Source organism: Chrysemys picta, chromosome 5 (assembly GCF_011386835.1).
Source record: "Chrysemys picta bellii isolate R12L10 chromosome 5, ASM1138683v2, whole genome shotgun sequence".
Lineage (NCBI taxonomy): Eukaryota > Metazoa > Chordata > Testudines > Emydidae > Chrysemys > Chrysemys picta.
In genome coordinates, this window is record NC_088795.1 from 96,493,592 (window position 1) to 96,781,949 (window position 288,358).

General features: G+C 41.1%; 1 protein-coding gene and 1 long non-coding RNA gene across 2 annotated transcripts; one reads left to right on the forward strand and one right to left on the reverse strand.

Moving 5' to 3' along the window:
* Positions 1 to 28,571: 28,571 nt before the first annotated feature.
* On the reverse strand, positions 28,572 to 43,540 carry LOC112059887 (uncharacterized). The gene is made up of 3 exons (XR_002889145.3): positions 43,441 to 43,540; positions 40,870 to 41,015; positions 28,572 to 39,449 (listed from the first exon to the last, which is right to left on the reverse strand). It is a non-coding gene; the product is annotated as an uncharacterized LOC112059887 (long non-coding RNA).
* Positions 43,519 to 208,639, forward strand: KCTD8 (potassium channel tetramerization domain containing 8). Its single transcript, XM_005300616.4, has 2 exons — positions 43,519 to 44,874; positions 207,340 to 208,639. The coding sequence occupies exons 1-2, from the start codon at positions 44,001 to 44,003 to the stop codon at positions 207,798 to 207,800; spliced, it is 1,335 nt and encodes a 444-aa protein (XP_005300673.2). The 5' UTR covers positions 43,519 to 44,000; the 3' UTR covers positions 207,801 to 208,639.
* The last annotated feature ends 79,719 nt before the right edge of the window (positions 208,640 to 288,358 follow it).

Consider the following 288,358-nt stretch of genomic DNA (forward strand, 5'->3'; position numbering starts at 1 on the left):
ATAACCTGGCTCCTTTGCCTCCTTGGGAGTGGCCAACTACTCCCTCACAAGGAATCCACATGGAGTACTCTGGGCCATTTATGGAACACATGTTTTTAATTGCAGTAGATGCCTATTCTAAATCAACAGAAATATTCTGTATGAATTCAACTAATTCAGTGCAGATGGTAGAAGCATTAAGACTCTTGTTTTCAAGGACAGGAGTTCCTGAACAGATTGTGAGTGACAATTGAACTCAATACACCTCCTAAGAGTTTCAAGATACCTGCTGAGATAATTCATGGAAACCTCAAGTGATTGTGTCACAGATTGGTCCTCTGTCTCATTAGGCAGAGGTGGCACCACACATGTCATGGAGAAGACAGATAAAGCATCTTTTGAGCACAGGTTCATCAGGATGTTCTACATCACTGATGCCTGTTGAAAATTCTGAGCCTACAGTACAGACCAGATAGTGACTTGTGATGGTACCAGAGAGCCTCATGTCTTTGGTTCTGCCACAAGTGACCCTAACACTACAGAGCAGGAAGATGTTGCTGATACAGCTACACAAGAAAGTACAGACACTGCTCCAAATTTTGATACCTAAAAGACATTATCGAGAGAGAAGTCATAATCCACCTCTCAGACTTGTAGCAGGTCATATATTTAGTGATAGTAATGTATTTGCAACTTTTTAAATGTCCTTTTACATTAAAGTGGGAAGAGTATGTTGTGTTTAGGAATTGAGTAGCATTCCTCTAAAAAGTTTGTAAGCCTTCTGTGTTAAGAAACTTGCCAGAACAGCAATGTGTTTATGTAATTAGGCCTTGAATGTTTTGTATAGTTAGTTAGCATAGTTATTTGGACTTATCTATGCCCATGTGGTTCCTTCCTATTACTTTTGTTGTGTTGTAACGATACTGGCTTTGGTGGGACCTAACTGAGACTACCAATGCAGGACAAATTGTTTAAAGCAGGGCAGTTACAGCCCAAGGCTGGGGTTCCTTTGCACACAGCATTTGGTTTTACCCCACTGGCTAACCATAAGTCACATAAGCAATTCCCTTAGGCACTCCAGTTTCCCAGTGCCACTCATTATGGGGATGAATGGTTATGAAAACCAATACCCTAGTAAAAGATAAAAGGTTCTCCTGATCCCAAAGGACCAAGCCCCAGACCCAGGTCAATATACAAGTCAGATCTTACCCACAAATCACGCTGTTGCCAATCCTTTAGAATCTAAAATCTAAAGGTTTATTCATAAAAGGAAAAAGATATAGATGAGAGCTAGAATTAGTTAAATGGAATCAATTACATACAGTAATGGCAAAGTTCTTGGTTCAGGCTTGTAGCAGTGATGGAATAAACTGCAGGTTCAAATTAAGTCTCTGGAGTACATCCACAGCTGGGATGGGTCATTCAGTCCTTTGTTTAGAGCTTCAGGTTGTAGCAAAGTTCCTCCAGAAGTAAGAAGCAGGATTGAAGACAAGATGGAGGAGCTACAGCTACCTTTTATAGTCTCTTCCAGGTGGAAGTACATCCCATTTGTTCTTACTGTGGAATTCACAGTAGCAAGATGGAGTTTGGAGTCATATGGGCAAGTCACATGTCCATGCACGACTCAGTTCTTTACAGGCCGACACCATTGTTTACATGTTAGTTTGAACGTTTCCAGGAAAGCTCAGATGTGGATTGGTGTCTCCCAAAGTTCACTGTCAGTTAAGGGTTTCTTGATTGAGCACTTACTGAGAATAGTCCTTTCTCAAGAAGCTGAACAAATGCTTCACTGAGGCTACTTAAAATCAAAACACATTGATATAAAAGTACATAGCCAATATTCATAACTTCAACTACAAAAATGATACCCCCGCACAGATAGCATAATCATAATCAGCAAATTATAACCTTTCCATAGACACCTTAAACGACCACCTTTGTACAATATTTGCTGCAACAGTGGTTGCAACAATGATCTATACAGTCACGGGTTATGTCAGTAATGTCACATGTGTAAAGAGCAAAAGACACAGCACTCTAGCTGCAGAGACTCATGTTTTTAGGTCTGGAGGTGCCTCAGTTCAGTCCCCAGTAACCCTACCAGCGTTGGCCAAGATGGCACAACAGGGAAATCTTTCACTTTCTTTTGGTTGTAATAAAAGCTTAATGGGCCTGATCCAAAGCCCATTGAAGTCATTTGGAATCTTTCCACTGATTCCCAGGGGCACTGGATCATGCTCAATGTTTCAGAAAGGAAAACAAAGATAAGATGGAGCAAAGAAATTTCTTGTGCAATTAACAGCAAATGTCAGTCTTCCAAAACATTACTTTAAAAGTGTGCGACTTTGCAAAGTGCTATTAACCAGCTTATCTTTCTATCTATAGTATTTCCAGTGATGATATCACTGTGGTATCTAAGTAGCACTTAGAGGCCTTTTGTCTTTTTTGTAAAGAAGGTTCTCTGTATTTAGAGTTCGGTGTATTGTACAGTATATTGAATGCACTAAGGCACGAGTTGACATGGGAAGTAAGACTGGTCAAATTATTTGCTGTGAATAAATATACAAACGTACCCATTTTTACCTCTTTCATGAATTGTTCACAAACATACTGATTTCTGAGAAAGTATTTATTTGCAAGCATTTGTGACTTAATAATAATATAATAAAAAATAATTAATGGAGATATCCTATCTCCTAGAACTGGAAGAGACCTTGAAAGGTCATTGAGTCCAGCCCCCTGCCTTCACTAGCAAGACCAAATACTGATTTTGCCCTAGATTCCTAAGTGGCCCCTTCAAAGATTGAACTCATAACCCTGGGTTTAGCAGACCAATTTATTTGAGACTTGTATTTGAGAACTAATGTCTGTTTATGAAGAGTTTGCAAATTGTTTCCTTTGACCCATGATTCAACAAGGCACATGCCTTATATTTAAGTATGTGATTTTAATGGGACTACTCACATGCTTAAAGTAAGCATATGCTTAAGAACCTTGCTGAATCAGGGCCTTTATTTGATTGCTATTCATTATTCATAGTGTGTGACCAGTCCTCTAAGGCAGTGGTCTCCAAACTTTTTGATCGCGCACCCCTATCAGTAAAATTTTTTTGAGCAGGCACCCCCTGCCGCGCTGAAGCAAAAAAAAAAAAAGCCGCTCGGACTCCCACCCGAACTGACGAAGCAAAAAAAAAAAAAGCGCTCCTCCTGCCGTGCACCCCCAAGGATCCTCTTGTGCGCACCCCACTTTGGAAACCACTGCTCTAAGGTACAGAATGAATGAATGAATAATGAAAGATAAATTCCCAATATTTAAAGAGTAGCAAATACTTCTGATGGTATATAAATGCCCTTTTTGTATGTGAATATAAATATTCATTTTAAGAACAGCTATTCCCCACATATTTTTGTGAAAAAAATCTTGTTAATGTGAATTCTAGTAAATAGTAAAGGATACAAACATATAATCAAACTGGACAATGGTTCAGAATTCAAACAAATGTTTCTTAACAGTTTTGGTGTATTGTAATCTGTAGTTTAAAACTGAGTTTTGGGGAGGATTTGTTAGCTCACCGAACAGATAAAGATTATTTCCCATCAAAGGCAGTTTAAGCCCAAAGTTTTTTAACACCTGAATAGCTGCTTGGAGATTAATTTGAAATGGATTTGTTTGTCTTGGTGCAGTTCGTAGTGGAATTGTGTCTGTCCCAAAAGAAGCAGCACTGTGTTAATGGACTGATGCCTATGAAAACTTGGCACCACTACCAAGGCCTGCTGAGTAGTCAGAAAAATAAACCCCTGGATCTTTATTTTGTAATTTGTGTATTTCACATGTATTTAATATCTAGTTAAATACCATTTAACTGCTTATTAACCATTATTTAGTTAAATGCATCCTCATTAGCTGGAACAAACACTAATGCAATCTCATTTAAACAGTAGTCATTACTATTTGCTATTGTTCGGTTAAATCAGTTTTCTTGCATTGATCTCCCTAGCCAGCAGACCCAGCAGTTCATGGTAGAGGTACATTGGTAGACAGTGAGGGGGAGAGGTATCCCAGGCTGTACCTGTACTATAGTTAAATGCTGTATAGGATTTCAGCCAACCTAGGTAGTCCATTCATAAATATCAAATTTATTATATTTAATTATGTATATTAGGGCTGTCAAAATATTAAAAATAGCAATTAATCATGAGATTAAAAAAAGTCATGATTAATTGCAATTTTAATCACACTGTTAATAATAGAATACCAATTTAAATTCATTATACATATTTTTGCATGTTTTTGTACCATATATTAATATACTTTTAATTAGAGATTTAAATAAAGTTTAGCAAACAGTACATCCTATAAAAGAACAATTGTATTGATAAAAAGCTATCATATTAGAAGCACTACTTCTATACTCTTTCCATTACTATTATGTAACATGCATAGCAGAACTGGAAAAGAGCCAATGTTTGTCAATCAACTCTAAAAGATTCTATTATAATAATAATAATAAAAAAGCATCTTTTATTTTTATATAAGCTCCAATACTGCAAAACACACCAGTATGTGTAAAACTTTGTTCAAGTGGGGCCTAACCATAGCCCAGCTAGCACAGCATAGCTACAGTGGGACACCAGGAAGAAGATTGTGATGTATGTGGGGTGGACCTCTACAGAGACCCTCTTTCCTTGGCAGCACATATTACTTGAGGTCTGTGGGATCACTAGTTAAAACTCACCATCAAGGGTATGTATAGTAGAGCTAGTTAGAAAACTCAATTTCCATCCATTCATTTCTTTTAATCTCAAATAGGGACAAAATGTCAAAATCTCAAAATATTTTGTAAACAGAAATTCTGAAATATTTCAATTTGGAAACATTGAAATAACTTTACCAAAATGTTTTGTTTTGATAATGTCCAAACATTATATTATAATTTTCTTCTTTCTTTAGTTTCACATTTCAGGCTCCGATTCAGGAAAGAAGGGCACCTCGGCACATGCTTAACTTTAAGCATGTGTATGAATCCCGTCAAAGTCGGTCAAACTTAAGCATGTGCTTAAATGCTTTCCTGAATTGGAGCCTCCATTTATGAAAGATGTTTATGTAATAGGCCCCCATCCTGTACTCTGAGTATCCTTTCAACAATTAAAGTTCATGGATTCATAGATTTTTAAGTACAGAATGGACCATTCAGTCTGACCTGCCATAGGCCAAAGAATGTCACCCACTAATGTCTGCATCAAGTTGGCCATTGCTATCCAATAACAAAAAATAATCAACCGCTTATTCAACCATAAAGTGATTTCCTCCACACACCAATGCTCTAAATAACCATTAAAAATGGTTCCCATCAGACAGCGTCTTCCCCAAATGCCTGTTAGAAAGGATAGGTCTGTAGCATTTTTTTGGAAGGCTAACAGCTCCATGCACTAGTGAACTTAAGGGAGAAGCAAGTACCAGAATCAGCTGGGCCCTGCAGAGAACATCCTGCGAACAGTGTCTCTCTTATTTATATGCCCAACTTCAGCAAAGCCCTTCATCACGTGCATATGTCCATCCCTATTCAGCAATGCATATAAGCCTTTGATTAAGTTCCATAGAAGTTAATAATGTGTTTGAGTACTTTGAGTAGTTGTGGACTGATGAATCAGGGCTTCTGTTCAAGTGCTGTATTTTGGTCCCAACTGGGGCAGTATGATATGAGGAGAGAGGCAGTCTTTCAAAGGTTAGGGAATGAAGGAATGGAGAGATGTTTGTTTGGCTGATTGTGGGATATTGTAGTTTATGGTAGGATTTCAATTATATCTGGTGAAAAAAATTTCCATTGAAATGGGTTTTTTAAGGAAAATGGCGCTTTTTTTTTTTGACAATGGACAGTTTTGTGGAAAACATGCAATTTGTCAAAGAAAAATCAGGGTTTTGACACATATTCACATCAGAGGTTCAATATCTCATGCATGCATATGACATTAGTAAAAAGCAACAGAGGGTCCTGTGGCACCTTTGAGACTAACAGAAGTATTGGGAGCATAAGCTTTCGTGGGTAAGAACCTCACTTCTTCAGATGCAAGATACTGGAGGTAGCCATTTAAACATATTGCCGTTTTCCTAACTTTTAAAACATGAGCTCTACAAATCAAGATCAAGCTATGTGTGCATTAGAAAACCAGCATCTTCACATCTTTCTCCACCCAAAAGACCAGATTCTGAGGGTTACTGTGTGGTTGCAATTTCATTAATGTCAGTCATTGACACTCAATGCCTTTCAGGTCAAGCTCCACGTTTAGAAAGTGATACATATTGTGGGCTAATTTTTCAGTGAGTGTGTCTCAAGGAAAATAAATCCTGTTGTTATAATGGCTATGTAGTTTACAGAGGTATTTTTATGATGGATCTCTTATTAGTAATCACTCTCCATTTTCTACTATCAAAATGCACACTAAGATGAAACAATTGCTTTCAGAATTCTAACAAATGGTGTGTGTACATAAGTATGCCTCTTTAAAACTGCAGTCAGAAGTGGTAAATAATGGCCAATTTTTCTGCCTTTATAATGCAAATTAATGGAAGGTAGATTTGCTGTGGATAATTAGATTGATTTTAGTTTTACCACTTTAAATATCTAGACAGTTTTTTGAAATGATTGCAGTAATCACATGAAAGATATGAAAAGCTGGTATAGACAGATACTATTTCAGGCTGGACAAAACAGCTTAAATAGGCACATTTTTTATCATGAATTATATTTTACATAAAATTCATTTTCAACTATAAAAACAGTTATGTTTTGTATCTATTGTTTTTCTTTTGAAAGAATCTCCATATCAAATTCTTCTCTGCCTTCGGTTGCTTTCACAATGTGCGTTTTCATGTGACGCACATAAAGGCACGCACTTAACCTGCGGGGGGCTAACAAAAATTATTTAAAAAAGCAGTAATTTGTATAGCAATATAATTTTGTTCAATAGAACAAAATAGAATTACTGCAAAATCCTACATGATGTGTGTGTGTGTATATATATATTATATATATAAAATAAAATTATTGGGACTATATAATTTAACAAATTAATTGTTGTGTATATATATCTATATATACAAAAATTAATTTGTTAAATTTTATAGTCCCAATAATTCATTACACAGTAGCTGACAGTTACCACATCAGGACACAAAAGTGTCATCAGTTGTGTGGTAATACATACAACTCTTGTGATATAGCTATCACAACCGAATTGTATGTGTATATCTGTGTGTGTATGTATCTCACACACACACACACAGATATATCTATCACAAGAGTTGTATGTGTGTATTACCACACAACTGATGACACTTGTGTGTTTTGATGTGGTAACTGCCAGCTACTGTGTAAAACCTTATGGTTTAGTGTGTGTTGTTTCCAGTCATGAATTATTGAGACTATAAAATTTAACAAATTAATTTTTGGATATTAGCAAAGCAGAACACAAATCAAAATTGCTTTTTCTTTTTTTCTACTAAGGAAGTGGCATAGCAAGAACCAATCTAATACTTGTGCAGAACGGCATCTATTTTTAGCAAAGCCGTGTTCACTAAATATAATGTGGGCATCCTGAATGGAATATGTGAACTATTGAAATGTAACTCCTCCATGTTAGGAACTGAAGGTCATGCCACATGTCACTACTAAGGTAATTTACTCTAACTTTGGGATAAGATCTTGATTTTGACCTATGATGTCACTGTCATGAGTTATTAAAGATCTCCACACAAACATGATATTTGTATGTTTTCTAAAATAGAAAATATTGACAAAGATAAAATCAATTAGCAGAACTCTCATATATTTTTTTAAATAAATCTTATTTTCACTGGGACAGACTGTGCCCCTGAGAGAGGACCCTCTGAGCAGAGGCACGGGATTGATATTGGATGTTTTCAGTCTACAGTGTGGGAAAAGTCTCCTGTATGCTTTGCCTTTGTTTCCTCTTTCCCCATAGACGTTGCAGAAGATACAGTAGAATAGGACTTGAGAGCTTCGCTCTGGTCTAATGTGGGCTCAACCTTTTACCTCATATCTATCTATCTGTCTGTCTGTTTACCTAGATTTTTAACACCTAGTCTGTCAATGTAGCAGCTAGGGAACAACATGAGCACCTTCCTTCTGTCAGAAGCAACAGAGGGTCCTGTGGCACCTTTAAGACTAACAGAAGTATTGGGAGCATAAGCTTTCGTGGGTAAGAACCTCACTTCTGTCAGGACTCCTTTCTTCTTTCCATTAGTTACAGTGGGAACATTAGCATGGACAACGTTGCCATGGCCACTAGAGGTTTAACCACTGTGTTGTCTTGTCCTGACTTGTTCCAGGCAGGGTCAAACAAGGCAATATTTAAAACGCTGTTAATACTTCTCTAAACTAGAGCGCCCACTGGTTCTACCACAAGTGAAGCTGCACCAAAAGTGGCAATAGTGGGAATATTTTAGGGAAATGAGGCTACATGAGCAAGGCACAAAGAAATCCCTGCTGCCAGATTGCAGTCTCTGCAGCTCATGGCAGATGTTTCTAGGACGTTAGCAGGAGTACCGTATCGGTATTCAGAGGAAATTGGTTAGTTATTTTATTTAATTTACTTTGCAAAGATCTTTAGTGTTTTTTCACCCATCAATTAATTGATTTCTTAAAGGACTGTTATATGTATTCCCACCAATTCAAAACACAAATGCATGAGATGTAAATCTGGTGTACTGCCAGCTGATGGACTCTTCCTTAAAGCCATCGGATAGTGTTCATGTCACTATCTCTGGCTAAAGATTGCTTTCTCACAGCAAGAAGAGTTAGTGAGTGAGATAAAAGTTCTTATGGCTGACCCAACTTGTACCATATGCCACCTTGAGTAAGTAGTTTTGCAAGACCCTCTAACATTTTTTCCTAAGGTGGTGATGCCATGCCATATATACCGGTCTATAATTGCCTTCTTCCCCAGGCATGACTCGCCAAGAGAAGCCAGGACTTCACTGAGGTAAAGAAGGAATTGAGAATGGTCAGAGGAGCAAAGCTTTTATAACCATGATGTGGAACATTCTGACCCAGTCAGTCAGCGTATGTACATGCCTGTTTATTGCTTGTGGTGGTTCTGGCACTCCCTTAGCATAACTCATAGCTCCTACAACAGGGATCGAAAAAGGCAGCATATTTTGAAAACTTCAGCCACCAGTAGATAACATTCCTTGGTGTTCTATTATTTGTATGGTGTAATGCCCAAAGGACCTAATCAACCCCTCTGTGCTATGCACTATACAGACACACACAAAGATACTGCTCTGAAGAGCTTGCAATCTAATTACTTGTTTTATTGATGTATGAGAACAGATCAGATCTGTTTTATGTTGTGTCATCTCTGCAATGCACCTATACCTTTTCATAGGAAGACCTTCTGGTGTGAGATTATGAAAAGTTTCACCACAAAATAATTCTACAGAGGAAGGCTGATGCTACACTAATAGGCCAAGATTTTCAAATTGACTAGTGATTTTGGGGGTCCACCTGGAGACACTTCAAAGGGGTCTGATTTGCAGAAGGTGCTGAACATCAGTTCTTGAAAATCAGTCCCCCATTAAAGTGTCTCAAGTTGGACAATCAAAAACTGAAGCACCTAAAATCACTAGTTAATTTAGAAAATCTTAGCCATAGTCAATACTTTTACTGTATTTATTAATTATGTTGACTATACATATTGACAATTCGGACTAGGGCTATATTTCCTCTATACTAATTAATGGCTTTATAGTAGCTGGCTGATGCAGAATTATTGCTTGTACTTGTACTGTTACTAATAACTTAATAAATTTTAGTAGTAATGAATTACTACTATTAACTATGACTGTTATTTCCAATATCTAAAAGCAAACAAGCTACAATTAATTCATGCTTTAGAAACTGAATATTACTTGTGATACAGATCACATTATTTTTGTTCTCCAACTCTCTTTGTCTCCTTATTATTTCCCATCTAATTGCAACAGAAAAACCACTATGCAAAAGAGTATTAATCCTAAAAGATCCTACTAAAAAGGTAAATTAAAGTCAGCATTTCATCACCGAGTAAACACAATGCTACTGGTCAAAAACAGATAGAAAGGCACCAGAGTATGTATGCAACATGAAAACAGAAATATAAAGATGCTCAGTAATCTGATAAGTTTGCTAAAAAAGTGTCTAATCAAAGAAAAAGGAACCGGATGATAAAAACAGGGATATTTCTCCCAGATTTTCTTAGTCTTATTTCTAACTCCAAGATTTGATTGTTGCAGGGCAACTCCTTTGCAGTGCCAGGCACAGCGTTTTCCCCTCTGCTGGGGGTGGGGTGGGGTGGGATGGGAAGGGAGAAGGGCTGGAGTAAATCAGTCCCATGCTGGAGAGTTTTTATTCCTCACATAGGATTTCCATATTTACAAGGTGGGCCTCAGGATAGGCCCAAGGAGTACTTTTCAGCCAAACAGAAATAAATTCATAATACAAAGAAGGGAATACTTTTCCCTGCCCCCTCTATGGGAGGTTGTCTCAATATGCTGCCTTCTGGATATCAGTCCTTCCCCTTTAGGGAGGAGAGCAGCCTTCCATTCAGGAGAAGCCTTCCCCCGCAACTTATCTCCCATCTCTCCCCCCACTCTCTCACAAGAAAGGGGTGGGGGTGTTAAAGGTCACAGGCAGCCCTTAATTGGACTCTGGTGTCCCTAGTTGACCTGATGTAACCTCTTTTCAGCTCCTGAAGAAAAGGGTCTTTACCATTCTAAAGGCTGATATACCTGTCAGCGACAACTCTCTTACAGTTGTCCTGGTTGACTTGTCACCCAAGGGAAAAACATTGAGGTTAAAAAGAAAAAGCTCTTCCTTTGTTTTCTTTCTGGTGATTAGTTGTCACTATTTGACTGCTCCACATGTCTTTTATTATGTTTTCCCCTTTCAGTCATTCATTTTAATCTTGGGTTATTTTTTGTCCTTTTTAAATGTTTCCTATACACTCATTTATTTTCTGTTCACCTTCTATGCTTATTTTTTTTCTTCTGTATGGTTACTGTATTTCTTTCCCCTGTTTTCTACTCCATTATTTTCTCCTTTGTCTTCCTCCCCATTTGTCTTTTCCCCTCACTCCATTCTCTCTGCTGGCTGGCCTCCATTGAAAACACTGCAATATTTTTTTCACAATATTTTTGCCAGCAAGACTCTATCCCTGACACAGAGGAAAACTAAGTGCTGCTTTGGAGGTAGTCAGGGAGCTGGCACAACACCAGTGAACATAATCCATCCCTGGCAGGAGGCAGACTAGATGGCCTAAACAGATTTCCCTACATCTAACTTCTATGATTCGATGGAAACAGTAAGGGAAATGGACAGGATCCAAAACACCCGACAGTGGCATGAATATCCAGCTCATTTGTAGAGGACTTTGTGGTCTCTAGGGACATCCAGGTCTGAAACAAAGGCTTCATTTTCTCTTACTAATGTTTATTTTGCATTTCATCTTGCATATGGAATAATAATAAAGCATCCCCTTTGATTTCTTTAACTAAATGCTTCACTTTTATTAAATGGATGAGAAGAGCATCTGTGCTCAGAATGCCAAAGGGCAAATCCAGCCCCCTCGTCTGCTGTGATGGAGATCTGTGTGAGATTTCTTTACAGAGATTTCTCTGGAGAGGAACTGGTGGATCCTGGACATATATCTTTTCTGCAGCACTGAGACTAGCTATGCAACACAGATAGATTAGGGTATGGATGCACTAGAGGTGGGCCAGGGCCAGAGGTTAAGGTAAGGCCCCCAGAGTTTATTTTCTCCTGGACTGGAGTAGCTCCACAGCCACTCCATTCCCTTAGGGATGTCTCATTCCCATTCCCTGTGTAGCTGCCCAATATCCAACCACATTCCTTGAGCCAGGCATCGCCTCAAGATCTCAGACCTGATGTAATGACCCAAGAGTAAGAAACACTTTTCACCTTGAGCTCAGTATATCTAGTCAGAAGTTTATGCGGACTTCAGCTTAGCATCCATGTGCCTATGTGTTAAAACTTAACCCATTAGTTTCTGAAGTCCAATATTGTGTAACACAGAAGCACAAAACAAAAAAACAAAACACATAGAGACTTGCTTGATATCTATAAGAATTTATGAAAAGCAAAAGCAAGGTATCTGCTTAATATATTCTTTCATTACGGGATACTGTATGCAATATGGAGGAGGTCAGACTAGATCATCACAATGGTCCCTGCTGGTCTTAAAGTCTCTGAGAAACCTGGAGTGATGCCAAACTCATTTATAAACATGGAAACTGGATAAAGTGGAAAATTATGGAGACAATTACTATTAATTGCATTGGCACAATAGTTGTTTTATTGCCTCAATTTATCAGCCACCTAACATGAAATCCATAGATAACTTGTTTTATTTTTACTTTTTTTTTTAAATTACATATCTATGAGAACTTGGGACTAGCCACCTGGTTAGAAAAAAGTCACTTAAATTAAAAGAGAAACAATTCCCCAGATTTAAGCATAATGTGTGCCATTTAAGTACATACCTTAAGGTCCCAGTCTTGAGCATTTTATTTGCATGTCTTTATGTCTCTTCATCAGCCTGCTCACATTTTCCAAATTGGTACTAGTGAGCTACATTTCTGTCTGCACTGAAACAGGATATGAAATCCCCTCTACCTCATAGCACTAGAGGCAAAGAACTGCCAGGCCACAGTTCTAAATAAATATTATGCTAGGGCTTGAGTCTTTTATTGTGATTTAAGTAGGCTTTTTACTGAGAAGTTGGCAGCGTTAGGCCTTCACTGCAGGGTGTTGGTGTGCAGTTCGGTACTACTTGACAATTCGTATGTGTGTGGCTTTTGGCTGCTGTACCAGCCTTTCTAGAATTTAAAAAATAAAGTCCCATTGGCCTGGTTCTTCGCCTTTTAATCTCTGCACAGATTTTATTCTTGCATTTTACTCTGAGTTTTTTGTTCTTTAAGAACAAGAGGGAGGGTTGCCTGATGTATTTGTCAAGGGAGTAAGGGGGTGTACTCCCTTAGGTGGACTACCTTCATCACAGGGACAGCACTTGAGGGTCAGGGGAAAAACAGCCTTCTTGGACATTACCTGTCCTCCCATAAAGGTAGGCAGGAAGTAGTGGGGTAGGGGTGGGGAAAAGATGGAGCCTTGACTCTTCCCTGCCAACACTGTGATCAGTGCAGACGAAGAAGTAATGCGAGCCTGATAAAGGGCAGACAGTTTACCCCCTGCCCAAAGCAAGGGGAGAAGCAGAGACCAAATTGTGACTGTCAGAGTCATAATTTCCTCTTTGGTCTGCTCCTGGGGCAGCACAGTTATGAGTTGCCCCTTACTCAAGGCGGTGTGTAAAGTGGCAACATAACGCTAAGTAACTAAAATGGGTCTAGACTTTGAGAATCAGAAGATATGGATCAGCCATTGGATAAAACATAACCCTGGGACCAATCAGAAAAAATTTTCAACACAGGGTCATCTTTAGAAAATAAAAGGGAGGGTATTGATTCTTGACTGATTAGGTACTGATTTGTGAAATGCCTAATGGTGAGCAGAAGCTACAAAGTGGTCTCAAAATTGCATGCCAGATTAAATATAATACTGTATTGTATTTAGCTACTAATAATGCAAACCACAGAAAAATAAAGCAAGGAAAAAGGATTAAAATACATTCCCTGGGATGTTACCTGGGAAATTACAGTTAGAATATTTACAGGAAGGAAATGTCTTCCTACAAATAAATCAATACAACTGCAACTATGCACACGTAACTCATTAACAGCAATGGGAGTCTTATCCCATTGATTGCAGAGACTGCCTTTTTGTTCAGTGCTTAGTTCAGGGCCTTGCCCTGGCCCATTATTAGGGCTCCTAGGCACTACAGTAATACAAATAATAAGGGATTCACAGATGAAGATGGGTAAACTTGTTTTCAGTTCCTCAGGCCCCAGCCCCCTCATCAACACACACACACACACTCCATGCTCTAGACCTCCCAAAACTCCTGATCTATTATTTTTCCTGTCCACCCCCAACACAGCCAGGGTCTCACCATCTCCCTAATCTTCTTGATACCATGACCCTAACTAGACCTCCCTCCACTTAATTGATTCCCTCATGCTATCAGTCATCTTCACGACACCTGCTAGCATTTCCAGCTGCTTTCCTTACAGACTTCATCTCAGATTTATGCTCTGGCTAAACTCTCATGCTTCAGATGGTTCTTCACCATATAGCTGGGTCAAGAACTAAGAGTGGTAAAGCAGGTATAGGGGGGAACACAGGTCCAATATCAATGAGGGTATCTGCAAGACTCAGGGATTCAAACAAGACAAGCATTAATGCAGTATTTGGGATACATTTAGTTGTTCTTCTGTTGCTTTCAGTCTTGGTAACTGCACTAAAGAAAAAAAATTGGGGAGCAAGCAATGCCAAAGTATTACATGCTATAGTTACACATACATTCAAAGCAGGGCTTGGTCTACATTACAGAGTTAGGTTGACATAAAGCAGCTAATTATGTCAGTGTCTACACTAGAATGATGCTTCCACCAAAATAAGTGGCCTGCTACACTGACATAATAACTTCAACTTATGTCGGTGTAATTTGGGCTACGAAATGTTTGTGTTACTTACTTTGGCTGTTGGCTGTCATTCTTGTCAGTTTCAAGACTGCTATTGTCTGGATCCACAGTGGCAGCTCACAGCCAGAGTTGTGAAATTGACAAGAATGTCAATTTCACTGCTGGTAGGCTCCCTCCCTGGAGCTGGGGCCAGTGGGTGGCTCCAACTGTGAGCCCTGCAGGGCTGTCAGTGTCCCATAATGCCCCACTTCAGTCGGTACACGTGCTCCTGGTGAGGACACACACCACTGGCAGAAGGAGGGTAATGTGGACACCAAGAGCTGATTGAATTACAGCGGTGGCTGTAGGTCGACCTAAATTAAGCTGACCTAATTTTATAGTGTAGACAAGCCCACGAGACTGTGGAGCTTTACTCAATATTATTCTGAATGAAAATGAAATTGTAAGTGAATGTGAGGGATGGAAAACGTTAAATATGATGAACACTTCAGTGTTACTACTAAAGATAGCTGCCTGACTTATTGCTGGAGCTCTGCTATTGACTAAGAGATATGTGACTTTCAACTACATTAGAAAAGCCATTTCATAGGATAATAGGGCAAAAAAAGCATAAAACATATACTGTTTTAAGCATCATATCTTACCGCTGGTCATCTTTTCAAACTATGTTGACAATACTTTGCAAAAGCAAACATCAACTTAAGTCAACCCATCTGTAACAAGGTTGCTAGCCCTGGGGGCTGGAGAGCCTGGGCCTAAGCCAGTCTGCCACCTTTGAACTGAGAGTTCCTAAAGGACCCTGAAGAGGGGGAAACAGAGGCAGGATGCTACAGAGTGACCTCTGGCTATGATGGGGTGCTTGGCAGGCAGCTTCCCCCTGTTACGCTATCCTTTGGGTGCAGATTGCTAAGGTCAACTACAAAAGAATAGCACAAGAATGTTGGGACAAAATCAGAAAGGCTAAGGCACACAATGAGTTACGCCTAGCCAGGGACATAAAAGGCAATAAGTAAAGGTCCTGTAAATACATTAGGAGCAAGAGAAAGATGAAACAACGTATATATCCTCTACTTAGTGGGGAAGGACAGCTACTAACGGACGTCAAGAAGGTTGAGGTGTTTAATGCCTATTTTGCTTCAATATTCACTAAAAAAGGTTCGTTACGCTCACATACTTAATACAATTAATATTAACAAAAAGGGGAAAGAAATGCAAGTCAAAACAGGGAAAGGAGAGGTTAAAGAATATTTAGATAAGTTTAGATGTATTCAAGTCAGCAGGGCCTGATGAAATTCACCCTAGGGCACATAAGGAACTAGCTGACGCAATATCAGAAATGTTAGTGATTATTCTGGAGAACTTGTGGAATATGGGTGAGGTCCGAGATGACTGGAGAAGGGCAAACATAGTGCCTTTCTTTAACAAGGGAAACAAAGAGGATCCAGGGAATTATAGACCAGTCATCCTAACTTTGATACCTGCAAAGATATTATTAGATAATCAATTTGTATGCCCCTGGAGGATAATAGGGTGATAAATAATAGCTAACATGACTGTGTCAAGAACAAAACATACCTAACTAACCTAATTTCCTTTTTTGACAGGGTTACTGGTCTAGTGGATGGGGGGAAGCAGTAGAGGTGATATCTTGATTTTTTTTTTTTTAAGGCTTTTGACACACTCCCACGTGACATTCTCATAAGCAAAATAGGGAAATGTGGTCCAGATGAAATTACTATCAGATGGATGCAAACTTGGTTGAAAAACAGTACTCAGAGAGTAGTTATCAAGTGTTCACTGTCAAACTGGGGGGGATGTATCTAGTGGGGTCCCACAGGGTCTCATAGATCTGGAACTAGTCCATATTTTTATTAATGACTTGAATAATGGAATGGAGAGTATGCTTATAAAATAGCCAGGTGACATCAAGCTGGGAAGGGTTGCTTTGGAGGACATGATTAGAATTTAGGACAACCTTGACAACTTGAACAACAAGGAGTCCGGTGGGACCTTAAAGACTAACAGATTTATTTGGGCATAAGTTTTCATGGGTAAAAAAACCTCACAAGGACCCCTTGTTGTTTTTGTGGATACAGATTTACATGGCTACCCCCTGATACTTGACAACATGGATAATTGGTCTGAAATCAACAAAATGAAATTAAATAATGACAAGTTTAAAGTACTTCACTTAGAAAGAAGAAAAAACAAATGCACAACTACAAAATGGAAACTAACTGGATAGGTCGAGGTGCTGCTGAATAAGATCTAGAGATGGTAGTGGCTCACAAATAGAATGAGTCCACAATACGATGCAGTTGCAAAAATGGCTAATATTCTGGGGTATATTAATCGGAATGTTTTATGTAAGACAAGGGAGGTCATTGTCCCCTCTACTCAGCACTGGTGAGGCCTCAGCTGGAGTACTGTGTCCAGTTCGGGAGCCACAATTTAGGAATGATGTAGACCAGGAGTTCTGAAACTGGGGGTCTGGACCCCTCGGGGGTCACAAGGTTATTACATGAGGGGTCCCGAGCTGTCAGCCTCCACCACAAACCCCACTTTGCCTCCAGCATTTATAATGGTGTTAAATATATAAAAAAGTGCTTTTAATTTATAAGGGGGGTGGGGTTTGCATAAGAGGCTAACTATGTGAAAGGGGTTACCAGTACAAAAGTTTGAGAACCACTGATGTAGACAAACTGGAGAGAGTCGAGAGGACAGCAACAAAATGATAAAAAGTTTAGAAAACCTGACCTATGAGGAAAGGTTAAAAAACAGGGTATATTTAGTCTTGAGAAAAGAAGACTGAAGGGCCACTTGATAAGGCTTCTGATGTGTAAAGGGATATTATAAAGAGGCTGGTGATCAATTGTTCTCCATGTTCACTGAAGATAGAACAAGAAAGAATCTGTTTAATTTGCAGCAAGGGAGATTTAGGTTAGATATTAGGAAAAACTTTCTAACTATAAGGATAATTAAGCACTGGAACAGGTTTCCAACGGAGGTTTTTAAGAACAGGTTAAAGAGCTCTGTGTGACTCGAAAGCTTGTCTCTCTTACTAACAGAAGCTGGTCCAATAAGAGATATTATCTCACCCACCTCGTCTCTCTTAAACACTGATCCGGGATAGTCTAGCTCAGGGATCTCAAATTCAAATCACCACGAGGGCCACATGAGGACTAGTACATTGCCCGAGGGTCACATCACTAAAACCTTTTCATACAATGATACAAAAGTATAGTCAAAAATGAAAAAAATGAAGAGTAATATAGTATGCTATTAAAAGTCAATGTATTAACCTCTTAAAAACTGTAATGCGAAAAGTCAGTGCTAATTTTGACAGTCACTTCATTTTTGGCCACTTAGCTGGCAGCATTTTGCATCAACCAGAGCATCAATATTAGTTTTGATATCCTGAGACGAAACCAATCTCAGTGTTGCTTTCAAATGTTCATCAGTGAGCCTTGACCTTAACACAGATTTGTTAATCTTCATGGAAGAGAAAAACTGTTCATATATATATGTACTTCCAAACATTGCCATTACCCTTACGGAAGCAGAGAATAACATGGGAAATCTTTCTTGTGAAAGAAACCGGTAGAATGCTGGAATTCCAACATCTGCATACTTCTGCTTCAAAATGGTATCACACTGAAGCTCCACTAACTCCATCTGAATTTCCTCTGCAACATTGTCAGTTTCCTCAGCAAATGGTGTGGAAAAAGGTTGAAAATGTGGTTCAAGTGCCTTGAAATCTTTAAACCGCACATCAAACTGTTTGTGTAAGTTAGAAATGATATCTGCATATTCTTTCAAGGATTTGGGTTCAACTTTTCCTAAGGAATTCAGAGTCAAGAAATGGACCAAATTGCCAGCAGTCAGCTGTTTCCCCCACAAAGTAAGCTTGACTTTGAATGACTTAACACTGTCATACATCTGTGTTATCACCTGTTTTCTACCCTGAAGCTTCAAGTTCAGTGCATTCAGGTGATCAGTTACATCTGTTAGAAAAGCAAGGTTGCAGATAAAAGTGGAATCAGCAAGCTGTCGAACCTCCTTGTTTTTCATTTTCATGAAGGAATCAATCTCCTCTCTAAGTGCAAAAAAATGCTTCAAAATATTTCCACAACTCAGCCATCTAACTTCAGTGTGATACAGAAGTTTCCCATATTCGTTGTCCATACTTGCTAGAAAAGAAGTGAACTGTCTGTGATTCAGCCCTTGTGCACATATAAAATTAATGGTTTTAACAACTACATCCATAACTTCCTTCATTTGTAGACTTTTACTACACAGGGCTTCTTGGTGCAAAATACAGTGTATACTGGAGAAGTTAATTCCTGGTATATTGAGGCTGTTCAGTTTGGTCTTCAATAATCCAACCACATCAACATTTTCAGAGCACATTGATGGTGCTCCATCTGTAGCCAAAGATACGAGTTTATTCCATGGCAGCACAGCTTTTTCAATGCACTCTTCCAGTCCTTGAAATATGTCATGTCCTGTTGTGGTACCCTTCAGTGGCATTAAGTCTAGCAATTCTTCAGTTATATTGCAATCCACACCTCTAATGAACACTGCACACTGTGCAGTATCTGATACATCTGTACTCTCATCAAGAGCAATTGAAAATGCTTCGAAGTCTTTTGCCATTTGAATCAATTGTTTTTGCACATTATCTGCTAAATCCGTTATCCTGCAGGCAACTGTATTGGCAGACAAGCTTATGCCTTCAAAAACTTTCTTCCTATCAGGACATAAAATTTCGCTTCACAAGACATTCTTTTACGAATAGGCCTTCTATAAAAGGTTGCGATGATTTAGCTATCATTTCACTTATCACAAAACTTGCTCTTACCGAATCTTCGCTAGACTTGTTAATTTCTTTTCAGAGATTTCTTTGCTTGGCAAATGCTGCTTTAAATTGCCGAACTTTTTCCTCTCGGATTTTTCCGGTGAATGCATCATATTTTTCATGGTGCATCGTGTCGTAGTGCCAACGCATGTTATACTCCTTGAGAACAGCTATCATTTGCTGACAAATAAGGCATTGAATTTTATCTTTTACCTATGTGAAAAAATATAAATTCTCCCATTTGTCTTGGAAAACTCTCTTTTCTTCCATGAGTGTTCTTTTTTTCGATGAAGTCATTTCCGAGGGGTTTTAATAAAATATAAACACTCAGTAATTCACCTCACTCAAAGGACAAAACATGCACTTACTAGCAGAATTACTTCTGTTAAAGCCCCCCCACTCTGCCCCCGGCCCCGCCCCCACTCCACCCCTTCCATGAGGCCCCACCCGTGCCCCGCCTCTTCCCACCCCTTCCCCGCCCCCATTCCAACCCCTTCCCCAAAATCCCCGCCCCAACTCTGCCCCCTCCCTTCCCCTATTCCAACCTCTTCCCCAAATCCCCGCCCTGGTCCTGCCTCTTCTCCGCCTCCTCCCCTGAGCGCACCACATCCCCACTATTCCCTCCTGCCTCCTGGAAAGCCCTAAGTGCCACCAAACAGCTGTTTGGCAGCGGGAAGCTCTGGGAGGTAGGCGGAGGAGTGGGGACACGATGTGCTGGGGGGTAGGAGAGCTTGGCGGGCCGCAGGAAATAAATCGGGGGAGGGAAGGGGAGCTTGGCAGGCAGCAGAAAATAACTCCGCGGGCCACGTGTTTGAGACCCTTGGTCTAGCTATACTTGGTCCTGCCTCACTGTATGGAGATGGACTAGATGACCTGTCGAGGTCCCTTCTGGCCCTCTATGATTCTGTGTGTATATGGTATGTAGTTAAATGGAATTATCTAAATCCCACTAAACAAACCTTCATTATACAAAGGTTAGTATGTTTCGTGAGGATGTCTGGAAGTTCTGACTTGTCCTAAATGGCACAAGAGCTCAGATCCTGCAGAGCTCCTGATTGTCTAATCTAGCATATTATAGGATGACTATCAGTCCTGAAGAGTTTAGGAGCTCTGCAGAACTGGACTGCACAGAGTTCTAGTCCTGAATGGTTTGTAGGCTCCACATTAATAGAGTTACATCCAGTGGAGCTCAGATCAACGTGATGAAGAACGGCACTCCATCTGTTAATGGGGGAAAGAGCTTGTTTTCCTGTCCTTCTTTGTGGCTGGAAGGAGCACAGGTTCCCCCATTTCTCACACCTTCCGACTGGCTAGTGAAGTGAGGACATTTCAGATGGGGGAATCATGAAGTAGGAAGATCAGCAGGACATGCAGGCTGGCGGGAAGATTCTTTGGCTCCTAGCCTTCCTGCATGTAAGTGGAGCAGCAGCCGTAGGTGATGAGAGAAGAGGAATTTCTTCTGTTTCGTCTGCATGAAGATTTGTTTGTTCATCAGTTCTGCCTTCCCTTCAGGTCTATAAGGAGATGGGGATGGAGGAGGAAACCCACCACCATCACCAGCACCTTGTCTAATCCATGGACAAAAGATCCCAGATGCAACAAAATAGCCGTCAACTACTTCTGTTCCTGTAGCAGAGTGGGGAGGAATGAACATAGGAGATGGAGAGTCAGGGAGGGAAGATGGAAGGAGGAGAATGACAGGAGTCAAAGGGGGGAAAGTGAGAGAGCTGCTGTGGAGGAGAACCAAGAAGATTATGGTGGAGACAGCAGATTATGATGGAGGAAGTGAGATGATAACTACAGAGAACTGAAAAATCACAGAAAAAAACTGGACAGAGAGAAGGAAAGGAAGAATGGAGTGACATAGGGAAAAGAAGACAAACAGCAAATTTGGGAGACAAAAGTATATCAAAATATATATTAAATTCCTGTATAGAAAGTCTGGTGCCAAAATACTATACTAAAATATTTTGATATAGATGTTAGGGGACATGATCATGTAGGAGAAGAGGACTGAGAGTCCTGGCCTTTGATGGGGAGACCATTATGCTAAGAGCTAGAAGAAATCCACAGCAAATTCTCCTTTCTAGAGTGGGACCTTCTGGTTTTGGTGGCTCTGGTGCATGTTTGTTGAATAAAAACTAGTTAAGTTTAGTTTTTATTTTGCATAAAACCTCTCTCTTGAACTATCTTAAAAATCTCCTAAAATACAGGAAATTGCCTCAGTATATCAAACATGCCCTGGGAGAAGGAGCATCAGACCCCTTCATTTTACTTGTTCATTTGACATCAGTGCAGATTCTCCTGTCTGATCAAGTCTAAATGACAGCCTTTATTGGAGAAGAGGCGAGGAGCCTCTCTGCCTCACCTCTGCACATTGTACACAGACACTCACTCTTGTTTAATTGGCTAGCATCCTGCATGAGATAAAAATAAGGTGACCATATTTCCCCAAAGAGAAAAACTGGACACCCCGAGCCGCTTACCCAAGGCTTCCCCTCTCAATGCTGTTGCTGGTCGCTGGCCCCCTCGCATACTGAAACACTGCCTCCCAGCCCCAAGCCTGCCTGCCTGTTTCTCTCCCATCCTCCCACAGCAGGGGGCTGGCATCTTTGCTTGCTTCCCCCCGCACTCCACTTTTTTGACTGATCAAGTTGGCAAGAGCAAATGGGACAAATGCCTCCTTTTTAAAAAAAAAAAAAATCAGGACGGATGGGACAGGGCTTAGAAAAGAGACTGTTCCCACCAAAATGGGATGTATGGTCACCCTACACAAAAATACCTTTCAGATATACTTCTTTTGTCCTGATCCTCTTCCCCATGGGTGCATCTCATCATGGCAACATGAAGCAATACCTCATCTGAGACATCATGACAGCCACCAGAACCAGTAAGTTCTCCTTCTATTCTGATCTCCTACTTCTTTAACCACTGATGAACTACACAAGAGCTGTGATCCTTGAACAACTTCTAAGGTCTGCAGAACCATAATTCTGGGGCAGTTCAAGTCCATCTCTAGGACTGAAGCCTTAAGATAAATAGCAGGCATGTTGTAGTTGGGGGAACCAGCCCAGCAAGGATCCTGCATGTAGATTTCAAAACCTAGGGGGCCAGCTCCCTTCCAGTTATTCAAAAGGTTCCCAGCATCTCATGAGGCTTTGGAAAATTAGGGCTGCAGTGTGGGTGGATATAGGACCAGTTTTGTTCCATGCCAGATTTTCCTCTGATACAGTTTGTACTCTAATCCCTTATCTTCTTGTGGATGTAATTGCCTTAGCGCTGTATTCCATCAGGGTACACAGAAACATTAACAACTGTTGTGTTGAAAGAGGTCATTCTCTTTATGCCATCAGACACAAAGAACATTCCCCTCACTAATTTATCACATCATTTGCTTTTGTAAACAGGACAAGGGGGATCCACTTTCATAAATGTTGTCCTTTTCCACCTGCTCTTCGGAGTCTTCACTTTATAAAAGTGCTAAGTAAATAGTTAGTGGCAGAAATGTTCTTCCTTTGTTTTGTTCAACTATTGATTTTAAATGGTTTTGTACAAGGAGATCAGACAAACTGGGTCAATTAGGATTTTCAAGTTACATAGCCCTGGAAGTTAATTACTTCAGCTTCATTTAATTGATCTTTCAATTTATGCCACTGTATAAAATATCCCCCACTGCTAAGTGATATTATGTTGTTTCAGCTGTCTTGTTTTTCCAGTGTTCAGGGATATTCCTAAATGAATCTCAATCTCTTTCAGTTATAGTTTTGAGACCCAGTCTAGGTGTTTTAATAATTAGACCTTTCCAGGTAGCAGGAAGCAGGAGCTTTGCATCCTTAGTTAGCAGCTGTGATCCCAGCTGGGTGTGTTTATTATAAATGAAAATGACTCCTTAAATTTCCATTCTCTGCATGACCAAGCTTGGCATCAGACTCAGTTTTTGGACGTCACTGAAAATAAACACTAAAGGCTGTCTGAATGTTGGATCATAAAGACTTGGATGATATAATGTGCCATAATTATATATTTCTAATCAGGCTATTTATGCTACCAAAGGAGCTTTTAAATGAATCATAACTTGTCATTTGAATGTAAATGTAACTTAACTCAGACAAATCTCTGTATAATGAACATATGCACTATACAGAGTGGAAATGAAGTGAAATATTTGTCTGCGGGATGCAGGTGATAGCAAACAATGGGGCATTGTTGACCTGTGGTAGTGAGAATGTTTTGCTGCTCATTTAAAAAAATAATGACTTCCATTGCAACCTCATTATAAAACCAAGAAAATGTGCTTATAAGGCATAATTCACAATAGCTGCACAGCACTTTATAGTCCCACTTAAACCCAATATTGAAGGTGTAAATGAGATTTATGTCATACACAGGCTCTGTATTGGCCTTCCACATGGGAGAATTTCATTCATTAGTAATCAGAGATCAGCCCTCTGCAAAATCAAGGGGGCACGAATTAAAATTACTTTCTACTAAAGTCTCTAGAGTACACTCTGACACAGTGGGAAGATTGATTGTTTTGTTGTTGTTTTCCTCGGTGATATTTTAGTGTGTTCAAAAAGTGATTCCTTTTCTCTTTTCTGATCTAACTGTTAATATCTCACTTTCTGCCCTCTCTCTGTGTGTATCTCCTTGTGCTTTCAGTGCTTGTTTTGTATGATTCATTGATCTTTTGGCCTCAAATATTTCATTCAAGTGTAGAGAGTCCCCTCATGTCTAGAAAGGGTGAGGAGTGGGAAAGGAAGTTATTTTGTAGCAGGGTTAAATTCTTGAGATGATTATTCTGTGTTATAGTACTCACCAATTTGTTCTCTGCTGTATCACTTCAGAATATAATTTTGGAGTGCAGTGGTGCTGGATTAGTTTTTAAAGGCTCCATCTCTCAAATCCATGCATGAAATACTATTGATGGCAACAGAAGTTTTGCAATTGACTTCAGTGTGGCCAGGAATTCACCCCATTTCTTTACTCTTCATGCCTATAGCTAAAACTCTCCCTATATTCTGGTAATTTCTCATCTATACTGCCACATCCTCCTCTTCCTGGGCCTCTCTGACTCCAATTTTGCTCCTCAGTAGACTGTACCAAATGTTGCCACAAAAGGATTCTCTCTTCCTTCACACAGACCGTGTCAGTCCCCTCAACAAATCTCTCCACTGGCAATTTTACACGTTTAGTTTAAACTCTTCACACCCATTTTAAAAATCTGTTTCAACCTACATTTATTATACAATGTTATCATATTCCTTGCATCCCTTACTCTTTTTATGTCACTTCAACACCTCAGGATACATCCTCAACTGGTGTCAATTTAGTGTAGCTCCAATATCTGTCATTGATTCCAGTGCAGCTACACTGACTGGCTCTGGACTATAAGTTCTTCTGTGAAATGCTTGGCTTCATTCAACATCCTGTACAGTGCTAAGTTCTTTGCTATCACCAAACAAATAATAGTAATCATGATAATAACAAAACTAGAAAGCGATAGAGTCGTGTGGCACCTTATAGACTAACAGACGTATTGGAGCATAAGCTTTTGCGTGGTGCGTCCAACGAAGTGGGTATTCTCCCACGAAAGCTTATGCTCCAATATGTCTGTTAGTCTATAAGGTGCCATAGGACTCTTTGTCGCTTTTTACGGATCCAGACCGACGTGGCTACCCCTCTGAAACAAAACTATAGGTTATATAAAGCATATTCACATTTTTTTAATAGAAAGCTTTCACTAGTATAAAACATGGCTTTCCTTTTTACAAATGGAAAGGTTTAAATGTGTAGAATACAAAGATGACATCATGGAAGTATAGTGCATCTCATCTTGCATGTTTCTGGGTAAAATATACCCATCTGCAGCCAGACCGGGTGTGAATTTAATGCTATTAAATAATTTGCTTTTAATTTAGAAAGAATGAATAGATGGCAGCCAATTAACTCTCTACTACTGTATTCACAAGTCAGATCCAAAAATACACAGGGCTATTTTTAAATGCTATATTAATTCATTTATTAGTATTTTATTTACTTTCTATTACTCTTATCTTTTTGCAGAACACCGTATATTCAATAATTTTCTTTAAACATCCCCCAAACCCCCCTGTACCTCAGTCCATTAGATTTTAATCATCAGAGCATGTAGCATGTCATTTTGCCATCTAATAGTACACCTCTAGCCCGATATAACGTGACCTGATATAACATGAATTCAGATATAATGTGTAAAGCAGTGCTCTGGAGGGGTGGGGGTGGGGGTGGGGAGGGGCGGGGCTGCGCACTCCGGCGGATCAAAGCAAGTTAGAGATAACGCAGTTTCACCTATAACGCGGTAAGATTTTTTTGGCTTCCGAGGACAGCATTATATTGGGGTAGAGGTGTACATGCTTTTGGGTTTCACCTCTAACTTTTTCTGAGCTCACTCTTAAACCCAACAAATCTGCCAGAATTGCCCTCCACATTCTCTCCTCCTTCACATTTTAGTCTTGGTGGGATCTGTCATTCTCAATGTTATTCTTCTTCAAAGTATTTTGAAACATATTGAATTGAAAAGCAATCCTGTTCCACACCACATACATACTGCTAGCTTCATTTCTGCCACTTAATTCACTCGCATCTATGACTAGGTTAAGAAAATTTCCCATTACTGCTCTGGCTCTCCTGACCTTTCATATGCTGCTTCATTTACTCAGTCATTTCACAGTCCAGCTGTTCTTTTTGGCGAAGGTGGAGTATAAAATATTCCTGTAAGTAGTTTATTCTATGAAACCTCTTCAAATTCAATTCAGAATAATACTTCAGCACTAGTAACTATCAGTTTCTCCACCAACCTTCCTTTAATGAAAAAACAAATGCAGGTCTATGTCAATGTCGAGCACAGAAAATCATGCAGAAGGGGAAAAGTAGATGCCCATAGGCACACTACCATGTCATCCCTTTTGGGGGCAAAGGGGCATGTGGGACTGTAGTAAGAGCAGCCAATGTGTTCCTCCAGCTATATTGATGTTGTGAGGTCGGCACGGATGGTCTGTGCTTCAGTGCTACCCCTCCAGAGTCCCCCTGACCTAAGAGATATGATACAATTGGCTTGCCATCCACACCTGTGCTTTCCCTCCCTTCCTGAGATGGAGCAGGAATTAATGCTGAAACGGTCAGCATGAGCTCCCACAGGAATTTAGTCATAATACTTACCTGATACTATATAGTCCTTTCCATCCATAGATCTCAAAGTGTTTACAATGGAAATTCTCTGGGTTTTCCATGGTCTGAGGCTCCACAGAGTGCCTATCTGTCCCACTGCTCCAACCTCTTGCTGATTACTCCCCTATGAACCTGAAGAATCCCCATCCACTTGATTCTCATATAGCATGGAGTATACAAGCTCGATGGAAGTGCCAGAATGCTGCTGCTTTGTCTGTGACTTGACTGATATTAAGGCGGCTTTCATCCCCTCCCTGCCTAGAAGTGAAAGGGGATTATGCAATCCCACCCCCATTGCACACCTCCCATTTTACAATCCTGCCTGCTGCATCTAATCTATATTCTTCATTGTTAATAGCCCGGTTAATGTAATCTTCCAGCTAGGTTTAAGTTATGCCATAATATCCCACTTCTCTTCATAAGACTAACCCTCTCATTCTCCTATTTATTTTGTTAAACTTCTTTCCATTTTTATGAAGGCATTTTTACAGCCTTCTATTATTGAGCTTATGTTCCTGTATATTAATATCTATAAATTCCACATTAATTTGTTATATAGCACATTTCCATTGCAACAGTACATTTCCCTTTCAGCATTTTCTTCATTAACTCCTTTCCCTTTACATTTCTTCTATGTACATATTTGCTAAAGATGCCACACTCAGTAAAGATTTGGGCTTCCTTGCTAATCTATAGATATGCTATTTTATTTATCATGAGATGACCATATCTTCCAACAGTGATCATTCAGCATGCAAAAAATGAGTTGATGGTGCAAAGAGGTAATTCCTAAAAGTCCCCCCGCTCCCCTAAAATATGTCAGATCTTGAAGACCTGGCAGGAATTGATAAATTAACTCACAACTGAGGTGAGTTGGATGCTTATAATGTACTTGTCTTTTTTCTATGGGAGAGTTCTTCTCATAGTTTAGTAATTACTTTCAAGTTAGTCACAGCATTATATAACTTAATGGTAAAGTTCATTTTGTTGTCTGAAAATTTATGAGATTGTTGTGGATGTTTATTTCCATTTAGTTTACTTACAACTGACACTTTGCTGTCATAGGGTATAGCTAACATACAGCTTGGTCTATTAAAATCCATGTTGCATTCATGAAAATTCTTATGTTTATCTGTCAATCACAGCACACAGCAGTTATAATCTGTCAGTATAACAACAGGAAATAAATGGGAATGTACAATATTGTTCCTGAAATACATGATTCTCAATACTATTTTCCCCAAGGCTTCTTTTTGCATTCTATTTGGCCCAAAGTCTGTTCTCATTTTATCCCAGTGTAACTCCACTGAAGTCAATGGAGTTATTCTGGATTTACACCGGTGTAAGTGGGAGTAAAGTTTGGTCCATTGTATCCAAAAGATTTTGATTATTTTATTTTTTATTTATTTACTGTCTTCTAAGTAGTAGAAATTACCAATTTCCAAATCCCACTAGACAGTCCGCTACCACAAATGTCACTTTATTCCTTTTCCTTTGATTGCCAAAATAATTGTAATAAAAACAATGTCAACAGCTCCCTTAGCTGTAAAATCACATTTACGTTGTTACTAGTAGATACCATTGAATTTTGCATTCAGATTTGTTAGCTGATTATGCTACTCCGTGGAGCCTTGTCACTTCTAGCATCCTTCTTGTATTCCAAAGCTATCATTAATTTGTCATTACAATGAATTCTGCAGGTTTCTTTTTTGAATGCAGCACCCTGCACGATGAAGACATTCTGTCCTTATGCTCTGATTTGGTGTTTCAGTGAAACTTTAAGAAAAAGTATAAAGAATATAAGGAAAAAGCAAAAGTTTTATATGTAGATGTTTATAATGAAAAACCAAAAAGCCAGTATAGTTCACTATACCATCCTGTCTCTTACAGAGGCAAATAAATACATATTAAGCTCTAAATTATTATTTTATTATTACATAATAACATATATACCAGATAACATGTTAAAACCGTGCATATCAAAATTGTCCAGGCCCCACTCCTATCAAAAACAGCAAGGTAACTGAGACCGAAACAAATCCTGCAAATACAGATGCACATGAGTAACTTTGCATACATGAATAGTCTCATCAAACTTAATGGGGCTAATCCATATATACATTCTCACTTATGTGCCTAAAATATTTACAGAATTGGAGCCATAACCTGGAACTCCTCTTCTTTTGTCACTTATTCTATTAGTCATATATACATACTCACTGCACCTTTCAGTGTTAATACAAGGCTGTGGCTGATACATTAAATGCATAACAATCAGGACATTCCGAGTTATGGTTCCCAAAGCATCTTTAGCTTTGGACCTTCCATGCATCTAGTGTGTTTGTGTGTCCACATCTATGTATGTACACTGTGGCCAAGTTATGATGGATCTGGGGGCCATAACTTTGAATTTCCTGATCTTTATGCATATAAATTCTCACCTATAATTTTATGTTAACAATGCTAATGTATTAAATTTCCCTACCTTTTTTCTTAATAAGGAAAAAATAAGGATGATTGCCCAATCCAACAAAAATTTTATATAAGCCACATCAGATAGGAAAAATCTGCACTCAGTTATGTGATGTGCAGAATTTGTCACACTTTGACTGCAGATATATGCCCACTCAGACATATCGGGCCGGCTTACCAGAAGTGTTGAGCACCAAAAACACCAAGTGAGCTGTGAGAGCTCAACATCTTAAAAACATAAGAATGTCCATACTGAGTCAGCCCAATGGTCCATCTAGCTCAGTAGCCTCTCTTCTGACAGTGGCCAGTGCCAGATGCTTCAGAGGGAATTAACAGAAAAGGGCAATTATTGAGTGATCCATCCCCAGTCATCCAGTATCTGCATTTGGCAGTCAGAAGCTTAGGGATATTGAGAGCATGGGATTGTGTCCCTGACAAACTTAGCTAGTAGCCATCAATGGAACTATCTAATTACTTTTCAAACCAAGTTTTACTTTTGGCCTTCATAACATCCCCTGGCAATGAGTTCAATAGGTTGTGTGCATTGTCGGAAGAAGTACTGAGTTTTGTTTGTTTTAAATCTGCTGCCTATTAATTTCATCAAGTGATCCCTGGTTCTTGTGTTATGTATAGGAGTATATAACACTTACTTATTCACCTTCTCGACAACTATCACGATTTTATAGACCTCTATCATACCCCTACTTAGTCGTCTCTTTTCCAAGCTGACCAGTCCCAGTCTTTTTAATCTCTCCTCATATGGAAGCTCTTCCATACCTTTTCCAATACGAATATATATTTTGAGATGGGGCGACCAGAACTGCATGCAGTATTCAAGTATTATATTGAATTATATTGAGTTATATTGTGGCGTTATGATTTCTGTCCTATCGATCCCCTTCCTGATAGCATCTAACATTTGGTTAGCTTTTTTTGACTGCAACTGCACAATGAGCAGGTGTTTTCAGAGCACTATCCACAGTGACACCAAGAACTCTTTCTTGAGTGGCAACAGCTAATTTAGAACCCATCATTTTGTACGTATAGTTGGGATTCTGTTTTTCAAAGTGTGTTTACTTTGCATTTATTAACATTTAATTTCAGCTGCCATTTTGTTGCCCAGTCACCCAGTTTTGTGAGATTCCTTTGTGACTCTTTGCAGTCAGCTTTGGACTTAACTAACTTAAGTAATTTTGTATCATCTGCAAACTTTACCACCTCACGGTTTACCCCTTTTTCCAGATCATTTATGAATATGTTGAATAGGACCAGTCCCAGTAAAGATCCTTGGGGAACTCCATTACCTACCTCTCTTCACTGTGAAAAATGACCATTTATTCCTACCCTTTATTTCCTATCTTTTAACCAGTTACTAAAATCCAAGAGAGAACCTTCCCTCTTATCCCATGACTGCTGACTTTGCTTAAGAGCCTTTGGCAAGGGAACTTGTCAAAGAGTTTCTGAAAGTTCAAGTACACTATGTGTACTGGATCACCCTCATCCACATTTGATGACCCCCTCAAATAATTTCAGTAAATCGGTGAGGCATGATTTCTCTTTACAAAGCTCTGTTGATTCTTCTCCCAACGAATTGTGTTCATCTATAGGTCTGATAATTCTATTCTTTACTAACCTATCCTGAAGGAGATCCCTCACTCTCACAAACCTTGGGAGACAGGCCAGTCCTCGCTTACAGACAGCCCCTGAACCTGAAGCAAATACTCATCAGCAATTACACACCACACAACAAAAACACGAACCCAGGAAACTATCCTTGCAACAAACCCCGTTGCCAACTCTATCCACATATCTATTCAAGGGACACCATCATAGGCATTACATCAGTCACACGATCAGGGGCTCATTCACCTACACATCTACCAATGTGATACGCCATCATGTGCCAGCCCCTCTGACATGTACATTGGCCAAATCCGACAGCCTCTAGCAAAAGAATAAATGAACACAAATCAGACATCAAGAATTATAACATTCAAAAACCAGTTGGAGAACACTTCAACCTCCCTGGACACTCAATTTCAGACTTAAAAGTGGCAATTCTTCAACAACAAAACTTCAAAAACAGACTCCAATGAGACTCTGTATATATATTTTCCTACTGAATTTTCCACTCCACACATCTGATGACGTGGGTTTTAGTCCATGATAATGTATGCCCAATAAATTTGTTAGTCTCTAAGGTGCCACAAGTAATCCTCGTGTGATAGACCCAGACCAGTTGGGAACAGCAGAGTAGCAGAAGGGAGATATACTGGTCACTGGATAAGTAGTTTTCTGTTCCCTGAGTGACCAGAGCAGGGGCTGTTCCAGGCTAATAGACCACCTGACTCCAATTAACCTGCTAAGAGTCAGGTGAGGGAGTTAAGCACCTGACTCGAATTAAGGCCCCTCTGATGCTATAAAAGGGCTCAGTCCAGTCAAGCCAGGGGGAGCCAGAGGAGAGGAAGTGTGTGAGAGGAACTGGGAGCAAGAAGCGTGCAAGAAGCTGAGAGTGAGTAGGCGTACTGCTGGAGGACGGAGAAGTACAAGCGTTATCAGACATCAGGAGGAAGGTCCGGTGGTGAGGACAAAGAAGGTGTTGGGAGGAGGCCATGGGGAAGTAGCCCAGGGAGTTGTAGGTGTCGTGCACCTGTACCAAGAGGCACTCTAAACAGCTGCAGTCCACAGGGCCCTGGGCTGGAACCCGGAGTAGAGGGCGGGCCTGGGTTCCCTCATATCTCCCAACTCCTGATCAAACACAGGAGGAATTGACCTGGACTATAGCTTCTACCAGAGGGGAAGGTCTCTGGACTGTTTCCTGACCCACAGGGTGAATCTGTGAAGGGAGCAAAGCTGCCAATAAGCACAGGACCCACCAAGGTAGAGGAGGAACTTTTGTCACACTAGTTATTCTTTACTATGGTTTCAATCAATTTGCCTAGTACTGGTGTTAGGCTGACTGGCCTATAATTGACAGTATTGTCTCTGGAACCTTTTTAAAAAATTAGTTATCCTCCAGTCATCTGGCACAGGGGCTGATTTAAGCAATAGATCATATACCATAGTTAGTAGTTCTGCAATTTCATATTTGAGTTTCTTCAGAACTCTTGGGTGAATACCATCTGGTCCTGGTGACTTATTACCATTTAATTTATCAATTTTGCCAAAACCTTCTCTATCAACACCTCAATCTGGAACAGTTCATCAAATTTTTCACCTAAAAAGTATGGCTTGGATATGGGAAACTCCCTCAGAACCACTGCAGTGAAGACCAATGCAAAGATCCATTTAGCTTCTCTGCGTCTTCTCCATGTCTTCCCTGAGTGCTCCTTTAGCACCTTGATTTTGCAGTGGTTCCACTGATTGTTTTGCAGGCTTTCTACTTCTGATGTACTTACATTTTTTTTTTGCTGTTGGTTTTTGGGTTTTTTGTTAGTTGCTCTTCGAATTCTTTTTTAGCCTAACTATACTTTTACACTTGAGTTGACAGAGTTTATGTTCCTTTCTATTTTTCTCAGTAGGATTTGACTTCCGGTTTTTAAAGGATGCCTTTTTGCCTCTAACCATCTCTTTCTTACTCTGTTTACCTATATTGGCATTTTTTTGGCCATCTTACTGTTTTTTTTAAAAATTTGGGATATACATTTAATCTGAGCCTCTATTATGGTGTTCTTACAAAGTTTCCATATAGCTTGCAGGCATTTCACTCTTGTAACTGTTCCTTTTAATTTCCATTTAACTAGCTTCCTTATTTTTGTATAGTGCTCTTTCTAACATTAAGTGCTACTATAGTGGGCCGACTTTGGTGTTTTCCTCCCCACCAGGATGTTAAATGTAATTACATTATGGTTGCTATTACTCAACGGTTCAACTACGTTCACCTCTTGGACCAGACCCTGTGAGCCACTTAGGAGTAAATCAAGAATTGCCTCTCCCTTTGTGGGTTCCAGGACTAGCTGCTCCAAGAAGCAGTCATTAATGGTGCCTAGAAATTTTATCTCTGCATCCCGTCCTAAGGTGACATGTATCCAATCAATATGGGGATAGTTGAAATCCCACATTATTACTGAGTTTTCTATTTTTGTAGTATCTCTAATCTCCCTGAGCATTTCAGTCACCATCACAATCATAGAATCATAGAATATTAGGGTTGGAAGAGACCTTAGGAGGTCATCTAGTCCAACCCCCTGCTCAAAGCAGGACCAACACCAACTAAATCATCCCAGCCAGGGCTTTGTCAAACCGGGCCTTAAAAACCTCTAAGGAAGGAGATTCCACCACTTCCCTAGGTAACTCATTCCAGTACTTCACCACCCTCCTAGTGAAATAGTGTTTCCTAATATCCAACCTAGACCTCCCCCACTGCAACTTGAGACCATTGCTCCTTGTTCTGTCATCTGCCACCACTGAGAACAGCTGAGCTCCATCCTCTTTGGAACCCCACTTCAGGTAGTTGAAGGCTGCTATCAAATCCCCCCCCCCACACACACACTCTTCTCTTCTGCAGACTAAACAAGCCTAGTTCCCTCAGCCTTTCCTCGTAAATCATGTGCCTCAGCCCCCTGATCAGTTTTGTTGCCCTCCACTGGACTGTCTCCAATTTGTCTACATTCTTTCTGTAGTGGGGGGCCCAAAACTGGATGCAATACTCCAGATGTGGCCTCACTAGAGGGGAATAATCATTTCCCTCAATCTGCTGGCAACGCTCCTACTAATGCAACCCAATATGCTGTTAGCCTTCTTGGCAACAAGGGCACACTGCTGACCCATATCCAGCTTCTCATCCACTGTAATCCCCAGGTCATTTTCTGCAGAACTGCTGCTTAGCCAGTTGGTCCCCAGCCTGTAGCGATGCATGGGATTCTTCCGTCCTAAGCGTAGGACTCTGCACTTGTCCTTGTTGAACCTCATTAGATTTCTTTTGGCCCAATCCTCCAATTTGTCTAGGTCACTCTGGACTCTAACCCTACCCTCCAGCATATCTACCTCTCCCCCCAGCTTAGTGTCACCTCAAACTTGCTGAGGGTGCAATCCATCCCATCATCCAGATCATTAATAAAGATGTTGAATAAACCAGCCCCAGGACCAAGCACTGGGGCAATCCGCTTGATACCAGCTGCCAACTAGACATCGAGCCATTGATTACTATCCATTGAGCCTGACAATCTAGCCAGCTTTCTATCCACCTTATAATCCATTCATCCAATCCATACTTCTTTAACTTGCTGGCAAGATTACTGTGGGAGACCGTATCAAAAGCTTTGCTAAAGTCAAGATATATCACGTCCACTGCTTTCCCCATAACCACAGAGCCAGTTATCTCATCATAGAAGGCAATCAGGTTGGTCAGGCATGACTTGGTGAATCTATGTTGACTGTTCTTGATCACCTTCCTCTCCTCCAAGTGCTTCAAAATGGTTTGCCTGAGGACCTGCTCCTGATTTTTCCAGGGACTGAGGTGAGGTTGACCGATCTGTAGTTCCCCGGGTTCTCCTTCTTCCCTTTTTTAAAGATGGGCACTATATTTGCCTTTTTCCAATTGTCCGGTACCTCCCCCGATCGCCACGAATTTTCAAAGATAATGGCTCTGCAATCACATCAGCCAATTTCCTCAGCACCCTCAGATGTATTAGATCTGGACCCATGGACTTGTGCATGTCCAGCTTTTCTAAATAGTCCTTACCCTGTTCTTTCACCACTGAGGGCTGCTCACCTCCTCCCCAGACTGTGTTGCTCAGGACAGCAGTGTGGTAGCTGAGCTTGTCTGTGAAGACCGAGGCAAAAAAAAGCATTGAGTACTTCAGCTTTTTCCACATCATCTGTCACTAGGTTGCCTCCCCCATTCATTAAGCATCCCACACTTTCCCTGAGCTTTTTCTTGTTGCTAACATACCAGTCAAAACCCTTCTTGTTATCCTTCACATCCCTTGCTAGCTGCAACTCCAGTTGTGTTTTGGCCTTCCTGATTACACCCCTGCATGCTCGAGCAATATTTTTATACTCCTCCCTAGTCATCTGTCCAAGTTTCCACTTCTTGTAAGCTTCCTTTTTGTGTTTAAGCTCACTGAAGATTTCACTGTTAAGCCAAGCTGGTCGCCTGCCATATTTGCTATTCTTTCTGCACATCGGGATGGTTTGTTCCTGCGCCCTAAGTGAGTCTTCTTTAAAATACAGCCAGCTTTCCTAGACACCTTTCCCCTCATGCACATCAATTCCCTAAGGGAGACAAAGTGTGATTTTCTGAAGTCTGGGCTCCATATTTTGCTACTCTCCTTCCTTCCTTTTGTGAGGCTCCTGAACTCAACCATCTCATGGTCACTGCCATCCAGGTTGCCACCCACTTCTACTTCCCCTACCAATTCTTCCCTGTTTGTAAGCAGCAGGTCAGGAGGAGAATGGCCCCTGATTGGTTCCTCTAGTAGTTGCACCAGGAAGTTGTTGTCTCCAACATTCTCCAAAAACTTCCTGGATTGTCTGTACACTGCTGTATTGCTCTCCCAGCAGATGTCAGGGTGACTGAAGTCCCCCATTAGAAACTGGTCAAGTGGTCAGTAGAATATTCCTACTACTATCCTCTATTATTCAAGCATGGAATTTTTATCCATAGAGATTTTATGGTACTGTTTTGATTCATTTAAGATTTTTACTATATTTACTCTGCTTTCCTTCACATGCAGTGCCACTCCCCATCCACACAACCTACTCTGTCATTATATATATTTTGTACCCTGTTATTACTGTGTCTCATTGATTATCATTGTTTCACCAAGTTTCTGTGATTCTTATATCAATATCCTCATTTAATACCAGACACTCAAGTTCATCCATCTTCGTATCAGGGCTGGCCCTAGACTAAATGGTATTCCAGGAAAGGACCGTCTTTGGCATTTCCCCCTAGATTTGTTAAACTTTTGAATACCTTATTTTTATTGTATTTGTAGTCAATTTCACAACTTTGATGCACAATTTTCATGCATGATTTATTCCTGTCATATAAGATGAATAATTTGCATGCTAGGATCTGTAAATCTGTATTTATCCATGCCATACATAAGGAAATAAAAAAAAATCATTTCCTCTAAGCTTATAGAAACTTTTAAATTTTAAGAATAACAACTGAAATTTACTAATATCAAGAAACTGAACTGTTCACCAACATTGGGTGGACCAGTATTAAATAGTGTTACAGTAGGTGACAGCCTTAGACTGTTAACGCTAGTCCGTTAGTTCAAAATGTCGCTTTTCTCGCCTTTGCCCTCGCGAACTGAAGCATAGGGTAAGAGAGATCCAAAGACTGGACAATGGCATTTTCAGGTGATAAAATAACAAGTGACAACAGTCGCTCATCAGCTATCATCAATCAAAGATATGTTTTAATGAGCCTGAGCTTCGAAAAACTGCACTCACCACTCACGACTGTGACTGGCAGTGTGAGCAGAATCCTCGAAGCTATCCACACATTAGAAAAAGTTCCTTCAGCTCTGCATCATGAATGAATTGAAGAACTTGGAGTGGAGAGTGCTTCCTTTGTGGCAAATGTGATGCATGTTGTCCAATTCGACACAGAGGTTTTTATCATTGACGTCCAAACATTCCCCATGTGTCAGTGTTCAGTGAAGTCCATATAATTGTTCAAGAGTGTTTTCCTGTTCGCCAGCAGCTTACTAAGGTCAGACAAAAGGTCTCCAGGTCTTTTCGTGGAGCTTCGTTTAGCCGAACCTTTCTTTGATGTACACTTGAGCAGTGTCAATGAATGAACAAAAAATCTCCCTCTTGAATTTTTCTTCTGAGCGTCCCATTACCTCATCTCTGCCCTCGTAACCAAACTCTCTCTTCTTCCAATAAATATGAGTTTCTTTGAAGACAGGCTCAACTCCTAAGTTTTCTGCCATTTCTTTGGCAGCAACAATGGCATCTCCAAATCTGTTTTCTCTGTAGGCCACAACAAAATCAAGGCAACTTCTCATCAAAGTAGTACCGGTCACGATGTCCATCAACTGAGTTTGTAATGGCTTGCTTATAATGGAGTAGGATATCATGCCAAACCACAACTGAGATCAGAAATTTGAAGTCAGCGATCTGGATTGCCAGGCTTTGCACCTCGTGTCAGATTCCGGCCTTGGCTTTACTCAACTGCGCCAGTTCTATCAGGGTGTTGTACATCTCAGTCAATTGGTTCCTCACTGGCCTTGCACTGTCAATGTGGCTCTTCCAGTGAGTATCACTTATCTGTTTCATAGTCAGATTTTAACATTGTCCATGGGGACCTTCCGCCTGATTATTGATGCTGAAAACAGGACGTATATCCTTTGTAGTACTCCAAAGAGAGATGCTGAATCTAAAAAAGATGACTCTGCATTTGACACAACCAGGCTGATGGAATGGCACCCACAAGGCATGAAGAAAGCTCTTGGATTCAGCGCAAGGATCCTTGCCTTGACACCACTGTTTCTTCTCTTCATGTTCACACCATTGTCACAATATCACAGCTGGGCTCATTTCATTTCATTCTTTTGTCTCACTGGCAATGCCCTCCCCCTTATATACTCGCGAGGGCATGGCTGACAATATTCAAGGAGGAAAATGTAGTTCTCAAAGTCTAGAAGGTTTCACAAGATTCTATAAAGATCCAGAACATTCTAAAAGGTTCATAAAAAATGAAGCCACATACGGAATACCTGAAACGTTTTACTTCAAACATTCTATTTTCTCTTTTGTCACTAACAACAAAAACAGCACCCCAAGCTTGCTTCCCCCCAAGCCTAGCACCCCAGGCAGTCGCTTGCTCCTAAATCCAGCCTTGCTTAATATTTAGACTAAGCATTTGCATACACTTATAAAATGTATCAATATTTAGTTGTCTGCCTTCATGTGAGGTAATTGAATGGGACTCTCTCATTTGACTATCTCTCTTCAGTTCCTACCTGCACTTTATCAACTTCTATCCTCTCCTCTTTAATAGATCCTCCCCTAAGGATGTCTCTGTCTGAACTGTGTGCTCCTCTGCACCTGTAGGTTTCCCCCGACCCCTTAGTTTAAAAACTCTTCTATGACCTATTTAATTTTAAATGACAGCAATCTGGTTCCATTTTGGCTTAGGTGGAGCCCATCCTTCCTGTATTGACTCCTCCTTTTCCAAAAGGTTCCCCAGTTCCTAATAAACCTGAAACCATCCTCTCTACACTACCTTCTCATCCATGCATTGAGACCATGCAGTTTTGCCTCTCTAACTGGCCCTGCACGTGGAACTGAAAGTGTTTCAGAGAATGCTACCATAGGGGTCTTGGATTTGAATCTCTTACCTAGCAGCCTCCCCATTTTATAAATGCTTTTGGACCCTGAGAACACATCAGTTTTTACAACATAAACTCACATAGACCAAGAAGGGAATAATTCAGGCAAACTCATGCAGTCACAATACACAAGAGCTTACTTTACAGTAACCTTTGTAAACGCTTTTGGAACATGAGAACACACAAACCATTAAAAATCAAAACTCCCACAGTCCTTGTGTAGCAAACTTCCCAAACTGTTCTTGATTAGTTAACATCAGATCTATTGCTGAACATTCCTTTGGAACTCCAAACACAATAAAATGTAGCTATAGCAAAGTGTATAACCATTCCTACTTTTAGAACAATCAGTAACTATGTACTCTACAAGGAATGTCTCAGTGTTTTTTTTCAAAATTAAATGTACATGCTAGTTTATTCTCATTTCAGTCCCAGCAGTGCAACTAACTAATCTATAATACTAATAGAAATGTATAAAGTGTTATATAAATTTACAACACTACTTAGGTTCCTGATCCTGCAGACTCCAACCCAAGTGGCTTTACTCACATGACCAGTCCCATTGAACTCAAGGGATTACTTCTGAGAGTAAAGTTACTTGCATAAATGGGCTCCAAATGTTTTATTATAATATAATGTGATATAAACATACTTGTGCTAGCAATAAATGAATTGGGCAGTAAATGTTGTTGCATTATAATCTACAACTTTGTTGTCATTTGTTGGGATACAACATAATCACTGATAATTTCTATAATTTATTACAGTGCTAAACTCTGTAGCATATTTATCATTTGGGACTTTTACTGAATGATAAACTGCTCTTCAGGCCTGACCCAGCAAATCTATACACAGGCGCAACTCCCACTAACTTGAGCAAGAGCCTGCCAAAGCACCACAGGACCAGGCATCTTATTAGCAGGGCATTCAGGATGTATAATTCACTCATCCATGAAGGCTATGGAGTTTCTGTAGTTCCTTTTTGTCCAGAATTATGATCCAAATTTCAATTGCACTTCGTTCTTTGCCTGAAATGTGTAAAACATTTTATTAATTTTCTGTTGCTTTATTTTGAAATAATACATGAAACAAAGTTAATTAACTCTACCGCCTTCATTCAAATAAACGTATACATGCCATAAGATTGTACTGACCTCAGATTATAACAGTGAATGCATATTAAAATTAATGTCTTTCAACCATTTGCCTTAATCTGGATTGCTCTTCTGTGGTAAAGTCATTCCTCTTAAAAAGAATTTACTTCCAAATATTGAAATATATACTTAATTATAAAACTAGTTAAAAGCAGAGCTGGCTGAAACTTGAGGAAAAATAATGGAAATTTGTCAACCAGCTCTACTTGATTGAGCAATAAGTCAGACAAAAGCACGTCTTTTCATTCCTACCATATTCTGTTTCCACTTCAAAACTGGTAGAACTGAGTGCAGGAAATTGACTTTTAACCTCACGTGTAGTCATGTGAATAAGGGTGCTAGGTCATGGCAAAACTTCCTCTAGTGTCCTCTCTTCAGTTTAAGCCTCAGTTAGAGGCCCTTGCTTAATAGAGGCATAAGATTATAAAGAAATAAATATATAAAAATAAAATTGTATTGAGTTAGGCCTAGAAGCTCCACTCAGAGGTCAGGACCTCATTGTGCTAAGCACTAAGTGAGTATGCTATCTTCATACCATTCATACCAGTTCTTGCTCCTTTGAAGTCCTTTGAACTTTTGTCACTGACTCCAGTGAGAGCAGGAGTGGACTTTAGTACCTGGAGCCTGAGCACAAAACCCCCAAATATTGAGCCAATCAGATGAGGGGCAGACAAGGGTGATCTTTAATAAATCAATGACTAGCATTAGGTATAAAGATTATTCAAATGACTGAGACACTGGCAGAGCATTAAACGGAAGGATTCTCCCTCCTTCCTAATAATCCTGAAAGCAAATGTTCTCCTTCTCAGAGTAATATGTTAACATCCATTTTACACACATCTTTGCATAACTTTTATGTAAGTATCAAATGAAACCTGCTGAACTTAGGGAAACCTACATGGTGATTGATCTCATTTACATTGTTCAAGTTAAACATCCTTAGAAGCCTAACTGTGAAGATTGTTAAATATCAAGGAGTCGGGACTAAGGGTGACCAGATAGCAAGTGTGAAAAATCAGGACAGGGGGTTGGGGATAATAGGAGCCTATATAAGAAAAAGCCCCAAATATTGGGACTGCCTCTATAAAATCGGAACATCTGGTCACCCTAACCGGACTCCTTGTTGTTTTTGTGGATACAGACTAACACGCTACCCCCGATACTGTTAAATATGTACAGACACTCCCCGGGTTACGCAAACCTGACTTACGGAAATCCGGACTTACAAAAAAAGTACTGTATATTCCGTAAGTTTTTTGTGTGTGTGTAATTATCGGAGATATTACCGACTTACGCAAAATTCAATTTATGCAAGCGTTCCGTTCCGGAAGTCGGGGAGCTTCTATAATGCTTCTGGAGCCAGAGCACCTTGGAGGCTGTGGGGTAGTTCAGGGAGATGGTGGCTGGAGGCATGACACCAGGCAGGAATAGGCATAATGCCTTTGGGAAGAAGAGTAGGTAAAGAGAGAGAAGGGTTAGCTCCTTAAAAGCCCTTGCCACACTTCAGTCCTAAACTGCAACATCCCAGCTATTTCATGTTCCAGTCCTACGTCTCTTAAATAGAAATTTGGTGCAATTGTCAATTGCAAAAACCGGCACACTTCAGAGGAGCCACGGCAAAACAATGAAATCACTTTCACTGGTGACTAAAAAGGGCAATTGAACAAACCAACCCCCATGTCTCCCAAGCACCCAACCATTTGAACACTGATCTTTCTGACCTTCATGAGCATTTTAAATAAAACATCCCAGAACATTGGAAAGGACAAGGAAATTCATTCTATTTCTGGTGAAACACCCTTTCCTCTAGTTCATTCATTCTCAGGACTGCTTATCAGTTTTACAAACCCACAGTTAGTGGTCAAGATCACACTAAATCAAGGCTTGTAAAAGTAGTACCAGATATATTTGTAGTTTAATCTAAACTCAGTCACGCCTACTCCTTCCTTACTTCTGTAAAATGACAGATTGGGTTTTCTTATGGTCCTCTTTGACATTTTCAGTGCAGGCACTTGGTGATCAGTGCCCCCTACCAGTTGGGTGAGAAATGCCAGAAAAAGATAAAAATGGGATCTACCTGCTGCCTACTGGTTTTTATACCCAAGCCCTCAAATTCCATTACCTCTGTCATAACTATAAAGGGAAGGGTAACAGCCCTCCTGTGTACAATACTATAAAATCCCTCCTGGCCAGAGCCTCCAAAATCCTTTTACCTGTAAAGGGTTAAGAAGCTCAGGTAACCTGGCTGACACCTGACCCAAAGGACCAATAAGGGGACAAGATACTTTCAAATCTTGGTGGGGGGAAGGTTTTTGTTTGTGCTCTTTGTTTTGGTGGTTGTTCGCTCTTGGGACTAAGAGGGACCAGACATCAATCCAGGCTCTCCAAATCTTTCTGAACAAGTCTCTCCTATTTCAAACTTGTAAGTAAATACCCAGGCAAGGCATGTTAGTTATCTTTGTTTTCTCAACTTGTAAATGTACCTTTTACTAGGGTGTTTACCTCTGTTTGCTGTAACTTTGAACCTAAGGCTGGAGAGGGGTCCTCTGGCTCTTTAAGTTTGATTACCCTGTAAAGTTATTTCCCATCCTGATTTTACAGAGATGATTTTTACCTTTTTCTTTAATTAAAAGCCTTCTTTTTAAGAACCTGATTGATTTTTCCTTGTTTTTAGATCCAAGGGGGTTGGATCTTGATCCACCAGGAGTTGGTGGGAGAAAGGAGGGGGGATGGTTAATTTCTCCTTGTTTTAAGATCCAAGGGGTTTGGATCTGTATTCACCAGGGAATTGGTGAAGAGTCTCTCAAGGCTACCCAGGGAAGGGAATTAGCACATTGGGAGTGGTGGCAGCAGACCAGATCTAAGCTGGTAGTTAAGCTTAGAAGTTTTCATACAGGCCCCCACATCTGTACCCTAAAGTTCAGAGTGGGGAAGTAGCCTTGACGACCTCAATGGGGAACAATTTTAACTCCTTCTACTTTACAAAAATACCTTGAGCCATGACACAACAGCACCACAAAAAACTAGATGTGGCAGGTGGATCCTGCCAAATGCTGGCTCAAATTCCCAATGTCTATTACCTAAACAGAGAACAAGTCTAGCTCTTCTCATTGTATTAACACCCCCCCCCCCCGACCTAGCGTATCCAAGCATAACAGGCTGCAAATACCAAGATGTGGCATCTGCATCCAATTTTAGGTCTCAAAACCTCTAATTCTAACATACAAATATCTACAAACATGTAGAAACTCATTTTACACCAAAAATATCTAAATCCCTATTCCTTTCATGATAGATTGCAAATACATAGATTGGGAACGTGAATCCAGCCAGTTTTAGGCTTCCACTTTGCAAATTCCACTGCTTAAACAGAGAACAAGTTTAGCTGCTTCTATACTAACAAAAATTCCAGATGGCAATGCATCTGGGTTCAACAGTGCAACCAAAACCAGGTACCTGGATCTTCACGGAATCTGCCATTTTTTGGGTCTAAATCACCCAAATTCCACTGCCTAAATAAAAAACATATTTAGCTGCTCCTACTGCACCTTGAAAATCCAGACCCTGATACACCCCACTGAAATAGCACAGCAAAAACTCAGATCTGGCTGCGCGATCCTGCAAATTTTAGCCACAAAACCAGAAATAGAGAAGACCTATTGATTCTTCAGTTCCACCAAAAAAAATCTGCCCCACTCCCACCACAGCCTGTATCCTGCTGGATCTGGCTAATATTTGGTTGCATAGCTGCAGTTTTACAGTTTGAATTTAATAGCTGTGCAGCTTCTCCTAGCGGCGCACCAGAATAATTTAGGCAGTAGAATGTAGGGGATTGGGATAAAACCTGGCAGGATCCAGTTCTTACCCACTCCTAGTAACGCCCTTCAGGTTGCCCCTTTAAGTGACAGCTGCTTGCAAAGTTCCAGCCACTTCTCCTTGCTGCCGGGGCTTGACGTCAGCGCGGCTTTCCCGAACTGCTGCTGCTGCCTGGGGCTGGGAGTTGCTGCTGCTCAGGCACAGCGGGGAGGCAGCGGCGGGCAGAGGCAGGGCTGTTCATGCTGAAAAGGAGCTGGTCCCGCACACCGCCCCTCGCGCTCCTGCGGACTGCGCGGCACGATAAAGGGGCTGCAGCTGCTGGACACAGCGCCTTGGGAAAGCCCTCCAGCTGGGGCGCAGGGACTGGTACCTTCTTTGCGGGCAGGGAGCGGGGCCCAAGCCTGCGAAGACGCTTCCGAGGGAGGGGAGCTCCGGATGGGGCAGTGAGGGGGAGAGGGCGCGCCCCGGGGAAGTTCCCTGCAGCTGGGGCACGGAGCCGGGCGCACACGTGGGCCGAGCCCTCCAGCCGCGCGGAGCCCGCCGGCCTGAGCAGACGCGCGCCGTCCGGGCTAGGGGGGCTTGGAGACGCTCCCTTCGTCCATTGCAGCCATGGCTTTGAAGGACACGGGCGGCGGCAGCAGTACCATCCTACCCATCAGTGACATGGGGTCCTCCTCCGCCGCGCCGTCCTGCTCGCCCTTCCCTGAGGTGGTGGAGCTGAACGTGGGCGGCCAGGTGTATGTGACCAAGCACTCCACGCTGCTCAGCGTCCCGGACAGCACCCTGGCCAGCATGTTCTCCCCGCGCCGGGGCAGCCAGGCGGCCGCCAGGGAGCTGCCCAGGGACAGCCGGGCGCGCTTCTTCATCGACCGCGACGGCTTCCTCTTCAGATACGTGCTGGATTATCTGCGGGACAAGCAGCTGGCCCTGCCCGAGCACTTCCCGGAGAAGGAGCGGCTGCTGCGGGAGGCCGAGTACTTCCAGCTGGGGGAGCTGGTCAAGCTGCTCTCCCCCAAGGTCACCAAACAGGGCTCGCTCAACGACGAGGGCTGCCAGAGCGACCTGGAGGACAGCAACTCGCAGGGCAGCGGCGACCTCCTGCTGCGGACGGCGGCCGGGGCCGCTCTGGAGAAGCGCTCGGGCTTCCTCACCGTGGGCTACCGGGGCTCGTACACCACGGTGCGGGAGAACCAGGCGGACGCCAAGTTCCGCAGGGTGGCCCGGATTATGGTGTGCGGCAGGATAGCGCTGGCCAAGGAGGTGTTCGGGGAGACGCTCAACGAGAGTCGGGACCCCGACCGGCCCCCGGAGAAATACACCTCCCGCTTCTACCTCAAGTTCACCTACCTGGAGCAGGCGTTTGACCGGCTCTCGGAGGCCGGCTTCCACATGGTGGCTTGTAACTCCACCGGCACCGCCGCCTTCATCAACCAGTACAGGGAGGACAAGATCTGGAGCAGCTACACCGAGTACATCTTCTACAGTAAGTTGCCCACCTGGCAGTAGTCCCCAGGGAGGCAGGCCATGGGCTTGGTGTGTTCATGTGTGGTAGGGCAGGCAGGTGTTTTCCTCCGCCAGGACTCAGCCCGGATTGCAGTGACCAGGAGCAGGGGCCGGTTCCGAGTGAGAGCTTGTGCATGCCTCATTGCAAAACCCTCCCTTATAAAATACTTTGATATTCACCCCCCCCCCCCCTCAAGGATGGAGGGAGAGACTTGGCAGCATCTATTTAAAGACGTAGAAAAGGGCTAGCTGCCCCCCACCCCCATCAAATCCCACTTACTTTTGCTGCTCCCCACCCAAAGTGCAGTAGAGTCAAAGTAATCCTAACTGAGGTGCCTTTGGGAGAACAGGTTGTGGTCCCTCTGCTTCTAATTTGTTCAGATCAGACGCTTTTCCCTTTCAAAATGTCCATAGGATTGCTGCTTCCTACAGTGCGATTAGTTCAGTCATTCATGAAAACTCATAGCTTTACAATGCAGGTGTGTGTGTATTTGTACCATATGTAAAAGAGCTTAATCTGGAATTTGTAAGAAATTGATTCTGAATACAGTGCATAGGCACTGGCTAATAGAAGGACTGGTGCTTGTCAGGTGTAATGACTAATGTTAGGAAGCTGGAGAGAGATTCTGAGTGAATCCACAGTACTTCACATGGGGTTTTTTTGCATCATACATCAAAAACATAGTTATCGCTAGTCAAAAGCTGTCTAGAGTAACAACCACCAGCCTTGCTTTTATCTCTTTCTCTCTTTAAAGATGTACGTGATTTTGGGAGAGAGCAGTGATGTCTGACTTTGAGGGTTTCACCGTTTTTGTTCAAGTTGGGCTTTGCAAAGATTAAAACAGCAGTGCTGGAAGCAAGGAAGGGTTTTAATATTTTATCGCTACATTTCCTTCCGTTCTCATTAACTGCAAAATAAACAGACTCCATCTGGGCACATTTTCAGTGAAGGATAGAACTGAACCGTGATGAGAGAATCAACTTTCCAAAGGGTATCAAAGAAGAAAACTCCATGGCATATACACGGTTCCTTAAATAATTCTTTTATAGTGTACTGTGGTATACTTACGGACTTCGGGTCTGTCGAAAATGGCAGATGAAATGTGGACGTTTGTTGTTAGACTGCACACTTTAAATCGCACTATGTAGGATGATGACTAGAGAGCGATTTGGACTAATGAAAACACAGCTGGATAGAAAACACCAAATCATTTGGCAGAGATTTTTCTTTCAAAGACACAAGAAGCCTTAAACCTTTTTAATGTGTTGGAGAGTTGAGTTAAAGCATGTGGAAGAGATAATCGTTTTCCATTCAGTGGCTCCTCCTGGGTTTGTGTGCTTTCATGCTTTTTGAGCACAGGAGGAATGTTTTAGTAAAACATCTGCCTGGGAGATTAGGAGGTAGCTAGAACCACTTCTAACTTCTCCCCTAGTAAGACTAAATGAAGTAACCTGTTTTGTGTACAAAACTATAGCTGGGCAGAGTGTTTATCAGAATGGATAGATTTCAACAGCTTGCCATCAGAGGGAAAATTAATTCAATAATGTATACTACACTGTGTTATGTAGATGGTCAGCACCATCATGCTGCTAATTATCTTTCAATAAGATATATAACAGTATGTATTAACCTGATATTTTGAAAATTAATTTCCAAGATCTATCAAATCACACTGCTTTTAACTAAGACGACAAACACTGAGTTTTAGGATGGCTTTCATTTCACTTTTCTGGATCGACTTTGCAAACTATTTTAATTATTAGTTTCCCCTTCTGTGTGTGTTGTGGGGAGATATGCATAGATATTCCTAAATATATAATAAATTTCTGATGGTTATTACTAAGACTGTGAAAATATCAAAAGTTCTGTTTTTTCCAGAAATAGCTTTCCAAGTATGTAATTATATATTTGTGTGTGCATATTAATCTAATGATTTTTTAAAAGATTAATATTCAATAAACTGCACTGATTTTTATTCAAATCTGAAAAGACAAACAGAAATATTATGGTTCTATTAACTATATTTATTAATCCATATTTTTTTCTTAGAACTTTAAGATCTGTTCTTGTCCACTAAAGCATTGCAAAGTTTAAATATTCATGACAAAGGATTTTTAGTTTGGACTGTAACTTTATTTTTAAATATATCAATTATGGTCTTGATTCTGTAAGCCTCATGTGGGTCATGAGAATCTTGCATATGGAGGGTTTACAGGATCAGACCCTATATTAAATTAAATGTCCCCTTAGGGTCAAATCCTGTCCCACTGAAGACCAGAGGAGTTTGCCATAGATATCAGTAGGTACCGGATTTGGCCTTTAGTGCCTGATCCAGAATTATTTATTGTCCCCAAACTATTTGTAGGTCTTTGTTGGTTGATTTTCATAATGTTTTGGATTATGCAATGTGTTGTAGGTTACTGTAAAGACCAGTGCTCTGTTTTACATCACTGGGCAAATTAATCCTTGGTGTAACTCCATGGGCTTCAGTGTAATTATACGAGGGATCTCATTGTAATTTTTATTTTGTTTGTATTTTTCCATTTTTTTTATTTGTAAAAAGTAGAACATGTGGTTAATTGTTTAAAAATATGATATTTCAACTTAAAAATTATCCTTCTGTCTGAGGGTTTTGTTTTTTTACCTACTATTGTTAAAAGTAACACCTAAGATTCCCACAGCTGAAAGAAATTAGTGAAAAATGCTTTCCCTATTTTTTTCCAGTTTGGTTTATGCATTTGACAGCACTTTATTCAGAATAATTTTATGGTTTCTTTTATATAATTAGACAGTTTTCCCTAATGGTTGTGTGGGTCTTTCACACAGCAACAGGGGAGAGGAAATTTTTTTGTAAAATCACAGAAACTGGCAGAGGGACAAAGGCATAGTGAACTACCTGCAAGTACTTTTAAATCATTTTTTTTAAACAAACTATATTTCAGATTGATGGTGTAATTAACACAATTTGTTAAATAGAATAGTCTGATTGGTTACCTTGCTTTAGAAATGTAAAGGCAAGATTGTGGTTGGCCCAGGCACAAGTACACAGTGGGGGAATGGCTATCCCTTGCACCCCTGCCTTTGTGCTACTCACCATGAGTGGAAGGACTACTCAGGGCTAATGTATTTGCTGGTACTAGATTCTCCCACAGGAAGGGGGAAGCTGACAGTGCCATGTCTCATCCTCTCCTTACCCACAAGCCGAGCTGGCTGGGCATAGAAAAGAGTGGATACTGCAGTCTCTCCAAATATGGCGCTGCAGCCACACTTCCGCTATGCATGCTGGAACATGAGGAGGAAATGGGCCTGCTACAAGGGTGATTTTCCCGGAACTTTCACTGAGGAGGCTGGTAGTAGTCACACGGCACTCAACACAGAGTGGTTCCCTAAAGGTATAAGAGCCCTTCATGTTTTCACAACTAAAGCACTAAAAGAATTGAACCTTATTCTGTTACAAAGTTTTGTTTGTAATTTTTTTTTGTCCCATATCAGAACGTTAATTTGGTGTTATGCAGGAAAGGAGCCTAATTTTCTGTTACATATTCACGCTTTCATCTTTCTACAACTTAAAAAAATCCTTTTAGCTATCTTGTTATTCATGTTAGTCTCAGACTTACCAGGCTCAGTGTTAATAATTGTACTCTAATCATATAATAGTCACAGAGACCTCAGGATTTGTTGACTGTTTATTTGTAGATTGTGGACCTTTAACTGTTTTCTAAGAATGACATGCTATGCAGCTATTAGTAAGATATACTGATCCATTAGATTAGTGAGAAATATACTTCCAAACAGCTTCCTTAGGGTCAGATCCAGTCCTTGGATACATGCACTGATCACCCATAGGGAACTATTGATGTAAATTTGAAGGCAGAATGTCTCCTTTAGTCTGTACATTGTACTGTTAACTTCATGCTGTCAAACTTAGTTTTGCTTTTCACCATTAATTAAACTTAGTGTAATAGTATACCTCTAACTTTACTAGGTGTTTTGGTTTGAAATGATCAGCTACAACTTTACCATATTCATTTTTTAAAGCTTACTGTAGATCAGATCGATTTATGATTGTGTTTATTTAGTTTAGAGAACACTTATCCATAGTTAGACTGCAACTATCAGCCTAACTTTGATTCAAGAACCAAAATTTGTTTGACACTGCACATGAGGAAGTCATGCAACAGCTTTAACATTTCCTGAAAAGCACACATTCAGTCATTCCTCCTTAGTGTTGTCCAGAACTCTAAGAAATCAGGTTGTAGTGCCCGCAGTTGTGTGTAAGCTAGTAGGTATGTAATGACTTCTTCATTTACCTATACAATTGCTACATGACGAATATTTAACTTTAAAGTGTGTCTCTGCTCTAAAAAGTGCTCAGTGAATTTGCTTCTTGTATTACTAGTCATGTCTGTTTAGTAATCCAAAATAAATTTACTTTTTAATTCATGTTGGCACTGCAAAGCCCATACAGCTACAGGAGAATGAACTGCATTTTCCCTCTGATAACTTTCATGGGGGGATTGTACTCCATGTAACTTCTAAGTATAAAACAGAATTTATCTGTCTCCCCCATGCCCCAGATGACACCAGAGTGACACAGCTTACTATGTATAATGATGCATACACATGGGATTAGGGAGAGAGAAAGAAGGGGTCTCCCCGGCTTCTTTTCTGTAGGACACTTCCAAGCTGTCATCCAAAAGTGTTGATTAATTGGCTGGTTGTACATAGTATGTGATCAGCGTTGCCCTATTCCTCCCGTTGCCTAATCTCACAGGGTGCATCACTCACTGCTGGTCTGGCTCCTCCTGGTTGCTCTGGGGATTAGCTCTTGAGGTCAGTATTCCCTTCATGGTTTGTAGGTCATCCTGTCTCTCCCTCTGGTTTGCATCCCCTCTGTCAGTCCCAGGAACCAGTGTCCTCTTCGCGACTCAGGCCTCCGGCTAGGTCATTCAGCGTTCCTCCCTTCTGGGGGTAACACAGTTCCTTCATCCTAGCAGTCCTAGGCAGTCTTCTTTTTCACTGCCCCACAGTATCATTCCCTCAGTGGCTGGCAGGGGAGCCCAGGCCCACCCTCTACTGCAGGTTCTAGCCCAGGGACCCTCAACTCAACAGTCCTGGGCTTTCCCCTACCAGCCCTCACTGATACTTCTCTGGACAGCTTCTTGCTACACCTGGTTCCCGTGCTCGCTCTCTCTGGTTATACCAGCTCCTAACCCTCCTCTCAGGGAGTGGCTGCTTACTGCCACCTTTCCTAGTAGCCCCCAGCTGTTTCCAGCTACCTGGCTTTATACAGGCCCCACCTGTTCCTGCACAGCTGAGCCTGCTCTCAATTAGTTCCATGCTCCCCGGCTCCTCCTCCAGGTGCAGCCTGGGGAGTTAATTGGCCTGCCTGGCCATCATAAAAACTCTTCCAGTGCTGTGAACACCCCATCACACCCCACAAAAGTGTTTTTCATATTGAAAGGGGGGAGGGATGGCTCAGTGGTTTGACCATTGGCCTGCTAAACCCAGGGTTGTGAGTTCAATCCTTGAGGGGGCCACTTAGGGATCTGGGGCAAAAATCAGTACTTGGTCCTGCTAGTGAAGGAAGGGGCTGGACTCGATTACCTTTCGAGGTCCCTTCCAGTTCTAAGAGATAGGTATATCTCTATTACAAAAGAGTAGGCCAAAGTTAGTTCTTTACTTGAAATGATTGCAGGCAGCTCAGTATTGAGATCCTGGTTGGTCACTTTTCAGATAAAACGTATAACTTACATTTTGAGCTGTCTGACTTCTTTGTTTTTCTTGGTGCTGTTGTGTAATATGGGATTGCCTCCACATGCTCTTACTGTACCTTCTTCTGGAAAATCTAATTGGTCTTAATGGATTTCACATTTAACATCTGCGACTCAGTCTGAATTATGGGTGTTGAGAGCATGGTGCTCAGCTGGAAGCTGTCTCTTCTGAGTTGACATGTTTATTATAAGAAAGATCCAGTAATGCCTCGTGAAAAACTTGGAATTTTTTTCTGTTTAGACATTTTTGTTTCACATATAACATTTTCTGCTTTCCCATTTTCATTTGTAACTAGTGATACTTGCATGGATTTATGTTGCTTATTTTCCACCTGAAGTCATACCCCTCTGTGAGATCACTATGGTTTCTGTAGAAATTGTCACAAACAAGTGATAATGACTTCATAATCAGCAGGGAATAACCAGCAGGAAGAGATGAACTTTTAGGAACCAAATACTGGTTTTTATTAAAATAGTCCTTTTTGTTTTCATAATGAAAAAAAGAGAAGAAAAAACAATGTGACATTTTAGAAAGTGGAAAAATGCACGTTGATAAAATATGATGTGAGGTGTCAGCTTCTCTTAAAGTGCCAAATCCACAGCTCAGTTCCTAGCATGTATGCCTGGGGTGGGTGGGTCAACAGAAATCTCCAGGGCCCTCTCCAGGTCACAGAGTGATAGCAGAGCCATTCAGTGGAGATTTCTCTAATCAAGAGAAAAGGCTAAAGTAGCCTCTTTGGGCTCTTATGTGGCATCATTTTGGGACAGAAGACCGGTAGATCCACATAGATGTAGATATTTTGAATCTACCCTCCCACCATCAGGTAATAAATTAGTACTACCACCAACTCCCTCATCAATGTTTGCCTGCATCTAAAACCGACCATACAGCCTGAAAACAATTCAAAATTTCTGATCATGTCAGGATCTAGGCTTGTTGGTTCTCTAAGACAGTTGCACAGGACCATAGCCAATTTGATCAGTCTCTTAGCTTTTAGAAAACCAAAGCAAAGCAATTATTGAATATCCTGCCTTGCAGTGGTGACAGCTCACACCTTGATTCAGTCTAAAAATAAATAAATTATGCATATTCTATCTCTTGTCATTCTTCCCAAGCATAAGTCTCTGAATGCAAAGAGATGATCAAACTGTGCACCAGTAAAGTGCTATTATGGGGAAATTATTTCTTTTTCTGCCACTTTAAACAAACTAAAATCTTATCAAGTCCAGCATTCTGGGACATTAATTTCACTTGTTAGTCAAATAAGACATAGATTTGATTTATGTATTGATTTCAAACCATGCAAGAATAAATAATATTCGTATGTATTTTTAAAGTATGTTTGCTTTTATATTTGATTAAATTATTATAAAATCTGAGCTTCTCTACAAATGGTATAATATCATTGTTGCAATTACTTTAATAAAAGCAAGCAAGACCCATGAGCTGACTTTTTTTTTTTAACAGGATGTTGGTAAGGCCTAGCTTTGATACCTTCCACAATAAAATCATATTTAAAAATAGGGTATGGTGACCTGCTAGGTTGGAGAGAAATGGAGCTGTTGCGAGTCTAATCTCTGATTTTTATTTTTTAAAATGACCGGGAAAACCTCTTTTATTTGCATACTGTAGGCTAAGAAAGGTATTAGATGACCAATATGTATGTTAAGTTATTTTTATCTGTGGTACTGGAAGCTATGGGCACACTGGTTTTGATGCCATTCCAGAAATGTACTGTCTGTGGATGACTCTACTACTGGGAATAAAGCTAGAATGTCGGAGAAGCTGCCTTTGCTGGATTTGTAACATTTGCTGGATCTGTAACATCATCTTGTAGAACTGCTTCTTGATGTCAGATCACTTCAGTGTGTTTGTAAGGATTTATTTATCGTGATACTTTCAGGGAAATTTTTATTTAGGAGTGTGCAAACCATATTATTTTTATTGAAAACATGAACTTCTACTGCTCAGACATTGAGAGATTACTATAAACAAAAGTTTTTGATTCAGCCACATGATTTTAAATGGTCTTTAGAAAAAGAGGTTACTATAACAAACTTTTACTATACGTTAGTTATCTCTGTACCTGCAGGATAGCTGCTGTTCTACTACTCAGGGCCGGCTCTAGGCACCAACAAACCAAGCACGTGCTTGGAGGGGCACATTTTCAAGGGCGGCATTCTGGCCATCTTTTTGCTTCGGGCGGCAAAAGCCTAGAGCTAGCCCTAGCCCTGGGTTGTCAATTTTAGTTGGATGTATTCCTGGAGGTTTCATCACATGACATAATCATTAATTAAAGATTAATCTTTAATTCCTGGAAACTCCAGAACAATCCTGGAGGGTTGGCAACAGTAGGGCCAGTGGAGGAGTACATTACATTTCAACCTTTAAAAAGTTATAAGGCAGTCTGTTAGCTTGAATGAACCAAAAGTATCACAATGTGTTTCTGGAAAAGTGTTTGATTGTAGTTTGATTAAAAAAATGTGTATGCTTCTTGAGGAAAAAAGTAATTTTGCTCTCTTGTTAAAATTCATATGCTGGTTGAATGAACAGAAAAAACTCGTGTCCAAACCGAAGCAGTCATAACTAGCACAGGGTCAACATGCTTATTTGCATATTGTGTGTACTTGACTGCTGTTTTTTTTTTTTTTTTTTTTTTTTTTTAATTTTAATCAACTAAATATCACTGTCCTTTTTAGGTTTTCCATCCTATATAATCATTAAGGATTATAGAATTAATTTACTCATGTATTTTTTTCCTTAACCTAAATGAGTCTACTCCACTAAGTAGGATCTAACAATGGGTGAAATTCAGTCCTATATAAATAACCAGCAAAGGCATATGCAACACTTAAGGCCTCAAAATAGGACTTCATTAAGATTTCAATGGTGTATAGTCTGTGTCAGTTCTCCCTGCAAGGGGAAATTTTAACGTTCATGAGTGAGCATTTGCATGATAGAATCCAATGTCTGTTACTTAATTGGTATTCTTGCTTGGATTTCAGTAATTCTGGAAAAGAGGAAGGTTCAGTTTCTTAATTGTTTTTAATATATAGCCATACCAGCCAGGGGCCAAACAGTGATAATTTGTTATTTTTATGTTGTTTGTAGTAACTATGTCAATAATTTTTAATTGTTTTTAACTAATATATGGGAACTAATGAATAAGGTCTGTTTCATAAATAGGGACAGACCTTGTTATCAATAATCATTTCTATCAAATGAAACTTCTCCTATTCTATCTTCAAAGCATTATAAGTATCTGATTATCCAGATGTCTGTAAAACTGTTTGAGTGCTGCATAACTGGAGATGGAAGAAAAAAGTTTGTGTGTGTGTCTCTACAATTCATACTGTGCCAATGTGATGACTTACTACTTATGACTGGAGCTGTTCAAAACTGAGTTTTTTTTTCCACAGAATTTTTTGTTTAAAAACAAAAAAACAGCAAAACCACATAAACAAAAGCTTTTTGCTTTGAAAAATGTTGGAATTTGAATATATTTTTTTGGCCATCTGTACTTATGACGCTTCACTTATGAGGGGAGTCAGTATGGGATAACGATAGATAATTTATCTATCCTAGAAGTTAAAGATGGGAAAGATGTATTGGGTCATATAGAACATCTTTTTGAAAACACAAGCTAGTGCCCTATTATACTAGGGTTTTGTTCAATCTAGTTTTTCAATCTACCGTTCCACCACTTCTTATGGGAGACTGATCCATCCTAGTAGATTTTATGGACAGTATTTTTTTTCCTGAAGGTTACTTTAATTTTGTCCATTTTTTTTTTTTTAATTTCATTATTCTACTTTGGGTGGTGAGAGTAAATCAAGCTGGTGGGAGCAAACACAAGAAGTAGCCTCAGTAGATACTGCAGTATCAGCTGGGGAAGGAGATAGGGTCCAACCTAGGCCCCATCTCCAGGGGATGACCACCACCTTCTCTAACATGAGACTTGCAGACCAACCCATTGTTGACTCTGCTGCTATGTTGTATCCCTTCCCCTCTTCTTTGTCTTGTTTATTTAGAGTGTAAGCTCTTTGGGGAAGGCACTGTCTATTTCCCTGTGTGCCTAGCACAATGGGATCATATTGTCAGCTGGCCCATTGGTACTATTGTTATACTTATATTAAAAAATAATACTCCTGGTTATATTCTTTGTATTTGTATTCATTTAAATAATTACTCATCATACTTGGTATTTACACCCTTCTAATATTTCTCTCCCTCCCTACTAGCAATTTGTTAGACTAGACATGCTTATTTAATTCTTTTAATGTCCTCATACTTCAGAAGCCTCAACCTCTGACCATTTTCATTCTTTCCTGAAATTTCTTCAGTTTTTCCAATGTCTCTATGGAAAATAACTAAATGCAATATTCTACGTGCAGCTGCTCCAGGACTAGAGAGAGAGGTACTGTTATGTCCTTGTTCTGTCCCATGGCACCACTGTGTACACAGCTGTAATTGCATTGGGCTTTTCTGCTGTCACACTGTAAACTTCTTCTGTCTAATCTGCTGTCCATTATCTTTCCTAGCTCATTTTCAGCATTACTGCTTTCCAGGTTCCTCCCTACTATTGTGTATAGTTTTTTTTTTTTTAGGGCTGTCAATTAATTGCAGTTAATGCTTGCGATTATCTCAAAACAAATTAACTAGACTAAAAAAAATTGTCATGATTAATCACAGTTTTAATTGCACTGTTAATAATAGAATACCAATTTAAATTTATTATAAATATTCTTGGATGTTTTTCTACATTTTCAAATATACTGACTTCAATTACAACACAGAATACAACATGTACAGTGCTCACTTTATGTATTTCACATATTTGCACTGTAAAAAAGATAAAAGAAATAGTATTTTTCAGTTCACCTCATAAGTACTGTAGTGCAATCTTACAAATGTAGAATTTTTTTTTTTTTTTTAGTAACTGCACTAAAAAACAAAACATTGTAGGCTCTAAAGTTTTACAAGTTGAAGCATGAAGGGGCATACAAATGTTTAGCATATCTGGCACATAAATACCTTGCTACGCCGACTCCAACAGTGCCATATTTTCACTTTCACGTGACATTGTAAATAAGAAGTGGGCAGCATTGTCTCCAGTAAATGTAAACAAGCTTGTTTGTCTTAGCAAATGGCTGAACAAGAAGTAGGACTGAGTGGACTTTTAGGTTCCAAAATTTTGTTTTTGAGTGCAGTTATGTAAAAAACCCCAAACTCCATATTGGTAAGTTGTACTTTCATGATAAAGAGATTGCACTATAGTACTTGTATAAGGTGAACTGAGAAAATCCTATTTCTTTTGTTTATTTTTTAATAGTGCAAATATTTGTAATTAAAATATAAAGTAAGCACTGTATATTTTGTATTCTGTGTTGTAATTGAAATCAATATATTTGAAAATGTAGAAAAACATGTAAAATATTTATAAATTTTTAAATTGGTATTTTATTATTGTGTAACAGTGCAATTAAAACTGTAATTAATCACAACTGTTTTTTTTAATCTTGCAATTAATTAAATTAAATTTTTAATCGTTTGACAGCCTTAATTTTTTCATATTCTTTTCCTCAGATACATGGGGCTTTTAAATCATTATTATATTTTTGCAAGTTGAATCTCATTTTGAGCTCAATTCTGCTACCCTCCTGTTGAGTAGTACCCTACACCACGAGTATTCCCATTGATCATATAAAATGACTTTTCGGTGGTGACAAGTTTCAGTGTGAATTATAATTGGTGATAAACCTCAACCTTCTTTAGGATTCTTATTGCAACATAATTTATGATGTCATGATACCTTGTTGTTTTTTTTTTTTTTTTTTTTTTAATCTGGCCCACAAATCTTCTTAAGTATGGAGTTGCTGATCAGGATTATTTCTGCTTCTGTTTTCTAAAAACTTTCTTCCAGAGCTTGGCTCAGTCTGATAGTTGGTAGCTGAGCTTCCTGGGTCTCTTCTTACTGTTGGCGGTGTACTTGTTTCACTGCTGCTGTTTCTAAAGTTTCTGATCTTGCTTGCTATCATATTGCCTCATCATTCCTCATTTCCCATTTGTATCCGCTCTGTGGTTTTAATTTGTGACATCTCTCTTGTGGATTGTTTTCTTTTGGCTAAATCTGTAGTTCACAGATAAGTATAGCTCATCCATAAATATAGCTTATTAATTGCCTCCTCTGCTACTCATAATATCTGAGTGTGCCCATTCAGAGTAAAACTCTTTGTTTGCTCTCTCTGTGTTGATGGCTTTGGAGCTGATCCTGTGAAATACTCAATACCTCTAGCATTGTGTTCAGTACCCTCAGCTTTTATTCACTTCAAAGGAGGACTGGGCCGTTACTGGCTAGTCTCCCATAGACTAGCAGGTGTGGTGAAGATGCTCTGTGCCGATGGGAGAGAGCTCTCCAGTTGGCATATAAAAAACGATGCCTATGAGCAGCATAAGCTCTCCTGCCAACATAGCGCTGTGCACACTAGCACTTATGTCGGTGTAACTTATGTTGCTCAGGGGGGTGGAATATTCACATCCCTGTGCGACATAAGTTTTGCCAACATAGGCGGTAGAGTATACGTAGCCTTAGGGAAGCATGTAAATCCCTTCCTGTGATGGGGTGTATAAACCCCACCCTGCCGGTTACTAAGGGGACTACAGCTAATTGGTGGACTATCAAGAGCTGGGATAAAAGCCTGCAGACCAAGCAGAATGGGCTGCTGTCAGGGAGTCTGAGGCCATGTCTACATTAGAGCTAGTAATGTAGCATAGATGCTTCCTGCAGTGACAAAGGAGGTTTTCCTATCAATGTAGGTAATGCACCCCTTTCCCTAGCAGCAGTAGCTAGGTTGATGTAAGAATTCTTTCAATCTGCACCTACTCTGGGGGTTAGGTTGACTTAACTGCAGTGCTTGGGTGTGTGTGAATTTTTCACACCCTTGACCACTATAGCTATGTCAACCTAAGTTTGAAGCACAGAGCAGGGCTGAGGGAGGACTTTGCGTCACTCTCAAACTGGCAGAAAGTGGCACAAAGTGCTGATACCCTCTGGGAGAAAGCATTGTAAAGAGCTGCTCTCTGAAAGGGGCCTGGAGGCAGATGAAGGCAGAAAGTGGACCAGGGACTCAGCAGTGAATCTGAGGAAGCAGACCTTAGCTGCTGAATATATGGTCCTTGGATTGGAACACAGAGTAGAGGGATGGCCTGGGTTCTTTTTCTGACCCCAAGGAAGGGGATGTAAAAGCCTCTGGATACAAAGGGAGACAGACTTTTGAGCCCAGGGTGGGACTGAAAGCCTGGGATTAGATCATTAGACTTGTTTTATTGGACTTATTACCCTGGAAGAGGCAGGACTATAAATGGCCTCGTTGGAGGGCTGAATTGTGAGAAGAGGTAAGCCACCCTAGGCTCAGAAAGGCTATTGACAGGTGGTGCCAGTTGGAGACTGCTACACCATGCTTATCCATGTTAGGGTGCACTGGCTGGTGGGTGACCTCCCTATACTTCTCAGAACTTCCTTGAGGAACCAGGAACTCAGTGTGGCTTTCTTCTTGCACAAAGGCAAGACTGAGACTTGCATCCCCCTGAATAAGGGGCAGCACTTACCTGCATCATCCCAGGAGAAACCCAGGCAACTAATAGTCACAGTTTCTTCCCTAATTTTCCCCCTTACTCCAGAGGGGAAGGAATCATCTGCTACTGATCCTTACCAAGATCCTCCTCACACTTCTGTCAAAGCTCTGCCCAGTAACCCACACCTCTCCACCCACTCCTTGCCCACCTGTGGGGGGGGAAGGAAGAAGGGGTGGAAAGTATCTGTTCTTCCTTCCCCTGCAGAAAGGGGGTGCAAGACCGTACAAATGTGCCTAGGAAACTATAAAATGACTAACTGTCTGTCTGTACTAGGCTAGCTTGATTATCACTTCAAAAGTTTTTTTTCTCTTAATTAATTGGCCTCTCAGAGGTGGTAAGACAACTCCCACCTGTTTATGCTCTCTGTATGTGTGTATATATATCTCCTCAATATATGTTCCATTCTATATGCATCCGAAGAAGTGGGCTGTAGTCCACGAAAGCTTATGCTCTAATAAATTTGTTAGTCTCTAAGGTGCCACAAGTCCTCCTGTTCTTCTTTTTGCGGATACAGACTAACACGGCTGCTACTCTGAAACCTTATAAAATGACTAGCTCAAATGTTCGAAATAATGTCCATCTGTGTACGCAGGAGCTAAGGGTTTTTTTTTTTTTTTTTACTTGACTTGACTGAGCAAACTCACTTGAATAATTCATCTTTTTTGCTCATTTAGAAAAACTGCTAGTTTGCACAGTGTTTAGTGCAATGTACAGCAAGTGCTGTTTCAGACCTTTGGGCATTTTTGGAATACAAATAATAAAACAGAAAGATACTTAACGTGTTTACTTTTAGAACTTATAAGGAACTCTGATACAGTGGTGAGCTCATTGGAAAATTCTAGTTATTTAGAGCACGTGAGTACAACGTGCTGACCATTCTTGGAATGAGTGTAACAAATTTCATTCAAGTGAACATCAGTTAAAGTGGCCCTTCTCTGAATGTGCTGAGGTCTACCTGCTTTTAAAACATTTTTTCTTTTTTTCATACACACTGTAATGTAAAATTTAAAAGATAAAAATTATGAAATTGAAGAACTGGAATATTCCTTCCCTCCTACCCCCTTATAGATTTAGCATATATGGGTCAAATAAAATGTTTACTGTATTGAGGTATCACTTTACAGTGTTAGAGTAGTAGCATAATATTCCAAGTACTTAGTATTCCTTAGTGTTGTGGGAGCCTCTGACAGGACCCATGTGTATTGCAGTGACTTGCACACTAAGGACTAGTTTTAAGTATTTTGGCAGCTTCATCTCAGAATGTGTGTCTTTGCATGTGTGTCAGTCCTAACATTCTATTTATGTAGTCTTTTGTGGTTTAATGTTGTTTTTCACATGCAGAGATTTGGCATGCAATGAAACATCTTAGTCCCCACTTACGTTAGTTTTACACCAGTGTAACTACAGTCATTAAATGGAACTTTCATATTGGGAATGCATTACTTTACAAAAGAGAGTGATCAAGGTTTAAAAACAAATCAAAACATTATACTCAAAGCCAATACTGTTAACATGGTTTAAACATAATTCTAAACAAGTTCAAGTGACACAGATTAAAAATACGTCCTCCTAGTTTAGAATTGAAAGTTAGTATAAGAATGGATTGTATGTATTTTTACAGTGTCAGCAAACACCGTAAAATAAATGGTCTATTATTAGATTAACTTTAAAGTCTAAACTAGGAGGATGTTATTTTTAAAATTCTTTGACTTTCACCCCATGCAACCACATTCGAGTCAATGGGAATGTATGGGGTGTAAATCAGTGCAGAATTTGGCTCATTGTCCATAGTAGACAGGTAAACTGTATTTAAACCCTGTTAACTTGAACTTCCTTATTTAAAACCAGTTCGGATAACTAGGCATAGTCCCCAAAATACGTGGGGTAATAGCTTGTCCTTTGTAGAAGACTATTCCTAGGATTAAAAAAAAAAGTTTGTAAATTACAGTGAAGTGTGGAGAGAGTGTTATTAAGGTTCAGTGAAGTTAGAAAGAGAAGCACAATGCAGCCTTGTTGTTATCAGGGGTGACATTATAATATCTTATTTAGAATGAAATGTTTTTGGTTGCTCTTCCTTATGCAACAGTCTATCAAAATTATGAACACTTGTATAGCAACCTCTCTTCTCATGGGCGATGGCTCCACAGATGTGATAATGATAAAATTGAACTCTATGATAATTAAATTACTGTTTCAAGATTGCACTTTACAGGCTGTCTTGCTAGCCAAAGGAGTTACATAGTTCCCATTGGTCTTAGTTTCATTTCCAGGTGGGAAAAGAACTTTCCCTAATCTTTCCTGGCACCATTTATATTCTGTTTTAAAATATCTAAAACTGAAATTAAAGCCCTGTTTTGCATTTGTGGTTTTGACAACCTTATTATCTTTCCTGGTAACTTTCTGAAAACTGCTTGAGCATGAACTGAGTTTCTGCATGCTCACCTCTCCTATTAAAAAAATAAATATTTAAATTAAGTAGTTTGAATAAGTTTACTCTTGTTGGGTCTACTAATTTATATACATTCAGTGATTTTTCAAAGAATGAAACTGATACTACAATTATAGTGGCAATTACCAATTGACTTTTTGCAGACCATATCAATGAAAAGAGAGAACAGGGTCAGAGAACAAAAACTGCTATTTTAAAAGCACCTTGTAGGACAATAAAATGCATGCAGGGAAAGTGCCGATTTTGACACTATTTTTAATCAATATTGGGGGGGGGGGTGGGGAAATGCTGATTACTGCACCACTGTTCTACTCTGCATATTCTGTTTCTTAGTAAACAGCTGAATTCTGACACTTTTTTTTCCTTTTTTCCTGAAACACAAGCAGCTTTAGTTATCTTGATACTGGCAAAGTAAGTTGAATCGCAAGCTAGAAGTTGTGATTCTAGGGTGGGAGGGGAGATGATGGATAAAAATCTATGTTCTAAGTAGCGTTGCCAACTTTCTAATCGCACAAACCCGAACACCCTTGCCCTGCCCCCTGCCCTGCCTCTTCCCCGAGGACATGCCCCTTCCCCGCCCCTTCTCTGAGGCCCCCCCTGCTCACTCCATCTCCCCCCCCCCTTCTGTTGCTCACTCTCCCCCACCCTCATTCATTTTCACCGGGCTGGGACAGAGGGTTGGGGTGCAGGAGGGGGCTCAGGGCTGTGGCAGGGGATTGGGGTGCAAGCTCTGGGATGATGGAGTTTGGGTGGGGGAGGGCTCAGGTGCAGGGGGTTGGGATGTGGGAGGGGGTGAGGGGTGTTGGCTCTGGCTGGGCGGCACTTACCTTGGGTGACTCCTGGAAGCGGCCGGCAAGTCCAGCTCCGGGGTGGTTCCTGGCCAATGGGAGCTGCGGAGTTGGCGCTCGGGACGGGGCACAGGGGCAGTGTATGGAACCAGGACATGCTGGCCAGTTTCAGGAGCCGCACGGAGCCAGGGCAGGTAGGGAGCCTGCCTTAGCCCTGCTGCGTTGCCGACCGGACGTTTGCCTTATTAAAATCTCCCGGATTACTTTTAATAGTCACCAGGAGATTGAGGCCAATTCTGGTAGACTCCCAGCCAATCCGGTGTGTTGGCAACCCTAGTTCTAAATCTATGGAAAGAGACAAGAATGGGCACAAAGGGAAGAGTAGCCTAATCATGCTTCTCAGGATTGCTTTTTAGCTCATAAAAAACAATGGTAGTGTCAACAGCAGTAGAAACAATAACCTAGCTGCCTGGAAAGCCAGATTGTAAAAGTAAATTTTGCACACACCAGACTTTTGTTATATGCACACAATATATATATTTCTGTGGTTTTCAAATTCTGGACTTCAGTGACTACCAAGAGAAAATTAACCTACAAGCTAGTCACACCACTTCTGTCTTTCTGAATCTGATCACTATTTATGTTTATACATGGCTTCAATCCTGTGTACATGTAACAAATTAAGAGTGTGAAAACTTGAATGAATATTGTTTCCTTTTTTCTAGTCTATAAACTTTGTGCTGTAGTTTTGTATATTAAATGGGGAAAAAAGTATGGAAAAAACAGATTTTTTTTCTGTCGTTTTTGGACCAGTAGAGATATCTGGTATCTAAACAGTCCAAATCTGTAGCAAGGATGTTTTTCAATAAAAACAAGTCCAATACTAAATTTTCTTTAACAAAAACCTATTATTCCTGTAAATATGGAAAACAAAAATTGGGAGGAGGTGTTGGCATGTCTCTTCTCTTTTCCCATTCTGAGCAGTTTATATTCATTTGCTGTTTCTACCTGCTGTGTGTGTCTGCCTCTTAATTCTGTGACACTGTGTCAGAGAACTTGCAGTAAGATAAAGCAGAGTGCTGTGATTGCAGGAGTAAAAGTGTTGTGAACCTAGTACTAACGTTGAAACGTATTTTAACTAGAACAAGGAGTCCTTGTAGCACCTTAGAGACTAACAAATTTATTTAGGCATAAGCTTTTGTAGGCTATAAGCCACTTCATCAGTGGATCTACATGGCTACCCCTCTGAAACATATTTTAACTAGAGAGTTTTAAGCGTTCCCCTATGTGCCCATTCTTATATAGAATTATTCTAAATTGAGCCAATCAGATGCATGTAGAAAATCTTCTTTTAATTAACAACAAGAAACCTTTCTGAACATCTCTGATATATTGACAAGGGAAGCCGCAAAATTTGGTTTGGAGAGGGCATTTTTGAGTACCGCTCTTCATCTGAGCATTTGTGCAATCAGGTAGACAGAAGTGCAAATACTTAGCTGTGCTTTCCCAGTTCAATTGCCCTGGGAGAAATATCTGGAGTGTCTTCTGGGGCGTGCTTCATCAACAGAATTATTAACTAAATCTGATTGCAGAATCTCTGTTGTGGGTGGTATGTAAATCAGAAAGAATTCGCCTTCATTTTCAGATTCCAGATTGTGCTTGCAGGACTTAATCCTGAGTGAGTTCATATATTAAAGTAGTGACCAATGGCACAGTGAGGAAGTTAATTTGAGTATGTTTAAACGTGAGAGTGCAAGAAAAGTTGAGATTTTATTTATACATTTAAACAACGTTTAGAAGCAAGTGAGACATAAAGATGCAACCTTTTTGCTGTTACTGAATTTGGTCTCTTTGAAAATAGCATAGTGTTTGTGGTTGCTGTTTGCTCAGATTTTGTGCAGAAATTCATCAGGCAGAACTAAAATGAATAGACTAAAGATGTAATGTGTTGAAAAGAGCAGTGTGTTTGGTCAGATAATGGTTTGAGTTTATCTGAGGTTTCTTGGGGATAATTATTAATTAGACAATTTTGAGTGGTGGTGTGATTACATAAGACTTACCGTATATTTGATAATACAGGAACAGATTTTCAAAAGTCCCTAAGTGACTTCGAAGCCTGTCCTATTAAATCACTTAGGCATTTTACCCATAATCTTGAGAGAACCTAATTTAGCCATCAATTTTAGTCAATCCTCAGCCCAGCCTCCAATACCCACATTCCTAACTACCTTTAAAGCACTTGCATTTGAGATAATTAAGCATCAAAATTGGTAGAATTATGCTCATAAATAATAGCATCTACAACTTCACTCTCCTCTACCTTTGACTCTTCTGTCCCTCTCTCCCAGTGCAAGTCGCCCTGCCAACCCCATCCTAAGCTCAGCCCCTTCATCTGCTTCCTCCACACCAGGTCTCACACTATTGAGTATCTCACGTAGCATTCCTGTGACCAGCCTAATTTCTTCTACTCCAAATTCACTCGCTGCTTCTTCAGTTCTGCCATCTTCCTCGCTAAACAACTCTGTCTCCAATGTCATTGAATCTCACACCTGCAGTCCCAACTGCCTTTGACTCATTCCTCTAACCATCGCCGCCTCCTGCCTCTGTTGCTTCCTCCATGTAGGATCTTACCTATCTCTTCCAAGAGAAAACTGACAAAGTATATGACCTGTCTCATCCCCTCAGCTTGGCTTCTCTTCCCTGCAACTCTCATCTCCCCTATCAAAGATGCAGATATTTCTCATCAGCTTTCCTCCTTTAACCACTCCATTTCACCTAGTGACCCCCTCCCATCTCTTGATCTCCCTTGGGCCCACGTTCATCCCCTCCCTTACCCTTCTCCTTAACCTCCTACTCTCCTCTGTCTCTTTCTCTTCACAATACAAGTATGCTTTAGTCTCTTCCATCTTAAAAAAACCCCGTTGTTGGCCCCAAATCCCTTTTTCCTTTCATCTCTAAGTTTATCACATATGCTGTTTACAGTTCTTTTCTGGAGTTCCTCTCCTCTAGTTCCATTGTAGTCCCTCTCCAATCTGGCTTCTGCCCCTTGTACTCCACTGAAATTGCTCTTGCCAAAATCTCCAGTGATCTCTTCCTGGCCAAAGCTCAGAACCACTACTACCCTGTCCTCTCCTGGTTCTTCTACTACCTCTCTAATCACTCCTTCTACTCTTCAGCTTAAGCTTGATATGGCTAATACTGACCTCTGAATCTCTTCCCCGCCCCCCGCAGGGCTCCCTGCTACTTCTTTCTTAATCACTATAGACAATACCACCATCCTACCTGTTACTCACCCCAGGGTGTCATCTGTTACTCTGATGTCTCTCTAGGTTCTCACATCCAGGCCATGTCTAAATCTTGTCAATTCTCTCAGCAAAACATCTCTAAGGTACCTTTTTTTTTGCATCGTTGTAGACGAGCGGACTCACCCCTGCGGCACCGCCTGCTGGTGACTCTGGGAATTAGCTCGTTCCAGCTCTGGAGTGCCCTCTGCAGGCCGGTGATTCGCCTATCCTCTGGCCCCAGTGTCCCTCCCGGACCCCGGTGCCCTTGTACCTGGGGTGCTACCCCCTAGCAGTAACCCTTCAGTGTTAGGGTCTCCCCTCCATGGGGAACCCCCACCCACTATTCCCACCTCACGTCAGTATAAGGCTACTGCCAGTCATCGTCTAGCCCCATGCCCTGGGGCAGACTGCAGTATCTGCCTACTCATCACTGGCAAGGTTGGGTTTGGACCTGCTACCTTGGCCTACCCCTGGGCTGCCCTCTGCAACCCCCAGTACCTTTTAGCCCAATGCTAGGCTGCAGCCTGGGGCTTTCCAGGCTGGAGCTCCCCAGCTCCTCTGCCTTTCCCCAGCCCTACTCCACTCAGGTACCCTGTCTCTAGCTTCCTGCAGCCAGGCCCTTCTCTCTCTGAATGCAGAGAGAGACTTCTTCTGGGCCTCTGGCTCACAGCCTTTTATAGGATCAGCTGGGCCTGATTGGGACATAGTCCAACTGTGGCTACTTCCCCAATCAGTGTAGCTGCTTTTCCCTGCCACAGCCCTCTCCCTGGCTGTTTTAAGCCCTTCAGGGCAGGAGCGGGGAACCACCCTGCTACAGTCATCTACATAGCTAAAAATCTCACCCAGGATCTCATCACCTGTCTCAATTGCAGCAACATCTGTATCCATTCATGTTGCTGTTGCAAAGATCATTTCCCTACACTGTTGCTTTGATAATCTTTGCAACCAACCACTAGGGTCACCCTTCTCTATCACATCAAATGTAAGATGCTTGTTTTTACTTTCAAGGCCTTTCATTGCCTGTCCGCACCCTATCCATCATTCACAATCAAGCTGTTGACTCGGGTCTCCCATCAGCCCATCACAGCAGCCTACATCACCTGCTTTTTAAAGTTTCAAACAAGGACCTTCATACTTTCTCTCATGCTGCCCCTCACAGTTGGTTGGAGGACTCCATACACATCTGCAAAACTAACCCATTATGTTCCTCAAAAATCTTCTTTTCTGTGATACCTACAAAAACCTTGATAGTGGTTAGGCTGCTGGTGTGCTGAGATCACTGCCTATCATGCTAACCAATAATGTGGTGTTTCCTTGTACTCCACCATCAGTTGGTTTGTATCCACTTGTCTCTTGTCTTACCCTTGTTCCCTTCCCCAAGGGCCTTAACAAATTGTGTTTGTGGTCTGTGTCCGTACAGCACCTTGTGTGGTGGTGCCTTGGTCCACTCACTACTAAGGGTCCTATGCACTCTGGTAACACAACTTATAATGTGACCACATTTAATTGTGTGAGTTCAATTTCCCCCCTCCAATTAGTGGAAGCTAGGCTGAATCCTGGCTATAAATCCACTATAAAGCAGACCCAGATAACATTCAGGTAGCATATTAATAAAATGCTATTGCCATAAATATGATAATAAAACCTACTAAATCTATGAGAGTACATTCCTGGTGCACCATTTTTTTAGAATCAACTTTATTGTTTTCCTGCTTTGGTGAATGCAACATCTTACAGAAGAAATAGTGAAACTGCTGATCACTGCCAGAACTGTATTTGGTACCATTTGCTAATTTAAGGAGAGAGGCCAAGGATTGACCTTTTATAGGTAGTCCATTTGTGCCCGGATAGATGGTTATTGGTAGGGATGTATGGGAAAGATTAAATTGTTCGTGAATCTAAACAGTTTCTATGAATATAAGCAGATAACTTAGATCCCATACTCCAAAGACTTCCATGCATTCTTAACCATATGCATAATGAAGAGTGCTACTGACTTCAGTGCACAAAATCAAACATATGCAAACATCTTTCCAGGATTAGGGTCTTAAATCCCAAGGGTTGTTAAGCTGGCATTTTTCATGAGCAGTACAATTTCATGAACATTTAAAAAATATAATATAGGAATAGTTCCTTGGATTTTTAAAAAAATTAATTCAGTACTTCAGTTTATTCACTTTTTAAACTGGAAAGCAGGAAAATAAAAGTTCTTGCTTGTAGGTAAGGAAAGAGGTTTATACAACTCCCCCAGCTGAATAAACTGAATGACACACTGTTCCTACATCCCAGATCCTGCTATTAAAGATCTGAAATGAACTTAAATCCAGCTACAAGATATCGAGTAGAGTAGAAAATCTGAAGATGTCTTGCTCTTGGCATATGGTAACCTGGAAAACTCATTTTGTAAATTAAATGATTTGGAGTACTTTCAGACGTGATTGAAAAGTAGTAACTCTGCAATTGTTAGTACTGTGGATGATATGCAGCTATGGATAAATGAATCTTTATTGTGGTTAAAATGCATAGAGTGGTTTGCAAGACCTGCTTGATTTCTCTTATTGCAAAAGTCTAAAATCTTCTGCAGTTTGACAGGATTTGCTATCATTTTGCTCTTTTTAATGTATTTAAAAAAAACTAGGGTTTTTTTTAGTGACAAAACTACTAACAAATAGTTCTTACTGTTCTTTATGACCCAAAGCCAATATCTTAATAAATAAGAATGTAAAGTTAGGCTTCTAGATCTATAATTAGGTCCCCAAAAAGTGGACAATTTTCAAAAGGCTAAGTGGAGTTCAGTGAGAACTTTCAAGTGCTCAGCACTTTTGAATAGTAGGCACTAAGTGTTGATTTAGGAGTCCATGTTGAGGGTGCTATTTTTGGAAAAGTTGGCTCTAGTGAGTAGCCAATACTTACTAGCTTCACTCTTGGCTAGAAACTTCACCTGTTAATTTTGAAGGTTTAACAATAGAGAAATTATGGCATTTTTACTGACATTCCCACTGTTTTTTAGCAGTGATTAGATCTCATTCTGTAAATCACTTTCGGTAATTTAATTGGTCAACATCAGTGGAATTACTGTGCAAGTACAGTGCTGATAAAAGTGATCAACCACAAAGTTATCTTTCCAATGGAATTGCCATAATGTTACTGCAAAGTGCCAAGTAGTATTTGATTATAACTCAGTAAGTGAAACGTATTAAATGTTGCACCTTGTAACCCTATAAAAATTACTGCTTTTGAGCTAGTTAATGGATTTACAAGTTACTTATGTGTGTAAGTGGTTTTACTGAGCATTTGTCTTTTGAAAACACTTCACTTCCCAATGAAGAAAGAGTAAACTGTTTCAGATAAAAATAACAGGACTAAACCTTATTTAAAACTCTGATTTGAATATTTCCTAAAGTTTAAAAAGTTAACTTTTAATTGTTATGCTTTGCTGCTTTTCCTACTTACAGCTAACACTGAAACAGAAATGTTATTGAAATAAAGAAACTTCAAGAGAAGGTCGTGCAAGATTTCTAGTTCAATTTCTTAACCATAGAGTTTTGGATAAGCTTCAGCTATTTATTGGGAAGGAGCTTTCAAACTCTGAAATTAACTCATTAGATAGGAACATGGGAACTGCCACATTGCAACAGACAGTATCATTTATGTGATAGCAGCCACTGCCAGCTGCTTAACTGTAAAGCTCCAATCATGCAGCTAAATGTAAAAGAAACAGTAATGATATACTAGGGTTAAGGAAAAGGGAGAGGGCAGCTTCTTTCTGAACCCACATGATCAATTCATATTATTTACTACTTGTTTTATAGTATCCTGGTTGAATCTGGGAACAGCACATGCATACTAAAGGCCTGATCCAAAGCTCATAGATTCATAGAATATCAGGGTTGGAAGGGACCTCAGGAGGTCATCTAGTCCAACCCCCTGCTCAAAGCAGGATCAATTCCCAACTAAATCATCCCAGCCAGGGCTTTGTCAAGCCTGACCTTAAAAACCTCTAAGAAAGGAGATTCCACCACCTCTCTAGGTAACCCATTCCAGTGCTTCACCGCCCTCCTAGTGAAAAAGTTTTTCCTAATATCCAACCTAAACCTTCCCCACTGCAACTTGAGACCATTACCCCTTGTTCTGTCATCTGGTACCACTGAGAACAGTCTAGCTCTATCCTCTTTGGAACCTCCTTTCAGGTAGTTGAAACCAGCTATCAAATCCCTCGTCATTCTTCTCTTCTGCAGACTAAACAATCCTAGTTCTCTCAGCCTCTCCTCATAAGTCATGTGCTCCAGCCCCCTAATCATTTTTGTTGCCCTCTACTGGACTCTTTCCAATTTTTCCACATCCTCCTTGTAGTGTGGGGCCCAAAACTGGACACAGTACTCCAGATGAGGCCTCACCAATGTTGAATAGAGGGGAATTATCATGTCCCTTGATCTGCTGGCAATGCCCCTACTTATATAGCCCACAATGCCATTAGCCTTCTTGGCAAAAAGGGCACACTGTTGTGCTTCTCATCCACTGTAACCCCTAGATCCTTTTCTGCAGAACTGCTGCCTAGCCATTCGATCCCTAGTCTGCAACAGTGAATGGCATTCTTCCGTCCTAAGTGCAGGACTCTGCACTTGTCCTTGTTGAACCTCATCAGGTTTCTTTTGGCCCAATCCTCTAATTTGTCTAGATCCCTCTGTATCCTATCCCTACCCTCCAGCATATCTACCACGCCTCCCAGTTTAGTGTCATCTGCAAACTTGCTGAGAGTGCAGTCCACACCATCCTCCAGATCATTGATGAAGATATTGAACAAAACCGGCCCCAGGACCGACGTTTGGGGGACTCCGCTTGAAACTGGCTGCCAACTAGACATGGAGCCATTGAGCACTACCCGTTGAGCTCGATGATCTAGCCAGCTTTCTATCCACCTTATAGTCCATTCATCCAGCCCATACTTCTTTAACTTGCTGGCAAGAATACTGTGGGAGACCGTATCAAAAGCTTTGCTAAAGTCAAGGAATAACACATCCACTGCTTTCCCCTCATACACAGACCCAGTTATCTCCTCATAGAAAGCAATTAGGTTAGTCAGGCATGACTTGCCCTTGGTGAATCCATGCTGACTGTTCCTGATCACTTTCCTCTCCTCTCAGTGCTTCTGAATTGATTCCTCGAGGACCTGCCCCATGATTTTTCCAGGGACTGAGGTGAGGCTGACTGGCCTGTAGTTCCCTGGATCTTCCTCCTTCCCTTTTTTAAAGATGGGCACTACATTAGCCTTTTTCCAGTCATCCGGGACCTCCCCCAATCACCGGGAGTTTTCAAAGATAATGGCCAATGGCTCTGCAATTACATCCGCCAGTTCCTTTAGTACCCTCGGATGCAGCACATCCGGCCCCATGGACTTGTGCTCGTCCAGTTTTTCTAAATAGTCCCAAACCACTTCTTTCTCCACAGAGGGCTGGTCACCTCCTCCCCATACTGTGCTGCCCAGTGCAACAGTCTGGGAGCTGACCTTGTTTGTGAAGACAGAGGCAAAAAAAGCATTGAGTACATTAGCTTTTTCCACATCCTCTGTCACTTGGTCGCCTCCCTCATTCACTAAGGGGCCCACACTTTCCTTGACTTTCTACCTGTTGCTAACATACCTGAAGAAACCCTTCTTGTTACTCTTAACATCTCTTGCTAGCTGCAACTCCAAGTGTGATTTGGCCTTCCTGATTTCACTCCTGCATGCCTGAGCAATATATTTATACTCCTCCCTGGTCATTTTGTCCAGTCTCCCACTACTTGTAAGCTTCTTTTTTGCGTTTAAGATCAGCAAGGATTTCACTGTTAAGCCACAATGGTTGCCTGCCATATTTACTATTCTTTCTACACAGCAGGATAGTTTTGTTCCTGCAACCTCAATAAGGATTCTTTAAAATACAGCCAGCTCTCCTGGACTCCTTTCCCTCTCATGTTGTTCTCTCAGGGAATCCTGCCCATCAGTTCCCTGAGGGAGTCAGTCTGCTTTTCTGAAGTCTAGGGTCCATATTCTGCTGCTCTCCTTTCTTCCTTGTGTCAGGATCCTGACCTCGACCATCTCATGGTCACTGCCCGAGTTCCCATCCACTTTTGCTTCCCCTACTAATTCTTCCCGGTTTGTGAGCAGCAGGTCAAGAAGAGCTCTGCCCTTAGTTGGTTCCTCCAGCACTTTCACCAGGAAATTGTCCCCTACACTTTCCAAAAACTTCCTGGATTGTCTGTGCACCGCTCTATTGCTCTCCCAGCAGATATCAGGGTGATTGAAGTCTCCCATGAGAACCAGGGCCTGCGATCTAGTAACTTCTGCTAGTTGCCAGAAGACAGCCTCGTCCACCTCATCCCCCTGGTCTGGTGGTCTATAGCAGACTCACACCACGACATCACCCTTGTCCTGAAGTAAAAAGTATGAGATAGGAAAAAACAGCCACTTGGGTAGGATTTCCAAGCCTCCAGGATTGTCCCAAAGTCTCCAGGAATTAAAGATGATGAATCTTTAATAAAGATTATGCCATGTGATGAAATCTCCAGGAATAGGTTCAACCAAGTTTGGCAACCTTATACTTGGGCCAAGAAACATATTTCTTCCACACTTACCTCAGCATCCTCTCCCCTCTTCATCATTGTGTAGATTTTAATTATCTCTCCATAATCTTGGCTAGCTGCTTCCTAACTGATTTAATACAGTATGCTTTGGCCGTCTCATCTGACTATTTTACCTGTTTCATGGAGAAAGAGTGCTGCTCAAATTTGCTCTTGTAGTTTAAATATCCTTACTCTTAGGATGTGAAACCTGTATTTTCAAACACTCGACATCACAGTGTGGAGATTTTTGGTAATTTCATTCTATCAGAGCTTTTTATAATTTTGAATAATTCCTTTTGGATGTCTTTTTTCCCCCATCAGTATATGATCACTTTTTTCATCTTTTCGTAATAGCAAGTATAGCAAACTAATATTATTCAAGCCTAGAATCATCCTGCTTGCCCTACTTTACACATTTTACAAATATGTGGCAGGCAGACCTGTTTTTTTCACTTTTGATGTTTTGTTTTCTCAATTTTGAGTTGCTTTAATGTGACAGTTCAATTCCTGCCTAAACTTTCCAGCTTAGACACTTATTTCCCCTGAACTCTGACACTGCTTTCATTTGGTGAGTGAAAAGCTATCCACATTTATTTTGGGTAAAACCGAATCCTTTCTTCAACTGTGTATGAATCAAATGTGAACAATGCAAAATTCTCTTCAGTGGTTCTCCTTGAGCTGTATTAAGATGACCATAAAGACTGAATGTTACTTAGCATCTGAGATTACAAAAAGCATGTATTGTAAAAGTGTTACTATAGCAGCATAGGAAATGTTGAATTGTGAAGTCAAAGCTATGAAATACTACATGGAAATGTGCATAGGGAAATTCCTATTAAAACAAAGTGGGAGTCAGTTTAAAAGAGCCATATGTCCACATGAAACAGATATCTTTGAAAACAATGAAAATGACTAGGTGATACAAAGAGTTGATCTATTCAGCTATACGTTACATTTGTGGACAATAGAGTCAAAATCCTGACCTGAGTCACATGGAAATGGTCTTGCTTTCTTAGTTCTCACTTGATTACAGAATAAAACTCACTCATAGTTTGGTATAATTGGCAGTCTCTACTCAATAGAGCCCCACGGCTGGAATAACATTTGACATAATGAGGAACAATAACTACTTATTTTCTTGTTGCAGATTGTTTAAAATCTAGATTCTTAAATTATTCTCCTCTCCTATATGAATAATAGTTATTAAAAATAAAAAAAACCTTTAGCATATGTAGTGTGACACAAAGCTTATAACTAACATTGATATTACAAATTTTTGGACTCCTTTTGAAAATTTCAGTCTAAGGGAGATAAGCACCAAGCTCCCTTAAGGTCCTTTGAAAATCCCAGATTTAGGACTTCATGGTGGTTCTATTCAAATCAATAGAAACATTCAGATTAACTTTAATGGTGTAGGATCAAGCCCTCACAACTCTGCAGTGGCACTACTCTTTTTGCCAGACTGTATAGTCTACAGTGCACATAGGAGCTAATGCCACTGTCCTGCAAAGACTTGCACACATGTTTAACTTCAAGCACACAAATAGTGCCTTTGGCATCAGTAAGCCTGTAACTATTTGAAGGATAGGGTTTTATGGAAGTCTTGACTTACACAGGTATGGCAAAACAATGTATAATGTGTAATGACCTCTTCATGAATGCCATTGTAGTCTATTCTTAAGGCTGACATGCCATGGAAAATAAACTGGGCTTGTATTCTCTTCTCCCCTTTTTTTGCTTTGGGATATGTACAGCAACTCTCGCACTTGTTTAAAACATGAAGGACCTAATTGTGTGCTGGTGTAAACGATACAGTCCCATTGTCATGAATGAAATTTGCACCCACTTCTGCTAATGCTGAATTTTGCCCAAAATCTTTTTAAATACACTACGTTAGATAGCAGGGAAGACTGTTCAAAGTGCAGCAAGATGATTTTATTACACAAAAAATTACACTGATTTATGGCCAGTTACCATGAAACATGCAGTAGAAGAACAGAATTCTATTTTGAAATATGCATAATGAAGCTGTTAACTTGGAAAAAAAAGACTACATTCTGATCTCTGATTTGAACTGTACTTTATTAATACCAATGTCAAGAAATGCATTAAAATATTTGGAGTTCTCTCAATAAAACTCTTAGAAACCAAAGTTATAAACATTGAAACTCTATAAATTAGTACATTCAACATCATAGTATTCTCTCTTTGGAATACTAGGACTAAGTTCTGTCCATTAAACCACAGCTAACATCTTTTTGTTAATTTTATATAGTATGACAGCTAATGGTCTATAGAATGGATTTCCAACCCCTGAAAGCTTCAGGCTTTGCAGTTTTACTAGAATGTTCTTTAACCTGTAATTATGAATATTTTTTTCATGTTAGACAAACACAATCACTTATAACAGGGAAGGAATAACGTTTAAAGGATATTGATGAGTGTACTAAATTCTAGGGTTTCTTTGCTTATAACTTTGGTTTCTAAAAGTCTTAGACTTTTTTCTTAAGGAACATTCCCCCCTTCTCCCCACTTTCTCTTTTTTGTGCCTATCACTTTCTGAAACAATTCTGTGATAACTGCTTCTCTGTACCCTCAGAACTAACCTCAGATTCATGTCTATTTAATTTCCTTTTTCTCTTCTCATGCACGGCAATAGTCATGTTAGGTGTTGATGACTAGTGGGATGAACTTTAAGACTTTGTACTTTCCCATATTATAACAGCTTTTAAAGCTTTGTCTGTTTTTACTTATGGAATGTCTATTTTCATACTTCCTGTGTTCTTACAGAAATTTTAATATGGAAACAAAGCTTTGAAATCTTCGAAAGTTGTCCATCACTGTATGGTTCGTCAGTGAGTTTAAAAGGGTGATGATAGTAAGGTATACAGCACTTCGTGGGATTTGCAATGTAAGTTGCATATATGACACACTTGAAGTCAAAGCCTTTATCCAATTTGGGGCATGTCTTCACGTACAGCACGACAGCGGCACAGCTGCACTGGTGCACCTTAGGGATGTAAATAACATGTAAAAACAATAACCGTGTAACCGATTAAAATTCTATCAGGTACATGTTTAAACAGGGAACTAGGAATGCAGGGGGTGCTACAGAACCCCACGTTTTAGGCGGGGCTGTCGGGACCCTGGGCATGCTGGGCAGCAGCCGGGACCCCAGGTGGGGTTTGATTGTTAATAGAAACTGATAAGCATCAAGCTTATTGGTTAACTGGTTAAACGTTTACATCCCTAGTGCACCTGCACAGCTGTAGTGCTTTAGTGAAGACACTACTAGGCTGGTGGGAGAGCTTCTTCCATTGGTGTAGTTAATCCACCATTCCGAGAGATGGTAGCTATGTTGACGGGAGAAACTCTACCTTAGACATAGTACTATCTGTACGGGGGGGGGAGGGGAGGGGGTTAGGTCAGTATAACGACATCACTCGGGCGTGGATTTTTCACACCTCTGAGCGACATAGTTATGCTGATATATGTCTCTAGTGTAGATCTGGCCTGAACTCTTCTCTACTTTCTTGTGGATTAAGGGTAAAATTTTCAAAAATGAGTAAATGGTTTAGGCTCCTAAGTCCCATTGATATTCATTGCATGATATGACTTAGGCTGCTAAATAACTTAGGTTATTTGAAAAATTGACTCTGTATTAATTCTTCACCACTGTCCCTCCTCATTATCACTTCCTTGAAAGTTTTTAACTTAGAGCTTGATTTACCATGATAAATAATTGGCCACCACTAGTGCACTTTCTTATGTTTGTCCCTAGCCAGTTAGAATATTCTGATATGGAAAGCTTTGATTAGTCTACATTTTCTGGAATATTCTTTTAAAAAAAAATATGGTAGTTAGGTTAGCTGTTTTCCAGTCCCACCTAGCTATCTCTCCTGTTTCGAGTGAAGATTCAAATATTTCATCTGTTCATTTATTTTGCCAGTCTGAATCTGAATCACCTTGGTTTTAGGTTTACCTATAGAAATTGAGATCCTATCTTGTTTGTTCAAGCAGAAAGTAGAACATAAAATACCGAAGGATGCAGATATTTGAAAGGCACCCTTCAAAGACCTCAACATCAAAATCATGCTTTCAACTGGGCAGATTAGAATTAAATTTACATTTGACCCAAGACTACTTGATAAAATGAATTTATATTTTTAGATGACTGACTCTAAATTAGGTGGCTTATCAAAAAGATACTGCACTCTTTTCTTGCCTGTACCACACTGCTAAAATGATTGCTAAAGTAATTCATCAGGAATTTTTACTGTTAAAACCCTCTTAGGAAAATAAACTAAAACTGAAGGTATTGCTTGCAGCAATTGAAGTATGATGTGTATGTAATAGAAAAATAAACTAGATGGAAGTTGGGACAGATCATTAGCTGGTGTAAATTGTTTATAATGCCTCTGAAGTCAATAGAGCTATGCAGTTGACACCATCTGAGAATGTGTCCCATTAAGAGGTATTCTATAGCTGGACATGCAGAGTGAATTTCAGAGTCTACCCTGAGCCTGTGCTATGCTAGATTCTTGTGCGGAAATATCCCAGTGTAGCTCTCATGGTGGTAGCAAGTGCCGTGTAGATTGGGTATTGATGTCTTTACCACTGGGTCACCACATCTCCTCAAAGCAAGTCCAGATGACACAATCATACGGGGGCTGGATGAAGGCAATATGGTGCCCCTAACACAGGGCTCAGTGGTTCCACCTTCAAAGTCCTTCACTATGGCTGGGCCCCCATTTGGATTAGTGGTCAGAGAGGCCTCCCTTCTCTATCAGCGAAGCAGAGGCATGGGACCCTTTTTCCATCAAGGAGTGACAGTTGGCCCCTCTCCCATTGGGAGAAACATGTTGGCAGCAGGGGATCCCCCCACCTTATCCTTTGGGGTGGCAGCAGGAGCCCCCCCATACTCGTCCTAGTGGTCAGATTGTATCTGCTTGGGTGGGTTCGGCCAAGCCCACTACTCCCTTCTCCTTCTGCCACACACAGTCCTCTGTAGAGCTCGTATTTGTGATGTCCTCAGAGTAATGGATATTGGATCTTAGATGGATTAGTCCATATCTGGGCTATTATTTCAGGCTCTCTGTGGGCTTTGGTTGATGTTTCTACATTGGTTACACTTGGGTCATGTTTCCAAGATTTTAAGAACATAAGAATGGCCGAACAGGGTCAGTTCAAAGGTCCATTTATCCCAGTATTCTGTCTTCCGACAGTGGCCAATGCTAGGTGCACCAGAGGGAATGAACAGAAGAGGTAATCACCAAGTGATTCATCTCCTGTTGCCCATTCCTATCCTTTGTTTGCCAGAAGCTTGGGACACCATCCCTGTCCATCCTGGCTAATAGGTCCATCAATGGCTATCTTCCATGAAATTATCTTGTTCTTCTTTGAACCCTCTTATAGTCTTGGCCTTCACAACATCCTCTGGCAAGGCGTTCCATAAGTTGACTATGTGTTGTGTGAAAAAATACTTTCTTTTGTTCGTTTTAAACCTGCTGCCCATTAATTTCATTTGGTGACCCCCCCCCAGTTTTTGTGTTATGAGAAGGAGTAAATAACACTTCCTTATTTACTTTCTCCACACCAGTCATGATTTGATAGACCTCTATCATATCTCCCCTTAATCGTCTTTTTCCAAGCTGAAAAGTCCTAGTCTTATTAATCTCTCCTGATATGGCAGCCATTCTATACCCCAATCAGGTTTGTTGTCCTTTTCTGAACCTTTTCCAATTCCAATATATCTTTTTTGAGATGGGGCGACCACATCCGCATGCAGTGTTCAAGATGTGGGCGTACCATGGATTTATATAGAGGCAATATGATATTTTCTGTCTTATCTATCTCTTTCTTAACATTCTGTTCGATTTTTTTTTTTGACTGCCACTGCACATTGAATGGATGTTTTCAGAGAACTATCCACAATGACTCCAAGATCTTTCTTGAATGGTAACAGCCAATTTAGAGCCCATCATTTTGTATGTATAATATGTATTTTCTTCACAACCATGAGGACGAGAAACTTAATTTAAAAAAATAAAAGTTGAAATGTTATCGCACAAATCTAAGACCTGGTGCCCTAGACATAGGCCTGTGATGCCTTAATTTGGACTTGTGTGGTAAAACTACCAGTGCCCTCTTTATCCTATTACTCACTGTTACTACCACCTTTAGAACTACCACCTTTAGTACAGTGACAAAAGGATATTTTCAAATAAAGCCTAATATAAACAAAATCTGATTGAAAAACACTCTTGAAGCAGGCACACAACATAAAATTAATGAAAAGATGTTAGTGGTAGCCTAGTAGATTGAGCTCAGTTCTCATATTCAACATAAGAACATAAGAATGGCCGTCCTGGGTCGGACCAAAGGTCCATCTAGCCCAGTATCCTGTCTACCGACAGTGGCCAATACCAGGTGCCCCCAGAGGGAGTGAACCTAACAGGTAATGATCAAGAGATCTCTCTCCTGCCATCCATCTCCACCCTCTGACAGACCGAGTCTAGGGACACCATTCCTTACCCATCCTGGCTAATAGCCATTAATGGACTTAACCTCCATGAATGTATCCAGTTCTCTTTTAAACCCTGTTATAGTCCTAGCCTTCACAACCTCCTCAAGTAAGGAGCTTCACAAGTTTACTGTGCACTGTGTGAAGAAGAACTTCCTTGTATTTGTTTTAAACCTGCTGCCTATTAATTTCATTTGGTTACCCCTAGTTCTTGTATTACGGGAATAAGTAAATAACTTTTCCTTATCTACTTTCTCCACATCACTCATAATTTTATATACCTTTATCATATACCCCCTTAGTCTCCTCTTTTCCAAGATGAGAAGTCCTAGCCTCTTTAATCTCTCCTCATATGGGACCCTCTCCAAACCCCTAATCATTTTAGCTGCACTTCTCTGAACCTTTTCTACTGCCAGTATATCTTTTTTTGAGATGAGACGACCCCACATCTCTATGCAGTATTCAAGATGTGGGTGTACCATTGATTTATATAAGGGAAATAATATATTCTCCGTCTTATTCTCTATCCCTGTTTTAATGATTCCTAACATCCTGTTTGCTTTTTTGACCGCCTCTGCACACTGCGTGGACATTTTCAGAGAACTATCCATGACGACTTCAAGATCTTTTTCCTGATTTGTGGTAGCTAAATTAGCCCCCATCATATTGTATGTATAGTTGCGGTTATTTTTTCCAATGTGCATTACTTTACATTTATCCGCATTAAATTTCATTTGCCATTTTGTTGCCCAATCACTTAGTTTTGTGAGATCTTTTTGAATTTCTTCACAGTCTGCTTTGGTCTTAACTATCTTGAGCAGTTTAGTATCATCTGCAAACTTTGCCACTTCACTTCTTACCCCTTTCTCCAGATCATTTATGAATAATTTGAATAGGATTGGTCCTAGGACTGATCCTTGGGGAACACCACTAGTTACCCCTCTCCATTCTGAGAATTTTACCATTAATTCCTACCTTTTGTTTCCTGTCTTTTAACTAGTTCTCAATCCATGAAAGGACCTTCCCTTTTATCCCATGACAACTGAATTTACGTAAGAGCCTTTAGTGAGGGACCTTGTCAAAGGCTTTCTGGAAATCTAAGTACACTATGTCCACTGGATTCCCCTTTGTCCACATGTTTGTTGACCCCTTCAAAGAACTCTAATAGATTAGTAAGACACGATTTCCCTTTAGAGAAACCATGTTGACTTTTGCCCAACAATTTGTTCTTCTATGTGTCTGACAATTTTATTCTTTATGATTGTTTCGACTAATTTGCCCGGTACCGACGTTAGACTTACCGGTCTGTAATTGCCGGGATCCCCTCTAGAACCCTTTTTAAATATTGGAGTTACATTAGCTATCTTCCAGTCATTGGGTACAGAAGTAGATTTAAAGGACAGGTTACAAACCCTAGTTAATAGTTCTGCAATTTCACATTTGAGTTCTTTCAGAACTCTTGTGTGAATGCCATCTGGTCCCAGTGACTTGTTACTGTTAAGTTTATCAATTAATTCCAAAACGTTCTCTCGTGACACTTCAGTCTGTGACAGTTCCTCAGATTTGTCACCTACAAAAGCCGGCTCAGGTTTGGGAATCTCCCTAACATCCTCAGCCGTGAAGACTGAAGCAAAGAATTCGTTTAGTTTCTCCGCAATGACTTTATCGTCTTTAAGTGCTCCTTTTCTATCTCTATCATTGAGGGGCCCCACTGGTTGTTTAGCAGGCTTCCTGCTTCCGATGTACTTAAAAAAACATTTTATTACCTTTTGAGTTTTTGGCTAGCCATTCTTCAAACTCCTCTTCGGCTTTTCTTATTATATTTTTACACTTAATTTGGCAATGTTTATGCTCCTTTCTATTTACCTCGCTAGGATTTGACTTCCACTTTTTAAAGGAAGTCTTTTTATCTCTTACTGCTTCTTTTACATGGTGGTTAAGCCACGGTGGCTCTTTTTTTTTTTTTTTAGCTTTTTTACCGTGTTTCTTAATTTGGGGTATTTATTTAAGTTGGGCCTCTATTATGGTGTCTTTAAAAAGCACCCATGCAGCCTGCAGGGATTTCACTTTAGTCACTGTACCTTTTAATTTCTGTTTAAATAATCCCCTCATTTTTGCATAGTTCTTCTTTTTGAAATTAAATGCCACAGTGTTCGGCTGTTGAGATGTTCTTCCCACGACAGGGGGATCTATTCCAAAGACCAGATACTGTGAGGTTTATTTTGTTTTTAGAAATACCTGTATGTATTGAAGTTCTATCACTGACATGTTGTATAATTTGAGGGAAGTCACTTCATTACGTCATTTTCTCCATTTATAAAACTGGGATAATTTTACGCTCCTTTTTGTAAAGAGTTGCAGAATTTTGAATGAACACTGCTGTTTATCTGTATAATATATATTTTTATTTAATATATTAAATGATCAGAATAGCTTGGAATCCTCAGATCCCATAGAATGGATAGAATATTTAGAAAGTAAGTGAATTATTTTGGAGTATTTGTAACAAAACAAAATTGCTAGATGATTACAGTAGCACAGAAAAATAAAAACTGATTTGGTCCTGTACAAAACCTGTTCTAGATCAATAGGTTTATCGATGTTCTTGGGATCAGAAGTAACTTGGAAAGGTACTATAGGTTAATTTATAGAAAATTCTTTAAAAGATCCTGCTTATGTACTGGTATTTCAAAGCAAATACTGATTCTGAAACTTTTTGTTATGTAGTCCTACATGAAATACATTACCTAATCTATAAAAGAAATGTCAAAATAATTCTGCTTTTTGTATGTTACTGTCCTCTTGCTATTTACAAATATTCAATTATCTTTTCTCTCTGTATGTTGTTTGTGGTAGCATGTTTTACTAAACCCTCGTTTGATAGAAAAGTGGTCTCAGTGTCATTTAAACCTCTTTCCCCCTCTATTCCTTTGTTCCCCAAAGGAACACTGCTGTGTCGTTACTGGAGAGAAAAGTGACCATATTTTAAACAAGCAGCGGAATCCTGCCATGTGGATTTCCAAAGCCACTGATACAGCTGGGAATCTAAATATAGTTATGCTGTGATGAGGGGTGATATTGTGTCTCTGCATTAGCCAAGTAATCTGAAAAAGTGTCTCTGGAGTTCTGAAAAGAAGTAAAGACTCCCATGTTACTTGACTTACAGAGATGAGATGGGAAACATGACTGACACTTGGGATAAACGCTCTAGGTTACATTCATTTCTGGTCTTACTCCATTGAGTCCAGGAATGAATTTGAACCAGTAGATTAGTCATATTAAAGAATTTTGCTTTTCAGCCTAGGTAAGTATCTGATTAGAGTTTTACAAGATTGTGAAATGTCATTGAAATTTGTGCATTTTAGGGAGAGAGGTGGAGAGATGGTTCTAAACTTGTCCTCCAACATTGTTCCCCCTCGTGTCTCTGTATATAACCCCTCCCCCATAATATTAGCATTGTATCATATCAATATTTTTGTTTTTAAATAGTTTACTGGGACCTTTATTCACCACTAAATCACTCCATTTTACACCAGTGCAACCCGACTGATTTCAATGGAATTACATGATCGAAAAGCTTGTGTAACACAGTGGTGACTACAGGTCTCTGTTCTTTATTTACATATATATTTGTAAGGCTCATTGAGTTATAAACATCAGAAAAGCAGTTCATAAATATTAACTCATTCTTACAACAGCCCTGTGAGTTATGTAAATATTATAGAGACAGAGCCTGATTCTCCACTGCCTTAAACCATGTGTAGTCACTTACACCTTTGCAGAGTTGGTGCATGCACTACCAAGTCAGATGGAATTCTTTGTATGTCCTTTGCACAATGCAAAATGACTATAAGGATGTAAAACAATGGAGAATCAGACCTAAAGGAAGTTAGTGCAGGGAGACAGAATTAGTACTCAATAGGAGAGTAAAACTGTCCTTTAGTGGCTAAAGAGCGTAAATATCAACCTCCGGGCAGATTGTTAGGAAGCAGGTCACAAACCCCGAACTGCTTGTGAGTTCTATGCTTAGATTTCACCAACCAATTATTAAATGTGAACACCTCAAGCCCTCTAGCAACCTTAACATAGAATCACAGACAGCCCCTTGGGTACTCCGATCTATCTAGGGGTTACAGTGGACGAGAAGCTGCATATGAGTAGACAGTGTGCCCTTGTTGCCAAGAAGGCTAATGGCATTTTGGGCTGTATAAGTAGGGGCATTGCCAGCAGATTGAGGGACATGATCATTCCCCTCTATTCGGTATTGGTGAGGCCTCATCTGGAGTACTGTGTCCAGTTTTGGGCCCCACACTACAAGAAGGATGTGGACAAATTGGAAAGAGTCCAGCAGAGGGCAACAAAAATGATTAGGGGGTTGGAACACATGACTTATGAGGAGAAGCTGAGGGAACTGGGATTGTTTAGTCTGCAGAAGAGAAGAATGAGGGGGGATTTGATAGCTGCTTTCAACTACCTGAAAGGGGGTTCCAAAGAGGAAGGATCTAGACTGTTCTCAGTGGTAGCAGATGACAGAACAAGGAGTAATGGTCTCAAGTTGCAGTGGGGGATGTTTAGGTTGGATATTAAGAAAAACGTTTTCAATAGGAGGGTGGTAAAGCACTGGAATGGGTTACCTAGGGAGGTGGTAGAATCTCCTTCCTTAGAGGTTTTTTAAGGTCAGGCTTGACAAAGCCCTGGCTGGGATGATTTAGTTGGGGATTGGTCCTGCTTTGAGCAGGGGGTTGGACTAGATAACCTCTTGAGGTCCCTTCCAACCCTGATATTCTGTGATTCTATTATCTTGCTACCTAGGCAAGATTGCCTTTGTAATAGATGATCCCTAACACCAAAAATCACAATAATATTTAGGTTACTTCCAATCCTGAAACATCGGTCACTTCCCCCAGGTCAGTTGAAATTTAGGTCTTACACCAAAGACAACGCTTGTAGCCAATCCTATAATAAATTAACTAAAGATTTCTAAACTAAGAAAAATAAATCTCTTATTTACTAGATTAAAGCAGGTAAACATATATAGACAAGAGTTACAATCTTAAATTTCAAAAGGTAATAAAAGCTTCTTTATAAGCAAGCTCTGTATGTCCTTTAGGGCTAACCCAGGGCAAGCAGCTGGGGATCCCTTCTTATACTTAGAGACCTTGCCCTCCCAAAGTCCAAGCAGCATAGAGATAGTTTCTTCTTGCTGGGGATATTCCCTTCCCTCTAGAGTTCAAGATGGTGGGATGAATTCATGGAGTGGGTGGGGAGCAATTCAGTTAACAAAATCTTTGTTCTTTGATGTTTCACAATGGTTCATCTGGTTTCAATGGGCTTTCTCGGTGGGCAGGACCTAACACCTTCTGTAGGAAGCCAGTATTTTACATTAATTAATGCTTCTTTCCTGTTTGATTTACATAATTACAGAGGATTACAATGCAAACCCTCTAATATAAATTTATAACATGGGGTACAGGTAGTATAAGTGAGATTAATATATGCAGCATCCCACAAGTACTTCATAAAGTCACTAAACATATTCTTATAAACTTAACATCTATTTTAACAGTGCTAACACCCAGATGAGCCAGACTGATTCAGTTATGTTTTCGTCAGTGTTCAGTTGAGGTCTAGGGGCCTTGCCATGAGCATGTCAGAAGAAGTTCCTGATTTTCAGTCCTATCCTCCTTTCCATCCATTAAATTCTGCTGTTTCTATATAACATATTAAATGTGTATGAGTTATTGACACTCTTGGAATTGCAAATCTAAAATAACACATTTTAAAATTAAAAAACAAACAAACTTTTTTTTTCTACATGGTGACCACTTCCCTGAAAAAAAACTGTAGAATTATTTTTAATACACAAATTGACTCTTCAAATGAAGATCCAGAGGGTAAAGGCTTCCTAAATCCATACTGACACGTTATAGCATAAGGGCTCAGAAGTCATTACACTCTATCATGTCAATGATCTTGCTATAAAGGATTCCTTTGTTATTCTTTTAAAGAACCATGAGAAGGAAAGGACTCTAGAGTAGTTTTACTAAAAATTAAAGGTAAAAGAAATGCCATTGTTGGAAGCTGGCAGGGCTAGAGCTACCATGTTGCCAACCTCCTCCTTTTTTGCCTCTTTGTTGTAGTTATATTGATTTTCCCACACTAGATGGCAGTACATTAGCACTTGTGTACTACAGGGGCTTAATTTACTTTTCCCAGCTGAGGGAGAAATCCTATTTCACATTTCCTTTTAGCATTGAGAGCTAAAAGAATTGCTGATAGAGGCCTGGATTCTGTTCAGCTCCTGTATGGGTGTGCAAAGAAAGGTGCAAATAATTTCCCTTCCTTTGTGCAGGCTGAAATCCAACTGAAGAGTGCAATTCCTGGTGGATGGGGATGGGGCAATAGCTGCATACTCTCCCCACCACCTGCTGCCCAACAGTATTGAGTGAGCATGGAAATTAGAGTAGGCGATGACACTAGTTACAACCTTAGAGACTCCAGCTGCTGCAGATTCTGCCCCACCTAATGCACATAGAACATAATCTAGCCCACAATCTTTATTCAACACCTGCCCTCCAAATTAGGATATTCATTCTGATTTTCCTGTTCTGTAGAGATTAAGTGAAGATGCTCCTATGCTGACAGGAGAACTTCACCACTGCAAGAGGCGGTAGCTATGTTGATGGGAGAAGCTCTTCCACCAAGATAGTGCTGACTACATCAGGGGGGAGGTTGGCATAATTACATTGCTCCGGGGGTGTGGATTTTTAAAAATCCCTGAGCAACATAGTTATACCAATATAAGTCTGTAGTGTAGACCTGGCCTAAAGACAAACAAGCTCACTGAAGGAAGGGAAAAAAGTGGGCTAGCTGAGTAGTTCAGTGACAATGTATCAATAATTGGGAGCAAACTCCCCTCTGACTCCAAAGGAGCTGGAATGATCACGAGCACAGTTTACTATCCTTTAAGAGAATAGCTAGATTTGTTTTCTGGCAGAACTTCTATCACCAGTCAAAGGAATTCTAGAGAAAGCTACATTTAACACTCCTGGCTGGAGTGATGGTAACTTCAACAACTGTACCTTGGGGGAGAGGCAGAAGGGGAAAAGATTGATACAATGTGGTGTGGGGGAAGAGACAAACACATGAAGGACAGTCCAGTGATTAGGGTGCCAGCCTGGCACTTGGGAGATCTGTTTTCAATTCCCTGCTCTGCTAAAACTTGGTGTCTTTCAACTTGGAATAAAAATGCTGGGTGTATATTTTCAGTGGGCCAAATGCTGGGAACTTTACGTTTTACTACGAATTCAATTGGGCAAATTCCGAGTGAAGTCAACAGGAGCTTCTCTGAGTAGGAAACAGGTATTCGTGCATCATAGTGTTCTATGACAGTTTTCCAATTCCAGGTCTTCAGAATTTGGCCCCCAGAGAGCTCATGCCATGGAAAGTTTTACATATAGACCTAGAATGGGAAAAATGGTCATAGAATGCTTTTTTATAGCTGAGTAGTGGCTATGATGCACTCATACAACATATCCTAAATCATAGACTCTTCAAATTAAGGATTCTCTAAATACAAAATTGTACATTTAAGAGTCATTGCTGTGTATTGCAACCACAGGCAGAGAAGCATGGCCCTAGAAGATTAAAATGCTTCAGGTAACATGGAGTGGATGACAGAAATACCAAGAGGTTCTGATTATTTTGAACATTGACTGTTGAGGTGTTCCATAATTGGAAGGATTGTGTCTCAGTCCCCATTTATAGAAAAGGCAGGTGCACATGCCATTTCATGGGCAGATATGATTCAGAGTGGACCATATTTTCGATGGGAGTGAAAAGCCACTGGTTCTTCAATTGGGTCCTTGATAAGATGTGTGTTTGAGACATTGGTGTCCTCCTACCTTGCTCACCATTGATCTTCAGCAGAAAACCTGGAATCTTTGAGCTCTTGTCCTGCAAGCCAAAAAGGTTTTCTGTATTTGAGCTGGATCTTAAGTATGTTATTTAGGTCTTCATGTATTGGAACATCCTTGTTCCCTCAAATACAAAGGGATTCCCGATAGATTCACTTGTCACTGCTGAATTGTGGTGGCTGGATATTAACCATTATAGGAAGTCACAATTGTGGCATTGATTTTTATGATGCATGTAGTAATCCACATGGCGGTGTTGAGTCAACAAGTGATGAGTGAGAACTATGTGCTCAGATGGGTCAGCAGAATTCTGCAGTAGAATAGACAAGTGCCAGTGAAGACGTCTGTAGAGCTTTTGCATCAACTCCCCAGGTTGTTCCTGCAAGTTTCTAGATGAGATTTACATGCACCTTGACTTTTTTGTGGATATTTTTCAGGTGCTGGTGGTATGTAAGTCTTTGATCTAATATCACATCAAGATATTTTGGGGTGCCATTGTATTTTATGTGCTGGCCACAGAAGCCCATGTGCAGTTCCACCATGGCCTTCCAATTGTTTAGATGGAATGCTGACATGACAGTTTTGGTGGGGTTTGATTTTATTTGCCAACATAAGATATGTTCGTTCATGGTTTTAAGGTCCTTGATTAGGATTTGTTCTATGATAGGCAAATCCCCTGCCTGTGTAGTCAGAGCAATGTCATCAGCATAGACAATTTTCTGTGATGATGTCTGGGGAAGGACACTGGTCTGATGCCCATCATAGGCCATTGTGGAAGGTGTACATGGCCTGCTGACCTGATCACAAAGGAAAATATGAAACCTATGATTGGTCCGAACTTGTCCAAAGAATTATATAATTCCATTGTATGGGATAATATTCTTGGCTTTCAGGAGAAGGCCATTCTTCCATGTGGTGTTGTAGGTGGCAGATAAGTCTAAGAAAGCTGCCCCAGTCTTGAGTTCTTACTGAAATCCTGCCTTCATTGTGTGTTGTTAAGTCTAATACTCGGTTGTTACAGCTGTGGTCTGGTTAGAAATCCACTTGTACAAAATCTTTGCCAGTAATATTAACTCTGTGAGCTTATATGACATGCAGAGGAGTGATATGGGCTGGTACAATGAGGAATTGCTGGCTGACTTCTCAGGCCTGGCAATGGTGATGAAACCTAAGGAAGGGATATTAGAGAACAGTCTATTTCTGTTTTTGTTGAAGTTTTTAAGAAATTCTGAAAAGACTCCATCAGGTCCTGTGGCTTTTGTGAGGTGAGAGCTCCTTGTTTACCTTGAAGTTAATTGTGGATTGATAATTTAGACTGCAGTGATCTGAGAGGGTTCAGCCTCCAGATCGGCTAAAGTATTAGGATTATCATCAGAGTGAGACACTCGACAGAGCACATGACAAACTATGATTTCCTTTACAAAGAAAACCAAACCCACAAATATTTACACAGGAGAGAAGCATAATACATAATGTCAATCACTTGCATTACTTACACCTCCCTGTTGGGAGTCCCAGAGTAGATAAGTTGATCAGCATGTGGTCATCCATCTGGCATGTCCCAATGCACCCCACAGCACACAGGTCAGGCAGCAACTTTTTAAATGGGTTGCACGGATGCCCACTTTATTGTATACATATTCATGATGAATTCAGGCTTTTATCCTTATCTGTGCTTCCAGACCTTATTAATATTGGGATTCCTGTCTCCTATGGGTGCATTAGTTAGTTATCTCACACTCATTAGCATTTACATCAGTTATTTATCATAGCCATCCTGCAGTTAAACTTCTGAAAGTTTTTTACTTATACCTTAGGATTTGTGCAAAATATCAATACCTGGTACCAACTAGTATCTTGTGGTTTCTTACTCCATAGTCATCAGCATATAGCAAATCCTCTTTCTGTAACACTTTATCTGGTGACTCTAGATCACTAGCTGGTTAGTTACTTGTGTCAGCCTATTGAGGCCTTCTTAGGCCTAGTTCCATTTGGCTAAACTAGCTAGCTTACAGGTTTAGGGCCTGTGGGTCCTTGTGTTACAGCTTTAATCAATACTTTTCTTGTCTATAAAACCTAAATATACGTTATCCCTGGCTACAGGGGATGAGGCAGGTAGTGAGCTCACTATCCACAGAACTGTCTGTGTGCTTTGCACTTAATGACTTGTCCCCTGCTGCTGTTGAGTTCATAAGAAGCATTCTTGTGATCACATCAGCTGAGGTTTCTGGGGGACAGTGACTGGAAATAAATGGAAACTGGAACTGAAAGTGACTTGAGAAAGTAAGAGACTTGGAGTTATATGGCCGAAAGTTAACTTGAAATAAAATAGACACAGTGTTCAGAGTTCACGAATCAGGCCCCAAGAAGATCATGAGATATAAAATAAAATAATAAAAATAGATTTTTTTTGTCTTCCGGTTTTTGAGTCTTTAGGATTCATATTTTCAAGAAGTTCTTTGCTACTACAAGGGCTACAAACCCCCTCCTTCAAAAACTGACTGTTTCAGTTACTTGGAACAGCTCAATTTTATGTGATGCCTCAACTTACTCACTGACATAAACATTTTAAAAAACAGGAATGCTGTTGCCTGAGGCTAGGAAAGAATACTGCCATGAATAGATTTTTTTAAAATAAAATTTGACTGAACTTGGTATACTCTTGGGTATATAGTGCATGTAGCTTCTACCTTTTTCAGATTTATTTTCTTTACTATACCAACATCAAGGAAGCTGGAAAGGCAACATAGAGGAATGTAGGTAAAGAAATTCCACCTTTTCTCTCACTGGTCTCTACTGGATCAACTATCCTAACTGAGATTCCAACGCTACTGCTTAGAGGCCAAGCAATTGCTCAGCCTGTCTGTTACTGTGGGGTTCACAACCCCTGAAATTCCTTGCAAAATAGGTAGGTGTTTTTGCAGCTATTTCCTGCACTCCACAGAAACATATTCCCTCCTGTAGCTTATTGCATGTTTCTGCCAAAGTACAAAACACAGATGGCTTGTAGTAGAAATGCAACACAAGCTGTATTGGATGGTAGTTAATGGTAGCAAAGATGCTACTTAAATAATTTATTATTAATTAGTGAAAGTATCAGATGGCTCCAAGTCTGTTTTTAAATGAAATACAGATGCTAATTCATGGTGGGGGGAGAGGCTGTAAGGTCTCTAGGATAAATTGCTTAAGACAATATTCTTTCATATGGACCAGGATTGGGAGAGCTGTTGGGTTTTGTTTTTCTTTCTTTTCTTTTAATATTTGATCAGGAGTGAGCAGATGATAGATTGGGGATGGCTACTGGGTACATGCTTTTGAGAAATCTGGAAGAAGGCCAACAGTAAGAAAGTAATAGAATTCCTTCCAAAAGACAGTGGTTTGTGGCATGTCACTAAAGCTGCACAAATGGAAAAATATAATGAAACACGGTACCCAGGAATAAAAGGCAAGGATTCTAGGTAGCCATTGGTCTTCCACATTAATCCCACCAGGTACAACAGTAATAAAAAGGCCATATGGGTAGCACAGCAGCATTCTCACACTGACTCCACTAATCCGTGTGAATGGTATGCAGATCAAGTGGCTGTTAAAAGGAAGTCTTTTAATCTGAGTCAGTCAAAGGGACACAACACTCACCCTTCTAAAAATATAATCAAGTCTTGTTAAAAATTGGGGGGGAAAGCTGACCATTTTATTAGTATTTTTATACCCAAATTAGCACCATCCAACTGACATCCTGTAGCATTTTTATAACCACAATCCATACTGCGTTTTCTCAGAAATTCAACAATCTTCAAAGATATTCCCCTAAAGTGTAGTTTAATAGTGATGGAAAAACCCAGAGGTTCAAATCCATCCTTGTGCCTTGCCACATAAACATTCATACCATTTTATTCCTGGGGAAAAAAAGTTCCTAGCAGTCTTCCTGAGACAGAAGTCAGGTTTACAGATTTTTAACTATTGCCTTGTCTCATTTACCTTCTTCCAGCCTCTCTCCATATGGAAAGAGATTATTCTTTATTTAATTTTGGAGGTTTTCTGGTATGGATCCCATTCTGTCCAGGCAATTCTCAGTTAAATTTCCCAGATTGCATTTGAGTCTACTTTCTGCGATAATCTGGAAGATATCCTGACTCACCAAGCCTGCTACAAGCTTCCTCTCATCAGTATGTCCTTGAGTAGTTTCTCCGGTCATACATACACCTGCAGCATCTTTATTTAGCTCTTCTACTATTCTCCCAGCCTCTGCCTTTTTCATTCTTAATTGGACCTACAGTGTTCTTCCTTTTATTGCCTTCTTTCCCTTGATATGCTTAAACTATTTTATTATTCCTTCCAATGTGATGTCATTTTTATTTTACTCTTCTCTCTGCAGTTTTCATTTTCCTCCTTTATATTCTGACTTTTCTCATCTGTTGTTGCTTTTGCATCAGTGTCTTTTATACATACCTCATTTTTAATATTTCCTACATTACCTTAATATTTTTTCACTGTAGCAATCTTTTTTTTCTTGTGTAATTATTTTTAAATGGATATATTTGTTCTCTGAATTGAATAACACCAATTGAAAAGTAGCTAACCTTGCCACTCTGTCACATCGGTTGTAAAATACAATCCAGTGTTTTTTTTTTCCCCCCCCTTCGTTCCTTCAATTATTAACTTTTTATTTTTTAATGGGGAAAAATGTGTTTCTTTTGCCCCATTTTTCGTCATCCTATCCCCCTTTAACAGGCTTCTTGTTCACTGTTTCCCGAAGATTCCTTTACTTTCACTACCTTTAATATTTCCTCCTAAGGTCAAATTATGTTCTCAGTTGCACTGATGTAGCTCTGAGAGCAGAATTGAATCTGACACACACATTGTTAAACAAAGCTGAGGATTACCTCCTTTCTGGTTGTTTCTGTTGCTGTTTGCATTTTAAAAACTACCATTACAGTTCCTCTTTATTCTGGAAGCCCTATTTCACTAAGTAAAGCTGTCTCTTTTGCTTTGTCCATGAATGGTGGTCAGCAACAGACCCTTATCAAGATACTCTATTTATATCTACTTGTTGCTGTCATGGGCCCAAAACTTCAATTTAGCCCCAGCCTGAGGAGCTAGACTGGTTGCTAATCAGATGTGCAGGGGTGGGAGCATGAAAGCTCCCCACCTCACAGAGCAGCTGTGGAGCTACTCATTAAGGGTTACTGCAGCCTAATAGCTAAGACAGCACTCTCTATACCACCGTGCCAACTTCCATGGTGTGAGCAGTGGATAATCTGTGCAGAGTCATATATTCTAGCCTTGACTTTCTCTGGACCCTTTCTTCTTTTCTTCCTACACACTCCTGTCTGGGACTCCCATGGACCAGGTATGCAGCCTGTGAGTCCCCCCTGCCACTACTGTGTACTGTTTTTATGCTTCTGTATGCTAGAACAGATTATGATTTTCTTTGTTTGCAATTTTTCATTCAATTTTTCATCCATTGATTTTTGCAAAGTAATTCTTGGTCTGCAGAGTGTTTGCAAGTAGTTCATTGTGAGCAGGGTTGGCTCCAGGCACCAGCTTCCTCTCATCCAGGCTTTTTTTTTTTTTTTTCCCCGCTGCTTGGGCGGCAAAAATGCTGGAGCCGGCTCTGATTGTCAGTATCCCATACTCAGAATTAGATCTGTTTTCATTGGACACATAGATCACATAAGATGTTTCTCTTCCCTGATTGGATGAGTGTAAATCATAGTGGCCCTGATTCAGCAAAGCAATTAAGCACAAGCTTCAAGTTAATCATCTGAGTAGTTCCACTGAAGTCTATGGGACTTCTCATGTGTTTCAAGTGATGCATGAATTTAAGTGCTTTGCTGAACTGGAGCTATAATCATGTCTCTAGTATAAATATTCATGATTATAAATTTGAAATTCACTTTCTCAGATTATTCTGCCATATTCACATTAAATACCATTTTTTGATAATATTCCTTTTAGTACACGTATTCACCAGGCCTTGATCATGCAAAGATGGTGTATAGGGCATGAACATATCCTAAGTGAATTTGTTTTAAAATGTCTATGAATATTTGCAAAATCTTATGTGAAAAATGCATCCAGCTCTAGCAGTAGCCCTTTTTCAGTAGGTGTAGGATCAAAGGGCCCGATTCTCCACTCATTGAGACAAGACTTGTGCTGGTGTACTTCTAACTTCAAGAAAGTTTACTCTAGATTTTCACTGATGTAAATAAAAGGCGAATCATGGTGAGACACTCTCCACGGGTATCCAGGGTTTTGAGGCACCTCACCACTACCTGTGCTTAGTGTGAAACAGTCTTGTCTGTGCCTGCTATGAATCAGCGCCCTGAAACCACCAGCCTCTGGCAGCACAAGCACTGCCTTCCAGGCCTCCAAAGGCCTCACTCTCTCTGAAGAGGTAGCAATAGGCACACACTAGCCACCAAATGCTTGGCATGTTCCCTGCAATGCCCAGCTCCTTATCTACTGAACAACCACTAGACTGTCCTTCCTAAAGGTACAGTATACACCAGTTTATAAGGTTTTAACCCAAGATCAGCACTTTGTTTAACACCACAGCACTTAAATTTATTCTTGTTTTCACTATAAATATACCTATCCCCCCCCCAAAAAAGAGAGAGAGATTCAAGTGATAGTGAGTAAAAATATTGGCACAAATGGTTACATATAAAAAAAATTATAACACACTTTCTAGAGACTAAATTTAACTAACAGGTTAATTTCCTGTCGAAAGAAGTTTCTCACCCCAAGTTCTCATCAGTGTTTTCAACCAACCCCGGTTGAGACTCCCTTTTTCATGAAGCAAAGCTGCCGTCCCTTTAATTCCTCAGTGAAGGGTGTCTGGTTGTCTTCTCTGTCCACCCAAATATACGCCAGCAAATCTTTGGTATACTGCCAGATAAGGTTCTTGGTCTCCTGCTGTTTTTTCTTCCTTTTCTGAAGTGTCCATAACTTTTCCTTTGCATTCAGTTCAAACTAGTAATGGGACACCCATTGTGAATGAGACCATACTCAATTTACCGGTAAACAGCTAGTTGGATATGCATCTCTTGTCTGGTGACCAACCCCCCACCTATCCTGTGAGACAACTTTAAGAGCATGTTTTCAGTATATATACATAACTACTTACACTATCTGTGCATACATTTCATAATGATATTGATGACCAATGTGACACTGGTTTCATTTGAGACCTCACATGACACCTTTTGGTGAACTAGAGTGTATATGTCAAACCCAAGAGATCCCTGTAACTCTTCTGCACCCCCTTGGTAGTTGGCATTAAGAGGTTCTTGGGTAACACGTAGCTTGAGCATTATTTAAGATTTTCAGAATCACTCAGTATTGGCCTAACTTGGTAAAACTCTCATTGACTTTAGTGGAGGCAGAGTTAGGCCACGTGCTGAATGTGTATGAAAATCATACTCCCCTAATTTAGATTCAATACAGCTATTGAATGTTAAATTAAATTAGGAGTTAACAGCTAAAACCTGTGGCGTCATTTTTAATCCTCAATAAAACTCTGTTTTAATATCGGTATTTATATTAACTTCCATCTCTTATTAAATTGTTTATTTTTTAAAAAGTCAGAAATAGAATATTTCACAGCTTCTTTTATACCTGACAATTTGATGTAGTGAGGTAGGCATGTGCAAATGAGTGAAACATTTTAATTACATCTTTCCTACCAGCTTTTATCTGCCACCTTTTGTCAATTTTTGCAAACATTTCTCTCAGAAAATCTCCCTCTTTCGCTCATTGCCCTATCTGACCCATAGCACCTGAGCACTTTGACCTGTTCTTTAAAAAGAATGTGAATGTCAAAATGAATGAAAGACCAGTCTGAGTTTTTGTTTTTTTAGATCATATTTGTGTTTGTGAGATGAGGAGGGATTTCAAGTTTTTCTTCTCTTCTTCCTTGTGTAGAAAAGACATCTTCCTTTGTTGGTGACATCAGAGGCAGGTCCCATTAGTTTCCTCTCTAAGTGGGGTGGCTATGGCAGCAGGAAGCTCTGTGCACCCAAGGAAAGCTGACAGTAGTTGCAAAATTCAGGACTTGCAGAGCCATGATATAAGTATTCAAGTCCTTCAAACCTAGCCATGTGGAGGAGTGTAAAAACAATCATAGAACTGGAAGGGATCTCGAGAAGTCATCTAGTCCAGTCCCCTGCACTCGTGGCAGGACTAATTATCTAGATCATTCCTGACAGGTGTTTGTCTAACCTGCTCTTATCTATCTCCAATGATAGAGATTCCACAACCTCCGTAGGCAATTTATTCCAGTGCTTAACCACCCTGACAGTTAGGAAGTTTTTCCTAATGTCCAAACTAAACTTCCCTTGCTGCAATTTAAGCCCATTGCTTCTTGTCCTATCCTCAGAGGTTAAGAATTTTTTTTCTTCCTCCTCTTGTAACAACCTTTTACGTACTTGAAAACTGTTATGTTCCTTCTCAGTCTTCTCTTTTCCAGACTAAACAAACCCATTTTTTTTTCAATCTTCCCTCATAGGTCATGTTTTCTAGACCTTTAATCATTTTTGTTGCTCTTCTCTGGACACTCTCTAATTTGTCCACATCCTTCCTGAAATGTGGTGCCCAGAACTGGACACAATACTCCAGTTGAAGCCGAATCAGAGTGGAGTAGAGCAGAAGAATTACTACTTGTGTCTTGCTTACAACACTCCTGCTAATACATCGGTTGGTTTCAGTGCCATCAGCCTTTAGTATAACCTGCTACCTGTGCTCTGAGCTGGCTTGTAAAATTCCCTCTACTGAATGATCTGTTTGCCTTTTTTCCTCCCACTTGTTCCATTTGACCCAGATCCACAAAGGTTCTTAGATGTGTAAGCCCCAGTCTTAGGAACCACTATGATCTGCAGAACACCCGCTTAGCTGCTATAGGTGTCTAAACTCATTTGGCACCTAAGTTTTCAGGGTATGAGTTCAGTAAGCACCTACATTTCTGTGGCATAGGCAGGGGAGTCCTATCTCACCCGTGAAGCCTGAGCTGATAGGTGTGCTCAGAGGATGCTCCAGTCAGGTTCCATTCAGAATCTGGCTGGAAGTGGTGCCCACCTTATAAGGTTTAGCCAGTGTTTAGAGAACTCACCTGGGATACAGGAGACAAGGATCCGAAGGATCTGAATCGGGGTCTGCCATCTCTGAGTGCATTGGAGCAGGGGGACTGGACTCTGGGTCACCCAGCCAGGGTGGGTGCCCTAACCACTGGATTATAGAGGTGGGAGACCCCTGTTCAAATCTTTTCTCTTTCTGAGACAGAGGTGGGGATTGAACATGGGTCTCTCACATCCCAGGTAAGTACTCTAACCTGTTTATGCAACTTTAAGATTATCCAGTAAAAGTTCCCAAAATATTAAAATTGCTAAAAGTTAAAGTTCCCAGAGCTTTTTTCACTTACCATGTTGCATTTTCTATTCTTTTTTTTCCTAGTTAAGTGTTTAGCTTAATATATTACTGGGTATCCTATAAAAAAACTTAAACACACAGGACGTGAGATAATGCTTCTGGCAGCTTAATGTTTGCATTTCCTGAATGTCACTTTAACTTCGCAAATTTAATATTGAATTAAGTTTCCATTTAAAATCATCTGTATGAAGATGGCAAGAGCATCAGAAAGTATTAGAATTCAAGAGGAGTTATATGTGTTGGGCGGGAGGGGAAATAGGAGCATCATACTCAATCATCTGGTATCCTAAAAAAGTCTGCAACAAAAGACACAACATATTTAATCAGAATAACCACAGCATTGTAGACATAGCAACTAAAAACAGATCTGACATTTTAATTTAAATATCAGAATAGCCAGTCCAAAAAATACCACAAATAATTACTCTGTCTTGCTCTGAAAATGTATTACTAGGAATCCTCTATTTCAGATGTTATGCTGAATGAATCTGACTATTTCACATGGCTGCCTGACTTGCAACTTGGCTCAGATTGCTTTGCTCCTGCCTTATCAAAGTCAGAGTGGTAGCTTGAGTCTGTGCTGCTCTTGCTGTGATTGGCATGAAGAAAGCATGCTAGCGTGCCAGCAGCAGAAAACAGGTGAGATACTTGTGTTTAGAGACAAATAAGCAATCTAGAGAATGGTCAGAAACAAAACTTTTTCAGACCAAGAATATAGGGAGTTGAGGGATGGAGCTCTGTTTTTTTTTCCTGTTCCCTCCTCCCCCCCACCACCACCTATATAGCTTTTTAATGAAGCAATATAACTTATACAAATCAAGGTATTAATGCGGAGAGTGGACTAGATGATACATCTGAGGGAAGGGAGCAGGAGGAGACTCCACCGATTGGAAAGCATGAGATTCACTGTCCTAGGGATGGGGCTTCCATGACCACCGCTCCCAAGAGAAGGAGGAGGGTGGTGGTGGTTGGGAACTCCCTCCTCAGGGGGACTGAGTCATCTATCTGCTGCCCTGACCGGGAAAACCGAGAGGTCTGCTGTTTGCCAGGAGCTAGGATTCACCATGTGACGGAGAGACTGCCGAGACTCATCAAGCCCTCAGATCGCTACCCCTTCCTCCTTCTCCATGTGGGCACCAATGATACTGCCAAGAATGACCTTGAGTGGATCACTGCAGACTACGTGGCTCTGGGAAGAAGGATAAAGGAGTTTGAGGTGTAAGTGGTGTTCTCATCCATCCTCCCTGTGCAAGGAAAAGGCCCGGGTAGAGACCGTCGAATCGTGGAAGTCAAAGAATGGTTATGCAGGTGGTGTCGGAGAGAAGGCTTTGGATTCTTTGACCATGGGATGGTGTTCCAAAAAGGAGTGCTAGGCAGAGACGGGCTCCACCTAACCAAGAGAGGGAAGAGCATCTTTGCAAGCAGGCTGGCTAACCTAGTGAGGAGGGCTTTAAACTAGGTTCACCGGGGGAAGGAGACCAAAGCCCTGAGGTAAGTGGGGAAATGCAATACCGGGAGGAAGCACGAGCAGGAGAGCGCAAGAGGGGAGGACCCCTGTCTCATCCTGAGAAAGCAGGACGATCAGCGAGTTATCTTAAGTGCCTATACACAAATGCAAGAACCCTGGGAAACAAACAGGGAGAACTGGAAGACCTGGCACAGTCAAGGAACTATGATGTGATTGGAATAACAGAGACTTGGTGGGATAACTCACATGACTGGAGTACCGTCATGGATGGATGTAAACTATTCAGGAAGGACAGGCAGGGCAGAAAAGGTGGGGGAGTTGCATTGTATGTAAGAGAGCAGAATGACTGCTCAGCGATCCTGTATGTACCTGCAGAAAAACCTAAGAGTCTCTGGATTAAGTTTAGAAGTGTGAGCAACAAGGGTGATGTGGTAGTGGGAGTCTGCTATAGACCACCAGACCAGGGGGATGAGGTGGACGAGGCTTTCTTCTGGCAACTAACAGAAGTTACTAGAGCGCAGGCCCTGGTTCTCATGGGAGACTTCAATCAGCCTGATATCTGCTGGGAGAGCAACAGAGCGGTGCACAGACAATCCAGGAAGTTTTTGGAAAGTGTAGGGGACAATTTCCTGGTGAAAGTGCTGGAGGAACCAACTAAGGGCAGAGCTCTTCTTGACCTGCTGCTCACAAACCGGGAAGAATTAGTAGGGGAAGCAAAAGTGGATGGGAACCTGGGCAGTGACCATGAGATGGTCGAGGTCAGGATCCTGACACAAGGAAGAAAGGAGAGCAGCAGATTACGGACACTAGAAAAGCAGACTTTGACTCCCTCAGGGAACTGATGGGCAGGATCCCCTGGGAGAATAACATGAGGGGGAAAGAAGTCCAAGAGAGCTGGCTGTATTTTAAAGAATCCTTATTGAGGTTGCAGGAAGAAACCATCCCAGTGTGCAGAAAGAATAGTAAATATGGCAGGCGACCAGCTTGGCTTAACAGTGAAATCCTTGCTGATCTTAAACGCAAAAAAGAAGCTTACAAGAAGTGGAAGTTTGGACAAATGACCAGGGAGGAGTATAAAAATATTGCTCAGGCATGCAGGAGTGAAATCAGGAAGGCCAAATAACACTTGGAGTTGCAGCTAGCAAGAGATGTTAAGATTAACAAGAAGGGTTTCTTGAAGTATGTTAGCAACAAGAAGAAAGTCAAGGAAAATGTGGGCCCCTTACTGAATGAGGGAGGCGACCAAGTGACAGAGGATGTGGAAAAAGCAAACGTACTCAATGCTACAGGCCAGTCAGCATCACCTCAGTCCCTGGAAAAATCATGGAGCAGGTCCTCGAGGAATCAATTCAGAAGCACTGAGAGGAGAGGAAAGTGATCAGGAACAGTCAGCATGGATTCACCAAGGGCAAGTCATGCCTGACTAACCTAATTGCCTTCTATGAGGAGATAACTGTGTCTGTGTATGAGGGGAAAGCAGTGGATGTGTTATTCCTTGACTTTAGCAAAGCTTTTGATACGTATTCTTGCCGGCAAGTTAAAGTAGTATGGGCTGGATGAATGGACTATAAGGTGGATAGAAAGCTGGTTAGATCATCGAGCTCAATGGGTAGTGATCAACAGCTCCATGTCTAGTTGGCAGCCGGTATCAAGCGGAGTGCCCCAAGGGTAGGTCCTTGGGCTGGTTTTGTTCAATATCTTCATTAATGATCTGGAGGATGGCGTGGACTGCACTCTCAGCAAGTTTGCAGATGACACTAAACTGGGAGGCATGGTAGATACGCTGGAGAGTAGGGATAGGATACAGAGGGATCTAGACAAATTAGAGGATTGGGCCAAAAGAAACTTGATGAGGTTCAACAAGGACAAGTGCAGAGTCCTGCACTTAGGACAGAAGAATCTCATGCACTGCTACAGATTAGGGACCGAATGGCTAGGCAGCAGTTCTGCAGAAAAGGACCTAGGGGTTACAGTGGATTAGAAGCTGGATATGAGTCAACAGTGTGCCCTTGTTGTCAAGAAGGCTAATGGCATTGTGGGCTATATAAGTAGGGGCATTGCCAGCAGATCAAGGAACATGATCATTCTCCTCTATTCGACATTGGTAAGGCCTCATCTGGAGTACCGTGTCCAGTTTTGGGCCCCACACTACAAGGAGGATGTGGAAAAATTGGAAAGAGTCCAGCGGAGGGCAACAAAAATGATTAAGGGGCTGGAACACATGACTTATGAGGCGAGGCTGAGGGAACTGGGATTGTTTAGTCTGCTTTCAACTACCTGAAAAGGGGGTTCCAAAGAGGATGGATCTAGATTGTTCTCAGTGGTACCAGATGATAGATCAAAGAGTAATGGTCTCAAGTTGCAGTGGGGGAGGTTTAGGTTGGATATTAGGAAAAACTTTTTCACTAGGAGGGTGGTGAAGCACTGGAATGGGTTACCTAGAGAGGTGGTGGAATCTCCTTCTTCGAGGTTTTTAAGGTCAGGCTTGGTAAAGCCCTGGCTGGTGTGATTTAGTTGGGAATTGGTCCTGCTTTGAGCAGGGGGTTGGACTAGATGACCTCCTGAGGTCCCTTCCAACCCTGATATTCTATGATTCTCTGAATAGTACAATTTAAGGCTGTCAATTTAATCACAGTTAATTCATGCATTTAATGAAAAACAAATTAACTAGATTTAACATAGTCATGATTAATCTCAGTTTTAATCACACTGTTAAACAGTACTAGAATACTAATTTAAAGTTATTATAAATATATTTGGATTTTTTTTTACATTTTCAAATATTGATTTCAATTACAACACACAATACAAAGTTTATAGTGCTCAATTTATATTTTTTATTAAAATATTTGCACTGTAAAAAAGATAAACCAAAAAAAACAGTATTTTTCAATTCACCCCATACAACTCCACTCAGTCCTACTTTTTGTTTAACCCATTGCTAAGACAAACAAGTTTGTTTACATTTATGGGAGATACTGCTGCCTGCTTCTTGTTTACAATGTCACTTGAAAGTGAGAACAGGCATTTGCATGGCACTGTTGTAGTTGGCATTGCAAGATACTGACATGCCAAGCCAGATATGCTAAACATTTGTATGACCTTTCATGCTTTAATTTGTAGGCTTTAAAGTTTTACATTGTTTTGGTTTTGAGTGCAGTTATGTAAATATAATAATAATTTTACATTTTAAGTTGCAGTGTCACAATAGATATTGCATTATAGTACTTGTACGAGGTGAATTTTTTTTTAATTGTGACTATTTTTTTAATCGTTTGGCAGCTCTAGCACAATTCCAAATCAAACTAACAGCACATTTCCAAAATGTGTTGAAACATGCTATAATTTTGAACTTCATGGGATATGTCTGTTATATCATTAAAATTCTTAGTGCACTTGCTTTATTTGATATCCCAAGTGGCAGATGTATTCCATTTTGCCAAGTGAAACTCAGACACTAAAAGCTGCTATTCCATTAACTTACTTCTATGCTATGTAGTCAGATTCCTACTAAAATTTATTTACTGTACCAGGAAGATTAATCTTAAAATCCTTTAGAAACAGCTGAAAGTTCTGGTGTGATACAGTGAAGAAAGGGGTAAAATTCTGAATTTTCCCTCCTCTTTTAAAATCTACTTAATACTGAATCTTCCTGTTTTCTGTTTATATTTCTAAAATGCATTTTTTGCACGAGTGGTGTATTAGTTAACCCAAATAAACATTGTTTATCTTCCAAAAGCCATAAGGTTCTGCTTGCTCCCTATCGGGTCTGCTCCATCATTACTCTAACACTCTGACTCTACTTTTCTTGGATTGTAAGTACATACTGTATTTGTGAACTGACTGAAGATTCTGAACTGAAAAGAAAAATGAAAAATTTTGCTTCTTCATAGAGAAGTTTTCAGCTGTTTCTAATGGATTTAAAATCCATTTCCCTGGTAGACGGGCAACATATTGTCTAAAAGAAGAAAAAAATGGAACTGCTAATAATTTTCCATAGTAACATTTGTACCACATTTACAAAAGTTTGGTTTTATTACAAAATCCTGTATTCTGTACTGCATAGATCAACTCAGCATTATGAAATATACTTCACTTTTTCTGAATTCTGACATTAATGGCAATATAAATGCCTATCAATATGACATGCAGACGAAGGCTACACTATTCAGAATCTATTGTCATGAAAGTTTTATGCCTACACTATACTGTAAAGTAGAAAATGTGAATAGAGCAACTGGCAATCCTGAGCTTTGTTTTTTCCAAAAGAAAATCTCAAAACCACATTTTAAGAGTGTATAAAGTCTCAGAACATAATTTTTTATTTGCTGTCCCATTGAATTCATGTATATTTAATAATATTTTGGACATCTACTGAAGATTTGGCTACCTCTGGCCCTAGAATGTTTGTTTTGCAACCTAGGAATACAATTTACTCATTGGAGGGTGGTGCCTACTTCTTTTTCACTTCGAGGAAGTGATGCATCTAAAAAAACAATAGCTTCTGTAGTGCTGATTTAATTCCGATAAATCCGACATTAGGGACCAATTCTACAAACCGATAATCATGTGAGTAATCCCACTGAGTAAGAGTTTACAGGACTGGGTCCTTGTATGAGTACAACTACAAGGAATTAGTTGCATGCAGCCTGGTGCATTACTAGATATTTTAAAGGGTATCTGTAAGCAGTAGGTAATAATTAATTAATAATAGTACTTGGTATTTACATATCACAAATTCATTAAAATTTCAGATAGGTTGAATTTGTGCTGATAAATAAGATTCCCATCTTTGCCTAAAACTTTTGAGGGTTAATAACGTGTATAAAGCAAAATAAAATAAAAAAGAAAAATGCTTCCTTCTCCCTTCCAAGCCTTTGAAAACAGGGCGTGAGTGCAAGGCAGTCTTAAATCTGACTTAAAGGGACACGTGGATTCTCCAGGAGTAGGGGAATCCTATGTGCTGTATAGTCTCCATAGAAGCTCTTGCATCCCCCCTCTTGCCCATCAGATGTAGGGCATGGCTGGGGGAAAGGAAGGCATGGCCCTCAGCTAAAGAACACTGCTGTGGGACAAGTCATGAAAATGAAACCAGCAACTGGTGGCATAGCTTGGTACCCTCTGAACTGGGATGGGCACCGAATAACCAGTCCTAAGAATCTGGTCCCTAGTTTACACTGGCATTAGCCTCGTCACTCCCATGCTAGTAACCTGATAAGTATCTTTACAGATCCCTATATAAAGCAAGGAATAGTCACACAACGGGATTTTTGTCAAGTACTGGCACTGCTTGAACCAGACCAGTCTTTTTTTCTAAATTACAGCTAACTACTCAGGGAGCACAGCAGGTGCCAGTGGTTCCTGGGAACTAGAATGGATCTTTACTTTCTATCAGTGCCCTTTGGTGAACTTTGGAGCAAGTGGGGAGGTTTAGGGAGGAGTTGGGAGGAGCTTGGGGGCAGTGAAGGGAGCTGAGAGGGAAACGGACAGTGGGGGGACTGAGGGAGAAACAGGAGTGGATCCCTCCAGAGCTTGTCCCTGCCTGCCTCCTCCCTACATGTGCCTAGCTCCTGCTCCCTGCTTTGAACTCCACTGTCTGGGCAGCCCTGTCTGGGCTCCTGACATCACCTATCTTCAGCTCCAGCTCTGCCTTGGGCTTCATTGAATCATCTTCTCCTATTCCAGAGCCTGGGTCAAAAACAGGAGGCTGGACATTGCATTATATTTTTCAAATGCAGTCACATCAGGTGTGTCTCCCTTAACAGAGGCTTCACCACTGCTTTCTTTTAAAGCCTTGGGAAAGTAACCCTTTTACATCTACTCCTTGACTTATTTTAGGCATTTGTGATATTAACAGCTACTGATGTTCTGAAAGGAATTTGTAGGGGAAGGAGTCTACAAATGGTACAACAAAGCTGCCAGCAAAACTTAACACTTATTCTGAAATAGGATATGAATTTGCTACAATACATAGCTTGTAGTTTCTGGTGTATTTTTATACAGTCAGCACACATCACTGATAGGCAGGCCAGCTGGCATTCTGATTGTCACTTTACTGTATGTAGAATTAAGTATGATGTCTGGCGGAGAGCAGCTGACTGCTGGGTTTTCAGAACTTTCTGTTAGATGCTTCTACTGCATGTATATTAACTGCTGAAAAGGCTGTAACTTAAACAATTTCCCTGTTTTACATTGTCACCTTACTAATATTTATTACCTAGAGTGCTTTATTACTCCAAGTACTGTAAAACATGAACCTTCACAACATTCTTGCCATAGGAAACTAATAGTATCCCCATTTCACTACTATACTATTTGCCAAATCCATGTGAAAGCAAGGATTAGAACTCGAGCTCCCACGGCCAGGGGCGGCCCGTCCATATAGGTGAACTAGGTGGTTGCCTAGGGTGCCAAGTTAAATGGGGCACCAAATTCAAGGGAAAAAAATCAAATAAAAAAATGAAATGGGAAAAAAAAAGAAAAAAAAATACAAATAAGATAACGAAGATGTCATTATTCAAATTCCTGTGCACGTACAAAGGGAATATGAATTATAATTCATTTTTCTACATTTCTGAGAATTTATTAATGTCAACTCTTTAATGAAAAAATAAATAATATTTTAGCAATTTTTTTTTCAATTTGTGATATAGGGTCAAGGTGACCCACTCTGCACTTTTGATAAGCAATAACTCAGCCACAATGAAACACATCTGCCAGCAGCAAGAGCTGCAATGCTAGTGACACCTAACTCGAATATACATCAAGGTCGCATAGCCGGAAATTCATGTAGAGCGGAGATATCGCGAGTTGATACATGTGAAATGGTCATTTTAACACATGTCACAGGTAGATGGTTAAGAATCAAGCGAATACTGTGGAAAATGTGTTTCTTGGTGCCAAAGAATAAAGAATAACATCTTTCAGCATTATAAATCCAAAATGTGAGTATCTTTAAGCATTATTAAACCTTAATGTTATCGGGCTGTATAATTATGAACTTTTCTTTGTTATAACTGGTTCACATATAATAAAGTCCATAAAAGAAAAGTAACAGCATTAATGCTTAATAGACTACGAAAGTGATGACGTCACACTCCAAGCGGGTAACTGTGAGGAAGGGGATTACTTTCCAAACAACCAGTGTTGGGTTATAATGTCGAAAAAGGTCATTTTGTTTCTGTATAAACCCTGTAACTAACTGTTTTAATAGGTAAATGAGTGTATGTTACTAATCATTGAACCTTTAAGCATGCAAATACGTGTTGGGATGGCTGCAATCTGGTTTAAATCACCAACTATGTGGTGTCAGCCATCCTTAATGCTATAATGCTTGCAGTCCGGAGCACAGTACATAACAATATTCAAATGCCCCATGGCAGAAAGAGGAAAAAGAAAACCCTCAGGAGCTGAATATCATGAACAAAAGGCTGAGAAGGGAAAGGACCAAGCAAAACATCAGGGATCCTTCCTGAAATATCTTCTCTTTAATCCAAATAAAGATGGAAGCAGTTCATCTGGATGCTGTGAAGGAATTTTACTTGGAGAGGAGGTTAGCTCACATCAGCATGGAAGCAGTTTGGAACATCAAGATGAAGGTATATTACTTCAAGATGAGGGTAGCTCACATCCCCAAAAAAGCAGTTTGGAAACTCAAGATGATGGAAACTTACTTCTAGATGAAGGCAGCTCACAGCATCAGACTGATATGGAAGTGGAGAAAATTTATTCACCTTCAGAGACACATGCAGAAATTGAAGTAAATGACGTAGAAGGAAGAAAGGATGAGGAAGTTACAAACAAGCTACAGTATGGGGACCCAGCTTCATGGCCCAGAAGTGATGACAGTGTGCGGCAAATTCTCGTGGAACATGAACCCGAACAAGTTCATGAATTTCCCTTCCCTAAGGATGGAAATAAAAGAAAATTCTCTGCTCAGCATTACAAGAGGAAACTCATGAATGGGGAAGAAATTAATCAAAACTGGTTACAATATTCAGTGTCAAAGGACTCTGTGTTTTGCTTTTGCTGCAAGTTGTTTAGAAATAAAGCAATTGGTACATCACTTACTGGAAATGGTTCGAAGGACTGGAAAAACATCTCTTCAATTCTCTCTTCACATGAAAGAAGTATAGAACATTTGGAATGTTTTCAAACTTGGAAAGAACTTGAATTACGACTGAAAAAAAGGAAAAACTATCGATGAAGAAAATTTACGTGTGATCAAGGAAAAAGAAGAATATTGGCAACAAATATTAGAGCGTCTGATTGCTTTGGTTCTCAGTGGGCAAAATTTAGCATTCCACGGCTGCGGTAGAAATGAAAAATTGTACACTCCAGGTAATGGAAACTTTTTAAAATTTGTTGAATACCTAGCTTTGTTTGATCCAGTCATGAAGGAGCATCTACATAAAATAACTGATCATGAAACACAGGTTCATTACTTAGGAAAAAATATGCAGAATGAACTGATTCAAATCCTAGCAAATGCCATTAAAAAGAAAATTGTAGAAGCTGCCCATTCTGCAAAATACTTTTCAATAATACTGGACTGTACATCAGATATGAGTCATGTTGAACAAATGACGATCATTCGTTTTATGGATATGGAAAAGTCTGCAGATGAAGATAATGTTGAAGTGTTCATAAAGGAACATTTTTTGGGTTTCGTACCACTGAAGGAAATGACTGGAGCATTTATGACTGAAACTATTCTACAAGAGCTTGAAACAATGTCATTATCTGTTGAAAACTTATGTGGCAAAGGCTATGATAATGGGAGTAATATGGAGGGTAAAGACAATGGTGTGCAAAGGAGAATGATGGAAATCAATCCTAGGGCCTTTTTTGTTCCTTGCAGTGCGCATTCTCTGAATATGGTTGTTGATGCTGCTAGATGCCTTTTGGAGGCAAGCAGTTTCTTTGACCTGGTGCAGCGTGTTTGTGTTTTTTCTCAGGCTCAACATGCCATTGGGAGATTCTAACTCACAATGTGAATTCTCTAACTGTGAAACCACTTAGTCAGACAAGATGGGAGAGTCACATTGATGCTTTGAAGCCTCTTTGCTATGAACTTGGAAACATTTATGATGCCCTAATTGAAATTTCTGATGATACTACCTTTACTGGATCATCTGGCAATATGGCACATTCAGATGCAGAAGCTCTTGCAAATGGACTTTCCAAGTTCAAATTTGTGACCACTCATTTTGTGGTATAATATCCTTTCTGAGATTAACCTTACTAGTAAGTAGCTTCAGGAAAAAAACTTGAACATACATTCTGCTGTTCAAAAACTGCAGTAAACTAAAAATATTCTGGAGAAATTCAGAAGTGATGAAGGGTTTGAAAGAACACTGTTAGATTCTCTTGAGCTTGCTGAAGAAATAGACTTTCCGACAGAATTTGAACCAGAGCCAGTTCGCATTCAGCAAAAGAAACAGCAGTTTTCATATGAAGGACGAGACACACCCATTTAGAACCAAAACAAAGGTTCAAAGTTAATTTCTACTTCGCAGTCCTTGATACTGCTATTCACTCGGTTGACGAAAGATTTCAACAGATGCAGCAGCTAAAGTCAGTATTTGGCTTTCTATATGATATCCAGAGCTTGCAAAAGAAAACAGCAAAACATATAAGATAATTTTGTATAAAACTGGAGTCAGCATTGACTCATGAAAATTCAAAAGACATTGATGCTACAGATTTGTGTAGTGAGCTTCAGGCTTTTTCAAAATGACTTAAGAAACATTCCACTCCTGAAGAAGTACTGAAGTTTGTTTGTGAAAATAAACTCAGACAGTTTTCCAAGACTTGTTGGACTTGCCACAATGTCAATAGAGCATGAAATAGCTGGAAAACTGGATCTAAAAGAACTAGTGACTGAATTTTCAAAACTTAAAGCAAGAAAAGTCATGTTTTAAGAGAACAGAGTGTTTTTTTATTCAGAGTGTTTTGTAAATACAGATTAAAGTTTATTGAAGAGTTTTCTTATTTCTTTCTATATTGGATGTGGTGGTAATGGCAGTTAAAGCAGGGTGATTTTGGATTTGTAATAAAAATTATAATTAACATTTTTAATGCATTTTTATTTGAAATCAGACTAAAATATCCTCTAGCTGTCGTGTACAAATCTGTCCTGAAAATTTTGTGTCTGTTTTATCTGATATCAGAAATATTGGTTGGACAGACGGAAGGATGGACAAACCGAATAATTAAGCCTCTGTTTTAAAAAAAATAAAAAATGCTTAAACATTAAAAGGAAAAAAGGGGCAAACTGGTTCCCAGTTTACCAAAAAATCTGCCTTTGGGGGTGGGGGACACCAATTGCATGGTTCGCCTAGGGTGCCAGTTGCTGGCAGCTAGTCTAGGGCCACCCCTGCCCACGGCTGTGCTTAGTCTATTAAACCATGTTGTTTGTCCTGTCACTTAATATGGAGTAGCTGACAAAGATGATGAATCAAACATCAATCTGGTGTTTTGCAGCCTTCATTAGTGGCCATGTTTCGATTCTATACCATAGAGTTGGTATAATGGTGGTTCTATAAATCCATAGCTTTGTAGCAAGTTTGATGTCCCCACACAGGCTGCTGAAACGTGGCAGCAGCTCTGCTATATAAATGTCCACATCTTTCAAGCATTCTCACTATCTTTGGCACTGCCCAAGTATTTGACAGTTGCCACCTGCTCAGTGTCCTGTCTGGACAGGCTAATACTTAGCTGGTTGTAAATTGGAGCTGCAGGCTGCTTGATGGTAATGACCAGGAACTTTATTTTAACAGGATTAATAACCAGATCAATGTATGCTGTTTCTTGCCTGACCAGACTAGCCGTCAGCTGCAGCCATTCACCAAACTGTACCAGAAAGACAATGTAATCAGCATATTTGAGACCTCAGAGCAGAATGGAGTTCAGCTCAGTGTCACCAACAGCTGCCTCCTCAAGCTGATTCATCAACCAATCAATGCCAATATTAAACAACAATGGTGACTAGAACACAGCCTTGCCAGACTCCAGTGGAGACAGAAAACCATGCCATGCATCTGCCTTTAACTTGAATACAGCTTTCCATTCCATTATAGAATTCTTCCATCAATGACTTTTCTATCAATTACACTATCTTCTCAGATCCAATGAACTTGTCTTATGCATGGAATCAAAGGCCTCAAGGAAACCTATAAAAAGTGCTGTGCACGATTTATTAAATTTAGCCATCTTTTCAAAAAACTGTCTCAAGAAAAAGATCTGATCGACAATAGAATGACCAAGGTCTGATGATGCACTGACTATCCTGGCCTTTGCCAGTTCCACAGAGTACATCGTTGACTGGAGACATTAATTCAGACGTGAATACCTTCCCTAGAATAGACAACAGCATAATACCTCTAGGTGTTACATTCAACCCTATTGTCCTTTTTGAACAAAAGCAGAATAATACCCTTCTTCGAGTCATCAGGGAGGATATTAGTGTTTGAGATGGTCTGGGAGAACCCATGTAGCCAGGGTACAATACCACCTGTCTTCAACAACTCAGGGGCGATATTACAAACTCCTGGTGCCTTCTCATTGCTGATCAGTTGTCTGAGGTGCACACTGGAACCAGGGGCTGGTTGGCTAGTGTGAAAACGGGCACAGGCTGGAGAATGAAAAAGGACAGTCTGGCAGAACTACTGGGCTATGGCTTGAATCAGCTTCATCAAACATGTTTTTTACAACTGACTTAATATTTGCTGCTATGTGGACTGGTTTGTCCTTTAACTTCATATAAAATTACTTAAATTATAATCCACACTCTACTTGTTCTTCTGTTATTTGAAACCAAAGATACCCATTAAAAATGAAATACTGTGTTTCCAACCTAAATTGAGCAACGGTTTTGATATCTGCTGTGAGTATTCAGAGAACTGTTCCCAACTGTGATATTAATATTGCATTGTTTATTAGGAAGGTAACTTGCTGACTTACTTCAAGTTAAAGGCCAGGGTTATGTCCCACTGAGATTATAATGGCATATTTCTTTGTACAAAAGTATTGGTCTAATTATTTTTTAACTGTACTACAGTACCATGCGGCTGCATGCATTACAGTTAATGTGACTTTATTATGCATTTGCCACCAAATTATTATGTTGTTAATATACTTTCAGATCTTAAAACAGCAAGTCCTTGCCTAATGCATTTTTATTCTTAAACTTTTACATAAGGACACAGGACAAATAACTGCACAGAATTCTTGAAAGCGGGAATGAATTGCCTCAGAAAAACATTTTTCTCTCTCATCACTAATTTTCAAAGACAGTTGCAAATTAAATGTATGCAACATTAGTGCTTAGATAAGAATTCCAAGAACATTTTCTATTGTACTCTGTCTAAAGTCCACTACTTCCAGGTCATTACATTCATTGGATTATCCTGTAAATGCAATATCACTCAGATTATCCAGATGTTGTCATATTAAGGGTCCAAGCAAGTTATCAGCCATTGCTTGATTTTTTAATGTTTTGACCTTCTTCCAAAAATGTTGGCATTAATGCATAAAAGAAAATGTAATTGAGATACTTTTTCACCCAATGTCAAATTCTAACATTAACATGATAATGAACCTGCTAGTTTTCAAATTCAGTCATATCCATATGTTTGATCACTGGTGCCATAGAATGAGAAAAATATTTTGGGATCTCTCAAAATAGTTTCAGTATGCTTCCTGTCTCAGACCTGAGGAGACCTAAAGGTGCTGAGCACTCCTGTGAGGAGCTGAGTGTCCCCAAATCCCACTGAAGTTAATGGGAGTTTAGAATGGTCAGCACACTGCAGGACTGTGCTCAAAGTGAAGGATGATATGAAGTGCTTGCAGTAGAAAAGAAGGAAAAGAAATTGTAATGGGGAGATGAGCCAGAGCCTATAGAAATCAGTACAAATTGCTTGACAAGGTTGAAACTTTCAAAAATTAACAAAACACCAGCAACAGCCAAAAAAAAAAAAAAAAAAAAAGGCAGTCAGAATAAAGCAATAGCCATAATATCGGAAAAAATACTTTGGAAGAAACTATTTCAGCCTTTTAAACAGAAAAATATGCCATAAACTAGTATAATAGTTTAGAAAATGCTAAGTAGCTAAAAGACGGAGTTTGAATTGCTTTGCTATTTCCAGTTTTATTCACATGATACGACAAGAGAACATTCAGATGCATAAATCTGCCCAGAGGGTGGTTCATGTCTGCAATGACCTGCCGAAAGGTTTTGGAGGTGAACAAATTTAGGTTACTTACCTCTGTTCTATAAATCTAATCTGTAGGTCACACTTTTAATAGATGAATACTGCCCACCCAAAAGCTAGCTTTTTCCTCTTCATATTTCTTCTGTGTCAGTTTGCTAGAAGACAGTATACTAAAAATTAAAATAAAATAAAAAATGCTAATTTTCAAAGCTATAACTTGCATGTGATTCCAGAAACAGGCTTGCTGCTGTGTTTTGATAATGGGATTAATTCTCTCTTCTAGTGGCAAAAATATATTTTTACTACTAACTTGGAAGTTTTGCTTGCCTTGGGCTTTTGGTGCAAAGTGAATTTTAACCATTGTTGCAATGTAATTCTGCTGCGGAAAATTGATAAGGCAGTCTATTTCAGAAATTCACTTGAAGTAGATGCACTTTGCAATAAATAGGAAGTAACATGAGATTTGAATTTCACAGTTTTTTCAGATCCCTTCCACAAGTAAATATTAATTCTACTCTGATATTTGCACACTTATATTGATTATTTTAAAATTCTCATTCATTATTTTGAATGGATACAGCTTATATCATATCATTCCCATGAGTCTGAGTGGCAACATTTAAAAAATAATACACACACCTGTTGGCTTTGGAACAATATTTAGCTATAACAGAAGGCATTATTGGCATTATCAGATCTGAAGCTTTCCACATTGCTTTTCAATCACAAATTTCACCCTTTATCTTGTGCAATATTTTCTGCATCTATTTGTAGAAAATATTGTGAATAATTATGTGGGAATAGCAGAATAGGAATCTATTTACAAGACATGTTGCTTTTAGGTTATAGGATCATATATGTACCAATATGATATATTGTCATAAATAAAAAAATATGTCAAAATAAATAAATGTCATTTTAAATGGCAAGAATAATCATTAATGTTTGAAATAAATTGTGAGGTATGAGATCTGTTCAGACTTCCATTGTATTTGAAAAGCTTTACATTTTTTGCTATATCTGTAGGACTTTCATGTGTTTCTGTTCATTACAACATTTGCTGTCAGTTTCAAGTGGCATGATTTCCTGGAATCTTTTGGATTTTCTACCTAAAATGACTGTAACTAAATTGTTGGTTTAATTGATGGTAATACCTCAGTAATCATGACAGGACTTACACTTAGTCAACACCATCAGTGATAGTTATAGTGTTGCATTCAGTGACAGAAACCATGTGAAGTACATATCTAAAAGGTTAAAATCTACATTTTCTCATATCTTTGTCAGAGAATACCTAAGTAAGAAAAAAAAAGCAGTGCATTCTGAATAATAATCTTTTCCTCTGGCCTTTAGTTCCACATAATATGCTAAAATGATAATTGCCTTCAAAATACCAAGCACATTTTTCTGTGAAAGACTTCTAACTTTTTCATCTAATATGTAATGCAAAGACTACTGTTGAAATGGAAATAAGGTTACACCTCTACCCTGATATAATGCGACCCGATATAACACAAATTCGAATATAACGGGGTAAAGCAGCGCTCCGGGGGGGGGGGGGGGGGCGGAGCTGCACACGCCAGCGGATCAAAGCAAGTTCGATATAACGCGGTTTCACCAGAGTAGAGGTGTATATCAGGACTTTTGCCTTAGCCCACCTGTAAGTCAACCCACCTGCATATGTCCCTCTGGACTTTGGTGTACTGTGCAAGCTGGTATTTTTGTTGGGAGGTCAGGGCATTTTCTTAATAAGACCACCGTGCGTTCAGTATATTCCCAAAGATTCTTAAAAGCCTTACCTTTTGTCCATAAGCCAAATGGAAAATTGTAAGAATTGCACAACATTTTCAAATGCTTTGAAGTTTCTGGTAAGACCATAGGTAGTAGTTTTTTTCAGAGCATATGGTAATAAAGATAAGCAGAAATTTCATATTTAAATATTTAGTCAATGAGAGTTGAGCACTTAACTTCCATTTGAGCCTTTAAAAGTCTCCCTTATACAAGGCTGGTGCTACCATTAAGGTGAACTAGGCAGTTGACTAGGGCTCCAAGCTTTTTTTTTTTTTTTTTTTTTAACAGCGTTCCTCCCCGAGCGCGCGGTCACCGCTCCACTTCTCCCGCCTCCCAGGCTTGCGGCGCCAATCAGCTGTTTGGCGCCACAAGCCTGGGAGGAGAATTAGAGTGGAGGCTGCGTGCTTGGGGAGGAGGCGGAGCAGTGGTGAACTGGGGTGGGGAGCTGCCGCACGGCTCCCCGGGGGGAGGGGAGCTGCCATGCGGGGGGCACCTCAGGGCGGGGGGGGAAGTTTCATCTAGGGCATGAAACTTCCTTGCACTGGCCCTGCCCTTATAATCCTTATGTATGAGCTTTACTGTACTAGAACTGTCGCTAATGTTCAGCTATGGTACCTGTGATGGAACTTCAGGGCAAATTTATGCCTTTGAATGTTCACATGCAGATTTCATTGATTACAGTAGGGGAGGGACGCATATATTCCAGGGTACAATTTAGCCCATAGAATTTATTATTGAAAAGCTATTTAATATTTTTAGGGAAGAATAATGAAACTAATCATCATAACCCAATATGGGCCATCTATCCACCATCCACGAAAAACACCAAAAGCAGATGTAGAACCATTTTATATGGCAGCAGCAAGAGAATCAAAGGTTGCTTGCTGGTGGAAATGTGATATTGTGGCAAGATAATGAGTAAGTTGTACTTAGAGCTCACAGTGGAGATTGGATGGATCACTCAATAATTGCCTTGTTCTGTTCCTTCTGAAGCATCTGGCATTGGTCATTTGCAGAAGACTGGGTACTGAGCTAGATGGACCATTGTCTGACCCACTAGGGCTATTCTTATGTTCTTAATATTAAAATTTGTAGATTCAAGCACACCACTGCATAACCTTTACAAGGATATTTTTGGTCAGCATTTGGAAAAGAGTTTTTGCAGACAATACATTAAAACTACAACTGCACATTTTTCCCAAGATAAAATGTCTTATCGGTAGAACTTAAACCAATATGCTTGAAAATTATAAAGTACTTTAAGTTCTACTGGTAAGCTTTAGCTATCTAAAATCCATCTGCATATTCCCTATAATTTTTGTAGAAACTACTTTGTTAAATTTTAAAACTTGATTATTTTAGTATATAGAAAGTTTTGAAGCACCAAAGCATGCTACCAGTGCCATGAGTAGAACTAATAAAATAATTCAAAATTCAATATTTCAAATTTAATAATTTAGTTGAATTACAAACATTTTGCTTTTCTCCTTAATTTATATTCCGTTCATAATTCTTGGTCTGTAGCTTATTTGTCAGCAGTTTACTGCAATCATTCAGTATGTAAATCTGAGCTGTTTTATTTGGACACATAGGATGTTTTTTTTCCCCTTGACTGTAACTCTGAGAATTGTTTCCAGTGTAAATATTTGAGACTATGTTTTTGAAATTCTTTCTGTGAATGTTTAAAGACCTATGGCTCCTGATATGTCCACACTTTCCTTCATAAAATTGTCACAGTATATGGTCAGTAGTATTGGGAATTCACTAACAATTGAATATCCTTTTCTTTTTTTAAATGAATAAATACAGTGAAGATTTTGTGACTGTGGAAAAGGAGTTTTTGGTATAGATGTATCAGGACAGAGGCGTGGGCAGTCTGATCTAGTGATCAGAGCAGAAGTTGGGAGTCAGGCTGGCTTATCTACCAGGAAGTGAGAGTCAGAGGAAAGCCAGAGGGCAAACCAGGAGTCAAGTATCAGGCAGGGTCAAGTTACCAGGAAATCAGTAGGAACAGGTATTGAAGGGGAAGCAGACCTAAGTAGGCAGAACCCAGTTGTGTGGACAATGTCGTGTTCCTGTGCTTGGTTTAAATAAGAGTTCGGAACAAACCAGGGCCCCCGGTTTTCCACCAGTCAGATCTCCATACAGGGATTCAGCCTCTATTCTGGCAACTGATTAGCTGGTCATTGGGTGGCAGGTTGGAAGTAACTAACCCTTCAGAGCTTTGTGGACTAGGGTTCAAGATCTGCAGTCCTTGACATTATCTACTTCCTAAGGGGTGTCCTCAGGTCAAGATGGGGCCAAGCTTTTTTGGGGTGATTCCTATGGAACTCTCTCACAAGTGCGGGAGTGTGTACATTTTCATCAGACTCCCAAGTGTGCTCCTCATGACCATACCCCGCCCAGCCAATAAGATACCAGAGCCTGCTACATTTACATTTAGAGTCCATGATCTTGTGACCTATGTATTACTTGTGGGCCTGTACCTGTACTGGTGGAGGAGGTGGCTGGGTCATGTGAGGAATAGGGTTTTCTTTATAGGGTTTCAGAAGTGATACATGAAACACTGGGTAAATCTTCAGAGAGCGAGATAGTTGGAGTTCAAAAGTTACTGGATTAACCTGTCACAGGATCTTAAAAGGGTCAGGGAACTGGAAGTCCAGCTTGTGAGCAGATCTGCCTGTGTGGAGATGCTCTGTGGAGGGCCTTTTTTCCCACTGAGTAGGTGGGGCCTTGCTGTTGATGCTGGTTTGATCCTGCTTTTTCCAGGAGCTTTTTCAGTTCTTCCTGGGTTTGACAGATACGGTGCACTAGGTCTGAGGTGGCTGGGCTGAGAGAGGATGCAAGTAATTGCAGGTGGAATCGGAGATGGTACACATAGTTGGTTTAAAAATAAAAAGAGCGGAGGATGCTTTGACCTGTAGAAGCATGGTCTGTTTTGCAGTAGGCAAACTCTGCATAATGGAGAAGGGAGGACCAATTGTCCTGGGCAATATGATGTAGCATCGCAGATACTGCTTGAAAATCTGGTTGGCCCTTTCTGTCTGGCCGTTGGACTGGGGATGGTAAGCATAAGAAAGATGTGTGTGGCCTCCTGGTAAGTGCAGGTCCTCGTGCCAGAACTGGGCCATGAACTGAGACCCTCAATCGGAGGTGATGTGCTCCAGAAGGCTGTGGAGGCAAACTACCTGGCACATTTGTAGCTGGGCTGTCTCTTCAGTGAAGGGGAGGCCTGTGCTAGGGATGAAGCGGGCCATTTTGGTAAAGTGGTCCACTACTGTTAAAACTGTTGTAAATCTGTTGGATTCTGGTAATTCTACAATAAAGTCTCTGGTGATAGTTGTCCAAGGTCGAAATGGGGAGTCTAAGGGCTGAAGAAGACCACAGGGCTTGTGTCATGGGGTTTTGGCATGGGCACAAACATTGCAGGAGGCAATGAACAACTGTATTGTCACGCGTATCCAGGGCCACCAAAAGGAGTGGCATATTAGTCCTTGGATCTCGAAGCCCTCCAAGTGTCCTGCTAGGGGAAAAACATGGTTTAGTTGCAGGACTGCTACTCTTGCGGGTCCTGAGGGCACATAGATGCGGTTCCGTACGTACACGATCGCTTCCCGGGAGTCATGAGGCTGCTTGTTGATAACCGCTCATTTTGTCAGGTGGAATTTCTGAGGCAGAGGCACAGAGTATCAATCTGAATATATTCTGGTGATGAGCTGCACTGAGAAAGTTACAGGTTTTGAGAATGAAGGTTGGTCCCTGGTGGGTTGATATTGTATCTTCAGGATAGGGCATCCACTTTACCATTTTTGGATCCAGGGCGGTATGTGATAAAGAAATAGAATCATGAATAAAATAGGGGCCCACTGAGGCTACTGTTGTTTTAAGGCTGTCACCCTACGTAGATATTCCAGGTTTTTATGGTCACTGAATACCTGTAGTGGGTGGCAAGCTCCATCCATTCTGTAAAGATGGCTTTTATCGCCAGAAGTTCCTTACCAAGTATTTAGTAATTTAGCTCTGTAGGGGTGAGCTTCCTTGAGTAATAAGAGTATAGAGTAATACTTGTTTCGGACCAACTCGCTGGGAGAGGTCAGCCCCAATTGCCATACTGGAGGTGTCAGCTTCTACAGTGAAGGCTTGTGTGACATTGCGGTGAGCCAATATGGGTGCTGTAGTAAAGGTGAGTGTCAGCTGATTGAATGCATGCGGGACCTTGGAAGACCAATGGAAATGGACATTTTTGCAGAGGAGAGCGGTAAGAGGCTTGATTTGTTTTTTGAAAAATTCAGGATACGTTGTCGATAGAAATTAGCTAACCCCAGTAATCATTGCAGGTCACGTGTAGTGTGGGGAGTTGGACAATCTTGGATAGCTTGTATCTTGTGTGGGTCCACCTCAATCCCTTCTGGGGATAAGATAAAGCCCAAGAATTCCATGTTCAGGGTTGTCGGAGAAAATCAATATGTTGTTTGTAACGAGGTGAGACTCACCGCCGTGGCGCCTCCTGATGGTAATCCAGGGAATTAGCTTTCCATCCTCCAGAGCGCCCTCTGTCGGCCGGTGTCTTGCCTTACGCTGGCACCACGTATCCCTCCCGGACCCCGGTGCCCCTTTCTCTTGGGGGATGCCACCTGGCAGTACCCCCACGGCTTCTGTGTCTCCCCCCAGGGGAACCTCCCCACCCACTATCCCCACCTCACCTCAATATAAGGCTACTGCCAGTCACCATCTAGCCCCCGTTCACTGGTGCAGACTGCAGTGTACAAGCCACTCATCACAGGCAAGGGAGGTTTGGACCTGCTGCCTCCGCCTACCCTTGGGCTCCCTGCAACCCCAGTACCTATTTGGCCTTGCACAAGGCCGGCAGCCTGGGAATTGCCAGGCAGGAGCTCCCCAGCTCCTCTCACCTTTTCCCAGCCCTGCTCCACCTCAGGTACCCTGGTACGCTCCCCAGCAGCCAGGCCCATCTCCCTCCACAGCTAGAGGAGACTCTCTCTTAGCCTCTGGCTCGCAGCCCTTTTATAAGGGCTAGCTGAGGTCTGTTTGGGCCGTGGCCGCAGCTGTGCCTGCTTTCCCAATCAACCTGGGAGCCCTCTCCTGGGCTGTTTTAAACTCCTCAGGGCAGGAGCGGGTGACCACCCCGCTACAGTTGTCTATGTAGACTATTATGTACTGGTCCAATATGTGTCAGAACACATCATTTATAAAATGTTGGACGGTGGCCAGGGCATTTGGTCAACTCAAAAGGCATTACACGATATTCATAGTGGCTGTACCCCAAATCTGGAAGGTGGTCTTCCATTCATCCCCTTCCCTGATTCATTGTATGCCCCCACAGAGGCAAGTTGGTGAATATATGGGCACCCTTCATGTCGTCCAGCAGCTGATGAATCGGGGTAGTGAGTAACAATTCCTGATAGTTATCTGATTCAATGAACAGTAGTCCATGCAGAGTCAGAGGCTGCCATCTTTCTTCTTGATGAATAGCACTGGTGTGCCAACCAGTGAGGTCAACTTGTAGATAAACTCTTGGACCAGGTTGTTCTGGAGGTATCCTTGGAGTGCTGTTGGATCAGATTCTGAGATAGCATAAATCTGTTCAAATGGCATTTTTGCTCCTGGATGCAGCTTTATTGGACCTTCATAGTCCTGATGTAGATTTAGGATTTCCATATTCTTCTTTTCAAAAACATTGGTGTGGTCTTGGTATTTTGAGGGGAGTTCTGACAGCTTCAATAGAACTGGTACATCTGTGCCGCCTTGTTCCCATTTGTATTGGCTGTGAAGTAGCGAAATTGCGTGGCATAGGCTAAAGTGCCCTGTACCTGTTGGAGATTCCTTCGGGCAGCCTCTGCTGTTCGAGTTTGGTGCGTCTCATCCAATAGTACCAACGTGGTTTGGAGGAAGACCTCATAGTTCAACAGCATTGGGCATAGTTCAACAGTATTGGGCTGTCACACTTCAAGAAGGAGGAGGATCAGTGTAATGCTTCCCTGGGGAGCAGGCTGATGACTAGGCTCACCTTTGTCCAATCAATAATATAGGACTGAGGATGCATCATGAAAAGGAGAAAGCACTGGTTTTTAAAACCCCCAAAGTTGATGGCAGTTACCATCAAACCATTCTGGCAGCTCCATCGGGAACAGAGCTGTGCTAGCCATGCCTGGAGTGCAGTGATTTCAGACTTGCTTCTGTAATAGATGGTTCTCCAAGGTCAGCTGGATGACCCAGGCCTTCAGGGTTTGGTTGTCTGCCAGGTGTCCAGTGCTCCTGAAGGGTTAGTCAAGTCCATTCTTCTGGCAATGGGCCCACTCCTGTGGCCTAGGTGGCACATGCAAACTGTCATGACCTGGGCATAGTCTGACCTAGTGGTCGGAGCAGGAATTGGGAGTCAGGCTGGGTCAGATACTAGGAGATCAGAGTTCGAGACAGGCCCCCATCATTCCATCAATCAGATCCCAAGACTGACATCCTCTGCCAGAGTTCAGCTTTTATTCTGGCAACTGATTAGCAGGTCACTGGATGGAAAGTTGGAACTGACTAGCTCCTAAGAGCCCTGTGCACCAGTTGTTCAAGACCTGCAGTCCTTGACAAGTTATGCTAGAGGCAAATGAACCCTGAATAGCAGAAGAAGAAGACAGATCAGCAAATCTTAGAGACTGAGAGTAAATTGGGTTTTGAACATTTTTTAGAATTCAAGTGAGAAGGCATTTCTCCCCCTGTCCACATCTTTTCTTCATAATATCAAAGAGAATGCAGTGTTTGGCCTGTTTACTCATCCACAGCAGTGGCACTGATTAATGTTTGATTGGCTCTAGATGAGCATCTGACCTTGAGGATGATAAACAATCTTGCTATATGCTTGTACATTTTAAACAGCATCAAGAATCTAAAGGTTAAAAACATGGTACTGTGTTAAGGAAAAGTGATAGTCCTATCTGCCTTTGAATAGAAAGGTATTTTAAAGCTCGCTAGTCTTGCACACTTAATTATTTATATTTTATGTATAGTTTTCTTTTAGACCCAGACATTAGAAATGGACAGGGGTGTTCTGATACTATCTTTCCACACTAATATTCAGCACTTATCCTTTCAACAAACTATCCTATAAGGGATTTATTTTGTTTGTTTTTTGTTTCAACATTTGAATTCTGCACACTCATGGACAGACAGGGAGATAAAGGCTTCCTGCTTCATCTGGTTGAACTGAGTGGTCCCTAACTTCAGTGGGAATACACATGGGCATCAGGGTTTGCCTAGATGGCTTTCCATGTTCAGGGCCTAAATGTGGATCAGAACCTGACCTCTTACAGTGTGTTTGAAAGTAAAAATTGGTTCCTAGCTCACACAGATCCTGCACTCTGCTGCACAGAGTACCCTCAGTCACTGGTGATTTGACATACCAGTAACATGCAGACAGCTCTCTTTTTCTCAAAAGCACAGACTCAGACTGCATTTACATGACAATGAAATCATTTTGAAAAATCTAGCTTTTAAAATAGAAGGCAAAATATTGGAGAAAATGGATTATGAAAAAGAAGTCAAGTGTGTGAATCAGTTCTTTATGGTATCCTTGCAGCTTAGAAAATCATTGGCCTGGAAAAATATTGGCAATTTGAGGCAATTGACAAGACATCAAAGGCAGAGCAATATAATGCCCCCCACCTCCATGTTTTAAAGATAACCTACTAAAAATTTGGCATCTCACTTTATTTTAACTAATATAAATGTTTACCAGATGAGCTGAATTCTGCTTGTATAGATACAAGAATGTAGGATACCAAGCTGGCAGAGAATGGGACTAATTATGACAAAGGTTCATAAAGGATTTTTCATTAAAACTCTACAGTGGAAGATTATTTCTGCATTTACTAGACAAGCCAGGTTGAAACAAACTGAACATTTAAAAGCAAACATCTGGAATAATATTTTTTGTTGAGATTAGGGCTGGAGTTATGCCTGGCTCCACCACAGGTTTGCTGAGTGACTTTAGTCAAATTGGCCTCAGTTTCCCATGTGTGAAATGAGGATATTGATACTGACCTGTTGGGTGATTATGTTGAGTGATTTAACAGTGTAGTTTGCCAACTCTTAACTATTTTGTCATGAGTCTCATGCTATTAGGTGAGTGTCCATTTGATTTAAAGCCCCAGCTCACAGATTCATCTGATTACCTGAGAATGTGAGCTTTTGTTTTTTTAAAGTAAATTTCTTGACCTCGTGGTTGTGGAGATAAGCTTGAAATCATGTATCAAGTGCACCTGAAAGCATCAGAAACCAGAGGACAAATAAAACGAACCCCCACTTTTAAAAAAAAAATCATTATTTATAAGCCAATCTTGTGATTATTATTTTTTGAGCCCTAACTTATGACTTTGAAAGCTTGGAGTTGGCCATAGTGGTTTAACAATATTTATATTACCAGAAGCTGGTAATTAAGATCCTGATCCTGAAATATAATTTACTAGTGTGGACTCCTCTGTCTGACATTTACTGGGCAGAGCCTAAAAGAGCATACACTGAATAAGGGCCTGTCTATCCAGGGAAATTCACCAGAATAGTTCCCTGCATGGATATGATATTCCAGAATAAAAAGGACTTCATTTGGGAATAATCACTCTGCTTTGCAAGTGCATTAATTATTTTGGAATGAGATGTAGACAAGCCCTAAGACAATAAGAGCTAACCATAGAGGAAAATGTTATTAAAACTGTTTGCTCACAGTGGCAGCAAAGGATTGAAATCTGTCTCTTTCTGCTGAAATGGGAAGTTATGAGTTAAATAATCAGGAAAGTGTAACAATCGGATCAATGGTCATTGTTTCCTAAAAGAAGTTTCAGGTAATTAACTTCTCTGAGCGCCTGAGTGTGTGGCTTTCAGCTCTTTTTTGTGGTGTGAGGAGCTGTGAGTAACATCAATTACGTTACACACCCACTAGAAATCTTGACTCCAGGGGACCAACTTTGCATTGAGTGACTTCAGTGGGCTTGCATGGCCATAACAGAAGGCAGAATTTAGCCACAGGCTTCTGTTTTTGGTATGTTTCCCTATTTATCTTTTTTTGTTTGATCCTGGTACTCCATTTGTATAGAACACTGGTATAGCAGATTGCAAGCAGCTCGCCCTGAGCAGGAGCAGCAAACATACTGTGCAAATTTGTAATTATAACTTACCTGAAGATCCTTGGAATAACAATCACATTACTTTGGTTTTTGAAACGCTATGATTTTAACTGGACAAGTTGTTTTAGGTGCACACTGTAGCAGAATTGGGTGCACACGGAGATAGGGTGGGAAAGTCTGAAAGAGGAAGTCTAAAATTTAAGAAATGGATTTTCAATAATTCTACTAGCATAATATGCCTCAAAATGGAGGGCAAAATATTAAAGCACTGAAGATATTGAACACATTTTTTTCACACCATTATAAAAAGTGCAAGAAAAACTGCATCCTTGCAAAAAAAAAAAAAAAAAAAAAAAAAAACCCACTGAAATGGAATTTGGTGTTTTACAGCTCATTGCATATAGTGATAAATAGATCTAAACTTCATTATCAAAAGAGAGGATTTCTTTCACAGAATTCCATTGTACATGCCTACATGGTCAGAACCCAGCCTCGTGACTGTAGAAAAACACATGAAAACAGACAAAAACATCGAACTTTGCTAATCCACTCACCTTCAGATTTGTACAATAGAGATATCCTGTCCCCTTTTCCCACAAATATTTAATATTGGAGACAGTGTTTGTAGTGACACATACTATGTCCCCTCCTTCTCAGATCTAAGCATTTATGGACTCCATCTTGATCCACTCCTGCTGTTGTTGTGGTATATGTTTTTCCCATGATGTTTCCTATATTTGTAATAAGAAATATCAGAAATACCATGGTAAAATCAAATGTAATGCATAGCAATTTCTGAGCGATTACAGTGTGTATTCATGTGATAAGAAATCCCTATTCTTGCAATTTCAGTTGGGCCAAGATCTCACCCAAGGTATTTAACAAGTAAATACATCCTTAAAAATAATAAATGGAGATATCCTATCTCCTAGAACAGGAAGGGACCTTCAAAGGTCATCAAGTCCAGCCCCCTGCCTTCACTAGCAGGACCAAGTACTGATTTTGCCCCAGATTCCTAAATGGCCCCCTCAAGGATTGAACTCAGAACCCTGCACAAACCACTGAGCTAACCCTCCCCCAAATCTTATATTAATGCAAGAATACCCCTTTCTGTAATGGGGTGAAAAAACAATATGTAAGGATATTGATTGTATAAACTTGTACTACAGTACGGATGTCATAGTTTTACATATACTTGTATATTTTCCTCAAGAGTTCTTCCTTTGTGATTTTTTTCTGGCCATCTTATATTGAGTATTTGTTTAAGGCAGCAGCTTATGAACACTTGGAATTTAGATAATAAGGTCTTAAGTCTCAAGGTTTCAGCTCATATAGTAAGACTAACTTTACAATGGTGTTAAATATTCAAAGTTTAATTTGGAGGATAAGATTTCTGTTTCTTCTGATTGGCTTTAGAGTTACAAAGGCTTGTCTGACTTTCACTGTTCTGGCTTTAATGTCTTTGTCTATTCCACCTGCTGCACTTACAGTGCTGCCAAGATATGTGAAATATCAGACCTCCTCTATGTCAGTGCCAGAAATTGTTACTGGTGTTTATTGTTGTGTGTTAATTCTCATGGTTTTAGTTTTCTCGGTGTTGATTTTCAATCCTACTAATTGTGCGTAGGCCTGGAGATCATTTGAAACAAAAAACAGGACAGGAAATTATGGAACGAAAATGGAGATGGCTAGGTCATACCTGGAGGAAAAACATGAATAATATAATAAGACAGGCCTTGGACTAGAACCCCCGACAAAAGGCAATGAGGTAGACCAAGGATAACATTGAAATGCACAACAGAAGCAGAATTGAAAGCTCAGACTGCAGTAGGAGACTGGCAAAAATGGAAGGCACAGTGATGAAAGCCCTATGTTTTACTTGAAATAGAGAGGCTTGAGAGGGTGAGATTTGTATATTTTATATTACCAACAAACAATTTAAACTATTTTTGTTTTAAAACATCTGAGCCATTTATTAATAAAATGACTGCAAAAAGATCTTGAATCAAATTAAATATCAATCTGATTTACTGAGATTTACTTCTCAATGTGTGTCCATTTTGCTTTTGTCATCAGAACTTCCTCACTTGAGCTTCAATCTCCTAAAAGTTCTTGGTTGTGGAGAACAGCAAATATAACTTGTGCAGTGTTGAGCAACGCAAAAAGAGACTGATTTCATCAGCTGGCAATTAAGCTAAGGAAATTCATGACCTGTAACTTTTACTCATTAATTTAATAAATAACATTTTTTTTTGTCTCTGAGAATCAAGGGTCAGATTCTGCAAGGTCCTGAGTAATTACAACTCATACTGTTTTCCCAGGGAATTGAGGGAGTTCAGATCCTCACCGAAAGCCTTGAGCTCCTTCCCGGATATGGCCCCAAATCTCTGTTAGAGCCTATTAGAAGAATAAATCTTTCCTGAAAATGGTGTAAATGTCCATTTTCATTCTTGTATAAGTTTGTTTCTAACAACTTTAGAGATGTCTGGATCATATCAGAAATGAACAATAGGTAGATGAAATAGAGACTTAGGGCCAAATTTGTAAAGGTATTTATGCTCCTAACTCCCATTGAAATCAACTGGAGTTATGCACGCAAATACCTAAGAGTTGTTTTCTAGTCATTCAAAAGAATTAAAACAGTCAAAAGTTAGGAATAGAAATGTAGGTCTGGAAGGGAATTCAAGAATTCATCTAGGACATCTCCTCATGGTGAGGCAGGCAGGATTAAGTATACCTGGGCGTGTGCTGATTTTACTTGGAATCCATATATACTAGTCCTTTTTGAGATCTGTTCTAGATTAAAGTATTAACATATCAGACAACAAAAATATGATGTGTGCTATTATTATTATTTTAGAGAGATCTTTCATTCTCTAGCAAAAATGTAGCAAAATGTAATATCCATACAAAACAGTGTTGTTAACAGTAAGTGTAATAAGCATAAATAAATACCGTATGATAGTTGTGACTTATGACAATCAACAAAACAGCTTATATTGAGGAATTCTACAATAGGCTATTGCCTATGGTGAAACACAGAATAATGTTATGTCAGGCATCACCAGCTGACACCGTTACATGTAGTCTTCTAAGTTCCTTTTTTCAGCATGTAAGACTTAGCTCTTGGGAAGACATGCTGCTTGCTTAGGTTATGCCAGGTTCTGGGTAGAAAGTGAGGTGAGAGTTTGCTCACCAGCTTGGTCTCTGATTAGTGTGTTAGTTTTTGTGGCAAAGTTACTCTCTGAGCCCCATGTATTTGGTGCTGGACTGAGATTCCTGAAGAGATTTCTCTAGATGCTGTTTGACTATCTCATTTCAGGACTGACATATATGAATAAATAAAACAAGTTACACTTACAGCTTACCCAGACTCCACATGGATTTCTCCTCCACAGGAAATCACCCAGCAAGGCCCTGGAATTCTGCAACTGCTTACTTGCAGGGGTGACACTGGTGTCAGAAGAAGGGGCAACAATAATAGCTTCTTTTATAGAGGTCCATAATTTTTCTTTTTGTTTTCTACTTACATATAACATAGCAAGCACAGGACAAGACCTGCCAAAGTCAATCTAGTTGAAATGACACAAACATCAAACTATAAATTCTTGGTTACAGTCTTTGCTAGCACAGGTTTGTTATGATTCCATGATCTAGAGATGTGCTAACAATAGTATCATAGCAACCAAGCTATCTGGCCACCTATATAGGTACCCTTGTATATGGCCCCACTTGTAAAGGGTGAAATTCTAGGCCCCTACAGCTTTGCAAAATGCTCTATATACTCAGCTGAAGATTCTCCTGGCCACGGATTCCTCAGATGACAGAAAGGTGAGCTCAGTGCAGCTGATCATTCAGCAGCAAATTATTTTAAAATAGACAAAGACAGATTTTCATAGTTGTTATTTCTGTCTCCTTCTCCAGAATGTATGGGTAATAAATGTATTAGTTTATTTTTTTCAAACTCTATAGATTTATTTATATGCATGTGTTTCTGTGTGAGAAGAGTTTATTGAGAGAAAGCCAAGCCAAAGAGTTCTGCATGCAAGTTATGGCTATTTCTCTTTTGGTAATGAGTTTCTTTGTTTTGATCCAGTTCCTGTGAATGTTAGGGTTCCTGCATTCACAAGTCAGTGGAACACAGCTGTTGTGAGAGATCATAATAGTGGGAGAGAGAAGAGAACTTTTGGTTAGGTGGGACCTATCTCATGGACATCTTTGAATATCAGGACTCTATTCAGTGGGAGCGAGTGCATCAGAGTAATGTCCTATTACCAAGCAGATGGGTCACTGCATTTTAGACCACTGTGTGGCTCCGTTCCTGGATATGTGTGGCAATAACTAATCATGGAGATCACCAGGGACGGCTCCAGGCACCAGCCGAGCAAACTCGTGCGTGGGGCGGCAGATTCTACGGGGCGGCATTCCGTCCAATCCTAGGGTGGCACGGCTGGGTTTTTTTTGGTTTGCTGATACGGCCGTGCGTGGAGGAGGGGGCGGCGGCGCGGAGGAGGGGAGCGCCCTGCTGCGAGTGGGCTGCGCACTCTGTCTGCCCCAGCTAGTGTCAGGTCTGTAGCAAGCCCGGCAGGGCAGCCCGTATCCTTCCCTCCCCACCAACCGGAGCGGTGCGGAGCTCTCCCGGCAGGCAGCATGACGGTTGGGGCCACGTGGCGAGTGCCCCGCTGAAGCCCTGGCCGCCCCCCTTCTAAATCTCCCCCCGCTCCCTCCCCCACCCCCCGCTGTCCGGGGCACGTCTGCAGCGCCGGGAGTCCCCTTGCACCCTGGCTGTGGCCACACCGCACATTTGTTTTGTTTTGTTTTTGTTTTTTGTTTGGGGCGGCAAAAAAGCCAGAGCGGGCCCTGGAGGTCACATACGTATGTTATCACTGTAGCCAAGTCTGTTGTCTGGAAGAATGAAACACAATCTCCAAGCCAGATGGAAATGGTTATATTTTGCTACTGAGGATGTTTGGACATCCACTAACATTGTGGAGTCTCAAAGGCTGCAAACCAGTTGGCGTGATGTTGATTTATTGATGACTTGTGTACATGCATGAATGATTACGCTCTGTGAAAACCCATTCTGGAAGTAGAGTGGGAAAGTAAATGGTTGCATAAGAAACTTGACTGAAACATCAGTACTGTTGACTTTTGTATAATGCAGTATAAAAAGACTTTTATCCAAAAGATAATCTAGACTCCAATGGAAAAATCTGTGGGTTGATGGAATGTAATGAGTTACCATGGATTTACACCATTGCAATTGAAATCAGAATCTGGCCTTACCTTTATAAAGCATGTTATTTTTAATGTAATAATCTATAAATTGATCCTTTCCCTAGATTGTAAACTCATGATAGCAGGGACCAAATCTATTGGTGTGTTTGTACAGTGTTCAGTACACCATGGCCCAGAGCCAGGGTTCACTGTAGCTGTTTTTCACTGGGTTGATGGCAGATTGTGGATATAAAGCTGGTGTAGTGGCCACAGGAGAATTGTTCCTGAGTGGGTGGATTCTCTAGTGATGTAGAGCCAGAGTATTGGCTTTAACGTTTTCCACCTCTGTGCTGCTGGCATAGGAGGTGTGTTAGGGCTTCCCTACATCCCACACATCTCCAGTTGCAGTATTAGCCCCTTCATAGCTGTTAACTGGCGAAAATTAGAGCAGCCTAGTTACCCAGCCTCTAGAGACTGGAAAGGATGCATGTGCACATACCCCTTCTGAACTGCCCTGTGCTCTCTGGTCCACAGTATGTGTGAGTATATCCCAACAGAGAATTTCATATTTTAAAGTTTGTGTCCTATTCTATTCCTATGTAATCATGCAAATGATCTTTTTTCTAAAATATAATTAAACCATTTAATAATATGCTTTATTACTTGGCTTACTGGCAATATCCGTTTTCTGGAAGGGGAACTTGTTGGGGCAGGAAGAGATTACATATAGTTAAAGTGCTATAAAATTGCTTAAGCAAACATTTTGAAAGTCACAGGCCCATGAGCCCTGGAGTGTACTGTAATAAATATTGCATATCCAAGTTTGTGAGAAGCTTTGTGGCTGTTGCTGTGCCTTATGCCATGAGGAGGTTAGGAACATTTTTGGAAAGAGTGCTCCTGGCCTTTAAGGGAAGACTTTAATCCTATCTCTGGGATGCCAGAGCTTTGTTAGTATTTGGCTATTAACAACCTGGGTGCAGGATGATTGATTGTGCATATGATTACTCTATAGAAAGGAAAACCGGGAATATGTAAGAAAAATAATAGAAAATATCACTGCAAGGCAGTTGAAGTCCCCAGAACTGCTTTGTGGGGACTTTGTACTGGATAGCCTTAGTCACTGATTTTGAGAACCTGCTCTGACATTGCCATTAATTGGGGAGGTGCTCAGTAGCTATAATGAGGGGGTGGGGCAGGGAAGGAAAGGAACAGACATGGATATACCTAGACAAGGAAACAGCTGGATAGTGCCCATTTAATGATTGGTCCTTACTGGAATGGGATAACGAATACTCTTTATAAGCGGTACCTGGGGATGGGGAGGCAAGAATGATTGCTGGACATTTAAGGACAAAAGTTGAAATATAAAATGTATTTTTATAAGTGGACTCGGTCAGGATCAAGCACGCTAATAGCAACAAGTGTCCATTAGCAAGCAGCACAATCATCATTTTTCACACACAATTATAGGCAATTCAGACTTAACAGGCACTCTAGGGGAAAGTCAATAAAAACAAAATTTGAAGGTAAACTCGCTCTTAATAATGTATTGGATACTGTTAAGGCAGCAGCATACGTCCCTGTGTATCAGGTCTCTTATGTACACTTGAATTAAGGAATGAGAACGCCCGTTGAAATAATACAAAAGTAAAAGAACTCTGCTATTCTTGCCGGGCTGAGAAAAGATGAGTCAATTGTAGGGACCTGATGCACTACAAATTTACTCCATTGAAATCAAGAGTTACACTGATGTAAACCTGGAACCACACAGCACTGAATCAGATGCTCAGACTTCTTCCTCAATAATGCATTGTTTTTTTTCTCTCTCTTAGATGTTTTCCCATTCATGTCATCTTAAGTCAGGGATGGAGTTGTATGCTCTGGTTCCACACTAACGCCTAGATTCCCAGACCTGAAGAAGAGCTCTGTGAATGCTTGAAAGCTTGTCTCTCTCACCAGTGAAAGTTGGTCCAATAAAAGATATTGTGACAGAATCCCTGGGCTGCAGCCTGGGACTGTTGGACCGGTGTGCCCCCCTGAACTCTCTCCAGCGTGGGCTGTCTCTCATAATGCCTTGCTAGTGACCAGCAGCAAACCCCTCCAGGTGCTGTTATCACTCAGCACAACCGCATGTGGAGCCCAACACCCAGCTAGATTGCATGAATGCTCCCAGAGCCACTCATGAATCACACAGAGAAGTTTTTCTCACCCCACTGAATATTGCAGTCCTTACATAAATTTCACCCTTGAAATCTGGGCCAGTTCCGTCAGTTGCCATCTTCAGAGTGTCCTTGTTGCTTGCAGTGTAGGTGGATGAAGCAGAAAGGCCCAGCATGGGTCCCCTGTGTTTGGTTTTATACCCTCAGTCCATGTGCTTGGGGAGCACAAGTCCAGGCATGTCTGGGGGGCATTGCAGAGTCTCCAGGCAGGTTGAGTAATTCCTCTGGTGTGGCCTCATTGAATTGTAGCTCCCTTGCTGAACAATGGCTGTTGATAGGTTGTTTGACACCCTGCCCGGGTGTTGGTTACTTTCCTTGCTGTTGCCGCTGGGATCTAATATCTGGCTAATTCCCCAATTTACAGCATGTTTTAGTGACAACCATACAATACAATTTTCATAACTTCATATGCATTAATGATATACGTATATGGATAGAGAAATGACTTTCAGCAGATGACAATTGTTCCCCTGATACCTTACAAGGCATGCTTTATATGTAAGATTACAATTATAAAAATGAGAAATATGGGCGTTCTAGGACGTTCCCCCACAGTATAGAAGGTCACAGATATTATCTCACCCATCTTGTCTTCCCAATTCCCTTTCCTCGTTTACATCTTTATCTGTCATCTACACTGCTTCTTGGAGCTCTGTAACAATACTTTGTCTGCTGCAACACTCCTTTAAAAGGGTCTAGAACAGTGTTTCTCAAAGACCGGTCCCTGAGATTTCCCTGACACAGTTTAGGAAGGCAGGAAGCTGGTCCCTGGTATCAAAAAGATTGAGAAACACTGGTGTAGAATACTTCCCTCAGCATCTGGGGATTAGCTTTAGTTGTGGGAGGGAAGACCGTGGTCCCACCTCCTTCTGTCTGCTCTCTGCCTCTTTACACAGAGGGAGCAGTCCCTGCTACCAAAAAAGTGCCACTATGGCTAAACAACAAAGTAAAAGAAGCGGTGAGAGGCAAAAAGGCATCCTTTTAAAAGTGAAAGTTAAATCCTAGTGAGGAAAATAGAAAGGAGCATAAACTCTGGCAAAAGAAGTGTAAAAATATAATTAGGAAGGCCAAAAAAGAATTTGAAGAGCAGTTAGCCAAAGACTCAAAAAGTAATAGCAATTTTTTTTAAGTACATCAGACGCAGGAAGCCTGGTAAACAACCAGTGGGGCCACTAGGATGATCGAGATGCTAAAGGAACACTCAAGGATGATTAGGCCATTGAGGGGAAATGAAATGAATTCTTCACGGCAGAGGATACGAGTAAGATTCCCAACCTGAGCCATTCTTTTTAGGTGACAAATCTAATATAATGCAATCTGTGTAATGCACATGGGGAAAAATAACCCCAACTATACATACAATATGACGGGGGCTAATTTAGCTACAACTAATCAGGAAAAAAGATCTTGGAGTCATCATGGATATTTCTCTGAAGACGTCCAAGCAGCGTGCAGTGGCAGTCAAAAAAGCAAACAGAATGTTAGGAATCATTAAAAAGGGGATAGAGAATAAGACAGAATAACTTATTGCCCTTATATAAATCCATGGTACGCCCATATCTTGAATACTGCATACAGATGTGGTCTCCTCATTTCAAAAAAGATATACTGGCATTAGAAAAGATTCAGAGAAGGGCAACTAAAATGATTAGGGGTTTGGAATGGGTCCCATATGAGGAGAGATTAAAGAGGCTAGGACTTTTCAACTTGGAAAAGAGGAGACTAAGGGGGGATATGATAGAGGTATATAAAATTATGAGTGATGTGGAGAAAGTGAATAAGGAAAAGTTATTTACTTGTTCCCATAATATAAGAACTAGGGGCCACCAAATGAAATTAATGGGTAGCAGGTTTAAAACAAATAAAAGGAAAGTTCTTCACACAGCGCACAGTCAACTTGTGGAACTCCTTGCCTGAGGAGGTTGTGAAGGCTAGGACTATAACAGGGTTTAAAAGAGAACTGGATAAATTCATGGCGGTTAGTCCATTAATGGCTATTAGCCAGGATGGGTAAGGAATGGTGTCCCTATCCTCTGTTTGTCAGAGGGTGGTGATGGACGGCAGGAGAGAGATCACTTGATCATTACCTGTTAGGTTCACTCCCTCTGGGGCACCTGGCATTGGCCACTGTCGGTAGACAGGATACTGGGCTGGATGGACCTTTGGTCTGACCCAGTACGGCCATTCTTATATTCTTATGTTATCTGAGGAACTGTCGCAGATCGAGGTGTCATTAGAGGAGGTTTCTGAACAAATTGATAAACTAAAGGAGTAATAAGTCAGCAGGACCAGATGGTAGTCACCCAAGAGTTCTGAAGGAACTCAAATGTGAAATTGCAGAACTACTAAGTGTAGTCTGTAACCAATAATTTAAATCAGCTTCTGTACCAAATGCCTGGAGGATAGTTAATGTGACGCCAAATTTTAAAAAGGGCTGCAGAGGTGATCCCAGCAATTACAGGCCGATAAGCCTGACTTCAGTAACGGGCAAACTGGTTGAAACTATAGTAAAGAACAAAATTGTCAGACACATAGATGAACATAATTTGTTGGACGCAAAGATGCCCCAGGCATCTGAAGAAGTGAGGTTCTTACCCACAAAAGCTTATGCTCCCAATACTTCTGTTAGTCTTAAAGGTGCCACAGGACCCTCTGTTGCTTTTTACAGATTCAGACTAACACGGCTACCCCTCTGATAATTTGTTGGGGCAGAGCCAACATATTTTTTGTAAAGGGAAGTCATGCCTCATGCATCTACTAGAATTATTTGAGGGGGTTAACAAGCATGTGGACAAGGGGGATCCAGTGGATATAGTGTACTTAGATTTTCAGAAAGCTTTTGATGAAGTCCCTCACCAAAGGCTGTTAAGCAAAGTAAACTGTCATGGGCTAACTGGGAAGGTCCTCATGGATTGGTAACTGGTTAAAAGATAGGAAACAAAGCGTAGTTTTCAGACAGGAGAGAGGTAAATAGTGAAGTCCTTTAGGGGTCTGTACTGGGACCAGTCCTATTCAATATATTGATAAATGATCTGGAAAAAAGGGGTAAACAGTGAGGTAACAAAATTTGCAGATGATACAAAACTCCTCAAGATAGTTAAGTCCCAGGCAGACTGCTAAGAGCTACAAAAGGATCTCTCAAAACTAGATGACTCGACAACAAAATGGCAGATGAATGTTGATCAGTGTTGATAAATACAAAGTAATGCACATTGGAAAACATAATCCCAACTATACATATAAAACGATGGGATCTAAATCAGTTGTTACCACTCAAGAAAGATCTTGGAGTCATTGTGGATAGTTCTCTGAAAACATCCACTCAATGTGCAGCGGCAGTCAAAAAAGCGAACAGAATGTTGGGAATCATTACAAAAGGGATAGATAATAAGTCAGAAAAGATCATATTGCCTCTATATAAATCCATGGTACGCCCACATCTTGAATACTGCATGCAGATGTGGTTGCCCCATCTCAAAAAAGATATATCGGAACTGGAAAAGGTTCAGAAAAGGGCAACAAAAATTATTAGGGGTATGGAATGTCTTCCGTATGAGGAGAGATTAATAAGACTGGTACTTTTCAGCTTGGAGAAGAGATGACTAAGGGGGGGATATGATAGAGGTCTATAAAATCATGACTGGTGTGGAGAAAGTAAGTAAGGAAGTGTTATTTACTCCTTCTCATAACACAAGAACTAGGGATCACCAAATGAAATTAATTAGAAGCATGTGTAAAACAAACAAAAGGAAATATTTCTTCACAGAATACACAGTCAAGCTGTGGAACTCCTTGCCAGAGGATGTTGTGAAGGCCAAGACTATAACAGGGCTCAAAAAAGAACTAGATAAATTCATGGAGGATAGGTCCATCAATGGCTATTAGTCAGGATGGGCAGGGATGATGGCCCTAGCCTGTTTGCCAGAAGCTGGGAATGAGCGACAGGGAATGGATCACTTGATAATCACATGTTCTGTTCATTTCCTTTGGCCACTATTGGAAGACAGGATAGTGGGCTAGATGGACCTTTGGTCTGACCCTGTATGGGTATTCTTATGTTCACTCCAGGGAGGATGGGAACTGCAGTTCTTCCTATCTTGATGCACAAAAGAGGATAAAGAGCAGTAGCTGCAAACTCTCCCAGCCCTGTATACCTGCTAGAAGCCAGCCACAATGTGACCCATAACTGCTTCAAAATAAAAAAAGCAAATTTACAGCAAGCTGTTTCTTTCAGGTGATTTGAAGCAATAGCAATAAGCAATATCAAATATCAGGCTGCTTTAAAAGTGGAAGAGCTGGAAGCAATGATTTGGCTGTATAATTCCTCCCCTCCCCCCACCCAAAAAAATTTCTGATTGCTTAAATTGACTAGGAAGTGAGTCAGTCAGTCTTGAGCCTACATAGTACCTGGTTTTTAAAGGGCCAGGAATCCTTCATACCAAACATTCTTAACCACATGAAGGCTTCTGTAGATAACCTGCCCCTGACTTTCCATTTCACCTCACTGAAGGTAATAGTTATCTTCACTGCTTCAGAGGTGGGGATGTGTTTTAAAGTTAAACAGAAAGGACTCTGGCAGGCTGAGAACACAGAAGCCACCCAGAGTCTTCTGTGGGTATTGAAAATTAAACAAGAATTGTATTTTAAAACTTTAAATAAAAGGTTTCTCTTCCATAATCAGATGGTTGTTATATACTGTCTGCAGGTTGCTATTGCCAGTAAGACTTTGTGCCTTTTTTTTTTTTTTTTCAGCATAGTGATAAGCTCAATTCAGTTCAGGAAAGTTCCTTTTTTCTGAACTGATTTGAAAAGATGTCAAGTTTAAAAAGCCTGTCAGAAATACCTTTTAAAAATATGGAGAAATATTTGAAGTGCCATAAGTAATACTCCTTTTGTGAATCAAACATATACTATAATCAAGTGAATATTAGCATGAGGTACATATTAGCACGAGGTACATATCTCCTGTGAAGTACATCAGCTAAATGACATCCTTATAGCATATCTATCTAACCACAGTATTATCGTATCCATCCATTAGTCTAGGTGTTTATATGTTCCTAACTTCATAGTGTGCAATCAACTTGCAAACATTTCTTTCCATTGACTTAGTAGGCATTTGTAGCAAATATACTCTCTAATGATTAGTTCAGCCACCTCTAGTTTCAGCCCCGTATGTGAGATCCACGACTCAACTTGCTCCCATTTAATTCAATGGCAAAACTAACCCCCTCAGCACAGGCTAACACTCTGAGCTAACACTAAGCACAGGACCTTGCAGCCTGCCCATGGGGTGACCATTCAAAAACATATCTGCAGTTTTATTTACAAAGGAAACAGTAATTTCAGGTGCAATTTTGTCACGGTGTTTCATTTTACAAAAAAATCTAAATAGCTAATGTTAAAGGAAAATCACAGATCTAAATCAGCTGAATACCGGGCAACTTACTAGTTACAAAGGCACAACTGACTAGAAGCTTACAACCCCGATGATTTCCTTGCAGTGGAACATGAGGGCTGTGTGTTTTTTCCCTTGTGATAAACAGAACTCTGCAAGAAGAACTACAGATGGTGTGTGTGTGTGTGTGTGTGTGTGTGTCTGTCTGTCTGTCTGTCTGTTGTCACTTAAATTCAAAATAATCATTCTGTGAATGGGTTTGCCACTATAAACTGCTACAGTTTATCATCTCTGAGTCAAGTCTTAAAGGTGGAAGCTTGCCACAAAGTAGTAGTTTTGGTGTTCTGTCTCTTCCTTATCCTTCCAGCAAGTCTCAGTTGTTTCCTGCCTCTTCACAATCCATTTTTAGCTCTATATTTCCCAATCAGAGAAGGGGGCTGAAGTGTAATGCTTATTCACCACTTGTACCTGCACCATTCAAGTTCATGGGAGTGTCTCCATTGACTTGAAAAGGAGCCAGATCAACACCTGAGCCTCCATCACAAGAACATTTTGCCCATGATGACAACATTCATCACTCCTTTAGAAACAGCTGTGCTAGATCATTTCCTCCTCCAAGAAGTACTCTCCCATTCAGTGTAAACTGTACACTAAAAGCAAAGCGCCACAGAACAAAACAGGTCTCAGTTTCAATGTTTATCCAATTTTTGGAACTTAAGCAAGGACACAGTTTCCGTAGTCATTGTAGCTAGATGGATCTTACCCTCTATTCTGAAACCACATGGAAAAGCAGACCTAAAATGCCAATTGAAGGGAAAATTGCACTCCATGGAAGTGCTGGGATAAAATTTTCAAAAGCACCTATATGATTTAGGGGCCTAAGTCTCATTGCAAGTCAGTGGGATTTAGGCTACTAAATGCCAAGGTCACTTTTAAAAGTAGGACTTAGACTCTCTTGGAAAATGTAGCCTTGGTCTCTCCTAGGCTGGGAAGAAAAGTAGTATTAGTGGAAGAACTTTGCAGCACAACCAAATAGTACTCACTGCAGTGTTTTCAGAACATTACAGTTTGAAGACATGGGCACAGTATACAGGGCCGGCTCCAGGCACCAGCCCACCAAGCTTGTGCTTGGGGCGGCACCTGGAGGGGGGCGGTGCGGTGCTCCGGCCCCCGGGGAGAGCGGGGCCACGGCCAGGCTCGCCGCCCTCCCCCCGGCGCTCTGGCCGCCCTCCCCCGGGGGGAGAGCAGCGAGCCCTGGCTGGGGGTCTCCCCCCGGCTGCCGGGGGGAGAGCGGCGAGCCCTGGCTGGGGCTCGCCGCCCTGCCCCCTGCGCTCTGGCCACCGGGGGGAGAGCGGAGCCCCGGCCGCGGCTCGCCACCCTCCTCATAGACTCATAGACTTTAAGGTCAGAAGGGACCATTATGATCATCTGGTCTGACCTCCCGCACGATGCAGGCCACAAAGCTGTCCCTACCCTACTCCCAGGGCTCCGGCCGCCCTCCCCTCCGGCGCTCTGCCCCCGGCTGCCGGGGGGAGAGCGGCGCCCCCGCCGGGGCTCGCCGCCCTCCCCCCGGGGCTCCGGCCACTCTCCCCCCCCCCCTGCAGGGGGGGGGGGGGCAGCCGGCAGTTTTTTTGCCTGGGGCGGCAAAAAAGCCGGAGCCGGCCCTGACAGTATAAAGTGATAAATTATTTAGTAATAAGATGGTGTTTAGGGGGATAGCTTCCAAACACTCTCAATCTTTATAGGGAAAGGATGAGAAGCACAGACTGCCTCCTCTCCATGCTTTTCCTGTGAATCATCTTTTTTGTAAGCTTCACTCTTATCTCTTTTCCTTCCTGGTTCATACTGAAAGATTATCATTTTGCCAGCTGAATAAATGCATTAGTATAGTGCCTATAGAAGTTAATGCAAAAAATGCCCAGGAACAGTTTTAAAATATCTCAACTGCTTTATGTTAAAAGTAGAAATGTGTATTTTTAAACTTCTTGAAAGTGCTACTATAAGGTTCTTGGAATTACAAATGAATTCCATAGTACCTCAGTAGCATGCAGGCCAGTGAGTACAGTAGAGTGTGATTGAACAAATTTCTTGCCAGCTGGAATATGACTGAAACACCTGACAATTCCATTCCCTCCAGGAAACTTACAATTATATAAAATGTTTAATCAAAGTTGTTATACCAAGCATAACTGTGAAAGAGACATCAATACAGGAATAGAAAATTAAAATAGCTTTACATTCACTTTACTGTTTTCAGGTTTAGAAAAGATACTTTGGGGAAAATTCTAAGGTTTACCTCATTTTAGCAGATACAGACAGACCTCATTTTAGCAGTGGATCATTAAAATAATTACTGAACAAAATCATGTGCTTCAGATAGCTTGCATTCTGCTACGGCCACTAATATTCACAGCAGAGTTATGTTCTGATATTCAGTGATTTCCTTATGTCTGCTGATTCATGACTTTGTTCCACGAAGGTTACATGGAAATTCACTTTCTTTATATGTTTTCAGATTCTTCCATTCTAATATTCATCATCTACTATACATTTAATTTATATAAATATTGGTTCATATTTCATGTACTGTATGCTTAGTAATAACATGAAAGGACGCCAAGCTTGTGAAACTAACAGGCTTTTTATTAAGAGAACTATGTACAGAGTTGCAGCAGCTCAGCTAGCATTTTATCCATTTGCACACGTCTTCGCCAAACTCTTCCCTCTTGCAAACTGTGCTGTTCCTTCCATGTTCCATGCAAGTTACAACATATTTCCTTCGGACAAATTTTGTTATTGTGTCTTTTGTGCAATTGTTTGCTGACATTTAGGGGCCAGAGGTTATTAGCAGGTAGCCCATTGTAGGGGCATGGCCTTTATTGCCAGCCCATTGCAGCCTGTTAGGCCTCATAGTCCATCAAGAGTTCGGGTCTTCAAACCAGTTTCCCTCTTTGTGTTATCACTATTGGTGCGAGACTTGCTTCCACCTTTTTGTGCCCTTCATTCTGTTGGATGGAGTCCTGTTGATCCTCTGCATTGCTCAAAGACCTCACTTCTTCTGAGTCTCCCATGGCAGGCCAACTGATGGCTGAGGCTCCATATGTCCTGGTGTGCCAGCAGTCCACAAACCGGGGGGCAGATAGGCATTTCTCCATCTATCATGTCTTCAGGGTCTGATCTGATAGACATGGCCAGAGTTAAAATCCAGCTGGTGGTGGTTACCTTACAGCTTTAGTCCAGTAATTACTAATTTCTTGCCATCTGGAATATGATTGAAATACCTGACAATTCCACTCCCTTCAGGAAGCTAACAATTATGTAAAATGTTTAATCAAAGCTGTTATAACAAGCATAGCTGTGAAAGAGACATCAATATGGGAATAGAAAATTTCCTGGGATGTGAAAGAAACAGGTTCAATTCCTCTGTTCCCTCCGTGGTCTCCTCCAGGGCACCTCTTTAAGTCTCAGGCCTCTAGCCATCACCTCTCTGTGGGCAGGAGCCTATCTTTCTCTCCCTCCAGACCAGAGATTTAGAGTTGCAGACCCCTTGAAGTTCACTCTGCTTGTCCCAGTAGGTCTGACTTTAGTCTAGTGCTTGCTGTTCTTTTATCTCCCAGGGACTATGACAGGTTATGCCAGTGACCAGCCAACATTCATAAACACAGTGCATTTATTTACGACAAAATCTCTACAAAGAAAACATATAATGAAACAATTAACAGTGTACATGCATGCTAAGCTTACTAGGTGTCACCCATCTTTCACATGGAGACCCTGGGAGGTTCTGACCGTCCATCAAACCCTTCCAGAATGCTTCAGAGGAAATGAATGGAATAGGAAAATTTTCAAGTGATCCATCCCCTGTTGTCTATTAGCAGCTTCCGGTAGTCAGAGGTTAGGGACACCCAGAGCAAGGGGTTGTGTCCCTTCCATCTTGGCTAACAACCATTGATGGACCTATCTTCCATTAAGTCTTTTTTTAATCCAGTTATACTTTTGGATTTCACAGCATCTGCTGGCAGTAAGTTCCACAGTTGACTGTGCTTTGTATGAAGAAGTACTTAATTATGTTTATTTTAAACCTGCTGCCTATTAATTTCATTGGGTGACCCTTGGTTCTTGTATTATGTGAAGGAGAAAATAACAATTCTGTATTCACTTTATCCATACCTTCCATGATTTTATAGCCTTCTATCATATCCCCCCTCCCTTAGTTGTCTCTTTTCTAAACGGAACGGTTTCAGTCTTTGTAATCTCACCTCATATGTAAGCTGTTTCATACCCCTAATCATTTTTGTTGCCTTTCTCTGTACTTTTTCCAATTCTAATATATCTTTTTTGAGATGGGGTGACCAGAATTGCATGCAGTATACAAGGGGTGAGAATACCATGGATTTATACAATGGCATTATGATATTTTCTGTTTTATGATCTATTCTTATTCTAATGGTTCCTAATATTTTGTTAGCTCTTTTGACTGCAGCTGCACATTAAGTGGATATTTTCAGAGAACTATCCATGGTGACTCTAAGATCTCCTCCTTGAATGGTAATAAATAATTTAAACTCCATCAATTTGTATGTATAGTGGGGATTATTTTTCCAGTGTGCATTACTTTGCACTTATCAACATTGAATTGCATCTGCCATTTTGTTGCTCAGTCACTCAGTTTTATGAGATCCCTTTGTAACTCTTCACAGTCAGCTTTGGTGTTAGCTCTCTTGGGTAATTTAGTATTGTCTGCAAACTTTGCCACTTCACTGTTTACCCCTTTTTCCAGACCATTTATGAATATGTTGAACATAACCGGTCCCAGTACAGTTCTTTGGGGGACTCCACTATTTACTTCTTTCCATTGTGAACACTGACCATTTATTCCTATCCTTTGTTTCCTATCTTTTAACCAGTTAATGATCCATGAGAGGACCTTCCTTCTTATTCCATGACGGTGTACTTTGCTGAAGAGCCCTTGGTGAGAGACTCTGTCAAAAAGCTTTCTGAAAGTCCATATACGCTGTTTGAACTGAATCACTCATGTCCACATGCTTGTTCATCCCCTCAAAGAATTCTCATAGATTAGTGAGGCAGGATTTCCCTTTACAAAAGCCATGTTGACTCTTCCCCAACATATTGTATTCATCTATGTGTCTGATAATTCTGTTCTTTATTATTATTTCAACCAATTTGCCTGGTACTGAAGTTAGGCTTATAGGCCTATAATTACCAGGATGATCCCAGAAGCCTTTTTAAAAATCAGCATTACATTAACTATCCACCAGTCACTTGGTACAGTGACTGATTTAAGTAATAAGTTACATACCACAGTTAGTAGCTCTGCGGTTTCATATTTAAGTTCCTTCAGAACTTTTGGGTGAATACCATCTGGTCCAGGTGACTTATTACTGTTTAATTTATCCATTTGTTCCAAAATCTTCTCTAATGACACCTCAATCTGGGACAGTTCCTCAGATTTGTCACCTAAAAAGAATGGCTCAGATGTGGACTCTCCCTTACATCCTTAGCCGAGAAGACCAATGCAAAGAATTCATTTAGCTTTTTGTCAATAGCTTTCTTTTCTTTTAGTGCTCCTTTAATACCTTCATCATCCTATGGCCCCACTTTTGTTTGGTGGGCTTCCTGCTTCCTCTGTACTTTAAAATTATTTTGCTGTTAGTTTTTGTGTCTTTTGCTAGTTGCTCTTCTAATTATTTTTTAGCCTAATTATACTTTTACACTTGATTTGTCAGAGTTTATGTTCCTTTCTGTTTTCCTCAGAAGGATCTGACTTCCAGTTTTTAAAGGATGCCTTTTTGCTTCTAACAACCTCTTTTACTCTCTTGTTTAGCCATGATGGCATTTTTTGGTCCTCTCACTGGTGTTTTTTTTTAAATTTGGGTATACATTTCTTTTGAGCCTGTCTCATGATGTTTTTTAAAAGTTTCCATGCTGCTTGCAGGCATTTCACTCTTGTGACTGTTCATTTTAATATCCATTTAACTAGCTTTCTCATTTTTGTATTCCCCTTTTTGAAGTTAAATGTGGTGGGTTTCTTTGGTATTTTTCCCCTACAGGGATGTTAAATGTAATTACAGTATGGTCACTGTTACCAAGCGGTTCAGCTGTCCACCACTTGGACCAGATTACTAGATTCTGTGCCCCATTTAGGACTAAATAAAGAATCCCCCCCCCCCGCCCCGTGGGCTACAGGACTAGCTACAGTAATGAAGCAGTCATGAATATAGTCCATGTGCTCATAGCATATAACACATCTCAGTATAATAGTTTCAAGTTTTCATGCTTCCAAAATTTCATAGCATTCACATCTCCCCATCAGAAGAGGACAAGGTTAAACCCTGCACCCTAGTGGGTAACAGTACAATGCAATGGGGGGAATTGAGTCACCTGTCCTTCATAAAAATAAATCTGAAGTTTCCCAGATCTCCACACTCCTTTCTGTAATGTTCAAACTTTCGTCTAGGTTCGGGGCACTACTCCCTTAATCTGCCTCTCCATGTCCTGCACCCATCTGCATCCCAAAAGAAGGTAAGAGATACTGCCCTGCCTTCCACAGTTTCTCTTGAGGAATGGGCATTTCTCTTCCTCAGCACAGGCTTACTGTGGAGCATGGAGGGAAACAAAAATGAGCCTTATCATAGGAGGGAAATCAAACTCTCAGCCTGCCTACTAGCAGAAGTGCTATAAGGCTAACTTGCCGCACCATAGAAGCTGCTAAAAGAGTTGTTCCTCTAGCAGACCCATCATCGAGAAGCAGGGTAAGGAGCACGTGAGATAGTACTGTGATCCTAGTCCCGTGAGCTATGATGGTATTGAATATAGAATGCAGAATGCCAAAAGATTACTGCTCATTTTTAATAAAGAATTACATGGAGCTTGGAGCTTGACAGCATAATGACAGCATTTCAGGAATTATTTAAAATGACTTCAGCTTATTTGAAAATACATTTAAATAAGTTAATGTTGTCAGATACTTGCTACAAACATCCTATGAAATGTAATATAAAAACACTGCCAAAAGATTGTGCATTTTGACTTTCAAAGTACTCTGTGTTCCCAATGTGCAGCTGAAGTGCTCTGAGATACCAACTGCACACTTGTTTTCAGGAATGGATCTTGAAAATGCTGTAAATTACATATATGTGGTGCATTCTGCCTTTGCACAGAGCACAATTCAATAGCCAGTCTAGAAATAATGCTCTTGTTTTTACTGCTCATTTCAAATAGTGTGAAACAAGCTTTAAATATCAAGTAATGAGGGGGGTCTCATGACAATAGATCAAGCTTTGAAAGCCAGCTTATCTCTGTTGACTGGTAAAGCGGGGGGTTCTGATTCAGAAAAATTCAACTCAGGAAAATTCCATTGGAACACAACAATTTACTTCTCTCTTATCTTTTTATCTTGTAATATGCTGCAGTGACAGCAGCTGTTACAGAGAGAATTGAGAGAGCCTTTCTTAAAGGGAAAGACAGGAATACAACAGAGAAGTTCCAAGGCCAGTTGAGATTTTACATAACACTTAAGAGTACAGGCCCTGAAAACTGGATATTTTATGCTAATGACCCAATACCATAATTTGCATAATAGTTTAATATTCATGGTGTCGTACAGAAAGGAGAAGCCATAATGAATTCCAATACACCAGACTTTCTGCAGTGGGAGAGCTCAGCCCAGGTTCCAAATGCCTGGCTTGCCTCCATGGGAAACTACACCAAACCTTCTGGCTTCCAATTCCTCCAACTTTGTAAAGGGTCACTGGCTTATAGGGGTCCAAGTGAACTCCCTTTGGGGTCTCTCTAAATTAGTAATCTTCAATCCCCCCTTCCCCGCCCCCTCAGATCTTGGAATAGATGGTGGAGATGGCCAGGATCTTTACTTGTCTTTCCTCAGACCTGGGTGAGGCAGTACTATGATTTTTACTCCTTCCTCCCCTTGCAGACAGGCAAGAATGGTGACTGTGGAGAAATAGGGGAGGGCAAGGGTATGTCTACACTACGGGATTAATCCGAATTTATATAATTCGAATTTTGGAAACAGATTGTATAAAGTCGAATGTATGCGGCCACACTAAGCACATTAATTCGGTGGTGTGCGTCCATGTACCAGGGCTAGCGTCGATTTCCAGAGCATTGCACTGTGGGTAGCTATCCCATAGCTATCCCATAGTTCCCGCAGTCTCCTCCGCCCATTGGAATTCTGGGTTGAGATCCCAATGCCTGATGGGGCCAAAAACATTGTTGCAGGCGGTTCTGGGTATATCCTCCCCCCTCTCCAGGGAAGGAACGGCAGACAACCGTTTCACGCCTTTTTCCTGGGTGAACAGTGCAGACGCCATACCATGGCAAGCATGGAGCCCGCTCAGCTCAAGACAGCAATCATGAACATTGTAAACACCTCACGCGTTATCGTGCAGTTTATGCTGAACCAGAACCTGCAAAACCAGGCGGCGAGGAGTAAGCTACGGCAGCGCGGCGGCGAGAGGGTGAGGATATGGACATGGAATTCTATCAAACCGCAGGACCTGGTGCTTTGGAGATCATGCTGTTAATGGGGCAGGTTATAGCCGTGGAACGCCGATTCTGGGCCTGGGAAACAAGCACAGACTGGTGGGACCACATAGTGTTGCAGGTGTGGGACGATTCCCAGTGGCTGCGAAACTTTCGCATGCGTAAGGGCACTTTCTTGGAACTTTGTGACTTGCTTTCCCCTGCCCTGAAGCGCCAGAATACCAAGATGAGAGCAGCCCTCACAGTTGAGAAGCGAGTGGCGATAGCCCTGTGGAAGCTTGCAATGCCAGACAGCTACCAGTCAGTTGGGAATCAATTTGGAGTGGGCAAATCTACTGTGGGGGCTGCTGTGATGCAAGTAGCCAAAGCAATCACTGAGCTGCTGCTACGAAAGGTAGTGACTCTGGGAAATTTGCAGGCCACAGTGGATGGCTTTGCTGCAATGGATTCCCTAACTGTGGTGGGGCGATAGATGGAACCCATATCCCTATCTTGGCACCGGAGCACCAGGGTACCCAGTACATAAACCGCAAGGGGTACTTTTCAATGGTGCTGCAAGCACTTGTGGATCACAAGGGACGTTTCACCAACATCAACATGGGCTGGCCGGGAAGGGTTCATGACGCTCGCATCTTCAGAAACACTAATCTGTTTAAACGGCTGCAGCAAGGGACTTACTTCCCGGACCAGAAAATAACCGTTGGGGATATTGAAATGCCTATAGTTATCCTTGGGGACCCAGCCTACCCCTTAATGCCATGGCTCATGAAGCCATACACAGGCAGCCTGGACAGGACTCAGGAGCTGTTCAACTACAGGCTGAGCAAGTGTAGAATGGTGATAGAATGTGCATTTGGCCGTTTAAAAGGTCGCTGGTGCTCGTTACTGACTCGCTCAGACCTCAGCCAAACCAATATCCCCATTGTTATTGCTGCTTGCTATGTGCTCCACAATCTATGTGAGAGTGAGGGGGAGACCTTTATGGCGGGGTGGGAGGCTGAGGCAAATCGCCTGGCTGCTGATTATGCGCAGCCAGACACCAGGGCGATTAGAAGATCACACCAGGAAGTGCTGCGCATCAGAGAAGCTTTGAAAACCAGTTTCATGACTGGCCAGGCTACGGTGTGAAAGTTCTGTTTGTTGAAAACCCGCCCCCTTGATTGACTCATTCCCTGTAAGCAAACCACCCTCCCCCCTTAAATCACAGCTTGCTTTTAAAGGAAATAAAGTCACTATCGTTTAAAAATCATGTATTCTTTATTAATTGATTATAAACATAGGGAGAGAACCGACAAGGTAATCTGGGTGAGGTTTGGGAGGAGGATAGGAGGGAAGTAAAAGGCCACTGAAAAAATTCAATATAATGACAGCCTTTTGGTTGGGCTGTCCACTAGGGTGGAGTGGGAGGGTGCACGGAGCCTCTCCCCCCCTGCGTTCTTACACGTCTGGGTGAGGAAGATATGGAACATGGTGAGGGTGGAGGGAGGTTATACAGCGGCTGCAGCGGCAGTCTGTTATCCTGCTGCCGTTCCTGAAGCTCCACCAGACGCCGGAGCATGTCCGTTTGATCACGCAGCAGCCCCAGCGTTGCAGCCTGCCATCTCTCATCTCGAAGTCCCTCATGACCTCAGGTTCACTGGTATCTTTCCTGTATTTAGATACCGTGTCCTTCAACTCATTCAAATGAGCTCTTTTATTGTGGGTGCATTCCATTATTTCCGAGAACATCTCGTCTCTCATCCTCTTTCTCCACCGCCTTATCTGAAATAGCCTTCGGGACGGAGGAGGGAGGCTTGAAAAATTTGCAGCTGCTGGAGGGAAGGTTGAAAAAAAGGAGAGAAGTGTTTAAAATGATACATTTTACAGAACAGTGCTTATACTCTTTCATGGTAAACAACACTATTCACATTACATAGCACATGTGATTTCAGTACAAGGTCGCATTTTCCATCTTAATATTGAGTGCCTGTGGCTTTGGTGTTAGAGATTACAGACGCAGGTCCGGGCAACAGAATTCAGCTTGCATGCGGCCATGGTAAGCCATTGTCTTTCGGCTTCTGCGCCCTCCTTTCCCACATACCAAGCAAAGCCCGTTGACTTCTGCGGTTTTCCTGTTAACCTTCAGAAGCAGAAAACAAACTAAAACCCCCCCCATCCAATTCTCTGGGATGATCGCTTTATCCCTCTCCCCACTGTGTGGCTGGTATCAGGGAAGATCCCTGCAGAAACCAAACTAACCCCCCGCCCCCTCCCTCCCGCCATGAATTATCTGGGATGATCGCTGTACCCCTCCCCACACCGCGTGGCTGGTATCAGGGAAGATCCCTGCTAGCCAAAGGCGAAAAGCTCAGGGCCAATTTCCCCGCCCCGTGCTTGGCTAACTGCAGGGAAGGATTTCTTTTCAGCCACAGGCAAACAGCCCAGTAGGAACGGCCACCTCTGTCCCCTTAAATTCCCGTATTTCAACCAGGTTACCAGGAGTGATATCACTCTCCTGAGGATTACACAGCGAGATAAAGAACGGATGTTGCTTGAATGCCAGCAAACACTGCGACTGTACGCTGCCATGCTTTGTCATGCAATGATACCAGATTACTTGCTACTAGCATGGCGTGGTCAAGTGTCCTACCATGGAGGATGGAATAAGGCTGCACCTCCCAGAAACCTTGTGGCAAGGCTTTTGGAGTACCTCCAGGAGAGCTTCATGGAGATGTCCCTGGAGGATTTCTGCTCCATCCCCAGACACGTTAACAGACTTTTCCAGTAGCTGTACTGGCCGCGATTGCATCCCAAGTCCTCAGGGCAAAGTAATCATTAAAAAATGCTTGCTTTTAAAACAAGTTTTATATTTTAAAAGGTAAACTCACCTGAGATCCCTTCAGTCAGTATTCCATTGGGATACTGGGTTGAGAGGGTACTTCAGTCAGGCTGAGAAAAAGATCCTGGCTGTTGGGGAGAACGGAGTGCTGGGTGCTCTCCGCAAGCTCGTCCTCCTCCTCCTCCTCCTCTTTCCTGTCTGCAGAATCCTCAGGTGTAGCTGATGAGATTACCCCCACCTCAGAATCCACAGTCAGAGGTGGGTAGTGGTGGCGGCCCCGCCTAGAACTGCATGCAGCTCGGCGTACAAGCGGCATGTCCGCGGCTCTGACCCGGAGCAACCGTTTGCCTCCTTTGTTTTTTGAGAGGCTTGTCTGAGCTCCTTGACTTTCACGTGGCACTGATCTGAGTCCCTATTGTGGCCTCTCTCCATCATGCCCTTGGAGATTTTTTCAAAAGTTTTGGCATTTTGTCTTTTCGAACGAAGTTCTGCTAATACTGAATCCTCTCTCCATATAGCGATCAAATCCAGTACCTCCTGTACGGTCCATGCTGGTGCTCTTTTTCGATTATCGGCCTGACGGTTACCTGTGCTGATGAGCTATCTGTGGTCACCTGTGCTCTCCACGCTGGGCAAACAGGAAATGAAATTCAAATGTTCATGGGGCTTTTCCTGTCTACCTGGCCAGTGCATCCGAGTTCAAATTGCTGTCCAGAGCGGTCACAATGGTGCACTGTGGGATAGCTCCCGGAGGCCAATACCATTGAATTGCGGCCACACTAACCCTAATTCAAAATGACAATATCGATTTTGGCGCTACTTCACTCATCGGGGTGGAGCACAGAAATCGATTTTAAGAGCCCTTTATTTTGAAATAAATGGCTTCGTTGTGTGGACGGGTGCAGGGTTAATTCGATTTAATGCTGCTAAATCCAAATTAAAGTCACAGTGTAGACCAGGCCCAAGAGAAGATGAACAGATCCCCTTCCTTCTCTATCCCCATCAGCAGTCTTGGAGAACAGAGGGGCCTGGATCTCCCTTTCTCAGACTAACAGCGCACTATTGGCCACAGAGGAAGTGGGGTCCCAGAGCCCTTTCCTTCTGGCTGTGAGGAGTAGCAGTGGCTATCAGGAGATGTGGTGGTCAGAATGGAAGGATCATAGCAGCCTCCCACCAGAAGGAGGTGTGGTGGGTGGAGGCAGGGGAGGAGGAAGCAGCCAGTTGAGCATTAAGGGTAATACTAAGAGGACCACTGCTTTGAACAGATCCTGCATTGATTCATGTTGATTTCCTGTGCTAGTGGTACCCACCACCCCAAATCCTTCCCATGTTGTTCAGATACTACTGTTGTTAGTAGAACAATACTATGGCTTGACCTACCGCTACTTGTAAGTTCTTTTTCTGTCATTGTTTTTCCCTTGACAAATTGAAAGTTCATTAAAGCCAATCTAATAACAAGTTTGCAGTGTCAATTTAAGAAATACTTAAATTTCACTCATCATGAATTCTTAGAGGCAACTAGCTTCTCTCAGATTCAATATTGGACTGATATACTTAATACAATTAATATTAACCCCAAGGGGGAAGGCATACAAGCCAATATAGGGAAAGAACAGATTTAAGAATATTTAAATAAGTTAGGTATATTCAAGTTGGCAGGGCCTGATTAAATTAATCTAGGGATACATAAGGAACTAGCTGATGCAATGTCAGAATTGTTTACAATTATCTTTGACAGTTTATGGAGGATGGGTGAAGTCCCAAAGGACTGGAGAAGGGCAGACACAGTATCTAAAGGGGAACAAGGAGGACCTGGGGAATTATAGACCAGTCAGCCTAACTTTGATATCTGAAAAGATACTGGAACAAATTATTAAACAATCAGTTTGTAATGATCTAGAAGATAACAGTATTATACGGAATAGCCAGCATGGATTTGTCAAGAACAAATCATTTCTAGCCAATCTAATTTCCTTTTTTGACAGGACTGCTGGCCTACTGGATTGGTGGGAAGTAGTAGAGGTGATGTATCTTGATTTTAGTAAGGCTTTTGACACAATCCCACATGACATTCTCATAAGCAAACTAGGGAAATATGGTCTAGATTAAATTACTATAAAGTGGGTGCACAACTGCTTGAAAGACCATAATCAAAAATAGTTATCAATAGGTCACTGTCAAACTGGGAGGTGAATCTGGTAGGGATCTTCAGGGGTCAATCTTGGGTCTGGTACTAGTCAATTTTTTTTTAATGACTTGAATAATGGAGTGGAGAGTAGGCTTATAAAATTTGCAGATGACACCAAGGTGGAAGGGGTTGCAAGTGCTTTGGGAGGCAGGATTTGAATTCAAAACTACCTCGACAAATTGGAGAATTGGTTTGAAATCAATGAGATAAATTCAATAAAGATAAGTGCATAGTACTACACTTAGGAAGGAAAAATCAAATGCACAATTACAACATGGGGAATAAATGGCTAGGCAGTAGTACTGCTGTAAAGGATCTGAATATTACAGTGGGTCACAAATTGAATATGAGTCAATAATGTGATCCAGTTATGAAAAAGGCTAATAACATTATGGGTTGTATTAACATCAGTGTTGTAAGATAAGGGAAGTATTTGTCTACTCAGGACAGGTGAGGCCTCAGCTGGGGTACTGTGTCCAATTCTGGGCATCACACTTTAGGAAAGGTGGACAAAGTAGAGAGTCCAGAGGAGAGCAATAAAAATGGATAAAAGGTTTAGAAAACCCGAACTATAAAGAAAGGTTTAAAATAACTGGGCATGTTTAGTCCTGAGTAAAGAAGACTGAAGAAGAACCTGATGATAATCTTCAAATATGTTACAGGCTGTTATAAAGAAGACTATGATCATTGTTTTCTATGTCCACTGATGGTTTTTTATCATTTTAAACTTAATTTTGGATTTAGTGTCAAAGATTTGAAGGTATGGTAATTCAAGCGGTATACTAGGGGAAGTGTAGAATTCTGCCAAAACCTAGTGAAACGCTACCAGAAAACGTGGCAGAGCTCTCAGATGTTCATGTATTTTATTTATTCATTTACATTTATACCAAATGTATACTTTCTTTCCAGAATTAATTATCCAGTCTTCAAAAGTATCGTTTTCAGTCACGAGTAAAACAGTCACAAGAAACTTAACTTACTTATTATTGGCTAATTTAAAAATGAACATGGGAGAGTCCCTTTGGCCTCCTGTTTTTGTCTTCTAACTCCGAGAGTACACTACTGAAAAAGCATCTTCAACTTGCTTGGGACATCAGCTGAGAAGTGATTGGTGACTTCAGTTTGGCTAAATAGTTTGGCAGTAGGGTTTTGGGGTATTTTTCATTTCCCATCCAAAAATTGCAAAGACTACTGATAAATTGAGAGAGGAGGAAATTTCTATAATTTTGCCATACCAGGGTACAATTCAGACAAATGAGCAGCTGTGTCATACCTGCCCTGCAACCTTGGGTGCCCTGTAATACCTTGCTGAAGTAGTTCCCACCTGGGCTGCTCCCAAACAGCCTTCCAGCATGCAAGCCACACCCTGTGTGTCTTTGTGTAACTGCAGCCTGCCAGTCACACTTGGGTTACACTCTGGCTCTCACCTGCCTTGGTTATACTGCAGGGTACCCCCAAACACATCCCCAGTCTTAGATTTCCCCCCAGAAATGTATGTTCTGTACTGCACAGCCCTCTCCTGGACAGTATGGATTATATTAAATCCATTATTTCCTTAAGAGGATAATATGCACACAACTTGTCATCCCAAATTGGTTTACCCAGACATTTCAGTTTAAACACAGTGGATTAGATAAAACAAGTTTATTAACTACAAATAGATTTAAGTGAGTACAAGTAATGATACATAAAAGTCAGAAATTGATACAAGAAAATTAAAGATAAAACTTTACTAACACCTAACTTAAACTACTTCAGGTTCAAGCAAAGTTTCTCACCACATGCTTTCTGAAGACTTACTGACCAAACTTTGTAGGTCAGGACCCTTCTCCTAGAGTCCCATGAATGTTTCCTTTGTCACTTCAGATGCAGTGAATGCGATTGGCAGGGAGAGAGAGAGGGATGCATTGGGGGTTTGTCTTTCCTTTTTATTGTTTCAGTCTCTCTCTAGAAAAATATTTCCAGCTGGGCACTGGGAGACAGAGTCAAAAACCTTAGCCTAGGGGTCCAGTAATCAAATGTAAAATCTGATCCTTTTTGCTAAAAGGTTTGAGTCTGCTCAATCTAACCTACCTATCTTTCTGTATCAAACTAATTAGAAGTTAGAATTTTTTATAAATAAGAACATATTAAAGGGTATAGCCTCAAACAAAACTAAAAATAAAAAACAGGCATTCATTTCCACCTGTTACAGAGTGGGTACACCCCATCAGGGGGTATTGGGTTGTGGGGAAATTAGAGTAGAGCTTAGGCGGCCCAGGTGGCCCAATCTCCCGAGCCACCACAGCAGCTCTGTTTCCTGGAGAAGCATGGCTCAAAGGTCAGAGTCAACAGGACTACCCTTTGCTGCAGGGCAGTGTAGCCTAGCAGCCAGAGTCAACAGAACTACCCTTCTGGGCAGGGCTGTGTGGCCTAGTGGCTGGAGTCAATAGGACTACCCTTTGCTGTGGGGCAGTGTGGCCAGAGTCAGTAGGACTACCCTTCTAGGCGGGGCAGTGCAGCCTAATGGCCAGAGGGTAGTGGGCTTCCACTCAAGGGAGGGGTGGTGGCTGGAGCAGGGGGATCAGGGCCCTGTCTGCAGGGGCAGGGATGGGGGGTGAGTATCCACCACCTACTTAGCAGGGATCATTCTGAAACAAACTCAGTCAAACCCCGGTTCCACAATTGGATCAATGTTTAGTTCCTCTGGGCTACTTCCCACCTGTCCTTCCAAAGCTGATAGTCTTAGGGTTTCTGCTGTCTCTCCTCCTCGGTGGTGCTGGGTAGCCTGGGGTGGACTGGAGCCTCACCCTGGCAGGCTTCTGCATACTGGAGCTCTGGCAGTCCTTTCACAGGAGCCATGAATGTCTGTGTGACAATGCGGTTCTGGTGGAACCCAACTGAGAGTGCCAACTCAGGACAAATTGCTCAAATAGGGCAGTTACAGCCCAAGGCTGGGGTTTTTCCACCTCTAAGGCAAACCAAACCAGCCAGACTAAGACTTCGGTCTCATCCCACTGGCTAACCGCAAGTCTCACAAGCAATCTCCTTAGACACTCCAGTTTCCAGTATTACCACCAGTGCCACACGTTATGGGGACAAATGGTTATAAAAACCGATACCCCAATAAAAGAAAAAGGTTCTCCTGATCCCAAAGGACCAAGCCCCAGACCCAGGTCAATATACAAGTCAGACCTTACCCACAAATCACGCTGTTGCCAATCCTTTAGAATCTAAAATCTAAAGGTTTATTCATAAAAGGAAAAAGATAGAGATGAGAGTTAGAATTGGTTAAATGGAATCAATTACATACAGTAATGGCAAAGTTCTTGGTTCAGGCTTGCAGCAGCGATGGAATAAACTGCAGGTTCAAATCAAGTCTCTGGAATACATCCCCAGCTGGGATGGGTCCTCAGTCCTTTGTTCAGAGCTTCAGCTTGTAGCAAAGTTCCTCCAGAGGTAAGAAGCAGGATTGAAGACCAGATGGAGATCAGGCATCAGCCTTATATAGTTTTTTCCAGGTGTAAGAACACCTCTTTGTTCTTACTGTGGAAAATTACAGCAAAATGGAGTTTGGAGTCACATGGGCCAGTCCCTGCATACTTTGCTGAGGTACAAGGCATATCTGCCTTCTCTCAATGGGTCCATTGTATAGCTGATGGTCCTTAATGGGCCATCAAGCAGGCTAGGCAGAGCTAATCTCAGCTTGTCTGGGATGTCACCCAGAAGCATAGCATAAGTTTGCCATACAGACAGTATAGAGCCAATATTCATAACTTCGACTACAAAACTGATACACACATATAGACAGCATAATCATAACCAGTAAACCATAACCTTGTCCTAGACACCCCATTTGACCCCCTTTATACAAGATTTGGGTGCCACTACAGGACCTTGGTTGCAACAATGATCTATACGGTCCCAGTTTATGTTAATAACGTCACAGTCTGTAATTGCTCATTCACTCTTGGCCAGTATATAGTCTCTCTGGCTCACTTTAAGCAACCTTTAGTTCCCAGATATAATGAATGAATTTTATGCATAATCTCATTCCTAGATACTCCTGGAATAACTGCTCTTTCTCCCAGAAATATAATGCCATTCTGTATAACAAGTCATCTTTTATCTGAAAGAATGGCGTTATCTGTTTAGATATTTGATCTTTTGTTGTTGTCCATCCTTGTAGGATCCGAGTATCAATGTCTGCAGCATTCTGCTTGCTCTGTACCTCTCTGTGTATCTCTGTCTTTCTTCTAAGATAGGTAAATACTGTACTGTATTTATTGTCTCTACCTCACTGTCTACAGATCTCTCCTTCCTTGGTTCTGGCAGGTATGCATAGCTCATGGTGTCCTCCAACACTAAGTCTGTGCTTTGGTAATACTTGATCTGTATGTTGTATCTCTGCAGTTGCATCATTGTCTGCTTTAAGCGTCTTGGTACATTGAGTAATGGTTTTCTCCAAATGCTTTTGAGAGGTTTATGGTCAGATTGTATGTCCACAATGTGACTGTAAGCGGATTGGTGAAATTTGTCCATTCCAAAAAGTATTACTAACAACACTTTTTCAATTTGAGCATAGCCCTTCTCCATCACAGACAATTCTCTGCCTGTGAATGCAACAGGTTGTCCCCCTTGCAGCATGGTAACCCTGAGACCCAATTCGGCTGTATCATATTGCAGCACCAGGAGTTCCTTTGCATTATAATATTTCAAAATGGGAATCTTTCCAATCATCTCTTTTATTTTCTGGAATGCTTGTTCATGTTGGTCCATCCACTTCCAGAAGGTGTCTGTGTGTCAGTTATCTCCAAATCTCACAGCTCTCAGACAGATGGTTGTAAAACTTTGCTAAATAATTGACTATTCCCAAAAATCTTTGAACTCCTTTAACATCACTGCATCTTGGCATTTCTCTAATTGCCCTAACTTTTTCTAGGTCTACTTTCAGTCCTTTGGAGGTCAACAAATGTCAATGTATGGCACCATGGTTACTCTCAACCTGAGCTTGACTAAATTCAATGTAATGTTATTTTTTTTCTCCATCTCTGTAAAAATTATAGTAATTTATAGGCATGATCTTGTTGTACTTGTTCTGGATTGTCATCTTCTTCCTCTATCAACATATTGTCTGCTGTTGCCATGTTCCCATCAGGCCTTTCAATGCTTGGATCAGTCTGCTCTGGAATATTTCTGGTGCTGGACTGATTCCCACTGGCATCCTTAACCATTGGTATCTCCCAAATGGAATTGTGAAGGTTGTCAAGTAACTGGATTCTTCATCCAGTTCAATGTACCAGAATCCATTTTTTACATCGCATACTGTAAAAATTTTTTGCTTTAGACAGATCTGGTAATAGTCCTCTATTACACTGGCTCTCAACCTTTCCAGACTACAGTACCCCTTTCAGGAGTCTGATTTGTCTTGCAAGTTACACCTCAAATAAAAACTACTTGCTTATGCAATCGGACAAAAATACAAAAGTGTCACAGCACATTGTTGTTGAAAAATTGCTTACTTTCTCATTTTTACCATATAATTATGAAATAAATCAATTGGAATATAAATATTGTACTCACATTTCAGTGTATAGTAGATAGAGCAGTGTAAATAAGTCATTGTCTGTATGAAATTTTAGATTATACTGACTTTGGTAGTGCTTTTTATGTAGCCTGTTGTAAAACTAGGCAAATATCTAGATGAATTGATGTACTCCCTGGAATACCTCAGTGTACCACCCAGGAGTAAGCATACCCCTGGTTGAGAACCACTGCTCAATTATAAGCAGAGGGAAATGGTTCCATTTCAAAGCTTTATTTAAGACTTTGGTCTATGCATAGTCTCATTTTTCCTGATGGCTTTCTTACCTCATTTTTCCTGATGGCTTATCCAGTCTGAGCTCTTCTCTACAGGCTGTATAAGTTCATGATTCTGTAAGCTTTGCACTGGCTGCAGTAATGCAATGGGTACTTTTCTTTTTGGCAGTTTAACTGGCTTCACACGGTGTCAATCTCTATTTTATAAACACCATCTAGCTGTCCAGCTTCCTGAAATACATTTCTGTACTCTCTCTGCTTCACCTCCTGGTCCCAGGCAATACCATCCAAGGTATCTTCAGTCACCCCACTATCTACTTTCATTGTGTTCTGGAACTATGCTTTTATCGGGTTCATTGCTTGGGCGGTCTTGCTGCCCAGAAGTGGTACTGCCATCTCAGTGGTTCTCAACCTCTTTACCATTGTGGGTAACATCCAATTGTACCTGTATGGCCCTGAGGATGTCACAGGGGTCATAGCTTTGTGCTGATTGGTTTTCTTAATTGAATTGTATATTTCCCCACAGACTTAAGTATATATGGTTGTACATTAACAGCTGGTTAGTCTCTTCCAACCATATGTCTAGTTCACCAGACTGATTGGGATAATGCTACAATTTGTGTCACGGTCTAATTGAAATCGTATCATTTTCTTTCCACTGCATACAACTGTTTTTGGTGCTTCCTAGGGTATTCCTGCAGTGTGCTTACCAGCTGTTCAGTCACCTACATACTGCCCTTATACTCACTGTTACTCTCTTCAGTTACTTTGTATGCTACTTCAATTTGTTTTTCTTCTCTGTGGACAAACACTTGGCTGCAAAATGATTACATTTATCACAGATACAGTATTTTTTCCTCATAAGCCAGACACTTTTCTTTATGTCTCAAATGTTTTCTCCCACAGTATTTGCATGTATCTATACTGTTGTAATTTACTGATGTTGTATCTGGTTTTGATTTCTTTGTTATGTATTGCATGGACAGTTAATGCCAACTGCCCTTCCAGGGTTCTGATCCTCTCTTTGGATAGCTCTGCAGCCCTAGATATCTCCAAGCTTTTCCCAAAGTTAAGTCAGCTTCCCTCAGCAACCACTCTCATCCTGTGAGTTGTGTATCCCACACACCCTCCTGTCTCTTACTAATGAATCTTTAATATTTCCAAAATTGCAGCTGGCTGCTAGCATTTGTAAGTCAGTACTGTACTCATCTATGCCCTTCCCAGCTGCTTGATCCCGAATAAAGAAATTATCTCTTTCCACAGTTTATCTTCCTGGGTTTACAGTGAGTATCATAACACCCCATTATTGCTTCTAAGGTGCATTGAGTTTGGGATTTCCATGCACAGAGTCTTACTTATCTCTCTCCCTCTTCCTCTAGTCAGGTAAAAAACAGATTTATTTACACAGCATCTTCTTTATCTGCCGTTGTAATATTTATATAGAGGTTAAATTCCTCTTTCCAATTCTCCCATGCCTGAACTAAATTCTTAGCTTGCAGGTTTAATGTCCCTGGAGGTATAAGGCCCTCCATTTTCTGTTATCAGCCTTGTCTTGTAAAACAAACCGTGTACATCCAGAAGTATTCTGCTCTCTGCAGTGCAGCTCTGAATGGTCTCTTCTTCTGTCTAGGATTCGATTACTGCTGCCACCGTGTTTTATTCTTCATTGTGTCTGGATCATCTGCCATAAAAAGATCTCATTCTGATACAAGGATAATTTAAAAAACTCCAGCTTTATTGTGGCTTCTCCAGCCTTCAGACAACTCCCCAGGAAATGTCACTTCCAAACGGTTCCCTCCAGGAAACAGCATACCACCCGAAAGTGTCTGCAAGCACTTTTGTATTGTTCCATAACTGAGTTCATAGAATTAGTTCAGGGTTTTAGGTGATAATCTGAAGTGAACTTCTTTAATTTGTCAGGCACAGTACTTCTTAAATTAAAGGCTAGCAGAAATCCCTTATCACCATCAAATTTATACTCTGACAGGAACTTGAATTCCATCAGGACTTCCTTGATTATTGGTAGAATGAAGTGGCGATTCCTTATATACAAAAGGCATTATTATCACTAAGAGCATGTCTACACTGCTGCTGGGAGCCTACTTCCTAGCTCAGGTAGACAGACAGTAGCATGACCACCCATTCCTAATTGGGCAGGACAGTCCTGAAATGTACTTCTCAAGTCCCTGTCTTGAGCTGAAAGACTCTGAGACAGCATTTGTCCTGGATTCCCTGTGATGCTGCTCTGCACCTGCCCAAGGCTCAGGAACAGTGGCAGCCTCTTCCTGGTTGGGGGCGGGGCTGAGATGGGCCTTAGCCCCCCACCCCCCCCCCATTGCCATGAGGCTATGCCCCTGTCCAGGCCAGAAGCCAGAGCTGTGGGGAGCCCAAATCCCTCCACCTGCTGTGGGTGGCATGCCATGAGGGGTGGGGACACAGGCTGGGGGCAGCTCTTTGGCATCTCGCCCAAGGCAGATGGATGATCCAGGGCTCCCCACAGCAGCCTGGGTCCCTGGGCAGCACTTACCACTGCCCAGCTCTGGCTTCTGGCCTGACTGGGGGTGGGACCTCAAGGGAAGAGGAGGAGCAGAAGGTGGGGCCATGGAGGGGGTGGAGCTCCTGCATGTGTCCCATTTTTGCATTTTGAAAAGGTGGTCACCCTAACTGATACGTGCTAGCTGTGCTTAAACTAGCACACTAAAAATAGCAGTGTAGCCGGTGGGACGGGAGCATGGGTGACAACTTGAGCTAGCTGCCTGAGTATGCACCCTGTGGGTCCAGGCAGGTTTGTACTCAGGAGGCTAGTCCAAGCTGCTTCCTGTGCTACTCTTGGCTATTTCTAGTGCACTAGCTCAGGCAGAGCTAGTGCGTGTCTGCCTACCCATGCTGGAAAGCTTGCTCCCAGCTGCAGTGTAGAGGTACCCTAAGAGAAAGATGATGTGATAACCTGGTAATAATTGCCAAGGAATGGCAAATGAGAGAAGAGACAACCTTAACTAGATTTTCAAAAGAACCTATTACACTGGGTACTGAGCATTTCTGAAAATCTGACTGGTATTTAGGTGCTTAAATTGGAGCTGAGCTCTCTTGAAAATCTGGTCTCAGTTCTGGTGCTGAGCACTTGAAAATCTGGACCTGAGGTCTGTTGAAAAACCTGTGTATAGGAAATTAAATCCATCTCATTTTTTTATGTATAACCAAGGGTTTGATTTTTAGTGATTGCACCCAATTAGCACACACATCTTTATGAACTAGAAATCAGCCTTCAGACAGAATGCTCATTCCATCCCATGCCAAAATTCCATTGGATCATAAACTAAGGCCTGGTCTACACTGGGCGGGGATCAACCTAAGATACGCAACTTCAGCTATGAGAATAGCGTAGCTGAAGTCGACATACCTTACGTCGACTTACCTCGCGTTCTCACAGCACGGGGTCGACTGCTGCCGCTCCCCCATCGACTCCGCTTCCGCCTCTCGCCACGGTGGAGTACAGGAGTCGATGGGAGAGTGATCGGGGATTGATTTATCACGTTTACACTAGACACAATAAATCGATCCCCGATAGATCAATCACTACCTGCAGATCCGGTGGGTAGTGTAGACGTACCCTTAGTCTGTATCAGTGATTTTCAGTCTTTTTTCACATAAGACTAAAAATACACCCTAGTTTTTATCTGGGTTTGTCCAGATCTTTTGCAACTGCATATTATTGTGGTCATGGGAAGAATGCATAGCTGCTTTTGGGTGGAGGTTGCTAGAGGGACAATAGGCGTTGAATAGAGCTTGCTGTGAAATTTTGAAAAAAAAAACCAGATGTTTTTGAAATTTGCTTTTTGGGAAAAAACATGTCCCATTTTCTAGTGCTGTGTGTGGCGATTTGCTGAGAGTGGTGGTTTTGCTTCCCCCTTTATCCCACCTGTCTGGACAGCCCATATTTCCTGGTAAAGGTACCGTTCCCCTCAAAATGTGATGGAGGGAAGGAGAGAAGAGTTGCAGTAGGGTTATGTTGGAGGCAGGACAAGGGCAGAGCCGGAGTGGGATGGCAGCAGAGGGAAGTGGAGAGAGACAAGAAGTTTTTCTGTAACTTCCCTTATCTTTCACCCCTGAGTCCCAGAACCTGCAGGATTTTGTTTTATTAAAAAAAAATCCTTTTCTCACTAAGTGGGATAGGACCCATGATGCATTGACTCCTAACCTATCTTTGGGTGTTCCTGCACAGGCTGAACCCACTGACCTATTTCCAGCACCTATACCAGGTAGTACACGGGTTCGCCAACTGAACATCAGGGATGGCAACAACCTTCCCTCTCTTTATACCTAGATCAGGGAGGTGGTGGGTCCTGAAATATTTTGCTCTCATAATATGGGGTCATTGTATGGAAAGGTTGAGAACAAACGTTATCGTGAAATTTGACTAAAAAGGAATTGTAATTCTAACCCAGCCTACCAGATCCTGTTTTAAAAAACAGTGAAGTATTATTAATCCTCACCTGGGTGAAGTAGCTTACATTTAATGTAAAATATTCTCCCATTGTGAAGCAGAAATCTGTACAAATACCTTACAGCCCATGTTTAAGAGGACTGAAGGATGGTATAATGAGAAACATCTTAAATAGTTATCAGGTTTAAAGAATATCACCCTCAAGGCCAAATCCTTTTAGAGCGTAACTGAATTTTTTTCATTTTGGGGATTAAGAGATTCTGCACTGCATGATAGAGCTCCTGTTTGAGGCCATCTGGCCCTGTTGCTTTACTGATTTTCATTGGACATCTAGACTTGTCTCTCCTCTTGTAATTAGGATTCTAAAACTGATTTGTCATCTGGTTCCAGTTGAGAAAGACAGAGTGTATCTAGAAATAATTTTGTTTCTTCAAGGGTGTTTATAGATTTCTTGGTAAACTGTATCTCCCCCCACATTTAAACTGTAGAGTCAGCCTGTTTGGTTCTCTCTGTGGCAGCTGTTTCCATAATCCAACTTGATTTTTCCTCTTGATCTGCTATGCTAAAAATACGCTGTTCTCATGCCAGCAGAAATTGCACTTGTATATTCAAGTATTGCAATCTTGCATGGTTAGACTTGCTGATTTTGAGAGGGAGTTGATTAAAATATTGCTTAGGTCACTGAAGAGATTTCAAAGTCTCTGGGACTTTGGTAACCAGATGAGCTTTGAGTTCAAATATTTTCAGCAAGGTTGTTTTCTGCAATTCTCCTGTATCTCAGTTAGATTCAAATAATACAGTACACATACCTGGAAGGAGAAATGCTGATTTTTGTAGGGTGAAATAGGGGTCTTGAATCTCTCAGTTCCTCAATGAAGGAAGTGAGATTGTTACTTATTCAAGACATAAATGTAAGTTATTTTTTTGACAAATCCAGCCACTCTTTCATGAATTTGCTCCTTTCATCAAGTAAAACCACATGGTTGCTACTTTGGAAGAAATGGGGCAATTTTTTTAGCTTTTTTTCATACATATTTGTTAAAAATCTTCTATCTTTAAATGATATTGAATATTTGTTATTTATATGCGTTTCATTATTCTTGCCTATGTGGAAGATTTGTGTGTCTGTGGGAATTATTTTTCAGTTTGCAGCTTCCTTTCTCATCAGGGTTAGTGCCCTGCTAGGCTTTAAACTTGCTTTGTGGCTTGTTCAGAGTAAGCCCCTGGCAGGCCGTGAGACGCTTTGTTTACACGAGTGTCCACAGGTACGGCCACTCGCAGCTCCCAGTGGCTGTGGTTCGCCATTCCCGGCCAATTGGAGCTGCAGGACATGGTGGCCCAGCCCACACCACTTCCTGCAGCTCCCATTGGCTGGGAATGGTGAACCGCGGGCACTGGGAGCTACGAGCGGCCGTACCTGCGGATGCTCGTGTAAACAAAGCATCTCATGGCCCCCCAGGGGCTTATCCTGAACAAGTCAAGTTTGTGAATCTCTGCTTTAAAAAGTCAGTTTCCATGTGATTAGCGGGAGTGAGGTCCCACAAAGGCAATCCAGAGGAATATAGTCCAAATCATGGAGCCAAAGTAAAAGCCAAATCATGGAGATGGAGCTCAAAGGCTTTGAGGGTTTTCTGGAAAATTGTTTCTTTCTAAAAGTAGCTACACTTTCTAATATTCTGGTTGTCCTGCCTTGACTTTGGAAGGAAGAATAGGTCTCTGCAGTGAGAGTTGGACTTGGTGCATATTTTGTCATCTTATTTAGCTCGGCTTTTTATTGTTGTTTTTTGTGTTTTTTTTTTAAACACACGTCAGATGACACAAGTCAGTGCACAAATAAAGACTATATTTAAATCTGGAGATAAAGGGACAATGAATCCTTATCTCCAGCGAACATCCCTTTCTACTGCCAGATTGGTACCAAAAAAAGGAACCGTAAATCATCCCTAAGAGGCTGATGGGGGTTTCCTCAAGATGGAGAAAACCTCAGCTGGTGTAAAGCTGGCATAGCTGGTTTTATGCTAGCTTCTGGAGAATATAGTACTGTGTCCAATCCGTCACTGCAACTGGCATAATTTACAGGCTCCTTTAAATTACTCCAGGGTCCATTTTGTCCACCAGTGGCCTCAAGATTGGCGGAGCAGAAACATGCCACTTTTCTTCTACAATCCCATTAGTTTAGGCTCAGTGCAGCTGTGCACATAGCCCCTTGTCCTGAGGCCAATTTATTCACCTTCTAGCACCTCTCATTATAGGAGAGATGAGGACTCTGAATCACTTCTGACTTCACCGTGAAGTGCAATTTGTGTTCAGATAGACTTGGTAGACTCAGAAGACTTTAGCAAAGTAATACTACATCCCGTTCTTCCTCTGAGCCACTTTCATAAAGGAGTGGTACGCAAGTGAGTATTATTGTTGTTGCTCTTTATTTTTACATCACCCAAAAATGTGCTAAGCTAAGTACAATTAAAGATGCTGTCCCTGTTCTTAAGAGCTTACAATCTATATGACAGAATAAATTAAGTTAACAAAATGTGCTGGGGGGGACAAGGGTTACAGTTGTTACAGATTGTAAGCAACAAAACAAATTAATATAACTAATAGCTTTAATACAAGAAAAACCTTAAATACAATTTCTAACCATGTATGAGTTATTGATACTTCAGAATTATTATTGTGAATTAGGTCATCCAATTGTTCTTTGAACTAGGCTGTGCTGTTACTGATTTGGATGACATGAGTATCCTTTTTAGTTAAATATTTTAACTCTGTCTTAAAAAGTTATTATGTGGCTCTTGAACAGGGGTATGTATTGGTCAAGGTCCATTTCTTCTGGAATATCATCAATGTTGTCCCTCCCCCTCTCCTCCCCAAACTGAGACGGAATAATAACAATGTGCCCTATGATGGTTTTTTCTAGGGGGTGTAAAACAGAAGTCAGTAACAAGACACATTGGAGAGCCATATTGATAGTTTTTATGGTTAGTTACCACACAGTGCTGTCCCTTCATGTTATATGCCACTCTCACAGTCAGCTTACATCACTTGGTGAGCCATATTGGCCAAGACACAGTAGCGGCTAGCTCACTGGTCTCGGACTCTTTTTCCAGTCCAGCATATCCAAAGACTAGAGTTGTTCTGTCACACATAACACTGGCATATGTACAAATTCCTTTTTATAGACCGGCAGAGCTTATGAGGGGCTCTCCAGACCCTGGATCCATCATGAAATACCAATATCCCCAGACTTTCTTTATAAAAGTTTCCTTCCAGGTAACCTATTGAATGGCCAGCTGCCAAATTTTCAAATTCTTGGCCAGAAGGATTAAGCACAGGCAGTGACAACAAAAGAAACACATAGGAGATTGGCATTGACATTGGGATGTGGTGTTACCAACCTCAACTTCCTGATACTTTTAAATGGAATTACTGTATATACTCATTCATAAGCCAAATATTTTTGGTAAAAATGTGACGCATTAAAGAGCAGGGGTCAGTTTATAAATGAGTCTACACCAAAATTTGATGATTTTAAACCCTATGGAATCATTGAATTGAATATCTAATACAGGGATCAGCAACCTTTGGCCCATGGCCCACCAGGGTAAGCACCCTGGTGGGCCGGGCCGGTTTGTTTACCTGCCGCATCCGCAGGTTTGGCCAATCGCAGCTCCCAATGGCCACGGTTTGCCGCTCCAGGCCAATGGGGGTGGCGGGAAGCGGCGCGGGCCGAGGGATGTGCTGGCCACTGCTTCCTGATGCCCCCATTGGCCTGGAGCAGCAAACCGCGGCCAGTGGGAGCCACAATCGGCCGAACCTGTGGATGTGGCAGGTAAACAAACCAGCCCGGCCCACTAGGGTGCTTACCCTGGTGGGCCGTGTGCCAAAGGTTGCCGATCCCTGATCTAATACATTGTAGTTTTGTTTACCTGGAGTGTCATCCAAATCAGTAACATCCGGACACAGGCCCAATTTATAGCCTGATTTCCCTTGGCATATTTAGGACAATACCATTTGATCATTTGGTTGTCTTTAATTAAACTAGGCACTCTGTTTTCCTAAAGATTCTTTAGTACTCCATCCACAGCTTGTAATATATAACTACCATAAGCAGTACAAATTATTTCCTTACCGATGCAGTTATCTTTCCACTATTAACATTAATTACATCTTGAGCTAGCCAGTCAATTTCATTTGTTATTAAGTACTATATCAGCCTCATAATTGAAATAGCTAACCTGTTTTTTTTGGGGGGGGGGTTGTTTATTTTTTTGGTATTCTCTAGGTCAGCTCTATTCCAAAGTGAAATACCTGATTCAAAAAGACCCAAAATAGATTCTATAATTTTGTTTCTGCTTGTGGTGAAGCAGAGAAACCACCCACCAGCATGGAAGGGGTTAAAGAGAACCTTTGGGCTCAGCTAGCTCCGCCCTGTTATACCTGCAGTCAATGTCAGGCCTGGAGGGGAGAGAAAAGAAGGGAGCCTGGCTTAGTTCAGGGTTGACTGGTTAAGAGGCAGGAACTAGCTGCCTTCCTGCCTAAGGGAAGGATCACTAGCCTTCCAACTGAGACAGCCACCATGGACCAAACACCATCTTCCTGGCCAAAGGAGTCAGAGAAAGAGGCCTTGGAGCACCCAGCCTAAGAGGAATCCGGTGACTGAAGCACAGAGACCTTGTGGGGGTTCTGACCCTGCCAAACTTATGGCTGCCACACACAGAGGAACCTGGGACTGAAGCAGGATGCTTCCCAGGGTCAATGAGGGGGCACTATTAGAGACAAGCTACCGCTGGAACTTGGACTATAGGGGCTATGCCCCAAACTGAAGGAGCAACAGTAGAAAGTAGCCCAGGGCAGTGGACATAAACTTCCTGCTGGGAAGTCCCCTACTTAGGGATTGACTTACACATGGCTCTGGGCTAGGACCCGGTGGAGTGGGCAGGGGCCTGGGTACCTCTATCTCACACATTAAAGACAGAAGCACCTCAATCACAGAAGCAGGTGGCAGGAAATCAACTACTCCAATCACTAGGCCGACTGGCCCTCCAGGCCCCCTGTAACAAGGCTCTGTAACCCCAGTGTTCTTAAAACAATATGAGAGGAGGATTGAATTTCCTGACCCCAGTAGTATTTCTTATTTGATTTTGATATACAGCCAATTTTTCACATAGCACAGAAGTATACAGTCTAGACCCATTAGTTTATGTACAAATTCCAATGTTTGCCATATTCCAGTGTGACAAATTTATAACCATAAATATATCCATAAAATGTACATTATTAATTAAAGTCCCAGGTATCAGAATAGCAATAAGTCCACTCTTCGATCCTGGGTCAACTTTTGGACATGAAAGAGGCTGTGCAGTTGTTGCCATGGTAATTGCCATGAGCAGGTCCACCATCCACATGGTAATTATTTTCGTTTTTGGTACATGGGCCCTGCAGGTCTCTTTCCTTGGAGAAAATGTTAACATTTATTTCATAGAACTCTTGATCTTCCATTAAGTTCTTAATGAACATGAAACCATTGCTAACAAACCCATACACCCAATCTTTATGTTTTCCATTACATCTTGTAGCACATTGTTTCTTCTGCCACTAATATAATGATGCTGCCCGGCTGTCTTGTCCATTCTGTACTACCCTATCAGGAGCCTCAAATCAAGTCTGTTTTCCCTCATTTGTCTCCCAGACAGGAGATCAAAGGGAGCTAACCCAATGGATTTCTGGGATACACTCCTGTATGTGACTAAGAAATAAGGGAGCAACACACCCAGTCATTCTCTCACCTAGTAACATACATCTTCAACATAGCTGTCAATGCCCCATTAAATCTTTCCATCAGATCATTAGTTTCTGGATGATAGGGGGCAGCCTATTTATGCATTACTCCACACAACTCCCATAACTTTTTGAAAACTGTAGATGTGAAATTTGTGCCATTGTCTGTCAAGATTTCCCGGGGGGACACAGACTCTGCTAAAAATGGTGAATAGAATCATAGAATCATAGAATCATAGAATATCAGAGTTGGAAGGGACCTCAAGAGGTCATCTAGTCCAACCCCCTGCTCAAAGCAGGACCAATTCCCAGCTAAATCATCCCAGCCAGGGCTTTGTCAAGCCGGGCCTTAAAAACCTCCAAGGAAGGAGACTCCACCACCTCCCTAGGTAACGCATTCCAGTGTTTCACCACCCTCCTAGTGAAATAGTTTTTCCTGATATCCAACCTGGACCTCCCCCACCGCAACTTGAGACCATTGCTCCTTGTTCTGTCATCTGCCACCACTGAGAACAGCCGAGCTCCATCCTCTTTGGAACCCCCCTTCAGATAGTTGAAGGCTGCTATCAAATCCCCCCTCATTCTTCTCTTCTGGAAACTAAACAATCCCAGTTCTCTCAGCCTCTCCTCATAAGTCATGTGCTCCAGACCCCTAATCATTTTTGTTGCCCTCCGCTGGACTCTTTCCAATTTTTCCACATCCTTCTTGTAGTGTGGGGCCCAAAACTGGACACAGTATTCCAGATGAGGCCTCACCAATGTCGAATAAAGGGGAACGATCACGTTCCTCGATCTGCTGGCAATGCCCCTACTTATACAGCCCAAAATGCCGTTAGCCTTCTTGGCAACAAGAGCACACTGTTGACTCATATCCAGCTTCTCGTCCACTGTGACCCCTAGGTCCTTTTCAGCAGAACTGCTACCTAGCCATTCGGTCCCTAGTCTGTAGCAGTGCATGGGATTCTTCCGTCCTAAGTGCAGGACTCTGCACTTGTCCTTGTTGAACCTCATCAGGTTTTTTTCTGCCCAATCCTCTAATTTGTCTAGGTCCCTCTGTATCCGATCCCTACCCTCTAGTGTATCTACCACGCCTCCTAGTTTAGTGTCATCTGCAAACTTGCTGAGAGTGCAGTCCACACCATCCTCCAGATCATTAATAAAGATATTAAACAAAACCGGCCCCAGGACCGACCCTTGGGGCACTCCACTTGAAACCGGCTGCCAACTAGACATGGAGCCATTGATCACTACCCGTTGAGGCCGGCGATCTAGCCAGCTTTCTATCCACCTTACAGTCCATTCATCCAGCCCATACTTCTTTAATTTGGTGACAAGAACACTGTGGGAGACAGTATCAAAAGCTTTGCTAAAGTCAAGAAATAACACATCCACTGCTTTCCCCTCATCCACAGAGCCAGTTATCTCATCATAGAAGGCAATTAGGTTAGTCAGGCACGACTTCCCCTTCGTGAATCCATGCTGACTGTTCCTGATCACTTTCCTTTCCTCTAAATGTTTCATAATTGATTCCTTGAGGACCTGCTCCATAATTTTTCCAGGGACTGAGGTGAGGCTGACTGGCAGTAGCCCATGGTTTCAGCTTCTATATTAGATAGAGCCATTGCTTCAGGGTGTGTGTTGGCAGAACCCACTATAAGTATATATTTCTTTCCATTCTTGGAAGGTTTGGAGAGAAGCCCTACAAAATCCACAGACACTCTGGCAAACTCCTCCTTAATAATGGGCAACAGCTGCAAGGGTGCCCTGCATGGTCCCTTTAATCTCTTACACTTCTGACACATAGGACAAACTTTTACAGTAATTTTTTACTGTCTCAAACATGTGAGGCCAGTAGAAATTCTGTTTAAGCCTCTCACAGGTTCTTTCCATTCCTAAATGTCCAGCAAATGGGCAATCATGGGCTAACTCCAACAACTCTGTCCTGTACTTAGGCACCAGCGCCTGCTGCATACCTCACCAGGATGCCTCTTTTTATCTATGGGAGCCTCTCTCGGTACAACAAACCTCTTTCTAAAAAAAAAAAAATCTACCCTTTCCTTCCCCAGCAGGGTATTATTCTGAGCTGCAACCCTCTCCTGGTCCAGGGAAGGATCACCCTGTTGAATGTTACTAAACTCCTTGTGAGTCTCACTTAAGTTGAGAGCAGATTCTGGCAAAGCTATGGAATTTCAAATCCCTCCTCTGAGAACAAACTGCTACTTTCAGCTGACAAAGGTCTGAGGATATTTCCCTCCCCCTTGCAGCCCTCCCTGCTGCACACAGACAAAGCAGGTGAGTTAAAGCCATACTGTTTCTGGCTGCAAGTTATGACATTAACCTGCTTAGACATGGCTAAAATGTTAAAATATCCGAAGGAAATTGATTCCTACTATCTACGTTTCCCTTAAAATTCTCCCACTCGAGGTGGACCTTAGTGAGATGTACAGTTACAGAGAATTCAGCCAAAGCTAATATATTTAAACTCTTACCTGGAAGTTTATCTTCCTCCCTTACCAAACTTTCCTTGACCAAAGTGACTTGGGATGCTGTGTCTTTCCAGCCCTTACAATCTATGCCATTTGCCTTAGCGTTCTTAATAAGTCCCTCTAATTCTACTATAGATCACTGGGCCTTTCACCTCCTCTTCTATTACCTCTAGGGCAGTGGAAGCACCACTCACAGGTGGGGTTGTGGATCATGGGGTTTGGTTTTATATGGCCAGAACCCCACAGGGATGGCAGACAACCCATCTTTTCTTAGGATAGGGGGATTTAAAAGCTGGGCTGTCCTGCAGTTTTTTTTATGAAAATTGGGGTTAGGTTTATTCCCAGACCCCTCCTTCCTCTTAACCTGTGTGACAGGGGGATTTCTCTTCGCCAGGAATCTGTGCACTTCCCCTCCCAAGCCCTTGATTCAGCATATTCATCAGCAATTTCTGCATCCTCCAAAATGGTGAAAGATTTGTTGTCACAGATAGATGCCTTTACCTCCTATGTAGCTACCCATAACAATTGTTCTTCGGCTATCAGGTCAAACAGTTTTTCATAATCACCTTCAGCCCCTTCCCCCATTATCCATTTTCTCATAAAATTACACATTTTGTGCACTTATTTAAGGTATGATATTGTCAAACATTTTAAGATTCCTATAGTTCCATCAATAGGACTCAGTGGAAAATCTTAAACCCGTTCAATACATTTTCTTAAAATTTCTTATACACCATAGCATCACGCTCCTCCATATCATTAAAAGCTTGTCTGGCTTTCCTAGTTAATCTGGTCAAGAGGCTAGGCATCCATTTAGCTTCCAGGACTTTGTGGATCCCCCACAGTCTCTCAAAGATGGACAGGAACCCTTTTGTACAGTCAGTCTCTTTATAAATTGGGCAGACTTTCTCCCACTCCCTTGTGTACTCAGTGGCTGGGGGAGCTCCTTTTGCTGCTCCAGTACTCTGAGTTGCAGTGCATGAGGTTCGGTCTATTTCTGGTGTGCCCTCTCCTCAGCTTCTAGTTGTTCCATGTGTCTTCGGTGGGCTTTCTCCTAAGCCTCCTCAGCTTCTATGGTCTTCCTGATTCACAGCTCTGCCATCAGTATATCATGCTTCTGTTCTTCCTGGGCTCTCAGATGCTGCATTCAGGCCAGTTCTATTGCAGTTTGTCTTTGTGGAGTCTGGGACAGGAGGGTGCTTGGATGCCTGGTCAAAATTTATGAGCAAAGCTCTCAGTTCCTGATCCTTTTAAAGTATATTCCCCTCTTGCTTAACTGTTCAAGGTCTTTTGTGTCAAGACCATGAAATGACTGTGGTTCACTCATTGTGACCCATCTTTAACCTTTAAAACTCTGTAAATCCAGCTGATCTGTGGCATGTGAATCCTTCTGACTACGCCAGTGTCAAGGTATATGAATAGGCTCACACATGTGGGTGCCAGCCTCTGGGCAGACTGTTAAGAAGTAGGGCACAAACCCCAAATAGGATGTATGTTCTAAAATTAGATTTCACCAACCAAGTAACAATTGTAAACTCCAAAAGCCCTATAACATCCTTAGCATGGAGTCACAAAACTTGCCCTTTTGGGCACTCAGGTCTATCTTGCCACCCAGGCAAGCCTGCTTTTCTGAAAGATAGGCCCTTACACCAAAAATCACAATAATATTCAGGTTACTCCCAGTCCCAGAGAACCAGTCACTTACCCCAGGTCAGTTGCACCCCAGATCTCTCATCAAAGACAACACTTATTGCCAATCCTGTAATAAACTAACTAAATATTTATTAACTAAGAAAAGAAATGAGTTATCTACAAAGTTAAAGCAGGAAAATGTACACACTCAAATCAGTTACAGTCTTAAGTTCCAAAAGGTGACAGTAGCTGCTATATATGTAAGCTCTATATGTCCTTTAGGGCTAACCCAAACTAAACAGCTTCAGGATCCCTTGCTTATGCTCCAAATTCCAAGCAGCATAGCAATGATAGTTTCTCCTTAATAGGGTTTTTTATTCCCCTACCCTCACCCCCCCCCCCCCCCCATTCAAGCTGTGATGGGACGAGGGTTTCTGCACATCCCTCTTCATGGATGTGGGGATAGCAGTCAGCAAAGTCTTTTTGTCCACTGATGTTCCACAATGTTATGTCTGGTGTCTAGAGGCCTTCTTTTGTTGGGGAGGAGGAGGCACCTGTTTTCAGTAAACAAATATTTCACACTTGGTAATGCTTCTCTCCTGACTGGGGGGGGGAGGGGGAGGGAAGGGGGGTTTACAATCTTAGCAAACATTTTCATAGATATGGAACAAGCACTTAAATATTCCCTTATAACATGGGTTACAAATATTTTAACTAAGATTAATACATGCAGCATCCTACAGCATTTCATATAATCTAAACACATTGTTATAACTCTACTATGTATTGTAACAATACTAACACACACAGAAGCCAGAATGGTTTCCAGCTATGCATTTGTCAGTGTTCAGGGAAGCTGAGGAGCCTTGGTATAACCTGGCACCTGGTCTGCCAGCGTACTAGGTGCCATGCAAAGAACAATGCAAACTCCTTTGTCAATAAAAAGAACATTTTTAAAAGAATTTTCAGTTTTTTTGATATTCTATATGACTGGTAAGAAAACATCATTTCCTGCTGCCCCATTACTGCAGATTCATGGATGCTGAGAAATGAACCTCCTTCACCACACCTTGAGAAACTGAGCTTTAGGAGCAGGGCCAGCAGCATGTTGCTTTCCATGGCTGCTTCTATGGGAAGAGAAATGTCCTTTGAACAGCTTGAATGGGTTAGCATTATCAACATCACTCTTATTTCCAGTAACCTGAATTTATACACAAACTCAGTTTATACACAATATAATAGGAACCATGCCCTGTATAACACAAATTATACTCCGATGTCACGTATGACAGAAGCATGACCTGGCTTTTTACTTTTTTATTAAGAATTGAATTAATTTTTTTACGGTCACGACCCAACTATAATACCAAAATAAATGTGTACATACTAAACCAATCTGAGATACCTGTCTGCCCACTCACACTGGTCCAAGTTGGTTTACAGGTCTTTTATAGATCCCCTTGTTTATTTCAGATAACAATTTGTGGTTTAGTATCAAGCTATCATTATCAAAATGTCATATTCAATTATGCCTGCGCTCACATCATAACATCCTGTTTTCAGTGGCAAATCTCTGTTATGTTCTAATTTTACAAAGAATCAAAACATCTTGACCTATAGAGATTAGCATAGGTTCAAAACAAGAGTTTTAAACAATCAGAAGTTAATACCACCTTTATGATCAAGTTTTACTATGGACCTGTAAGACGAACTATGTTCCCCTGAATACTTCGTTCTTGTGGTTTTGGTTATAATCAGACCCAAACACAAAACCAGCCTTAAGCAATTGCAAAAATAGGTTTATAAAAATAGATCACTCTATAAGAATGGTATAAAATTAATCTACTAGTAATTTTCATTGTTTTTCTCTTATCGTTATTTCACAAAGTCTGTGAGTACTCCAAGCCAATATACTAACAGTTCTTTCAACATAATGATCAGGGATAATGGGATAACATTGTTACTTAATTTTGGTAAATAACATCAATCTTGATGATACTTATACATTTATTTAGTCAAAATTTTAATGTGAATTAACTTGCTTCCTGAAGGTGACATGGCAAAACTGAACTTTCAGGCGGGCTTGGAATTTGGTGAACTGGGGCTAGTGGGTTTGCTCCATGTGTAGGGGTAATCTGGGAAGAGGCATGGAAGTAGAAGAAGAAACTGAAGAGGGCATCAAGTCTGGCATGATTATTTCACAGATATCTACCAAATGTCTGATCATTTTTTACCATAAATAGTAATTGTAATTCTTATAGTTAACATTGTATGTAAAGAAAAATAAATATATCATCTGTCCTATAAATGTCTCAAATTCAATCTAATCAAGTTCCTTCATAAAATGTTTGATTATATTGAGTGATATCAGGGAGATTGTCTTGTCCTAGCTCAACTAGAGTGTTTTAAAGTAATTCTAAAAAAGCTGTATATAGGAACTGTATGTTTTTGAAAAAGAGGCCCTTTAAAATGTGTCCTGTAGTATTAAAAATAATGTTATTTCAAAGGGAGGGTCAGCATTGTCTGATTGCTGGAAATGGTGGCATTTAAGCCTCTACAATTTTGTCATGTAACTCCAATATTATCTGTTTGATTTGTTATTTCTCAGTATAACAGGGATAAGTACAGTAACTATAGATGTGCACACTTCACTGATAATAAGTGATAAAAGGTAAAACTTCAACACCAAGCCTTAACTTATTTAATATAAAATTCAGTAATGTAAGCCACTGACGTTATTTGTATAGGTTTCCAGTATCAGTCATTTCCTTGTGCCTCTTGAGGAAGTTTACCCATTGCTGTGATTAAAACTAATATACAAATTTCAATTTCCCTACATCTTTTTGGAATATCTGTTTTCAGACTTCATTCTCAGGATCAGTGCTTAAGTCCTTGACTTCTTTAATCACTTAGGACCAGATTCTGCCATCCTTACTCTGCTGGTAGTGATATATGGAGTACGGTACTACTGAACACAAGTAATGGCGGAAGAATCTGGCCCAATATCCATTTTATATTAAAGTGGTTGTAATTATTTTTCTGTAAATGCCATAGTAATCACATTGTTTATATTACTGATACTGGTTCACTAAAGTTTTGATTAAAGTAAGTACCTTTTAAAACTTGTTAGCTAAATGGGTAAATTTTGTCTTGGCTCAAAACTTTGAAGGGCAGGAATAGGACACTGTTTTTAAAAATACTGTTGGTTGCTCTTCACCCAAAACACTATTAGCTATAAAATTTAACATTGAAAAAAGTTTGTAATCAGCACCTACTCACTATTCATTTTTGTGTACATTAGTACAAGCAAATTTTGTTTGTACAAATGTTCATCTTGTAACAAATTTGTAATGAAAAATAAATAAATTTCTTTTGAAACAAAAACCAAATTTTTCATAGTGGAAGTAGTTTAGAAAAGTTAGGATGTCCACATAGGAAACACAAACAATACCACCCAGCTTAGTCAACGAACGATGTAGCCCAAATATCAAATAAGCAGTCAACAATTTACAAGCAAGCCAGAAGCTGAAATTTATTCACCAAAAAGAAAAAAAAATTAAACTAAATTTAAAATTTGAGTTACTAGTGAGTAAAAGTCATAATTCAGTCTGCCTGCAGCTAATTTGTTAACAGGAAAAAATTGGCTGCATTCACCAAAGAAATTGCTCATTGTGTGTTTACTTTGCTCTAGTTGATCTTAATAAAATTTGAACTTGGAACCTTAAAGTGAAAGACTCAGTATTCTAGTCCTATGAGTCATCCAGACTCCAATAGGTAAGCTATATGACTGTGTTCTGTAGATAGAGTATGCCCTGTATTCACCTTTACTCCTTCTAGGAAGGGGACTTTCTAAATATTTTCCATAACAGCCTGTCCTTTGATTATTTTCCCATGCAATAAGAGGTAACAATGGTAACATTTACAGAATTTAGGCCATTAAGTCTCTGAAATGTTTTCATTTTTATTTAAAGTATGTGACAAATCCATCCTCTTTCACAGCTTTTATATAATGAATAAATTAAGTTAGCATATTTCTTCTTCTCATTCCAAGCATCTTTACAGACATAGGTAGCAGTACAGCATTGCCATTCATGTCTGTGCATGGCTTGTTCCTCCATTAAGCCCAGCCTGGTCACGTTCCTGCATATGATATCTCGCCATCTAGTCGATGGTTGGCCTCTAGGTTTGACTGATCTTGGTTGCGTTTTCATTATTTTCTTTGGCATCCTATCATCATTTTGTCTACTACTGTGTTCCCATAATTGTTATATTTATGATTGCAGCCAATCCCATACCCTGATTTCATATCCTACTCTCCCCCTTCCTTCTTAATTTATCTTAAAATCATTCCACTTTACGGCGGCCATCTTCTGAAAAACCCCCATATCTACTGTCTCCAGCTTCTGATGCCTGTTTCATTTAACACAGACCATAAAGCAATTCTGTTAGTGCACTGGTTGGATACATGGTCACTTTGGTACCAAACGCAATGTTTTTCATCAGTCCATAATTTCATATCCTCCAGTGAAAACATTATCATCAGAGGGTACAGCCATATACCTTCTGTAGTTAACATACAGTTTTATGATACAAAGTATTTCCAAAGCAAAGTGTAAAAAGTAAACTTCTAGGAATTCACAGTATTTCTCTGTACAGACTAATGATTTAGAAGATGTGGTTTTATAACCATAGACTGTGCTTCATTGCCTCCAACCTACAAAACTTATTACAGCTTCATGAACCCTACAATTTTTTATTCAAGCAAAATTCATTAAGCTTTTAAAGTGCAAATCTTCAGAATTCTTCAACTCCTTTCATGAAGGATTAGTGAAATAAAATGGTTGCAGACATATCTACAGAAAAACATAATTCTCAGTCATGAATACTAACTTTAAGCCTTGCATTGGTAAAAGTTGTTTTTTCATCACAGAATTTATCTTAATAAATGGATACTGATTAGGTAGAACAAATGAATGAATTATATATCCCAAAGGAAAAGCATTTTCCTTTTGAATAGTTATAGATGTTGAATTTTTTTTATTAGAATACTCATTCATATTATATGGAGGAACTGTAGATGAATTAATAAAATGAAGTGACATGTATAAAATTCAAAATACTTCAAGCAGACAACAAATTAAGCATCAGTCCATTATCCCTTTTCTAAACAGATGTTTATTATCCACATTTTCTGTTAGAAAGTAAAATACTGTTTTGCTTAAAGTACAAAAATTATAACATCAATTATATAGTAAGTAAATACCACAGATAGCAGAAGGGGAAACTACATTAATGCCTCAGATACAGAGGTATTCTGGACACTGTTTTGGGCCCCAAATTTCTGCTGTTGGAGTAATCAGTGAGACATACATCATATGGTTTGAAGTAGATAACACTAAATGTGGTCATAATAAGTGATAGGGGCCATAAGCATGTATGCAATGTTCTTATGGATTTAATTTTGTATATAACTGGTAGGGCCAATCAAACCTGATTATTAGGGCCAATCAAAAAACATTAAAAATGTTGACTAAAAAGTACTACATTTTTTATTATTTTTTTTTGCTGTTTTTTTACTTGCTGTAATAACTGGTAGTTTTATAAATACTAAAGCATTTGATGGTCTTTACCTAAAAAGGAATAAAAGGAAAAGTTAAGGAAGTGATAGGTGATGAATGTAGATTAGCAAGGGAGTAGTGGTGTTTTCAATTAATGCAATCACCATATGTAAATTTGCTAAGTCTTCAAGGTATATAAATAATTTAATAACCCATTAGAAAAGGCTTTTTAAAGTGCCCATGCCCTAAATTAGATAACAGAGAGAGAAATGCAGGGAAACCCAATCAGAGCATTTCAGTGGGGCCACTAACTTACTGCAACCTAGAGGTAGGAGTGTAAACCTTCCTGAAGAGGGTCATGCATAGCTAAGCAGCTCTGGATCACAATTAATCACATGTGCCCAATCACACCATTTCCCATATATACTCAGCCCTTTTCTACCATGCACTGTTTAGATTAGAGATACTGATGAGCAAAGGGCTTGAGAATTACTTCTGCTCAGTGCAGATGAGCTGGGCAGTAAGTGTTATTAATTGCTTGAAATCAATATGCTCTCTGTTTCAGCAAACTGTTAAAATAATCTTCCTTTTAGGTAGTATGTTTGGTTTTTAAAATGTACATCAGAGATATACAAATAGCAACTTTCAGTAACTATCAGCAAAGTGTTTTTTCAGATGGGCTACTCTGTCACATAGAATTATTGTTCTACACAAACTGCTTGAAGCAGAATCTAAATGCCAAAATCTGTCAGATATGCATGTGCAGTTCTCACTGAATTTGACTGCAGTCCTAAGGAAGTGTTGGGTAAATAATTTGTAAAGATCGATGTATTTAATTATACTTTTTCTCTCCGAATTGTCCACAAACATCAACACTTCATCTAATTTATTCATTGTATGAAAATTATTTGCCAATAATTTTGGGTCTCTAACTTGTTTGTGAAAAATTCACTGCACAATTTTTTGTCAGAACAAAGACGAATTAGGGGGAGCTGGTCAGGCTTTTAGGTTGACAGGCTGTTATCCATCCCAGGCCCTCAAAGGTCCTGGACCAATGTTGCTTGAATGAAATGTGACCTAAGTATCTTCTTATAAATTGTATTAAGCCACAAACAAAACAAAAAATAAAAAAACTAAGAAAATATATTTCCAAAGCTAAGCTAATAATATAATATCATATAATAATATAAAATTAAACTATGCATAAAGCACTCTAACTATCAAACCAAGGGCAAATCAACAAGTTAGTCTTCATGTTGGATTGGACTTAAATGCTAAAATTAGTTAAATCCTCAAATTAATACCCAAAACAATCAATCCTTATATAAATTCTAAGAAGCAGTCTAAACTAAAGAGTTGGTTATAGATTCACTACTAAAGAATTTTATCAAAGTCAATCAAATCTAATTAGAATGGTTAAGTATCTTAAAACTGAAACCAAACTATCTAACGTCTAAACCACAACTTAAGAGCCAAGTATAAATCTTATGTGCTAGACTTCAATTCTTATGTGATGGCCAAATCTTTCCTTCCCCCTTCCTCTGCTACCAGGGAAGTTTAATAACTGATTTACCAGAGATTACAGATGAGAATCTCATGTCACTCAGGCCTTTAAAACATAGGACACAATTTGAATAATTTGAGACAGTATTTAGGACTGTTTAAACTTGGGGAACATTTTCAGCACCTTCCCTGTGTGAACTTTATTGGTGCACTAATATTTATGCATGCATATAGCCATGCTTTCTTGTATATACCCTAAAAATAAAAAGGCTGGAATATCTCCCAGTTAATAAAGACAAAAGCCAAAAATAAAAAAGAAGAGAGCTGAAGTGTTCATGAACTCCCGTCTTCTGGACTCTTGTAGAGTAAGAGCTGGAACAGGAGTCTAGAAAGCAGAAGATGCCAGCACTTCTTGCTAGAGGGCCTCCTTCGGGTTTAGGGAGAGGCTGGAGTGACCTGGCTGTTGATGTTATGACTTTATAGTCCCAAGGTGGCTGATTTCGGACATTCTGGAAAGTTAGTCTTCCCTCAGGTGGTGTATTGACCTGAAAGGCGAGGTTTCTCGGCCTTACCTCTGTTTTTATAATTTGCAAACTTTGCCTACTCAGCCTTGCAGTGCCTCTCTCCATGGTCTTTGGAGAAATTGGGTGCAAGGCCTAATGTAGTGCCACACAACTCGGTCCAGTTTGGTTTGTTAGGTCATAATTCACTAGAGTCAACTTGGAAAAGTCCACTTAAATAAGCAATTTAAAAAATATTCAGTGTTTTGCATGCCTCAGACTGACATCTGTAACCCCCTCCTCCCCACCAATAAAAAAAATTGAAAATCTGTGGGACCATTTGACCACTTCTGAGGAGGCTGGCATGGTCTTATCTAGGTGAAAGATCTTAAGATGTCATTGTTTCACCAGTTTATGGAAAGTTCAATATTAAAAAATCCTATAAAATAGCTAATTGGATAACAATCAGTCACTCAGCATTCATCATTCAGCAATATTAAAAATAAATTCAAATTTATAATCTATTTAACCTCCTCAGTTTCTTATTCTTCCATCTTCTGCCTTCCTATTCTGGAGCGAGGGTATAGGTCAAACAGTTTATCTTCTGAAATCTTCATCTTGAGAGAGAAACATTACTTTAAAGTTTATCAAGATGAAATCTACTTACAACATAAAATTTAAATTATTTTATAGGTCAGTATTTCCACATAAGTCATTCTTCTCACATGTTGATATTTATAATTCAGAATTTGAACTGCATTGATTGGACACATCAGCCACATCAGCCATAATTCTTACAATCAGGCTTCCAATACTAATAGTCATGTAAATTGCTTTGTAACCCAAACTGCCACCAGTTGACCCCAGAATTCACCACCAATCACTGTGAAGAATTATCTTATTTCACAAAGATCACCCACATCTGAAAGGGCATTATGGTCACCAAGACAAACAAGCTGAGAGAGAGACTAGAAACCCATCCTCCTAAAAATTATTCAGCTCATTCGCACAGGAAGTAATCATGGAAGTACAAATGTAGGGTTACCATATTTTGTGCCTCCAAATGGAGGACACTCCACGGCCCCCGGCCCCGCCCAACCCCGCCCCCTCCCCAAAGTCTCCGCCCCCTCCCCTGCTTCCCGCGAATATTTGATTCGCGGGAAGCCTGAAGCAGGTAAGGGGGGTGTGGGGGGAGGAGGCGCGGCCCAGGCTGGCCCCCCGGCGTTTCCAGCCTGGGTCGGCTCGGGCCCTGGGGTGCCGGCCCCGGCCGACCACCCCCGGCCCGCCCAGCACTGCCGGCCCCCGGCGGCCCGGCGCACCCCCCGGCTGACCGGCTCCCCGCGGGCCCGGCCGACCCGGCTCCCCGCGGGCCCGGCCGACCCGGCTCCCCGCTGGCCCGGCTCCCCGCGGGCCCGGCCGGCCCGGCTCCCCGCCGGCCCGGTTCCCCGCAGGCCCGGCCGGCCCGGCTCCCCGCCGGCCCGGCTCCCCGCCGGCCCGGCTGACCGGCTCCCCGCCGGCCCGGCTGACCGGCTGACCGGCTCCCCGCGGGCCCGGCTGACCTCCTGATTTTCCCGGACATGCCCGGCTTTGGGGGATTTCCCCCCGGACGGGGATTTGAGCCCCCAAAAGCCGGACATGTCCGGGAAAATCCGGACGTATGGTAACCCTAACAAATGGCAATTAAGGCTCCTTTCTGATACTCTGATCATGTCCTTCCTCCATTTCAAAAGAGAATATAGAGCACCTGAAACCTCCTATTGACAGAAATGGTCATCACTCCTTTGAGGGAATTGACCACTAATCCTAAAATGTGGAATTACTCTGAGTACTAAAAAAAAAAAAAATCATTTTACACTAGACGCTCAGCAAATTGCTGCTCAGTATATAACCTCTTTTTTTTTTTTTAAGCAGGCTAATTGAAAATGTACCAAAAACTAGTCTCCAGCACTACCTGTCAGCTGCCAGTAACCTGGATTCCTCTCAGTCAGACCTCAGGCCAGAGGATAGAACAGAGACAGTATTTGTTGCTCTGTTTGAAGACTTCCTGTCTGTAGACTAAAAAGTCACAGGTTTATTATTTTTGTCTAATAAACTTGTTCTGTTCTTTAATTGAAATAAGAGTGTTTGTCAACCCCCAGCTAAACTAATGAGATGCAGTGTATTGTCTCTTTAAAGGAACAACAAATTTAATAACTTTTGAGTGTGTTCCAGGAGGGGGCAGGATATTTCAGGGAGACATCTCCAGGGAACTCAGGAGTTGGGGTTCACTGTTCGTTACCTGCCAGGCAGTGTTTGGACTGACAGAGCAGACAAGCTGATATGTCAGGGAGTTGCCACATAGCTTAGCAGTAGCAAAACTCTCACTTGTTGAGGCTGAGATGGGTAACACATTAACTCACAATTCTGGGAACCCCAGCAGATTGTCACGTAGACGGTTTTGGGGAAATTCAGGACTGGTAGGGTGATTGTGTCACTCTGCAAAAAATAAGTGGGCGGTGGAAGCCAGGGTGTGACCTGCATGCTTGTGTACTGGCTGTTGGTGTCGGGGCTGTTAGTCATAGCAGTGAAGGCACCCAGAGTTGCACAATCCCTTACTGGTCTGGGTTGAACCCAGAAGTGTCACTATATCTACCTGGGGAACAAATATTTAATAATGGGCTCTTCAGTCTAGTGGAGAAAGGTATATCATGATCCAATGGCTGGAAATTCAAGCAAGAAAAATTCAGACTGGAAATGAGGCATCTATTTTTGACAATATGGGTAATTAACCACTGGAACAGTTTACAATCAGTGACAATTTTTAAATCAAGATGGGATGTTTTTCTAAAAGATCTGCTGTAGGGATTGTTTTGAGGCAATGCTATGGCCTATCTTATACAGGAGGTCAGATGAGATGATCTCAGTGGTCCATTCTGGTCTAAGAAAGAAATGCTTCATTGCCATGCTGAAGATGACACTTATGTGCATGCATGTCTCCTCAGAAATGTCTATTCTCCATCCTCAGCCCACCCTTTTTCTTCCTACCTATCTACCTTTCTATAACAACAACTGCAACAGTATTTACTCTCATATAGTTAAGTCTAATAATAGTAGACTTGGACTCCTCAGTGTTGTTGCTGGATCCCCACATATCCATGTAATTAAAAATGCCCACTTCTATCTGTGACTAGTCAGAAAGTGTCACCCATGCTATTGGACTCAGACCTGGTCAGGGTAATCCAGGTATTTGTGACCTCAATATTTTGATGATTGCAACTGATCTTTTTTAGGATTGAAGCCACATACCCCCCAAAACCTCCAGCTGTTACCGAACCCAGTATTGTGTGTCTGCTTAGCAGCATAGGTCTCCATGAAAATATGAGCACATTGCTCTGCTCTCAACACAGGCTCTCTGTTGAAGACACAGTCCTGCTGAAGGTACCTGTCCTCATATTCAAAGCCCTCCATGTGATTCAGCCTGAGAGATCCCCTCTTCCTCTGTAACTTTGACCTCTTCCAAGAGCTCTGTTACACTGGAACAAAGACACTGTTGCCCAAAAGAGGGAGGAGACAGAACTTTCTCAGGACTATAGTCCCCAATGCTGTAAAAGATTAAGATAACTTTATTATTGTCAAAACTAAATATAAACCTCAAACTTTGTTATTAGCTTCTCCTCAATCAGTTTTACACACAAACATTTTTTTAAAAGAAGAACCTTTAAACTAATCAAGGTATTTTTCTTACAGGCTGAAAGAAAGGAGGAGAGAGATATTATTATTTCTATGTTTAAATACTTACGAAAGTACAGTGCTGTAGGTGACAGGTAGATTAGATTACAAATTGAAAATTCACTTTCTGCCAATATTCTCCAATTCACTTGAAGTCACTGTTTCAGCTAACATTTCTATCATTAAAGCCATTTGCTAGAATATGAATATAAAGAGAATACAAAAAAGGGGCAAAAAAGACAGAATGAATTAATTTAAAATTTCCAGTGGGTATTTGTGGAAATGTTTCCCCAGTATTTTCCAAGTTCTGAAGTTCATGAAGGCAGATTTAGTCCATTGGACTGCATTTATGCTCAGGTTTCCAGAGATTCCCTAGAAAATACAACTGTACAAGGCAGTTAAAAAGAAAGGAAGGTTTTTCCCTTTGTACTGTTTCTGCAAAATGTCTAACATACAGTATGAAACCAAAAAGAACCACATCCAAACCAGTACATGAATGCTTTATGAGGGAGAGAGGAAGATTTATTGCTTGCTTATGACCAGAGCAAGGCCATCAATACTTGTGTGAATATCAGGGAAGGAAAGTGGCCCTCCCAAACAGCTCATGTCATACCACAATTTCATAAAATTGTTTTGTAAATAGAACACCACTGAGAATCGTTTTACATAAAACCTGTCTTAAATAATGCAATTTTTGTTTGTATTTTAGACTTGAAAAGAACATATACTGTGCTCCTATTATGTCTTGTATGATGCTGTGGTTCCCACTGAGACAAACTTTTTCCTTTTGCTTCAGTCCATTTGCTTCATCTATTAAAGACTTTAAACTTGACATTCATATTTGTCTGACATATTTTTTCAGTCAGGCTAAAAGCAGCTCTGTTAAAAAAATCACATGATCTTGCTTAACTCTGCTAGCAAAAGTTTAGTCCACATACATGTCTATATTTAATTTCTAGTCACATTTCCAACACAGATTTAATTCAAAACTCCATTTTTATTCTTTGCTCACATTTCCACCCTGGATTGTCTGTTGTTGTGTCTCTCCTCTTCCCCCCACCTCTCCACCTCCGCCCACATACTTAGCCCATCTTCTGACTTCCCATTCATATCTTTATATACTCCAGTGTGGGAGAAATGCATGGAGAATGAACTAGTGACTCCAATTCTGCATCTGATAGCATGTGGGCAGAACGCTGTGCTCGCATGGAGCCCTGTTGAAATCAGTGGAGTTCCATATGGATGCAGCAGCCCAACCAGACACTATCAGTTGCAAGATTGAGGCCTAAGGACAGATGCCATCCTTATCAAGTGCACCGATCTTCTGAATTCAGGTCCCTCTTAAAGATACCTTTTCAGTGATGCCAGTAAGAAGTGAGATGATAATTTTTTAAAAACCCACTAAATCAGTAGCACCTCTAGATTTTCATATGTAATCTCTTAATGGTCTTGTAATATGAGATATTGGTCTTTTTCCAAACCCCCAATTGTTGAACATGTGTATGGCATTCCTTAATTTACCCAAAGACTTTTCTTAGCTTTGGTAAATCAACCCATGAGTGTTTCACAGCAGTAAGCTGATTTCCCTTGAAATTTGTCTTTCACATGACTTATTGCTTGCTGAGAGAGAGCCTAATTAAATCTAATGGACTGCTGGTACACAGTTATTGGAATATTGACATTTTATCACCAATTAGGCTGTTTTCCTTATCTTATTATCCTGTTAGCTTGCTTTTTATCACTTTACCTTATAGGATTAGGAAATGCCTCTTCCTCGATCTCTTGCCTGTTTTTTTTAATCAAGGTTTTTTGGGGGGGTGTTGTTTGTTTGGGAAGGGAGGGGAAGATAGGAGCTTAATGGGTCAAAAGATAAGTTTATGAGCCATTAAAATCTGTACTTACATAACTAGAAAATAAGACTCATCCTATATTTCTGTCTTCTGTCCTGTAGCTCTACCTCTTTATTCTCTCCTTTTCCAAAAATATGTCCTACTTCAGGAACTAAACTATTGTACGCTACATCTGCTTTAAACCTGGAAATAGTTTTCCATAGTCCAGCCCACTCTGCAGCCTGAATTACATGAATTCTAAAGCTCTGCTCAACTTTAATCCAGGACAGCTTGGTTTTGGCCATGCTGCAATGAGTTCCACTCCACCACTCCTGCCCTCTTGTACAAACTTCTTCAAATTATAAGTGTAATATTGTCTATGGGACAGATTCTAGAGCAGGCCTGCACAACTCGTAAAGCGGCAAGGGCCAAATTACTCCAAAGAAAACAGCTGAGGGCCGAACCCCCCCCCCAGCGCTGCCAACCCCTCCCCCAGCACTGCCCAGCCCCCCTGAAACACCCCCCCGCGCCGCCCGCCCCGCAGAAACAAACCCTCCTTCCCCAGCACCGCCCACCACCAAAACAGCGGTATTGAACCTTTGTAATATGTTATAGTGGGCTCCTAAGGTAGTATAATTAAGGTAAAAGAAAAATGTCTTTTTGCTAGAAGTAGAATAAGATCTTCCCCCCACTGAGCACCCAGGCCAGGGCGCACACAAGGGGGCAGAAGGAGCAAACCAGATCCCGGGCAGGGGCCGGCACTGGGAGTTCAGTTCACAGTCAGGAATCGAGGCTTCAGTTTCCAGGGGTGTGGAATGGGAGCTGCTAGGATGGGTGAGACTGAACTTGATGGTGTCCTATATAGGTGTATGGAGATGGTGTGGAGGCTGAGAGGGTGGGCACACCGCTCTGTGGCACGCCGCCTTGGGGGGGCCCCCCATGGGTCTGCGAGTGGTGGAGCAGCATGGCCTGGGGGGGATGAGGCGCCCCGGGGTGGGGGGGCAGTGCTGCTGTTATTCCAGTCTGGACATGGGCCTGGGTGACATGGGCCATGTTGGTGTAGCCGTGCTGCAGCTGCTGGTGGGCGTGGATGGCATAGACAGCCTGCTGTGGGAAGCTGCTCTGGGGGGACTGGGCACTAGGCCCTGGCGTGATGGAGGGCGGCGTGGCTGTCAGCGTGGCACAGGTTCTGCCCTGTTGAATGAATGATGTATGAATGAGGAAGGCATGGAAGGCAGGCACCTCCAGACAGCTGCAACCCTTGGAGAGGGGATGGGAGCCAGACCAGATCAGTAGACCAGGTCAGCCACAAACTCACCGCTTGCAGGCTCACCTGCCCCCCCGCCACTACCCTCCCGCTTGCCTCCTTAGCCTCCCTCCCTCACCCGCCGCTTGCCTACTCACCCCCCATGGTCCGCACAGTGAGCCCACACAAAATCTGCCTTTAAAGACAGGTTAGCCTGGCCTGGCAAGATCACCGCAATGCAGTGATTCTCAGATGGCACAGAGCAGGTGTAGATATATCTAATGCCCATCACCCTCCCTGCTGTTGGTCAGAAGGGATAAGCTGGAGGAAAGACTTGACCCCTCTGTGCTTTCAGACAGGGCTGTTGCAACCCGAGGTAGGAGAGTAGCTGTCCGGCTTTTCAAACACAACACGAGGGTCTGACCTGCACAGCACTGCACCAAGATCAGGGTAGAGCAAAAGTGAGCTTAAGCCAATTTTGCACACACACCCTGACTTGGTCTCTGTGCAGTTTAGCCACATGCCAGTATCTGGCCCATAATTTCTACAGTGCCAAAAGTATGCTTGGTGTTTTACAGGACAATTTATGTAAATTGTGGGGTGAAAAAATCAATACTGAAATGCAGGTGGGGAAGATAGGTGCTGAGCAGGGGAACTGGGATCATATTGCATAGGAATTTGAGAAAGGAATGTAGAGCCGAATTCATCCCCAAGGTAAGCAAGTGCTACTCCGCTGATATTGATGGAGTTGCATTTGCTTATATTAGGGACTAACTAATGTGTGGAGCCCTAATGTCCATAAGTCATTATAAGTGATCTTCATAGTCACTTTTATCTAAGATATAGTATCTGCCAAGTACATAGATTGTTTTGTTAATGACTATGTGCTGTTAACTGGTGAAGTGTGAGGCTCATCTATCTCTTCTGTTACTCTGAATCAATTTTCAGTGAACATTATTGATGAAATTATAGGAAGTCAGAAGCCTGAACATTAGAGAAACTGGGAGAAGATTGAAATATTTCCTACATGTCAGTAGATTTGCCAACCAAGAACATTATTCATGTGCTAGAGGATTATCACACATGTCAGTTCTCCACAGAAGTTATGGGATACAAATGAATGGCCTAAATGATTGAGCTAAATGTCACAATTTTCTAATTCAGTAGTCTACGATGAAGGAACAAAAACAAATGTTTATGAACCAGTAAGAGGAAAGATTATTTGTTACATTTCTACTTCATTAAAATTCTACTTCATTGCTATTGTCTTGGTGCCCAAAGGTTCCAGTCAGAATCACAGCCATATTGTGCTTGGCACTGTACAAACACATAGGATGCATTGTCCCTGCTCTGGGGAGTTTGCAATCTAAAAAGACCAAGACGAATGATTGGTAGGAGAAAGAGTTCAACATATAAGCAAAGAGATGATGTGGTCTCCAGAGGAACATGGGGAATTTAGAGCTTCACTCTCTAATTCTGGTGTTATTAGTTGGTTAGGATTTGCATGGTGGTAGTGGGGGATACTCTCTTGGGTCCAAGTTCCTGAGAGGGACATTTTGGTTCTGGTAGGTACTAAGGCTGGCCCCTGACTGTTGCTTCTGTAGCCTTTGTGGGAAGGTAAGGGCTTTAAAGCTCTGCCCTGAGAAGGACATACGGTAGACTGTCTTTCCAATTACTTGACCCCCAAATTGTGTAGATGGCTTGCCATACAGATGTTTTGGAGAGACATGGCATATCATGCAGATGCACTGGAGAGACATACAGGTTACTTACTAATTCTAACTACACAGGAGCCAAAATAATAATGGCTCCACATTAATTTATGTATTCACATTAAATAACTTGTTTTTACTAAATACTCTGAAATATAGATATTTAATTTTGTACTGCTGTCTAGCTAGCCATACACAGATTGTGGTAGTGAGAGGTTGGTTCTTAAATTATAGAAAAAGTCACTCAGTATCATAATACATTGTTATTATCATTATCATTTAATTATATCATTGATAATTATCATTATCAATTTAACAGCTTGTGTCACAGTTATAGATAGGAACAACAGTAGCTGAGATGGCAATATCTGCATTACACTCCACTAGCTAATATATGTTATTTAATTTGAGGGACCTGTGTGGGAAGGAACCATAATACGGACTATGCTGAGACTGGTAGCCTGCAAAAGTGACCTGAAGTGATATGAAATCAACGATAGGTAGAGCATACGTGCACCGATTATTATGCCAAGGTTTTACTGAAAGCTGGATGTGCTGTCACTATGACCAGATAGACTAGGTTGCCTTTGCCAAGTCTGTTTCGAAGTGATCAAGAGTATAACACATAATATTCAATAACTAATCCATAGAATCAAGGAAAGTTTGTAGTGTCCAGCAATTGTTTTGTATGGGATTGCCTTCTCTCCAGCTCCGTTATCCGAACAGGCAAAGAAAAGAATGACTCCATCATATGAAAGTAGTGAAATTCACCTACAATATGGTACATTTAACTTTTTTCTTTCCTATTGGAAGTACCAAATAAGCTCAGTAGAAAGACTCATTCCCTTCCCCTCCTCATTCATATTTTATCATGGTTTAACTTTTAGCTGCCTGCTTCTTAATGGCTTTTTGGTAATCTGCCTCTTACATGCAAACTATCCACTATTTTGCACAGCTCTTTAGTACTGCAGTACTTAGATGAGGCGAAACTAAAATCACAATTTGACCTATTTCCCTCTTCATAGAGCGGTTAAAAAGATTAGAAAAAATCCACACATGATGGACAGACAAAATAGAAGTGAGTAGTTAATGTTCATTCCTGCTTTCTCCTGTTACCACAGTAGACAGGCCAGATTTTGGTAGACACCTGCAGTTGAATATCAGACACAAACATATTTGCTCTTTGTTTTTACAGCAGCATAATTTCTTCTAAATCAGGATGAGAATGGTTAATGAGCTTTCCTGGGGAACTAGCAAAGGAACTGGACCACTGAATTATTTTGTTTTCTCTACTGGGCTTGATCAGTTGTTCAGGCCAGATATCAAATAGATTTGGAGCACTATCCATCCCTGAGAAGAGAGTACCATCTCACAGTAACATACACGTACACAAGTGATCTATGATAAGAAGAAGTATTTCAAAGTGTTTGAGTCAAGAGTGACATTGATTTATGAATAGGGAGGGGTATGCCTGAGGAGATGGTTTAGTGGTTTTAGCAGGACACATAAATGCCTACACTTCTTGGAACTGCAGGACTAATTCTCCTAAAGTCCTTATCTGAGTTAAATTTAGGTGGATAAATGCTTCTTAGATTGTTTTGTGTCTCTTAGATGATATTGCCAAAGCTGAGGTACAACTCCTGTTTCCATTGTGTGGTCATTACCTGAAAGAGCCACAGCACCGTTCATAAGACTGAGCATTTGCCATCATGTGCTTCACCAATATTGTTCAGCATTCTCTGCTCCAGTTGTCCTCCTGACTGACAGCCTCTTATTCTAATCTATCTAGGTGTTTATACTGCACCATCATCAGAACATGTGAGCACTATTGTGAGACTTGAAAAATAAGTCAGGATGATACAACCCACCCGCCCCCTCAAAGGATGGCTGCATTTCAATGGTGAAGTTTATTCCTCTACACGTATAATTCTTATAGCTCTTTAGAATCTCTCTAGATGAAAGAAAATAAGACATTATTATTTATCCTAATTCACAGTGCAAGACAGGTAGTGTGAGAGCCTTATAAAATGATGGATTGTAGGGGTAGCATTATGAAATACTTGTTTAAATCAAGCCATATTAAGTTAATAGCAGATTAATTTTAGGATCAAAGTTTAAAAATATCTTCCAAAGAACACTATAATTTTAAAGATAAGGGGAAAATAAGTAGAGTTTAGAAATTCAGTCGTATCTTTTATTTTTTAACTGCAACTACTAACCAGTTTACAGCCAAAAATAATGTTGCCATTGTTTTTTGTATAGTTCCTATTGAGAACTCCTATTCTCTACTTTGTGACATTTTCTTGTTGGTTATTAAAAATAGAAAAGGTCAACTTCATACCTGGATCTGTGTTACAATCATGCAGTGTTAATCCTGAAAAGGCATTCTTCTCACCGAGGGGGTTAGTTTACTGCTGTGGATCACCATTCAGTATCTGTCATCACTTCTTAGGTCTAGAATCACAAACATCATGAATATCTGTCAGTTGATCTTTATTTCTCTATAAAGTGAGCCCAATGACAGGAATTCTCTTGGGACAGGAATGCAATTTAACTTTCTAAATACTCAGATAAAAACAATAGATGGGTTCAAGATGCTGTACCTTCTGAGGTACGTCTGCGTAGCATAAAAGCCCACAGCACAGCCGCAGCTGGCCTAGGTTATCTGACTTGGGCTCACGGGGCTCAGGCTGTGGGGCTATGACCCAGGCCAGTTGCGGATGTTTTACTGAAATGTAGACATATCCCTAGCTTCTATCCCCAGGCAATAACCTATGGGAAGAGAAGTCTTCCAGTTGTCCTAATGGAAAGCAATTTTAATTTTCTGTTGACCCAGTAGAAGGAATGAATTCCAGACTATCCACTGAGGTGGCCCAACTCCGGGTTTTTGATATTTAGCTCAGGGAATGTTAGCTCAAACACTCTATCTGATTTCTGCTGTTGTGGTAGGATAGAGTGGGAGAGATCCAGTTTCTCAAATAGCCAAGACTAAAGCCATATACGATTTAAAGAACAAAGTGATCTCTTTGAATTCAGCCTGAAGCAAATAGGAAACCACAAGTATAACATGCTTTCTGTGGCTAACATTAAGAAGGTAGGCACCCATATGCTGTGCTAGCTTAACTTTTGAGTGGCCTTCAGCAGCAATATGGGCCAGAGCATAAATAATTGTGATGAGGTTCAGATCTGAAATAACAGCAGCAAATGCCTAGCCAGATGCAAACAGAAGAGGTCCTTTTAGCTACTTATGCATGGCAGCTTGATTTGAGATGAGGTCATGTATAAAACATCATCCTCAAATTGTGAGCTGCTTGAATGAACAATGGACAAACTCCCTCAAGAACAGGGCAGAAACCAAAACTGTTGTATCTTCTGGGGCAGATTTTCTGCCATGTTCCACTCCCTGGACTTCTCACATCACATAAAAGTAGTGGAAAACCCCCCGTTTTGTATTTCCTTGCAGAGAGCCATCCCCAATATACATAGTGTCCATAGACAACTGGTGGAAATTGGAGTAGGCTACCGTAACCTTCACAAGGCCTGATGCAGAGGATTAAGGAGTTGTAACTGGCTCCCTGTCAGACACTCTCCCAGTCTGCTATGCCCACTTCCAAATCCTTCTTGAATCCCATTGACATTTACCTTCATTTTATCTGGAAGAACTTTCAGCTGCTTTGTTCTAATTTAGTCTCTAGGCTCAGCCAAACACTGGAAACTCAAGGACAGTGCATTGTTTGGATTGGGAGAAAGGAGACAGAGCTGTGTGGTGTTTGCAGTCTGGTGACCCCACCCACAGCTGTCTGGCATGATTGTGTCTAACATAGATATATACATGTTTAACAAGTTTGTGTGTGTGCGGGTAGATCAGGGATTCCCAAACTTGGTTCGCAGCTTGTTCAGGGTAAGCCCTTTGCGGGCTGCAAGATGCTTTGTTTACCTGAGCGTCCACAGATATGGCCACTCGCAGCTCCCAGTAGCTGTGGTTTGCTGTTCCCGGCCAATGGAAGCTGCGAGCAGCTGTACCTGCGGAGGCTTAGGTGAACAAAGCGTCTCACGGTCCACCAGGGGCTTACCCTGAACAAGCCGCAAACCAAGTTTGGGAACCCCTGGGGTAGATGAACCTTTGCATTGATTACCCCACATAACAGTTCCCTTGAGGCAGGTGAGTGATTATGAAAAATATCTGAGGGATCTCGCAGTCTGAGACGATCAGAATCACTCACCAGCCTGGGTCCATACGTGCCTCAACAAAATCTGGTGGTCAACGTATGAAAAGCTGATGATACTGAACAGAAGGAAACTGCATATACAACTAACTGTTGTCTATCACAAGGAGATCAACCAGTAAACTATTTCAGTATTCACAGCATTTCCAGATATAAAGCCAGACTGAAAGTGATCAAGGAAAACTGAGGACTTTTAACTGAGACCAAAGATGCCACACCACAACCTTTTCACCAACCTTCCCTAAATTAGAAGGGTTAGAGACTGGGCAATAATTACCAAGTATTTGAAGATAACTGTATTCTGATGGAGAGCACCTTTGATGCCCAGCCCAGTCGATGGTATCTGCAAGTGCTCTGACAATCAGGCCATTAGAAATTTTAATTCTTACAAAAGAAACTGACATTACCTGGGTACGTGTTTTACGACACATTTTAAGACCATCATTTGCCTGATGGACTGAGATTGGAAGTAGTCTATTCTTTCATATCATAGAGGGGTATCTGTGTCTGTGATAAGTAACCTTTCCCCATTCTGAACATCTCTTTTACAAGTAGTGGCTATAATGATTGTATACATTCATATTTCCAAGATCAGAAGGGACCATTGTGATCATCTAGTCTGACCTTCTGTATAACACAGGCCATAGAACTTCCCCAAAATAATTCCTAGAGCAGATCTTTTAGAAAAACATCCAATCTTGATTTCAAAATTGTCCGTGATGGAGAATCCACCATGACCCTTGTAAATTATTCCACTAGTTAATTACTCTCACCGTTAAAAAATTATGCCTTATTTCTGGTCTGAATTTATCTAGCTTTAATTTCCAGCCACGAGCCATGTTATATCTTTCTCTGCTAAATTGATGTGCCCATTATCAAATATTTGTTCACCATGTAGATACTTATACTGTAATCAAGTCACCTTCTCTTTGTTAAGCTACATAGATAGAACTCCTTGAATCTATCAATATAAATAATGTTTTCTAATCCTTAACTCAGTCTTATAGCTCTTCTCTGATCCCTCTCCAATTTATCAACCTCCTTCTTGAATTGTGGGCACCAGAAGTGGGCACATTATTCCAGCAGGCGTCAGACTAGTGCCAATACAAATAAGCTCTCTACTCCTCCTCGAGATTTCCATGTTTATGCATCCCAGGATTGCATTAGCTCTTTTGGCCACAGCATCACATTGAGAGCTCATGTTCAGTTGATTATCCACCATGATCCCCAAATGTTTTTCAGAGTCACTGCTTCCTAGGACAGAGTCCCCCATTCTGTAAGTATAACCTACATTATTTGTTCCTAGATGTATACATTTACATTTAGCCATATTAAAATACATATTGTTTGCTTGCACCCAGTTTACCAAGCAATCCAGATCACTTTGAATCAGTAACCTGTGCTCTTCATTATTTACCACTCCCTCAATTTTTGTGTCATCTGAAACTTTATCTGTGATGATTTTATGTTTTCTTCCAGGTCATTCCTCATAATGTTAAATAACATAGGGGAAAGAACCAATCCCTGTAATACCCCATTGGAAACACACCCACTCAATGACGATTCCCCATTTATAATTAAATTTTGACACCTATCAGTTGGGCCAGTTTTTAGTCCATTTGATATGTGCCATATTAATTTTATATCGCTCTAGTATTTTAATCAAAATGCTGTGTGGTATCAAGTCAGATGCCTTATAAAAATCTACATGTATTATATCAATGCTATTACCTTTATCAACCAAACTTGTAATCTCATAAAAAATAAGATACCAAGCTAGTTTCAAAGGATCTATTTTCCATAAAGCCATGTTGATTTGCATGAATTAAGTTATGCCTCTTTAATTCTTTATTAATTGAGCTCTGTATCAGTCACACCATTATTTTTGCCTGGGATTGATATCAGGCTGACAGGCATATAATTACCCAGGTCATCCAGTTCTCCCTTTTTAAAAATTGGCACAATATTAGCTTTCTGGAACTTTCCCAGTGCTCCAAGACTTATTGAAAATCAACTTTAGCTTTCCAGCGAGCTCCTCAGCCAGCTCTTCTAAAACTCCTGAATGCAAGTTATCTGGACCTGCTGATTTAAAAATGTCTAATTTTAGTAGTCTCTGTTTAACATTCTCTAGAGATACTAGTTGAAGGAAAAGACTTACCACCACCATCCGATGAGACTATATCATCTGTTTCCCCCCCAAATACAGAACAGAAACATTTATTGAACATTTCTGCCTTTTCTTCATTATTTATAATTTTACCATTTCCATCTAGTAATGGACTAATACTATTGTCAGGATTCTTTTGGTTCCTAAAATATTTTTAAATAAGTTCTTATTGTCCTTAATTGGACATAGATTTATCCTTGTGTTCCTTTGCTTCCTGATAATTTTCTACAAATCTTAATTTCTGATTTATATTCATTACTATCAACTTCCCCTTTCTTCCTTGTTTTATATACCAGTATATTATAGCTGCCTTCGCTTTCTCTTTAAACCAGGTCAGCTTTTTTAACAATAGAGCCTTCTTCCTCGATTGTGTTTTTTCAGGCATCTAGTAACATGTTCTTAAATTATTCCCGTTTATCATTCACATTTTTCTGATTGCATTCTCTCTCCCAGCTGATTTGGCTCATAATTGTTTCCAGCTTTGTGAAATTGGCCCCATGAAAGCACCAGAAATATGTATTACTGGTCTGAACTTTATTCTGCTTGCACATTATAAATGTGATCAAGTCATGATCACTTGTACCTAAGCTACCACTATTTTTTAGTTCTGTGATCAGTTCTTCTTTATCTGTTAGGATAAGGTCTAATAAAGAATTCCCCTGGTTGACTGCAACACTTTCTGAGATAGGAAATTATCATCTATAATCTATAATCAATCCCTTGATTAAAGGACAAAGAATATACTCATCCAGGTGGCATAGGTAGTAGCAATGCAGTAATGCAGAGCTGACTGAGAGTGCTCAGACTTACGTCACCATGCTTAAACTCCTGTATTTCTTACAAACGAAACATTTTGTATTAAAACAATCTTGACTAGATAAATCTAGTGCATCTGCATTCCCACCCAGCAACATCATGTGGGGTAGCATCATTACCTTCACCAGAACCCTTTCCTTACCTTTGAAGAGAGAGAGGTAGCAGTGGTAGATGCTTCCGTAGACTATGTGGCATCTGGACTTGTGCTGATTTGCATGGAAAGGAGTTTGGCTGTTGAAAGCAATATGTGGGAAAAGGAAGCAGTTGGGTACAGTGAGGCGATTCAAGGCAGGGAGAGGAGACACAGGTAGGAGCCTATTTTACCAGGAAAGGTTGAAGTGGACATTTTGGGTAATGGGTTGAGATTGAATATCAGAAATACTTGATTCAGTAGGGATAGGAGTAAGAATCATAAGGAAGGGAAGGAAAAAACAAACTAATTTTAAAAAGCACATACATGCACAGAACCAAACTCTCTGAGGTCATGAATCGCTCCATTATCTTTGCTAGGGTTAATCTAGATTCAGGTCAATGTAAGACTGGTCAGAATCTGACTCAATATATCTAAAATTTATCCATATAAATTGGCCAGAATTGAGTACTGAGAATTACTCAGTACTACAATAGCAGTAGGAAGCAAAATACATGGTGATTGTCAGATAATTACACCTCTACCTGCTGTGGGAAAGTAACATTTTTCCTGTTATGAGCCTATATTGTATCACATAATGCAGTTATGTAAAAAGTCTTTCAGATGTGAATCACTGGTTTGTATTTGCACTTTCGATGAACACTCTTATTCTTCTCTCATTTGTATATGTACAATTATTTATACTTTGTCCCTCTCACTTTCCTATTCTTACACAAAAACATTCAAAAGCTTTAGACAGATATTTCAGATACTACCTAAAGAACAGTGGAGCTATACATTCTGTTGTGCCAGTAAGACAGGACAAGTCTATGGAGGATATCATAATGGAACTCCAAGCTCAAATCAGAAATAAAGTAAAGGAGTATTTACCAGGATTACCTTCACCCATGTCATAAAATGTATGCTAAAATGTTTCATAATCCAGAGATTTAAATACCAGTTTTACTATACCATATTTTTGTATAAACAAAGTGATAAATGTATAGCAAACTGACGTAACAGTGATGTCCACTTTATTGTTTTTTTCCAGTTTCTGACTATAGACACCCATAAGGAGGAGCAACTAGAAAATCAGCATAACAATGACAGAAGGTGAAAAGGATTTCAAGGACACTACTGGGATTATTGTGAAAAGTTTTGCATGTGAGAAAAAGCCAATGACATTTGGCTTTTAAATGGTTTCATAAATAAGAATTCCACCCCGGCTGCTGTTCACCATGTAGTTTTGCTTGTTTTCTAAATAAAATCTGTGTGGCATGGTGAAGGTGGAACTGAAGGGCAAAGGGTAAATTGGGTTCCTTGCCACGCATTATTATCACAATATGCATCTTGTAATCCATAGTGCTCACAATCAATGGGGGGAGTGTGTATGAGTCAGGAGGAAGTCCATAGAGAAACAAAGACAAAACATGAATAGAAACACATTATCATCAAATCAGATGTGATTTTCACCTATGGACATCAGCTCTTTGAAGGGAAATCCTAAAGCTTTCATTTTGTAATAGAAATCCTGCCAAAAACTCATCTCTCATCTCTGACCTTGTTTGGAGCACAAGCAGCTCTGGAGCCCTGCTGTGCATGCATATTTAAGAACACCACAGAAAGTTAACTCTCAACAGGGCATTAGATACAGTATCTCATGCAACAAATGTCAGACTCCATATCTGTACGTTTTTCTTCTCTTTTTTTCCAGTTTTGTTTAAGCTTACTCTAGTGCTTCTGTGGGTGTCCCTCCCAGTCAGGCTCCAAGGGAGGCCACTTTGTCTCACTATATCACAGTAACTGGGGGTGCGGGGAGGGGGGGGGGGGGCTCAGTTAGCAGACTAGGGCTCTGACCCTCTGGTCAGGGCAGAGCAGCACACGTTCTCTGGCCCAGCCTCCTGGCTGAGGCAGGCAATTATCCACAGTCTATAGGCCTGACACTCAAGTCAGGGCAGAGCAGTCTTTAGCCCCAAGCCTTCCAGCTTCGGTAGATAGTAACTGCCAGTCTAAGGGCCCTGACACTCGGGGTGAGGCAGAGCAATGAGCAGTCTTTAGTTGCAGCCTTCAGGCTGGAGCAGACAGCAAACACAGTCTGGGGCTCTCACCCTCTGGGCGGGACAGAGCAACAAGCAGTCGAAGACCTTGTCTATACTACAGAATTTTGTTGACGCAAGTTACGCTGATGATAAAAAAACGGTATAATTGCATCGCTTGTGCATGTTCACACAACATTCCTTCAGTCAGCAGAGCACATCTACAGTTGGTGCTCTAGCATCGACAGAGAGAGCAGTGTGCACTGTGGGTAGCTATTCCCCATCTTCTGCAGCGCAAGGACACCAAAATGAAAGCTGCCTTCTTGGTGGAGAAGCACGTGGTGATCGCTGTGTGGAAGCTGGCAACTCTAGACTGCTACTGATCAGTCACAAATCAGTTTGAAGTTGGGGCTGTGTTAACGCAAGTGTGAAGGGCCATTAATCGCATCCTGATATGAAGGACTGTGACTCTTGACAATGTGCATGAAATAGTGGATGGTTTTGTGGCAATGCGATTCACTAACTGTGGCGGGGTGATAGATGGCATGCATATCCCTATTTTGGACCTAAAACATCTTGCGATGGAGTACATCAATAGAAAGGGGTACTTCTCTATAGTATTGCAGGCACTTGTGGATCACTGTGACCATTTTACTGACATCAGTATGGGGTGGTCCAGGAAAGTGCATGATGCCAGTGCTCCTGAAGACGCATACCTGTACAGAAAGCTGCAAGCAGGGACTTTCTTTCCAGACCAGAAGATTCCAATGGGGGATGTTGAAGTGCCTATAGTGATCCTGGGAGATCCAGTGTACCCTTTACTCCCATGGCTCATGAAGCCTTACACAGGAAATGTGGACAGCAGCAAGGAATGCTTCACTAATAGACTGAGCAGGTGCAGAATGACCATAGAATGTGCCTTTGGCAGATTAAAAGCATGCTGGCACTGCCTTTATGAAAGGTTAGACCTAAATGAGGAAAATAGTTCCATGGTCATAGCAGACTGCTGTGCACTTCATAGTATTTGTGAGTCTAAGGATGAAAAGTTTCTCCTGGGGTGGAGCATGGAAGCAAATAGTCTGGTTGCTGATTTTAAGCAACCAGATACCAGGGCGATTGGAGGGGCACAATGGGGGGGCTATTTGAATCAGGGAGACTTTAAGGCACCATTTTGACAATGAGCTCCACTAATGTGTCTTTCTATACAACATTTTGTAATGCTTTGTTAACTTGCCATCTTGCATGAAAATTTTGATGATTGCTTCCTGACCATGATTTGTACTCATCAAATGATCAAACTGCCACTGTGTATTAATTCTAGCAGCAACCACCATGTGAAGGAGACCAATAAAGATTGGTTATCTTTTAGGCAGTATGTTTTTATTAAATACCAATTAAGAAAACACACAAAAGGCTTGGTGGGAAGGGAGGATAACAACCAAGGTAGTTCTTCGCTACGGGGGGGGGTGTCGATTTAAGATACGCAAATTCAGCTACGTGAATATGTTCTTATGAGATTTCATAATAGCAAATGTTGCAAAGTGTATGACTGTTACAGGAGAGAAGAAACATCTGTTTTAATACCAAATCAAAACTTATCTATAGTTTTGGTCATATTTCGTATTCTTCTGTGAGTTTTATCTAACTGCACAACTAAAACTTAGGAAAACTCTCACTGGTGAAATGGAATGAAAATCCTATTTAGTGAAGTGAATATAGTACTGAATGAGCTTGTATACAATGTAACTGGCTACTTACGAATATGCATTGAGTGGTGCTATTGCAGCATTGCGTTTTTCTCTGTGACAGTATTCCCAAGTAATTGTTTCACCTGCTGGCCAATCCTCCTTTATGGCGGTCCAAGCGGGGAAAGAAAATAAGATAAAATAAATTAGTTCTGACTTAATGAAATGGTAGTATAAACAATTACTGACTGTGCCTTTGGATAAATTCAGATGGAACTATTAGAATTATAGCAATAACCTGCAAATCTGTTTTCACTGGGAGGGAGGTTAACTATGGTGAGAGAAAATTGTTGCAGTTTATTTAGCAGATACGATATTTTAATATAAAAGTTTTTCTTTAATAGTATCTGTTGTGTTTCCAAACTGATCTTTTTTTCAGGGCTGTTTCCTCTTCTCCATACTTCTTCAATATTGTTGTTCAACTCTAGTGGAATCTTATAATGAAAAGAATAATATCTACTCTATGCCACGCTTTGCCTAATTGAAATAGTCCTCTGAACTAGATGTTTTCCCAGTTTGTAGTACAAATGCAAAATTTTATAAATAAATATGTAACACTTCTCCGCAATTTTCACATTCTACTTTCTTGTATAATTCTTTGTTTAGTTTATTCCTACTTTTTGTATAGCTACATTATATAGATACGTTTGGTCTTTATCTCAGTATTGTCAATACCCAGTTTGTTGTGACTTTCACAATATTTGGTGTTTCTCTTAAAGCCCCAGTGCCTGGGGTCATTTGAATATGTGAAAGATTCAACTTTCATTAAAAATACTACCACTCTGATCTGGTAGTTCTTTACATTCAGTTTGCAAGAATCCCATCCAGAATTTTTATTATTCTTTTAGGTTTTAAAAATGATTCTTCAGAAAGAATTAAAAATAAATTCATACAAATTGTACCATGTGTGGCAAGGCACCTCTTTTGTCTCGCCAGACCAAGCACTTCCCCCTCTGGCGAAGGTGGGGTAAATCAGTCCCACTCCACTCTGGCAGCATTTGTCTCCCCCACCCCCTTCTGTGCTCCTTTGGCCATATTTCCTGGGTAGGCCTACGGGGTGATCATCCACCAAACAAAAGGGGAATAGTCCTATAAATACAAAAACAAAGTGTGATACCTTCCCCTGCTTCCTCACTGGAGCTGGCTGTCTCCCTGTAGCTTGCCCCGGGGTGTCAGTCCTTCTCCTAGCAGCAGGGGCGGCTCCAGGCACCAGCTCAGCAAGCGTGTGCCTGGGGCGGCAAGCCGCGGGGGGCAGCCGGTCACCGTGAGGGCAGCAATCATGCTGCCTTCGGCAGCATGCCTGCGGGAGGTTTCGGCGGCAATTCGGTGACGGGTACGCTGAAGGCACGGGATCGGCGGACCTCCCGCAGGCATGCCGCCAAATCCATGTTACCAGCGGACCTCCCGCAGGCATGCCACCGAAGGCTGCCTGACTGCCGTGCTTGGGGCGGCAAAATACATAGAGCCGCCCCTGCCCAGCAGGCACTCAGGAAGGCACTTTCTCATAGGGGAAGCAGCCTCCCCTCCTGAAGAAGCTTACTTCTCTGCTGCCACTAGCTTGTCTCTCTCGCCCTCCTGGTTTTACAAGGTCTCAGGCAGCCCTTAACTCATCCAGGTGTTCCTAATTGACCTGACCAATTCAGCTTATAGGGAAGAGGCCTTTAACATTCTAGGGATAACATATCTCCCTTCTTACATCCTCTTGCAGCCTTCCAGCCTGACTGGAATAGTCACACATGGCTATTTGCTTTAGAAAACAATCTGTTTTGTTTTAACAACAATACCATGGCTTATAATAATTTTTACTAGAGCTGATCATGTAATGCATTGCAAATAAATTATCAGATTAATTTAACCCTTTTTACTATTCACAGATGTCTACAATCTTGATTTCTGTTTGTCACAAGTACTCACCACATAGTTTAGATTAACATAAATAATAATCTGTGCAAATTATTCAACTTTGACTTTTTGTTGTATATCATTGGACAACTAAATGAGATGTATTGCCTCTGCTCCCTAATTGGATTATTAAAAGTTTTAAAATAGGAGAATAATGAATTCTGGCTCTTTGAGAATTAAATTGGCAAAGTAGAACATCTGGCCTCATGACTGTACACCATTAATGGATCAGTATTTACCCATAGTTTCTAGACACTGATATCTGAGGGTGAAACTCACCCCTGTGCAGAAGGCACCACTTAAGTGGGTCAAAGGACCATGCTAAGATGGAGCCTTCCCTCTTAAATTTCATTCTTGGGTATATTCCCGATACCTGGGTATTTCCTGGTAACAAGGCAGTGTGGTTCCAACATGCAGGTTTGGTCACTAAAAAATTAATCCTGCGAAAATGGAAAAGTTGATCCCCACTAAATATTGAAGCCTGGCTCAGGGATATGGCTGACCTCGCAGCTAACGAATGACGGGCAGAAAATTCAAAGCAATTTGGGCTGACTTTTTAAAGGTTTATGATTAACATAGACCCTGAAGATAGATATGTTGCTTCCCCTCCCCTCCCTTATCCTAACCTTCTTTGTTTACTTTGTGTATTATAAGGGATCTGGTATTTTGGTAAATTTGTTGTATTTGGAAAAATTAATAAAAAACAGAATGCACCACTTAAGTCCCTTCCTTTGTCACAGATGTAGAAGTTTCTCATCTGCTGTCCCGTAACCCCTCCACTTACCCAATGACAGCATCACGTCCCATCTCCTGATTGCCCTAGCACCTATTCTCATCCCCTACCATATTCTTCTCTTTAATCTCTCTCTCTTGTCCCTGCCCCCCACCCCCAGCTCTTTCCCTTCTGTGATGGGGTTTACAGATCCTACTCTCAGGTAAAAAGAGTGGTAGAACGGTATTGGGCAAAGAAGCTGCTGGTCATGATCCCCATGAAGGACATGCTTAAAAGGGAGCTCTGGTAGTATAACATGGGGGGAACGTGGAGGAGAGACTGGCTACAAGAAGGCAGACATACTGCAGCCGCTGAGGCAGAGCAATCTAGAAGAGAAGGACTGGGACTGTGAGTAAGGCCTGACAAGGATCCCTCTTCCCCCTTGGCTAAGAGGAGGCACACCTGGACTCTGAGGGTGAGCTAGGAAGCAAACCTCCTTTCCCAAACTGATGCCCTGAACTACCGAGACTGTGGAAGCAGAAGGCTGGGGGCTATACCCCAGATTGAAGGGAAACAGGGAAAGTAGAAAATGGCCCAGGGGAGGCTGATCATAGAATCATAGAATATCAGGGTTGGAAGGGACCTCAGGAGGTCATCTAGTCCAACTCCCTGCTCAAAGCAGGATCAATTCCCAACTAAATCATCCCAGCCAGGGCTTTGTCAAGCCTGACCTTAAAAACCTCTAAGGCAGGAGATTCCACCACCTCCCTAGGTAACCCATTCCAGTGCTTCACCACCCTCCTAGTGAAAAAGTTTTTCCTAATATCCAACCTAAACCTCCCCAACTGCAACTTGAGACCATTACTCCTTGTTCTGTCATCAGGTACCACTGAGAACAGTCTAGATCCATCCTCTTTGGAACCCCCTTTCAGGTAGTTGAAAGCAACTATCAACTCCCCCCCCATTCTTCTCTTCTGCAGAATAAACAATCCCAGTTCCCTCAGCCTCTCCTCATAAGTCATGTGCTCCAGCCCCCTAATCATTTTTGTTGCCCTCCGCTGGACTCTTTCCAATTTTTCCACATCCTTCTTGTAGTGTGGGGCCCAAAACTGAACACAGTACTCCAGATGAGGCCTCACCATTGTCGAATAGAGGGGAATGATCACGTCCCTCAATCTGCTAGCAATGCCCCTACTTATACAGCCCAAATGCCGTTAGCCTTCTTGACAATAAGGGCACACTGTTGACTCATATCCAGCTTCTCGTCCACTGTAACCCCTAGGTCCTTTTCTTCAGAACTGCTACCTAGCCATTCGGTCCCTAATCTGTAACAGTGCATGGGATTCTTCCGTCCTAAGTGTAGGACTCTGCACTTGTCCTTGTTGAACCTCATCAGGTTTCTTTTGGCCCAATCCTCAATTTGTCTAGGTCCCTCTGTATCCTATCCCTACCCTTCAGCGTAGTTATCACTCCTCCCAGTTTAGTGTCATCTGCAAACTTGCTGAGAGTGCAGTCCATGCCATCCTCCAGATCATTAATGAAGATATTGAACAAAACTGGCCCCAGGGCCGAACCCTGGGGCACTCCACTTGAAACCAGCTGCCAACTAGACATGGAGCCATTGATCACTACCCATTGAGCCCAACGATCTAGCCAGCTTTCTATCCAGCTTATAGTCCATTCATCCAGCCCATACTTCTTTAACTTGGTGGCAAGAATACTGTGGGAGACCATATCAAAAGTTTTGCTAAAGTCAAGGAATAACACATCCACTGCTTTCCCCTCATCCACAGAGTCAGTTATCTCCTCATAGAAGGCAATTAGGTTAGCCAGGCATGACTTGCCCTTGGTGAATCCATGCTGACTGTTCCTGATCACTTTCCTCTCCTCTAAGTGCTTCAGAATTGATTCCCTGAGGACCTGCTCCATGATTTTTCCAGGGACTGAGGTGAGGCTGTCTGGCCTGTAGTTCCCCAGATCCTCCTCCTTCCCTTTTTTAAAGATGGGCACTACATTAGCCTTTTTCCAGTCATCTGGGACCTCCCCCGATCGCCAGGAGTTTTCAAAGATAATGGCCAATGGCTCTGCAATCACATCTGCCAACTCCTTTAGCACCCTCGGATGCAGCGCATCCGGCCCCATGGACTTGTGCTCGTCCAGTTTTTCTAAATAGTCCGAACCTCTTCTTTCTCCACAGATGGCTGGTCACCTTCTCCCAATACTGTGCTGCCCAGTGCAGCAGTCTGGGAGCTGACCTTGTTCGTGAAGACAGAGGCAAAAAAATCATTGAGTACATTAGCTTTTTCCACATCCTCTGTTACTAGGTTGCCTCCCTCATTCAGTAAGGGGCCCACACTTTCCTTGACTTTCTTCTTGTTGCTAACATACCTGAAGAAACCCTTCTTGTTACTGATCTGGAGTGGCAGCCAGAAGGGACTGAGCCACCCCTCACTTCTCTCCCTTTGGTCCCTGGGCTGGGACCTGGTGGAGAGGTAGAGCCTGGGTCCCGCCTCCTGAGAGATCCTGGAGGACCAGGGAGAGGCGACAAACTGTAGCTTGGCAGCCACGCCCTTGGACTGCCCAGAAGGTTTGGAGAAACTGTTTGGATGCAGCGTGACCACTAGACCTGCTGGCCCCGAGCAAAGCCTGCAACTCCCTCAGAATGCAAGCATGCTTTAGTCTCTCCAGTTTTAAAGAAAACCACCCTTGATGCCACTTATCTCTCCAACTGTCACCCCACCTCCCTTTCATCTTCTAAACTCATTGAACACATTGTTTCCAATTGCTATTGAGGTCCTCTCCTCCAGTGCCATCCTAGACCCTCTCCAGTCCAGCTTCTGCCCCTTGCACTGCATTGACACCATTCTCATCAAAATCTCTAATGACCTCTTCCTAGCTAAAGCTCAGAACAAGTGCTTCATCCTCATTCTCCATGACCTATCAGACACCTTTGATGCAGTTGACCATGTTCTTATTAAAATCTTGTCCTTCCTTGTCTCCCATGACTCTGTCCTCTCCTGGTTCTTCTCCTACCTCTCTAATCACTCCTTCAGCATGTCCTTTGAAGGAACCTCCTCATCCCCGTCCACCTTTCTGGATATTTCAGGATATTTTCTTGATCCCCTTCTCTTCTCACTTGACACCTTATCTTCAGGTAATCTCATCCACAAATACAAATTCAACTACCACCTTATTGCTGGTGACTCATAGATCTACCTCGCTTCTCCAGGCCTGTCTCCTTCTGTCAAAACTAAAATCTTAGCCTCTCTCTGATGACATCTTGTGGATGTCTAGCTATCAGCTCATTTTCAACATCACTAAAACAAAGCTCTTCTCCCCCCACCCACTCTAAGCCCTCCATGCTACTTCCATTCTTGATCACTGTGGAGAATACCATCATCTTGCCTGTCATTCAGGGCCATTACCTGGGCATCATCTTTGACTTCGATCTCTGTCTAGGCCCTCACATTGAGGCTTTAATCTAAATCATGGTGATTCTGTATGCATAACATCTAAGATACAGCCTTTCCTGTCCATTCACATAGCTACTACTCTTGTTGAGGCTCTCAACTCACATCTGGATTACTGTAACATGTCCCACTCATGTCCATTCAGAATGCTACTGCATTCTCTGACCTAGCCCATCATTTTTACCATGTCACCCATCTCTTTGCATCCTTCCTCTGGCTCCCTCTTCTCTATCACATCAAACACAAGCTACTTGTCTTCACTTTCAAGGTCTTTCATCACCTGTTCCCACCCTACCTATCATCTCTCATTCGCTATAGAGATATCAACTCCTGCCTCTGATTGGCCCATGATACCTTTCTCCAGCGCTCATTTGTTAGATTTTCCAGTAAGCGCATTTGTACTTTCTCCCATTCTGCCCCTCACAGGTGGGAAGAGTTCCTTGTAAACATCTGCAAAATTAACTCATTATCCTCCTTCAAATTCTCTGTTTCTGTTGTGATGCCTGCAAAAAACTTGACAACGGTTTGGCCCCTGGTGTGCTGATGCCACTGTGCACCATGCTGACCAGTATTGTCTCCTTGTTTCCTTGTACTCCCTCATCTATCAATCTGAATCCATTTATGGTCTCCTGTTTTATACTTAGTTTATAAACTCTTTGGGGTAGGGACCATCTTTTTGTTCTGTGTTTGTACAGCCCCTAGCACAATGGGGTCTTGGTCAAAGGCTAGGGATCCTAGGCACTATGTAAATACAAATAATAAGTCTCATCTAGGACCTATTTTTATTATTTAAGTGGGATTTATTTGGTGCAGAGGCCTTGTACTTGGCCTGTGTGCCTGGCTTGCCTGTAACAAGTATATATAAATATAAGGAAATATTGTGATATCTCAAATATCTCAATAGTGAATCAGGCCTTAGTCTTTTTGGGTTGTGTATACATTAGATTGACATGTTCTGGAACTTAACACGTTTGCTTTTTTATGTGAAGATAGAATACTATTTGCACACTGACTGTACGTACAATACATCCTTTCTGCTTGCATTATTCTCTGTCATTAAAGGCAGTAACTTTACATATTTTAACATAATGCTTTTTTATTTAAGATGTACATCATAATAATTAGATGTCTTTTTTTTTTTTTTTTTTTTTACAAAATTAATCAAGAGAAAGAAATTGTTTACCCAGTGTGGATGTGTGCTGAATAATCTATAAAGCAAATCTCGCAGTTTGGACCTATAATTAATATGTTGTTATTGGCACATGTTTACGTATTTTAGGATGTAATGCCCCATTGGTTTCATATTCTGTTTCTTTATTTTTTATGTATAAGATCTTAATGATAAAACAAGAGATGGATAGCACCACCAGTGTTGAAATAATTGATTTGAGTTGTATTTCAGGCTTGTGACATGAAAGTTCCAAAGAATCACAGCACTTGACTGTCCCCGTTCAGTAGTTAGTAAGACACTAAAAGCTCTCAGCAGAAATTTCTGACCCTATGACAGGATCCTTGCAGATTGAGAAATCGCCAATATCCAGGGGGGCTGTCTTACGGGTACAGAACTACATAAATCTAAGATGGGTATTTTGTGAATTATAGCTGTGGAATGGAAACAAGACCTGTCAAAAAAAATTGTGGCAAGAAAACAGGAGTGTGAGTGTGAACAAGAGAGAGACCCATTCCAGAATAACCAATAGCCTTGTGTTTAGGGCATTCACATGGGACGTGATTCAGAGCAGGGACGTGAATCTGGGCCTCCCACATCTTTCTCTTGCTCTCTCTCATTGAAGCTATCTCGCTTTGTATAAATAATGAAATATTCATTGGTTCAGAGAAAGTAAGACTGACTTTATAGCATAGTGGTTGTAGAGCTCACTTGGGACATGGAACATCCAGGTTCAAGTCACTGCTCCAGTTCAGCGAGAGCTATTCTGGCATGGGTCTCCTTATTCTATCCTGGACCTGGGAAACTTTCTGGATGGAATTTTTGTGGAACCAGAAATGCTTCTGTGAACATTTCAATTTTGACAGATCAGCATTCTCTGATGAAAACACATTAAATCAAAAATTCCCAACCAGCTCTACTTGCACATACATGATTAACCTTATCATCATCAAATTTGATATGGGAAAAGAATTTCCCCTAAAGGTCTGGGGAGAGATGCTGCTGTCCTCTGTCTTTTTCAGGTTGGTAACTTCTTTCTCAAAGTCAAAAAATTTGCAACCACCTTCTGTTTACTAGAAAATTAAGAATAAAATATGTATCTATGATGACAATAAGCCTATCTAATGTATTTGTTTGGGTGTTTTGAGCATTAGACATAGAATACTTAACCTTCAAGAGTAAGGCATGCAAGGAGTAGGGGAGCAAGGTTTTCTTTGCTTAGTTTGTAATAAAATGTTTAATGTCTCGTGAACTTACCCCCCCACTTGCCTTTTATGAGCCCCATAGGGGTTGTGACGCACACCTTGAGAAACACTGCTCTACAGCACTAAACTAGGGTTGTCAATTAGGTTCCAAGTATGCTGAATTCAATGCACTTCTTGTGCTTGTAGTAGGCATTGGTGGATGCTGATTGTTCCTGACTTGTCTTTCAATGTTTCTATATTACATTTTCCCCACCCTCATTTCCTTTCTTCTTGTATCTTCCAACATAGCTTTCTCCCAACCCTCTGGGGTGTGTAGGAAACCATTTTGGGAGGAGGTACCATGTCAGTGTTCTGGCTGTCTGCATCTCCCCAGTAAATCATCTTCAATGTATTTCCTTTCTGTTTGGTTTGCTGTGCAATGCTGCAGTTTGCCCTCATTTTTATGCTTGCCTTGTGTAACCTACTTGCCAGGAAATGGCATTTTTCACAATAAGTATAATATTTTTTAAAAAAATTTAGACTTATTACTAATAAGACATAAAAACTAGACAGTTTTTGGACTACTTGTTGATTTCCCTGGAAGATGGTGACTTGCCAGTAAAACAGTTTCAATCAGTGTTTTCCCCTGTAGGTAATGCTATATTTAATAAAAAACCCTCTTGGAAAAGCAATACATCCAAAAAAACATGTATGTGTGTTATCCTGAAGAAAAGATTAGATTGGATAGTGGTGTCTATTGTCTGACCTATCTCATACCAAATAAATTCCCCTCTTTATATATCTAGACAGGATTACTATGTATAAATCAAGAGGCGGTAATTAGAAATGAATGAATGAAAGTCCCCACCCAGATGGCTTTCCTAAAGGAGTCCTCATCACCCATGCCATCTTACCTTTTCAAAAAGGTGTTTAGGTAAAAGATATTGTAAAGACTATCTTGATTCCAGGTTAACACCAGATGGAGTAAATATGACACAACATTTTCTTTTAAATTTATTTTGATACAAAGCACTTATCACTCACAGGCATGTGGTCCTAATCTTAAAGATAAATTGATTCATTCACTTCAAATACCACATAACCATTCACACACCATTGAGCTTAACACTATTAAAGGGTAATTTCCCCTGAAGGAATTGTGCCCGCTGCAGCAACATTTGTGAGTCTTTTTATCATACCAAGGCAGGTAAAGAGATTAAAATAAAAGGCTTCATCAAGTGTGCAATCACATACATACGCTTCGTTTTGAACTGTCCATGTGTTGAAGCAGCAAATAAACATTCCTGAACATCTGAACACTTCTGTACATAATAAGAAGAGCTGACTGTACTCAGCCCACTACCAAATGTTTTGTTGATGTTAGGCAAGTGAGATCCCTCTCCCCTGCACTGAGTACAGTAATACAGAACTATAATTATTATGGAAAAATCATTTTGTCCTTTTATCATTTGAATATAATAAAACCTAATGGAATAAATCAAGGGACATATTTTGCCTTTGCCTGTTTTCATAATCCTCATGATATTTTTATGATTCTCGCCATTTCCTTTAGTTTCTCTACAATGATTCCTTAAGCACTTTACTATTACAGCTTTTGGTGTATAGCAAACACTAAGGTTACAGTAGGGCTTTTGTTGTAACCCGCTCTTTTCACATATTCAAACTTTGTCGGAGATTTTCCTTTTGGGCTGAATGTTTTTAACATAGTTTCACCCAAAGATGATTTTAAAAAAATGCAAAATCTGTTTCCCATTTTTGAGTTGCTGGAAGGGTAATGATGTATAGTCCTGATTTTCCTTTATGCTAAGGCTCCTTTACATTGCCCTGACAGAGTAAAGGGGCCCTAATAACATTCCTACCCACTTGAAGATCCCTTTCCTCTCAGAATAGTGTCAAGGAGTCTTAATATAAATGAGATTTAGGGTCATATAATGTTTCCACTATAAAAAGATCAGGGTGAAACCCTGGCCCCATTCAAGTCAATTGGTATTTTGCCATTGACTTCAATGGGGCCAGGTTTTCACCCTGACACTTTTTGTACATAAATTTCTTTAAAAAATTGATGAACTTTTGGGAGCAGATCCTCAGATGTTGTCAAAACTATTTTGGGGGGGCGGGGGGAATGAAAAATGGCTTTTTGACAAAACAATTTTCCACAAAAATATTTTCATTAAAAATGTTCAGGTTATCATTGAAAAAATCAAAACTCAACTTTCTTCCAGTTTTAACCAACATGTTTTTTGTTTAAAAGTGGGGGGAAAAAATCACACTTTGATATTTGTTTTTATTTTTTGTCAAAAAAAAAAGTGCTAGAAAAATCATTGTTGCCTGACCAGCTCTATTAGTTAACACTTTATCTAATCTGTGTATTTAACAGAATTATTTGTTTCCTGATAGGTTTTCCATTACTGTATATTGGACACAAGTGATGTGTTGAATATTTTTTATTTTCAAATGATCATGATATTTATTTCCATCTCTATATTTATCCATATGTGTCATATTCAGCTGTAACTTCTGTACTGTGGAGGTAATAAGATTCGTCTGCTCCTAACACCCTTTTAATAGTTCATCAAAATAGAAAACCTGAAGTGTCTTAATGATATATGCATATGCTTGCAACTTTTATGAGAACTCTGCTGTATAACAATCTCCTGTAAAAGCAAACCTACTTATAAACAAACAGGAAAAAAAAGCTGAGACATACTGTATGAATAAAAGAACTGTGAGTGGAGAAGAAAGATTATTACCAGTTTCACTACTGTACACACAGTAAAAGCAACATTTGAAATAAATGTAATAGGCTAAATTATAGAAGCTCAGAGGCGGTGTACACTAAACAGAGAGAATCTCCAAGCCAACTCCTATCTTCTCCAGTGCATCTGCAGAGGAAGCAGCCAAATAATTTGGATTTGAATATGCTCACCCTAATTTTGAGTCTGATCTATGAATGTTTAAAAGAAATAAATATCTGTCCTGAAAAGTAAAATATGAATAAGTGGTAATATCACAATTCTTCTAGTGTTTCCAACTTGACATTTTTTTATTGTAGAAAACAGAGCTTGAGAGAATCTTCCATAACCTGTTCAGATAGTTTAGCTTTTTCTGTTTGTGAATTTTCCATGAGCAGCTGTTTTTTCAGACTTGTTTAGAGAATATTTTCTGCTAATAATTCTTGGTCTATAGATTGTGGATAATTCATTGAAATATTCATGATCTGAAATTCCATATTTGAACTGTGTTGGTTAGCTATGATTGAACATATAGGACCCAAGGGATTGTTTCTGTTTCCAGTTTGGATGAGCATAGCTCTTAGAATCAGGTTTTCAGTACAAGTAATTACATTTAGGAATCCAATGTTCACTTTCCATGAATATTTTGTAATATTGTGGATAGTTTTATCAATCATTTCTGTCAGTACATTTGTTTGATAGAATCTACATGGAAAGCAAACAGAAGGGGTGCATGAACACAGGCAAAGCACATTCAATTTTTTTTTATCAGAGCAAATATCCATGCAAAAAATATGTTCACACAACTCTACTATGAAGTCTTGTGACCTACAAAACTGCCCTCCTGCCTCTCTGGTAAACAACCCAAGGGAGATTATGTAGAAGTGGTAGACCTCACAGACGCTAATACTAAACAAGTGTGTGATAAGAATCAGGCCCGGAGACTCTCCATTAGTAGCACATATGATGCTACCTATAGAATAGTATTGCTTTGAGTCTGGTGCTTCAGTGCAATGGTGATATCTTCAGAACACAGAACTAGTGGATATTTGTTAGAACAAAATAACCCAGAGTTTCCTAAAACACAATGGAACTCTAGGACCTTTTTTACTTAAGCAAAGGACAAGTTTTGCAAATTGTATGGCATTATTTTCCTAATAGTCCAACAATCTAGTTTTCCATAATAAGCTACTTGGAGTATAATGGCAAAATAGCTCATTTAAACATGCCTGGAGGGATTTCTGGTGCAGATAATCTGTCAACATTATGCACATTTCATTGCCTGCAGAAGAATCCAAGAGATGAATTTATTCTTGACATAGAAATATATTTCAGTAGGGAGACTATTGTGTTAACTTCATATTGAACAGAAAGGTAGGTCCAGACTCTCAGTTGGGATAAAATGGCATAGTGCTAGCAAATAAAATGAAGCCACACCATCCTATGCCAGCTGAGAATCTAACCTGTAGTTTACAAAAGTGCATCACAAAATAGTGTTAAAAATTGTAAAAACAGAGCCCAATTTTCTGTTTAAGTTGCTGTCTAGTTAATGTTTATAATGTTTTTGTTGTTGCTTTTTTTAGGACCACCTCAGAGAACAGTGTCTCCCAAACAGGAACATGAAGAAAGGAAGCATGACAAAGTCACAGACAAAGGAAGCGAAAGTGGGACTTCCTGCAATGAGTTGTCCACCTCTAGTTGTGACAGCCATTCAGAGGCTAGCACCCCTCAAGAAAATGCTGCTAGCACCCAACAGTCAACAGCACACCAGCCAAATACTCTAACTTTGGATCGTCCATCAAAGAAGGCCCCATTGCAGTGGATGCCACCTCCAGACAAACGCAGGAACAGTGAACTCTTTCAAACTCTCATTAGCAAGTCTAGAGAAACAAATCTTTCTAAAAAGAAGGTATGTGAGAAGCTGAGTGTTGAAGAAGAAATGAAAAAATGTATTCAAGATTTTAAAAAAATCCATATTCCAGATTACTTTCCAGAGCGCAAACGGCCATGGCAGTCTGAACTCTTACAAAAATATGGGTTATAGTTAATTGCCTCCCTCATGAAGTATCTCTGGTGCATTTGATGTTTATTAAAGTTGCCACTATCCTACTGCTGTCCTCCTTATGGTCCACTCTGCAGTCAGAGTGATTCCTGCTGCTTATTTCTTTCTGTGAACAGTGGATGTTGGATAGTTCATGGTTTCTTAAAAAAAAAAAATAAACAAAAACAAGATGAATCTGGTCTAAACCATTTTATATTAGTAAAACAAAATGTGCATGATCAAGAAAGTTGGTTTTCACACTATAATCATCTGGGATTCATTGTCATTTTGTAACTCATCAAATAAAAAACCCAATCATCAGATCACTGCTCACTTTATGTCATCAGTAAAAATGACTCAACCTTGCTATGGATGGAGAGAAACAGGGTTTTAAATTTGATAGGACTGGTTACAGAACCAAATCCCAATACTCTTTCAATGTTAATGCAATAAAGCAAATATCTATTTTGCATGAGCACAATGTTACAAATAAATCACACAAGAACAAGAGGTTTGTCTGTTGCTTGGGTAAATATTTGTTTAATGCCAAGCCTATAAGCGTAAAATGTCTTGGGGATTGAATTTGCAGATCTGTGATTTTTTTGTGTGTACAGTGTTCTGTATGTAAGGATGGTGTAAATATGCCTTATACTGTTTCATTATTGCACCAACATTCATCTATTAGTGCTTGTCAGAACTATTTCTGTGAAATGCAAACTTAATGGCAGATTGTGAAAACTGGTTTGATGGTCTGAAAGTTTCTGTTATCATGTTAGTCAACAAAATTGGAGAAAAATAAAAAAGACATTAATGTATTTATTAAAAAGAACCATCTGGTAGATTTTCTCGGCTATCATTGTCTTCTTTGAGTAGATCTAAGGCTAATTGTTACAATTTGTTCTGTGTTTGCATAACACTTCAACTCTGTTACTGAAAAAAACAAAAACAAAGAGAATATGTTTCAACAGCCGGTGAGTAAATGTTTGGGTGCTAGAGTTTAATTGGAGTTTTTGACAGAGACTCAGTAAGATCAACAGAACCACATTACTGATTTTAAAGCACACAACCAACTATGATAAAGATCTCAACCAGGAGTGCACTAATGTAATATTTTAACTGACCAAACAGAAAACAGTTCTGACAGCTATTGGAAAACTCCTCTTAAAATATTGGATTTCAAAATGTCAATAACCTGGTGCATTACACTTACAAATGATGAGTTTAGTATGAATATTCAGCTCTAGAGTAGACAAAAACGGAATTCATAAACCAGATATGAAAATCAATATCTTTTTCAATATAACACAAAATCTCTGGTTAAAACAAACATGTTTTGAATCTATAAAAGTGTTGCTGGAGCATGGAGGAGAGCTTCTAAAGAATTGGCAAATGTGTGCAAAAGCATTAATAATTATTAATACTATTATAATCTCATATATATATATATATATATATATATAGTTATGAAGATCTATAGATGTTCTTACAGCAATGTAGGAAGACATAATTCTGTTCTTAATGATCATTTCAGCTAAATTTAGTAAATAAGGGTTGTAAACACCAGGATCATCCCCATCACCTTTGCAGCCTATGAGTCCTCTGATATAGCAGGTCATTTTTTATGAAAAACTGCATATTCTTGATAGCAGCTCAGCAGCTTTATTCCTTCAGAAGGCATAATCACTATGTAAACCTAGTAACTATCAAGTTAAAGGTCTTATTTATTATCTTTAATGCGCTCCATGATCTGGGACCAGAATGTCTAAAAGCCCATTCACAGCTCCAGGATGAAGATCACGATTAACAAGTACACTCCTCTGGCACAATGGAACTCTCCGATAAGGGTAAAGCTTGTCTGTGCAAGAGACAGAGATTTCTTAGGGTCTGGTCTGGGTCTGTGAAATGAACTCCCGCAGGAACTAAAACCCATCACAAACCTCCTCACTTTCCGCTCCAAGTGCAAGATGCATTTCTTTGACCCTGCCTTCTCTAACAAACATATATATATATAAACCAACAAAAATACCAAGAGAACCCCATCAAAACAAATATAAGCCCCAGAGAACAAGGTTTTCAAAAAAGCCCTCGAGGCCAGATTTTCAGGTGCTCAGTGCACATAATTGGAACCAGATTTTCAAAAGTACTCAGCTCTGAATAGCTCCAATAGTGAAACTTATGGCCAGATGTTCAAAAAAACTCACCCAGTGTGCTGAGCCTTTCTGAAAATCTGGCTTCTTATTTTGGTGCATAAATAGGAGCAGAATTCTTGTGAAAATCTGGCCCCAGGTATGGACTCTGACATTTTTTTTTGAAACTCTGTCCCCAAATGCTATGAGAACAGTTGTCCAGAGAGACCATCTTTTTCTGTGCAATACTGCCACAGTTAGAGCAGGTGAAGTGCTTGGACTAGAGTCCCCTGTATACGACGAGTGAGGCATTCATTGTGAGGAATTCTTGACTTTGGAATTCACTTCTGTCCACAAATAAAGCTGGTCAAAACTCAGAATTTCTGTTCAATGGGAAACTGACATTTTAAAAAACAATTGTACTGAATTGGAACAAAAGATAAAATTTTGAAATTTTCCACAAAATCAAATTAAATAAAGCTGTTTTGGGTCCATCAAAAGGTTTGATTTTGATTTCAACATTTTATTTTTATTTCATTATTTATTTTCAATGTTATGTATTCTTTTTGCTTTATTTTATATTAAAATTAGGATTTAATGAATTCTAATTTATAATAATTGGTGATTGATATTCGGTTTATTTGGTATTGTAATAGATATTGTCATGGATAATGGGTATTTTAAATGGTATTCTAAATTCTAACAGAGTCCCACATGGAGCAGTTGTCAGTCCAATTCTATTTAATATTTTTATCAACAATCTAGACAATGATTTAAAATCTTAGCTGGTACAGTTTGCTAATGACACAAAGATTGGTGGGGTAGTAAATAATTAGGAGGATGAATTGCTGTTAGGGTGACCTGAATTACCTGGTTAAATGGTCAGAAACATGAAAAATACATTTTAATTCAGCCAAATGTGGGTTAATACATCTGGGAACTAAGAATGCAGGTTATTCCTATCAGATGGGAGACTCTATTAGAAAGCATTAATTCAGAGAAGGACTTCAGGGTCACCATAAATATTTGGCTCAACATGAGATTTCAGTGCAATGCTGTGGCTAAAAGGGCTAATGGGATCCTTGGATGTATAAAAAGGGAAATATCAAATAGAAGTGGGGACATGATCTTGCCTCTGTAAACAGCACTAGTAAGACAGTTACTAGAATAATGTATCCCATTCTTCTGTCTACACTTCAAGAGGGGTATTGTAATACTGTGGAGAGTTCAAAGGAGGGGCCACAAAGATGATTCAGGCAGGAGCTGGAGAACAAGCTTTACAATATGAGGATTAAGGAGCTCAGTTTATTGAAGAGACTGTTGAGATGTGATTTGATCACTGTGTGTGTAGATACTTATACATGGAAAATACAGTAGGTGGCTTTTCAGACTTGCTGACAAAAAGCATAACAAGATCCAATGGCTGGAAGGGGGACAAATTCAACCTTGAAATAAGTCACAATTTCAGAGCAGTGAGGGTAAACAAACATTGGAACAGCTTGCCAGGGGAGGTAGTGGACTCACCATCACTTGGTGTTTTTAAGGCAAAATGTTTCTAAAATATATGCTTTTGTGTAGTTTCTGAGCAAAATTATAAGGCCTGTGTGCGTGGGCAGGGAATTGGGCTGCTTGGTCCCTCCTAGCCTTGGAATCTGTGAATTTATGAGACCTCCTGTTCATCCCCTTCCACGATGGGCTATGGGGAGAATGGGATTGCCTGTATTGCCCTCAACATGCTCATAATGCTTGTAGCCCTGCATTAAGACAATGACTAAAATCAAATCTCATGCTTCAGGGTTTCAGACTGTCATCTGCAGGGGTCACGAAGGAATTTTTTTCTCTTGGTACATAGTTGGCTAGATATATTATGCTGGAGATGGGACACCAGATGGACTGGACCATTGTTCTCAGGTTGTACAGAGAATTCTTTTTCTTAGATGTCTGACTGTTTTGCTCACATGCTCAGGGTCAAACTGACTGCCAGATTTGGGGTGGGAAGGAATTTTCCCCAGATTAGATTATCAGGACATTTTGGTGGGGGTGGAGGATGGGAGTAGGGATTGCCTGCTGGGAACACCAATGCTAGGCGTCTTAGAGGGAATGAACAGAACAGGTAACCATCAAGTGATCCTTTCCCAGTCACTCATTCCCAGCTTCTGGCAAACAGAGGGTAAGGACACCATTCCTGCCTATCTGGGCTAATAGCCATTGGTGGACCTAACTAGAGGATCACAGTTGTCCCTTCTGGTCTTATAAAGTATGAAATGTTATATACTGTACACACACCTACACACAAACAATCTCCTACAAAAGCGGAAAACACAATTGGAACATATTTGATAACCTGGAGACAATGCCGAGTCAATTCTGAGAGATGCTGAGTGCCTTCAACTCAGTTCTTAGGAGGAGCTCAGAAATTCTGAAGAGTTTCTCAGCACTTTGCAGGATCACAATACTGGTCTGGTTCCCTGTAAAGACAGTGTTTATGTACTACATCAGCTTATATAGTCCAGGCCATCAAATATCTTCACTCCTTCAAGATCTGACCTGGAAAAACTTTGTAAACTTCTATCTAAAAGCAATTTTTCTCCTATATACTATTTTCTCCACCCACCTCTCCTATGTTTTTCATAGTTACTAAGGACATTCCTGTGATCAGTTTTTTACTTACGAGCTTATCTGTTCTGTACTTGAGGTTAAATTCAGACTTTAAAAGGTATTGCGGAAATAAATAATGATGGAGAGGCTGTGAGGGGGTGGGTAGAAGAAAAGGGGGCAGGTTTGGGATGTTGCCAGACTGAACTCAATCAGAGCTGGTGAAAGAAGACAAGGCACAGTGTAAAGTCACGTGTAGCAGCATACTGAGAGTCCAAGAAGCACTTGTTCATAATAATAGGCAGCAAGTACATTCAGCATGGTCCAATCAGCCAAAGCAGTGAACCATAAAGGCATTTTTCAAAGACAAATGAGCAACTTACACTAGCAACCTTAGGTCTGCTATCAACATTGGTATTGGTATTTTGCTGGAATCACTAGGATATGCACAGCCGGTCTACTGTTCAGATATCAGATTGCAATCAAACCCTCTATATGCGTGTTTGTACACCATAGGACATTGTAGTTTTCATTTACTTCTGAGGTATAACTTACACATACCTCATTAGACTTGCACTACTCTTTGCCATCACATCTCAATGGGATCCATAATCTTTCATTTGTTGTATCATAACTATTTCCACTGAAATCAATTCTGATGTGACAATTGGTGAAATCCCACCTTTTGTGTATTCAAATTTGTGGAAGGGGAGGACAGATCTACCGACCCTGGATCCCTGCTGTTTCATCACAGCGTTCCTTCTCAGAAACGGCCCACAGCGGGACTGATCCAGGAGGGGGAATTGCCAGTAAAAATTATAGATGATTCACAGGGAACTACCTTGAAGTTCTCTGGGCTTCCATCTGTCTAGAATCTTGCTCAGCAAGTCTCCTAGCACCCATTCCCATCAACTGCACTGACTTGTACCACATCTAACCCCCACCCTGCATGCACCACCGCATGTGCAAGCAGTAGAAGGGAAGTACAAATACATTGCAATTTATTATTAAATTAAAAGAAATAATATTTTGCTGACCAGCTATTCCCCTGACACTCCTTCTGTCCCTGGCCAAGCCTCCCTTCAGCTAAGCTCTACGGTAGATGGCACAAAGGGTAGCAATGAGAGGTGGGGGAATGCAACATTGTAGCCACCTACCCCCTGGGCATGTGGCCCTTCCCCATCAACTTACTGGAGTTTGATTCCCCTCCACAAAGAGGAGCATATGGCCCAAAGAGAGGGTTATGCTTCAAGCTCAGAGTGAGAAGGAGCAATGAGTTCTTAAGAGAATAACGTAATATATTCATGTATATATGATTAGTAATGAAGAATGAGGGAGAGAAATACAGAAAACATATTTCATAACTAAACTATGAGCTACAAATAGAATATTTTCTAATTATTATAGTTCCATGACATACAAATTATTTGACAGCTTCACTTGATCTCTTACAGGTTTCAAGCTATTCACAGGAGATCAAATCCTGAAGTTCTTATCTAGTCTTTACTCAAGAACCATTCATATTCCATTAAATGGGAATTTTGCCTTAGAAAGGGCTAGATAAGTTCTATAGGATGTGGCCTATGGTGTTTTTAAACTACAGTATTTCCTCATATTTGACTTTAAACCATTTCTAGAGCAGTTTTGTCTGTAAATTAAAGGAATGTAAATAGAGTTGGAGGGAATGTTATATGTATAACATTGTATGTACAATATTAGATGAAGTTAAATAATTATTTAATAACACAATACTTAGCAAGAAGTCATACCAGAATAGATTAGTGCTAGTCACAAGGAATATATTAAATTAATATAAACAGAGGTGGCAGAACTGATGGGAAATAAATGGTCTATCTACCTTCTGAAACAACGTATAATCCTTAAACTAGTGTTGCTTTTATCTACTAGTTGTTTAACAGGCATGTAATTAATCAATGTAATATAATCAATTCATAAAATGTTAAAAGTTTAAACTCTTAGGGCTGCGTGTTGTTTTCAAATTGCAGTGTTGTCAGCAGGAGCTGTGTGCACATATGACCCTTAAATAGGTTTGTCTTGCCTAAATTCTTCAGTGCTGTATATCAGAGTGTCTTCTCAGACAATGTAAGCCATACGTACTTAATGTGAACCTTATCTGAAGGCAGCATGTAATGGAGCATTTCATCTTCCTCGTGTACTTAATTAGATTTGTATATGGCAGTGTATGTTATCTTCTGAACTGGTGACCTTCCAAAAATTCCCATTTTGCCCAAGTCTATCTGGGCAAAATGGGAAGCTTAAACTACCTTCTCATGTGATTTCATGTTCATGTCTGATGTAAAAACATTACATTTCACACAAATAGAATTCATAGTTCATCTTTATGGGCTCAATACCGTAGGGATTGAGCAATCTAGCCCTGACTTAACAAAGCATTGAAGTATAAGCTTGATTTCAAGCACATTAATGATCCCACTGAAATTTCTAGCTAAGGCTACTGTATTGGTGAAGCCACGGTAGCCCTGAGGCTACAGTAATCCCTGTGCAGTTGCTACAGGGAAGAGCAGAAGGAAGATAGGAAAAATGACCCTTTGTGACATCAAAGATTTGGAAGCATCTTAACATGGCTGAACTCTGTTACCTCAGCCCTCTGATTATCCTCAGTGGGGCAAATCTGAGCCTCTTCCCCAGCTGATAGCTCTGTTTTTACATCAATGCTCAGCATCTTGCAGGACCAAGTCCAAGTATCATGAGAAAAGAGTTTCCCCCTTCATAGGCTTTTACAACACTAGGGAAGCATATCAACATGGACTGCCAAAGCCACATTCTCTTGAAGAGTCCTTAAAAAGAAAGCCAGCATCACTTCTATTCTGTGATTGGTGATCACTCTGAATTTACATAACTAATTGTCTGGAAAGTGAATATTTTTTTTCTTCCAAGAACCAATTGGGGCTCTACCTCAAAATGAGGAGAGAACTCTAGATGCTCTGTTTCAGAGTAGCAGCCGTGTTAGTCTGTATCCGCAAAAAGAAGAACCGGAGTACTTGTGGCACCTTAGAGACTAACAAATTTATTAGAGCATAAGCTTTCGTGAACTACAGCCCACTTCTTCGGATGCATATCTAGATGCTCTGTAGTCAAGACAAGCACTTCCACACATAAATAATGCTTGCTGTTAAAATTAAGAAATAGTTTGAAATTCAAAAAACACATGAGGGTTTATTTAACCTTATTCTACCTATATTTGTGATACTCTCACAAGATTATCTTCTTTGTATTATCATTGTTAACTATTTCTTCTTCTATGCAATAATTCTTTCCTTAAACTTCTCTGCTATGATACTATCTCCATTTACTACACTTGACTATGTTTAGAAATATACCCCAGCACACCTTCCCCAATGATTAGCTTTGATTTGATAGTACATCTTGAATCAGAGGGACAAATTGCTCTCTGATGTCTGTTTGTTCTTTGTAAGGAGAAATGTAAGTTTGTTTTTACAAAATGCGAGTGGGATTTCCAAAATCAATCAGGCCCAGGTCCTCACAGGGCTCCTAACTCCCATTGATATCCACGGCAGTTAGGCATGCAAATACCGTTGAGGATCTAGGCCTCAGTACTGGGCTAGCTCTGTCACCACTGATCTCTATGGTAAAACTCCAATGGGAGTAGAGTTAGGCCAATACTGGGCACTTCTGAAAATCTGAAAAAATTTAACTTTAAAGACATAGGGATAGATTCACAAAAGGACTTAGGTGCCTAACTGCCACTTTAGGTGCCTAAATCCCAGAATCAGGCCCCAATAGGATTCACAAAACCTCAGCAGAGCTATCACCAAATCGCGTAGGCACCAAAACTTGCTTATTGTCTAAATTGCTGCCATAAAACCTCCCAAAGTGCCTATGGTTCTGCCTTTAGGCATGTGCACTGCTACTCCCCTCTAGGCTTCTAGATGCCTAAGCTCCAGAACAGGGGTCGGTAACCTATGGCACGCAGCCCACGGGGTTAATTTGCTGTCAGGCTGCAAGACATTAACAGGCACGGCCCACTGCAGTTGCCAGTGGCTGTGGTTTGCCATTCCCGGCCAATGGGAGCTGTGGGAAGCAGCGCAGGCCACAGGGATGTGCTGGCCGCTGCTTCCCACAGCTCCCATTGGCCGAGAATGGAGAACCGCGGCCACTGGAAGTTGCAGGGGGCTGTGCCTGTGGACGGTGAACATAAACAAAATGTCTCACAGCCCACCAGCGGATTACCCTGATGGGACCCCTAAGATTGCTGACCCCTGCTCCAGAGCAATACATGAATCATGGGAAGATAAGCATTCCTCCGCCTAACTTCCCTGTGTGGCCCCACCAATAGGCAAGCTCAGCAGGAGTGGAGGATCTCACTCATAACTTTTAGCCCAGTGGTTAGGGTACTCACCTGGGATGCCTACATGAAGATTTCTATATCAGTATCATGCTCCTCCAAGAGATTACTAATATAAAATGAATGATTTAACTGTAGGTTAAGTCAGCTGCACAGGAGAATAAAACTATCAGGTGGTGCCTTGTGAGTATATATGTACCACGACATGGGTGTAACTCAACTAGGTATATATTTAAGCAGTGAAAAAAGACCAGAATGTTACAGGAATAGTAAAATGAAAATATAGTAGATAGATGTTTTCTCATAACAAAATGCTCTGTCTTGCTACTGTTCTGGGTGGTAATCAAATAAAAACTTTCCTGTTTTCCAGTTTTCATTTTCAGGCCAAGGAAAAGCGAAGTGATGCAAAAACTCCCCTTTTGACACCTCTCCTCACTATTCTTCCCTCCTGCCTTACATTCTCAACAGCTTATGATTATTTCAATCCAGACAAGAAGGTTAGGAGCTTGAACTGATAAAAAGACAAGCCTGAAGCTGCTATCCTCTAGCAGGGCTACAGTCACCTCAAAAATAGCTCCTGTCACAGACTCAGCAGAGACAAGCTGAAGGTGCTTTGTTAAGCTGCTGCTGCTGCAAATGTTCAATTTTCTGGGGAAAGATTATTGGCTTTAACGCAACTACTAAACCCTACTTTACAAACTAATCTATAGTGGTGGGAGGTAGGGAGGAAAGGGAGCATGAGGTGGGAGAAAGCTTTGTTAACCTGAATAACCAGCCTATATGATGTTGTTGCATATGTGCCTACCAGCACACAGAGAAAATGTCTCTTCCTATTGTAATAATATAAATAATATTATTATATTATTTAATAATAAATAACCCATGATATAAATGCACTGAGGCCTAAATAAGTTATCATACTACAGTAACTGCTTGCTTAACGTTGTAGTTATGTTCCTGAAAAATGCGACTTTAAGCGAAATGATGTTAAGCGAATCAAATTTCCTCATAAGAATTAATGTAAATGGGTGCAGGTTAGATTCCAGGGAAATTTTTTTCAACAGACAAAAGACTATATTATATATATGTATACACAGTATAAGTTTTAAACAAACAATTTAATACTGTACACAGCAATGATGATTGTGAAGCTTGGTTGAGGTGGTGGAGTCAGAGGGTGGGATATTTCCCAGGGAATGCCTTATTGCTAAATGATGAACTAGAACTCGGCTGAGCCCTCAAGGGTTAACAGGTTGTTAATGTAGCCTCATACTCTACAAGGCAGCACAAATGGAGGGAGGGGAGACAGCATGGCGGACAGAGACAGAGACACACACCCTGTGTGTGTGAGAGAGAGAAAGAGAGATGCGCATTGCCCCTTTAAGTAGGCTGAACCACTCTAAGTAGATCGCGTTTTTAAATGGACCAGGAAGTTGAGACAGCAGCTGTTGCCAGCACACTCCCTCCGTCGTGAGTCCTGTCGTGTCCGCCCCTGCTATGGGGAGATGGGGTGGGCAGGAGCAGGGGGGAGTGGGACACCCTGATATTAGCCCCCCTCTTCCCCCCTCACACCCTCCCCTGCACAGAAAGCAGGAGGCTTCTGGGAATAGCTCCAAGGCAGAGGGCAGGAGCAGCACATGGCAGTGGGGGGGGCAGCTGAACTGCCATCAATTGATAGCCTGCTGGGCAGCTGCCGCACAGGGAACTTAAGGGAGTGGGGAGCTGATAGGGGGGCTGTCGTCCACCCTGGTTCCAAGCCCCCACCAGCTGGCTCCAATGGGCTGCTCTTTCTGCAAGCAGTGGACAAAGCAGGCAGCTGCTAAACATGTTATAAGGGAGCATTGCACAATTTTAAACGAGTATGCTTGCTAATTGATCAGCAACATAACAATGAAACAATGTTAACTGGGACGATTTTAAGTGAGGAGTTACTGTATTACCATTAGTTATACAGTTCCAGTTCCTGTCTTTATTCACTAAATATTCTCAGATCTTCCCCCAATCAGATATTGGGCTGGATTTTCATTTACATTGAGGCCACTTTACACCACCTGAGTAGAGGAACAGAGACTTAAAGGGGGTGTAAATGTAACTGAACTCTATATTTGAATCACTTTTGCCACCAGATTGGCATAAAGAGGCTTTATTGTAAATGAGAATCAGTGCCACTGCATTTGCATCACTGGGGTTCCTAGGTTCTACACTATTACAAATAATAGATAATAGTAATATAGCTACAGGTGAGTGGGGGTAGAGAAAGAAGACTGCTTTTCATACACACAATTAGTTTCAGCTGTAATTCTGCACAGAAGTGTGAAATGTAAACTTTAAAAATAGTCCAAAACTTAATTAATTGACCTAAATGTGACCAAACTTCTAGAAATTTACTTAATTGACCTCAATTAAATGATCTAAACCACCACCAGACCTTTAAAAAGTAATTTGTTAACCTAAACTGTGAGCAGACACTCACCAACATTTCATTGGAAATAACAATTCATGTCATCTGGGAGGGTGCCAATTTACTATTCTGAGAAAATACACATTCCTTTATATATTAAAAATCATTGTCTGGGAAGATCACTATCTTGGACCTCTTTCTGTTCTGTTCAAGGGAGGCCTCCTAATGAACAGCACATAAAATAGCCTTTAATGGTTAATGCATGATAGCCTGTTTCCTGTCTGCTATTTTATTTTCCTGTCTGTCTCAGCTTTCTAGCATTCCTTTGACTTGAATTCCCAGCTTAATGTCTATCAGCTTTTCCAGGTAGGCAGAGACTTGCCAAATAGGCTGATGAATATACGGTCTATATATAGTAGCTGTAATGTACTCTGCACATTCTAATGCATCTTCTGAGAATTTATTAGATTTCCTTTAAATCTTACCCCACCCCTGAAATGAGAGAAAATTGCACAGGCCTTTCACTGAAAGGAATCGGAACAATCAAATTGTTCTACATACACTTGCTTGGGATAACCATACCCAAGAGGATTTCTGGAGTTCTTATATATTGTTCTTAAAAAGCTTTGCTAAATCAAACAAGTTTCTTAAATCAAAACTTAAAAAAAAAAAAAAAAAGTGAAAAAGTCTGAATTTAAACTTTCACTGAGCCAAATTCTTCTCTCAGACACAGTACTACAAATTCTGATTAACTCCACTGAAGTCACTGCAGTAACAAAGTAAAATTTGGGCCAACGTATGATACTATGGCAGGCATAATCATACTATATGCCTGTTTATTTGATCACAGCCCACTCTCCAAATAGGCAGCATAAGGTGTCCTGCCCCTCCAAGAGATGAAAAGGCTGCCTTCACATCATTCTGAGCTGCTGCCATTCTCAGATATGTGGAGCTTCCTTAAGTGCAGTATTACAAGCTGACTTTATTACTGCCTTGCTGAGTCTACTTGCTTTCAAGCAACCTTGCAACAAGGGATGAGCCCTGGTAGGTAAGATACAAAACCTTTTGGAAACACAGTTGGTGATGTTTAGTGAAATCATTGGCATCAGCTAAATGGCTGTTTCTTTTGTTTTGTTTGTTTAGAACTGACTCTACCTAAAATGCCAGACTTTCCCTATTATGTTGCCTACTTGTTCTGATGAAAAGATGGCATGTGTTCATTCCTGTGTGGGTACACTGAACGGCAGAAGATCACTTTCTCTACAGGACTAAATCTGTATGCAAATCCAAAGATTTTAAAACCCACTCTCTGTGGCTCAGGTGGTTTGATTCAATACAAACTAAAGCTAATACCCCCTAAAATGTTGTTTGCTAGGAGAATATTTTTATCCTTTGGTAATGAGACTCCCAAAGCCCTGAATGACTGCTGACATTTTTGGCAAGTTTAAATGTTTGGGAGCTTAGCCATCAGAAAATCATCCAAATAATTAAGGATTAATTTTAAATGTGCATTTCTCCTCATTACTATGCACTGCAAGAGTGTACTACAAACATTAGTATCCCGTTATTGGTTCATAATGTGATGCCATTATTGTGTCCCAGCTCAAATTACTATTGTAATGGCTACTAGCTTCCAATAGCCTACTCCATTGCAAGATTTCACGAGGGAGGCACGGTTTATGTGAGGCGCCGCTATAAATGTCTCGTCATATGCATAGAAGACCAAATTGTGCATAAAAGATTGAACATACTCTGAATGCAAAGTCCCTGCAGCAGATGTTTTCTTTCACAGAGGCCAGAAAGTAGTGGCTTGGGAATTGTCTAGATACAAATATGTTATTGATCCCATAAACAGATCTGCCGCTTGTGGCACCTATAGTTATTATCATGTACTCCCCGGTACTTCCTGCTCTGCTCATTTTTCCTTCACTGATTGCATTGCCACTACTGGAATGTCTGGAGACTTTGTAGGATTGGTTATTCCCTTTGCAATGCAAACACACCTGAGGGGTCCTCATTTGCAGAGCTCTTAAACTCTATGTTGTTACACTCTCTTGATCAGTCTGATTTCAGTTACCAGTTGCATTGTAATAAAACTTGGTTCCCCATTGTCCTCCACAATCTCATCTCATTCTGATTGCCATGCCTTAAAGTTTCCTTCTGTTTAATTCTCATATCAACTGGTACAACAGACCTGTACTACCAAATGGACACCATGTTTCCTTCACATTCTAACCCTTTAAGGAAGTTTTTATTGGAACATTTTTATTTTTCCAAACTACTTTATTTAGGATTCTAAGCATCTATTTTCCCCACTGTTTATAATTTCCATTACTCATTGACTAAACAATGATTAATTTAATCTTTGAAATATATACTAGATCTAATCCATTTTTAAAACAAAAGATAGTGTATTACTTGAATAAAGACGTGCAAGTCAGATTACCACTTTATTTCACACAAATATTTATACATATATAAAATGCGGATGACTGCTCAATCTATCAGGGAAAATTCTCCATTTAATTTTTCTTTCATCTGTCTCCTTCTGTGATCTCCATCTCACAGTCAGTAACTTTTCCCCTCCCATATCACATTCCTTGTCAACTTTCTTCTCTGTAATTTTAAATGAAAAAGGCCACACTTTTTTCAATCTATGCATAATTTTATGCATTTTTCTTGATGTTAAAACCCGCAAAAATACTTTCAGATTTATTATTATAGAACACTAGATCTCTGCCTGCACATTTCTGTAAATCAGCAATATCAATAAGCTACTTCTTAACCCTTTTATTACATTAACTTTCAATTATTTGTAACGTCTGCAATATGTTCTCCATTTTCTCTAAGGTGGTGGAGAGAGGAGCTCTCAGCCAGCCAGATGAGAGGAGCCAGTGGGGGGAGGGGAGAGAGGAGAAGCCCTGGGCCTGTGGGTCTAGAGGAGTGTGGGGGAGGGGGCAGAGAAGAGAGGAAAGGAGCCAGCGCTTTGGCCACTGGCCACAGCACAAATGAAGTAGAGCGCTGGGCCAGACCAGCGGGGCCTCTGCCGAGCATGGACCTGGCACCATTATACACCTGGTACCGGCCGGGCAGGGACGGGTTGGGGCACCTCTCCCCACCGCAGCCCTGAGTGCCTGTGTGGTGCTTAATAGGCTGCAGCACGATCGCACAGCTTAAAGGGGCTTAGGCCCTGAGATTTCTTTGCCTTGCACTTTTTGGAGTAATTTATATATATATATAATGTGTGTGTGTGTGTAAAATGGGCCTACAATGCTACCAAATGAAAATGGCAGTGTTTTACACCTGCTTTGCACTCTTTTGCACAGATGTAAGTGATTACACAAAGCAGTGGAGAATCAAAGGCTATTGGATGCAGGACTAAACCCTTAATGCTTAGAAGTTTAGGTCCAGAGCATCCCAATTGATTTCAGTGGGAGTTAGGTACCTTTGAGGATCTGGGCTTTAGCCACCAATCTTACAGTCATATTCAGTAGAAACTCTAGCTTGATGGGACTGCTCAGGTAAGTGTGCATCACAGGATCTGGTCCTTTATTCCTGAACTAATTATAACAACTAGGGGGCTGGAAAAAGGGGTAATTTCTTTGTTAAAAGCTATTTCTTAATCTGAGAGTTTTTACAGATTCCATATCCACCATGAAATGGAAGAAAACCTTCTCTTCCAAAACTTATCTTTATGTAAACTAAGGACTGTATACTGACATGGTAAGCTCCTGCTGAACACTCATAATTGCTATTAGCTCCAGCATGATTTGTAGGTGCTCCACAAATGTCCAAACCAGCCTCCATTTAATAATAGCAGTGATACCTATCTCTTACCTTTTATCAATAGATCGCAAAACAGTTTACAAAGGAGCTAGGTATCAATATCCCCATTCTACAGATGGGGAAACTGAGGCACAGAGCAGTGAAGTGACTTGCCGAAGGTCACCCAGCAGGCTGGTGGCAGAGTTGGGAATAGAACCCAGTCCCATGCTCTAGGTTACAATGCTGACTCCAGCGGAGTCAGTGTGGCCTAGTGAGTGAAAGAACAAACAAAATTTGACAAATGTGTAGTCATGCTGTTTAATGCTCTACTGGAAGGTGCTCAGTTAGTATGGTGATGAAAGTGGTATAAGAACCTATAGAGAACACTCAGAAGACCTCAGTCCGATTCCCATCTCTGCCTCTGGCCTTCTGGGAGACCTTGGGCAAGACACTTCAGTGCCCCGTGCCTCAGTTTCCCCATCTGTAAAAAAGGGATAATGATACAGACCCTCTTTGAGAAGTCCAGATGAAAAGTGCTCTTAAGAGCTAGGTATGTATTATTTAAGTTAATGTCAAATCTTTTATTGTGTTCAGTGTGGCAGACTCTGGTCCAGGTGTTCCATCCAAGACTGCTTCTAAGACCGAGTCAGAACACAGATTTTGTACTGGGGTAACTATATCAGTAAGGAGGTGATTGGAAAAAAAATCTGAAATCATTATAGTGCTAAAAGCTGTAATGTGGACATAGTTATACTAGTACAAAGGTGTCATACCAGTATAGCTTATTTCCTTTCCTGTACAGAAATAGCTATATTAATAAAATGGAATAACTGTGTCCATACTACAGATGTTGTACTGCTTTAACTGTAGCTTTTACTTTAAACTTAGAACTATGGCGTGTAGATAAAGCCCAGGATTTTTTTTTTTAAGAAAAACACTGTTTTCAGAGTTTTATTTTCTCCAAAATGTTTAAATGCAAAAATGTTCTTACTAGCAATTTTTGCCTATGGCACATGTCATTAATTCCCGAAAAGGTTCCTCGTAAGGTAGCATGGAAAACTACTGTGAAGTCAGCATTTCCTGAAATTTCATACAATGAGGAACTGTTTGAGAAAGGAAAACTGCCTTTTTCAATCAAGTCATTAACTCTATTTTGTCTAGGGAAAAGAAGCTTTCTGATTGAAATAACAATTTGCTTTCAGTAAAGTATTGTCTAACTTGTGCTGGGTTAAAATCAGCAGAATGCAAAATGAAAATGATACGAATACTGGAGAAACACAAACCATTTATCTTAGTAAAGACTAAGTTATTGTTCCACAGGAACAATTATATTTTAGATGGGATATGGGGACATATTAGAAAAAAATCCAAGTGTGAAAAGTCAGCAAAGAGTGCTCCAGGGGAACACAAGATTTATTTATTTATTATTATTAAGCTGGTGGATGGATATTTTAAACATCACTGTTTAGTTTTAGAACATAAGAGCGGCCAAACTGGGTTGGACTAAGGGTACATCTAGCCCAGTATCCTGTCTTCTGACAGTGGCCAATGCCCGAAGCTTCAGAGGGAATGAACAAAACAGGTAATCCTCAAGTGATCCATCTCCTGTTGCCCATTCCCAGCTTCTCGCAAACAGAGGCTAGGGACACCATCCCTGTTTTGTAATTAAAACTCATTAATGTCTTAGAATCAATCTGATTAATGGGGCATTCTCTTTGCAAATTTGGTTTCTGTACTGTAGGGAAAAAGACTGAATATCAGTCATGAGAGAAAATTAGGGCAGCAGGAATTACAATACTTAGACTAAATAGACTAAAAGTAGGATCTGACAGAACAGATTAACAGTGATCAAAACAATAACAAGAATTGTTTTTCTGGGCCTGTCATACACTGGCAAGCATCTTTGCCAAAAACAAGATGGAGGCCATTAATTAACTCACTGTAGATTCTAATAAAAAATTTCAATAAAAGCCAAGAAGTTTGACGCCCAACCAACTGATTTTGACACAAAAAAATCTAGGCTTTAATTCCCCCTGCCCCCTATGTTTGTCAGAATCCCAACCTGGCCAACGTTTTGTGCAGTTTGGGCATTTCGAAATTGATCTAAATCCTGTTGAAATTAATGGGAAGACTTCCATTGATTTCCATGGGCTTTGGATCAGACCCTTGGCTTCTGCAGGGACTTTGTTTTTCCAATGCTATTGCTGAATGAAAGGAATCAACAATGTTGACTATTCCTGGAGTAACAGTCATGCCTTTATATTTTAAGTGTAATGTTAACAAACAACCTTAAATTAAAGTTAAACCCTTTTGTCTGTTAATTTCTTTTTTACAGTACTGGCGGACATAGACTAGTGGTCTGATCAGGTATGGCAGTATCTATGCTCCACTGTTCTCTGCAGGGTTAATATTTGAATCAGAAAATACAGTTGTGGGAGAATACTGGTATAATGGGTATAATTTGTTCATAGATTACTTCTGGAGACATACCTTTGTTTCCATAAATAGGACTGCAACTACAGTTGTATTAGCCCTGTTTTACCCTCCGCGCCCTCCCCCCCCCCACACCCACATACAACTTTGGATAGAAAAAAATGGATTGGATTGAAACTTGCAAAGTTTTCTCTGAAGATAAAGGTGCATTTTTTTTAAAGTTTGGGGGTGAAATGGTCAAAATTTGTTTGAATTACAGGTCACTAAAAATTGCTCTTGAAATTCTTACCAATGTCTTAGACTCTAGAGCACCTGAAGCTCAAATAGTTTGTTCCTGTCCAGTCAAAGAGACTATATGAGATTGATGCAACATTCCTAAAACTCTGTCCTCCCACCCCCCCCAAATACTGCTCTCCATCCTATTTTTGTAATTTCAGAACAGAACTTATTTCATAAGATGCAACTGATCAGAATGTATTGTTACCTGTGGGTGTACAGAGAAAGATTTATTGATTGTTTTTGTCAGTTGGATCCATCAAATATTATCCATATAATACCTTGTCTGCTGTGCTATAAGAAAGTCTAAACTTTGAAAGTCCTATCATACACTGTAGCTGGAGAATATCTGCTCTGTAGGTAGTTATTTCCAGTGTGTACCAGATTTAAAACTATTTATATTCGAGTACTTGTAGTTTCCTTAATTACAAATGTTTAAAAACATAAGAATGGCCATGTGGGTCAGTCCAATGGTCTGTTTAGTCCAGTATCCTGTCTTCTGACAGTGGCCAATGCCAGATGCTTCACAGGGAATGAACAGAACAGGGCAATTATCAAGTAATCCATCCCAGGTCATCCAGCCCCAATATCTGAGTCACAGGTTTAGGGATACCCAGAGCACACCTAATAGCCATCAATGGGCCTATCCTCCATGAACTTATCTAATTATTTTTTGGATCCAGTTATACTTTTGGCCTTCACAACATCCACTGGCAATGAATTCCACAGGTTAACTGTGCACTGTGTGAAGAAGCACTTCCTTAGGTTTATGTTAAACCTGCTGCCTATTAATTTCATTGGGGGACTGCTGGTTCTTGTATTAGATGAAGGGGTAAATAACACTTCCCTATTATTTTTCTCCACATCATTCCTGATTTTATAGACCTCTATCGTATCCCCCTTTAGTTGTCTCTTTTCCAAGCTGCACAATCCCAGTCTTTTTAATATCTCCTTATATGGAAACTGTGCCATACTGTCCTGGAGTGCACCTCTCACCGCTGGGCTGGTGCCTCCTGCTGGTCACTTTAGGGATTAGCTCAAGGCTGATATGCCCTGCCACCATGGTTTGCACACCGCCACTCTGACTCTCCATCCAGTCTGCGGCTCCTCTCTCAGCCTCAGGAACATTCACTTCATGACTCAGCCTTCCAGCAAGGTCACTCTGTGTTTTCCCCCTTCTAGGCGGGGGGAGGGGGAGCAAGAGGAATATCACTGTCCAATAGTCTAGCCACTTCCTCGGTGGCAGTGGGGGAGACCCAGTCCCACCCACTTCTCTGGGTCTCGACCCAGGGACCCTATAGATAGCAGCCTCTTGCTGCAACTTTTTAACTTCGCCCAATGTTGCTACGTCTCCCTGGGCCACTTCCCATTGGTACCAGCACCTTCTTTGCCCTTACCTCAGGGCATGCAACTACCCAGTTCCAGCAGCCAGCTGAGCGCTCCCTCTTGCTCCCCTGGTCCCTGCCAGCAGTTTCTCTGTCCAAGGTACCACAAGTCTCTTGGCCTGCTAGAGACACAGTCATCACTCCTTGAGCTCTCAGCAGCAACTGACTCTATTCTGTACTGCAGCTCTTCTTATATGGGCCTGTTGGCCCAGGATTGACCACTTCCTACAACCCTTCTCTGATTCACTGCACTCCACACAGACTCTATATTGCTTGGAGGACTCACCTCCACTGTTCCTTTCTGGGGCAGGGTATAGTAGGTATGTTGCCCTTCGCTGTATCTTTTCCAATTCTAATACATTCCTTTTTGAGATGGGATAACCAGAACAGAACTCAGTATTCAAGGTGTTAGTGTACCGTGGATTAATATAGTGGCATTATGATATTTTCTGTCTTATTATCTATCCCTTTCCTAATTGTTCCAAGCATTCTGTTAGCTCTTTTGATTGGAGCTGCATATTGAGCAAATGTTTTCAGAGAACTATCCATGATTATCACCCATAAGTTAGTCTTACTGGCCTGTAATTGCAGGATTGCCTCTGGAACTTTTAAAAAATATTGGTGTGACATTAGCTATCATCCAGTCGTATGGTACAGAGGCTAATTTAAGTGATAGGTTACATATCATAGTTAGGAGTTATGCAATTTCATATTTCATTTCCTTCAGAACAATGTGTGAATGTCCTCTGGTCCAGGTGACTTATTAGTATTTAATTAATCAATTTGTTCCAAAACCTCATTCTGGGACAATTCTTCAGATTTGTCACCTAAATAGAATGGCTCAGGTGTGGGAATCTCCCTCACATCCTCTACAATGAAGACCAATGCAAAGAATTAATTTACCTTCTCTGCAGTGGTCTTCTCTTCCTTGTGAGCTCCATTACTACCTTAATCATCCAGTGGTCTCACGGATTGTTTGACACACTTCCTGCTTCTGATGTACTTAAACATTTTTTTGCAGTTAGTTTTTGTGTCTTTATGTAGTTGCTCTTCAAATTCTTATTTGACCTGCCTACTTGTAGGTTTATACTTGATTTGCCAGAGTTTATACTCCTTTCTATTTTCCTCAGTAAGATTTGACTTCCAGTTCTTTAAAGGATGCCTTCTTGCCTCTAACTGCCTCTTTTACTCTCTTGCTTATTCATGGTGGCATTTTTTTTGTCCTCTTACCTTTTTTTATTTATTTGGGGTATACACTTAATTTGAGCCTCTATTATTGTATTTAAAAAAAAAGTTTCCATGCATCTTGAAGGCATTTCACTCTTGTGACTGTTCCTTTTAATTTCTATTTAACTGGCTTCCTCATTTTTGTGTACTTCCCCATTTTGAAGTTAAATGCTACTATGGTGGGCTTCTTTGGTATTCCCCCCCACCCCCACACAAGGATATTAAGTGTAATTACATTATGGTTACTATTATTGAATGGCTCAGCAATATTTACCTCTTGGACTAGATCCTGTGAGCCATTAAGGATTAAATCAAGAATTGCCTCTCCTTTTGTGTGTTTCAGGAGTAGCTGCTCCAAGAAGCAATCATTTGTAAAATTTCTCTTTGATTGCTGAGACAAAGCAAAACAAACTACAAGATATCAGTGACACAAGGCAAAAATCACATTTGTTAAAAGAAAGAGACAAAATGAGGTGAAATAATACAAGAGTCAGGGTGGCCAATGAGAGGGAACAGCAGAAAGAGACCAAGGAAGGCAGCAGGCCCTAGGACCCCACTAAATCATTTACTTAGGATGTCAGAAAATTATTTATTTTTAGTTTTATTTAGAACAGTCCATTTAGAAATCTTTAGATTTTTTTCAGTTAACATAAGAGTTTTTTAGCTGGTTTCAATTTTTTTACCTGTTCAACACTCACCTTTAACTAAACTGAAATTTTACAGTGAAAATTGAGGAAATGTTCAGTACAGCAAGGGGCCTTAACTGTCAGACTCTAATTAGTGTAATGAGAGTGAAATAGCTAATCTTGTACGCTTTGGCCTGAACATTAACAGTTTGCTCCTAAACTTTGACTAGTATCATTTTCTACTTTCATATACATAAAGAAGCCCAAGGAATTTAGTTTTAAACTGAACCCAGATCTCCTGAGTCCCACTTCAGTGCCTTAACCATAAGGCCATCCTTCCTCTCTATTCCCAAGCTCTTTCTCTCTCATTATCAGACTTCTCCTGATATTCAATCTAAATTTCTCCCTCCCTAGTGTCAACCTGTTGCTCCTCAATTTACCCCTGTGTACCTCACACAATGATTCCACTCCATGTTGCTTATATGCTTCAAATAGTTATAGGCTGTTAGCCAATTTTCCCCCTTAGTCAATGATTAAACAAGAAACATACAGTAGTCACTACTGGGTGGCAGCATACCATCATACTCTTTTCCTGGCCTATATAGGTCCCAGACAGAGTCACATATTGGCATTGCTTTCATCTTATTTTTGCTTCTGTCTTCCAGTCAGTGTTTTTCTCTTGGTCTTGACTGAACTGCTGTCTGTCCTCAATCTATTTTCAGTGTGCTCCTCAGTTGCCCACTTCTCAAGATCAAGAATACCTAGTGTTGGAGCAACTAGATTGAGATACTCCATAGATGGTTATCTTCTGCTCTTCTTATTACTTTTCTTTCTTTCTTATTCCTTCTTTTCAGTCTACTTTCTTGTTCCACCATACATGTCCCAACAATGCCATGACAGCCCATTCATTTCTGTTCAAACTACCTGTATCTTGCAGAAACAAAATCACATTGCAACTGCATTTGTTCCTGGTCTTTATTTGGAAAAATGTCAGTGTCTGGTAGATTTACAGGACCAGCTCTTAATTCTGCAAACACTTAGGCACGTGTGTAACTTTACTCACATGAATAGTCCCATTAAATGAAGTTATGCACATGCTTAAGTGTTTGAAGGATCGAGTCTAACATATCGTGCATCTTGGCAAAGTAAATTGTGTGTGAGTGTAATGTGAGCAAGCAAGTATTAACAAAGTTTCAGTTCCATGATTATGTCAGTAGCAGACATAAAATCCATCCATTCAGATTTGGAACCACAAAAATAATGCCATCTCAATTCCTGGCTGCCCCTTTTTAAATACCACTGTTAAAGTAAGGAAAAATAGTATGAGGAAACTAATATTAAATCACATGTAATAAGGTGTAACATTATTGAACCTAGATACTGAGACATTTATTTTATCTACCATTATGTATAGCTGAGAACTCTGCAGTTTCCACAGAGGGTGAAGTAATCATTGACTGGCCATCTTAAATCTGAATTTCCTTCATTTATCACACTTATTCTACCATGTATACATTTTCACTAGTATTATTATTAAATAATAGAGAATTCTCTTGGAAAAACTTTCTCCAATTTTTGAGCATACATTTTCTTAGTATATAGTAGTTGTGAGTACTATGACATATTCCTTGCAGAATGAAGGTTAATAAGGGATACAAATGCAATATTGGAAGAAGACTCTAAAACCCTAAAAGTTGGTGGCATGTGTTAAATATAGTTGTCCCACTGCAATCTATTCACTTGACACCTTAGGGTATAACTTTTAGTAAAAGCAAACATATTGTAAATAAATAATGTAAAATAAAAATAACAGTTTAAAGTTCCACTCCAAAAACTCTGAAAAACCCACTTGTTAAAGAGGACACATAAGAAAAGCATAGCCTATATAATATTACACACACACACACACACGACATTAAAATAACATTATTAGGGTTGCAAAGAAAAACACTCAAGAGTTAGGAAATGCCTGAATTAAAATTGCCTGTTTAATTCATTCCCTTTGTATGATACAGTCTTTAATTACATGATCACAGACTATTTTCCCACAGCATGTCTGTCTCATTCAATACACAGGATGTGTGTGTGTGTGTGTGGGGGGGGGATACAGGGGGGCAGATAATGATGCTTACCTCCTTTGTATAGTGCTTTGAGCTCTACAGCTCTGCTTATAATATATCAGTATATTCTGGACATAGAGTTGGCATATCTGGCCATGACAGGATAACCCTGTTGCCAAGGTGTAATGCTCCCTGAGTTTTGTGAGGCACCTCACTTCCACCTGTGTGTGAGGGAGCCTTGTCTGTGCCTGCCAGGAGTTAGCTCCCTCCCTGACACTTGTAGCCACAGACAACACCACCACTCCCATCTCAGTCCACACAGGCTCTGTTGCCCCCTTTCTGCTAAGTGATAGATATATTCCGACCCACAATTCCTCTGAGCATCCCCTTGGAGTGCCCAGCCCCTTATCCACGGGACACTCATAGAATGATCAGACCCACAGTTCCCAAAGGAATAGTCCACCACAGTTTACCAGTTATACCGTAGAACACAGCTCCACTTAACCCGCAGCACTTATATCTGCTTTCTCTATAAAGAAATGTAGGTTTTTTAACAAAGAACAGAGAATCAAATCACAGAAAACAGAAATACTGGGAACGAAGAGTTACACATAAGATAAAATAATACACATTCTAGAGCTTAAACTTAACTAACATGATACCCTCCTCTCTAATAATGTGCTGCCTATCCCAAAGTCCTTCTCACAGCATATGGATGAGATCCTTCTTTCATGAGATCAAGCCTGCTGGTAACTTGTCTCCCCCAGGTGAAGGATGCTAGGGTGTCCTTGTGCACCCCCATATACATCAGCTCAGACCTTTGATTTTCACTTGTAAAACATGGTTCCCTCTTCCTCCCCAATGTTTACCTCTTCCTGTTAATTTTCCTTCTCAATCCCTACAAGCTCTTCATTAGTATTTGACTCCATATGCAAATAGACTTCTATTGTAAGACATACAAGGGTCAGTTAGAGAGACAAGTAACTACCACCTCCTGCCTGGAGAAGTCTGTCTCAAAGCGGGCTACCTCCAAGTAACCTGCCTTTAACTATATGTTCTTAAGGCCATAAGTTCCAGTATACACACACACCTATGTCCTTTAATTCATATTACCCGCACATACATTTTGCAATGATTAGGATGACCAGAGTGACACAGGCTTTCAGTAGAAGATTTACATGACACACTTTGGTGAGCTAGAATGTAAATTGCAGACCCTGGGAATCCCTGTAACCCACATGCCTCCTGTGCGCTCCGCCAGCCAAAATCAAGAGGTACTTGGGTCATAAAGGTGTATCCTATTGTAGCCAGTGTAGGGGTCTCTAAATATTGCTTGTCTCTCCTGTTGCTGGGATAGGGGAGCTAGCTGGAGAAAAGGGAGTATGGCCATTAGTTGCTGGGATAGGTTAAATTAGCTCACAGGCTGTTCTAAATTACTCTGGAGTACCAGCCTTACACACACACACCCCAGGATTAGAGAAAGGAAAAGATGAGCTCTATGCCACTTTTGTTTGTGTTCATATGCACCCCCTAACTGCATTATATACAGTTCAACCAGACTCCAAGAACAGGCCCATTGTCGGTATAATAGACTCTGAAGAGTTAAAAAAAAAAAAAGAGGAAAACATTTTTTTGCATTTTTCTTCAAATGAGTGAAAGCCAGTAGAGGTATTTGAGAAGGAGGTGATGTGGTCATGCTTTATTGTGTATATAAAAAGCACATATGCTTTCTGTTCATGCGAGAGACAAAAAAAAGGTGAGATTTTGGGAAGCCATAGTTGAGAGAGTAGCAATAGTTAAGAAGAGAAGAAATGAAAGGATGAATATGGCTTTCAGCATAGGTCAAATGAAGAGAGTGGCATTTAGCTGGTGATAGGAAGAACGGCAAACAAGGAGACATGGGAAGAAAAGGACAGCACAAAGCCTAAGAGGATGATGAGTAGGTTTTTGACAGTAGAGGCAAATGGAAGGTCTTTGTTGAGTTAAAAGCACTAATTGGAGTTTTGTTTTTTTCCAAACATGCATCACTGCAGTGTAAACAGGGGTGCATTACAGGGAGAGTGCACATGGTATAGCGCTATCAATTTTCATAGCAAAAAGAGCAGGCAAAAGTACTCTGAAAAAGTTTCACAAGGCATTCGAAAAAAGGCAGGAATACTTGGAAAAATGTGAGTGCAGTGCACATTACTCTGAGAACGAGTGTAGTGGGAAGATTCGGGGAGTTGAGTCTGGAAATGAGTATCAGAGAAGTAAACTGAGTCTGGCTGTAAGACTACTAAAAATGCTTCCACTTTAGAGAAGAACCCAGGGAGCTTTACTTCTTCCTCTTCGGAGCTTGGCTGAAGTGAGCCACACTTTAGACCTTAGTTTTGGAGGTAACTGAAGGCAAAACTACACCATATAATTTGTGGTGACTTTAGAGTTTGCTTGAAGAAAAGCCTTTTGTTTTTGAGCCTTTAAAAGGCAAGATGTTCTTTGCATTTACTTTTACACTAAAGTATGCCAAAAAAGTGTTTAAATTCCATATAAGCAGAATACTTTCTTGCTCTGACCTACCTGTACACAGGCACTATGCATAAAAGTGGCAACATTTTCCCCATACTTCCTATGTAGGCACAAATCATAGCCATCTTTTCAGATGATATAGGTGGAAATAATACCTACATGGCCAATTGCCCTAGATTTCTAAGTCACATCACCATAAGGATCTGAAGCTACTTGCATCACATGTTGAATATATCCTGACTATTGGGTCCTCATTTTAATCAAATCTGTCTACAGGAAAAAGAGAGCCTAGCTTTATTGGTGCAGAACTCAATATACTAGTAATAAATGTTTTAATCGCAGTGTTTGAAGAAGCAGGCAAAAATATAAAAAAAACCATGTATAGCCACAAGGTCCTGGACAAATCAAGCAGTGGTGCCTCCTGACTATCCTGACCTGAACCTAAGGGAGAAGTTGCTTTAAATATATATACATAGAGGTATGAGCAGGGAACAGATACATCCATAGAATCCAAGGATTAAAAGGAGGAAATTGTAACTGAGAAGGCAATAGCACTAAAGTATAGTGCCCAGAGAACAACAAAAGACACTTTTTGGTCCTCAGTAGAGGTGTCTTCTGTACCTCTCTGTCAGGAAGTGAAATGGGATGTCACTATGGCAGCGGCAGCAGCAGCTCAGGATAACATTGTTTCCCCTACAAAACATGATGAGCGGAAGGGAAGAGCAAGAGCCCAGTTAAAGCTCCAGAGTTGCTAGGGGAAATACTCCCATGGAGAGTCTGGTGGCCATTGTGTTTTGAGAGTCACTGGAGGTACCTATGACTCCTGGTGGATAGTCACATGAGGTTCCAGGAGAACAAGTTTCTGTGCCAATTACTATCTAATCTCTGTCTTAAATATTTCCAAAGTCTCTGTCCCTGTAGTATCTAGGTGTCTAAGGAAGCCAGGAAGCAATAAAAGAGGACAGGAGAACGTGTGTACAATATTTTTCTTTGTACATATATTTTTCATTTTCTATGGTGGCCAATTCTCTACATGTATCCATCATTTTCTATGGTGACCAATATGTATCAGTCACTCATATTTTCTATTTTGCTGAAGCTTTCCCTATTTGATATTGGGGGTCCTCTGCTCCCTCCACTTCTAAACGTTGTACCCTTTTCTGTCCTTCTGCCTCCTGATGGCAGTGACTCTTTTCCCTGATGGCTCCTAGAAACCTTGTTTATATACACACACACACACACAAACACCCCTATTAGTGAAAGAGTAGAGAGTGGGATCCATTTGTGGGTTGTGCTGCTGTGGGGATGGGAGAGGAGGAGGAGGTGAGTGTCATCTGGGCCCAAGCTGCTCCCAGGCAGGCTTTGAAAGATCAAAGAGTTACATGCAACCTTTTTGTTCATACAGTCAGTGGAGGGCTACTAGAGACCAAATCTGCCCCTTTTACATTACAGGGTCTAAATCTGCTCCAGTGTGACCTGAGTGACAAATCTCCCTAGTAAATATTTTTTTCATAAATAGATTTGTGAATATAACAACATGTGCTTCTGGACAGTTTTATTCTTCCTTTTTTTAATGAACTAGACAAATCAAAGAGTCTAGGACTCAAGAGGTGAATCATCAAAAGAACATGCCTTGATCAGCAGTTTTACAACACATTTTCTTTAAAGACTAGCAACAGTGCGTTTGCAAGCAGAGACATACACTGCTACTGCTACTGCCACTGATTTTTTTGAATAGCTCTGACATTACAGCAGTGGTAATCTAATGTGAATTGGGGCCATTACCATGCCAATAAAGTAGACTGCTGTTGCAGACTTGTGATAGTAGATGTACTTTTATCAGTTTTGTGCACAATGGATCAGGAGTGAAGGTTAAAAATCCGTTGGCTCTAGGAAGATTCAAGGGACAAAAGTGGCATGGTGCATTTTCAGAATTCCTGATATAGTTGGTGCAGCTTATTAAGCTGCTGTTTAAACATTTTCTTTCTTTCTTTCTTTTTTCCCCTGCGAATAAACTTTTAGATTCAACACTTTCAGTTTTAATGTTTTCACAGCTAGGCATTTGGAGGACATTTTCTTTATATCACTTACCAAACTGGTTATCACAAACACCCACCTAATGTCTTTTCATGAAGACCCCAGGGAGAGAGAAAACTCATGAGGGAAATTGGCACTTTAATGCAGGGGCGGGCAAACTTTCTGGCCTGATGGCCGTGGGTTTCAGAAATTGTATGGAGGGCCAGTTAGGGGAGGGGGATGTGGCCCGGCCTCCACCTCCTATCTGCCCTTCCCCCAGGACTCCTGCACCATCCAACCCCCCCGTTCCCTGACAGGCCCCCCCGGGACCCCTGCCCCATCCACACACCCCCCCGCTCCCTATCCCCTGACTGCCCCCGGAACCCCCGCCCCTAGCTGCACCCTGCCGCCCCATCCAACCCCTCCTCTCATTCCTGATGGGCTCCCCCGGGACCCCTGCCCCATCCAACCACCCCTTCTCCCTGTCCCCTAACTGCCCCCTGCCGCCCCATCCAATCCTCTCTCTCCTTCCTGACTGCCCCCCAGGGACCCCTGCCCCCATTCAACCCCTGTTCCCCACCCTCTGATGGCCCTGACCCCTATCCACACCCCCGCCCCCTGATCACCACCCCAAACTTCCCTGCCCTCTATCCAACCCCCGCTGCTGCTGCCCCCTTACCGTGCTGGCTGGAGCCGGGCCACGCTACCGCCACTGCACAGCACAGAGCACTGGGTCAGGCGAGGCTCTGCAGCTGTGCTGCCCCAGGAGCTCCCAGCCCTGCCACCCAGATCATTGCGCCAGCGGCGGGGAGAACTAAGGCTGTGGGGGAGGGAGAACAGCAGGGGAGGGACTGGGGGTGAGCCTCCAGGGCCAGGAGCCAGGCAGGAGGGTCCCATGGGCTATAGTTTGCCCCCTCTGCTTTAAAGAAACATCTGCTACCGGGGCTGCCTATTGCCCCTGGGTGAAGAACACCAACCCCTGCTGCCTACTTCTTTTAGATTTCTATAGTTATTACTTAATTGTCTGATGGTAATTATTTTTTTTCTTCCCCTGCCCCTTTTTAATGGGGATTGGGAATGTAACAGGGTGGGGCTAAGACAGCCCTGATTATAAAATGAGCCGTAGCTGAGGGGAATCAGGTGATTCTGGTATAAAAGGCAGCAGGAAGCTGTAGAGAGGGGTGTCATCAAGAAAAGTAGTTGAGATTGCTAGAGGAGGCCTGGTGGTAACCTAGGGATGCCTAGGAAACAGGAGAATGTGAGTATGTCTACACTGTGTTTTAAAACCTGCAGCAGAGAGTCTCAGAGCCTGGGGCTAGAGACTAGGGCTTGCACTCTGTGGAATTAAAACAGCAGAATAGATGATGCAGCTTGGGCTCTGAAACCCACTCCTTTCCCCCAGGCTTCAGAGCCTAAGCCTGAATGTCTATACTGCTGTTCTGAGCACTACAGCATGAGCCCTGAGTCTGTACAGTGAGGCCCTAAGGGTATGTCTATACTGCAATTAAAAACCTGCAGCTGGCCTGTGTCTGCTGACTCAGGCTCATGGGGCTCAGGCTGAGGGGTGGTTTAATTGCTGTGTAGACATTCAGGCTTGGCCGGGAGCCCAAGTTCTGGGACCCTTTGCCAGAGCCCATGCCTGAATGTCTATACTACAGTTAAACAGCCCTTTAGTCCAAGCCCTGCATCAGCTAATAGTTTAGCTGCAAGTGTTTAATTGCAGTGTTGACAACCTGTGGCAGTGAGTCTCCGGGTTTAAGACCTGGTATATCTATATCCTGTGTGGACATGGAACTGATGGAAAGCTTCATTTGTTTTGGGACGTTAGAGCTCAGTTTTTGACAAACTGTTGCCAGGCTGGCAAAGAGTGAATTAAAGGATTTTGGACTGGAAGGAAGTGAGTTTTTAAAGGGGCCCTGCTGAAGGGGCAATAAAGGCAGGTGGCAGCCACTATATGACAGGAATGTTAGTGGGTTTCATTTTACTTATTTAATTTCTGACACTTGTGGTGGCTTTACAAGGAATTAGACAAAAGTAAGGAAGGGAATAGCGAGTTTAGATTTTTGTATTTATTTTTATAGTTGAACTTGCAATACTGCAGTATCACAGGGTGCTCCACTCACTGCTTATCTGGTGCCTCCTCCTGGTCACTCTGGGGATTAACTCTTTGAGATTGATGCCCCTTCCTATGGTCACATGCTGTCACCCCATCTCTCACTCTGGTCTGCAACTCCTCTCTTGTGACAGGAACCACAGCATCCTCTTTAACTCAGTCCTCTGGCTAGGTCACTCAGAGTTCCCCTTCTGGATTAAAGTCCTTAAATTCCCTGTCAGTCCCACAGTGACCCAGAGTTGCTTCCCATTCACTGCCCCTGACAACGTATGCCATGCCCTTGGTAGCTGGTAGGGGAACCTGGGCCCACTCACTACTTCAAGGACCTGTACCCAGCAGTTCTGGGCTTTCCTCTCTCAGCCTTCACTGCTCCTTCTCTGGACTGTTTCCTGCCCCCCAGGTGTACTAGTTCCAAACCCTCTTCCCAGGGAGTGACCGCTGCTCTCTGTTGCCAGCTTCCTGGCTGTATAGGCCCCACTTCTTCTTTCCCAGCTAAGTTTGCTTGCAATCAATTCCTTCTCCCTGGCTCTTCCTCCAGGTGCAGCCTGTGGAGTTAATAGGCCTACCTGGCCACCTTGACCACCTCCAGTCCTGTGTGGGGTGGACACCCCATCACATGCAGTCACTTGGCTTAGTTGGAATACTTGGCTTTGAGTCCTTGGTTTTGTAATGCCTCCCAAACAGAGAGACAAACCTAAGAAAAGAACAATGGTCCCATGGTTAGGGTGTTTGCCAAGCTGTCTCAAGTCCCAGGCTCAGTTTCCTTCTCTGCCATGAACTTCCAGTGTGACCTGGGGCAAGTCAGTTTCTATGTGCCTCTATTCCCCATCTGTAAAATGGGGATAACTGCACTTCCATACCTCACAGGGGAGGATAAATGCATTAAAGATTGTGAGGTGCTCTGATACTGTGGAAATGGGGGCCATATAAGTACCTTAGATAGAAGGTTCTCTCTAGACCAAGAGTCTATGGATAGACTTATGTCTTTTGCACACTTCTTGTCATAGTCTCTCTTAGGAGTTTCAGCTCTAGAAACCGGAAGATAGGTGTGGAAGGAACAGGATACCCCCGGAAACCAGCTGGAGGAGTAAAAAGATACTTGTGAAAAGGGGGACCATCATGTCATGGAAGACAGAGGCAGCACCGTGGTGGAAGGGCCAGACTATGGGGGAAATTAGAGGATAATAGTACAATGAGGGAAGGGGCAGCTTATGGGGGATGAGGACAGCAAATTAAGTAGGGATATATAAGGGAATAGCATAGAGGAAAAAGAGGGTACACCTGGAGCGGAGGCATGTAGGGGGCAGTAGCCACCTATATTAGGAAAGTTGGGAGTTCTGAGAGCTATAACCCCTAACTTGGACCTCACTGGCAAGATGCAGAGATTTCCAGGGGGAAGAGGCACCTTACCTTCTCTGCTGGGCTAAGGGGCAGGGAGCAGCTACTCATAATAGGGAGGCTGGGTGGTGGTGGTCAGGAATTTTACCTGCTACACATGCTGAGAGACCAGACATTGATTGGCTGCCCTTTCCCAACAAGCAGGGGAATGGGAAAAGCAGCCGATCAGGTGGCAATGTTTCCATAGACCCACAGAAGTGTCTGAAAACCTATAGTCTACAGATGTGCCAGGTCTCGGAGTGCGTATGGATGCCTCTGACCACACAGAAGGATGACAACAGCAGGAAAGTAAACTCCTATTTTGTCTCCTTGGGGAAGAAGGCAGAGAGGTCTACAACCACTGCCTCACAGCCATCCTGGGAGGCCTGGGGAACTATTGCTCCCCAAAGCAAAACAAAATTGTGGCATGACACACTTTTTTCACTAAAGACTAATCCAAAGGACAGAGGATAGACCACTCTGTTATTGATTTATGCACACTGGTTGCTACATGCAATTTTGTGGACTTGACAGGCTCTCTAATTTAGGATAGGCTAGCATGTGGCACTTGAGATTACCACCTGCAGAAGCAGCTGCTCGAGGAGGGCGATTTCACATTAGATTCATACATAGACATGGGGCTTGCAGCAGAAGACTAGAGTAAAAGGATCAAAACTCTAGGATGCACAATGCTGCAAGAACTACATGCAGTGAGACAATAGCCAAGGAGAATAGGTATCCAGGGTTCCATCCTTTTTTCTGTAGGAGACTGAATGAGCAAGTAAAGGAGAAGAGCCCCCCACCCCCATCAGGACAGCATTGCGAGGAATGTGGCAAGCTGAACCATTGTAGCGGGGTGTACAAGAGCAGAGGAAAAGGAATCTCAAAATATTCAGTCAGACTTGTATAAGAAGGGGGGATGGCACATCAGACTGGCAGGAGTGGCACCAGGGTTTTTGCTGCCCTAGGCGGCAGCGCTCCTGCTCTGAGCATTTGGCAGCAGGGGTCCTTCCGCTTCGCATTTTCAGGGCACTTCGGCGGCAGGTCCTGGAGCGAGTGAAGGACCCGCTGCCTAATTTCCACTGAGGACAGCAAAATGCCGCCCCCCCCCAAATCCTGCCGCCCCCCCCAAATCCTGCCGCCCCAGGCGACCACCTAGGGTCGCCTAGTGGAAGCGCAAGCCCTGCAGACTGGTGATATCATTACTCTCTTCTTGATTCTGAGAACATAAGTACAAGGCTGTCGGGATGGGAAAGCAGCATGTGTCAATACCAACCTCTGCAACAATGTCAAGAGGGAAATGCTGTGTGGATAGCAGGGTCTCCTGCAGTGTGATTCTTTGGGGTGAATTGGACTCAAACACATCCATTACAAACAGCAGGCACAATCTAATGTACAATAAGAGCATAAAACAGCACATAGGAAAATGTGGCCTCATAGTAACTAACCCAAAAAATAACAGATGGTACCAACTGAAGTTTGTGCTGGTGGATAGTAAGCACCACAGGTTCCTTTTGGGGAATACAGTCATGAAAGCCAGGGATTTCATAAGGGTGCAGTGTCAGATTTTTATAGCTTCAGTGAAAAAAGCAAAAAGGGAAGTTGTAGGGTCTCGGTCGTGCTCGCTCGTGCGCTCGCGCTCTCTCTCTCTCTCTCTCTCTCAAGGGACTGGGCCACAGATGGTATGGCCTAGTGGTTGCAGCTGGGCTGGGGTCAACACATCAAAGATAGCTATGAGATAGTAGTCCATGAGCAGGGGTTGGAGGAAGCACTAGAGCCGGATTCAGTAAGCAAGAGTCAGTGTAAGACTGGGGTTGGAAACTGCAGATTAGAGGTAGTATCAGACTGAAATCAGAAGGCAAGAGCAAGGTCAGAGTCAGGCTGATGTTGAAGACTGGAGATCAGACAACAAAGTGTGGTCTGGAGTCACAGCAGGCCAGAAGTATCTGTGGTTGCCCAGAGAATTTCCTGGGGCACCCTCCAGGGTTAAATAGTGCACTTGACCGTCTGAATCCCTCTGCTGTGCCTGCTAGGGTCTCTACCCATACGCAAGTGCTGGTTCCCTCACACACAACAGCTATTTCTCTATTCAGTACCATGCAAAAAATTTCCCCTTTGACATTTTTCCTGAGCTCCGTTCTTACAACATCACATAGACCGACAAAATCACATCATAATGCAATAGCAAGCATAAGCAAAAGCAGGAAGCCTCCCTCTTCTAGTGATTGTGAGTATAATACTTTTTGACATATCTTGTCATCCAATAAGGTGTTTCTTGCCATTGTCTCTTGTTTTCTTTGGCACCCATCGTGGGATGTTAATGTGTTTTTTTTTTTTTTTTTTTTTAAAGTAAATTTAGTTAATTTACTAATTTAAGTAATTTTGTATTATACCACTGTAGGTCCAGCTCTGGTGAATAGTTTCAAGCTCAGAGTGAAAATTACCTCTGTCATTTGTCTCAGATCTAGAGTCTCTAGGGACACATGAATACCAAGGAAAGTAACAGACATTTGCAACATCTAGTCTGCCTTATCAATTTTATTGACATTACCAACAAGGTTATGCTTATCCAAGCGCATATAAATCCTAAAAATATCCATGCACAAGTTATAGCTATAGTCATACTCACATCCTCCTAGGTAGTCTTATGGTCTGATGGGTCCTTCATGGACTGATCATCAACAGGTGTGCACAAGGGAGGCAAGCAGGGGCACAGGCCCTCCCAGTAATCATCTCTGCCACTGCCCCCCAGCTTCTGCCTCAGCCCACCCCTGAGTTTCCTTCCCCTGAGCCATCCTCTCTTCCCCACCGCCCCTGTTTCTGGCAGGGTGGGAGTCAGGCTGAGCATGGCTGAAGGGACATGTCTGGGGAAAGGCACTGCAGCAAGCACTCCTCCTGAGCCCCACTAGATGGCACCAGAAGCAGGGAAGCCCGGCTGGCAGCACAGCTCTGCCAGAGGTGGTGCAGGAAAGTTGGCTGAGTGCCATCCCTTCCTCGACCACAGCCTCCAGTAAGTGTTTGGAGCCCGCCTGGGGTGTGCAGAAGAGAGCTTGTGACAATGGGGAGCAGAGGCAGTGGAACCTGGGGGCACTGTGGGAATGGATGGAGAGTCCAGGAAGGTAGCGGGGCCTGGGGCACTGGATGGGAGTGGGGAGGCTGATGTTTAAAATGCCTCTTCAAAAGTAGTCACGTTTAAATCCCTGTGCATGCCCTGATCATCAACAGAGAGATGGCTCCTGCTGGAATTTTCCCCAAAGGTAACTTAATTTTCCCAATCCAAGCACCTTCTTCTATAATGTAAATCTGACTATACCTAATACCCTGTGCATGTGCGTGAAAGGGTCAACCCTCTTTTTCTTTGTCAGCCCTACTTTACTTAGACTGAATACATACTTATCCCTTTTGACTACTGATCAATCATATACAGCTGTAATCCTACAATTTAAATCTAGTCAATATACAATGATTATATATGACCTGAGATGCTAGTTAATCATAACATCACTCAATAAATGAATGATGAAATGAAGTAATTGTTTACATCAGGAAAGGGGTCTTCTGTGTAAGACTTCAGGAGAGATGCAGGGAAAATAGGATGTACTTTAGGGATTGAGGGAGCTGCAATTTGAAAGTGACAAGTGCTGATTTGCTTACAAATCTGGATTGGTCTGAGGAACTGGTGGTCTAGCTTGCAGCATGGCCTATTCACATGAAGGTGTTTTGCAGCTAGGCAGATCTTTTGATCCACTGTGAGATAGGGTGACCAGATGTCCTGATTTTATAGGGACAGTCCCGATTTTGGGGTCTTTTTCTTATATGGGCTCCTATTACCCCCCACCACCTGTCCCGATTTTTCACATTTGCTGTCTGGTCACCCTACTGTGAGAGCTGGGCATTCCTGGAATCAGTGGTCTGAATTCTGTTTGCAGTCCCTCTTTTTTTCCTTTTTTCTCCCCCCCCCCCCCCCCATGGCTTTGAGGTAGTCCTTGAGCTCCTCCTGGACATGATTTATTTGTGGGCTCTAGTCAGCACTGCTGGGTTTGGGGAGGCTATTGGCAAGGCCAGGTGGAAGTGATGGTGGAACCTGTAATTTGGGGGGGGGGGAAAGGGGGGTTTTCCCATGAAGGTGTGATCAGCATTCTTGTGTGAGAACTTGGCATAAGGAAGGAGGGAGACCCAGCTGTCATGACGATATTGCTCTAATACTTGGCTCACTCTCTCGATCTGCCCATCGGTCTGGCGGTGGTATGTAGAGGAGATAAAGCACAAATGTTCATGAACATTAGAATTTCTCACCAAAAGTGTGAGACAAACTGTGGGCCTTGGTCTGAGATGATCTGGTCTGGAAGTCCATGAAGACAAATAACATACACCATTAGGAGTTGAGCCATTGTTTCAGCAGAGGGAACAGGGAATGAGGTGTGCCATTTTGGTCTGTTGGCCTACAACAGTCAAAATCCCTGTGTGGCCATCAGTCAGGGAGTTCCATTATGAAATCCGGCATTATCAAGGCCCAAAGTCTAGGTGGGGTCTCCATTGGCACCCTAGTACTCATGGGCTTAGCACGAGGCATCTTGGTGCATTCAAACATAGTCCTGGACTTCAGCTTGCATATAGGGAAAATAGAAGAAATGGGAAGTCGTGCGGGAAGTCTTAAGGTGGCCAAAATGGCCTGCCAACAGTGTCATGGCAGAGATGGAGCATTTCTAGCTAGGGGTGCCCCAGTGAAATTAAATGCACCCATTGAGGTAGGTGATCCCATCCTGTGTGGAAGCATTGCATTTTGGTTCTGGTTCTCATTTGCTCAGGCTGTTCTGTTACCTCCTGCGCTAAAAGCTCACCCCGCAAAGCAGCTTGTATTAGATCAGTCTGAACTTAGTGTGTTGTGGCATTAAGGAAGCTGCAAGGTTTTAGAACACAGGATGGTTCTTGGTTAATCTCCTAATCTCCTCACCCCTCTTAGTAGTATTCCATCTTTGGGCGGGGGGGGGGGGGGGGGGGGGAGAGACATTGGCTTTCTCATTTCTGGTTTCCATGTGATTGGTGGTGTTGAAATAGAACCAGGAGAAGAATAATTCCTACCTGAACTGTCTTTGGTTCAAGGCTCAAGCCTTATGCAGCTATTCAAGGTTCTTATGGTCAAAAAAAAAAAAAGACTTGCACTGGGTGTTGGGATCTCTTGAGGTGAGGGTGCCACTCTTCAAAGGCTGATTTTAATCATGAGCAGTTCTTTATCTAATATTTCATAATTCTCTTTGGCAGCTGGTGAATTTTAGTAGGTGCAAGTGTGAAACACTTGCTGTGGACCATGACTCTGAGAGACAAGGCTACATTGGAGGCATCGATTTCCACTATGAATGCCTGGGCCTGATCCAGATGTACTTAAATGGGAGCTGTTCAAAAGCATGGTAAGCTTCAGGCATCCCAACAAATTTGGTGGCTTTGTGGAGGAGGTTTGTCCTGAGAAACCTGGAATGAACCATCAGTAAAAATGTGCACAACCCAGAAAGTGCTGCAACTCCCTTGGGGAACCTGTGCACTGCCCTGATGCAGATGGCCTCTACCTTCTGGGGGTCTATTTTTATGCCTTCTGAGGAAATGATATAATCCAAGAATTCTGTGAAGGACTGGTCAAAGGCACATTTTTCCAATTTGATGATCAGGCCGTGCTTTTTGTAGTCTTTCCAGGATAGAATGAACATGGTAATAATGCTTCTCAGGATTATCTGAGACCACAGGTATGGCATTGAGATATGAATATATAATGGTCCAGGATGTCTCTAAATATGTCATTCACAAAATGTTGAAAGGTCACAGGAGCATTTATCAGACCAAATGGCATAACTAAATACTTGACGTGCCCATAGCTGGCTTGAAAGGCAGTCTTCCATTTGTCTCCTGCCCTTATGCGCACTAGATTGTAAATATCCCAGAGGTCAAGTGAAAATTCTGGCAGAATGCACATGATCTAGTAACTCTGAGATTGAGGGCAGGGAGTACCTATTTTGGATTTTCACCTGGTTTAGTGCCCAATAGTCTATGCAGTGGCATAGTATTCCATCCTTTTTCTTAATGGAAAGGACTGGATCCTCTGCTGGGGAGGTGGAGTGCTGGATGAAACCCTCGACCAGGTTTTCCTGGATATATGCACAAAAGACTCTGTCTGTCCTTGCTAGGACATTACATAGATCCATCCATAAGGGACCTTCACCCTGAGTTGCAGGTCTAAAGGGCAGTCATAATTCTGGTGCAGAGGTAGTCCTGTCTGCATTCTTCTTTTCAAAAACACCCACATAAGTATTGAGATTATCAGGGAGATGGGGACTCAGGCTTGGGAGAAGGTCCTTCTGGCTAGCCACCTCCATCTGGGATTCCCCACAAGTGCTGTTGCTTCCAATCAGCTGCAGCAGCCCAGAACCAGAGGGTTGGGACTGGATGCATGCAAGCAGACCCTTCTGTAGTAGTCAGAGAGGAAACTGATTCTCTTCTCTCTCCAAGAGATTCAAAGGACATGCTACTCCAGAAGTGTGGAGAATGGATCACACTGAATTGTAGCACTCACCCAGTCACTGGAAGGACTACCTGGGGTGAAAATAATTGTGGATGATATCTTCCTTGTAGGTGAAGGGAGCAATGATATAGAGGATGAAAGAGACCATGGCAGACAATTACAAGGTTTTTTTTTATACAGTGAAGCAGGGACAAGAACATAAAACTCAGCCTAGGAAAAAAATGCATTTCAAATAGCATGAGGACATTGGACATCTGCTCACACCTGAGGGACTGAAAGCAGATCCCAGCAAGATCATGGCTGTCAGACAATCCAGTTCCAGTGGATGTGAAAGGGGTATAGTGCTTCATGAGAATAAGTTCTGTCCCCATATGGCTGCTGCAGCAGAACCTATATGTCAGCTCACAAAGTAGGCTACTGAGTGGTACTAGGCTGGTCCCAAGCTGAAACCATTTGACACACTGAAACAATAAATGGATGACCTGTCTTAAAGGACTATCAGCCAGGACAGTCACTGCCACACCCATGTGATGCATTAGAGAAAGGGGTAGGTGTCATTCTGTTGCAGGGACAGCCTCTGCTTATGCCATCAGAGCCCTGTCACAGTCTGAAGCCCAAATTGAAAGTGAGCTTCTGGCTGTGGTATTTGGAGTGGAGTGGTTCCATCGGTACACCTTTGGTCACCCACTACAAGTGCAATCAGACCACAAACCCCTAGAGACAGTCAAGGCAGAATGCATCTAAGAGATTGCAGCTCATGTTGATGCACCTCCAGAGCTACCAGGTAGAGATCAGATATTGTCCAGGATGATGATTAGTGTTAGCTGACACCCTGAGCAGGGCATATTTTACCCAGCATCAGTGAATTGGAGGAAGGGGATCCAGACATTGAATCTATTAACTTGATGCACTATCTCCTACATTCAACAGTGAAGCTGATGGAAAATCAAAGTGGCTATGGGAAAGGAAATCCAACTACAGGCAGTGAAGAGTGATGATAGCAGGGTGACTAGAAGCCAAAGCCAAATACCCCCTCAGAGCAGAATCCTATTTTCAAATTAAAGATGAGTTGAATCTGAAGGGTGGAATCTTATTTTGAGGACAGAGTTGTTGTTCCACCTCATTACATAAGGATATCCTGCAAAAAATACATGCCTCACACCTGGGTACTGACAGCTGTTTGAGAGAGGCTTGTGTGTGTGTGTGTGTGTGTGTGTGTGTTTTTGTTTGTTTTTTTGGCCAGTTATGAACACAATTCTGGTCCTTGATATAAGGGTGTGACTCATGCTAGTCACGTGGTAACCACCAGCAGAAAGAATCTGTTACCACCTGAGCTGGGGAGATGAGATTGGACATAGGAAGGACAGGGGGGATGGACACAAGGAGGCCCGCAACATATAGTGCTCCTAATGGGAGAGAGGCTAAAGGACAAACATTAGGGTGTCTATACACCAATGCCAGAAGCCTAGGTAATAAAATGGAGGAATTGGAGCTCTTGGTCCAAGAGCTGAAACCAGATATCGTAGGAATAACAGAAACGTGGTGGAATGGCAGTCACGACTGGAACACAGGTATGGAGGGGTATGTGCTGTATAGGAAAGACCGGAACAAAGGTAAAGGTGGGGGGGTGGCATTGTATGTCAATAGTGAAATAAGCTGTAAAGAAATAATAGTTGATGGATTAGACAACACAGAGTCCGTCTGGGCAATACTCACACTGGGTAATAGGACTACTAGAGCCTCTCCGGGGATAGTGCTTGGAGTGTGCTATAGACCGCCGGGGTCGACCCAGGATATGGATAAGGAACTATTTAATGTCCTTAGAGAAGTAATTACTAATAGAAACTGTGTAATTATGGGGGACTTTAACTTCCCAGATATAGATTGGGGAACAAACGCTAGTAGTAATAATAGGGCTCAGATGTTCCTAGATGTGCTTGCTGATCAATTCCTCCAGCAAGTGGTAGCTGAACCGACGAGGGGGGAGGCCATTTTAGATTTGATTCTGGTAAGTAGTGAGGACCTCGTTGAGGAAGTGGTAGTAGGGGACAATTTGGGCTCCAGTGATCATGAGCTAATTCGGTTTAAAATACATGGAAGGAGTAACAGAATTAAGTCAAAGACTAGGGTTTATAATTTTAAAAAGGCCAATTTTAACAAATTAAGGGGACTGGTAAGGGAAGTGGATTGGGCAAACGTATTAATGGATTTAAAGGCAGAAGAAGCCTGGGATTACTTTAAGTTAAAGATGCATGAGCTGTCGGAGGCCTGTATTCCAAAAAAGGGAAAAAGATTACTAAGCAAGAGATTTAGACCGAGCTGGATGAGCGACCGACTCAAAGGGGCGATTAGGAAAAAACAGAAAGCGTACAAAGAGTGGAAGAGGGGAGGGATCAGTAAGGAAATGTACCTAAGTGAAGTCAGAGAATGTAGAGATAGAGTGAGAAAGGCCAAAGGCCGTGTAGAGTTGGACCTAGCGAGGGGAATTAAAAGCAATAGTAAGAGGTTTTACAGCCACATAAATAGGAAGAAAGCAAAGAAAGAAGAAGTGGGACCGCTGAAGACTATTGCCGGAGAGGAAATTAAAGACAATCTAGGCATGGCGCAATATCTCAATGAATATTTTGCATCGGTGTTTAATGAGGCCGATGAAGGGATTAGGGATACTAGCACCACTACAGAGGGGCGTTCAGAATGGGGGATTACCGTATCCGAGGTAGAAACAAAACTTGATCACATTAATGGGGCTAAGTCGGGAGGACCGGACGATCTTCATCCGAGAATATTGAAGGAATTGGCGCGGGAAACAGCAGGCCCGTTAGCGATAATATTTAATGAATCTGTAAACTCGGGGGTGGTCCCGTTAGACTGGAGAATAGCTAATGTGGTTCCTATTTTCAAGAAAGGGAAAAAAAGTGATCCGGGTAACTACAGGCCTGTTAGTTTAACATCTGTAGTGTGCAAGGTGTTAGAGAAAATTCTGAAAGAGAAACTAGTTGAGGATCTGGAGGTTAGTGGCAATTGCGATAAATTACAACATGGTTTTACGAAGGGCAGATCATGCCAAACGAATCTGATCTCCTTCTTTGAGAAAGTAACGGATTTATTAGATAAGGGGAATGCGGTAGACCTAATATACCTGGATTTCAGTAAAGCGTTTGATACTGTACCCCATGAGGAATTATTGGTTAAACTGAAAAACATGGGGATCGATATGAAAATCCAGAGGTGGATAAGGAATTGGTTAATGGGGAGAATGCAGCGGGTCGTATTAAAGGGTGAACTGTCAGGTTGGAGGGAGGTTACTAGTGGAGTGCCTCAAGGTTCGGTTTTGGGACCCATTTTATTTAATCTATTTATAACTGACCTCGGAATAGATTGCAAGAGTGGGCTGATAAAGTTTGCGGATGATACGAAGGTGGGAGGCGTTGTAAATTCGGAAGAGGATAGGGATATCCTGCAGGGAGACTTGAATGAACTTGTGAATTGGAGTATCAGAAATAGGATGAAATTTAATAGTGAAAAGTGTAAGGCGATGCATTTGGGGATGACTAATAACAATTTTAGTTACAAGATGGGGACGCATTGGTTAGAAGTAACGGAAGAGGAGAAGGACCTAGGGGTCCTAGTAGACCGCAGGATGACTATGAGTCGACAATGTGACGTGGCGGTGAAAAAAGCCAATGCGGTCTTGGGATGCATTAGGCGAGGTATATCTAGTAGGGATAAGGAGGTCCTGCTTCCGTTGTACAAGGCGCTGGTGAGACCTCATTTGGAGTACTGTGTGCAGTTCTGGTCTCCCATGTTTAAAAAAGATGAACTCAAACTGGAACGGGTGCAGAGAAGGGCCACTAGGATGATCAGAGGAATGGAAAACCTGTCGTATGAAAGGAGACTAGAGGAGCTTGGGTTGTTTAGTCTGACAAAGCGAAGGCTGAGAGGGGATATGATTGCTATCTTTAAATATATTAGAGGGATTAATACAAGGGAGGGAGAAGAATTATTCCAGCTTAGTACTAACGTAGATACGAGAACGAATGGATATAAACTGGCCGTGGGGAAGTTCAGGCTGGAAATTAGACTAAGGTTTCTGACCGTCAGAGGGGTGAAATATTGGAACGGCCTTCCGAGGGAAACGGTGGGGGCGAGGGACCTGTCTGGTTTTAAGATTAAGTTAGATAAGTTTATGGAGGGAATGGTTTAATGGTAAAACATAGTAGTCAAGGAAAACCAAGCAATGGTAGGTAAATAGCATAATGGCTAAAAGGGGTCAGGATAGAGACTCTTGCCTATATGCTCGGGGTCTTACTGATCGCCATATTTGGGGTCGGGAAGGAATTTTCCTCCAGGGCAGATTGGCTGAGCCTCTGGAGGTTTTTCGCCTTCCTCCGCAGCATGGGGCAGGGATCTCTAGCAGGAGGGTCTCTGCCGATTGAAGTCACTAATAACAGGATTGGGGACTTCAGCAGCAGAGTCCAGGGAAGGGGTAGGGACGGTTTTATGGCCTGCAGCATGCAGGGGGTCAGACCAGATGATCATAATGGTCCCTTCTGACCTTAAAGTCTATGAGTCTATGAGCTTCCCACTTAACTATGGGGAACAGTGGGAGCGAAGTTATTTACCTTAAGTGGAATGTGATTCTAGTGGACTACTATTCAAATTTTTGGGAGGTTGATGATCTGTTTGATGCAAGAAACAAGTTAGTGATTGGTAAACTGAAGGCCCATTTCATGAGAGATGGTATTCTGGATACTGTATTCAATGGGAAGCAACTCAGCCACATGGACAGAGACTTCCATATACATAAACAGTTCCACTTGTTCAACATAACCTGCATTCAGCATCACACTTGGTAATGAAACATTCCCGGGGTAAAAATAGATTGTTCATTTTTCTTCTTACCAAATTTCATGTAAACAAATAACAAAACAATAAAATATACTGTACTAAATAGTACAGAAGCTGTACCTTTATTATGCAGGATGCTGAGGAAAGTAATTAAATGGAACAGAAGATGTGACAGAGGAAAGTAATTGAATTGAAAATGTGACCGCTAAATTAAGTGACTTAATTTCTCAGGTTATTAATTGCTATAAAATAAACTTTATACAGGGCTTAGTCCTTCAAGGTGGTGACTTTAATGGGAGTTCTGGGTTCTTCTAGCCTCTAGGATTTGCTCAGCACTTTTCAAAGCCCTTTTATTTAGGGCCTAAGAAATGAATGTCCAGTTTCCCAAATGTGGAGAATCTGTATCTAGTCATAAAAACATAACATGATCTTCAACTATAATTAAACCAATGACAAAGAATAACAGGGAAAAAGGTACTATTAAGGGCCTGATCCTGAATACATTCAATCATAAGGTAATGCCCCTGAAGTTAGTAGGCCTATCTGGATGAATATGAATTGCAGGACCAGGATCATATGTGACATTGTGCTGTGTGAACCTTTAAGTTAGTGTAAAGATGCTGGATCTTATTCTGATCTCAATTACCAGTTTAAATCAGGAGTTACTCCATTAATGTCAACAGAATTATACCAGTATAAAGCTGCTGTGAGATAAGTATCAGATCCATTCAATTTTCATGCCATATATTCCTTTATCCAGTATTTCCTATGAGTCTGAACTTGCTCCTATTGAAGTCAATGGGAGTTTTGTCATTGACTTTAACTGGAGCAGGATTGGACCCTTGTAACTAAGTAAAGTACCCTCCACATTGATGTTCATACTCCTGTAAACTCATTAGAAGAACTAATCTCATTCTAAGCACTTGGAACATATACTTAATAGGAAAAAAATACCATCAATCATTTGGTGATATCCCACAGACAACACTACACACACCAATGATGTGTTCAGGCAAGAAGACCCAGATGCAATCTGTTTTTCCCCTTATAAACTAAAGTGCTGTAGAGATTTGACATACGTGTGTGTGTGTGTGTGTGTGTGTGTGTGTGTGTTAAAAACACACATTAAAAACAGGAAACTACAGTATAAATAACAGACAATTTTGTGAAGACAGCATGACCAAAAACTAGGAGAAACACATTTATTTGTACAGAGAATTACAGCCTACCCTAACATTAAAATATTGATAGCTTTTTTTTAACCTGATGGAGCTACAATCAGTATCCAATAAATTATTTGTATCAGTTGTGGAAAGCAATTAATGAATTTTTAGTCAAAATAGTGTGCAACAGAAAATAATGTAGAAAACAATACACTTCTAAATTTGTATTTATTTCAATAGAACTTGAGCACTTTAATGTCAGGCCTAAAGGAAAGTGTTACCAGAAGTTTACTTTAGATATTGACTTTTTATAGAAGGATGAGTAGTTTCATTTGATGAAATATTTTATTTACTTAGGAGTTCATAGGAGAGAGCAGATAACGCACATGTAATTAAAAAGAAACATTACCTGGTTACCATCCTGCTGGTTAAAATACTTGTGTGTATGTGATAACCAGGGGGTTGATCAAACTGTTACACACACTTATTCAAATTTAACTCCCACTGAAATGTATGAGAGTTATTCTTAGGCAAATGATTAAGTAATTGGAAATACCTATTTTACATTCAGGTATCAGAATCATTTGTCATTTAAGTTGTGTTTGTTGGGTAAAAAAGATATCACACTTGAAGGGGATGACTGGAAGTTATATTAAGGCACTGGAAGTCAATGAGGATAGTATAAAATAGACAGTGTAGCTTTTGCATCTTTCATATAAGGATTAAATAGGAAAAATCACCTTGGGGAATGTAAAAATGGCAGCAGAATATTATGTATGTAACATGTAAACATATAGTAATGGAGCAGCTTTGGGAAGCCTTTGAATGGAAGAAAATAATAGCCCAGGTACTTGTTATTTTAATGCAATGTTGTTGTAGTCACGTTGATCCCAGGATATTAGAGACAAGGTGAGTGAGGTAATATCTGTTATTGGACCAAGTTCTGTTGGTAAGAGAGATGGGCTTTTGAGCATATAAAGAGTTGTTCTTCAGGTCTGGAAAATGTCACAGCTAAATACAGATTGTTTAGCAAAACACATATTTCAAGGTGAAGTGGCCAGTTAACACCTCTACAGATATTGGGCTTGGCTACACTTGTGAGTTAGTGCGCATTAAAGCAGCCCCAGGCGCACTAGCTCACTCCCCATCCACACTGGCAATGCACGTGGAGTGCTCTGACTCCGCAGCTAGAGCGCTCCTGGTACTTCACCTCGGCGAGAGGAATAACGTTTGCTGTGCCTAGGCTACAATGCCCGGGCAGCAGTGTGGACGAAGTGTTGCATTACTGTGCTCTGATCAGCCTCCGGAAATGTCCCATAATCCCCTTAAATCAAGTGGCCACTCTTGTCATTGTTTTGAATCACTGTTGGAATGCGGATATGCCCTTTGAAAGCTCCATTTCTGACAGCTGGCTGCTTATCTGCTCCGAGACAAAGCAACCATTAATCTGAAATGCTGTGTGTGAGAGAGGTGGGGGGAAGGGGCAGGTCTGCTGCTGTCTGAACTTACAAGACAGCATGCTGATCTGCTCTCAGCACCCCAAATACCCACTCTCCCCCCCACATATACACAACACACTCCCGGTTATACTCCACCCCACTCCCATTTGAAAAGCACGTTGCAGTCACTTGCATGCTGGGATAGCTGCCCATAATGCACCACTCTCAATGCCGCTGCAAATGGGGTCATGTCAGTGTGCTTGAAGCTGTCAGGGTGGACAGATTGCAGTGCTTTCCCTACTATGCTCTACGAAGACTGGTTTAACTCAAAGTGTTCTACATCTGCAAGTGTAGCCATGCCCATAGGTGGTGAAGAAGGAAAAGGGGGGGGGGGGGAACCCTGAGGGTCTGGGGCAGAGCCAAAGGTCGAGTACCCCCAGGCACTTTGGAAAGTCGGTGCCTGTGATCCTGAGGGCTCCTGGACAAGGGTGCTGAAGCAGTCTCCCTATGGGGAATAGGACTGCACGCTGGGCCCAGTTGGGGCTGAAGGCTTTGTTGTCTTTTCTGTCTGTTACCTTATACTGGGCTTGGAGCAGTGGGGAGAGACAGATGGTAGGAAGTGACTCAGGGAGGGTAATTCCCAGGGCACTCCAGGGTGCTGGACACTGTTGACTCTCATAGGACCCTGGATTGAAACCTGGTAGAGTGGGAGGGCTGGTGCTCCCCTACCAACTGCCTCTGCTGAAGGAGGGGCATCAGCCACATTCCAGTCTCACTCCCCTCTGATAAGAAGAGTGCAAACCTGAGATGAAGCTAAACCCATTCTTGGATGAGGAACTGGGCTGAAAGGACCTCCCACTGAGAGATGATACTGGGTGCACTACCCAGTAAACCATGTGGCCCCCCTGAGAGCTCTAGTACAAAAGGATACAATGTGTATATGATACCTCAGGGGTGCTATTCAGAGATTTCAAAGCCAGAATATGAATATCAAGTCTGTCTTCTAGCATAATAAAAGCCACAGGATTTCATCAAGTGATTCTTACATCAAATCCAATAATTTACAGTTGAACATATCTTTTACAGAGACATCCAATGTTGATATCAATACTCCAAAACTGTTAGTTACTAGAGAATAAGATCTAGTATCTCTAGAAAACTCAGTTTTAAACTTGTTTCAAAGGATCAAAATCTGATCTCAGTTGCACACATACACCCAGTCAAAGTCAACAGGAATGCAAAAATTTAAATGATAGCAAAAGTTTGACCTATACTTCAACTTCCTTAATGTTTTGGTTAAATTTTTCTTATCTGGATAAAAATATAGTCTCATTTCCTTTCTACCATTCAGAAATTGTTTATTTACTTGTTGACAGTCAGTAGCTGCTAAAAGTTGTTCTAATATGGATTCAATTAAATGGCAAGATTTTCAATGGCTTCTCTTCCCATGGGATAGTTCTAGGCACTTGAAAGTGAGTAACCACGGTATGTGTACAGTAGAAAGTTATCCAATTTGTATGTTTGTATTGACATACTGTAAGCTATGCATCTGTAATTCATTATTGATTAAAACAGTAGCTATAAATAGCAATGTCTAGTTTTGCTACTGCCTCTAAGCATTAGATCTCTGGTAGCTAAGATATAATTAGTATATTCATATGGCCTTATAACAAACAAAACTAAGACCAAAGGACACCCTACAAACAACGTAACTGAATGCAAGACAAGCCTCATTAAGCATTTTAATTTCCAAAAGATAAAATAACTTTTATGACCCAGGCCCCTCCTCATATGCCCTTCTTCTGTCAACATTCAAAACCCCTTTACAGATTTGCTAAGACAACTAAACTCTCAGTTTGATCAGGGAGAGAGAGAGAAAATCATACAATCCCTCTAAACCTTCTGACAGTTCTGCTGTCAATGCTGTCATACTGGGATATGTACTTTACAGTAAAAGTAGCTGAATTGAATATAATGCTACTGAAGAAACTCTAGCAGTCTTTTCATAACTATGGATTTATTTATTTTTACCCTACATATGCCTTTGGGCTGTCAAAACTATGTCAAATTCCTGGTTAAGAAAACAAAGTAAGTATACTTTGTATAAATTGCACAGAAGTTATTAGTTTAATATCAAAAATAAGAAAACAATAGCAAATATTATAAGGAACTCAGATTGAATTCTATAGTCAATATTTTTTTTCTATTGAATTCCTCAGTTAGCTAATGTGTTCCGTTTACAAGGAGTCAGTCCAAACCCTTTCTGTTGCGGTCATGTTGACTTGTAATGGAGCTAGGTTCAATTAAGATTAACAACAAGGGGGAAGGTACACAAGCCAGAAAAAGGGAAAGAACAGGTCAAAGAATATTTAGATGTATTCTGATGAAATACACCCTAGCATACTTAAGGAGCTAGCTGAAGCAATCTCAGAACCATTAGTAATTATCTTTGAGAACTCCTAGAAAAATAGGTAAGGCCACAGAGGACTGGAAAAGGGCAAACTTAGTCCCTATCTTTAAAAGGGAAACAAAGAGGATCCAGGGAATTATAGACCAGTCAGCCTAACTTTGATACCTGGAAAGATATTGGAACAAATTATTAGACAATTTGTAAGCACCTAGAGAATAATAGGGTCATAAGTAATAGCCATCATAGATTTGTCAAGAACAAAGCATGCCAAACCAAATGAATTTCCTCCATTGACAAGGTTACTAGTCTAGTGGATGGAGCAATGGTGTAGATGTGATCTATCTTGATTTTAGTAAGTCTTTTGACACAGTCCCACATGGCATTTTCATAAGCAAACTAGGAAAACGTGGATTAGATATAATTATTATAAGGTAGGTGCAAAAGTGGTTGAAAGACAGTACTCAAAAAGTAATTCTCAATGGTTCACTGTCAGGGGTTCCACAGAGGTCTGTCCTGGGCCTGGTATTAGTCAATATTTTCATTAATGACTTTGATAATGGAGTGGAGAGTATGCTTATAAAATTTGCAGCTGACATCAAGCTAGGAGGGGTTGATAGGACTTTGGAGGACAGGATTAGAATTCAAAGCTACCTTGATAAATTGGAGAACTGATCTGAAATCAACAAGGTGGAAAAGACAAGTGCAAAATACTATATACTTAGGAAGGAAAGATCACATGCACAACTACAAAATGGGAATAACAGGCTAGACGGTAGTATTGCTGAAAAGGATCTGGAGATTATAGTGGATCACAAATTGAATATGAATTAACAATGTGATGCAGTTGTGACAAATGCTAATATTCTGGGGGTGCATTAATTATTAATGACTTGGATGAAAGAGTGGACAATATGCTTATAAAATTTGTGGCGGACACCAACATGGCAGAGGTTGCAAGCACATTGGAGCATTAGAATTCAAATTATCTTGATAAACTGAAAAACTGGTCTGAAATTGAGAAGACAAATTCAGTAAAAGACAAGTGCAAAATACTATATACTTAGGAAGGAAAAAATCAAATGCACAACTACAAAATGGGAAATGACTGGATACACAGCAGTACTGAAGGAAAGTATCTGGGATTTATAAGTGTAACAAATCAAATATGAGTCAACAGTGTGAAAAAGAGAAATGCCGTTCTTGGGTGTATTAACAAGATTGTCATATGTAGGACACAGGAAGTAATTTTTCAACCCTACTTGGTTTGAGTGAGGCCTCCGCTGGAGTCCTGTGTTCAGTTCTGGGTGCCACAAATTAAGGAAGATGGAGAAAAATTGGAGAAAGTCCAGAAGAAAGCAATAAAAATAAGAGGTTTAGAAAGTATGACCTGTGAAAAAAGGTTGAAAGAATTGGGCATGTTTAATCTATAGAAGAGAAATCTTGGGGAGGGACATGATATCAAAGATATAAAAGATTATTAAAGAGGACCGTGATCGATTGTTCTCCATGTCCACCAAGGATAGGACAAGGAGTAATCAGCTTAGTTTGCAGTAAAGGGAGATTTAGTTTGGATATTAGGAAAAACTTTCTAACTATAAGGATAGGTAAGCCCTGGAACAGGTTACAAAAGGAGGTTGTGCTTGCAGGTTTTTCAGAAACACCTGTCAGGGTGGTCTAGGTATGCTTAATGCTGCTTCAGCACAGGGAGGATGATGGACTAAGTGACCTCTTGAGTTCCCTTCCAGCCCTACATTTCTATGACTCTAAAGGTCTGGTGCTGTGAAAGAGACTTGAACATGAGCTGCTCAGAAGAATTTCCTTTTAGGGGCCAATCTCTAAGCCTACCTCACCAAAAGACACACTGTTCTCTAGCATCAGAGGGGTAGCTGTGTTAGTCTGAATCTGTAAAAAGCAACAGAGTTGCATCTGAAGAAGTGAGGTTCTTACCCACGAAAGCTTATGCTCCCAATACTTCTGTTAGACTTAAAGGTGCCACAGGACCCTCTTTGCTGTTGTCTAGCAGATAGCAGGCAAGCTGCAGACCCAGTATGAACACTCAGACCTGCAGAACATACATAAATCAGTATGTTAACTCCAGAAATATCACCAATGAAGAAGGGGTTCTGTAACTTATTAATTTTACTCAAGATGTTGTATGCTAGCTTTTACATCAGAATACACAATGCTATACAAGATACTAGATAATGAAAGCACATTTTTATTCACCTAGCTAGGGTACATGATATATAATTTATACTCTCTCTTAAGGAAATTATCTGCTTTAGGGAATGCCTTTAAATATATCAAAGTGGAGGGATCATTATTTTGTCTGTGGCTCATTTAGTATATAATCTCATTTTGGCTTTAACCATCAGTGAATGGTAATGGATATTGATCAGTTGTTTTAGCAGTGGAATAACAGCTTCAATTTAATGACTGTGTAATAACATTATAATGGCCAAGGCCGTGAACAGAACGTGTTCATTATTTCACAAGCCATACAAATCAGCATTAGATTTTTTAATGTATTTTCTGTATGATTTAATTGTGCACTTAGTTGCACTTCCAAATAAGAAACAACTACAGTACATTGAAGATTACTTTCTTTTAAAATGCAAAGTATTGTACAACGTAGGTATACAAACCTATCCATATTACCATTTTTAGGCACTGAAAACGGGTTGCTTTTTAAATAAACTTACAGTCCTCTGCTTTTCTTTATTATTTTTAAATACATTACAGTATAACTAAACATGTAACCAACCAAATGTTATTAGCAAAAACATACATATAGTGCTTCCAGCATGAATAGAACTAATCATAAGACTATAAAAAATTGGACCTACCCATTATTTATCTCAACAGTTAATTTCCAAATTTACTAGACCTGCTAATATGGCACACCATAGCAGTCTTCTGTTGTCAAGGAACCAAACATTTGTTTCATTAGCTGCAATAAAAGCTAGGAAGTAAAATTCTTTTAACAGCATTACTTCAACTTAAAAAATTATAAATAAGGTTTCTTTAATCCGCCTTTGATTTCACCTATTGGTGAAATTTTACTTTTTCATGTATAGTTTCAAAATGCTGCTCCCTCAAGCATCTTCTTAAAAAGGTCTGTGCTCAGACATTATCCTTTATTGGACCAACTTCTCATATCCTGGAACCAACATGGATACAACAACAGTGTAATACTTTATCCTGGGAAGTAATGAGTTAAGCAGAGCTGTGCAAGACCAGAATTTCAGTTTAATGGAAAATTCCATTAGCTTGAAATCTGTTTTCATTGTGAATTGGAATGAAAACAAAGAATCTTGAAACTTCCCATGCAATGGAATTTGTAAAAAATTTCTGTTTGGGACTAATCAAAATATTTCATTTTGATTTTTACTTTTTTACTTGTATCTTTTTTTTTTTAAATCCCAACTGAAGACATTTCAAACTGGAAAATCAAAATGTTCCATTCTAATCATGTCAACACTGTTTTCATTTTTTTCCTAAATGAAAGTTGCTCAAAATTGACATACATGCATGAAAAGTTTCCATTTCAACAAATAGGCATTTTCTGATGAAAAAAATTGGAAATTTTCCAACCAACTGTATATTAAGTAGATTTTTCAAATATTTAACTTTTTTAATCAATTATTTTCTTCGTTTCTCATTTAATCTTTCACAGGCTCTTCTCAAATAGTAAGGGCAGCTTAATAGTTTTCTAAGAAACTAGTTTTCTTTTTATCCATGTGGTAGGATATTTGAATCCTGTTTCAGCAAAATGTTTTGTTTGAATCCTTTTGTTTTCAGCTCCATCCAATACATTGAACTAAAAGTGTTTACTACCAACCCAGATACCTCTTCTGCTTAAGATGTAGGATATGCTCTCCAATTATATTAATTTATTCTCTAATATTGCCAGTTTTCCCCTTTGGGATGTTGTTATGGCTATGTTAGAATAATATTATCTTGTCAACTGGCGATAAATAGAACCCATTTTATCTGGGGAATCGAAGTAAAATTCAACCCAGACTTTAAGAGCTGTACCTATTATGGGCTAAACCTGCTCTTAAATATTGAACAGACTCAGGGAGGTCATCAACATGGAGGTTGATGTCCACAAGGATGTAGGTGAACGATTAGAAGTAGTAGTATAGGAAGATATAGGACAGCAACTAGAAGAAGCCAGGAATCAAAATAAAAAAGATAAGAGGAGGAGAAACAAGGAAAGCTCAGAGCAAAACAGAAGTATAGATGGGGAAGATCTGCATTAGTATGTACTTTAAAGAAAGAAGAACAGAGGGTGGGGGAATTAGCATGAGTGGGAAAGCATGAGACTATGTCTACACTACAGAGCCTCTGTTGGCATACCTGTGCCAGCATAGGCAGCCTAAACTGACAGAAGGAGTTTTTCTGCCAGTGTAGAAGCAGAGTCTCCTTGAACAATGTTAGCTCTGCTGACAGAAGCACTCTGCCATTACCATAGCCATGTCAGTCAGGAGTATGGTTTTTTCACATCCCTGACTGACATAGCTATGCCAGTATAAAAGTTAAGTGTAGACTAAGCCTGGGTCCACAACTACATCTGTTGTCACCAGGGCATGGAGAATTAGAGAAGGAGACTCCACCATATGACAGGGCAGCAGAAGAGATGGAGTCTGAGCAGGAGAGCCAGGTACCTGTCAGTGCAAACAGCTGACAGGAGCAAGCAATATGGGATTGAGGGCAATACTGAGTGGGAAGGAATAGTTGGAGGATGGTGGAGATCAGGAGCCAGAAGATGGGTATAAGAATCCACGAGGAGATGGTTGAGTAAAAGGGGACTATCAACTTTAAAGGAAACGAAAAGAGGGAAGAGCATCTTCGCAGGCAGGTTTGCCAACCTAGTGAGGAGGACTTTAAACTAGGTTTGCCGGGGGATGGTGACCTAGACCCAAGTTGGGGAGTGGAATACCGGGAGGAAACACAAAGAGGAGGGTACAGGATGGGAAGCCTCCTGATTCATACTGAGAAAGTAGGGAAATCGTCTGGTTATCTTAGGTGCATGTACATGAATGCAAGAAGCCTTGGGAAGAATTGGAAGTCCTGGCACAATCAAGGAACTATGACGTGATTGGAATAACAGAAATTTGGTGTGGCAGTTCACATGACTGGAGAACTGTCATGGATGGGTATAAGTTGTTCAGGAAGGACAGGTATGGGAGGAAAGGTGGAGGAGTTGCATTGTGTATAAGAGAGCGGTATGATTACTCAGAGCTTGAGTTTGAAACTGGGGAAAAGCCTGTTGAGGATCTTTGGGTTAAGTTTAGAGGTGAGAGCAAGAAGGGTGATGTTGTGGTGGGCGTGTGCTATAGACTACCGGATCAGAAGGATGAGGTAGACGAGGCTTTCTTCGGACAACTAACTGAAGTTTCCAGATCACCAGCCCTGGTACTAATGCGGGGCTTCAATCACCCTGACATCTGCTGGGAGAGCAATACAGCAATGCACAGACAATCCAGGAAGTTTCTGGAGAGTGTTGGGGACAACTTCCTGGTACAAGTGCTGGAGCAACTGGCTAGGGGCCGTGCTTCTCTTGACCTGCTGCTTACAAACAGGGAAGAATTGGTAGTGCAAGTAGAAGTGGGTGGCAACTTGGGCAGCAGTGATCATGAGATGGTTAAGTTCAGGATCCTCACAAAAGGAAGAAAGGAGAGGAGCAAAATATGGACCCTGGACTTCAGAAAAGCAGACTTAGACTCCCTTAGGGAACTGATGGGCAGGATCCCCTGGGAGATTAATATGAGGGGGAAAGGAGTCCAGGAGAGCTGGCTATATTTTAAAGAAGCCTTATTGAGGGCGCAGGAACAAACCATCCCAAAGTGCAGAAAGAATAGCAAATATGGCAGGCGACCAGGTTGGCTTAATAGTGAAATCTTCGGTGAGCTTAAACTCAAAAAGGAAGCTTACAAGAAGTGGAAATTTGGACAGATGACTAGGGAGGAGTATAAAAATATGGCTAGAGTATGCAGGGGTGTAATGAGGAAGGCCAAAGCACAATTGGAGTTGCATCTGGCAAGGGATGCAGGGTTTCTACAGGTATGTTAGCAACAAGAAGAAGGTCAGGGAAACTGTGGGACCCTTACTGAATGGGGGAGGCAACCTAATGACAGATTATGTGGAAAAAGGTGAAGTACTCAATGCCTTTTTTGCCTCGGTCTTCATAGACAATGTCTGCTCCCAGACTGCTGTGCTGGGCATACAGTATGGGAAGGAGGTGAGCAGCCCTCAGTGGTGAAAGAACAGGTTAAGGACTATTTAGAAAAGCTGGACGTGCACAAGTCCATGGTCCAGATCTAATGCATCCGAGGGTGCTGAGGGAGTTGGCTGATATGATTGCAGAGCCATTAGCCATTATCTTTCGAAAATTTGTGGTGATCGGGTGAGGTCCAGGGTGACTGGAAAAAGGCAAATATAGTGCCCATATTTAAAAAAGGGAAGAAAGAGAACCCGGGGAACTACAGACTAGTCAGCCTCACTTCAGTACCCAGCAAAATCAGGGAGCAGGTCCTCAAGGAATCTATTTTGAAGCACCTGGAGGAGAGGAAGGTGATCAGGAACAGTCAACATGGATTCACCAAGTCATGCCTAACCAACCTGATTGCTTCTATGATGAGATAACTGGCTCTGTGGATATGGGGAAAGTGGTGGACGTGATATATCTTGGCTTTAGAAAAGCATTTGATATGGTCTCCCACAGTATTCTTGCCGGCAAGTTAAAAAAGTATGAATTAGATGAATGGACTATAAGGTGGATAGAAAGCTGGCTAGATTGTCAGGTTCAATGGGTAGTGATCAACGGCTCGATGTCTAGTTGGCAGCTGGTATCAAGCGGAGTGCCCCAGGGGTCGGTCCTGGGGTCAGTTTTGTTCAACATCTTTATCAATGATCTGGATGATGGGATTAATTGCACCCTCAGCAAGTTCACAGATGACACTAAGCAGGGGGAAGAGATATATACGCTGAGGGTAGGGGTCGGGTCCAGAGTGACTTAGACAAATTGGAGGATTGGGCTAAAAGAAATCTGATGAGGTTCAACAAAGACAAGTGGAGAGTCCTGCACTTAGGAAGGAAGAATCCCATGCACCACTACAGACTGGGGACTTACTGGATAAGCAGCAGTTCTGCAGAAGAGGACGTGGAAATTACAGTGGACGAGAAGCTGGATATGAGTCAGCAGTGTGCCCTCGTTGCCAAGAAGGCCAACAGCATATTGGGCTGTATTAGTAGGAGCATTGCCAGCAGATCGAGGGAAGTGATTATTCCCCTCTATTCGGCACTTATGAGGCTACACCTGGAGTATTGTGTCCAGTTTTGGTCCCCCCCACTACAGAAGGGATGTGGACAAATTGGAGAGAGTCCAGCGGCGGGCAACAAAAATGATTAGGGGGCTGGAGCACATGACCTATGAGAAGAGGCTGAGGGAACTGGGGTTATTTAGTCTACAGAAGAGAGGAGTGAGGGGGGATTTGATAACAGCCTTCAACTACCTGAAGTGGGGTTCCAAAGAGGATGGAGCTAGGCTGTTCTCAGTGGTGGCAGATGACAGAACAAGTTGCAGTGGGGGAGGTCTAGGTTGGATATTAGGAAACACTATTTCACTAGGAGGGTGGTGAAGCACTGGAATGGGTTACCTAGGGAGATGGTGGAATCTCCATCCTTAGAGGTTTTTAAGGCCCAGCTTGACAAAGCCTTGGCTGGGATGATTTAGTTGGTGTTGGTCCTGCTTAGAGCAGGGGATTGGACTAGGTGACCTCCGGAGGTCTCTTCCAACCTTAATATTCTATGATTCGATGCTCAAGGCATGCAGGATCAGACCTTTGTGGAGCTAAGTGAATAATTCCCAACACATGATTTATCTGACAAATGTAGCCTTTTCCCCTCCCTGTGGAATATCCATGAATGGATTATGGTTTCATTCAATGTATTTGGTGAATAACTTTTAGAATTATTTACTATATGAATTGATCACAAATATATTAAATTTAAGCTGTGTGGCCATATATCTTGCATGTTTCTGTTCCCTGACTTCAGAAGGGCGTCATCCAATATCACTGAAGTGAACAGAAAGATTTCTATGGATTTCAAAAGGCATTGAATCTGACCGAAAGGCACCATCTGGCAATGAGTACTTAGCAGGCACAAGTGTCCATCTGCCTAGAGCTCATTGCAGGATCAGTGCCTTAGTGCAACAGCTCTTCTAGCATAAATACGTGTATACATGAAGTTAAAATTCAGTTTCAATGAAGGTGGAGTCAGACTACTTTCCAATTCCTTCCCCCAAATGCTTGGGTTGAATTTCTCAAACATTCATGGAATATGAATGCAAAAGAGGCACAAACATGGCAGGAACAAACTTAATATTGTGAACAAACATTTGAAACAAAAGTTTTTCACCATTTGCCAAGCTCTATCCTTGTATATTAATCATATAAGGGTTTTTTTCACGAAAGGTCTTGCACAATCCAGATTTACATAACCTTGGTCTTGAGCTTGTCACCTTTACTGATGTTAAACATGTTACATGAGCAGCTGCTGGAAAGGGCATTCAGAAAGTCATGAGATTTCTGTGTGCCCTTACTGAACAAGTAAAAATATGGTATGATTTATTTTTCTTTTATCTGAAATTATATCTGAATCCTATTTCAGCTTCAATGCTATACCATGAATAATTTGTCTATTTAAAGAACATTTGTCATATTAACTTTAAATGCTAGGACATGTTAAAATGGCAGAAATACAGATGTTCCCTTTCTTAGTAAAATACACATGTGTAACAGGGTGGCTGGACTCTTTAACGCTGGAGGTCCTGGGGCTAGCCAACGCTGAGTACTAAAGAACACCTTGTTTGTATCAGGTGATTTCCTATAAAGAGAGGGGGAAGCTCAGGAAATTGTAGGAAGTGAGTAAGGTGCCTGCAGGGAAGATCCTGATATCAGGGGAGTTTGGAGGCCAGAGCCCACTGAGAGGAGGCTCCTGTGGGAAATCCTGACTGGGTTTGGGTCTGGAGGCCAGAGCCAGCAGGCTGAGCTCCAGGTTGGAAGATCTGGGAGGACTGGCTGTGAGAACAGAATAGGACAGAAGAAGACCTCTCGTTGTGATAGAAGATGCTCGAGCTAAGTCTGAGCTTAGTTGTGTTGTGGTGATGAACTGTATTTTGGGACTCTTAAGATAGTTTTGAACTGTTTCTTCTGTTATTAAACCAGCCCCAGGTAGGAGTGGTGTTAACCCAGAAATAAGCCTGTGTGCTGTTCTTTCGGGGCTCAGAGTGGGGGGACAGAGGCAGGTTGCTGTAGAGTGACCTCTGGCCATGATGGGGTGCTCAGTATGTGGCAGCCTTGCTACTATATGTGTCTCTTACAAAGTTAGACCCTGCTTTTGCAAAGACATGCCTGCATGTTTAATTTTATGCATGTGAGTAGACCCACTGACTGCTTGAACTGGTCTTTTGCACCCAAATACATCACTTTTTCATAAATCACATTAGTACTATAGTATATTCACCAATTTAAAAACTGTACATCTTGATTGGATAACTTGAGTTTCTACAAATTAGGATTCCTTTTTAAACAATCCCCTAGCTAGCCCAGCAAGGTGTTATTGTATTCGGCACCTTTTTATTATTACATGATCTTGGTATGTTGTCCAGTCCTGTGCATCCTACCATTCTAGTTTATACCTGAAATGAAGTGGTAACCTATCTGCAGCTTGTCCTAAAATGAATTCTTCATCCTTGTTGTAATTTGTTCATTCATTAACACTGTGAACCTCACTTTCACCTACTGATCACTTTATGCTTTCATTATACACATTGATAAACACTATTAAAATAAATGAGAGAGGATTCTAAAAATAAGGGTAAGGTTATAATAGGAAGACAAAAAAAAAAAAATCCTATCATCATGCTCTGGCAAGTTGAACCAAAGCCAGCATAAGTTTAGAACTATGCTTAAAACTAAGTTTAGAACTGTTATGTAAAAGTAGCATTTTCTATACAACTAGCAAAGTTTTACTGTAATATAACCCATAAAAAACATTTTGTTCAGGGATTTTTGAGTGTTAAATGCAATAAAGCTATCTGTTACTTTCCTTGAGATTATACTGAATGGAATTGTCTCAGCTATTCAGAGTGCAGGAATGTTACATGGTTTCTGGCCAACAACTCTCTGGTTTCACATGAGTTATAGGGGGCTTATAGGATCTGATCTGCATAATTACTATACCATTATCTCTTAATAACTGTAAAGCAGTAGATCTCTGTACTCTGATTGGATGAGAGCTATTAGGCAATTGGAAGGCAAGGACTTGCATAATACCTTTACAATTATTTTGACTCCTTATTGATCTATTATTTATTTTTACTATGATAAATAATGTTGGAGTACTGCTTGTACATTAAGAAGAGCCTAGAAAACATATAACCTCAGCCCTAGTCCTGAAAGTGACTCTATATGGGTGGACACCTACATCTATGCACAGATACATTGACTCCATTGGAGTGGCATGTGACTATAACAGGTGGACTCTGTGGAGTGATTCACAGGGCCTTAAATCCATTACATAGCAGTAAATTGTCCTGCTAAACAAGTGAAAAAGCTTGGAATTAAAAATGAAATCCAATGGTTCCCCAATGTTAAATTATTATATATGTAGGCTCCATTAAGTTTTCTTAGCATTTATATAAATGCAGCCTTCCTTTGGGAGGGGTGTACTTGCGGGGAACAAAAACTGGAAGCCTGGTTTTAAAAAATGCAATAGGAAATACAAAAAGTAACGGATCATTAACAGTTGTTTACACTGAGAGATTTGCAGCTTGCATAGTTTCCAAATACAAAAAATTACCAGTAAAATGAAGATAGTTTTTATTATGAAATTCTCTTCTCGCTGTTAGAATTCAGAACATTTTAGACTAAAGTTCTCATGGGAATAAATCAGTACTTATTCAAATTACATTAGTTCTTTAGTTCAGTCTGAGTTGTGGATTACATTTATCTCCTTTGCTGATTTTGGCTCCTCCTAGAAGTTATATTCATCATCATGACAGGATCTCACTTTAACAGGGTAGAAAAATGCCGTTGCAGAGTTATGGTTCTGAAATGTTGTCACAGTCCAAATGCTCAGGTTAACTACCCAGGTAGCTATGATCAAATCTAGAAATAACACATGTAAATCACTTTCTGTGTTTATTAGTACAATCACGGCTCAGTGTTGTACAGAAAATGAATATCAAAACAGTCTTTTCCCAGAGAGCTTACAATCTAAAAGACAGACCAGGAATGTCAGGATGCCCCAGGAGACTCAGAAGGGAGAAGTTACCTTGTATAATTATTCCTCCCTTTCTTAAGGCCTGATCCCCATTAAAGTTGATGGTAAGGCTCCTGTTGATGTTTGATAACACTGGTCTACAATTTTTGAGAAGTCGTCTGATTCAGAGATAAAATGTGCTATTTATTATGTATTTTGATGTGCTGAATTCAAATATGACAATTAAAACAACTGATTGGCTACTGTTTCTAAGATATTTAAGTTTTTACATTTTATGTCTACGTATATTGTGTAGATAGTAGAGTTTTAATCATAAATTGTAAACCTAGGTCTTTTCATGTGTTTATGATTGCTTTACATGATAATATTTCACCTGTCCTGTTTATGTAACACTTTAAAAATCAGCAAAAGGGTTATATAAATAAAATTTATTATGAAACAAAAGGCAAAAAACTATTATGTACATAGTTTAGTCCTATTCAGTGTCTACTCGGCGCTTTTTGGCTTGTCTCTTGTATTCATTAAATGGAGCATCTCTTGTCACTGTCCAGCAATAGTCTGCAAACATTGATGGGCTCCATTTGCCCTGATAGCATTTCTCCATTGTTGCAATGTCCTGGTGAAATCGCTTGCTGTGCTCGTCGCTCACTGTTCCGCAGTTCGGTGGAAAAAAATCTAGATGAGAGTGCAAAAAAGGTATCTTAAGTGACATGTTGCAACCTTTGTATGCCTTGAGGAGGTTTTCCACCAACAACCTGTAGTTGTCTGCCTTGTTGTTTCTGAGAAAATTTATTGCCACTAACTGGAAGGCTTCCCATGCCGTCTTTTCCTTGCCACACAGTGCATGGTCAAATGCATCATCTCGAAGAAGTTCACGAATCTGAGGACCAACAAAGACACCTTCCTTTATCTTAGCTTCACTTAACCTTGGAAATTTTCCATAGAGGTACTTGAAAGCTGCTTGTGTTTTGTCAATGGCCTTGACAAAGTTCTTCATCAGACCCAGCTTGATGTGTAAGGGTGGTAACAAAATCTTCCTTGATTCAATAAGTGGTGGATGCTGAACACTTTTCCTCCCAGGCTCCAATGACTGTCGGAGTGGCCAATCTTTCTTGATGTAGTGGGAATCTCTTGCACGACTATCCCATTCGCAGAGAAAACAGCAGTACTTTGTGCATCCAGTCTACAGACCAAGCAAGAGAGCAACAACCTTCAAATCGCCACAAAGCTGCCACTGATGTTGGTCATAGTTTATGCACCTCAAAAGTTGTTTCATGTTGTCATAGGTTTCCTTCATATGGACTGCATGACCAACTGGAATTGATGGCAAAACATTGCCATTATGCAGTAAAACAGCTTTAAGACTCGTCTTCGATGAATCAATGAACAGTCTCCACTCATCTGGATCGTGAACGATGTTGAGGGCTGCCATCACACCATCGATGTTGTTGCAGGCTACAAGATCATCTTCCATGAAGAAGAGTGGGATAAGATCCTTTTTACGGTCATGGGACATGGAAACCCTAACATCACCTGCCAGGAGATTCCACTGCTGTAGTCTGGAGCCCAACAGCTCTGCCTTACTCTTGGGTAGTTCCAAATCCCTGACAAGGTCATTCAGTTCACCTTGTTTTATGAGATGTGGTTCAGAGGAGGAGGATGGGAGAAAATATGGGTCCTGTGACATTGATGGTTCAGGACCAGAAGTTTCATCCTCTTCCTCGTCTGACTCAAGTGAGAATGATTCTGGTGCATCAGGAACTGGCAGTTCTTCTCCCTGGGGTACTGGGCGTATAGTTGATGGAATGTTTGGATAATGCACAGTCCACTTTTTCTTCTTTGACACACCTTTCCCAACTGGAGGCACCATGCAGAAGTAACAATTGCTGGTATGATCTGTTGGCTCTCTCCAAATCATTGGCACTGCAAAAGGCATAGATTTCCTTTTCCTGTTCAACCACTGGTGAAGATTTGTTGCACAAGTGTTGCAGCATATGTGTGGGGCCCACCTCTTGTCCCGATTTCCAATTTTGCAGCCAAAATAAAGGTGATAGGCTTTCTTAACCATAGTGGTTATACTGCACTTTTGTGATTCAAAAGTCACTTCACCACAAACATAGCAGAAGTTATCTGCACTGTTCACACAAGTACGAGGCATCTCTGCTCACTTTGGCTAAACCGAAATGTGTCCCTTTGCAAAATCAAACACTGACAAATAAGAGAGCATGACACAGTATGATTTCTAGAGCTGATATAAGGCAATTTGTTCAGCAGAGTGATGTAAGCTTCGTTATGATTGCATATTCCTAGAAGTCATGGATTAACATGATGCAATTCATATCATGTATGATGCAATACGAGCTTCAGATTGCATCATTCATTGTTTTGCCTAAAAAGCAAGTACTGTCCAAACCCAGTCATAGATTTAGTCATAGATCCAGGCAAAGATGTATTTTAGTCATTTCTGGTTTAAATTGAGATCCCTTCCCTTTATAACTCACTTATCCTCCGCCATTCCCAAGTCAAGGGTTGTATATACTGACCCAATAGCATATCTTGAAAACTGGAGCCAATCAACAATTTTAAGCATCATTTTCGTTCTCAGTGACCCAGAATTAGTAAAATTTGACTACATTTATTTCAGAAGCATTTTGGCTGTAAAGCAGTGTAATGAGACTTAGACTTCTAAATCATATAGGCACTCATGAAAATTTTACCTCCAGTCACCATAGTTTGCTTTTCCATTTTCACTAGAAATCATACAAGACTAGGTTAGACAACAGTCTTTTTTCTTTTTGACTCAGTTCTGATCAGTGACCTTTATTTGAGTTTGCTTGCTGAGGATAGTCTGGAATGCTCTCTGAGCATTCACAAAATTGAATACTTTCACAAAATTGAGGCCATATATTTTAATCCTATTTTCTTAACACCCTTTTTATCAGGTGGAGTTGCTCCAGACCAGATTCTGAAATGTTTTAGGTCCTAATTCCCACTGAAATCACTGGGAGTTAGGTGTCTAAATACCATTTGAGGATATGGCCTTCATTTTTTTTCTTCCCTCTCCAACTCCTTGTTTCTTGTAGCTCTAAAAAAATTTTCCCTCAAAGTTCCTGCATTCTGGTTCTTCCATTCTGACAGAGAAGAGTTGTCTTAGAAACCAGTAGCTGGCAGGTTAACTTGCAATTTTTACATTTGTTGCTATAATTATTCCATTTTCAATATTCTACTCAAGCTGACCTGTATACTAAATCATTTATTTACTCCTGTGTAGTTAAAAGTTCTGACTTTATTGTTCCTATTTTATTAAGTCAAACATGTTTTTCAACTCTCAAAACAAAGTAATAATTTGGGGCCTGATTGTGTAACCCTTGCTGATGGTGGGGAAAATATAATCATCCCATTTGGAAGACTCGTGTAAGTGCTCACCCCACTGTGAGTGAGGTTGCACTATTAGGCCCAGTGGCATTACACAAAGGGAGTGAATTTGTTAACTTAATACCATATTAGCCAATTAATACAATCTAACGACTTTTTCCCTCATAAAATGTTATTTCTAATAATTTCCAACATTTACATAATCAGCAAGTTAAAAATAGTTACCTCCTGCTATGAAACAGTAAGGGTCCCTAAGATCAGTGAGGCAAGTTTACATGTTTCAAAAAATACACTTGCCTTTTTTTAAACTTATGCATATTGTTAATAACAAGTAAACGATGCTTTATTTTCATTTTAAAAAAATTAAATGCAAGTGTTGCCATCTGAGTATATACAAACATATGACAATTGCTGATAGATTTGGTCAGGATATACTAGGGGATTCTACACTATGAGTATTTGTACTGAAAAGAGATATGACACATCCAATTCCACAGGAGGTGCAATCATTGACTTGTATAAACTATTTCCTGTTGGCAATCCTTAGCCGACTGTACATCTTGCTAGCTCAGTCACTTCTATCTTAATACATCTGTCTATGATAGTGTTTGTTGCCCTTGAGAAAAGTTATTAGGCCTTGATTCTCATATTATGTTTTAAGATTATTCAGGACTGAATGGGTTTTATCAGATTTTGCATTTAGGAATTGTTTAAAATCCTAATAGAAACAATAGACAATAGGTTTCTTAAACAGGTTGTTTTTAATAAAAGCACGTCTTTGTAATTAAAGGCTCCATGGCAGTTGAAACAATACACTGGAAAAAGAGTTGCAGCAATTAACAAAGAGCAGTGTTCTAACTAATCCTCCTGTAATAGTCTCTGCTGAGGTTCAGCCGTCAGCGGGGCTGTGGGGTATCCTACCGCCTTGCTCTGGTCTGCTGTCAGTCTTGGTCCAGCGGCAGTCTGGGACAGCAAACACACAGTTAGGGGCTCAGGCCCGTAAGCAGGGGCTGAGCCAATAGGTCAGAAAAAGTCCCGAGCCCTCAATCAGGGCAGGGCAGTAATCACGCAGTCTGGAGCTCAGGCCCTCAAGCAGGGCCCGAGTCAGTAGTTCGGGAACCCAGGCCCTTAAGCAGGGGCTGAGTCAAGGAGCAAGAGGTCCCAGCCTCTCTAGGCCAGGAGAAAGGGAGAGTCTGCCACCCAAGGAGTGGGTGGCAGGGGGGACACAGGCCCTCCCACTCCACTGCGTCCCAGCCCGGGGCCCTAGCAGCGGCGGAAACTCGCTGTCAGTGGGGATCTTGGCCGCAACACACTGACATAGGCTCTGGCAGTGCTGCAGCCAGACTGGGGTCGGCTGCCCCCGGGCTACTTCCACACTCCCCCTCGTAGGGTACCTGGACCGTACTAGTGTGATCGGTGCTTTCCACTAGCATCGGTTCCTCCGGGTAGGTAGCAAAGGGCACGCTCGGCTCCTCCTTGGGATAGCAGGAAAGGGGCAGGCTCGGCTCCTCCTCGGGGTAACTGGAAAGGGGCAGGCTTGGCCAGTCCTCCTCAGGATACTGGGCGAGGGGTAGGCTCGGCTGGCCTGGTGAGTCAGCAGGCCGGTTGCGGCCTGCTGCTGTCTCCCAAGCGGGAGCTTGGTCACAGACGTCTGCTCTCTCCACCAGCTTGTTCTCCACTGAGCTCTGCAGGCGGGCTTTTATACTTCCGGGTCGGAGCCGTGACCTCTGAGGGGTGGGCGCCAGACCCAGTGGCTCCGCCCATGTTGGTGTTAGGGGAGGTTCGGCCCTCAGCGGGGCTGTGGGGTATCCCACCGCCTCGCTACACCTCCCTACCCAGATGACATTATCTGCTGATAGCTGTAAAACATTCTGCTATTTTCTGAAAATGAAGAGAGTGCCACTTGATAAGTGCATAGAAAGAGCTTGACAACACATCATACTAACTGGTTAGGTTATTGAGAATGAACTGAGTAATAGTTTGTTTTTGACATGTTACAGGCATGGGGTGTTATAAATGGGTCTAGTAAATTTGAGGACTGGTTTAATCAGGATGTCCTTACATTTAGATGTGCTCCATATAAATATCTCCACTATTTGGATATTGGCTCATAATACTAGTTGTGGTCCAACAGTAACAATAGAACACAAAATTCTGAAAAATTGGAGACTTTTTGGTTTTGTGAATCATTTGCAGTTTGAGCACTGGTCTGCTAAACCCAGGGTTGTGAGTTCAATTCTTGAAGGGGCCATTTAGGGATCTGGGGCGCAAAAAAAAAACAACAACAACACTGTCAAGGACAGTACTTCATCCTGCTAGTGAAGGCAGGGGACTGGACTCAATGACCTTTCAAGGTCCCTTCCAGTTCTATGAGATAGGTATATCTCCATATATTATATTATTATATTATTTATTTACAATATGTTATCATATTAGCAAATATATTTGATATTTGAAAATATTTAACAACTATCTCAAACAAAAGAATGGTGTTTTGTGGATTACTCCCAGGTATCCAGGGGTAAACTTCGGTATTCCAAATTAAATGAACACCCAAATCATATGGTTTTGTTTCAGATTACTGAATATTTTAATTTGAGATAGCAAATGGTGAATAGCAAATAGATTTCCAGATCAGATTTGTGAAACTTTCAGGATTCAGAAACATTTTCATAAATACCCGGAGGTCATTTGAGTATTCACAGATAGGATTTGATCCTCCATTCATACAAGTGTAGGGGAATGTTGTAATTAACTTGTGATCCCAGAAATAGCTGCAAAACGAAGGAGATTGTTTATTCACAGATATATTTGCAAATCTGTGTTTTCACTGTTCTAGTTGAGATTATCCTAAAAGTGTTTTTGAGGGAAAACTGAAGATGAGTAATTGAAGCTTTTTAAGGAAAGAAAATCAGGAGTCAGACAAGAAAACACAGACTCTCTTTTTAGGAAAGCCTCCAAAAACAGTTTGTTTTGGCAGGGAACAACATTGATGTGTAGGTAATGAGATTGCATTAAAGTTAAGACACTCTGAAGGGCCTCCAATTAATTTGTGTTTTTATTGACACATTACAGATATGTGGTGTTCATGGCACTGGCTCTGAAAGTGGCTTTGATTGTTTGGCAGATGTGATGTGGATCTAATCTGAGATTTAAAACATTGGCAAGTTTAACTTGAGCAGCTATCCAAGCATCTAAAACGAATGCAAAACAAGGGCGCAACAAACATGCTTTAACTGGTAACTGGCTTGTAGTTCTCTGAACAAAATATAGGTTTTCTCCTCGAGGCAGGGGCAGCTCCAGGCACCAGCGCAGCAAGCGCGTACCTGGGGTGGCAAGTCGCAGGGGGTGGCCTGCCAGTTGCCGTGAGGGCGGCAGTCAGGCTGCCTTTGGCAGCATGCCTGCGGGAGGTCTGCCGGTCCCGTGGCTTCAGCGGCAATTCGGCGGCAGTGACAGGGACCAGCGGACCTCCCGCAGGCATGCCACCGAATCTGCATGACCAGGGGACCGCCCGCAGGCGCGCTGCCGAAAGCCGCCTGACTGCCATGCTTGGGGCAGCAAAAACCATAGAGCTGCCCCTGCCTCGAGGCTACCTCTACCCTGAGCACCGCTTTCAGCAGTGTACGATATGTGTAGCTACACGCCGCAGTGAAAATCAAGCTGCGTCCACTCATGTCCGTGAATGGCTCTGCTCCCCTGCTGGAGCCTTTTCACCATTGCCTCCCCCTGCCAGAGCCTTTCCCTGCATTGGGAAAGATTCTGGCAGCAGGACACTGTACAACTAAAAATAGCAGTGTAGATGGGTGAGTGGAGAGCAGTGAAAGGTACATACCCACACCCTTCAGGTGTGTCTGTAGTCTACTTACCTAAGCCATACCTCACTGACTACACTGCTACTTAAACTCATGATAGGGGGCTACCAAGTACATCCTCTACATGCTACCAAAAGAAGCATGCAGCCCTACAGTGATGGCCATGCCGTCTAGATAAACAGAGAGATGAAGTTTAAAGATTACAATGAACTTTAGTGTGTCTGAGAACCAGAGTGCAGTAGAATTTTATCAAAGAAGTATAGTAACGGAGAGACTTAAAGCAAAGGAACACTGCAGTCTATTGCTATCTCAAAAGTGCTGCCCACTACAATGAGATAATATGAAGCAAACAAAATGGAAAAACTTAGGTGCTTTCATTAGAATAGAAAAGCCATCAGCCATTGATGCAAATATAGATTGCCATTAACTTCAATGGAACTACTCTGATTTACAGCAGCTGAGGATCTGGCCGAGAGAATTATACATTCTAACTGTCCTTTAAAAAATCAATACTAAAAAAATATAACAAATGGAGGAAAAATTGTTCCTGTGTCTCATTCTGACAAAATCAGATGTTATTATTTTAATTGGAAACATGCAGAAAGGTTTATTTCATAGGATCTCTCATACTTATTTGTGTGTGTATAAAAATGGTCACATTGTACAGCATGGTAAACAAATGATGCATCATCTGTTCAATAGTTATACTGGGTGGCAAAATACAAAGCAGTATAATAATGGGTGCAAAGTTGGACAGCTGCTCTTTCTTGAGATTGAGCTGTAAGCTTTTAAATGGTCACTAAAAATGTGATATGTGAAAAAGAGAGCTTTGTAAGGTTGTTGAAATCCCTAGTAAAAGAGCAAAATATTTCTCTTTTGTAATGTGTAGTATGGTGTTTCTATTAGACACATTTCCATATCCTTTAATAAATGCAGTCCTAGGCCCAAATCCAGAAGCCCTTAAACATTTGTTGTTAAACCCTTACTCAAGCAAAACTCCTGTGAGGCCAAAGCCCAAAGATCTTACTGATGGTAATATGATGGGTTCCCCCCTGGGGTGCCACCTGATGTACTGGGGTACCACTGAGCCGCCTGTTCCACCAGCCTGGGTTCCCTTACACTGTCCTGCTGTGCCAGGCCCTCAAGCCTCCTCCAGCACACACACACAGATAGGGACACACCCAGCTGAAGAAAGACAGACACTGAAATCAGCACTGCATGGGAAGGCTTCAGCTAGGGAATTTCCCAGCATTCCAGTGCACACTCCCTCTGGAGTGTAAACCCAAAATTGTATCATCCTGCGCTGCCCAGAGAACTATACAGCATAAGTTCTTGAAATTCGCCCCCTCGCTCATTGTGGAGGAAGGTATGTACAGCTTTTGTCCCCACCCCCAGTTATGAATTCAACAAACTGGTTTTAGAGAAAACAAAAACAAGTTTATTAACTACAAAAGATAGATTTTAAGTGATTATAAGGATTAGCAAACGGATCAAAGCAGATTACCTATCAAATGAAATAAATGCACAAACCAAATTTAAGATACCAAAGAAACTGGTTAAAAGTAGCAATTTCTCACCCTAAATGTTGTTTCAGGTAGATTGCCATGGTTCTTGAAGGTAAGCTGCTCTTGCTTACAGCTTAAAATTCCAAGTATTTCTTTCACAGACCAGACACCTTTCCAGCCAGAGCTCAGCTCTTCTGCCCCCCTTTGTCTTCATTTCTTAAATGTTTCCAGCAGTCATCCTGGGCAAGGATTCAGTGAAGAACGACCTCTCTTTATGTCACTCACCTGCCTTAAATAGGTTTTACATATGGCAGGAATCCTTTCTTCCCCAGTGTGGTTCTCCCTCCCCCCCCATGGAAAAATACTGGTATTCTATCCTGGAGTCCAGCAACAGGTGACTTGATCACATGATCCTGCAGTATCAAAGCAGCCATGAGTCAGAGGCCTGGTCCCCACTAAGCCCCCACTTCGGACTAAGGTACGCAAATTCAGCTATGTTAATAACGTAGCTGAATTCGAAGTACCTTAGTCCGAACTTACCGCGGGTCCAGACGCGGCAGGGAGGCTCCCCCATTGATGCCGTGTACTCCTCTCGCCGAGCTGGAGTACCGGCGTCGATGGCGAGCACTTCCGGGATCGATCCCAGAACATCGATTGCCTGCCGCCGGACCCTCCGGTAAGTGTAGACGTACCCAGAGGATCTTTGTAGCATCACAGGAAAGCATCCCAGGAAGGCAGGAGATTAGCATCTTCAAAGACCTATTGTTCTCCCTAATGGTCCATTGACTTGTTCCCATCTAGCAGGCAGACTAATTGCATTGTCTTGTGGGCATTCCCCAGGTGCAAACACTTTTGTAGTACAGTAGTATAGTCAATATTCCCAACTTTAGATACAAAAATGACACATGCATACAAATAGGATAATCATATTCAGTAAATCATAACCTTTCCAATGATACCTCACATTACCTATCATGCAAAAATACATTATGATTAGGACACAGTCATATTACAAAAAGAACAGGAGTACTTGTGGCACCTTAGAGACTAACACGGCTGCTACTCTGAAACCAGTCATATTACAATATTTACTATGAAAAATATGGGAAGCAGTGTCACAGGTTGTATTTAATTTTGTCCTTATTCATGTGCTGATAATTCATGTAAAGTCAATGGTAGAGATAGTTGGAAATATCAAAAAATGAAATATTTTCAACCAAAAAAACCCCAGTATTTTTTATTCAAAATGGTGCCACAGTCCCTCATGGAAATTGTAGTTCAGGTGTCTCCCATTCTCTTTTATGGGCTAGCTCTTTGGCCAGACTACATTTCCCATGAAGCACCACTTTCCCCCCTTAGTGAGGGGAGTGTGACCATCATAGCCATCCCTGGCCATGATGCATCATGATATATATAATACTGCCGGGCCACTTAGTCCATAGATGAGTGGGAGTGTAAGGCACCTGAACTAAAATTCCCTGGTCAATAGGCATTGCACAGGTGTAGTCCTTAAGTGATTATGTGCAAATCAGATCACCACCCCCTGCTTCAGACAACCTGTCTCTGAAGGGAGAGAGCCTGTTTCTCTGACTCAAGTGAGGCACCCAATGAAGTTAATGGGATATTTAGATTAGTAAAGTGAGTAAAATCTGGCCCCAAATAGGTATTAAAATACTTCTCTACATCTTAAGGGGGGTGAGATTTAATTTATGAATGTTTGTAGAGTGCTCACTGTTTTAAAGTAGTGTTTTCATAAAGTATCTTAAATTCCTACTTGTAGATTCTAAGTATATTTTAAAATATCTAAAATTATTTCCAGTGAAGTAGTTTATATTTCAATTTACCACCCCCTAGCCCCGACCCTTCTCTTGTGCTTATATTGTTTAGCAAATCTCTTCTTCTAACCTAGTGCTATAAAAGCTCATCTAGGCCCACAATAATGTATTCACTGCTTCCTTGGGGAATAAGGAGAACAAAATTGAATGGTGCTTGTAATTGGAGTATTTAGTAAATTCTTTTGGTAGCAGTAAAGATGAGCAATCTAATGAAACTTTCTTTTGCATCAAGGAAGCTATTGCTCATCATACTTGATACTGTCCTAAACCGATTGTGGTTGGATTGTTGGAATGATATTGTTGTTTGAGAACAATTGTAGTCAGTGCATGGTTGATTAACTCTGTAAAAATAGAACTGAAACACATAATGTTAAAATTCCATATTTTGTTCTTATGAGGTGGATGGTACTTTCTACAAGAAATATCCTTAACAAGAATGCTTTTATATGTCTTCTTCAGTAAAATAAGCTTGATTCATTTTGATTCAGCAATAGTTATTTTTCTCTGATACAAAACTGCAGTCAGAGTGTTCTAATTATTTTGCTTTTTTCAATCTCTTATAAACTTGCTTGGATACTGAACACTTTGCCTGCTTTAACAGAAAGACAAACAAATTGTTACAGCAAATCAAGACAAACCAAATGTGGTTGCTATGCATATAAGTACATGTAAGGGACTCCCACAATAGCTGTTTGCTATAGGCGATGTTTTATAGTCTTAATTATATCACCACTGGAAAATCAGTGACTGTGTATCTAAATTCATTTGCACACATTATGTTTTTCACCCTGAGGAATAATATGGTAAATAATTACATCTGAAAACTAAAACACTGAGATTTATGTCATGCCGGTGTTTGTTTGTTGTAAAATTGACTTCCAACAAGCAATCCAATATCTAGTAAAAGGCTCTGATCAGGCAGGGTTATAATGTCACTGAATGCTGCATTTATTAATAGCTGCAAGTATTTTTCTTCCCTAGTATTTAAGGGTATTGAAGAGCTTGTTAATGGGAATGGAAATGAGCTACAAATGACTATGTACATTTTGTAGTGGAGTAATTCAGTAATTGCCATTCGTACTGAAACCGAGCAAAGAGAAATGGAAGAGGAAAAAATCCCTAACAGTACATTAGAATGTAGTTTCCCAAGTGAAGTAGTGGGAGTCCCATTGCAGAACCATTTAAAACAAAATTTGATGAAGGAGGGAAGAATACACGGACCAATCCTGCATTTGCACAGGGTTGGATAAAATGACCTAAAAAGTCTTTTCCATGTCTAACTTTCGTTGGTCAGATCTGGAAGTCCTTACTCAGATTCTGTAATCCTTATGCATGTTGAGTAGAAATTACTTTGTATGTCTAGTCACTTCCCTTATGGAAAAGTATTATAGAACATAGTGAGGATTAAACCATTATGGTGCTAATGAAATATAATCTCTCACTGTCTTGTCACAGTCTGCTCTCTCACTTGGCAAGAGTGGAAGCTAGCTAGGGGTGTCCCAAGAGTGACACATACTTCCCAGCCAATCATGGAGTGACAGATATGGCAATTTCCTGCAATATCTTTGGCAGATCTCACTATATTAAGTTTTTGTATCATGGGCCAGGGATTGTATGCAATTCCATGGGGGAGTTGGATCACAGCCTTCCAGGAACTAAGAATGGGGGAAGTAGGAGGGAAGTGATTAGGCAAATTCATTCAGATTTTAATATCTCCCAGGAGGTACCACCCCCTAGCACAAACTAGATTCTCCAAGAACCAACAGACAAAGAAAGGACATTTTGATAAACAGCCTCAGTTTAAACAGACTCAGGGCTTTCCTTCTGATCCAGCAAATGGACAGGACCTTCTATCCAAGGAAGGCCTCAATCCTTCTTGGGAAATATTCGAAGGATATGACCTACCCATGGGGGTGCTTCTTCTGAGCCAAAGCAGTTACAAATTTGTAACCACAGGAAAAAGCCCTTGGTGGGGATTGAAGGACTGACTTGCCAGAGCCCTTGCTGGAATTGGGATGAAAGTTATTTTTTATTGTTTTGAATGTTTTCTCTGTACGGATTTCACCACAAGAATAAATGTGCTTGCTTAGAACAAGCAATGTATTAATTTGTACTTATGGGCAATTATGCTGTTTATAGCCTCTGAAGAGAAGACAAAGCAGGCCCGCTTGGACTGTCTGACCTGCTGGGCAAATCAGTATAGGCAGGGATCTGTGCAGCCTAGAAAAACCCTAGTGAGGAGTTAGAGAGATGTGTGCCTCTGCCCAAGAGAGGGGACAGCTGGAGATGTGGAAGTCTGAGAGCAGGTTCCCCTTGGTGCACCATAGAGGGGAAGATACAGATGCAGTTGCACTCAGCTGTGACACATGATCCACCTTTGTGTTGGACAGTGTGATTGTTTGCCCATTTTAGCTAATCACTCTTCTTAGGCTGAAACAGAGGACAGGTGGGCTAGTCTTTCTCCTTCTCCAACACAGCAAGGGTTTCCTCCCTACCTCCCAACTCATGCTGAGTGAAGGAGTGAGATTGCTTTTTATAGAAATGTCTTTTGGGCCCAGTCCTGCTTCCACTGAAAATGATGTGAATGGGATCAGGCCCTGGCTCAAGCACAGAGAGAAATGGTATGTTTAGCCTATTTCCTCTTGGTATAACTTATTTAAGAACACAGTACCTGCTTTTTCTCTTTTATACTTTAACTGACTTAACTATTTCAGTAGAATGAACCCCCCCCACACACACACCAAATCTCTGGGTGTGGGTGGGGGACATACACTGGCTGTCTTGATATAAGCTGCTTTTTCTTTGTGGAAGGTCACAGATGCTATAGCTGTCAGAGAGTGTAGGAAGTCAGATTTGCATCTTATTACAGCTCACTCTGACAAATGTTAGTTGGTAGGATTAGCTTCCATTGTTGGGCTCTGATTTTATTATACAAGTGTAAAGCTAAAGAGCCCTCAGCCTATAATGATGATTGTCTCTTGCAGTATTTGGAAGACTTCTCGCAGTAAATTCCCAAATAAACCACAGGAAAGACATAAGGTAAGAAATCTAATTCAGCCTCCATTGTATTGCTGTAAAATCTTAAGAATTCTGCAAACTTCATTGAAAGGGTGAAGATTAATTGTAAAGCATTTTCTCCCCCTTTCCACTACTCTGATCAACGTAGTTGTCATGTCTGAACTTTAACCATGAGATATAAACTGCTTCTGTGCATGTAATTTATTTCCTACTATCTGGCATGAGCCATTGTTAATATATCAGGAGGACAACAGAGATGGATTGCCTTTATGAAATGTTTATAATACCAGTTGCAGGGAAGTGATCATTAGATATGCATATGCAAAAGTACAAAGTCCATCTGATATGAAAGTTAGTCACAAATGGTTAGCTCTCAAAACCAAAGCAATTTTTAATGCAGTGTTTTGGACTACTGCATGTATTAGTTCTTTCATCAACATTACTGAAGATAAATTTAACTCTTGGTCTTGGTCCTCCAGTTTCAAGAGAAGGCAGGGTATGTAATAGTAGGAAATTAATAAAATGAGGGACTTCTGAGCAGGGCCGGTTCCAGGCACCAGCTTACCAAGCAGGTGCTTGGGGCGGCCACTTCGGAGAGGGGCGGCACGTCCAGCTGTTCGGCGGCAATTCGGCGGACGGTCCCTCATTCCTGCTTGGATCGAAGGACCTCCTGCCGAATTGCCGCCGCAGATCGCGATCGCGGCTTTATTTTTGTTTGTTTGGTTGCGTGGGGGAGCTAAACCCCTGGAGCCGGCCCTGCTTCTGAGAAGGAGGTCATTCTTTGGTTCTCTGCTAAAGTACTTGGTGTCTGGTGTCTCTGTATTCACACTAAAATTACCACGTTAAATTACAGGGCCCAGATAACATATAAATGCAATGTATCTTTTAATCTATTTGCCATATTGGTGCTACTTGTGGATGGATTTTTGTTAAGTATCCTTGCAACAGTTCGAGTTGCTGTCAAATGAGGACAAGTAGGAACGTGTTCCCAGAACTGGACTTTAGAAGCCCAAGAAATAATTCAGAGTGGTAGCCGTGTTAGTCTGTATCAGCCAAAAAACTGCATGCATCTGATGAAGTGGGTTTTAGCCCACGAAAGCTTATGCTCAAATAAATTTGTTAGTCTCTAAGGTGCCATAAGTACTCCTTGTTCTTTTTTCCAAGAAAGAATGTTGAGCTTGCATGGTCCTATTCAGTTTCTCTGTTTGCTGTTAACCTGTTCAGTCTTTCCTTTTCATTGCAAGCAACAGTGAGACAGCATAGGTCTTTTCAAGCCAGGGGAAGCAGCTGACGAGCTCCATCCAGACATCTGTAAAACCTGGCTGCAGCTCGGGCGATAAGGGAACAATGTCTTCAAAACCCCATATATAAAAGATTAAGACAAATGACTGTCATAATAGAAATTGGCCTACGAAAATGTTACTCCGCCACTGTATTATTACTTTACCAAAGTTCTCTAGGAAGAACTAGTCACCCGTTTATTCTTCAGCAAACATCCGCAATGGCTCCACAGTGTGAAGTTGAGGGGTGTGAAGTTGAGGGGTGGCTTATTCATGCTAGCATGGTTTCTGAAAAATAATAAATGTAAATGGGAGACGTACTTGTGTTTGTAAACGTTATTGTGACGAGCCGAGCAATGCACTTGTTTGTCGAGACATGCCTGCCCTATAGTCGAGGTGAAGGGACAGGAGCCCAGCATTGCAAAAGCGGAGTGAGCAAGTGGAGGAGTTGGTGGCAGAAGTGTAATGAGTCTATGAAGAATTTGGAAGCCAGGAGGGTAATTTTAATTTCTGTTCCAAAATGTAGTGAGAAAAGAAGAAAGTGAAGAGGTGATATGATAATTACATGTTCCTGCAGATTACTTGTTAAAATGCATAGTAGGATCAAGAGTAATTACTATGTGATATAGATGATCCTCTATTTACTTTGTATAATCATGGCAATTATCATATAGTTAAACTGCCACCACCTAATATTTACTATGTAATCAAATGACAAGAGTTACTATGAAGTGTGCTGAAGTGGAGAAGGAACATGACATCCATGCTTTGTAGCTTTGAGCATTGCCAAACTGACACTTACAGTAAAGTGTAAGCAAAGGAAATAGAACTTCTTTGACTCAGGAATGATTTTCAGAATGCATGAGGGTTGAACCATAATAAGTTGATCACTTTTTTGATCAATCTAAAATTTAGACTAAGCATAAAATCCTCTTACCTGAATGAAGAGTGAATACAAGCCAAGTAAGAAAGACACAATAACTAAGCTGTAAAAGGCCACATTTTATCCTTCTCTAAGAGTGCCCAGTTCCAAGTCCTTTGCCTGGATGAGACGTGCAGCTCCCATTCCAAATGCTGTTGTTGGATGGGCATATGTGGCTCCTGTCTGAAATTCTGCTTTCAGAGAAGCTTGTTGCTTAGCACTTACTGGATAGAATTTAGCTTTTTGGGTGGAACAGTATGAAATCCTTTCACTTCTCTTTCTCCCCCTGTAAGATTTCTTATGTTTTTCTTCTTTAAAACCAAATTTTGCTTTTGAGTGAATCTATATCTCCAATAAAATTAGCAGAAGAAAATAGTGTTAACTCACATTACAATTACACTTGGACCTGCTAAGCATTTGATTATGTCATCTGTAGGAACATGTAACTATCATGTTATCCCCATCACTTTTTTCTAAGGCTCTATTGAAGTCAAAGAGGAGTCCACATAGTTGCAGAGCTCTGCCTGCACAGAGGTGCTTTCAGGATCAGGACCTTTTGATTGTAAGCTTCTTACCATATGTTGTACAGCAGTTAACTTGATTGTGGTCTTGATTGTAACTAGGTCCTGCAGCAAAATAAATAGTATTAATAATGACTAATGATCATCTTGACTTGCTTCCTGTGTATTGCCCTGTATATTTCAAAGTAACAATTAAAGGCAACATTACCAATAAATGATTAATACAAATCTTCATATATGATATATCATGATGTGGAATCTAAGACAAGTATAAATCATTTTAAAGTGTTTAGTAATTAAGCATATAGCAATCTATTGCCAAGCTTTTATAACCTGAAATATTTGCCACGGTTTATGATTGGATGACAGTATCTCAACGTGTAGGAGGGATAACTGTTCATGTAATAATGCCACTTGGCAAATAGAATAGTCAAGTTGCTGATGTTCAAATTCAGTCCTCCACAATAGTTTCCAGTGAACAAAAGTCCTTGTTCCAAAAGTATTAACACTTTGAAGCAAGTCAAGAGAAAATCTATTACTGAACTGGGCTCTCAGACCCTTGTTTCAATAAATATTTAATGAAAAGCTGAGAACCAAAATAAATCATATACATAAATAGAAGAATGTTCGTGTTTTGTTTTTGTTTTTTCTCAATTTATAGCAGAGGGTGTCCACTGGGAATATACACCTCAGCTTTGTGGAGAGATGGATGAATTCACAGATGTATTTGCATATGCATCAGATACCAGATTACAGCCCCCTTGCTGTCAGACACCACTTTCTGGAAAGCACCAGGCAGACCCTATATTTTATTTGAGCCCATTTTTGAAATGGTTCATTTGTGGAAAGAACCCCAAAGGGAAAGTAAACACATTTTTCTTTGTAAAGATGGAGGAAATAGCTAAATAATTTCCAAGCAGAAGTGGGACACTGGGAAAACCAGACCTTTTTCTTGGGCCTCTTAAAGGAACAAATATAGAAGTAATCAGTCTTCAAATTTTATTTTTATTTATCTTTATTCCTATTCATTAAGGGCTTAATTCTGAATCTACTGAACTTGATGGGATTTTGGTAAGTGCAGGATCAGGCCTGATACTCAATCTTCATGGTTGCTTGTGTTATGTGAGAGCCTTCTGTGTCCCCCCACCCCCCAGCCTTTTATTCATACACACCAAACAAATAAGTATTGTCTTTACTTTTAGCTAGTGCACTATAGCACTTAGCACCTTGTTTATACACCATTACAAGGAAGTTAAAAATGGATACTGGATTATAATATTTAGCTGATTTGCTGATTCCATAGTGTCAATATATATAACACTTGATTTCATTTACCTGCGCGGAGCTCACATGATATGCGTTCTGATGACATTGATATTGTGCAAGTAATTTTATTTAAAAAAAATAGTCTGAACATTTTGACGGGAGATGGCTTAGTTTGGTAAAATGTTAATCACGCTTTCAATATATTCTACTCAAGGTCACTCTTATTTGGACAAATCAAAGATTCTGGGCAGGATTTTTCTACTCCATCCTACCTGGGTTAGGAAGTAGTGGAGAGGGGGATTGCAAGAAACTAGTGTCAGCTTTTTGATACAGAGTCACCTGCCTTGGTGCTAGCTAGGACTGCACATGGGACACCCCAAACTTACTCCACTGGAGACTTTAGGCCAATGGAAAATAAGACTGAGCAGAACCCTGCTTCTTCACACCCTGCCCTCCTTGCTGTACCCTCAGAATGTGCCCAACATACAATCCACATCTTAAATAAGGGGAACAGGTGGTGGTTTGTTGGGGAAGTGATTGTAACGATGCTGTCTTCGGTGGGACACTTCTGAGAGTATCAATTCAGGACAAATTGCTTAGAGCAGGGCAGTTACAGCCCAAAGCTGGAGTTCCTGTACTATTAAGGCAAACCAAACCAGCCAAATAGAGAGGAATTCGGTTTTACCCCACTGGCTAACCAGAAGTCACACAAGCCATTCCCTTAGACACTCCAGTTTCCCAGTATCACCACCAGTGCCACTCGTTATGGGGAGGAATGGTAATGAAAAGAAAAAAGGTTCTCCTGATCTCAAAGGACCAAACCCCAGACCCAGGTCAATATACAATTCCGATCTTACCCATAAATCACGCTGTTGCCAATCCTTTAGAATCTAAAATCTAAAGGTTTATTCATAAAAGGAAAAATATATAGATGAGAGCTAAAATTGGTTAAATGGAATCAATTACATACAGTAATGGCAAAGTTCTTGGTTCAGGCTTGTAGCAGTGATGGAATAAACTGCAGCTTCAAATTAAGTCTCTGGAGTACATCCACAGTTGGGATGGGTCATTCTGTCCTTTGTTCAGAGCTTGAGTTTGTAGCAAAGTCCCTCCAGAGGCAAGAAGCAGGACTGAAGCCAAGATGGAGGAGATGCACCAGCCTTTTATAGTCTCTTGCCTGTGGAAAGACACCTTTTGTTCTTACTGTGGAAAATCACAGTAGCAAGATGGAGTCTGGAGTCACATGGGCAAGTCACATGTCCATGTATGACTCAGTTTGCAGACCGACGCCATTGTTTACATGTTAGTTGAATCTGCTTACGTGAATTTGCAGTTATTGTTTCTTAAGCAGTTGCTTATGCTGAATCTCTTATATGGTACTGTAAATGGGTCCAGAATCTGCCTCCTACCAGTTGCCATGTCAGGCAGTTACCTTGCCCCCAGGTGGAGGACACCCGGCATGGGAGAAGGGGTAGGGCCTTCTGAGCCCGAAGCTGCTCTTCAACCATTTGCTGTGCAGTGAGGGGTTTACTCACCCCATCCCACATCGTCACTCTCAGATTCTGTGCCAGGGCACTGTCTTGCAGTCCTTGCACTCCCCTGACTCTCTCTCTCTCTCTCAAAAAAAAGTCTGCATTTTTATGGTCCTTCCCAGCCCTGTCAAATAGCTATAAGCTGTAAGGTTGCAAAGATAGGTACCAACACATGATAATGGGGTTAGTATCCTTCACAGAGTATAGACACTGTAACGGCGCATGGTCTGTCACCAAATGAAAGGGGTTTCCCTTAAAATAATATCTTTAAGCATCCATGGCCCATTTTACTGCCAGAGCCTCCTTCTCAATGACCGAGTAGGATGGTTCTTGTGGGAACAGCTTCCAACTGAGGTACAGTGTGGAGTGCTCTTCTCTATCAATATCCTGGGAAAGCACCACTCCCATTCCTACATCAGAGGCATCCATTTGTAGCATGAACTTCTTGGTGAAGTCGGCGTGTGTGAGCACTGGCCCTTGGCTCAGTTTCTCTTTTAGCTCCCGGCATGCCTTATCGCAGGCTGTGATCTTCTTCAGGCTGGTGTCCTTTATTGGGTCAGTCAGGGGCACTGCAATAGTGGCAAAATTGGGCACAAAGCATCTGTTGTACCTGGCAAGGCCTACAAAGCAAAACCAGCTTTTTTTGTGGATGGTATACAGCATTGTTCTAGGGCCTGTACTTTGCTGACTAGTGGTCTTAGACGCCCTCCCCCAGCTCAATAGCGCAGGTACGTCACCTACTGGCTAGCCAGCTGTTATGGTTGGTTCTGTTGGGATTGCAGTAAGTTTTCCCGAACAAATGCCCCTAGCCTCTCCAAATCCTCCTGCATGTGGATTATGTATTTGACCACATTGGGCTTAAGGGGTAGCTGCTGCTTTCATGTCTCCTGGAGTAGGTCCAGTACCCCATGGGGTTCTCTCCTGTACAGAGGCTCAAATGGCAAGAACCCTATGGAGGCTTGTGGCACCTCACGGATGGCAAAAAGAAGGGGTGGGAACAGCCGGTCCCAACACTGCGGGTCCTTGGGGATGAACTTTCACAGCATCTCTTTTAGGGTTTTATTGAAACACTTGACTAGCCCATCTGTCTGAGGGTGATAGACTGACATCTTTAACAGGCCACATAGCTCCTTCATCTGTTTCAATGTCCTGTTGGTCCCCTGTGTGCTTAAGAACTCCCTGGTACCCTGACCTGGGTAAATAGCTTCAGCAGCTCAGGGACGATATGAGTGGCTGTGCTGACTTGAAGGGGGAGGGCCTTGGGGTACTGAATGACAGAGACCACTATCACTAGGATGTACTGGTACCCAGTCATCAGCTTATCCAGTGGTCCTACCAGATCCATGCCAATTCTTTCAAAGAGAGTCGCAACCACTGGGAAAGGGATAAGCATGGCTTTCAAGGGTATGTGGGCCCAGTAATTTGCTACTTGGGGCATGAAGTGCATTAGTCCTTGACTTTGCCGTGTATCCCCAAACATTAAAACCTAAGGGTTACCTGGTCGAGGGTCTTCTCTTGCCCTAAGTGCCTCCCCAGAGTATTGTATGTGCCAGCTGCAGCACCTGTTGTTGCAACTCCTTTGGGAGTAGGAGTTGGGGCTGAATTTCTCTTGTTTGGGCATCTTTGGCCATCCAGTGCAGCCTCTCCTCCCTTAGCACAAAGTGGTGCCATAGTTTCAGCAACAGTGAGTCTACCACTTCCCGATTCACGCTTGTGAGCTGCTCTTATGCTCGGCTCAGCATCATGTCCTCCTTCTGCTTACTTATAAAATCTATATCAGCTGTCAGCAAGTCCAAGTCTTGAGTTCAGAGGGTGTTCTACCCCTCTGGTGGTGGTTCCTATTCGGAGGTACCCTCTCTGGGGTCTTCTTTGTCCCTGACTAGAGCTACATTTCCTGACCCTGGGGACTCAGGGGTTCCTCCCCAGGAGTCTTCTTCCTTCAGAGGGTCATTACAGGATTTTATAATCTCCTTAAAACCTTCCAAGTCTTGACCCAGAATCACTAGATAAGCCAGTGCAGGGGCTACCCCAACCTGTACTTTACTTGAGTGCTTGCCTATCATAAGCTGCACTTCTCTTGTGGGATACGAGTGTATATCTCCATGGACACACTGTAAATAGATGGTATCTAGGTTATCTCCCAACCTGGCTATTTGCTCTTGGACCATTGTCTGGCTACGCTTGGAGTCTATCAACACCGGTGTGGCCATCCTGTTATTCTGCACAGGAATTACCATTTTGGCTGGCTCTTTCCTTCTGGCCTGGGTGTCTGCTGGCCAGACCTGCCCGTAGGATGCTCCTGATGGAAATGGCCTGGCCACCTGCGTGACAAGTAGGGCCCAGCCAGGGTGCTCACCCTAGCCCTTACCAATGTTGGAGGTGGTGGGGCATCCTCTTGGGTTCCCCCTTGGGGCTGGGTTTCTCCTTGGGGTTCTTGGCCTCCTGGGCCCAAAATCCCACCCAAGCTGTGGTCGGATTGTCAGTCAGGGTCTAACCCTGGGTTCACTGGCGCATACCACCATTGGTAGTCTTTGGTCACGATGTGGCTCTTGTGGTGCTGTCTGCCATCAGGAAGT

Bases quoted from the DNA above. Each gene is read 5' to 3' on its own strand.
- KCTD8 (XM_005300616.4), top strand. From the start codon at position 44,001: ATGGCTTTGAAGGACACGGGCGGCGGCAGCAGTACCATCCTACCCATC. The intron at 44,875-207,339 runs GTAAGTTGCCCA...TGCTTTTTTTAG, and splicing joins CACCGAGTACATCTTCTACA to GACCACCTCAGAGAACAGTG.